The 287112-nt window shown below is 49.3% G+C and overlaps 1 protein-coding gene, 7 long non-coding RNA genes and 1 other non-coding gene across 12 annotated transcripts; 2 read left to right on the top strand and 7 right to left on the bottom strand.

Moving 5' to 3' along the window:
• Nucleotides 1-41816: 41816 nt before the first annotated feature.
• Nucleotides 41817-46131, bottom strand: LOC137480715 (uncharacterized). Its single transcript, XR_011003051.1, has 3 exons — nt 43600-46131; nt 42383-42888; nt 41817-42284 (listed from the first exon to the last, which is right to left on the bottom strand). It is a non-coding gene; the product is annotated as an uncharacterized lncRNA (long non-coding RNA).
• Nucleotides 46132-59076: 12945 nt separating this feature from the next.
• On the top strand, nt 59077-63844 carry LOC137480714 (uncharacterized). Its single transcript, XR_011003050.1, has 3 exons — nt 59077-59894; nt 60190-60642; nt 63079-63844. It is a non-coding gene; the product is annotated as an uncharacterized lncRNA (long non-coding RNA).
• Nucleotides 63845-68702: 4858 nt separating this feature from the next.
• Nucleotides 68703-71464, bottom strand: LOC137480713 (uncharacterized). Its single transcript, XR_011003049.1, has 3 exons — nt 71274-71464; nt 70968-71120; nt 68703-69216 (listed from the first exon to the last, which is right to left on the bottom strand). It is a non-coding gene; the product is annotated as an uncharacterized lncRNA (long non-coding RNA).
• Nucleotides 71465-86750: 15286 nt separating this feature from the next.
• TRNAL-UAA (transfer RNA leucine (anticodon UAA)) lies at nt 86751-86833 on the bottom strand. Its single transcript has one exon. It is a non-coding gene; the product is annotated as a tRNA-Leu (tRNA).
• Nucleotides 86834-96670: 9837 nt separating this feature from the next.
• On the bottom strand, nt 96671-117611 carry LOC137480712 (uncharacterized). Its single transcript, XR_011003048.1, has 3 exons — nt 117387-117611; nt 113052-113165; nt 96671-96973 (listed from the first exon to the last, which is right to left on the bottom strand). It is a non-coding gene; the product is annotated as an uncharacterized lncRNA (long non-coding RNA).
• Nucleotides 110417-112875, bottom strand: LOC137480709 (uncharacterized). Its single transcript, XR_011003046.1, has 2 exons — nt 111500-112875; nt 110417-111161 (listed from the first exon to the last, which is right to left on the bottom strand). It is a non-coding gene; the product is annotated as an uncharacterized lncRNA (long non-coding RNA).
• Nucleotides 117612-117688: 77 nt separating the features above from the next.
• LOC137480710 (uncharacterized) lies at nt 117689-130066 on the bottom strand. Its single transcript, XR_011003047.1, has 3 exons — nt 129932-130066; nt 126545-126644; nt 117689-118091 (listed from the first exon to the last, which is right to left on the bottom strand). It is a non-coding gene; the product is annotated as an uncharacterized lncRNA (long non-coding RNA).
• On the top strand, nt 130015-137305 carry LOC137480708 (uncharacterized). Of its 3 annotated transcripts, none has more exons than XR_011003043.1 (2): nt 130015-130147; nt 130802-137305. It is a non-coding gene; the product is annotated as an uncharacterized lncRNA (long non-coding RNA). The 3 variants fall into 3 exon arrangements; XR_011003045.1 differs by lacking the exon at nt 130015-130147 and adding an exon at nt 130300-130337 and having other exon boundaries at nt 130807-137305; XR_011003044.1 differs by lacking the exon at nt 130015-130147 and adding an exon at nt 130300-130337.
• A 14888-nt stretch (nt 137306-152193) lies between these two features.
• On the bottom strand, nt 152194-266152 carry PLXNA1 (plexin A1). 2 transcript variants are annotated; one of them, XM_068201954.1, is made up of 32 exons: nt 265920-266133; nt 250811-252157; nt 244530-244712; nt 216305-216445; nt 214141-214241; nt 213564-213687; nt 211321-211474; nt 210534-210633; nt 201578-201692; nt 196759-196959; nt 188511-188607; nt 188025-188215; nt 184280-184431; nt 183855-183975; nt 183373-183509; nt 182660-182827; nt 181691-181784; nt 181085-181324; nt 180785-180928; nt 179847-180081; nt 178343-178485; nt 175582-175838; nt 171674-171740; nt 166968-167114; nt 165998-166157; nt 165344-165447; nt 164814-164910; nt 163958-164148; nt 163114-163283; nt 161266-161478; nt 158202-158352; nt 152194-154785 (listed from the first exon to the last, which is right to left on the bottom strand). In XM_068201954.1, the coding sequence occupies exons 2-32, from the start codon at nt 252011-252013 to the stop codon at nt 154690-154692; spliced, it is 5697 nt and encodes a 1898-aa protein (XP_068058055.1). In that variant the 5' UTR covers nt 252014-252157; nt 265920-266133; the 3' UTR covers nt 152194-154689. The 2 variants fall into 2 exon arrangements, 1 of the variants encoding a protein (XP_068058055.1); XR_011003042.1 differs by lacking the exons at nt 152194-154785; nt 158202-158352; nt 161266-161478; ... (22 more) ...; nt 211321-211474; nt 213564-213687 and adding an exon at nt 229537-229570 and having other exon boundaries at nt 265920-266152.
• Nucleotides 266153-287112: the final 20960 nt, after the last annotated feature.

The raw sequence follows: 287112 nt of genomic DNA, 5'->3' as shown, positions 1-287112 counted from the left end.
ACACAGAGATGGTGTTCTCTGCAGTTAGGTGCAATATCAAAGGTTACCTCCAACGTTCAGCAGAATCTGTGTCTCTCTGCACAGATCAGTTATCCTGGTTTTATCCACCGAAGAGCCTTTGATAAGGCAGTGGAAAAAAAAACTTAGTGTGTGAGAGCTCATCTGTCCAGCCCAAAATGTGCAGTTTGATGGAAGTAAATACCAAGTAATTTATTTAAATTATTTAAATATCAAGTAATTTATTTATTTAAGTAATTTATTCATGTCTCAGTTTTTCCTGTCTCAAAAATTGTCTTTCTCCTGCTTTTGTTTTGCAAATGCTATTCCTTACCCTGGGGCTTTGGGAACTTCAGGTGATACTAGCAATTCTGGCAGCCCCCTTCAGCCACAGGCAGGTGACAGGTCAGTTGTGTTTGAGCTCAGGGCTCCAGCAGCAGGACCATTCAGTTGTTTCCACATGAGTGGCTTCCATGTATGGAACGACTCCATGGGACTCCTGACCTGTGCATGGAGGAGACTGCATGGTGCAGACCTGCTTATTTGCACCTGCACAGCACAGAGAACAAAGTGCACCAGATCCAATTCACCCAGGACTCATCCTTCAATCCCCAGGAGATTCCCCCAGGTGAAGCAGCAATTCTCCCACCCATGTGGTCTGTAGCTTGGATCTTTCTCCTCCTTCGCAAGTTAACAAATTGGCCATTCCCTGAGAGCAGATAATTTCTTCTTAATGGTGGCCATCTCTCAGCAGTACTTTGGCTGCCAGCTTTCGAAGGTAATTGCATTGTTATTTAGGAAAGTCAAAGGTGCATTCTTCCAGAGTGGCTCTGGCTGCAAGCAGGCATGGGGAGGGCTGACCAGAGATGGCTTTGCTTGCTCCCGTTGGAGCCAGGTGTCACTGCAGGCAGCCAGGAGACAGGGATGGATGTATATCCCCCACCCCACTCCCCACTCTTTCCCTCCCCACAGACAATCTGTAAGAAGTCATTTGCTGTAAAATAAAGATGGACTGAAAATACAAAACACAAAATGTTCCTTTTTCTGATAAGAAAGTGATGTCACAAATGACCTTATTAAAAAAAGGTAAAATGCTTGTTTACCTAAAGCACTTGTTCAAAGAGAGCAAGTGAAAATGTAGCTTTTGGATATTTTTCTCTCTCCTTTCTCTTTCCTCCTAAATGAGATTGAAATACAGTTTCACATTTGCAAGGCCCAGTGCCCTTTCTGCCAAGAAATCCATTGACAGTCCAATCAACAGACATGTTCTGGTTACAGGAATCAGGCATCAGTCAAACGCTTGAAAGCCGGATCCAGCAAATGCAGCAGATAATAGTATTGAAAACAGCCAGTGGGGGAGATGGGAAAGTAATTGGAGTGCAGGTAAGAGCTGGTGTAAGCAGGATGGATCGGCATACTGCTGACACGTGGAAGGGGGGAGGGAGAGGGGGAGAGCTAATGAGAGGGGTAATTCTAATGATAGAAGTAGTTCAATCTGTCAGGCTTTTGTTTTTTGAAGGCTGAGAGAAAGATTTATTTGTGCAGAGGCAACTCAGTCCGTGGGATTTATAGACCACTTCCAACACAAGTCCTCGCCAGCTTCTAGAGCTGGCTCAGCCCTGGGATTTTGCAGATAGATCCACAGGAAAAAGCTATGTGGCATCAGTGGGGAGCACTGTGGGGTTGGACTGGCCCTGGAAGTGCTGGAGCAGATGTCGTGAGGGTTTGCAGGGGGATCAAGGCAAAGGCCTTTGTGGCAGCCCAGGGCAGCTACGAGCACCCTCGGGGGCTCATTACCATGAGCACAGCAACACTGGTCTCTGCATGAGCAGGGTCTGCATCACTAAACACAGTCATTTCAATCTCCACAAGCCCTAAAATCTGCTGATTTCATCCCAAATGTAAAAATCTAAAGAAGACAGGAGTGAAAATGAACAGAATAGAATTTGATTGTATGGACTATATATCCTAATTTATTCCTGAGCCCTTGCTAGTAAAATACTCAGGCTCTGATTAGAGTGGTGAGCGAAGAGAATTACTCACTTCCTATGGGTAACATGACGAGCAAATTACCTGAATTTCTTGTAAATCTATGATCCACTTTTGGGACACAGCACTATGGAAATGGCAGAGAGGGGCTGTTGATCTCATACACTGTGGTATGTACTCCCTCATACTGAGGCTCACCCTTGCCCTGTCTGGGTTATTTCTGCATCGTTTTAGATTCACTTTGTCTGTCCCACTGCCCCAAGCACTTGGCTCTGTTTCATTTCCTGGCCCAGGAAGGGCTGCTTTCAGGACCTGCTCCATTGTGTGCTGTGCTGTGTTGGAGGTAGTCTGGAGAAAGGGGCAATGGGGTTGGCAGGAGAAGAATTGAACACTCTGTAGAGACAGCAGAAAATATTCCAAAGTAATTCGGATTCGACTTGAGCAAGTGATAAATGAGAGCAGCATGGCAGTGACAGGTCAATCAAATATTTATAGAACTTCATCCATTAGCATTGCAGCAGCAGAAAGGAAGCAATGAAGTCTGGGTGCTCCAGGATCTGCTCAGGGTACACATGCTGATTGGCTTCCCCAAAATCTTGAGGTGTGTGTGGATCTTGTGACTTGTCCTGGAGGGGCCAGGATAGTTGAGGTGGTAGTTGAGCTAAAAAGATGTTGGGATTATGCAGCACTGTGTATTAGATTAAATTTCTGTGATGTCCTTGGGTGGATTAATGTATGTACATACTGGTGAGGAGATTCCTGTGCCAAAGTGATGGGAAAGCTGAGTGGTGTGTGAGGATGTACATTGGTGTGTACACACTGGGAAAGGGCACGAGATTCTGCAATACTCTGGAAAAGCAGTTGCTACAATCAGTGAAATGCCAGAAAAGGTTAAACCACAACAGACAAGAAACCTTAAGGAGAGAACAGAGTGGAATTGGAAAGCCTATTTTTAGGATCACATGACATGATTTGATTAATATTTTAGGAGGCAGTTATCATATGCTAAGAAACAGAAGGATTATTACTAGCATCCCAACGTGCCTGCTTTCAGGGTTTTTACAAGGGAATCCTATATAAATTTCTCCCTCCTCACCTATGACCAATTCCATAAGTCAGGGACGTGGAGGAGTGACACATGGATGCACTGGAAGGTGCAAAGGACTCTGGAGAAGCTATTAATTTGATTTCAGCACTTAACTGAAAATGCCACAGTGCAGCCCGTGCTGAGGCAGGAGCACCCTGCAGACACATGCAGACAGAGAAGTGTTTAGCTGGGACCATCTCCACAGTGCTCCCAGACACTCCAAAGCAATCCAAGAGCAGGCTGAGGAGGAGAAGGACTAGCCTGGTCTCCCAAAGGTTTAAATAAATGTTTGACTTCCAGCACAGGAAGGATTGCACTGAAGTCCCCCTTTGACCTCCTGATGAGATCTGTGTGACCAGGAACTATGCCATCCTGGCCACATAAATGTGCATCCTGCACCCCTTCTCAGGGCCATTCTCATTTCTCTTGTCAGTTTGGGCTTCACTACATGTGGTCTCCACCTAAGTGCTTCACCAGGTGCTGGGTCTGGGACTTCTGTGATCGCTCACCTGATGCTTTTCACCAAAAGCTGAATTCCTGTGAATATAGGAGGAATGTGAGAAGGGAAACAAAGTCTTTCTTCTTCATTCACTGTTCTCCTGACAAAGTTTCATTCATCTGGCCTGGGAGCAGTAGGGACACCATGTGTCGGAAGCAACCAGTCAGCCAAGGGGGATGAGGCAGGGCCTGGCACTTGCCAACAGCCCATTTGCTGAAAATTGATGATCCAAAGTTGCATGGGGAATTTGTATGAATGGAAGAAAAGACAGCCAGTAATTGGGATCGGTGGGTGAAGTGTCAGCAAACAGAAGAAAGGGATACTTTGGTGACAGTGATAAATGCTAGCAGCTTTGGGTCTCATCTGGAGGAGAGAATTGGAGCGGAGACTTTGTAAGAGAAGGGAGGAATAAAAAGACAGTGGTCTGATGGATGCTACCGAGGAAAAGGGCTCAGAAAACAAAAATTCAGCAGTGTGTTTTTAGGGGGATGGTCAGAGGCAAGTCACAAGGGTTATTACCCAAGGTTGAGGGGGTCATAATTTTTTACACTCCCAGGAATAAGCCAGCATTGGGCTTGGTGGTACATGGAGTCACCAGGCACCTGTCCCTGGAGAATGGGGCACCCATGTGCTGGGCACCATGCAGGGAGCTGCAAAGCCCTTGGGAGCAGCCATGGGGTTCTCCTGGGTGAGCAGCACAGATGTGAAGGGTCTGTGCCTCTGGGGGGGTGTAGAAGCCCTGAAGTCACCTCTGGGCATCAGGAGTGCCATGGCAGTCCTGCAAGCAAGGACTCTCAGCAGGCAGTGGCACACTCGGAGCTGCTTTATTTCCCAGCCAGTCCAGCAGGTTTGTCGCAGGGAGGAGTTTGCCTACGAACCAAGGATGTGCAATATCAAGTGGCCATTTCCAGAGTAATTTCTCTGACCCTCACCAGCATTTCAAGACACATCTCAAATGCAATTGGCACCTCTACACTGCCAATTTTAGAAATATTTTGCTTTGGAGGAAGGACTGGAGCACAGAGGTGATTATCCCTACCCTCCTGGCAGCTTCAGGAGTCATGCAACTTGCAGGGAATGTCAGAGATGTACAGCATGTAAAAGATCTCCAGCAAACACTCTTTCTCAGAGCACTGGAACATACCTTGTCCTCCTTTAGACTGGGGAGGATCTTTGCTTCTTACAAGAGAAAAGATCCTGGCTGAGGTAGCTCAGACATCCATCTAACATGCCCTGAGACAGTAACACCAGCCACAGAGAGAGGGACAGATTCTGCTGTCAGCAGTGTGGGCGGGGAGCCGGTGGAGTCAATGGGAGTCGATGTTTACTTCTGTTGTGCTGCCTCGCATGGACACTGATAAATGTTATGAATTTTAAAAATTGAGATTCACATTAGTTTCCTTTAACTCATTTTAGATTTTCTGCTGAGCTTTATTAAGTGGCTTTTAAAAGCAGTTTAGCCTCTACAGCTCTTACTGCAACAGCTCTTACCTCAAAAGCCCTGCCTCCCAGCCTGGCTCAAACCAGGAATAAAATGAATCTGTGGAGGCTCAAAAAAGAGCAGGAGGGCACTAGGGATGAAGCAGACAGTGCATTGTGTGGGAGAGCCTTGGCAGAGCAGGGAGATGAAGGATAATGGTGCAAGGAGGTGTCAGCTGTGCCTCAAGGCCAGTTTGGACAAAGGTGGCAGATCCTTCAGAGGATTGTGTCCTGAGTCATCATGCAAAGCTGAAGATCCAGAGGTATTTCTGGTCCCTTGAAATCCAGGTAGAGGAATATTAATGCAAGGGTTGAGTTTTCTCTGTCCTGCAGAGCCATACAGATAGGTAGGTCTAGGCATTTTTAGGCAACAGATCTGAGCTGATCTCCTGCATATTAGTGCAAATCAGGATTAGCTCCAGTGTGTTGAACTCGGCATCCTCCTGATTTTTAAGGCGTGATACAGCTTTCCCTTAAGTCAGTGAGAAGATGCCAGCTAACTGTTCTTGGATCAGTCTCTAAATGCCTTGTTTTAATATCCACAGCCGGCAGTAAAACAATCCACATCTCCCCTGTTCCATCCTAAACTCTGCTTGCTACCTGCCATTTATTTTTTCATGGCATTATTATAATTTTTAATAATGCCACTGCATTTTCTTGGCCAAAGAGCCTCTGGAGACCCTGTGAAATGAAAGCTTCCCCATCTCCTCTTCTCCATGCCTTCAGATGCATCTGTATCATAGCAAGCCTTTCCTAAGCATCTCTTCTAAGCCATTCACAGCTTTGTCTTCTCTAATTTTAGATGCATATTTGACATCACTAAATATGTAGTTACACAGTAAACTGGTGGTGAGAGATATACAAGTGGCAAATGTCTGCTCTGGTGTCTAAAACTAAGAAACCCTGCCTCAGCTCTCACTGATTGACTGGAAACTGAAGCAGGGGGAAGGCAGGCCCAGTATGGACAGAAGAGTAATACTGATTTATGGGAGGCAAACCTCTGAGACAGTCATTTACTCCCTTGGGATTTTTTTCGGAGGGATGACACCACACATCTGCAGGACCAAAACCAGGAGAGATAAAAGTCTGAGTTACTATAAGCAACCAAAGGGGACCAAGTGCTCTGGAGTGGGATGTGCCTCCAGGGACATAACTCTCCTCCCCTATCAGCAATTCACTTTTTTACTATCGATTATAACAGGAAGGGAGAGATGGAAAACTCATGTAATTCCCTGTCCTTGGGGTTGTGGCCTGGGGGAAGTTGATGCTGTCTAATCTAATAAGGATGTGATACAGCCTGGATCATCTGGGCTCTCCTCTCATCCTCTGGGAGTTGTGTGTAAATGAACACTACAGAAAAGAATTAAAAGTCCCTTAAAAAAAAAATAAAACAAACAAAAAACCAGCTGATATTTCTACTTTCTTTTTAATCATGACTGACTTTCCATCAGTGCTCTTGTGCCACTTTGGAGGGAGATTGCCCAGCAGAAATGTGAGAGGATTAAGCTGCTGCCTTTCCATCAGGGGAAAGGGATGCTGCCTTTCTCTGGGGAAGGGGTACAGCAGGGAAGGGTGACAGCCGTGGGGATGAGCAGGGCAGGCTGAGAGCAGGTTTGCAGCAGGTTTGCAGCAGGTTTGCAGCAGGCAGTTGCCTCTCCGTGCTGGAGCCATGCGATGGCCAGCACAGCACATTAAAACAACAAAACCACCTTCCCAACCCATTGTGTGCACGTGCTGCTCCTGGTGCAATGTCACACAGAAACGAGACAGTGCTGTGACATTCACTTGCTTCCAGCTAAACCAGGCCTGACATACACTTTTCACTAATTCAGCAAGGAGCAAAACTAGCCAGAGCTGAAGGGTGTCCCAGGAGCTGGGCTGGGTGCAGCTGTGCCCAGCCCTCACCCTGCTTTCCACCTTGCACTGCACAGCATGTTTCCTCAGAGCCCTTGTCTCTCAGGACAGGACAAGTGTGTTGACTGCAAGTGTGGGCTGACATGGCAGGCAGCAGTGGCAGGTAGGAAATGGATATATTGCATCCCAAGATGATGCATCTTCCCATTCGAATCAGCTCATCAGCACTGATAGCCTTATGTCTGCAGAGAACACTGTTTAGATGGCAGATTTTATTCAGATGGTATCTGAAAGTTATTTTTTATTGAATTTAATTTTAATTAATCACGTTGCCAAGGGTGGGCTGAAGTGGCCTCTGTTTTTAATTTTTTCTCCCCAGTGTGGATGTCCTTAAACTCCTTCCATAATGATATGGTTGGAGCTAGCAAAAAGGCAGTCTGTATTTATTATTCTGCCTCTTGCCTTGTTCCTTCTGATCCTAGAGAGAACATTGCAATGACTGTTGGTTAGAAAATTAGTTAAGTGAACTGTATACAGTATTCTCTTTCTGTAGCACTTCTTATTAGGGAAAAAAGACAATATAGTTCTCTCTCTCCCCTCCACTCACCCTGCATTCCATCCAGAGCTCATGTAAGGAGCATTGCAATGGACTGCTGCAGCCTGCTTGCAAAAGGACTCATCCCATTTAAAAGCCCTCAGGATAACTCTCAATTTCTGGTGCAAAGTGCAGCAACTAGTATCATATGTGTGGCTGAGGAAGGTGCTGAGATACCAATGCACAGGTGCTGAAGAAAGAAGCCTGTCGGGGTCGCCTCTGCACTGCACAAGCAGCAGGCTGTCACCTGCCTCACGTTTGAGCTCTGCCTCTGCAGCACTCAGGATTTCAGACATTTGAAACACAGCACTGCCCTTTCCCTCTGGGTCCAAATGATCAAACTTCTCCAGCTCCACGTGCTCCATTTGGTGGGTCCCAAAGCAGAGTGGTGCTGCAGCAATGAGCTCATCCCTATAGATAGCTCACATAGAAAAAAATAAAAAAATTATACTTTCCACCAGCTGCAGCCTGGTAACAGGAGGCTGCCCACTCCAGGTGGTCTGTGCATGGTATTTGGAGATCAGAAACATGGGAGGATTGTAAATGGGGGCACGTACAAGGTAGCTGACCTCTTTAGCAAAGTATGAACAAGACATCCTGCAGCATGGTTAAAAATATTGTCAAAATTAAACTGAATTTGTAGCAGGTAAAAAGGCAGGAATATCCTTGTAAAACTTTATTGCTATACAGTTGATAGTGGATTTTGCTTGTTCATACGGACTAGCTAAAAGGAAGAATTTCCCCAAATTTAGTCATTTTATTGCACAGGGGCCATTAAAAAAAATATCTGACAAAGGAATAGATGAGCCTGTTATGACAATAAACTCCCAGACAACTGAAAGGACAGCCCCAAGGAAGGCCAACCTGATGAGAATGGAGAGCTATTAAATGAAGCTACTCTTTGTACTCCAAATCCAAACATATCTCATGCAAGAGCAGAGCTTTCTAAAACAAATCCCTATGATAGATGAAGGATTTAGGCACAGCCAGGTTGTCTGTTTAATGAATTCCCTGCATTTACCCCACCGAGGGAGGAAAACCCAAACATTGCTGTTCAGAACCTTTTTCAAGTGGATTAGAGCAGCCACAAATGACAGAAGACTAATTTTGCGTTGTTTCCCTCCTTCACAGCTCATCTGTCCTACTTTTTACTTTTAAAGGAATAAGTAATTAAAAAAAACCCCTCCAATATTTATGGATGCTCTGGTTCTTTTACACTCACTGACTGTATGTGAGCCAAGAGCCTAATTACATATTTTAGGTGAATATGTAATTCTTTGAATGTGTCAGGAAAGCCTTGACTTGGAGGGAAGAAAGATGGCTCAAAATGAAGTTATATGCCCTTTCCTGTACTGGGCCATGTCCCATTCTGCAGGGACATTTTTGTCAGGAGTTCTACCCCTTTTCTGGTTGACTCCTGCATTAAGCCTGGCCTGTTGACAGGAGTTTTAGGAACTGCTGGGAAAAGAAGGCTCAGTGGATTATCTGATACACCACAGAAAAGAAGAAAGGTAGAGATCATCCAGGAGGATGCCTTTTGGATTACATGGGGTGTCAGCCACCTTTCAGAGGGTAATAAGCTGAAATCCCAATTTTCAGTCATTCTTTCTTTGATTTTATTTTGAAAGTGGATATTGAAGCTCTGCACATGGAGAATTTCACAGCTGACCTCTGCTCACAAGAAATACCCAGCCTGAAGGCTAACCCCAAGCGGTTTGTAAGGAACAAGAGTCATAGGCAATTTTTTGGGTTTTATTTAATGAACTGATCCACGTGGCAGTTGAAAGAGAAGCCCTTTCATCTTAAAGTGAAATTGAAGCCCTCTGTGGCTGTGTCTCTAGAAGCAGCCACAAGATGATGCTGGGTGCCTCTACCCAGCCCTGCTCCCTGAGCTGCCTGTCTGGCCAGGCTGTGACACTCCAAAGAGAGTGATGTGGCCTGAGAACTCCAGCAAATGCTGAAGAATTCCCAAATGGAAAAGTGTCCATGAGTGGGCAGTATTGTGCAGCCCAGATTTCCGCAGCATTTCCTGTTACCAAGAAATGCCCTCCAGCTCATCACCCTGCAGCTGTGGGAGGCAGGACAGACATCCCACCAAGACATCCCATCCCATCCCATCCCATCCCATCCCATCCCAAGAGCTCCAGGAAGAAATGATGGCCCTGCTGCTTGCTGACTATCAAATTCCTGCCCTCCAGGGACCACACTTCATGCAGTGACCTCTTGGAAAGAGGTAAACTCTCCAGAAAGGTAAGGTTTCCCTGGATCCCTCTGAAAGATCTCTTTGTCTTAACTGGCTTTAAATGCCTACTTTTGGCATCTGAGTCTCACCCCAGGAATCAACCATGAAAAAAAATGAATAAAGGAATCTCCCCTTAGGATTCACAGAGGCAAAATGCACTGGGGAAGCTACTGGGCTAAGTCCAAATCCTGCTCAGATTTGCCTTAGGAGTAAATCTAAGCTGTCTGTCTTCATCCTTGACCTTGTTACCTTTCCCTTGGCACTTAAAAACCCTTTTTCCCAGACTAAATAGCACAAGAGGTGCTGGGAATAGGTGTTAGCAACCATCCAAGTGAAGAGTTACTTTAAATCCAGGCTGAGTTTTTGACTTCTCCTTCTGTTCTCCTGAGCCACCAGCTATGGAGGTTTTTCATCTCTGATAAAGCAGATTAGCTGCTGGAAATGTCAGAGAGAGGCTACAGCTGGCTGCACAGTGGGGAAATATTTCCCTGCTACCCCTGGAAGCCACTGAACACTGGACCCCAGGAGAGATGCTCCACAGCCTGTTGCAAAAAGTGACTTGGCCTGTGATGCTGTCAGTGCACAAACACCCCAATGTGCTCTGCTTGCCAACAGCAGCGAGTCAAACCTACAGACAGCTCAGAGGAGGGGAGGTGGGGCAGGATTTTTCCTTTTCCTACTTTCATTTCTTCTTTCTTTAATTTTGGTAATGGATCAGAGTCAAATGAACAGCATCTGGCAATTAGCACATCCCTTGCCTGGCTCCGATCTGCCACCAAGTTCTGAGTGTTTGCCTTTATTTTTAAATCGGTGGCTGTCAGAGAGAATTAAATGGTGCCTAAAGAAGCACGCAGACGTTATAATTAAAGGCACGCCAACCTTGACAGGTAGCTGTGAGTGGAAATTTCAACTTTTCATGGGAAAAGGGGCTGTTGGCATGCGCATGTGCTCTTAAACTCCATGTGTTTCCCCTAGCTGATCTATCCCCAGGTGCTTTTTATACACCCATACTTGCAATTAATTGTCTCTTTGTCTGCTCCATTTCAACAGCCATCCAGCCCAATATTGCAAGAAGAAACGTTTTTTAAATCCAGGAGTAAAACTGGAATCCATTAGCTGTGATTGCATGTGCTGCTGTGGGACTTTGCTGTTAACAAGGATAGAAATGATATAATGGAAAACAGAACAGGGAGCATAAACCTGCTGCTGCGCAGAGCATCCTGAAACCATGTAATCCACATGCTTTCTAGCTAGGAATGAATGCCTGGTGCCCTGGGCACTTTCCTGCCAGGCCATGTTATTATAATCATGGTCTTCCCTCAGCTCGTTCTGCTCCTTCTAATTAAAACAGGGTCAAATCTTCCTCCTTACAGTATTGACCCACCTGAATCACAAGGCCAACTGACTTTTCTAGGGAATAATGTGAGTGTGGAAACTGGGTTCATCTGCTGACTGCTCAGCTTTGACCCCAATGCTGCATGGAGGACGAACATCATGTTAATAGGATCTAGCCTGGCCTTACACCCTTCTTCCAAGGATTTCAGGCTTCTGAGGCTGCCAGTCCAGCATCTTTCCTGCCATTGATTTAAGGCTGTAATTGAAGGTCACACGTGGTATCAGGTTGTGATCCACTCTCGGTCTTAGGGCTGGTGCTGGTCCTGCAGAGGTGGGCAGAGCTGTATTGCTGATGGGAAGGGTTGACCTGACATGGGGTCTCTGTGCTATCACACAACTGCAAGTTTGGATATAACACCAGGCAGCCCAGGTTGGAGAATGCATGCAGCCTCCCCACATCTTGCCTTTTAAATCTGCATCTGCCACAACTTTTGGTCCCTTGGTGATTTTACCTGCTGTCTGCAGGTTTAAGTTGGACAGCATTAATAACAGACACCAGATTTAACAGCCACACCATCCTATCTGGGGTAGTTTCAATAAGGTGATGCCAACAATCTGGTTCTTAAGTTAGTTTTCAAGCAAAATTTTAAACAAACTCCCTCAAATGATCCTTGCACTGCCTTCATAGGACTTGCTTGGCTTGCTCCATTCCCTATAACCTTGTTAAACACCGATCCCATAGTGTTTAACAACTACATTGTGAATGTGCTTCCAGCTGCCCATCCAGCCAGGGCTTTCTGTCCACCCTGGAAAACCAAGGTGAATTTTGTGCAACTTCAGTTAAAGTCCAAGGGAAGGAAGCCGAGAGAAGGATTTAGGAGAGAATGGAGGAGCAATAAAGGCATGGTAAAGCCAGGCTAATCAGTGGGACTGTGTTATGGAATAAACTCTCTTCCCTTCTTGCTCCAAAACTGCTGTAGTTGGAAAATGACTGAAGGAAATTAAATTCAAGGTGAGAAACACCAGAGGGATGTAACTTCTCTCTCTCTGTCCTGCACCTTGTAGCTTATTCCTATCCTATTCCCTGCATCTCTCACTCAACTTACAATATCCATCTCCTTCTTTTCACCCCTCCTTCCCCTGCTCTCATCCCCAGTCCCTCTCCCTGCCTCTGATGGATGGAACCATTAGTGGAATCACTGTAAATAATGTGTAAAGTTGGAAGTTACAACAAGGTATCTCATTAAAGCCGCTTCACTCATCTTACTTCCCAATTAATGTTTAAGGCTTCGCTGGAATGCGGTGACAATATGTCACAGCATATCATTGTGGCAGGCGACAGGAAGTTAATAACCCACTGGCCCTTAAAGAAGCCTTTAATGTCAGCTGCAGAGGAGTAAATAACATTGGTTTCTTCCTCCCCCCCCCCCCCCCCAAGATATCCCCCCTTCTTTTTCCTCTTTTAATTTGCTGCAGGAATGAAAGAGTTTGTGCTGAAATAACATCATTATCTCATAAAGCCGTCTTCCCGCAGAGGCAGAGCACAAAAGGTGTTGCCCAAGGGACTCTGGGATTTTCAGCAGCTTGACAAAGTTGCTCCAGCTTCCCACCCTGAAAATTCAGAAACTCATGGAGTGTTTGCCTTCACCATCCTTTCTGCCTCCATCTGGGGCCTCTTTCCTTCTTTAATAATAGAAATTCCCTCACCCACCTTTTCTCAGTCTTAATTTCTATCCCCTTCCCACACCTCGAGCCCCTAAACACAACTTCACAGCATCAGTGTAGTCAAAAGTTTCTTTTCATGTGTAACAGCTTTATCTAATGTTATTGAAACTTCCTTTGACGTCGCTGCTTTCTGGGGGACGAGTCATCTTTGCCTTTGATTCCTCTAAGTGTCTGTTCACTTTGAGTGCAATCGCTGCTCTTTACCCTCCTGTTGCTGCGTGATGGGACTTCAGCCCTCCTGGACATCAACCATCACAGGCTCCAGACCAGGACTGGTCCCAAGAGACCCCACTGGAGTCAAGGAAACTGCTGTAGTTCATCCCACAGCTGCCAAAACTGGAACTGATCTTCTGACTCCAGAAGAGGTGCTGTGGCAGCAGTGTCGCTGCTTCCCTCTGGGGATGTAAAGATCCATTAATCACAATGTGATATAACATAAATGATCCATTATTGGAAACCCATTTTGTAGATATATTTTTCCCAGGAGAAAAAAAGAACAAAACCCATATACATGTAGGATTTATTTTTTTTAAATTACAGAAAAAGTGTCTAGGGTTCATGGAATAAATCCCACAAACTCACTGCTCAGCTCAGCCACAGACCCAATATATCACAGTACACAAATCATCATGGATTTCTCATGGCCTCTATTTCCTCCAGTACAGTGTGTCTAAAAATGTTTGCTCTCCACATCTGGGTTATTGCCTTAGTGTTTGGAAAGGCTTTCAAATTTCAGGCTAAACAGTCAAGTGTTGTGACTATATAAATACTTATTTTACTTATTGTACCAGGGATATTTAAATATGGCCCTAGACTTCTGTTTCAATAATAGGAAAATGCAGGATGAATATCAAGAGCAGACTCTTAGCAATGAGATTAACTGTTACTGCAAAAAGGTCCCAAATGAAAAGTGTATGTTGGTTCTTCCAGAGCATTTAAAACTTCACTAATTCCAAACTTTTGGAAGGCGTTGTTCTTTTCCAAGAGATCAGGGATGGCCAGCCAAGCTGTGTTGCATCTTCATGTCAGCCTGAAGGAGCTATAGAACATGCTGTGCAGCTCAGATGATGGAGAGAGCTCTGGAGATTGTCACCAGTAAAAGAGGACCATGAACCCCAAGGAAGTGCAGGCAGTAGCAGAGTAATTGTGGAGCTGAGTCTTCAAGAATCCGAAGTTTGGTCTTTGCAGTCCTGGAGACAGACTTCAGCACTTTTGGGAAACCACAAACTGGAAGCAGATGGAATTCAGCATCCCAATGGGAGACCCCAGTAAGGTGAACTGAGGTCCCTATCTGGTGGGAGGGGCAGGGAAGTCTGCCCCAACCCGAGGGTCTAGCATGGCATCTCAAGCCCTGCCCACACCTAGACCTTTGTTCCTCCACCTCATGTGTGACTCCTTCAACCACCTGGTTCTGCACCTGGTTCTGATGGAAGTTTAACAAGCTGAAAGTTCCCACAGTGCTTTGAGATCCTCAGCAAAAGGCACTGCAGAAATGCAAATGTGCTCAGTTCCTAGCTCAAATACATTATTGATTTGCTCATTTGCCAGGGGCCACTTGTCAAAAGTATAACAGCATTAGTAGCACTTGACGTAATAGGGGAATGGAGAGGTCTGTGATTAAGTTTAGACAGTCTTGTTTGACTTAGTTAATTGGTTAAATATATTCAGTTACATGTGATGCTGCAGAATTTCAACTCAATAAAGTATTATATTAATTTTAATTAAAGCTCAACAGAGTTGGCCAAATATTTCTATTTTCTGAATATTTTTCTTAATCATATAATTCATATTCTGATAAAACAGGGATTCTGGTAGCAACTAAGGCCTGGAGCACTTTGTCTGACCACGAGAACTTGAAAGAAGAATAGATAGACTAACACTGAGGAGAAATGAATTTATTAAAATCTTTCTAACCTGAAAACAAAAAAATGATGTGGAAAAAGGAAAATTTGCCCTCTGCCTCAAGACAGGATTAACTGATGTCTATTCTGACAGATGTATTTCTGCTATTTCTTAAAAATTACTGTCATGAAAACCATAACTGCAAGAAGTTGCACCTCCTCCTAAGTTTGCCCAGAAGCCTTCATATTGGCAATCCCTGATCACCATTTGCTGTTCCCTTGCTTAAGACCTCCATCCATCACAACAAAAAGGGCAAATAGGATCTCATGGGTTGCCTCAGCTAAGAGTCCCAAAAAGTGAAGACTCTCGGCAGTGAGACCGGCCCTTTTTCTGTCTGAGTGATTCCAGAGACAGAATTCCTTTTGTTTCCTGATTAGGGACACTCCTGTAGGACTCCTCCTTTATTTCAGTGTTTTTCTGAGGAAGGAACATTCATGCCAGGGATGTGTTCACACCAAAGGCAGATTTGCAAAGAGATGCTCCACTTGGGCCCAGAAACTTTCCTTAGCTCTTGCCTGGAGAGGTTCAGTCTGGCTTGCTGAACTGCTGCCATCCTTGGGCCATAAAGAACTCCATCCAAAGCACATCTGTAGTTAGGTGAGGCATGTGCAAGCCCCAGTCACGCTGGCAGACTGGCATAACTGGAACAGTCTCACCTGACCGCCACAGCACAGCAAGACATCCAGCAGGTGTTGGAAAGGAGGCGTTGGCTGACTCCAGTGAACCCCACTGACGTAGTAATTACCAGAGTGGGTATTGCCTTCTTAATGACAGCAATTGAAAGTGCAAATACAGCCGCAGCACATTAAAAATAGTCCACTGCTCTCATGAAGCAGCAGCTGCATCTGAGGACTTTTCCCAATGCAGAGCTCTCAGGACCGCCCCACCAGCTTTCCCGCCAGCTCCCCACCTCTCTGCTTTGCATTTCAATTATTCTTCCTTCTCTCTCCTTAAATGCAAACTCAAAGATTTGAAAGAAGAAAGATAGAAGACAATTTCTGCACTGCCTACTGACCATAGTCTTGTTTTCTTTATATTACCTACACAGGCAGTCATTTAAAAAAATGGGATATTTTTCTTTTGTAGTGTTGGAATCCAACTCTGCAAGCCTTTAATTATCTATCAGTGGAGCCAGCACTGGTAGAGGGTGGAAAGAGCATCTATTCTTTCAGCTGATCTGTCCCTGAGAGCATTTAGCTCAGGTGTTTTGAGCCTAGTGATAAAAAATAACCCCCTTTTGCATTTTTTTTCTAGTGCTCTCTGCTGCAAGGTCATTAAGGCTCTGGTCTCCTGAATTCCACAGGGTCTAAATGGCCAGGCACATCTATAAGGACTTCATTGGTCAAGGGCCCCAGCTTGGCCCAATGGTCACACCTTACATGAAAGATGAATCCATAAATCTTCTTCAGAGCATCTGTATGTGGTAAATTATGTTCTTGACAGAGCTGATAAACCTCAGCACCAACTTCTGCTGGTTCAACTCTGTGTTCAATGACACACCCCACTCACCCTTTTTATCACCTGTTGTTTGTACACCTCCCCTTAGAACCAGCACAGCAGGGAGTGCCTGGAGCAGAAGGTGGAGCGCCCTGCTTCTTTACAGAGCTCCGGCAGGAATGCTCCAACTCTAAATAAAATGGGTTATTAGCAGCTTTGGGGTGAGTTGCTCTCCTTGCTCACATCTTCCTCTAACCCATATCAGACACCAAAAAGGTGGATGAAGGGGCAGCCTCCAACACCAAAAGGAACACAAGAACGAAATCCTGTGCATTGTGTTAGGGATTCACAGCACTGATGCCTGGGCAGTGTGAGGGTTTGCTGAATCGTGCTGTCAGCAGTGTTTAACAAATATGGCAGTGGGACAACGCTGGTGGTTAACAAGTGCAGCAGTGGCATAATGCATAAAAGGCCACAAGCAGGTTGGGACCCAGTGTGCAGCAGCCTAACAGAAGAAGCCTGATATCTCACTCCTGTGTTAGAGAAACCAGAGTTGTGTTCTCAGGGGAGCCAGTCATGGGGCTGGGACGGACTGAGATATAATTATGGAATAATGCATGTTCTTTTCCCACCACTCCCCCCTTTCTAAATTAGCTGTCATGTCACTAAAAACGTTTCTGTGTTCCACAATCAGTCCACTTAACTGTAACAAAGCAGCACAGATCTATCAAACTCACAATGAGCTCCGCTAATGACCGCTGAAATTACCAAATCAGTCCTGCTTCCCACCACCCTGCCCTTCCCTCCGTGTCCCTCGTCAATCAGTGCTCTGCTTGTGGCCCTGCTCAAGGGGAAACGATGGTGTTAGGCTCCACATCCATGTCTTTGCCATGCAAAGGTGGTGTTCTGAATGCAGAGTGTTGAGGCTGTTGGGATTGTGCCGTTTTTCACTGTGAGGGGGCAGCTGGATGCCAGGGGTGGCTCTAGGCAGGCACTGGAGGCACTGGAGAGAGAGCAGCAGAGGTACTGCCAGCAGTAAAATACCAGCAGAGTGCATTGTTCCTGGTCCCTGATTATGCATTTAACTGCATTGCTAAGCACTAAGCACATCCTTTTTTTTTTTCTTTTTCTTTTTCTTTTTTTTTTTTTTTGGTAACCGCTCCTCGGAAGTGCAATCTCGCTACTATTCAGATACAATGTGGCTTCTATTCTCTCTCCCAGTTTTAATTATGTGTCCGCCACTGCTCCTTCTCCAAGCTGGCGGTCTCTGAGATTCATAATTTCAGCCTGACACCATAGTAACCACTTAGTTTGATTCAAGACTCTAATGTCATCACTGGCTGGTCTTGAATAGAGCAGGGAGAGAGGGTGTAATTTGAAGGCAGCATCACATAGAAACTGCAATTATTTCTCCCTTTCTGAGGGAAATGTAAACAAAAGGTCATCACTGGTCAGTGCTCTCCATTTCCATCCTCACACACTGACAAGCTGACTTTTTTGTATATTATTTATTTCCTCACCCACTTACATGCCTCCACACTGACACCAGGAGCAGCAGCCAGTGCTAGTTATCACTCCTGTGTAGGGACATGACTACTCCATTGGGAGGACTCCTCTGGTGCTTGAAAATGGCCACAGATAGCTGTGGAAACCAGTCTGGTTCCCATGAGGTGACTGGAAGGGACTGTCCCTGATGGGGCACACAGCTGCTACAGCCCTCCTGCCACAGCCAGAGGCTCCAACAGGCAGCACACACCAGTGACAGACATCCCTGTCTTCTGCTGTCCTCGTGTGGAAAGGACTTGATTGAGATTCTCTTATTCTTCCTGCCTTCTCCCATTTAGTTACCACATAGAATTTCTTACACTGTTCCTCTTAAATTAAATATGTGAGTCTCTCCTCTGGGGAGCAGACTCCATGAGTCCAGGAATGACCTGAGAGCCCCTGAGATTCCTCCTGAACCCTGCCAGGCTAGGGGGATGGTCACACAGGCTCATACTGAAAGAGCTACTGGGCAGTAGTGTCACAAGAGACTTGCCCAAGGTCCATGGTTTGCCCCTTCTCTGGACACAGCCTTTCTCTGATCCTACTTGGAATGGCAGAGACACATAAGATGAATATCAGAAAGAGAGATGAATGTGTACACACAGAAAAATGCAATTCACTCGGCAGCATTCGCTGCAAATCCTGCTGCACTAAATGAAGCTTTCCTGCCTTCCCCCAATGGCTCGGTGATAGAAAGGAGTTAAGTGGAAATAAATGCTCATATCAAATCACAGGTATTGATTTTCTGAGCTAGTAAATGAAGGCACTTTATCTCCGATGGGAGATTGAATGTCTGTGTGCCATGCTTTGCTCCATTTTCATAAAAAGGAAGGCATGGTGGAATTATTTTGCCTGTCTTCTCATGAAGTGTAGAGGGAGCAGATTCTCATGCCCATGACATGGGGTATCAATCAGGAGCAACATCATCCCAGTGATGGAGCCACTGAGGATTGACAATGGAGTAGCAAGACTGGGAGGCTGGTCCTAGGCATTGGCTCATCCTTCAGCAGATGTGACAGTGTCTTTCATGGGTCCCTGTAGTCCCCTTCCCTCTTCAGGTGATGGGGATGGGACAGGTCTCTGCAGTTTTTGCTTTGGTTTGCTAGAAGGCAATCTTACATCTAAATAATTTAATTCCACTGGCTGGTTTAAGATGAGAACAAGAGTTTCACTGCTGCTTATGTCCTTTTTGAGCTCTAATGAGCTCTGAGCAGGATGTGATATTAAAATTATAGGTAAATTACATTTAATAATCTGCAGAAAGCCTTAAAGGGAACTGTCCATGGCCTTGAGGAGCCGTTTAGAAGATCAAAGCTGACTGTAGCAAAGTAATTCATGTAGACAGGGGAAGTCACACTCACAAGGGTCCTTGGAAACACAACCTTTTTTTTACAAGGTTCACCTACACAGGCATGACTAAAAGTAAAAGAGCTAAATTTCTGCATCTGAGATCTGCAGATCTGTGTTCAAACCTTCTGTCTTATCTGGCAGTTACCCACTTTATCAGGCAGATCTCTGGCACCAGCAATCCATCTCTGCAGCCCTCCACCCCTTTCACTATGCAGCCAGCCCTGATGTATTTTGCTGCTGATATTTTTCAAAGTGAAAGAGATCAAATATATAAAAATAGATACAAAGAAATAAGCCATTAAAAAGCAGACCCCATGCTTTTTGCAGAACATGGATTCTTCTGGTATAAAACTGTGCTGCTAAAAAAACCCCTGCATTTTCACTCCCTGCCTTCTATGACCCTGCACACCAAGACAAATCAGAGAGGGTCCACTTTAATCCATTGACAGGGAGAAATGAAATGGCAGGTGGATTTCAGCCAGGAGTGACTTTTGGATGGGTGAGGGATGATTAGGAGAGACACTCATGTTCTTCACTTGGACCCTGGCTGCTTTTCATGTCCCCTTAGTATTCAATGGAGAGCCAACCTGGAATCACTGCCTCCAGGGACAAAAGCACTGACCTTAAACTCTGAGGACTCTCAGTGTCTCAGCTTGAAGAGACCTGGGAATTCAGAGTTTAAGTTTAGTATTCAGAGTTTAAGAGAGGGTTGGCATGACCCGAGACTATTGCTCTGTCCAAACCTGGCCTTACAACTTCTGCCAAAGTCTGAGGGAACAGGACCAAAGTCAAGTCCCTGACTTTGGTGGGGGAAAGCTCATTTTCCCCATTGTGGATTCCCACAGGACAACAGGAGAGAAAATTGTCTCTTGATAGTCAATGGTTGAATCTGAAAGGTGAGAAGTGGCAATATGTGTCTAAAGAAGCAACAATTTTCACTTAGCTTGGAAGGAAATCTACAGTATAAGGGAAGCTGATCAGACACTGTCCCTGTCAGGCCGTCTTCTGCCAGCCATTGAACATGGCCCTGTAGGGCAATGCTGTCCTGATGTCAGGCTCCCACGGTGGTGTTTGCTGAGCAGTTGCAAAGCAGCACTGTAAAAATAAAATAAATAGTTTTGTGACAGTGTCCTTTGAAATTTACTTTATTATTTCAGTGTTATTGTACCTCCTCAAGGTGGTATATTAAATATTCCAGGAGCTCAGATCTGCTCCCACAGGGAGGTGGGCAGAACTCTTATAGATCTCAACTGAAGCACTCGAGTCACTTTTGTCAGTCACAGGGCAAATAGGTGAGAATTCCTTTTTATTCCCAGTGGGAGGGTTGAACACAAAGCTTTATCATTCTGTTTTGGTAGGACTTAGATTTTCATTATGACAATCATTTTACAGCACCAATATTTTTTAGCCTCTCTTTGTTTGGGTTTTTTGAAGGGGTGAGGGGTGATTGTTGGGGGGAGGGGTTGTTGTGGATTTTTTTTTTTTTTAGTGGAAGAAGAGGACATGCTACTTTTATTAATATTCCTCCCATCCACTTGTCTGAGGCATCTTTTTCAATAGTCTTCTTACTGCAGCAAGCAGAAGCACCACCCTATACAACCTTTCCACAGAGTGCAAACATCAATCCTCTCTTATTAAGCTGAAGCTAAAATGCTCATAGACAATCTGTTAACAAGAAGAAAGCATCCACACTGTGGTAGAAAAGGTAGAATGCAGTAATTGTCCAAACCTTCAAGAAAGAATGTCTCTGTAGGGAGGGGAGGATGTTTTTCCTTCCTGTGGCAAATGGCCAGAAGATTCCAGTAAACCTCACTTCACCAATATATATTTATTTTTTATATTTAGGCACAAAATCACCCTTCTTTCCCTTGATTCCTGTGAATTTGTTCCAAGAACAGACAAGAGAAGCTAATACCTTTCCCTGCCCAGTTTCATGCACACGCTAGCCCTATCTCACATTGCTGCTCTTTTTAGAATGCTTTCTGAATCTGATTTATTTGTGCCTCACAAAGAAAAAGAAAAGGCCCCTCCTTTCATGTCTACACAGCAACAAGAGGGAGAACTGGAGCATGTGTAGACATATAGGGTGAATTAATCTGATTAAATTCAGGCTTCTAAGTTTAAGCTAGTCACCCAAAGCTCCTTTCATACAGACATCTCATCAATATACAGTCAATGGAGCCAGAGGTGTAATTCATCTCATTCCAAAGTAGATGCCTAAAGTAGGTCACATGAATCACACTCTTGAGAGTTTTTCTTCTCCCCATTGACTGTAGAAGAATCTCACCATGACTAAATCACTTGTAGATACTGAAACCAGCTTTGACTGAGTGGCTTCTCTCCATTGCACAGTGCCACTCCATGCATTCACGTACTTGTATGAGCCACTCTTCTCCCCTGTCATCTCTGATGCTGAGGTTTTGCTGTTGTCCATACTTACTCCCAGAAAGTAAGGCAGGTCCAGCAATGAAGATACAGGGATAAAGGCCCAGGTCTCACTGAGAGACCCTGAGGTGGCCTAGAAGAGCACTGAGAACAGGGTAGAGCAATATGGAAAAGATGGTGCTGTAATGACATTGTTATCCTGATCTTGGATACATCAGAGAGCCCTGTGCAGGGCAGCACAGCTTTATGAAGCATTCCTGTGAAGGCATCTTTTGGCAATCAGAGGTGACCTATGGAAGTCCTCACTTATCATCATTATCATCATCATAATCATACCTGGAGTAACCAAGAGAGAAAGCAGACAACAACACAATTGAAGCACCAGAATATAGGAGCTCATTCCTTTTTCTCTGCTATGGAATGCAATTCACTGCCTCTGTGACTCCATTTCCCTCCTGTGGCACTAAAATAAATGTCTCTTCTTTTCCCCTCCTTGGATTTATCTCTTGGATTTTGAATTTTTTATCATCTTACCAGGTGATAGAAGATGAAGTGTAAACCCATGAAGGTGTAAAACCAGTGAGGTGTTGATCTCTGGACTTGATACACAACTTCAGTCCAATTAGCAATAGCATTAGTATTGGAAGATGGAGGAAGAAACCGAGAGCTTAGTTGGGAATGTGAAATAGATTCACTTGGTCATTTTGTTGGAGAAAAGGCGTTTTTCCTTTCTCTGTCAGGAGATTCTTTAACTGACCTTTAGATTTAAAAAAAACCTCAGACAAGCAAACAAACAAAATCCCAGACAGAGAAAAAAAGAGAAAAGAGAAAAGAAAAAAAAGAAAAGAAAAAAAAGAAAAGAAAAGAAAAGAAAAGAAAAGAAAAGAAAAGAAAAGAAAAGAAAAGAAAAGAAAAGAAAAGAAAAGAAAAGAAAGAAAAGAAAAGAAAAGAAAAGAAGCTTAAGCTAGACAGCATGAAAACAGAGCTGTGAAATGCACACCAGTCTGCTCAAGTCTAACTAGAAGCCCTCCGAAGCAGAATCCAAAAGTTATTCGTGAGATATTGATGCCTAGTGAAGAGAACTTTTTAAAGAAAAGGAAAGAAACCTGTTGCAGGCTGAACAAGTCAGTGCTTCACACAGCTGTTTTCATGAATCCAGAACGACAGTCCATACATTATTTAAACCATCCAATTTATTGAACAGTCTCTACACCAGTCAGAGCTGACAAGGGCTCACAGAAAACTTTGTGAAACGTTCTGCTTTCAGCTAGTTCTGCTCCAGCCATGGCAAGTTTTGCTCCCTTGCCTGGATCATTTGCATGTATAAAGGCCTTGCTCCTGTCACCTCTTTCCTGCCTCAGAGCAGAACCTCTGGTGTTAGCAAGAGTCACCTGTGCTTCTTCAGAGAGAGGTGTTGTAGAGCTTCATGGCCCCAGGCCAGCACCTTCACATGCAGTGATGACTCTACTGGCAACATCACAGCACAGATATAACAGAGAGCACAGGAAAAGATGAGCCTTTAATAACACCTGCTCTGAGATCTGTTGGATCTGGAATAGCAGATATTAGCTGCAAGGTAAATGCTCCCATCCATGGGTTTCAAGAGAAAATTTTGTTTAAAATCCTTTCCAGCACACACAGTGAACTGACCACCCTTGGGTATCAAAAAGATGCATAAGCCATAAAAGAAGTTAAAAGTCCACGTTTCCAGATAAAACCCACACAGGTAGGTCACTTACAAGCTGTGGAACTGGGAAGAAAACCAAACTTTTTCACCCTTCAAATAATCTCTGTTTTTCAGCCTGTGCTTGAATGAAAATTTACATCTTCAGTTGAGGTATCCTAACAAGCTTTTTCTTTTCCTTCATAACAATCCTTTGCCTCTCCAAGATTTTCTCACATGTGAGTCACAAAGTTTTGTGTTTATGTTGGAAATGTGTGTGAGCAGATCTTCCCTAACTAGTAGGGCATTGGCAAGGAGCAGCTGAACAAGAACATGCTCATACATGCACAGACACACTCAATGGACCCAGCACAGCTAGTTATAAATCTAATAAACTGGCAAGCACTGCGAGCCTTATGCTGCCCATAAATAATTCACTGCCAGGATGCTTGTAGGAACAGCAACTTCTGCATAGTCCACAGGAAATTCTAACAGGTACCAAGCCCTGCTGACTCCAGTTGTTAATCCTGTTTATTGCTGAAGTGCCAATGGGCCAACACAGAATGAGCTGCCTTTGGGCTAAGCACTGTATAAACATAGACTCTTAAGTCTAAAAGGACTTTGAGAGGAGAAATCTCTGGTATAACTACATTAGCTCAGCCCCAGGACTGTCAAGACACAAAATTTCTTTCCTCTCCAAGAAATAGCAATAGCTTTTAGGCAAAATCCTCTGGTTTGTGTTAGAAATAGACCCAGCCTGCTGAGTCTGGAGTCTGATAAGGGTGTGAATGTCTCAAGCTCTAAAAAATTTGTATGAGTTTGACTTACTAGACTGGTCTCTGCAGCATGTTTCACCCCACTGGGAGGAAGTGGCTGAGCAGAGAGGAAGAATATGCCCCTCAGGGTTGAGGGGTGATTAAGGTTTTGGGAGGGATCCTGAGTGGACCAGCACTGAGGCAATGTGCAGAGTGAGGAAGAGGCTGTGGTTGTAAGACAGTGTTCTCTATCATGGTTCATGACCAAAGTGAGCTAAAAATGAAGGAGAGGGGAATCTTCATTGCTGAGAGCTTCCACATCCAGAAAAGGTAAACTCAGCCTAAGAAATTTCCTTTTCTTTGTCCCCTTTTTCTGCATGAAGTCTTCTGGTTGGCAGGAAGAAGAGCTGTGCTGGCAAAAAAATGATGACTTCTGTTAGGATTGAGTGAATCTGACTCAGTGTCAGCGAGGGGCAGAGACCAGGCTCTGCAGTGTGGTGAAAGGGATGTCTCGGGGTATCTGAACACGGGGCTGTGGGACACACCAGAAAGCACCAGGGATGTCCCAAAGGGACATCAGGGGCACAGGGCTGAGCCAGCCTCATGCCACAGGGACCCTCTGTCCCTTCCTTCTGGGCAGTGAGCCACTGGGTTCCACTGCCAGGGGCAGGGTCCATTGTCAGCAGTCCCTGGGATCTGTTGCCAGGGGCAGGTGGCACATTACAGGGGGGACCTTCATGACTGACACTGCAGCACGTGTGGCCAGTGCAGTGGTGGCCCCTAGCCCACAGTGTCCACCAGGACAAGACAGGAGAGCAGGGCCGGTGAAAGCCCCAGTGATAGCCAACTCCACATCTTGCCCCACAGCAATGAGGCATTTGTGGATGCTTTCCCAGCCCCCATCCATAGGATGGCAGAGAGACTCCCCAGCTGCTCCAGGGTGGTCCTGGAGGAGGATGGGGCTCCCCAGGAGAACAGCTCTCCAGTGGAGCCCCATGATGTGACAACACAGCAGCCACTTCAGCCTGGTGTGTGAGGAGCTCTGCTGGGCTGGGTAGGGCTGGGCTAGGGACCTAGAGCAATGCCAGGATCCCATTTCCCAGGCACACTGGGAACAGGGGACCCACAGGAATGCCAGGATCCTGTTTTCCCAGCACACTGGGGACAGGGGACTCAGAGCAATGCTAGGATCCCATTTCCCAGGCACACTGGGAACAGGGGACTCAGAGAGGCTCTCTCCAGCTGCATCAGGGAAGGGGGCACAGGGATGAGCAGAGGGCAGATGTCTTTCCTCTGCTCTCTCCTGTCCAGACCCTCTGCAGCCCTCCCACAGAGCTCTGTGCCCAGGACTGGCCGTGCAGCACCTGTGGGACCGGAGCACGGAGACACTGGATCAGATCCAGAGCAGGGAGTGGGGAGAATGGGCTGGGAGGATGCAGGAAGGCTCTCTGCAGACCCAGGGGTTCATCTCTCCTCTTTGTTTCGGTCACAGCCTTTCAGGCCTTGGGGACAGACCCTGAGCCCTCCATCCGGTCCCTGGTGGTTCAGAGCATCCTGAGTGTTCTCAGTCTGCAATGAAGACCCAGATGGACCCTGCAAGCCACTGAGCCAGGCACATGGGTCACCTTCCTCGAGGACATGGGGAATTTAATTTAATTAGATTTCTGATTAATTTAATAAAATCAATGTAAATCTATTATTTAATATGGCCAGGTCTGGCAGTGCCCTGGGTATGATGAGCAGTCCAGGTCCTTCTCAGCCTTCCCCCTCCATTCCCCCAGTCCCTGGTTGCTGGGACACTGACTCCTCACTGAGCTCCTCATGAGTTAGAGATCTGGGTAGGATCAGGTTTAGAGTGCAGGGTGCTGCTGTTTCATGGGCTGCTTAGGAGAGATTTCTAACCTGGAATATGTCTGCACCACCTTCAGTAAGGGCCTGCTTCCCTCTGGACCACAATAGGATCACCTGCTGGCTGGTGCTCAGGTTTGTGGAATCTGTCCATTCACACAAAATGAAACCAGGCTTGGTTTGGGGCAACAAGGTTCCTGCAGGACCGAGGGAGCATTGGAGGGAAACATGATTCCTCTCCCTGTGCTCAGTCACCCATCCCTGGGGCTCACCAGGTTTGTGCTCTCTTCTCTCCAGTCACAAACACAAAAAGCCTTTGGGATGCTGCCAGAACAAGTCCCTGGGAACCCTGCCTTAGCCTGCTCCTGTTACTTAGAGACGTTTTTGCTTCAGAATTACCTTCCCAAAACCTTCCCAAATTTCCCTTCCAGACATTCACCTGAGATGATCTCTACCCAGGGCAAAGCGAGAAGCTCAGACTGGAAAGCAGCAGGTACAATAGAGGATGCAGGATCAATGACTTCAAGAGAAAAACTATAGTCACACCCCATGCTGCCACAAAAAAACAAGCCATATCCCAGCTAACAGATGAGAGAATCACGCTTTTTTCCCACCAGCCAATGACTTAAATTGATCTAATGTAGGAAGTCATCCTGACTAATCCTAATTTTATGGAGTCTAATGGCCATCACTTAGCTGTGATCACACTTTACCCAGTGTGAGAAAGGGACAATGGTCGAGTTAGGGTTGGATGGGAAGGCAAGTGAGATATTATTTGCTCTACAGCTGTTGAAAATGAGGCAGGAAAGGAGGGTGGAGAGGAGTAAACCCACCCTGATTGAGCAAGGCAGTTCCTTAGCACTGCATGAATGGATCCTGAGCAATTGCAGAGATCTCCACCCTGTATTGGTTTTTAAAGATTTCTTTCCCTGTAATCTGCCTTTTAGGATCTAAATGGGCCATGACAAAAGACCTCTGATTAAGCACTTCTTTTGCTTTGTTGCACTTCTGGGTGAAATTGGTGTTCCTGAAAATAAAATAACTGAGTAAAAATGAAAAGATAGAGGACTGATTGCTTGCTCTCAGTGCTGAAGGCTCTTCACTGTCTGGTCCAAAGTTGTTGCAATTTTAGCCATAACTCATTCTGGGTCAAATGCAACATTTTACTCAATCAGAAATAAATAATTTAATTTTAGGTTTTGGGATATTATTGTAGCTCTAAGAAACATTCATATAAAAAAATACTTAGGTTACTTTTTTCTACTTTGAGGAAAACTTTTAAAGTATTTTAAAACAGTTTTGGTTCACCAAAACAGACAAAGCTGCAAAATTATTTGGCTAACCCAATGTCTGCAATTCAATAAAATGATTATGAGCTAGCCCATCCAGCTTTACTATCAAAGGAAAGTAAGCTTCTCATTTAAGTTTCTTTTTCCAGTGGGATTTTACAGAGCTTAGAAAAGACATTTTTTCTAATTTTGTTTAAAAATTATCCAAGAATTATCTTTATAAGGACCATGGTGGCTGCAGGGGGAACAAGCAAATTAAACCAACTAAAACCAAAACCAACAAACACAGCAACGTTTCCCCAATGCTTTCCCTGTGCTTGGGGAAAGGAAAGATAAAATTGAGCACCACAGTGCACAGGAAGCCCATCTCCTGTCCCTTCAGCAATCCAAGTGCTCCCTGTTCAGCAGTGAGGACATGCTTCAGTCATCACAGCCTGTACCAGTCCACAGCCATTTAGCAATCCAGGGCACACACACACAAAATCACCTCAAAGCTCTGATTTTTTGCTTTCCCTTAGGACAAGTGAAATGCTGAATTACACAAATGTGGTACAAGCAAGTGGCATCTCTGCTGAACAGTGTTGATGATGCTTGCAGGACACATGCATGGCTGGAAGGTTAAGTCCTGAAGTGGTGAAGTGACAGAGTGAGGAAGGATGGGGAGAGGAGCTTCTCTTTCCTCTGTGATGGCCATTGTGCTCTGGGAGGGAGGAGAGGCATATTTTTACTCATGGAATCTAAACTGCATACAAAATAGGGTGCTAAAGGGTGGAAGATAGCACATCTGAACATCTCTCAGAATTCTGCTCTTAGGAAGGATTGTTGGCATGTTGGCAGTGGAGGGGAAGCAGCAGAGGGAGTTCAGTCCCAGAAACTATGTCTGCAGTGCCAGGCACAAACACCTGAGCTAGTAAGGGGGTAAATGTCCCCATGCCTTGCCAAGATAAAATCCCCAGCTTGGTAAGCAAGGCAATGGCCTGTCACTTACAGCAGAATGAATTTGTCTTTCTAACTCCTTCCCTCTGAAAAAGTGATTCCATAACTCCCAGGTCACCGAGCAGAGGGAACTTGGATTGCAGAGCATTGCTAGTACAATTGAGGTAAATCCTCTTGAGAGGTCTTTCACTGCCTGGGAGGATTGGTTCTCCTTCATCTCAAGGGAATTTTTCACAAACCTTGGATCCCTTAGCAGTCCAAACACACATCTAGTTTTTATGGGCCCACCCAGTTCCCATCCAGGAAACTGAACAAAAATTTTGGTTAATGAAGAGTTCAAAGTGTAGATTAGCTATTAGTTCCAGCTGCTTCCTGAATTAAGCAGCCAGACTGGGAAGTCAGAAGCATTTTTGAGCAACTGGCCAAGCCCCTGGACCTGTAAATCTGATGGGCTGAATTCTGCTCTTCTTTGCCCTCCAGCACACACACCTGAAAAGGTCAGGGCAGTCACTTCATCCTGACAACTCTGGAGTAGGAGGCAAAAGCAGAAGAATATCTGAAAGACCCCTGTGTTTTTCAAGTTTATACACTGCTGTTCCAAGGGAGAAAAGAAGTGAATTTCCTCTCAGCCCCAGAGACCTGAAGATTCAACAATGTCCATACAGATGTCAGAACAGCTCTCTCCTTCATCTCTCCTTGAGATCTCAAACACCTGCTTCAACATTCCTTTAAGCAAAAGGGCAGTTGGTGTTCCAGATGTTTTACTTTGCAACTGAATGATTTTTTTTGTCCCTTCAGCATCCATCCCCATGCTTCTTTTTGCAATTCTATTGCCTAATTTGCAAGAGCAAATTGCACAAGAGGACAATCTTTTGCCTTTCACCTCTGCCCCATTACTCATTAGGTGTACAATTTTCAAAGTAAATGTTCCAGGGACAGAAGTAGGAGGTAGCCGAAGATTTTGTTTTTGGGGGCAGGCTCTGCAGATAATTATTGAATGGGGGAGATTAATAAAGCAGTAGGAAACCTGAAGATTTAGTGATTCAGCTCTTTTCCTATAAACCCTTGAAAAAACAGTGAAAGAGAGCCATGATTTGCCCAGAGAGAAGGTAATTAGATAAAGCAAGATGCATGTGTGTTTGATAAACTCTTTCCTCAAACCCTCAGTGGCTGTTTCAAAATGTGCGCAGAAGCTTGGTGTTCCCACCAAAAAGAAGCATTTCCAAGGCTCCCCATTGGAACAGGGGAGATGGAAGGTGGATGGAAGGTGGGAGGCAAGAACAAGGAATTGAGTTGTCCAAATTGAGACTGCAGAGCCACATGTCATGTGCTGCCCCCTCCAAGGTGTCCAAGTCCTGCTTGCCCTGGGATGCTGTACCATGAGCCCTCGGATGTGGCTGTCACCAGAGCCCTGAGCTGCAGCATCACAGCCCCTTGGTCCCAGCTCCACTGCTGTAAACGTTTGGCAAGGGCTGACTCCTCACTCCTCCAATGCTCAAATATCCTCAACCACACCTCTGGGGAGAGAAGAAATTGTCAGCCAAGCAAATTGCTTTTTGGATTGCTTTTTGTCCCCTTGTGAGAGCTTAACTTTAGGAGCTATCAGGGGAAGTGGTGACATGATCAGGTGAAAACCCCACATCCCATAGGTTGCTGCAGGGGCACAATATATATTAATAAATTAATTCCTTGCAGCTGAGGCAGAAGCACAGAGCAGCTGCTGCTTCTTCAGAAGACTATAGATTTTTGATGAAGCAGTGTGGAGAAAAAGACCTATTTTATACCTAAATAATAAAAATAATAAAGGGAGACAAATAAATAAATAAGTAAATTCTGCTTGATAAATGCATTATTAGCTGTAGTAGGAGCAATTACAAGAAGAATGGGAAGTGACAGCTGCAGGTCCCTGATAGCCAAAGCACAAAAGGGGAATTTTAGACAAATGTCCTTCAGATAATGGATTTGTTTCTCATCTAGTTTGGGGAGGGAGGTGGGAGGTATGGGAAGCATTAACAGGCTGTGCCTCACATAGGGAACAGAGATGCTGCAGGAATAATTTAGCTTTTTTTTTTTTTTTTTCTTCCCTGGTGCACCTGACTTCATATTTGTGTAAAGCAATGTGGGTTTCTCTGTCCTCACCCTCCTCACCCAGAGCTATTCCCAATAAAGAGAAAGAAAAGAGGGTCCTGGGATGCTATTCTCTATAAGCATGTCTGTTTCAGGACTGGGAGCTCAGATTAATAAGAGAGTGAGGTGACCTCTGGGAATGGGATCACCAGCTCTGGGAGTGTCTATGCTGGGGGGGCAATGGAAACTTGATGGCAGCAGCCCAACAGAAACATTCCAGAGACTGCTCTTAGGAGGCCACTTCCTCCAGATACCTCAGAGACTTGCAGAAGTAAGGTCTGCCATGGGTTTCTCATTCACCAGGCTCTTTGCTTTGCCTGATCAGCCTCTCCAGCACATGAAATCCACTCTCCCCTTAGCACAGCCCAAGTCCATTGGCCAGAGCAATGCATTTCAACACAGCAGCCCTACCGCCCTGGTGGGCCAAAACAGCATCTCTTCCACTGTGACACCTTCTATATTTGTGAGCCCTGGGTTGCCCAACCTCAAGTCTGTGTATCCCCTCTTGCTGACTGATGCTTGGCTGGGACATGGAGGAGAAGCAGCTTGATGGAACCACAATGTATCATTCTGCTCCAGACTCTGTGCCAAATATCCAAGGTAAAGTTGCTGGGATCTTGCTATAAAATCTTGCCTCAGTACTTTTCCCAATAAGGATGAACAGTGAAAAGAAGTGAAGAAAATTCCTCCATTTTTTTCTACTGACTGGTTCTGCCCATGCCCCTAAGACTGGTATTTGGAGCCACACCTGTTGCCCTTTTCACGAGGACCACACACCTTTTATTGTTTTAACCCACAGCACTTTTTGAGCCACACAGTAATGAAATATTCCAGCCTTTTCAGGAGCATGGCAAGGCATAGGTGATGGAAGGTGGAGGGAGAATGGCTCCCCTGGATATCAGTGCTTTCCATAATAACAGTGTGAGAACCAGTTGCAATTTTCTGGGGATGATGGCACTGAGGTCAGACAAGCTGTATTGTAATTTACATCCAGGAAAATGTAACCAGACATGACCAGACAATGAAGGATTACTCTTTCAGTTATTATGAACAAAGAACATGCAGCAGGAAATCATAGAGGCCTCTTTACAAGACCTCTTTGCCTTCAGCTTAGCTCCATCCCAGAATAATTGCACTCCCAGGTTTGCATTAGTGTTTTCTCCTGCCTCTCCCATGTCCTCTTCTCCCTGTGTGTCATTCAGAGCCATTAGCAAAGATTGCACAACCCTACTAGGGATCCCCTGAAGGCATATATAAACTTTCCTCACAAAATATGATCAGTCCAGCCTGAGGCTACACCCAGGAGGGAAGATTTCAACCTGAGTAGTTACAATTTGGGAAAGGTGCAACAGAAAGTGGCATATAATAATAGGAAATGTGAGGCAGCCCTAATAGAAAGCACATTATAGGCTTGTGCTCTGCATATAATGTCTCGTCTCCAAGTTAATTGCTCATCAGCTCAGTACACAAACAAAGACTGATGCTGTGACTGTGCAAGTGGCAGGTCTCATTCTACCATGAGCTTCTTGCTGCTAAAAAAAGGCTTTCCCTGTGTGCTGTCCCCTGCCTGCCCAGGATAAAAAAGTGTCTGGGAGAACAGCTGCCCACAAAACCAAGTGGCCCTCCTGGACCTAAGGAGCTGAGGGTCTATCACCCTCAAGTAAGGCTCAAAAGGGAAGGGGAGAGAAGGGGAAGCAATATTATTGTTTTGAGAGATGGATAGTGGCTCTGTGGTCCTTCACATCCAGGAGAGGTCAGTCCAGACCACCAAGTTGAAGAATCCCTTCTTAAACATCCCTTACTCTCTCAGGAGTGGTTGTTCCTATGGTGGCAGCTGAAACTCTTGCTTGGTTGTGACACAGATGGAAACGAGATCACTTCTCTCCCAGAGAGTGCAAAATTTAGCCTATTTCCACTCCTGTGCACAAAAAATGGGTGAGAGCAACTCAGTCCCAGGCCTCAGTGTACACTTGCAGGGATAGGGGTGTGAAGGAGGGAGTGTTGCAGAGAGATGCCCAGTGACCAGAATTAATCCCTACACCACCCACAAAGTTTTCAGTCTCTGGATCTGGTTCCAGAGATCCAAACCATCATATACATGATCCATGGGTACCCTTGGGTACCGTGGTCTCTCACAAGGGACTATTTCAAGAGTTATTTTCTCCTTTACCCACAAAGACGTATTTTTCCCGTGCTGAGTGTAAAGACAACAACCTGGGAGCCCAGAAAGGCTGTCTCCATCACATGGAAGATTGCACAGCCATCCTAGGCAGAACAAACATCCCTTCTGCAACAGTTTCTACTTTGTCCCTGAGGCTGCTCAGAATATCTCTGCTGGTTAGAAGGGTGTACACACACATCTTAAATATGTGTGCATGGACTGAGGTGGGCATGAGCCGGAACTCCATGTTCAGTACTCAGTAAGGTCAGCATCTCGCAACTAATCTGATGGGTCTTTAAGTCTGCACCAAGCCTGTGGCCACCACATGGCACTGAAGACTGAATCTGCATGACTTGCTAAGAACTGCATCAGCATCCCTGTCTGTCCCTTCTGGAACAGAGCTCCTTGGCACTTGACTTGGCAAGACTTTCTAAGTAGACTTAAGGGCTATCTATGAGAACAGCCAAAAATCTGGTATTCCTGATTGCACGAACAACTGGACTCACCTGGAATAATACAGCAGGAGGTGTAATGAAGTGTTGGTGTTTGGCAGCAAATAGGTCTGTTTCTAAACAGAGAGATTACCAGGCTGTTTCTAAATGGCAGAGAATGAATGGCCAGAGGTGAAAATTGTTTCTTCTTGGGAGTGTGCTGTTTGCAATAGTCTCGCTGCCCAGGAGGATAATGTAAGTTATCCCATGGCAAAAGATATTCTAATTTGTCTTCAGCTCAGCCTACAAGTCTGTAATCAGTGCTGCTAATCTTTAATAAAAGGGGTTCATAGGAGCCTTTGTTTTTAATGACATGGTGGGTGATAGCTCTTTCTTGTTATAATCCCCTCTCAGAAAGCATCTGATGGGGAAAATGTCTCCCTTGACAGTTTGCTTAAATTTTCATTTGCCAAAACACTGAATAAACTTCTTGTTTGTCTAATGGAACTAGAAGGAATTGTGACACTTTTATTGTTTGTTTACTTCCTCACTGGGGCAGCAGCTAAATTGAAGATGTCATCACACAGCAATGAGAATCAAGCTTCTTAATTTAACTGACTGGTTTGCAAACAAGGGTCTCCAAAGGGTCTGTGCTGAACCACACAGACTTTACAGTGACCACGGACTGAAACACATCAGTGAACTACAAACAGGAGAAGCAATGCAATGGGGATGTAATCCCAGAAAAGCTGCTTCTTTTACAGGGTATCTCACAGAGGCACTGGTCAGATGGTATCTGTAAAACCAGCAACAGGAAGACAAAGAGAGCAAATTTTCCTACAAATCCTACATAATTAGCAGCTGCTGCTGGATTAATACTAGCTCTAATTCTGAATGGGTAGAGGGGGGTCTGCCTTTCTTGCCTGAATTCCCTCTATTATTCACTCTTTTTATGCCCTTAAAACCAGGAGTAGAATGACTCCCATTCTACACCGCACTAAGCAAGGAGAGAAGGCAGCAGTCGAGATGCAGACAGAGGAGCAGTCCCCCACGGATCGGTGAGATTTTCAGACAGATCAAATGTTGAGCTTCAGGTAATTGGCAGAGATCCTTTAATGTCTGAGTTTAACACTCACCTACTAGAAGAGAACGCAATTAGGCAATGAGATTTGGAAGAGTCTGAAGTGCCAGGTATAATAATTCAGCTGTAGTGAGCTGTTCAGAGGAAAGCTGAAGGCTGAGAGCTGTCAATTACACCAGAGGTGAATTAATACAACCAAATTCATGCACTGAAGCATCTTATTATTGCTGTGATCACACTTTATTATGAAGCAGTTTGGGTGAGGTTATTTTTTTTAATTTATTTATCTATGTTAATTTTGTACAGAGGCAAATAAGTTATGAGCTGGGAATTGTATTAATTTCACTGCTTGGAAATATTTTAATAGCCGATTAGGTTGTTTGTTAGTTGATGCTTTTTTCCTCTCTTCTTTCTGCTCATTAGAAAATTAGCCTTTTTTACAAGAAACACCACAGGCTAGCAAACCATAACTCCTCCTTGTTTTCACCCCCCACAAAATTTACTGCTCACCACCCCCTAAACTCAGCTTCCTTATAATACATTTCCTTGCCTTCCCTGTGTTCATTTTGAGGGCTTACCTCTCCAGTGCAAACAGAAGCTGATTTTACTGTCTGGAGGGAAGTCTCCCCATCCTCCCCAAGGCAGAATACTGCATTTCACTCATGCAGCAAGCACAAAGGGGCTCAACAATCAGAATCCACAATCAAGGAAAATCATCTAGAATCACAGAATGGTTAGAGTTGGAAGGGATTTTAAACATTATTTAGTTCCAACTCCCCCTCCAGAATCAGGATCACCTTCCACTAGACCAAGTGGCTCGGCTCCACCAGCCCGGCCTTGAACACTTCCAGGGATGGAGAATCATAATTCAGCCACATCTTGCAAATAATGTCACATTTTGAGGGCAAGATTGCACTGCACCCTTCCAGCCTGCCATCAGCAGCACTACTCTTTGCAGAGCAGGCAGGCTGGAGGGGAATCACACAGTTCAGGGAAGATGCTGAAGTGCCTTCTGGTTCTAGGTCACGATATATCACCCAGGCAAAAGTCACTGGTGCGTGGTGCACATTTGGGATTGGTAAGAAGCTGTTTTTTCACAGGCCATGGCACAAAGGACACCAGTGAAGCCAAGGACCATGTACACAGGTTGGAGACAGCACAGGAGACTGCAGGCAGGAGGCTGATGCTGCATTCTTGCTGAGAACAATGCTCCTGGCGTCTCCAGCCAGCACCCTCTAACTGCACAGAACCAATCTTCTGAGAAGAAGAAAGGGAAAAGCAGAGTTGGGGGAAGAATAAATAAATTCTGCAATCTCTCATTTCCTTACAAAACTATGTGAGATAGAAATAATGTTTGAAAGTCCTGAGATGATGCTGGGAGTTTTGCCGATCCCATTCAAAGAAAAAAAAAAGTGATCTCTGAATATTTGCCACTTTTACATTCTAGACATTTCAAGCAGTTTAGAGAAGTTAATTAGTTTTTCACCTGGATAGGACAGTGCTCCAGGATTTTTTTCCTCCACACATGTAGCACAGGTGATGTGAAGTTTGTGGTTTGCTAGGCAGGAGTGTCTGCAGATACCAACCACAGCCCCTGCCTCTGGCAGGTCACTCAGTCCCTGGGCTGTCTCTGCCTTTCCATGACCTGCTCTGAATGGGAAGAGCTTTTAAGTGAGGGAAAAGTCCACTTCATTGCCCTGGCTGCAGATACATCAGCGCAGCCTCAACAACTCTAGCTGCTGGAAGCTCAGAAAGTTAGAGGAATGCTACAGTAACATTTTTCTTTGCCTTAATTACTGAAATAGACAAATGGGAAATTGGCCCATCATGAAGATAAATAGCAATAAAAAAATGCAGTTGAGAAAAGTGTTACTGCTAAATTATAATTAACCACCCACCAGCAGGTACCTGACAGAGGTGAGAGGGGAGGCTGCGAGCAGCCCCTCTCATTGGCCATCAGCACTCCTGCAATGCTCCTTGTTACTGCACCTCTGGGGCACTTAATGCACCATTTTGCTTTCAGTGCAATTATAAAAGGCCACTTACATTTGCCACCCCCCCTCTTTGTCTCTCCACCCCAAGATCTCTAATAGTCTAAATTATCAGCAAATTGCCTATTTGATAAGGGCAAGCCATTTTGCATTGAGAGCTGAACTATTTCCCACTTCTGGGGGATAATATTAGGCAAATAACAAGCATCATTCTTTTGACATGTACAATTATTTGGCAAGTGTATGTTTGAATAGCCTGCTCCTTTGTGTGACAGGGTCCGTTCCCCATTAGCATACTTGACAGATGAATATGCTTGGTCCTTGTGGAAAAACCTGGCAGTAACCATGGTGATTGGGAGACAATGTTTTGAGTGAGGGATGTATTATCAATTTCAACTGGAAGTGGAAAAAAAAAATAAGTGCACCACTAACGAGCTGATCTGCAACACAGGAGATATACATTGTTCCCAGGTAATTAAACCAATCTTGGTACTACTTTTAAACTCACATAAATTAGAGTCAGAGGTGTCTACCTGTTTTGCTGGTTCCCAATGGAGGTCTTTCTCCTTGAGTTTTAATTAACTTTCCATTTGAAGAAACTGAAATATGGCTTTCTACATCCTCCAAAGTTTTGGGGACACCAGGGCAAAGGGGATCATGAGGACACACCTGGGTGTGTTAGGGAGGAGGTGAGCACCCAGCCTTAGAAGTCCCCACCACCTTCTGGGTTGCTCTGGCTGTATTTGGAGCTGACCCTTTTGAGATGAGGAAGGAGATGTGGAGGGAGATGTTGACTGCATGTCACCCATCAGAGCAAGTAGCTCAGCAGGGCCTGTAGAGATCTTTCCTGACCTTGCTGAACCAAAGCCAAAATGCAGAGACTAGTTCCCACCTCGTGGATCTGATTTCATGTCAGGGCAGCTGTGATATTTGTGCTGGGTCCCAGCTCCTCCTGTGCACACAGATTTCCAAGTGGAAGTTCTAGGGATGGAGGCAGGCACTTGGTGCATCAGAAGAAACAGCTCTGGATACAGCACCAGACCCTCACAGGGAGGAGAGGTATCCTTATGCCTATGTTTGATCAGAGTGGCTGTTCTTGTGCCTCACCCCCTTGGGAAAGAGACCAAATAATGCATGAGAAGCAATGCTTTGCACTGAATCTTGTCCATTTAAATCTTTACAGAACAGATAAAAAGCATCTCCATTTTGTCCTGGTAATTACTTTACATCAGCTCTGCTGGGAACAGAGTGACAGGCAAGGAGGATCGGGACCAGCTTTTCCTCCATGTTATGTTAGCAATAAAACCAGCAAACTGAAAGCATTGCCTAGTTCCTCTCCAAAGTCCCTCAATCTCTGTCACACATAACCCCACTTAAAAGAAAAAAAAAGGCAGATTATAGGAAAAAGGTTATTATTAGCAGTTTGATTAGAAACATATTGTCTACAGTCCTTCATTAGAAAGAATGTCCCTGACTTTTTAGACATGAATTTGCCACCATTTCCCACACCTGGTGCTCTCTCCCTTTTATTACTGTAAAATATCGACTTGGAAAATGCTGAGTCAGGTGCCTGAGGTCACAGAAGGCAATTTTTACTGGAGCAATGAAGCCCTCTGCCTTTTAGGAATTTTTTTTTCTTTGTTACTGAGTCTATTTTAGGCAAATGTTTGATTTTTATTTTCTCCCCCCACCCCCAGCTTCTGTCCCCGTTCCTCTCCCTGTTTTGGACTTTGGCATGTCGAGAGCTGCAATTAGAGCCAGCGTTTCTGGTGTCGGCCGTATGGCCGGCAATGCAAATCACCAGCTGCATGGGGATCTGGGGACGAGCCCTCCCCAAGGTCACCGAGCGTGGCAGGGCGCTTGCCCGCCCAGGGGGGACCGTCCCCGGGGATGTGACCGCGCCGGTGCCTCGCCATGCCTCTGCTGCAAAGCCCTGAGCCGCCGAGCCCTGCGGTGTCGCGGAGGGGAACGCTGTGACAGCACCGGAGCCCGGAACGGCGGAGCCTTCTGGTCCCTGCCGGGGGGCCCAGCTGCAAACTCCTGCAAGACTGCAGCACCGCAGAGCTGCTTCTTTCACTGCAGCACCTGTGCGGCTCCCAAAGCTTCCAGCCAACCCTGGTGAGCGTGGCTCCTGGGAGTTGCATGTGCTCCTGGGTTTTGGTTTGTTTTTTTTTTTTTCATGGGAAAGAAGGGAAAAGAAGTTAGGAGACAAACTGAATACTCCTTATTCGGGAGCATATAGTGCCTTAAATGCAAGGTCTAGGCTAGCAAGGGGACTGAGGTTTTTCCCTTTTGTCACAGGGTCTTTTGGAGGGGGTTAGGCTCCCTGGAGGACCAGAGAGCCTGACTACCACTGGTGGAGAGCCACACGAACAGGGGCTCTCAGTGCACAAAGCACCTCACTCTCCTGAATCAGGCAGACCTCTGCTCTTTTCGTTGCAGCAGTGACCCTCTCCTTCTCACCCCAGAGATAACTGACAAAGTGATGAGAACTGTGGTTTTTTTTGCTTGATCCATAGTCTCAGCTGTGCCAGTGGCAAAAACATGGCAAAAAAAAATCCATTCCTGCAATCATGAATGCATTACACCCATGTCTAAAGAGCAGAGCTTTGTCCCAGATGGTACAGATTATTCTTTTTAGTGGAGAAGGCTGTTTAAGTCACTTATTTTCTGTTGAAATAGTCCTGTAAAAATGCAGCCTGAGCATCTTTTGCACCCAGCTGCTTTTCAGGAAACCTAGCACCAAGCTGACCAAGCTGGGATTTCCTGGGTCTCTCGTGACATTAGCAGATATGCTTTTAAAGATGTCACATTCATAAAAGAGCAAGGATGTGACCTGACTGAGGCAGGCATTTCCCAGGCTGTTTCTCACCCTCCAGTGAATGAATGAGAGCATTTGATGCTCACAGACTCTAACTAGACCAGAAGGGCACTCCCTGGGACTGCGCCAGCTGCCCTGCTCTTCTCAGACACCATAAAACTACATGTCCCAGGGACTAACACACAGGCCACTGAGCAGCTCTTCATCCTGAAGGAAGCTGGGGAGCTTTACATATCCCATGGTGTGGCCTGCCTCTGAAATGTCCACTGCTGCATTTCCAGCGTGCTGCTGTTTAACAGAATGTGGCAACACCATGCAGCAATTCACACAGGGTGGGAGGAAGGCTGCCACAAATACCTCAAACTGCCTGAAGGAATTAGCCCACCACAAACCTTTTCACAGGATACAGCCTCCCAGCCCTCACCAGTCTGAATGTCATGGCTGATTTAGGACCTAAGGCTCTAATACTCACCTAAAAACCAGCAAGCAAGATCTTGTCTGCCTGTGTTAAAGATTGCCATCCTGCCCCAAACTAAATCTATATGAGAAGGGATGGGAGAGGTTTCCCAGCGAAGCCCTTAATTCCCAGTGCTGTTACCTACAGTAACATGTTCAGTCCTCATAAGGTGCCCACAAAAAGTAATAGAAAGGGAAAGAAGATGGAACATATAAAATTTCTCAGAACATGTAAAAAGTTTTATGAATAGGTGTTTAGATTTCTAAAAGAGAAGAGCCTGAAACTAGAATAGTTTAAGTATGTAATAGAAGTGTTAGGTGAGAGAATAAGAATGAAAATAACTTAACTTCCATTACCTTGTGACAGCCCAAAGCCCAGTCACACAAAACAGGATGGCAGCGAAAGGGCAAGGCACCCGAGGTGATGGGGCAGAAGTTTTTTCTGCGATCAGACCTTGTTCCCTCTCATACAGATAGAATGCTGAAAGCATGGACATCTTCCTGTGAGTCTTTCACACTGCCTAATTTAGGTTTTACACAATGCATTGCTATGATGGGGCTGCAGAGAGCAATTGAAAACATCTTAATGAGGTGCTTGGGCTCCTTACATAGTCCATGAAGAGAGTTGGTGACTGACAAACAGCTGAGGAAGCCTGGGAGCGATCAGAGCTGCTCTGCTCTGTAGAAAACACAAAGCACAGCACGGTATGAACTTTCTCCCTTCAGGCAGGAAATAATTGCCTGCCTTCCCAAACCAGGGTGCTTCTGTGCCTACATGTCACTGGATAAAGTTTTCAGCTGAGTAAGGCACAAAATAGGAATTAGCCACCTTCAGGGTTTATCATTGTGGGATGGAGGGCTTCTGGGTTGCAATTTGGGATGCAAATACAAATATCCCCTTGCACTTTGCTGAACCAGCTTCAACACACGAGGCTGTGAGGAACTGCTTTTGGAGAGAAAATCTAAATCTGGTGGTAAACTCAAGTTTTGGCAGCCAGAGCTAGTTGGGACCTTACTGTTGTCTGCAAACGTGTGCTCCGAGGTGGACAAACTGGATGGTAAGGGTAAGAAATGAACAACCTAATCTCCTTCTGTGAGACCCACAGCTGGCTGATGTGACCTGGACTGTCTCCAGAAGTGGAGACACATTTTGGGATTCCTGAAGTTCCCCACCATGAGGCAGGGGCCAACGGTGTGGTGCCCAGCTAGAGTCATACCCTACTTGCAGGCTTTTCTGGGCTGCAACAGCCTGCTAATTCCAGGGAGATCCAGAATGAGCATTACTGTTAGACATAGGCCTAAAGACACATTAAAACATAATGAAGTGTCTTAATCACCCTTTACAAGCTAAATTTATCACAGGGAACCCTGTAAAATGAAAGTGAAAGAGTAATTCCACAATGACGCTTACCCAAGACGGATTGAGAGCTATTATTTGTTGTTAATGAAAGGCAAATTCATTGCTGTCTCATCTGCAGGAATGAAATCTGTGGGCACGTGGAGCAGGGGCCCTGGGCTGCTTTGAGAACATTCTGTAATCAGCTCACAGCACCTGTTAAAATTGCCTGGGAGCTTGGTTACACTGATGCTCTAAGGCCCAGGCACGGGCATGTCTGCCTCAAAATCCTCTGCTAACCTGGGGCTCAACAGCTCTGTGGCCCCTCCAGATTCAATTGACTCCATCAGCAGGATTTTCCTTCACAGAGCCCAGGGGGAGAGCACAATGATTTCTGCAACTTCTTTAATGAAGCAAAGACATCTCTGCCTAAGTGGTATGTGTCCCTGCATAATTAAATATTTGGCAGTGGATAAATATTCCAGTCAAATACCCCAGGTTCCCAGTGTCTGCTGGGCACCTGCAAAGCTGCTGTCCCTATGCACGTGCATCCCCACCAGACGATGCAAAGCACAGGGAACTTCTGGTCTTTCCTTTCCCTGTCTTCCTGTGGCCCTCTCAGAGCTCCCAGTCCGCCAAACGTGCACAGTTCACTGCAGCCAAAGGGCAGTGCAGGCAGACATCCCTCAGGATCTCTCTCTCCCACAGGCTGCCACTTGGGAAAAGCCCCAGCCAGCCTTCAGTGCTGCCCTGGAGAGCAAGAGTTTGATGAACATGCTGAGAGGCCAGATGGACCACATCCCACTGGGCTTCATTACAGACCTTTGCTCTATTCAGCTTAAGTGGTCAACAATCTCTGTCCTCTAGATGTGCCCTGATGTGCTGTTTTCCTGTAGCCTTAATGACAGCCACGCTGTGTGTTGTGAATGCAGAAAAACACACAGACATGCCAGAAAGGCTCTTTGCTCATGTCTGCTTGAAGCCTCCAAGGACCCTGGGGCTAGGAGAGCACCCAGCTGCCCCTCCAGCTGAGCAGAAGCCATTGCCTCTGACTGTCACCAAGGGCATATCCATTGGGCAAGCCAAGGCAAACTCCTCTAAGCACTGCAGGAGTGAATTGGAATAATTTCCATCACACGTCCACCAGACATCTCATGCTCCCCTGTGCCCATTTCATGAGTGCCCTTTCTGTGTGTCTTTTCTACCTTTTCAACCATGAGTTTACATCTATGTACTTTAGGACATCAGAACTCTGCTGTTTTCCTGCTCTAGCCCAGGCCACTGAAAAGCTGAATTTTTCTTCACAGGGCTAATTTCTGCACAAAGCAGCAGGGGCAAGATGCAGTCTCGAAGGATAAATGCTTTAGGACTGTTCCAATGGACATTATAGGAAGCCTCAAAGCACAGCTGGAGAGGTCCAGCTCACTGCTTTACCACCAATTCACTGCATGAATGTGGATAAATAAATCATTTCACCTCTTTCTGCCCCCATATAAAAAGAAATGATGGTGCCTTTCCTTTGTCAAGCACTGAGAAATCTTGGGATAAAACACACTCAGAGTTTTATTAATTCTTCTTTTGGGCTCTTGTTATTAAAGTGATCTGTGTGGTCATGCACCTTTGAAGTAAATATCAGCAGGAAATAGAAAAAGAGAGCTCCCCAGCATCCAGGGATCAGACAGTCCCATCGATTGCAAACACACAGCCTCATTTAAACGAGTGGGTGCCATGCACTCACAGCAGCCGGGACTGTCTGCTCCCAGCCAGTTCCAGCTAGATGTCCTGAGCAACCTCCTGGACACACATCCAATCAAACTGATGGTGCAGGGAAAAAAAATCCTTCTTTATACATTTGCAGTTCTGCCATCATCAGAAGCCAGTGGCATCGCATGACCTTCCTGCCAGCAGACGATGGCTGAGCTGTGTATTTTCCTTGAGGGTCTCATATATCGTCCTCCTGAAACGTGGCTGAGGCAGGTAACTGTTTGTTAGGCTGTGTGCTGGAGGACTGTACAAATACAGCTTCTTCTTGTCCTTGAAGAGACTATAAATAAATGGGCTCTTACCTTGACTGCAGGCTGCAGCATTAGTCAACACTCAAGCAGTTCATTTGGAAATTTGTACACAATAGAATCCAAGACACTTGAAAAAGCAGCAGAATGTACCTTTTTTTGTGTGGAACTGGATTTAGCACTTGAGCAAACTGCTGGACTAATAGGCAGAGAGACCAAAGGTTTGTATCTGTCCACAGCAACGTGGCTCAGACAGCCATAGTGCTTATGCTCCCTCCTTTGCCACCCCAGCAATGGCTCCAGAGCCTTCCAGGGGGAATGAAGAATCCCAACCAAGCCTCTGCCTTCGAAGGTGGTTATATTGCATAGTGACTATCTGTCCCTGGGTCATGGTTTTTTATGTGGCATTGCAACCTGAGAAATAACAGGACCAATTCTCCTCCCACCAGCTATTCCCTTGCTACTTGCCTAATATGAGTTTAAAAATAATTACTGTCTGTGTTGTCCAGGTCTGGATACGCAGCATACCTAAAAAGCAGATCCAAAGCAGTGCACAGGAGCTGGATGTCAAAACACAATATTTCTCTTCTGCTCATTTTTTAAAATACGTAATGGTTATAGTAATTTTTTTCTAGCTCTCATTAGCTTTATAGTTAGATGATTTAAATTATTACTCGTTACCACACTACCACTTCCATAATTTATATTGTTTATGGTCTTGCCACTTTAATTATTTAATTTTGCAAAGTATTTTGGAGACTTTTTTGTCCAGTACAACATACTGTGTCAGCCTGACTCATCTTGTACTGCTGTGATTTCTGACAGTCCCACTGCACAGGAAAGCAAAGGGCAAAACAGAAAAAGTCCTCAGCCTTGTCACCTGCATGAAACGAGCCCAGACTGATGGGTCTTGTTCCATGAGTTATCATCTCTCACCTCAGTTCCATTGGTGGGATCCTGTGCTATTATTGAGGACCAAGAGCAGGCTCTACACAAATGCCTCTGAAGGAGGAATTAAAAACCATCACACGCTTAGTGAGGCTAAATGAGTATTCAAATTGGCTGATAAAAAAGTAATGAGGAATGCCTGCAGCCCTGAGCCACCTAAAGAAAATCAACAAATGCCAGCTACAATGTAAACACTTTCCATGGTCGGAAGTGGGGATTTCAAAACAAGGCACAGAGGGCTTATGGGGATGACAGGGGAGAACAACACAGGGATTGCATCTGCTGGAAGATGTGCAATGGAAAATCATAGGAGAATTTCTCACTGAAGGCAAAGACAGAGCCAATCCACAGAGCTCCCACCTGAAACAGGGCACATAGGCAGACTCCTGCTCCATCCTCCCAAGGAGGAAAACCTCCCCTGTGTATTATGGTCTCCTTTAGAGCGGAGCAGTGGACTGACAAGCTTCTTTCTTCAGCTTTGAAGCTCAAGGAGTATCTCTCAAGGACATCTTCAGGTTTGGGTTCAGGTTCTTCCCAGCCATTCCCAGGTTGCTGGAGGGATGTTCTGCCACCACACATGGTTTCATAAAGCATGAGGTCATGCTCCCATTGCATTATAGTGCTTCCATAGCATGGTCCAGCTTGGGATGTTTAGCCCTGGGCTCACCCCCTATAAACACATGGGAATTTAGCCCACTTGAGGCTCTCCACCTTCAGATTACTATAATTGACCTCTGGTGCTTTCTACCTCCTTCCATCAACGGTGGGATCTTAAATTCCATGCCTTAAGCTGGGGTAGATAAAGTTGGTGAGATGAGTCCTGTTCCAGGGTAAACACCACAGTGCACAGAACTGGAATGGGCTACCAACCACCACGTCCCTCAGTCATCCCAGGGGGGATGAAGGAGAGGAGGAGGTGATGGTGGAGATGTGTCTCTGAGAAACATGTGAAGAGAACTATATTAAAGATTGTGAAACTCTCAGGTACCCTGGAGACCATATAAGTGTCTATGACAAGACAGTGAGAATAATTAGCTCAACAGCTGTGGGTACTGATCAGGAGCATTTTTAACAATATCCTGTCATGTTTGGGTCTATTACTACAGCCCAGTGAGGTGTGATGCCATTTTTCCTGGTGATGGCTTTCTTTCCAGGAAGCATTGAGATGAGCTTACATTTCAGTAGGTATCTTGAGGATCCTTGGCATATTTTGTCCCTCATTTAAAACTCAAAGCACCTTTTAAAAATGACAAGCCAGAGAACTTGAGTCTAACAGACCTGTGGGAATAAAGGCTGGGTCTGCAGGTCCACGGTGTTAGAGTGTAAATGAGCTCAGAAGCAGGCCAAGGAAGATTTAGAATGCATACTTAAATGGGTAACAGGATTTCCTGGCCTTCCAGGCTCAAAATATTTCCCTCAGCAGGACGGTTGTTATATCTCTTGTGTTATATATCTCTTCTGCTCAAGAATAGTGGCTTAGCAGAGCAGCCAAACTTCAAAATGTGAATGAACAAGGATGGAGAATTTGCACTAAGTGTCATCCTCAGAGTACACCGAGTCCAAGCTGGGGTGACAGCCTGTGGTGTCTTCACAAGGGGCATCTCTCACACCCTCCAGAATGACACCTTCACGTGAAGAAGGCCAGCAGAGGAGGGACAAGGAACACTGACTTCATACCACAGCTAGAAATGACAGGAGTGTGAAATAAGAAAATCCTGGAAGAGAGCCAGGGAATGTGTTTTCCAGAAGCATATAATCTGCAATTGGGCTAATTCTGATGTATTTGTGTCTCCAATTCTTTGTTTCCCTGTTGCTTGTATAACTCTTGATTGGAACATTTGACGTCGCTTTTGTGAGTTCCTAAATCCAATCCTCTCTGATGTTGTACATGAATGTGCATCTGATGGATGTTTTCCAGCACCTTTTTGTTGCCTCAATTAAGGGATAATGAACAAGAATTGTTCCTATTTGTAAAACATCTCCTGCTATTTCCTGTTTCCCAATTGGTTGGACAATATGTCTTAATTAAACACAAAGCCTTGCCACTTTCAGGGGAGAGGGACCGGAACTGGGAAGAGAGGAAGAAAAGGAGGAGAAAGGGAGAGGTAGGAGCCATTTGTACTTCCAGTGACTTGCTTGCAGAGGCCTTTTTGATTTGTTGCACTAATGCTCACACCTTGCAGTTTTCTCTGAGTCTGCTACTGAGGGAATGGGTAAGGACATCAGAGCAATCTCCGCTCAAATCCATAACTTTATAGAATACCAAAATCAATGCCTCAGGGAATAAGAAATGAGATGTAGACACTTTCATTTTTAGTTTTCAGACAGAATCTAGTTCATCTCCCAAGGTGCAAAGAGAAATAGCCATCACCTGCTAGGTCCTATGTAACATAAGCTTATAGATTAAAATAAAATAAAATAAAATAAAATAAAATAAAATAAAATAAAATAAAGCCAGAAGACATTCCACTGTATCTGCATCAACAGAGATCACAGGAAAGATGAGGTCATTAATTTTTAGCAAGCTCGTCAGTGTGGGTTGATATCTACCAGGGTGGAGGGTGAAGGTCCCTTTGCACTGCCTCTGCTGCTGTGTGAATGGAGAGCAGGCATGTCCTGCCATCTTTCACCAACACACCGTACATTTGATTATATGATTCTAAATCACATCCCTCCAGATGTGAGCACAAGCATGTAAAGTGCAATTTCATGTTGCAGTCCAATTAAAGGTATTACAGAGTGTCATCTATTCTGCCCATGAAAAAGCAGCTTTAGCCTGATCTTTGGCCTGTAAGATCTCTGACTCCTGATTAAACGTCTGTTTTGCCGTCTTTGGATAAAGCCCAGAATGGGTGATGGTGTCAGCCCTAGGTCTGTTAGATCAGCTGCTCCTCTGCCTCTACTTCCCTTTCCAGCGAGCGAAGGGTGCGACATTTGTGGGGAGGATCGGATTATGCGCTCCGATGCTGTCGCTGACTAATCGAATTCCATCCGCCCTTCCTACGCCGTCTCTGCCAAACGTCCCCATCCGCAGAGGACGAGGGGCAACCGCAGCAAACGCTCGCCCCACGCAGGGAGCTTGGCCCCTGGTTTAAGTGGAGCCATATGTTTAATGCATAACACACAACACTGGCAAAGGAGGGAGGCGATAGAAGTCTTTGGAGCCTGTGTTGCACATGCAAATATCGGCTGTGAAAGGCAAGTCTGTCTCCTTTGACACTGCTTGTAATCCTGATGTCATCCTCTTCACTCCCTCTCGCGCACACAGTGTTTATTTTGTCACGGTGCATCTGAACGCAAGACTAAAACCCTGTGGGGCAGCAGAATTTTGCACATTTTCTGAAGCCAAGTTTTCATCCCCACAGAATACGTACATTTAAATATAGAAAAGAAGAGGCATGATAGAGGGATGAGGGAATTGCATCGGGTGTTTGTCATTGTAATGTAACTCTGTAGTGGCATCTGTGAGCCTAGAGTAGCTCCAGCTGAAATAACTGGACAACCCTTTCTCTCTGCTGGGATATCCCAAGCAAACCCATACCCTGAACTCTGCTTTTTCTTTATATTTGCTCCAAGAAATCTGGAAGCAAATATTGGATCTGTGCAGCAAAACCACTTCATTTGCTCTAGAGTATCTAACCCATCTGTAACTGAAAATGAGGAGATATTGATAGATGTTACACTCCATGACTTTGTGTGGACAAAAGAAGGGGCTTTAACCTATTTGAATCCTGGCATCATCTCCTGGTTCACAAAATCAAGAGCAGCAGCATAAGTATCTCCCATTGCTCTGCCTCAAAGTCCCAATCTGAAAGCACCTTGCCAGATAAGCAAGAAGAGCTGAATCTCCACGGTCCCCTCAAACCCGAGCTTCTCTGAAGCTGGCAGTGAAAGGACAAGCTACTTTGTTCTCTGTGTTGATACCATGTAAAATGTGCTTAGGTGCTCTAGAGATGGAGGCTCCTGTAACAAAGAGATAAGCTGGAGGTGGTGGCGGCTCTGGTGATAGGGACAGGGATGTTGGAGTGCTGGACACAATGCTGAGGCCTTCAGGAAGACATCAAATGGGCTGATAAGAATACTCCCCATCCAGGCAGAGCAGAGACCCAGTGGCCAGACCTTTATCTTTCCCCCCACATGGGCTCCTTCCTCTCCTTTGTGATAAAAAGCCTTATGCTTAGACCAAGGGAAATGAAAAGCACCAAATATCCCTGGGGCTCTTCTTCCTCAGGAGGGAACTGTGCCAGCTTGGCACTCTTTTCTCTTATTCCTTCCTTTCCTTCTCAACCTTTCATCTTTTCCTGACTCTTACAGTCCCATTCCTGTCCCTCCTGCCTGTGCCTTGCCCCAAGAGCTGGCAAAGCCGTGGACATCCCAGTGGGAGAATTGCTGCTCTGTGCAGAGGAGATACCATAAGGTTTATTCTTTTTTCCACTACAACTTAAAAAAAAAAAAATTCTGCAAGCCACTCAATAATTAATGCTTATGAGCACTGATTCAGCATGTCAGGAAGAGAATTTTGCACTCTTATTGTAGACTTTTGTAATTGAATCTTATGCTGTTATATTAGTGTGGCCCCAGGTGAGTATGCAATAGCTGAGGGGGAAAAAAGGTAAGATAAAGGAATTACAATAGAGCCAAGCTAATGTGAGAACAAGGCAATGTCTTCTGTGCCTCAAGGTGTTAAGTTAATCTCTGATAAGTTATTAACTTATTAATGGGCTGAGAAAGGATGAACTACTTTTCATCCCAAGTCCCAAGTGCTCCTTGTTTCCTTTCACATGCTTCTCCTTGTCAACTAATTCTCCTTTGGCACTGCTCCCCCATTGCACTGCCTCCCTCCCTCCACGTATCCTGTTTCAGCCTAAATGAAATCCGCCCAGAGAGCTGCTCTGTGCAGTGATCACATCGTGCTCAACACCGGGGATGTGGGGACTTCAGGAGAGATTCAGGGACAGAAATCCGAAAGAATGAAAGTTAAAGAAGTCATTACAGAAGTTTCTAATTAATCTCTCCTCATGTTGTTGACTAATCACTCATGTGGAAAAACAAAGAGGGGAAAGGGGTCTTCAGATAAAAAAAACAGACTTGGAGTTATGCACCTCCATCCCAGTTCTCAGTCCAGCAATGGTTTCACAAGTGAGTCTTTCTCCACTCATGACCCAGTGTTTGATGCATCACCTGAAGCCATGGTCTTTGATTCCAGTTCCTCCAAATCCAGATCAGAAATTTCAAACTGATGAAATGGGTTGAAATTCTGAAAAGCTTTTGTTGAGGGAAGAGGGACAGGTCCAGTCTCATTCTTGTGGGATGTGATTTCTCCTCATAGCTGGATTCCCTTTGCCACTGAACTGTCTCAGTAATCCTTCCTTTTGAAGCCACTGCTGTGCTTAAGGGAGGCTTTTCCCTCACTTTTCCCACTGCAAGTCTCAGAGCACAGATTGGAAACCACAGCTTACACCCTCCTCCAGGTCTCTCCTGCCAAGGAGGGGCATCTCCCAATGGTGCAATGAGGATGTATTAAGCTGGTGATCACAAAGCTCTCCTTTAAGTGTGGTTCAACAAGGGATGGGTGCAGAGTTTCTGCCCAGAGCTGCTCCTTTCATCTGGCCAAAAATGAAAAGGGAAATGGCTTAAGCATGCTGGATTGAGTTGCTATTCCCTTGGCCCAGAGAAGCAGAGTTAGAGAGGGTCAGCACATCAACACAACAGATTTCTGACTTCTGCACTAGACCAGAGACCTCCCTGCCACACCCCACCAATGCATGACACTGTTTCTCCAGTGTTAAAAACAAACTGTGCTTTCAAGCTTCCCTTCCAAGCTCAGACACCAGTGCTGAGATTGCAGGAAGCAGAAAAAGGATACTGTTCATTATAATCTGCAGAAGATGATGAACCTGATAATTCTTCCACATGAAAAATCAATGACCTTTTAGCTGGAGAAAGGCACAGGCCATCACATGCCTTAGCACAAAGCAGGGAGGGAATAAAAACTAGCCAGCAGCCAACTTTGGAAAAGCACACAAGGGGTCTTCTTCAAATTAGCCGAGGCTTCAGCCCAAGTCTTTCTGTTTGCTCAGAGACAGGTTGGCATCTCTGTCTCTGCTGCTGCTGCTGCTCCTGCACGGGGTAGAGAGCTCATCAGAGCATGAAAGAGATCGTGATAAAGATACACTGACTGCCAGCCTCCTTCCATTGGAAGCAGGCTCAACTTCATACTCGAGTGACATCTCAAACACCAGCACCAGAGAGGGGGAGGGAGGGAGCTGCGCTTTCTTTGCCCTTTCTGGTTTTGATATTATGATTATTATTTGCAATTATTCATTGCTAGGGCAGCTTCTCAGGTATATAAACAGAGGCAAAAGAAGTCCCCTTTCCCCTCCCTGCTTCAGTGCATGCTGCTCTTTCATGCTGCACCCAAGCTGATTGAATTGTTTGATAGATAAAAGCCTTAGTTGAAGATTCCCCTGCATCCCCACTTTGTGAGCTATTCCCATGCCAGTTCTGCTTTCCAGCAATATCAGCTGTGCATATAAATTTTCAGACTCATCTGGATGAATTCTCTTCTGCCAGCCAGCTGTTTGAAAGCATTCCCTGACACCACATGCCATTTGCTCTGTGGAGGTTGGCTGGCACTGGGATGTTGCTGTTCTGCCAGGATGTGATGCACTTCTCACCATGACGGGGAAGGGGAAAAAACTCCTTCCATCTCCAGGGCTTGCCCACGGTGAGTGGGTTAGTCCATATGAAGGCTTTTCTAAGCTTTGGCAGCTGAGAGCAGCTTCAAAATGGTTTTCTGTCAGCTGAAGTTCATAATTCATGCCAGGTCCATGGCAGGATACCACAGGAACCATCACCAAAACACTTTCTTGTGTCATAGAACCAGTTATACTCAGGAAAGTAAGATGCCTTGCAAACATCCAGCCAGCAAAACACAATGACCTACAGGTAACCAGGTTAAATCTACACTGTCCCAAGTGCCTCATGAAATCATTGGTGTGTTGTTCTCCCTCTGTAAATAGGGGGAAATAATAGCATTGTACCTCACAAAGGCACTGTCAGGATGAATACCCCAGTGACTAAGATTCTCACATCCTCCAGCATCAAAGGCCACCAAACACTTAAGAGAAACAGCTTTGCTTCAACAAAGCAGTATAAACATAGCCAGGGATGGAAAAAAGGATCTTCATATCCCAAAGAGTAACTTTGGGGAAGGACAAAGGAGGCATTGCACATCCTTACCAACCCAACTAATCCAAATTGTAGTTCCCATTCATGTTTATGAAGTGTCAAGATCTGTAAGTATTTTCACTAAGACCTAACACTTGGTCAAATATTGAAGAATCAAAAAGAATTTGTGAAAAACCTTGTGTTTATGACCATAGCATAAATACAAGGAAGCAATCCCAGACCACAGCCAATACCTCATTGTCAGGAGATAATCATCCAAGCAGATTCCCAAGTGGTGAATTCGAGTGACAAATGGGGAGCAGACCTCCTCACAGACATGGGAATGCAGGCATTCTGTGTGTTTTTCTGCATGAAACCATAAATCATCCACAGCATTAAAATGGCTGGAGAACAGATAAAGGGTCTCTGTGTAACTGAGCAGGAATCGGAGGCCTCCTTTGAATGCAGGAGTTGGCATCAAGCAGTTCACACTCAGTTGGGGCACATGATCACACTGACTCCTTGTGTGAAGAGTTATTGTTTGAAGAATACCAACCACAGCACTGGTTTACCATCTTCCTCAGCCCTGAGGGTGTTCACAGTCCCCCAGCCAAAGAAAGCAATGGGACCCAAAGGACACCAGCAATGAATCCAGCACAAGCTTACGTGCTGATCACACAGCACAAACTTACAAGCAAACCTGATCACACAGCTTTCAGCTGGAAGCTTGATCATGTCTGGCTGGTTCCTCTGAGCAGATCAGCTCCCAAAGGTTCTAAGCTGGTATGATGAATGGAGCCCAGCACATGGGAACAGTTCAAATACAGGTTTGATTTTCCCTTGGTTATCAATAGCTGTTGCTAGGCAGGAGAAATATCACTCTTCTTCCTCCATGCCCTACCTGCCTTTAGTCTAGCACAAAACAGAGAGGATGACTAATATGTAACTCCCCCAAGGGAGAAGTGAAGGTCACTGCACTTGCACTGTTTTCCATGTCCCTTAACCTGCACTTACAACACCTTTTGTGTCCCCAAAATTATTGCCCTCTGATGCAGCATTATCCCATGTTGACTTGTTGTCATATTCATGGCAGCATTACATTCCCTGGGGAAAAAGGGCTCCTGGCAGTCCCGCTTTGAGAGACCCTTTATTATATTGATGCCAACAGAGATTGCCTCTTTGATAAATGAGCATGTACCTATGAATAAATACAGGAGTACATTTTATATGTATTGTATATCTGCAGTGACAAGGGTAGAGGTTTGTGCAGGCGTGTGCTTTAAATATGTATGGAGGACACAAGGCAGCAGGAACTGGCAACTGTGGGCTGCTGCCTGTATATTCCAATGCCAAACAGAGATCATCCCTGACTGTCATCGAGACAAGATGTTTCCATTGCATCCTTCACTTGAGGCAATTGGAAGATACTCACTCTGCACGCTGAGTGGGTAGAATACTCTCTGGATGCAACAGGACCTCTCTGTGAACTGGAAAACTCAGCAATGCTGGCCTGTCTTTGGTCTCTCCTGAAGCAAGGAAGTGAAGGAAGCTGGAGCTACACATGTATTCCCAGACTGACACAACAAAGCAATCGCACGTGAAAATTATTGTACTCCTGGGAGGCCTTCCTGGAGGTGCTGAGTGGGTGTGGGATTGTACTGCAATGCTTTGGTGCACAGTAACAACTGGGAGGAAACTGATCCAAAATGGTTCAAGGCGCAGTGCCAAGCTTCAGAGGCCATTTTGGTTTTCCAAGCTTCCCAAAGAATGGTACCACTTCTCCCACAGCGCCCACCCCAGGCAGAAGTGTGCTGCCCTGGGTGCAGAGCAGTGTGGGGAGTGACCACCATGCAGAAATGATCCCCAGCAAGAAGCCACTGCAGGGGTAGAGAACATCATTTCACTCAAAGGGTAAAGCTTCCCCCAGAGTGCTCAACTGAGAGGTGCCAGGGAGCTGACCCAAACCAGATTTCATCCTCCCAGCCAGGTCTGTAAGAGGGGAATTGAGAGGGAAGACAGAAAACACCTTAGCCGTTCTCATCCCTCCCCAAAACCAGCCCACAGTCCCTGGAGGAGGGAATAGCAGCCTGCCCCTTACCAGTCACCTCCCTGCCTGACACCTTGCCTCTTTCCAGGGAGCGAAGGAAACGCATTTCCCAGTTCCTGCTGACCCTGCCTGAACAGCTCCTTGTTATATTCTCTGGAAAGTTAAGAAGTTGCCTTTGAATACCACAACGTCAAGGTGATGGTTACCAAGGGAACTGAAAGGAACTGGCCATGAGAAGGTCAGACTTTTCTGGGTATTTTTTTGTGCTTTATCTTGGCTGAATGCTTTTCCAGACAAATCAGATGGGTGTCTTTCTATCCTGGAGAAATAAAGCCATTATATACTTGAAAAAGGACTGATAAAAGCCAAAAGGGGTGGCTAAGATTTCCCACAACTGCACACCATGTTCTGGGGGAGTTACCCTCAAAATCACCTATGGTGGGAAAACCCTGTAGCACCACAAGCAATTGTGATTTCAATCAAGGGACGTAACTAGGAGAGCCCTGCGGTGAGGAGTTTAAAACCAGATTTGCTTGGAGGCCACAGTAGAGATACAGAGTAAAAATATCTCCAGAGCATAAAATAGAAAACTGAACCAGCAACTTGCCTGAAGTAAATCAATACAGCCCTTGGAGCATTTGCATTTCCATGGAGCTATGGCATTTTCACCAAGAGGAAATTCAGCTCTCCAGGAAAAGACAGTGAAGCTGAGGTCTAAACATAAGATCCCACACACCAGATCATCATCCAACCACACAGTGACAGAGATGTGGAATGATTTCTGCTATAATAAGAATCTCCAGCTGTGAAATTAAAATTAGTTAGCTAAACAAAAACAGAGCCTGATGCTGGCCTTCATAAGCCAGTTGCTCAGCATGGCTCCTCTGGCTACAGAGGACTGGGCTTCTGCTCTTTTAGAAGGTTGGTTATCCAATGAGCAGGTTCATTTTTCATGCTGCACATGGCAACTATTGTGCTACAGCTGACAGTCACACCTTTGATTTGCGGTGCTGCTGGTACCCCCAAGAGCTGCCTGAATTAAATGAGATACAGGAACCAAGGAATGGCCATTTTAAGCTCTTGGTGTGTGTTGAATACCAGCTGCTGCCAGTTTTTCTCCTCTAAGAGCCCTGCCAAGCATCCTTACCTTCTGCTCTTCAGTTTGGATCTCTACCAAAGTCCTTCACTAAGAAAAACACTCTTGCTAATGAAAACCTATAACTTTGCTGGCCCCAGTTGTGAGTACTGCTAATGACAGGGGGGTCTCAGGAGACCCCATTTTTGTACAGCACAGCCACTTGACATTAGTCAATATTAGTTGCCCTTCCAATCCCTGATAGGGTCAGACAAACAAGCTTTCTCTACTGTAAACAAAGAGCTGGCTCTACTAAACAACTAAATGTCAAGGCAGGTCAGCCAAGGTGTAATCAGCTCTCATGGCATGGCTGTGAGCTGCAAGGCTTTGTACAGGTGGCCAAGCAGACTACTGCTGGGAAAGAAACTCTTCCCCAGCTCAAAAAGGAAATCAAAACTCTTACCTCCAGCTTGGCCTTCACAACAGAAAGCCCAGCAAATCAGGCTGATCAGTCAATGATACATGGTTTTGAAAGGCTTTGATTTTGCAGACAAATATGTGTTCCCAGCACCAAGGTGCTTGTGGTTTGTGCTGAAACAGGTGTTTTAGTGCTGAATTTCCTGGACTGAGGGCTTTTCTCTACTCTTTCTCAAAGAAAATATCAGTGCAAGTAGCCTTCACGATCTGTTCATGTGCAGCCTTCATGTTTTGTGTGTGTGGCAGGGGAATTGAGCAGTGGGAGTTGCCAGTGCAAGTGGCCCTGAGCACAGCCCTCACCAGCACACATTCATCAGGCCTGGGATGGGCACACTTCCAGATGATTTATTGATATTTACTAATTAAATGCCAGTGGATCATTTAGTCCTGGTGAGTAGATGTTCAATAACAGCAGAGAGGAGCCCTCTCCTGCCAGCCCATCCTGGCTCCTCCATCATTTAATACTAAACATGGAGCCGTCTCCCCAACACCTGGGCTTGCTGTGGGAGCTGTTTCACACACAGCTCAGCTCCCCCAGTCCTTGCTGCCCTTCCCACCCATCCACCATGCCTTGCTGATGTCAGAGGCCTCTTGGGATTCACAGCATCAGGACCCAGCAAAAAGATTCATTCAAGGTATCTCCTAAATGGAACACACAAAGCTCTGTTCCCCTCCCATCACCCTGTGGAGATAACAACGTCTGCACTGCTGGTGTCCATGTCTGTTCTTTCGATGTCAGCTTTTGCACAGCTCTTTAGCCTTGTCCATCTGACTTAAAACTGCCCTTTCTTAGCAAGCAAGGACCCTGCCCAGCATATAACAAAGTGCATCGGTGACCTTGAAATAATAATTTGCTGTCCTGACACAGGCAGCTGGATCACAGAGGACCTTGTCCACTTAAAAACCACCACCGTGCTTCTGGGACTCTGCGTCCAGCAGAACCTGAGATGACTGAAACAGGAAGAGTTTTTGAAAACCAATTTGCTCTCCACTCTACCTCTTTGTTTGCATTTTCCATTTCTCTCAGCGTGGGGGATAAGGCTCAGTACTAGGCTCATGTTTATCAGTGCTTGGCTCTTAGATTGTCACTTTACAGCCCTGTCTGCAGGCCCTGCAGGTGGCACTTGCTTTCCCCTAAAGAAATAGCACCCCCACAATTTTTCTTCCAACTTCTGTCCAAAAAATAAGTAATACAAGGATGTTTCTGATGGTGTCAGGATTTATAATAGTTCATTCATTTCAACCCTAAATTTGGGACTGAATTTGAGCTGGCAGTAGCTCTTTAATATACAGGACCTGTCTTATTACATCTCCGTCTAATGCATATTTGGGAGCTTTCCCTGAAAGCTCTTGTATAAAGGGGTATTATGACATCAGGAAGTCTAAAAGTACCTGAACTGCAGATGTGATAAATTCAGCAGGATGATACGTGCCTGGAATTAGTAGTTACCTTTTTCCATTGGCAAATGGCCGCTCCATCCCCTGGGATAGCTGTAGAGAACAGCCAGTTTGATGAGCCTAACCAGCCATTGGATGTCACTTTGGCTCCACACTAATTCAAGGGAAACAGCATTTATCTGGCAGCCAGGCAGCCAGCTCTTCGGCAGCTGAGAGTTTAATTATCAAAGGTTCAGGCGAATCTTGCTCTTGCTATCTCCAACCAGCTGCTGCAGAAAAAGAGACCTTCTGGCCCCATCCAGAAGTTTGTGAATCTCTTGCAAGTTCCCTTTTGCTGCTAAAATGAGTCCCAGCCCATTTGCCCTTTCCTGTGAAAGCTCTGGGCTTGATGCCACTAGAAAAAGGAGAGAGTGAAAATAATACAGTGGGGAAGGGCTCTGGGTGGATGGGGCTGAGCAAGCAGCAGTCAGGAACAGGAGCACTGGGCAGGCTCCAGCTGGTGCTTTGATCCAGCCGTGGAGGCTTGCACTGATAGATGGATGTGGGCACAGCTTCCTCAAACTGCAGGATGTTGTTCTTTCACAGCTTCACTCTGCAGGGGCGGAGCAGAGCCACTGTCTGGCCCCGTTCAGGCCAGGCAAGCTGGTGTTCCTCCTTCCTTTGTGTTCCTGCTGGTGGACCTCAGACTGAGCGGTCTCAAAGCAAAACACAAGAGCTACATCTGCCCCCTGCCCCATCCTACTCTTCAGCAATCCAGTGGGAAGGGTGGAGATTGGAGGGAGCAAAGCAAGCTGAAGGCAAAACAAGAAGAGAACAGCCTCTGCAAAGGCAGGTACTCTTTACTCAGTGTTTCTGCAGGAGTAGACCAGAAAATGCAGCAGGAAAATTAGTGGGGGGAAAGGTGACACCTAATGAAGCCACTTTTCACTCCAAGAAAACAAGAGGCCTGTGAGTGAGGAATGTGGAGGAGGTGGTGGGTGCACAGGAGCTGTCCTGCTCCACTCTTCACTCACTCTGCCCCAGTACCTCAGACACTTGACTTGATTCCCCCACATCTGCATCCAGGGATCCCTGTATTTCTTTCTCAGCCTTGCTATCAATCACAGCCAGTCCAAAACCAAAGATTGTTGGTGCTCTCCCAGGTTCTGCTCAATATCCAGCTCTAAGTGGGACACTCAAAACCTGAATAAGGTGCCATTTCCTATAGATCCTTTGCACTTTTGTGTCAGGGATGTCCCTGCCCTTCCAGCCCTGCAGTGGCTGGTTATTAATGTGGCCACTTAAATGCTTATCAGGGAAGTTGGTAACTAATCTGCAAGTGATGCACCTGCTTTTCGTTATTCTCAGGCTCTCTGCAGACACAATCAGACACAATTGGCCATTCTCAAGGCACATTTATCTTTTCAATATGAAGGTAAGAGACTCAATTATCTTGTTCAAAAGCTAAGATTCTGGCGAGCAAATTAGTTATCCTCCCCATTCTTCTTCAAAATGCCATCAGGAGCCATCATAAGCAAATACTATCAATCACTATCTGTTTTGCCCAGTCTGCCTGAGCTATCAGTAGGGATCCACATAGGGAAATACACTGTCTCCACTCCTCTTTTAAGAAAAGTCTCTCCAAAGCTTGGGCATGACTTTTGTAGTTGTGACTCCAATAGAATAGCTAGACATAATAGAACAAGAGAGCTCAGGGCATGTGTGAACCTGAAGGAGATGGAAGGAGCCGAAACCCACAAATACCTATTTTACTCTTTGGAAACATGGTGCTCTCCCTGCCTCTTTCCTACCAACTCAAATAAACTTGGAAGCCACCCAGCCAGCTGCTTCAGATGAAAGAGAAACATGCCCTGGTAGCAAGTTCCTGCTAGAAATTTAATCTTGGGCTCCTCCTTGTAGTCCAGGAGCACTGTCATTAAGGGCAGGTTGTCTTGGGTGTCTCATTTTTCCATCCTGTATGAAAAAAATAAGTGTTTATTTAACACAACTTCTCCAGGGTTTCCTCAGCTTCCTGGTCTCCAGACCTGTCAGTTTACTTACAGCACTGATAACTACAAACTGATTAGTCCAGTCCCCCTACCCTTCTCCCCCATGGTTATCACTTTTATTAACAGCAAGGGAGTGATAATGGGGAAAGATGATCAAAGCTGCTGGTATTAATGCAGAGGATTAGCAGTATTTATATTCCTGATCAGTGCAGTCTCAGTGTGAACAGGGAGCTGCCACAAATCAGCCTTTTCTGACTAAGAGTTGCTGCAGTGCCACTGTCTAAATAGCTGCTGGCTAATGAGTCCTTTGCAGCTGGCTGGGGGAAGAGCTCTCTCACTTGGCTACTGCCCCTGTAATATATAATGTGCCCAGGCTGGCACCCACGCTGGGGTGAGGGTCCCAGTCCTCAGGTTTCAAAATGTTCCTGAGGTCTTGGGGAAAAGGTCCCCAAGTGTTGGGATCAATCCAAGTAAAGCTGAGCTAACAACTGAACTGGTGTGGCCACTTCATGGTGGGATTGCATCATTATCACAGCAAGGGAAAACACAACTTCCAGGCCAGTCTGGGAGTTGTGGGAAGTTCAGTGAGCACCATGCTGGGGGAGGGAGGGGAGCCAAAAAACTCTGTGCCAGGTTTTACAGAGAGGGAAGAGACTGAAATCCTCTGCAACCATCCAAGCATAAGAGATGTGTATATAGATTCCAGTGAGATTCCTGCAGCCACTCAGGTGCAGGCAGGGATGTAGGGACAGGCAGGGTACCAGCCACCACCAGCAAACCAAGGTGGAGAGGCTTCACCTGGCAAGGGCTGGAGACCAATGTGATGAGCAAAGAGCAAAGAGAGGATGCTGACATCAGGGACACAGGAGATGCAGAATTTCACTTCACATAGAAGAATGAGGACCCAAGGAAATTTTCCACTTCTCTTCTGCATCCCCTGAGGACACTTTCAGGGGCTCCATGACCCTCATCCTCAGAATGCCCACAGAAAGGCCCCATAGCAGCACCCCCTTCCAACCACAGAACAATATATAATTGTTCAAAGATAAACTGAGGAACAAAGACATCTCCTTTCCAAACCACTCAGTCTGTGTAAGGTGATCAATATCTTCAAAACTTCAATATGGAGCCAAAGACACTCATCCAAAGCCAGGGCATTCTTATAAATAAATCTTCACAAAAGGCAGGAGAACAGATGTCTTGTCCACCAGTTTCAGGCAGATTTTGCTGTTAGCCCATCAAGAAAAGAGAAACCTGGGTTTGATGTCCAAGTTTGAACGCTGCAATTTGGGCCATAAGGTGCTTCCTCAGGAGAATTAGCTGGAGATGGAATGGGAGCTCTTAATTATTGCTAGTAAGAAACAAGGATCTTGAAAATACCATTTGTTTGCATATCATTTAGGCTCATTAGTACCTTCATGGCCAGCTAGAGTTATCTTTGACTATCTACACAACTATTTCTTGTCCCCCAGCCTCATCCTGTTGTTCACCACTTTCCATCTCTCCTCCATGCAGTGCAATAATATCGAAGAGGATTTATTTATATAATCATAATTGGTTGCTGTGGAGACAATCATTATGTCACAAGTGTAGGCCAGGGAGCTCTGGCTGCAGGATGAATTGCAAAGGGGCCATGGAGGTGAGCCTTGTGGTTTTAGTGCACACTCCCATCCTCCCACTCACACCATGGACCATCTGCATCCATACACAAGCCCTGCTCCACTTGCAGATGTTGGTCCCACATGTGGCCATGTGCAAACACAAGCTGACTCGTTCTGGCAAAATCTCAAAGCAGTTTTTACCCACGTAACAGGCAGTGACAGCTAAGGGGACGGGAGACACAGTGGTGAACTATAGGAGAAGGGTGGAGTAAGGGCAAGACAGAGGCCAACAGTGATGCTCCTAAGCCTCTTCCACTCCCACCCCACCCGTTCTTGAGCCACTCTCCCCACACATGCCCGGTAAAAATGACTCTGAAGGTGTTGCAAAGCCAAGTGTGACCCATGGGGACTAATGAACATTTTACACAAGCCCATTACTGTTCCTCACTCGTCAAAGCTGTTGTGGATTACCCCACTGTCTCAGCCTCACAGCATAGTTCAACCAAGATAGAATTTTCTGGAGAAAACCTTTTTTCCCCACAGGCTGCTTCCAAGATCATGACACCTAGTCCAGTGTAACAGCAGAGTGTCATATAGGATGATGTGGACTTCTCATATTCTCTGTCTTCAGGATGTGTTTGTCAGCAGGTCATGCTCTGCTTGGGTCGTGTGTATAATCAGAAGCAAGAGATGGAGGCAAGTGTTTTCTCCATGTGCTGCATCCATCCAAGATCAGCAAAACCACTCACAGATTGCCCTCCTTGTCAGATCCAATTGAAAGTGAATGTAGAAAAGCTGATTGGCAGTATTGGGCTCTGAATAAATGGAGCTGTTCACCTTGGGATCGTGAGTTCAGAGGAAGGTCAGTTCACTGTTGACCACCATTCATTAGCCTCTGGCAGCAACTCCGCCTCAGTGAAATAAGGAACCATCCTTGGCTTGGGTCCCAGTGGAAAGAAAGTCTGTGTCACTGCAGTTGCTGTGCTCGCTGGACTCTTGGCTGGCCCCACAGGGAAATTACAAAGCAGTTCAGGGAGCCCATCCTCATGGCTGAGCACCTACCTGGGGGATCAGCCTGATAACACAACAGAGTTTCTGTGTTGTCTCAGTGTTCGTCGGTGCAGACACCACTGCTGAGCTCCAGCTCTGGTTCATAGCTGAAGACCAGGTGCTGCCACCAAAGAATTACAGCAAGGAAAAGCTCAGACTCACGTGGGGGAGGTAGGAGAAAGGTTGAAATTTCCTGTGGAAGAAGTCAAGAGAAAGACAAATAAAATGACTGCAGAGCAGCTCATGTGAGGACAGGAGGCAGAAGGTGAGGTTAGAGCCTCACCCTGCTCTCACTCATCACTGTTGCACAGCTTTGGTGTCGGGGAGGAAGGAGAAAAGCCTTTCCCCAACCTCCTATCCCCCTTTGCCCTATGCCCAAAGCAGATGTGGGTTCCACAGCCCTACAGCCCACTCCTGTGGGCTTCTCCATTGCAGGGCCACAGGAGACCCTGGACAGGAGGTGGGAGGGAGGGAAACACCGGCCAAATGAACCATCCAGGTGGCCTGCAGGCCTTAAATTGAGCATTGTGGTACATACTAAAATAAATGCAATAAACCAGGTCAGTATCATTTGCGTGAAATTCACTTATTGTTTTAAATCATCATTATCACCATCATAATTAAAATCAAGCAACAGCTTAAAGAAACTAATGAATATTTTTATACGTGAACTTATCACAGGAAGGGGAGAAAAAAACATAAAGTGAAAATGTGCCTGTATTGCTAATAAATATTATTGGAGGGACTCCCAGCTTTTCACATTACCACAGTGTGATATGACAGCCTATAATGGATTACTCAACTGCCCGAAGCCATTGTAGGAATAAATCCCTTTTAATATTCATGTGCGGTCTTTGAGAAAATAGATGTAAGCAGTTAATACTTTTCTATAGACAAAACAATGCAGTTTATCAAAACAAAATGTGTGCTTGAAAACAAAAATCACAAAGCTTCTGGACTCATTCTATTGTTGTTTTTTTTTTTTTTTTTTTGCCAACCAGAAAAAATAGGAACCAAAGAAAAAGACAATTTGGGGAGCAACTGAGAATAGAAAGCAAGATGGGGAGAGAGGATATTAGCAGATGGGGAGGGACAGGGTCAGCTGAAAGGAGGAAAAGGCGTAAGAAAACTGAGTATTTTGTGAATCTGTGGTTATAAAGAGAGCACCAAAGGAGCTGTGTGAGGAAGGTGTTATTTGGCTGTGGGGCTGGTAGTTGCCCTATAAAGCTCTCAGTGGGATAGGAGGTAGTTTATGGGTAGCAAAGGAAGATCTGGTGCTTCCCAGGAAGGAGGCACAGGGCTCTGTGAGGTGTAAGGATGCTGCTAGGTGATGCTAGGGCTTAGCCATGTTTTTAGGCCAGTAAAGGATGTAGCAAAAGAGGTGAACAGCAAAGCCTATGTAGTGCCAGCTGAGTGCTGCTCACTCCCAGTCCCTCTGCTCTATCTTTCTGCCTTTCCTTTTGTAGCTGATCTATAAACCTTACCTGGTTTTTAATCTCTGGTTTGTTTGGGTTGGGTTTTTTTCTCCCTTTACACTGCAGATCAAGAGCAGCAGCAGCAGCAGCATAGAGGAGGATTTGTAACTTTTTGTGTGGTCAGGAGTGAGGGAACTGGAGGTTAACCCTTCCTGCCCCAGCTGTTTGTGGGTAGTCGATGGCTGGAGGGAAAACCAGAGAGAAAAACTGCCTCAGGGACTGGAGGGAATGGCTGCAGCCTCTCAGAGGTGAGGGGGCAAAAATGACAGCTTCGATCTTACAGCACTGGATGCTGCTGAGATGGGAACCCAAGCTTTATTTGGCTGGTATGGTCTGTGGCTAAAAATGGCTGTAGATGTGTCTGAAACTGTGAGGGAGAGAAGGGCAGAAGCTCTTCAGTTCCTCTTCTGCTGTGAGAGCTAGGCTTCAAAGACAAGCTTAAACTGAAGCATCAGGAATAAATAAGGCTCCCCTGGGACTCATGTGGCTTTGATATCTGAGGCTGCCTGATGGGTGGAAGAATTGAGTCACAGATTCTTTCTGCTTGCCCAAGTTCTGAGACGGCCTCTGATAACACCCTTTGTCCCTGGCACAACCACAGCAAAGGCAGGTCAGGGTCTGCCTTGGGTTGGGGTAGGTGCCATTCCAGGCTGAAGCAGACACCATGTCCTTGAACCAAATTCAGCTCAAAATGTAGTCCAACAGACTGACAGTGCTCTGAATGCTGCAGGCCTTGGTGAAAGTTGTGATTCTGTAAAGACCCACACAGTGCTTAACTGGACTTTCTGCCAAGTGCCACTGGCTCCCAGGGACCTGCTTGAAGGAATTCAGGATAACACATGCTGAGCTAACTGCAGCACCCTGAGATCCTCCCATGCTTCAAAATGCTTGGGGGAAGGACACTAACCTTTAAGATATCCATTTTTATAATAGTAATTCTGACCATTGGGACAGGAAAAAAATCCATTAATTACTTTATTATGTGTCAGACCAATCCACTCAACTTTCTCAGATTTTATTCACATGTAATTTCCATGTAACAGTGCAATTCCCTGTCTGAACAAAGCTTCAGCTGTGTAACCATTTATGTAGCCAGCAGTGTTGGAAGGAGTCTATAATTAGAAATATTCCAGGAATGCTTGTAGAGGCAACATTTTTCCTACATATATTTATTAATATATTGTAACAGTAATCTCGTCACTGTAAACACCACAAGAGTCCCTTTAAATGCCAGATAGTTTTATGGACTGTATTGAGTGATATGAAAATGGGCCAGTTTTATAGGTCATATATTTCTTTGAAATGGAATAGGTCCAGGAGACAATTGGGAACCAGAATGGGGAGAATTCCTCCCACCCACCTCCTTCGAGCAGAGCAGAGGTGTTTCTTGTCACGAAAGGGAAAGAAAAAGTTTCACCTTCTAATTGTTGTATTGAGTAGCTCATTGACTGCACTTTCTGTTCAATACCTTTTTTACCACTCAGATTGTCTAATCAAAGGCTTTTTCCTTCCTTGGTTTAGCTTTGCAGCCTCTAGCATTGATCCAAAATCAGAAACGAAAGAGAGAAACAGGCTCTGGGAAAAGAGAACACAATTAACACCCAAGCAGCTTCATTTTTTTGGGGTGCCTTTAAACATCTTGCACTTCTCAGTCTATTCTCCCATTCTTTTATTTTCCCTTTTGTGTTCCGGAGGTTTCTTTAAGGAAAGCCTTTATCAGCTGCTCAGGGAGAAGATTAAAGCACCAGTCACCGAGAAACAGGTTACTTTTTGTGTCCAAGTTCTTAATTCACTTTATTAAAATGTTCCAAATCTTCCTTCAAGGGGAGAGATCAGAAGGACATTTCCCTGTCACCCTGGCATGCCTTCCTTCCGGATACTTGTGCTTCATTAGAGGCTAAAATAAAAGTCGAGGCAAGGAAAAGAAGAGAGAACAAGACTGCAGTGACTGGTTAATATGGGATGTGGAGCCTTCTACTTCATGGTCACTGGCACTGCTCTGGCCCCGGGCTGGAAGCAATTGAAAGCTTTTCCCATCTCAAAGACACTTGTGTGAACCGAGTCAGAGATCTCTGGCTATTTTTACCTTTCAGGTTCAAAGAAGAGAGCTTTGCATTGAACAAAGCCAAGCATCCATCCAGCCTGCTGCCCTGCTGCTGAAAGCAGCAAGGAAAGGGCACAGAAAGGGTGAGGATATTGAGTCTGCTTTTCTGGGTATGCTACCTGCTCCCCCAGACCTCAGGTCAGGTGTTGCCCACCTGAAATAACGGCTCTCGGTGGTTAATAAACTTTGATGGATTTTCTTCCATGGCATCATCTGATCTTTTTTTCTGCATATCCATAATCTTTAGCTGCACTATCACAGCCCTTCCAGAGCAAGGCTGAAGGACACCAACACAAGCTACTGCCTGGGCACTTCTGATCTCGAGGAGTGCCTAAAAAGCCACTTTTTGTGATATTTAGTTTGAAGACTTCCATATTAAGACCCTTGGAAACAGAAACAAAGTATGTGATTCTTCTGGGAAGCACTGGGAGATGTCTTGGGGGAAAAAAGACTAGATCAGGCCTGAATCCCACTTTGGATTTGGCACCAATTCCACACACAAAGATGCTTCACCTTAGCTCCCCTTTCCCTTCCCTTCCCCTCAGGATTCTCACGTTGGATTTTCACAATCTGTCTGCCCTGACCCAGGTTTTTGGCCACAACACAGTGCAGGCGAGCAGTGAGACACACCACCTCCCATAGTGTAAAACTAAAATAAGGATAAGACAGAAACTGCTCCAAGTAGCCATGATAGAGATCTAATGAGACATCTGCCATGACAGCTTTTCTATGTACCCTGTCTTGGTTTTAAAAGGCCACTTCCTTTGCATAAGTAGCTGCTGTTTTGTAAAGCAAGTGTATATGATGCAGACACTCCTCGTGCTTCCTCAGGGTACAATTACTTTCTTATCTGTCTTGTACTGCTGTTTCTCTGCAGCTGAAGTAAGTTCTCCAGTGTGAGACTGTAGGGTTAATCTTATGAGTAGGGAAAGTTAAAAGGGCTGGAGAAAAGCATGGCAGCCTAAGAGAGCAAAGAACAAGGAGGTGACAACTTGGCAAGCAGAGACGAGGAGTAAGATGTTCCTGAAAGACAACCTTCAAATTTCCCATCAGTTCTGACTCACAAAATGTCAGGTTCATTAAAGGTGAAATACACACAAACTAGAACTTGAGCAGTTTTATACCCAGCAAAGCATTTATGCAATTGGCTTTTCCCCTGCATCTTGACACTTCCAAGACTTCTGAGTCAAGAGTATCAAAGTAATTTGATATTATAATGTGTCATCCAGTTAATAAAAGCGTAGTTGAAGGCTACGTTTTATTTATTATTCAAATTAGTCAGTAGCAGTTTGAGGCCTTGGCTGCAACACAGCCCTGCTTAGAACTCAAGAGGCAAGTGTCTTCTGCTCCTACCCCAGTGAGTGCCACATCACAGGGGGGTTTCAGAGGGCACAGAGTTCTAGGTGTGGGATCCTGTTGATTCCCCTGCCTTCCTGACTGCCTTTGACATGCCTTTGCAGAGCCTCCTCTCACAAGACCACTGCGAACACTGCAGGAGAGGGAGCCCAGAGCTCAGATCGCCTGCGACAGTCTCCAGCCACTCAGTGTCACTGCTGTTCCTTGATCACAAATCATCCCTTTTCTGCTTTTATAGCAGGCACACTGCCATGTTCCCTGCCCACCAACACTCCCGTTCCAGGTGTGGCACAGTAAAGCACTCTGCCTGAGGCTATTCTGGTGTCTCCTGATGGCTTCCACAACATATTTGCTCTATTTTCAAAGCCCTTTTTTAAGCCACTTTGAATTCCCTTTGTGTTTAAAGATCTACTTTGCTCTTCGAGCTCCGTGCACCCTCACCAGCCAGGTTTTAAAAGCAAGGCCGTCGCTGGAAGTTGTCATTGATACGTGATGCAGAACAAAATCCAGCTCGCTCGAATGCAGCTAGATTGGCTCAGCAGGGCTGACAATGGATGAACTGGGTCTTATCAGCGGCGGGAGCAGATAGAACACGGGAGCAGCGTGCAGGGAGCAGATAGCAGCTCTGCGAGAGCAGACAGACAGGCTGCTGATAGTGCAGGGCGGGGGCAAGGTATCACTCTTATTCCCTGGCTGGTTTTGAGGCCGTTGTTTCAAAGCTGGCACCTTTCTGACCACAGCCACTGCATTAGTGGGGAAAAGAAGCACAAGTGACGGACAACCCAATGGAGCAGTGCTGTGATGAAAGGTCTCAGCGGGGCGCGTTTGTCCAAATGAGCCACTGCCTCCCTGCACGATTTATGCCTGGCTCCAAATGCATTTGTTGGATTTAACGACAAGTTGGTGGCATTTCTGCAATTAATCCTATCAAAGGGAGGTAATTTTACACAGGGCTGGTCCCATATTTCCTAGGCTGGGTTTTTGTTTATGAGGAGAGGGGCTGCCAGCTGTCTCCCAAGTCTGGGCACTAGAGTTCATGGAAAGGAACTGTGGGTTATTAACCAAGTGTCTTCTACTGACATCTGAAAGCCACACAGCTAAAAAATACAACCTCAGATAGTCCTAACAAGCAATCTCCAAACTGTAAATATGCAACAGTGAGAGAAAGTATTTCTTTACCAGTGAAACACTTTAATGAGTGGATGGCTCAGCAAATATTTTATGCAGCTGCTTTCCCTGCTGCAGATACTGAGATTTATGGTAGGAAGGCAGGGGAGTTAACAACCAACCAGGGAACTGCAGATCCTGTATACTGAGGTTCACCTCATGTTCCAATTTGACTGGTCTGATCCTTCTGCAACTCTCCTTGGATAAACCATTAATGGTCCCATTTGCTGGGGTCTTTGGGACAGGAATGGAAACAGCTCCCAGTGCCATGAATCATGACTTGGCTAAGCAAAAAGGAACAATCCATCCTTCTGGTAAGGGTACTGATGTCACATACCCAAAGCCTTCAGATATGGAGTGCTCTTTGAATAGTGATGAGTTCATTTGGAGAAAGAGAGAATCAATGGAGATTATGTATTTTTGCAATTCTGAGCTTTCCCATATTCTTCTCCAACGGAGAGGCTCCTAAGCTCTTTAGCCTTCTGTCCAGTTAATGACATTTCTAATGAATACTTAGAACCAAAACCAAAATCACAATAGCTGGTGGAATGGGATCCAAAAGAAACAATCTTCTTTCATGACAGTGGTGAACTAAGAGGCAAAAGAATAAGCATTTTCAGAGGGTCCTTCCTAAAGATCAAAACCTCCAACAACAAAGCCTGTTTGCAGAACAGGATCCTCAGACATGCAATTAAACAGCAATAAAAACAAACAAACTACCAAAAAACCCAACAAAAATCAACTTTACAAACCAGCACATTCTCAAGTGATTCACAAACCCTCTGAGCTGGCCCTTGAGCCACTCTTGCTGTCATGATGAAATTTTCACTTCCCTTGGACCTGAGTTCCCAGCTGAAGGAAAAAGCTCCCACCCTGACTTGGCCTTTGGCAGCAATGCATTCATCTGGAAAATCTGCTGTATCAGAGACAGTGTAGAGCAATTTTTGTTATGACACCACATCTTATTTTGAGCAATATAATAATCATAAACCAAGCAACAGTTATTATCTGATTTGAAAATAAAATGTCTCTAGAAACTGTTGCTGTTACCACACTTTGGTGTTGCAGACTGAGCCATTCAGTCTGTTAGTTGCTGGGAAAAGACTTACCTAAGATCATCTCCAAAAGCATTTTCTGATTGATACTTGTTTGCAAAGGCTCTGAAGACAGACCAGCCAGACACAGAGACTTGATGAAAGTTCCCAAAGGAATGTGAAGGTCTTGCTGCCGAGGACACACAGATGAACACATCAACAGAATACATAAGATGCTTTGCACTTTTCTTATTTATCCAAAAAGCTATTTTTGTTTATTAAAACCTAGTTACTAGCTGCATCTTGCCAATAACCTGGAGTGCTTGCTTGGTTAATTTAAGCAAGCAGAGCTTTGACAAAGTAATTTTACCATCCTCGGGGATCTGCCAGCTTATGCCGGTCTTCACTATTTCAGATGAAATTGAGTTAATTTTCACTGAAATTGCTTCTTAGCATACAAACACATTCCCCATCATTGCGAGCTTATGCCTCTGCAGCTCTATTATTCTTTAATTTACACAACCCAGCAGCGAGGGATTAATGCCTGAGACATACAAAAGGCTACAGTGTAGAGAGGAGAAGGCAAGGAGAGAGAGGGAGAGAGTGGAGCTCTGCAGGGAATAGGTAATGGTGTGTCAGTTTTATAGTCAAAACATTTAAAGTCCGGCATTAATACGGAGTCAGCTCCTGTTGTCCTTTCGCTCTGGAAACACATCGTCCAACGTCTCAAGGCAGAAAACCTCTCAGATGCTCAGTCAAGCCAGAGGTGATGGCAGGTCCCTGCAGGATTGCCAGGCTGAGAGGGCACTCACTGGGATATTGCAAACGGCTCCACATCAGCAACTGACTGCAGGCAGTCGAGGCGATGTGGAGCAGAACTGCAGGGGAAGGCCAGGCTTTGCCTTTGCATCTTCCACAACACTCTTCCCTCAAAGAGGAGTTCCCCCCTTCCACACTCCCCACGCCCTGCCATGAAAATGCTGCTGCCAAGGCTCTGGGGATGCCTTCAAATACTGAGAAATTAAAATCACGGATTCTCATAAGCATCCAGACAAAAAATATAACTAGTGCCAAAGCACCTGCAAATGGGTGGAAAAGGGGGATTCCGCTATCTGTCTTTTCCAGAGAGAACTGGCAGAAGTGCCAAGTTCAGCAGTCCTTGTAAAGTCTCTGGTGAGATTTTAAAGCAGCTGCATTTTAAGCTAGCCCCAGCTGATGATTGATCAGAATAGCAATTATGCTCCTTTTTTATGTTATCACTTCAATTTTGCTTCTTTAATTAAATAGCTAACCATTTCCTCTTTTAATACATACACCTCTGAGGTATATGCAGGTTATTGGATAAAATATGGCAGTCCTGTATCATATATTGGTATGCACTTGGCTACGTCATAATAGGATGTTTAAATTCCTTATCTTCCTTTGAAGGGCTGCCTTTCTTTTCCCTTCCCTGACCACTACCAGTGCCACACCAGCACCCAGTGCATACCAGGAACCCCCTCCACTGCCCCCACGTCGTACATCCATGACACACCAGTTTGCCTTTCAGCGCTCCTCAGGGAGCATTTTACCCTTCTGTCAATGTCACAGATGTTCGGCTCTGAGTTCATTGTGAGATATATTGCTCTTTTTCCCCATTTTGTAGCCAGCACTGCACAGCACTGGCCAACACTTCCTACCACCAGCATGATGACACTTGACTCTGCCTAACACTAACACCTTAAGCTTCCTTTATCTGATAACATTCCCTCCTGAAAACTGTTGTGCTTAACTGTGGATAGGCTAGCAGTGGGGAAGGAAGTTTTCAATGTAACTCGTATTAAAGAAAATAAAAGGAAGTCTGGTTCCCTCCAGAAACAACCTCAACATATTGTAGTGTTAGCACCAGCTCTGCTGCACTGCTGGGGAATCCCAGCCTCTGGAGCAAGTCCTGGTTGAATCCAGGTGTAGGTCATGGTAAGAAAGGCTTTTCACTAAAGACAGACTCATGAGAAACTCCTGTGCAATTAGAGCAAGATCAAATTTGAGAACAAGATAAGTACCCTTCCCATTTGCAGAAAAGGGAAGAAAGGAAAGAGCAGGAAAACATTCATGGACAAACAGTTCCATTGAGGTGAGTAGTGAATACTGAAAACTGGCACATTCAGCCACATGCAGTTGGGGTGCAGCAATTATCAGCTGGTGGAAATTCCCTCTGTTGGATCTGCATTACTTTTTCTTGAAAAACAGCCCAAAAGGTTTTATTGCACCAGTGGTCTAAGGCAGGGTAGCACCAGCAACACACCAACAGTAAGGATGACTGGGACCAGTGCCTCAGGCAGTGTACTTTTTCCTCCCTCTGCCATCCAAGAGCAACAACTGCCATTTTCCCAGCAAAGTTATTTCAGAAATCAACTCCTTTCAGCTCAGCTGAGTTTTAGCTTCATGCATTTTTATAAACTCTCTGCAAGAATGAGAAGGATATTTACATTTTTTAATAAGCCTGACAGTTTGAAAGTAATTGGGGATTTATAATGGGTTTGTTTAGGTCTTTTTTCCACTTGAATTCCAACTGCTAGTCTTGGGCCTAACAAGCAGTATTATCTCTATGGTGATGAGGGAACCTCAACAGGAGGCCCTGAAGCCAAAGAGGAAAGCACTGGTGTGTTTTGTTTTGTCATGGTTTTTTTTGTCTTTTTGGTTTTTTTTTTCCCTTTGAACCTGCATTTTAAAGCAAAAACAGCATAACAAAATTCGAAGCAAGATCAAAATTCCTCCAGCCATCCAGAGCTCATAACTCTGGCTTCTTCCACTGGTTCTCCAAGAGGCACACAAGCCAGTGTCTGATCTCCATTATGGTGGTTTTTTTGGTTTTGTTTTTTTGTTTGTTTGGTTTTTTTGTTTGTCTGTTTGTTTGTTTTTTCTTGGCAAAGACTTGTGGGTTTTTTTGCTCTATTGTGGCTCTAAAATTATCTCAATCTGATTTTTCTTTCGGGGGAGTCAGGTGTCTGGTGGTAACCATGGAATTAGCTTTCAAAGCTCAAGGTCTGGAATCAGATTCCTGCAGGTAAATCTCAAGGACTCAGTCCTGCATATTCCTAAAATGAAAAGACAGCTGTACCCGATGGAAGAGATAAAGGAGTGGAAGCCAAGACGGGTTCTGATCCAGTTGTGATAATGGGGTTTGCTGTGGGGACTGCTATCAAAACCTCGGACTCCTGTGGGTCTCTCTGCCTTCCTTGACATGGCTGAGCCTGCAGTGCTGATGTGTCCAAGACCCCTCTAGGCAAGGGCTGCTGACATGTCACAGGTGATAAGCTCTGAGACTAAATTTTAAATCGGGTCCTTGCTTCTTTGTGCCTCAGTTCCACACTTGCTTAAAAGAAGAAAGGACAGTCCCTGTCTTCTGCAAAAGTAAGGATATAAACGCAACAGAGAACCGCAGGGCTTAGTTTAAGTAAGAATTACTTAGTTTAAGTAAGAATTGCCCAACAAAACCCACAAGAAACAGTCATAATGAGGAAAAAACCCAAGCAGGAGCAGCACTGTCACCCTGCTCAGCAGACATCAGTACATGCCTTCATTTCAGTGAAAGTGAGCCCCAGGCAATGGTGCCATGGGACATTCCTGATTTTGTTAAGGACAGATCCTCTCAGTTCAACTCTCTGTGCCTCAGACCTCCAGGCCATGCAGGCACACCAGATAATCCGTTCCTGCACCCCACTGTGCTGTTCTCCCCTCAGAGCAGCTAAAACTCTGCAAAGAATTACCTTCATGAGCAAATCAGAGACGAGATGTTGCCACTGCTCTTGCTTGCTCCTCAGTGAGTGCTTTGGGTTGACACCCAGGCAAGGCATAGAGCCAAGGGGCAGCTTTCCCCAGTGGGTCTCTGGCATGGGACTGTGCATTCTTATTTCCTTCCCCTGTGGAGCAAGGAGAGACAAAAAGGACAATGCCTATTCCTAGTGTTTCCTTACTCCCACCACCCCAGGAGGGGCTTCTCCAGCAGCAGAGTGAGCTGTTGTGCCTTTCCTTGCCCTGGCATCTGTGGCAATGCTGCCCACTCCCCGCTGTACCTTCCCAGCACTTACATCCTGCATCTGCAATGATGCTCAGGTCTTGTCTCCATCTGGGAGGGCAGCAGGCAGCAAGGGGGCTGCAGGCAGGCTGGTGGGACACATGGAGGGAGGAGTGGGAGAAGAGTCAAAGTCAGGGAGAAGAGACAAAGAGAGGTGGGATGGGAATGGGAGAAAGGCAGCAGGCAGCAAGGGGGCTGCAGGCAGGCTGGTGGGACACATGGAGGGAGGAGTGGGAGAAGAGTCAAAGTCAGGGAGAGGAGATAAAGAGAGGTGGGATGGGAATGGGAGAAAGGCAGCAGGGATGAGAGGGGAAAGTGGGAAATGAATTGACATGAGTTAGAAAATTCCAGGCAGATGAGCTCTCATTCAGCAGCTGAGATGTGGGGCCTCATTAGTACAGACCGATTGAAGATAGAGACATTAAGGAAGGAAATGTGTGACTCACGGGGGAAAATGGGAAAAACAGCACACACCATAGCAGCTGCTCCGTTTACTTCAATTAAAGAACAGCTCAAAGGGTATGTTAAGGGGAAAGGAGGGGGAAGTAAACAAAGGCACAAACAGCAGAAAAAAAAAAAAAGCCAGCCAGATGAAGTAACTGTTACCCCCAAGCATCTAAATGAACTGAGTCAGGTATTTGCACAAGGAGCCAGCATTCCCCACCCTGTCCCTCCAAATTGGTCAAGCTGCCCAGGGAACCTGGAGCCAGGTACAAGGCAGTGAGCACTCACAAAAATACTGTCCCAGCTGTCAGGTAGGGAAGGGGAAGGCAATTTGCCTTAGCATGGCTTCTTGACTCCTGGGAATGGGCAGGCAGGACCCTGGCTGCACCTGACCCGCCAGCCACAGCACCTGAGCGAGGGAGGGAGGACAGCAGCAGTGGATGTTTTAATCACAGCTACAGCTCACAGCAAAGCTGTGGTGCCTAAAGGAAGCAAATTGCACTTGGCTCCAGAGTAGTGGGGAGCACTGTGGCAGCCTTGCCTTCATCTAGTGCTACCCCACAACCATCCCAGCTCACCTGTCCCAGGCTTACTGGCAGCATCAGCCAGAACCAGGCAGTCTCTCACAGTTACCTCACGAGTCACCATACCTGGATGGGATGAAAACACTTCTCTTACCTCCTTCTGTGGTATATGGGGGTGCAAAGAGCTCACTGAGATTGGTTGTGCTGCTTTTTCAGGGAAAAAAAAAAAAAAAAGATTGACATTAATTCCAGCTGGAGACTTCAGTAATTCCAGCTGGACACTTCAGTTATTCCAGCCACACAGGTGTGAACATCCTGAGAAAAGAGAAGAATAAGAACACTGGGAAAAGAGAAGAATAACCAAGGTGATACCCATCTCTTCCTTCCTCCAATAAATGTCAACCCTAATTTCTCAGACGCTGTGAGCACTGAGGAATGTTATACTAAAAAGGTCCTGGACTACAGTGAGTCCTGTTTTCAGCTTCCAGGTGATAAATACTGAAATTGAAGGAAAAAATGGACCCAGGAGAAAAAGCAAGACACAGGAGAAGGAAGGGACAGAAGAAACTTTCATGCCTCTAGGTGCTTTCTCCTTGCACTTACCACCAGGACAAAATGTGTTAAGGATTTCTAGGGGAAGAAAGTTTTCTGTTTGGAGCCCACTGACTGCCATAGATCTCTGCTTTCTTTACCAGTGCCCTCACGTAGGAGGTTTATCACTCTGCTCCAGCTGTGACACCAGCCTGCAAGGGTTAGTTGCTTTGCTTGGTTGACTGAAGCCTCAAATCTGGAGACTACTGGGTCAATCCTAACTTATGGCCTTCCCAGATGATCAAGACAGACAACTCCACAATGTCAGAAAACATCTGCTTTCATCTTTGGTTGGGGAAAATCTTTGCCCAGATTCTATCCTTCTCTCCTTATCTTTGTGGATGCTTCCCAATTCCCAGATACACCAAATCCATGACCCTTGGCTGACTCATTCCCTATATGAGCATGGTAGTGGATTTCATGACAAAGTCCCATGGTCTCAGGATAATTACCTGCCCAAAGTCTCAGATGGAGAGCCTAGATACAAGCAAACTCCCAAACTCCTGACATTTATCACTCTAAAAAGCAGCCAGTGGAAAAGCAGCCCCCATCAGATAAGAAATGTCAGTCAAGATTTCAATGTAGCTTGTAAAGGACACATCACAGCATATCTGCAGGACAAAGTGTGGTGAATGTTAAATCTCCGCAGTGTGGGAACCAGCACAATGGATCACATCTCCATACGTGATAATGGGAAACTCATCGTTCTCTCACACAAACTTTAATGCCAAAAAGTTGCCACAGAGAACCACGGAGGACACAAGGGCTTCTTCTTCAAAGCATCTGAGACTGGCAGCATTAAAGGCGTTTGCTTTGAGCTGGCTCTGTGTTAAGCTTCCTCTTTGTCCCTTCATCTCTCCCCAGTCAAGCTGTGCCTCAGTCAGCACCCAGTTGTTACATTCTGGATGGATTAAAGTGCCTGAGAAAGTGCTTTTTTAGGAAAGTGATGTTTATCCATCACTCATCTACGTGAGTGTTAAATTTCAGATCTTCAGCTCCTCTAATGATTGTTACATGGTGGTGCATTCAGAGCCTTTGCTTTTCACAGTAGTGGGGATGTTTGATCTAAGGGCTTCTCTTTGCCCAAGATTAAATCTGAATTTGAAACATCCTTTGGGGCCTAATTGCATAGGATTTTGGTGACAGTGCAGCAGGGCCACAGAGTGTATTGGCAGGAAGAAGAGGACAGGAATTCATCAAATGATGGAGCCCAGGAGATTTCAATAACATTTTGGGCGGAGAAGAAAATGAAATTCAAAGACAGAAAAAAACCAGATTTTCTTGTGCAGTGTTAAAAATGGAAAAAGGAGAAGGATAATCTCTCTAATTAAATTCCTAAAATTCCTGCAGGCTTCCAACTATTGCCAACTTAGAAGAAGTATTGACCATTTTCAGACCCTCTCTGATGGAACTGTGGGTGGACAGGGTTCAGACTGACAGTAAGTTCTTCAAAACTGCAAAGTTTTGACACTGCATTAGGCATAATTACACCTGTCAAAGATAACACACTCCTGGAGATTTTTCTGTTGCAGAGCTAATGGCAGAGGGACTCTTGCAAAACCCTCCACAATAATTTCTGGATGCCTCAGGCCTTCAGGAACTATCTTGACAGGATGATGACATCTTGCTGTGCAACTGGAGGCTCTGCTTCAACAGGTAGTGTGGGACCAAGCAATTTGAAACTTCTTTGCTTTTCTTCACCTGGAAAAGTCCATCCTTTGCACTTCAGCATTGCCACCACTTACAGAGGCACACGAAATATGAAGTCATAAAATGGGCACTTGCCAGTCAGTTCCTCTGGTCTGTCACCTCCACTAAAGGGTAATAAACACTTCAACACAGCAAGGAAACACATGATAATACTGAGCCTTGTGGTAAGACAAGTCCCTTCTTCTCCCCTTCTCAATCCTAAAAATGACTTTATAAAAATAAAAAGGAGATGTTCCCCCCCCACACCCCCAGAAACACCTATCACTTACAGGGCCAAGCACAGCACTGATGGTAGGCAAGAAATACATGCAGTAACTGCAATATCCCTCCCTTGCTCGATTTCTTGCAAAGCCAGCAGTGCAAGGATTGATGTGAAGAACAGCAGCTTTCCTCCCCACAAAGGAAAGCTCAACCAGACTGAGGCTAAGTAGGAGGGAAAGGTCTGTGTTAGAGCAGGACTTGCTACAGCTTTTCCTCCGCTCCTACCCTAGTCTGTCCCAGTGCCTGCCTTGCCCAGGTGGATCTGGAAAACTGCCTTAGAGATCCTAGACAAAGACAGCCTATGCCGTGTACACTGGGCATGAGCCAAGGAACGCACAAAGGTGTGTCAGCATTGCCTCAGAGCCTGCTAACCAAGCTCACATGAAGCTTTTTCTTCCTTCCCAGTGGTACTTCTTCCACTGCCACACCACCACACCCTTCCAAATTTGCATGCCCTGGGGAGCAGGAAAGTCAGCACTCAGTGCCAAAGGATGAAATGTTGAAATCCTCTTGCAGTTGAGATTAAATTAAGGGAGAAGGGATGGAGCATGCCAAAGGCAGTGAGGCTTAGATAAAAGCTCATTGTCTTCACCAGGAGCTGGGTTTGAATAAGGAGTTCAGGATTTGGCAGACTCTGTGCAAAGCATTGCAGAATAACTGCTATGTGCATGCAGCTAGTTTCATGCATAATATATATAGGAGCATACCATATGTTTAAAGCATCAGACAATCAGGCCAATCTCAGATGATATTATAAAGCTTTCCTTCAGTGTTGCATTTGTTTTAAACAGATGCATTTTTCTTTTTCTCCCTCCTCCCCCTAAGCTTCCTAGCCTGCCAACACTCATTTATAAGAAAACCAGGTGTCTGTCTTTAAAAAACAAAATAAATCAGTATACAAAGGAATCTGTCCAGGAAGAAAGCAAGTGCCCATCTCTTCTATTTTTGTTTCAAACAGGAAATATGTTGATAAACAAACTAACAAATGGACAAACAAGAATCAAAACAAGGAAAAGGAAGACATGAAAACTCACAGGAATTAGGTTCTGAATTCTACAAAGCCAAACGCTAATCATGCCAGTCCCCAAATGTACAGAACAGATGAATTCAAGAACAGAAAGTGCGCCAGTGATAGCAGATATGCTCTGGATGAAACATGTCCTGCATCAGTTATGAGAAGAGCTGGATGCTCTTGTCTTTAAAGTGTATGGTTTGATTTTATATTAATTTGTCATCAGCATCACCGGTCTCAGGGGCTCGTCTCTGCTCATTATAGGTGCTTTGCATACGTGGTTGGAAAAGAACCACCGTCTGATTTGCCTCGTTGCTGCTCTCTGCTGTTGCCGTGTTACCCTGTTAGGGAGCTGCTGGCAGCCCCCGCCTGGCATCAGGAGCTCTGCTGGGCCAGGCTCAGCCCCAGCAGCTGCCGGTGTCCCGGCAGCAGAGCAGCTCTGACCGCTGGGAGACAGCCCAGCATCTCCCAGCACGCTGGGTGCCGGCAGCACAGGGAAGGGATGTGAGAAAATCCAAGGCCAACCCACCTTGTGTGAATCATCAGTTCGAAGAGCAGCTCTGTCCTCCTGCAGTGCTTCAAGCAACGTTGCCTCCATCAGTCCTTGGCGGAGCAGCAAAACCACCTTGCAGGCAAAATCCACCAGGCTCAGCAGCAGAGCAGCTGGGAATCCCCTGCAGCTGGGAATCCCCTGGTTCCCTGTCCTTCACATGGAGTTCCCTCCACTCATCCAAGCTCTTAAGGCCATGTTTTATATCCTAATTAAACTGAAACAAAAGGAATTGGATAACAGTCTAAAAGATTTGCAAGCTACATCTATTTCACAAAATTACTCCTGTTCCCACTAGTGTAGCTCATCAGGTCCAGCACATGCTCTAATGTGTGGGACTAATAGATTTGTAACAGTGATAGCTAATATGAGTCTGTTCCGGTTACATACTTATCATGGGTCCTTGCAGGCTTTCCATCAAAGCTGCTGAATGAGAGCACTTTTTATTAAAGGAAGAAGGAAAAAAAAACCCTCTTTGCCCATAAATCTCTCAGCACATTAGGCCTCAAAACAATTCACTGAGGCAAGGTCGTATTTCCCTTGCATTAATTTAGATCCTTGGAAAGTTCAGTGAGATGAGAAGACAAGACAAAGCACAAAAGGCTGTGTCTTCAGCTGCCATGAATCAATGTGGCTTCCCATCTGCTGGGAATCCAGCCATACATCTAAAGAGAGCCATAGGAAATATGGAACTATTTCTTTAAAGTCTTGGGGTCTGGTAGTGATAATCCATATGTTGTATTATTATTTCAAAAGGAAGGTAGATACCAAAAGGACAGGTTATATTTGACAGGTGAGAGCAGCTTTAATAGCCCAATAGAGAAAGATTTTTCAATTTCAGCAGGATGGGGTTTGCCCTGTGATGTTGGGAGTCACCAGGTTTTAGAGGAGGGGAAAATATTCTGTTGCTTTGTTTTGTGTCCAGGCAGTATTTCTGTGGGACGAGCCCTGATGCCAGACACTGGGCTGGAGTAGAACATGACAAATCAAGTCACAGAGGGAGAGGTGGAAGTGAAGTATCTGATGATGCTCTGCCTCTCAGTTATGTTCCATCCACTGCTCTGAACAGCAAGGAAAGCTGCCAGCTCTGAGTCCTGTACTCGGCGCTGTCCCTTTGATACCACAGCTCTCTCAGTCATGTTTACACCCTTCAGATATATTTAGGCCTTTTTTTCCCACATGCAGAACTACACGTTGTCATCTCATGGCCTAGTTTAGTGGTTTGAGCCTTCCCACATAAATCATTTTTCCCAGACATCTGATCATTTAGTGATCAGAAGGCAGAAGGGTGGTCTGGTTGCTCTTCTTTTATCTTTCTCCCAGGTCCTGTCATCTGGTCACGTCATGATGGCCAGGACCAAGAATATGATTTGTTTCAAGGACAAATCAGAAACAAATAGGGAAGAACTGTTTCTTTCCCATGGCCCAACTTGCCTCTGTAGAAGCAGACTATTTTATTTGAAATAATATACTAGTTCAAAGTGATCTCCAGTTTGTCATCCACTGGCACTTCAAGGACTCCCAAGCCTTACCTGGAACTGGTGGACAATAACTTGTCAAAACTGTTAATTGCTGATATAGTTGGAGGAGAAAGGGGCCCCTTGAAAGCAGCTTACGGCTTAGGATGAATTATTTCTAGAAGAAGGAACTTGATTTTAAAAAATTATTTTAACAATAAATCCACTTTTCTCCTCAAGAGAATAAGATTTTAATCTTCTTCACTTTAAGACCTTCCAAATATCTTCTTTTTGTGAGTTGTTTCAACTCTTTTGGGTAGTGTTCTTGCACATACACATATTTGGCTGGTTTACCAGAAAGTAAATATCACATTACAGTAACGGATTTGTGGGCATAATCTGGTCCAACTAGACAGACAGCTAAGCACTGTAGACTTCTGTCAAGTAATTATTCTCATCATTCTCCATCATGGTTGCATTAATCAGATCAAATCCTTGGTTTTTCTGTAAAAATATCTTAGAATATCTCACACAAGCACCATTAAAACAAGCTATGCCAGAACATGAAATAGAAATGCATCCAACCCATTATTCTGTGAAGAAAAAGCTTTTACCGGCCAAATCCAATTACATGCCATGCTTGTAAATTCATTCCAGAAAATCTTTGTGGCCAAAAAGGTCCATGTTAGCATTATGGGGTGTTTCTTGGCAAAAAAAAATCTCCTATTGCTGCAACCACTCCTCCCCATCCCATCCTTGCAATGACCTCCAGCTAGTGCCAGATCCCAGCTGGTGTTGGCATGAAGCTGAGGAGTTGGGTGCTTGGGAGCAGCATGACAATTACCTGAGGCTGGACAAGGTGTCCTCCCTTTGCCCACCCCTGACTCTCAACCCCGGCACTTTCCAGCACAAGGAACGTCTCCCAGGGCAGCAGCCTCACAACCAGGACCTGGCTATGGGTTACCACTTTATCAGGTATTACACCCATCACTGTACATGACAGGTCTTGCTGCTGTGGAATGTAATCCTGCCTCTTTCTGGGCTCTGTGGGTTCTGGAGAATGGTGGGTGACCATAGAAACAACATTGTAAAACAGCACGGGAGGTGGCATGTAATAAAGTGCTACTGCCATGCAACACCTGGGCAGAGCACTCCAGGAGGAGCCCTTGTGGATGCACTGGCATGGGCTCCAGCAGGGATGTCCTGTGTGCAAAGCCAAGAGTGGCCCAGAGGACAGTTAGCATGGGAAGGGTGGCACCAACCACCAATGCAACTTAAATTCCTTAAATTAAAGCCCAGAAATTCATTATCCTTGCACACTTTTTCATTCTGTTTCTGAAGGCAGCAGGTCATGCTGAGCTCTGCTCTGTGTCCCCACACAGCTGTAATGCTGTGCTCACCAAAACCTCCAATGAGCACATGTAGGACACTGTAAGTCTTGTCAGATATTTCTGAAGGAAATTCAGTCTCTTCTTGGTTTGTTTCAAAGCTTGTTCATGTATGGAGAAGATCTTCTAATTATACAGAAGTACTTAAATATGAGATATCCTAGAAACAGCGATATTCAGTAACCTCCAGTAACCTGCAGGAGCAGGTTCCCAGATCACCATCATAAAAATATCAGCTTCTGTTCTGTCAAACAGGTTGAATGACTGTGGTGCTTAGATTTGCCATACCAAGGAGGTTTCCATTTTAACACTGAGCTTCCTGGCTTTCTCTCAAGACATTCCCATGAATCTCAGTATTCTGTGGAGACTGTGGAAGGTACAACTATAAAAGCCATGGTTTTAGGAGGAGAGAAAAAGCAGATGCTCTTCCTCCACCTTCATTATCTATCTGCACTGGGAACAGTCACCACTTGGACCTGAGATTTCAGCCCAGCATTAATGCTTCTCTTACCATATCTACACCTTCAGCTGTGGAAAACAGTGATGCAAGTGCAGCACAGCCTCAAACTGGCACTGGTTTCTGTCTGTGAATTCTCCAACACACAGGACATGATAATAAATCATACACAGAGCTTGCTGATCGATTCTGCCCGAGCAGTATGCTGGTCTCCAGGGCCAACAAACCAGCACTCAAATTAAGTTTCCTTGCTCAGTGTGCCATGCTGCAACAACAACAAAAAAGTTGTTGTGCATCCCAGGCAGGTCATTTAGCCTCTTGTGCAATGAGAATGGCAAAAAGATACACACGTAAGCTTTAGAAAATGCTCCCTCCTAATGTTCCTAAAGTGAGCTCTCCAACAGCTCAACATTTTCCCTGTAGTCTTCCTAACAATTAATGGAAAAATAGAGTCTTCTGGGAAAATTGTCACTGGGTAATTAATAAAAAATGAAAGCGAGAGAGCAAGAACCACAGAGAAGTTGCAGAAAGCCTGCAATTTGAAAGAGGTGGACTTGGAGTTGTGATGCCTTCCCAGTCTCAGAGGGAACTTAACACGTGCTCCCTGTTCCTCAGTGTCTCACTCTGGACTCTCCACCTCTTCCATTCCCACTTCTGAAACAAGAGACATTGTGATGGAAATGTTCACACCCTGCCACACTTCTCAATGGCCCAGCATGAACAGACCTGTTCAAACAGATGGGGAATGGCTGTCAAGGACAAATCTCTAGAGTCATTTGGTGATCTAGTACCAGGGGATCACTTGCAAATAAAGGTCACTGTTTGTTTTCTACCTGTGGTTTCAATCTGTTTATCATTTTGATGAGGAGGGTTCATTACAACCCAGGAAAGGGGTCCTTTCTCTATCAAAGCAGTGATGCAATGTCCTTTTGCTTTCGAATCTCTGAAATGGTTCCCCAAAGATCAAACACTCAAGCACATTTGTATCATAGTTCCCAAAGCAGACCAGAGTTTTAAAAAAGCCCTAGGCTTTCAAGGTCAAAATTGACGTTCTGTTGGGATATGGGGTTGAGAAAGCATTGCTGGAAATGCCCATCTCACAGTTCTGTCTCCACCTGCAGTTTGCCAACATGAGTGCCTAAGCTGTCACAGATGCTGGCGAATCCTGAGGGGAAAGAGGATGAAGATGGATGGTCTTATGATTAAGCCAGAGCACAGGGATTCAAGGGACCTGGCGTCACTTTATAGACCTCCTGTGCTGACTTTGGGCAAGTCAATTAACCTCTCTGTACTTCTGCTTGCCATCTGTAAAATGGAGATAAGAGACTTCCCTACAGCACAGGAGTGTTCGAAGGAGACTTTTGTGGTTGACAGATGCTCTCATCCGATGCCAACAGGAGTCATGAGGTTTCATTGACAGGACAGTGATGGAGTGGAGAAGACCCACTGCCATTTGGGGTTATATGGCTTTGTGAAAACTCAATAGGTATCTGTTCTGCTTCCCTTGCCACCTGCTTCACACCTGTCTGTCTTACAAGGCACAAACGCTCTCCTGACTGAGCACTGGCTCCAATACCAGCTGTGGGAACCCACGTGTCTCATAGGATGATCCCGTGAGAGAAAATGTACAAGGTAGGATTTTTGGCATTAAAAAAAGTCATGTGAGTCTCAGAAATAGCTATGGAGAGGCCAGCCCTGTCTTACCCCCATGAGTGTGGAAGTGCCTGAGGTGAAATGTTCAGCTTCCCTGGCCTGCTGCCCTTGTGTCCATGGGACACCCAGATAATTCCCAGTATGGGGAGGGGTGTCCTGCCCATCACAGCAATGCAAGAGCTGGCCCCACCTGTCCTTCTGTCCCACCAAGGTAGAGGAGCTCACTAATATCTCCAAGACTTTTACAGCTCTGTAAACATGGGAACATAATTTGTGATTATGCTTTTTGATTTCTGGTTGGTTTTTGTTTTTTTTTTTTTTTGTTTTTGTTTTTGTTTTTGTTTTTGTTTTTGTTTTTTTGTTGGGTGTCTTTTAAGACACCAGAAAAGAAAAGCATTCCTGTGCTTTCACAGGAAACACTCTATTTCCCCTTCCGATTTCACAAGACCAGTTAAAGCTTCTAATCTTGACCCTGGCAAAGCCTGCCTGACCCTTTCCTGCAAGGCTCAGGGGAAGGATTTCTTTGCCTCTCCTGGTGGGTTTGTGGGTGGTTTGATTTGGTTTTTTCCTTCTATTAAAAATCCATAGTATTATTAAAAGGAATTGTTCAATTCCTTTAATTGGCTCAGAAGAGAAATTCTTCCCTCAGCCCAGGGGGTCATGGCCATCAGCAGCTATTTATTAGCAGCATTGATTGAGAAGAACAGCCTTTAAATGGAAATAAATTCAATTCTATGGCAAAGAGTATTCCATACGGGCTATTAATATAAGACAAGGAGCTTAACAGTTTTATTTCATATTTATTTGTTCCCCTCCTCAGCTCATAGCTATCTTCACTACTCCCTGTTACTTCCCGTGTTTCCCACCAACCATCCCCTCCTCATCAGGGGAATTTCCTTACCTGCATGGGTGAGAGCAGGCACAAGAGTGATAATGATGATAGAGACTTGAATGAGCTCAGGGAGGCTCCAAATCAGGTCCCTGGGAACCACTGGAGGAAGGAGGGGTGATGGGGAGCAAGATGAAACTTCCACATGCATGTACAATAGAAATGAGAGGGGGAGAAGAGCTCTCCTATGCTCTCTGGGGAATTTTTTGTTTTATTTTTGCCTTCTCCACTGCTCAAAAACTGTCTTTGCCACCCTCTTGTCGACCCCAGAATACATTCATAGTGCACACCTTCATTGCAGTGTTTAATTGCTTGAGATTGTTACTTGTAAGGCTGATTTATTAAAACCAGATCTTTTGTGTTACTCTGGAGCCCACAAGAATCATTGCCTTCTATTAAAGGCAGTGGTGCATGCCTGCTTGTCTTTTTTCTCTGGCCACCTCTGTAATTGCAGCCCATTGCTAAGATGTGAAACTCTGCCCTACCAGCTCAGCATCCTCCACTGGGAGTGTTTGGAGGAGGAACAAATGCAGGAGACAAATTCATTTGGGATATAATCAGAAATAACTCTTCTGATGTTCACAGAGATTGCAATGGGGACACACAAAGCCTCTGAGCTGTTCAGGTCACACTTCACAGATGGGCCAAAAAGTGAAGCCAGAGACTCCTGACACAGATGGTCACTGGAAGCATCATGCAGACCTGACCTTGACAAAATATGATGATGGATCCCTACAGCATCCAGTGGAGCCAGCACTGTACTTGCCCAGCTAAGCACAGAAAGATCTTCCCTGGTCATATGGGCCATCTTTCAAGTCAAACACATCCCTCAAAGCAGACACGTGCTCCATATACTGGTGCCACAAGCACAGATGGGACTCCCATACCAGCAGAGAGAGAGAGAGCTACACATGGCACACATATGTCCATACACCAAGTGGCTGATACAGGCCAGAAGCTCCCTACTTCTTCTCAGACATCACCTCTCCAACAGGTCTGTCCATCTCCAAAAGGCTGCCCAGCTGCCTTCATCATCTCCTGACTCTGCTCTGCCTTCGAAGAGCTTCCTGGCAGCCCCATGCACACACCTGATCCTACAAAACTGCTCCGTAGCACCTAACACGGAGAAGTAGCATCCCTTAAAGCAGTGCCTGAGCCTGGTTTTCAAACTCCTAAAGAAAAGAAATCGACAGACAATTCGGTGATGGAAAATCACTCTGTACTTGAGATACTGCTGAGCAGCAGTGGGGAAGTTGTCCACCTCTCTCAGATTGCTTTCTGAGATCCTGTAATCTCAAGAGGCAGGTACCTCTCAATATATAAGGACAACACCACGGCCCTCTTGTGTCATGGCACAGCTCATGTTTTAGACACAGGGTGTTTCCCTCAAATTTGGGTTCCTATGATTCACATCCTTATCAGGATTTGGCACTTAGCTCCACTGATGTGCAGGTGCAAGCTCACACATAAGATTAAACCACCACCACCACATGTTGGGATGGGACACTGGATCCAGACCAGCTGGGAGATGCCTTGTGGAGTTTCCAGCCAGCTGCCAGAAGGACTCAGGAATCTAAATCCCCCTGTGGTCCAAAGGCCACCAATACTCCACAATGCACCCAGACAGCCCATGACACTTTTTGCAGTCAGTCTGGGACAGAGCTAACAGCACCTGCAGGCAGGTGCAGGCAGAGGAGGCAGAGGCACAGGAAGAGTCACAGGTACCAGCTCTCAATACTCAGCAGCCAGCAATTAGAACAGCAGAAATACAAGACTAAAACAATAACATTTTTTTTATCCCCCAAACAGTTAGCTCATTTTAGCACCTTGCCTCCAAGTGCTAGGTAACAACAGGATACAAGGCAAGTGGCAGCTTTCAGTATCCAAAACAGTGTGGGTGCATCTGTGCTTGTAAAGTGGAGGGTTGCTGCTCTGGACCCCCAGTCCCGGAAATGCTGTGGTTGCAGGTGGTGGTATGAGGTTAGACTGAATATGGGTATTTCTCAAGGGTATGGAATGGAGGCAAGCTAGACTAGCTGCTCTGGTGTCTGTGGCCTGGTTAGACCTACATCTTTTGAAGATCTGGCTCCCTGTTCCTGAAACAGCCTGCCTTATTCTAGGATTGTTCTGCTTTTACCTAAGTATTTTATTTATTTGATGTCCAAAGGTCCCAGGATCTATCTGAGACCTGCAAGCAGGACCACACAGCAAAAGACAGACTTACAAAGATACAAAAAAACCCATTTCATTTAGATTAAACAAGGCCATTATTGTGGTTTAATATAGGAATTTATTATTATAAGTATGCATATTGAGCTTAACAGCTTAGATTTGTATCTGTTTCATCACTGTTAATCTTTGATAAATATGTTTTTAATAATCTCTGGGTATTTATTGAACATAAAACTGTCATATGAAATTGAGAATAAGATTGCTAAAGATACTTATTATACACTACTTCAACACAAATTCATTATTAAAAACCTTTCACTGAGGCTTACTTTTAACCACAACATAAGTGATGCGGATACTGCATAGTTAATCTATAATAAATATATTTACAATAAACTATTGATATTTAACCTGCAGTAACTGTCTTAATAAATATGATACATGGAAATGGCTTTTGAACAAGCTGCCCTTTTTTTAGCTCTGTTAGACCCTTGGAGGATGTGGGGTGAGAAGGGGGAAAGCTATGGCCTCATATAAGGCAGTTCACTTATCAGTCCCCACAGCCCTCCCCTACCCTGGTCACTGGACTCATTGCTGTTTGAATCCCCACATCTCCAGCCCCAGACTCTTACAGGGATTTGTCATTTGCTCTCAGTCTTGACTCATATTAACGTCTGCCCCCAGCCATCCCTACAATTCTGGTGGGCTGTGCCATACAAAGGCTGTTAATTCAGCTCCTGGTGCCCCCAGATGATGCTCTGTCTGCCCAATAGTTTTGTAAAGTGGATAAACACCCTCGAGGGATCTGAAACACACAGAACCCATACCCTTGGGTAGTAAAAACACAAGCTTTGTGAGAATATGGATCAACAGAGACACTCAGATGAGGAGATTTCAGTTTTGAACTCAGCAGAGGCCACCAAATGCCTTTGACACATGAACTAGACAGGAATCTGACTCCTAGCTATCAGAGGCAAAGGACTTGACCCACAGTGCTGTTGAGACCCCCTGGGATATCTCAGAGATGTGTTTGTCATTCTTTACATCACTTAATGACTGAGGTTAGTTGCAACAAGTCAACTATAGCAGATATGCACAAAATTTCCCTCCCAGCACTAATCAAATGGGAGAGGAGCAGAGTAATTCCTCCCCTGTCCTCTCCTCTGAGTCTTGCCCCATTTGTTATATGGCCATTCATAAGGCCCTTTAAGACTTCCTGGAGACCACCATCGGATTCTCACGTATCAGAGAGAGCCAAAGATCTCAACGTGCAACTTTTAATTGAGCTGTATCATCTGCCACAAACATGAAATTAATGGTCCTACATCATAATCATAAATTCATACATAACCCCGTGCACCAGCAAATAACTCTTTGCAGTGATACTACAATGGTAAGCTGATTTGCAAGAAGTGCACGCTTCCCAGGAATCCTAATTAACCAAATTAACACCATCACTTCAAATCATGTCCCAGCAGTAGGACATTTCCGATTGGCCTCAGGCTGGAGCAAAGCAGCCAAATGAAAACCTGACAGCATCTCTGTGAGTCCAGCAGCCTAACCCTCTGCTGGGGGAAATATCTGCTGCCCATCCATGCACACAAGGAAGAGAGCAAAAGTCTCATGAGCATTTGGAGGCACTGACCAAAAACAGACCACAGCACAGTGACCCCATGCAACAGAGGAGCAGCTCTCAGCTCCTCATGCATTTCCTAAATCTAAGCAGCAGCATGAGGAATATCATCCTGCCATGCTGGCTTCTTCCAGGGGGTTGTGACACTGCCAAATCCCCTCAGAGAGTGCCAAATGTTGCTTTGGGTGAGTCTGCAATGGGTCTGGGGTCATGGGGCGAGGCTGATGAAAGGAATGAACTCCAGAAACCCCAAACCTGTTTCCCTGAACCCACTTGTTCACACTGGTTTCTCCCTGTGACTTGCCCAAAATATTTAGTGCTCAACACCTTTTTTTTTCCCCTTCTGGGTAGTCAGGTTTTTCTATTTCTGCCATGGGAAAAACAAGTCACTATTTTGGGAGCATGTGGGAGTCAAGCCTATGACTGTCTCCGCACTCCCTGCATGGAAGAGGAGATCCACAGCCTGTGTGCCAGAGGGACTGGCTTGTGCCTCTGTACATATTCAGCCTGGATGGCAGGGAGGCCCAGTCCCACCAGGGTCCTCACACTGGAGCATGGAATGGCCTCAGCTCCCCAGGCACAGGGCCAGAGATCCTGTCCCACCAGGGTCCTCACACTGGAGCATGGAATGGCCTCAGCTCCCCAGGCACAGGGCCAGAGATCCTATCCCTGTTCTGAAGTGCTGCTCCAAAAGCTGGGCTGGGAGCTTTGGAGCCAGAAGAAAAGAAGACTCCTACCAGAAGTGGGGTTCGAACCCACGCAGGCATGCACCCATTGGATCTTAAGTCCAACGCCTTCACCACTCGGCCATCCTGGTGGGCTCTGGCCTCTCCCCTGGCCCACCACCTCCTCCCTGAGAGCTCACACCTCACCAAGCCCTTGGGGTCCCAACCCAAGACACTTCCCAAGCCCAGTGACACCATTCCCTCCTCACTGCTTTCTTTAATGTCTCCAACAACTGATGGAACATCTCATTAGGAGCGAGCAGGTCTCATGGGCCATGAAGAACAGCACAGCCCCTGTGTGCCACCCTAGATCCTCATGCAAGAACCATAGTCACTGGTGGTGATGCCAACAGGGACCCTGGAGCAGGAGGGACATCTCTGGGAGATTCCTCCTGACCCCACTGGGTCCTCAGGGGAAGGGAGCAGCTCTGACAGCCTGGCAGTTCTCAGCCAGACACAGCACACAGTTAAAGCCTCGGCTCTGCACCCCAGGTGCCACTCCTTACCCCCTCCTGTCTGCATAAGGTACTCTGCTGGTGCATTTAGCTGGGACAGACAGTGCTACAGGAAGGTCTTTATTTTTCCTTTGGGATGAAGTACAGCTTTGTTTCTACCGTGAAGGGAGAACAAAAAAAAACCCAAACACCACTATTGAACCTCATGGGATTCAAACCCACAACCCTCAGGAGCCTACGTGCAGGAAGTCTTTAGCCCTTAAGCCACAGGAGCCCAGTAATTTCTGTTTCTGAATTCAGCCACCCTCAATCTTCTCAGGCCAGCACCTTTACACAGGGATGCTATCACAGAGAAACCCTGCCAGGCCCTTTCACCAGAGTATTCTATTGCTGGAGATACTCGCAGTCAGGCGGTCTTGGTCCTGTCCTGCTTCATAGTGAGAGCAATTTCCTCCTTTTTTCCACAGGGACCGCTCATTGCTGCACCCTGGGGTAGCTGAGCCACTTGGAGGGCTTCTGATTGGCAGTGAGAGGCACTGAAAAGGGATAGCTCCCGGCCTCAAAAGAGGGTGACACAGAGCTCCTCAGTCTGAGGGGGTCACCCTGGCCTCCAGAGATAATCCACAGGTACTAGGGAAAAGGCAGCAATATTCCAGACATCCCATGAGGGAAAGCTGCACGTCCTGGGCTCAGCAGAGGACTGGGTCAACCTATTCATATGCTGACAGCAGGAGAAAAACTCACAAGAGGGAACAGAAACTTTCCCTTTTTACCCTGTTCATTACAGCCACAGCAATCCACCGTGCTGGTCTGTGTGTGCAGAATCACAGCACAGCATCCCTGGATGCCTCCAGCTGCAGCACCCACATTAATATCAAATGAAGTCATGCTCACAAAGGGTGTTGTGCTCGCCAGCTCCCGAGGAATCTGCTCCTAATGAGCAACTTCAAAGCATTAATGAGCTTGCAAAGCTCTCCTCTTCGTTTACAGAGCTGGATCTCACACGCTTGGCATTAAGACAGGGGTCACCCGTCAGCAGAGGAGAATGCGTGTGCATGTCAGCGAATATAATATATTTGTCATCCTCTAAGAAGCAAAGATTAATCATGCCCTCCCAAAAAGGAAGTTTTTTACGCCACATCTGCTCTTCACAGCATGGAGAGAAGGGACCTGCCCGCAAGGATGTCCATAACCCACACTGCTCAGATCCCCAGAGAGCCCAGCTTTGAAGTTAGCAACGCACCTTAACCCCTTGGGTCCAGGCTGGGAAATGCTACTTGAATTGGCAGCCCGAGGGATGAATAAAGTGGTGGAATTCTGTTCCAGTGAAGGTTTAATGCATGCATGGAGGGAGGGAGGGAGAGAGAGGTATGGATGTGTGAGAGAGCAGGCTTGACTGATGCTTCCTGCTCCGTGGCATCCATCCAGCACAGGCAGGGAAGGGAGATGCTGGCCCAGAACAGCAGGGCTGAACAATGCATCTGCTGCTCTCTCCAGGGGCCACTCTCTCCCAGACACAACCCCCTCCAAGTCTCCCTGAGCTCACCATAAATCCTTGTGTCGAAACAGCCTCCAGTGTCTGGCCAAGAGCCCATTTGCACCCATTTGAGGAGCTGAGCCGATCCATTGTGCTGAACTGGGAGGCAGACACACGATCAAACTGGGAAGGGAGCAGCCTGAGCACAGACCTGCTGCTGGGCACTGATTGCCCTTCCTCCAAAGCCCCTTGAGCCTTTTCAGCCTTTGCAGAGCCCTCTTTTTGGCTGGTGTTTCTGCTGATGAAGGGAGGGTTGGACAAGGTACGGGACACTGAGATATGAGCCTGTTCTTGCACAACTGCTGCCCAAATTTCAGACAATCTCCACGTACAGCCTACAGAGGCACAGGAGTGGGGACAGCTCAGCTGCCCTGGCCTGGTACAAACTTACTATGACACATATCCAAGGGGGTCACAGGCACAACCTCTCTGTATTTAAAAATTCAGCTGCTTCCCAGGGTCTGCCCTGGCTGTGCATCATCCACAAGGTTGGTTGGCTTCACCTGCAAACCTGCACAGAGCCCTGGCTGTGTCCAGAGTCAGCCTTGCCTCTGGCAGGGTTGTAATATCAGCTGAATTTCATGTACTGTCTTGGATGTCTCCTGTGCAATCCCAAGCCAGGCTGGCTGTACCTTGCTTGCAGTATCCCCACGAAATGTCAGCTTGAAGATGACACAGTGGCTATAGGCTTTCAGAACACGTGTTCTGCCAGAGAAAGACAATAATGTCCTGAAGTCAGAAAGGTATCATCCTTTGGTTCAGAAACACATTGGCAATGTTAACTGGAAAGCTGTTTCTTCCCTCTTCTCCCTCCAAGGGATATCTTCTGGCACTTGGTGTCTATTCAGTAGGTCTGTGTTTAATTTAAATAGCCACTGGAGGCAATTCTGTCCCACATGCTAATACTGCAGCTAAAGAGTGGTTGATTGGTAATTAATAAAAAAATCCAAAGCCTTAAAGTTAAGAGCAAAGTAGAGTAAAAAATGACACTTTGAGGGATTTCAGGCCGAAAATGCTCCATTTTATTAATGTGGAGGCAAAAATATTCTCGATATCATTGCTTTAGAAACTAGTTGGAAAAGGGGAAAAGTGGGACAGGGTTCTCATCTGTGGTCCTCTTGTGCCCTTCCCCTGCTATGAAAGCAGCTCAGCACTGTGCTCCCTTTGAAGCTCTGTGACCTGAAGTTTTGGCAGCCCTACAAGGGTCATCTTAGGTTAAGCATGAGGTGACAGCTTGGCTCCACCTTGTGCCATAGGCTTGGGGGAAAACTTCGTGCTGCTTATAGCTGTGTTCGTGTAGAAATTAATGGGGAAGCTCTTAGGACTTTGTCAGATTTAAAATACACTACTGATGTCCCTCATGTCTGGAAAATACCACATTTTGAGAGTAGCTGGAGTTCATTGACAAAAAGAAAAGTTGAACAGCATTACTATTTAACTGGGCCTCAGTAGGTTTAAGAACAAACAGGCAAGCAAGCACAGAAGATCACTCTTGCTCCCTGTCTTTCCTCCCTCTTGAGAGGCAATTCAGGAAACCAAGCCAGCCTTACTTTGTATTCACAGGATTTTTATTATAGGATGGCTAGAAAATTCATGTTGTATTGCTATGGGTAAAGGCTTATACGCTGCAGAATTTGACATGATGCCCTGCTTCTTCTTGGCGCAAATCAGCCCCTCTGGAACTACAAACCTTATGGTGCTGTGTAGCTCCAGAGGAAAGGTTTTCCATGTGGCTTGCAAATACTGGTATTTGGCCAGAAAACCAAAGACCACTTACTGTGGGCACACAGACTTGATTAAAAACCAGTGGAGTTGTGCAATTACAGGAGGTTATTTATCCCAGAGGGAAAATATGTCTTCTTTCTTGAGTAAATTCTTTCAAAAAAAAACAATGAAACCCCCATCAAACCAAAAGCAATGAAGCTACCAGAGCTAAAGTAGTAAGTCACAGACAATAACAGATTTGCCTACTTTCTCCTTCTCAGGAATGGTGTCCCAGATGCTTATAATTTTCCACAAGGTATCACTAATCTAAATTATTCTCCCAGTTTTTTCCCACAAATATTTCTTGGACAACAGAGAGTTACTCAAAAAATTAATCTTGAGGGTTCAAAGCAGCCTGGCTTTGCATCATTGTTTCTGTTTTGATTCTGAGTGGACTCGTAAGTAGATGTCAGGAATGAATGGTGATGGTTCAGCATTTCAAAGTCATCAACCACCCATATTCAATTATTCCTAAAGATGTTCTGGACAGGATGCACAAGTGGTTCATCAAGACTTCACCTTTTTTCAGTCTGAATTAGATTTTGTGAAAGATAGCATCATGGGCACATCTCTTCCTGTTGATGTTCCGTGTGTCTTCCAAACAGAAAATGAGTCACAGCTTTGCAGAAGGGAAAGCTCAAGAACACATCAAGAATCACAGTGCTATGGTACTGATGCCTCAGATGCTGAGTGCCCAAACCATGAAGTCATAAAAGGACCTGATGTAAATAAGACATTTGCTGCATGTTCATCTGTTCTTGCCAATGCAGCCAGTCAGCTTTTCTACAGTCACTGCAGAGAGAGAAACTCGGCCAGTCCTGACTTGAAGCACATGATCCCTTCCAGCCCCACTCTCCATGCTTGCATTTCAGCATGTATTGAGCACCAGATGTGTGTAAACCAGGCTCTATAAGGGCATTCCAAAATTACACAATAAAAACTTATGTGTTACTTACTTTTGGCTGCCTTTTCACATGACAGAGGAGTCGGCTGTGGTAAACAGCAGCTCAGTGGAGAACTCCATCCCTTCTGGGACCATAACTTAGGAAATACTGCAGTAACTCTCCTCTGAATCCACCCAGAGGGGGAAATGAGGTGACTGAGTTACACGTGGACAAACACCAGTAGAAGAGGTTCATATTTGTCAAAAAAGTCTCCTGCAATTATTCACATACCTTGGACAAAAGTGCTGGAATGAATGGGAAAAACCTTTTGCTCTCCACCTGCAGCATCAGCAGTGCCCACTCCTGCTTGTTAGCTCAGCAGGGAAGCATGCAGGCGACAGATCACATCCCAGATGTCAAGGTGCATCTGCATGAATTCCTAAAATGACATGTGTTCTCTAGCCCAGAGCTTGGCTGCAGGCTAAGAGCTAAATTTGATGTTCTCTGCGGCTAAAACTTCTTCAAAAACCATTCTGGGTTAATTAGGGAAGGAAAATTTTGGCTGCAGTCTGTTCAAGAAGATTGACTTGGGAAATGGTATGAAAGTCATGGTTTTTGCAAGAGCAAAGAGAAACAACAGACTCATTTCTAAAAGCCCTGCACCTAAGAACTTCAGAAAAGTGCAGAACTTCACTGAAAGACAATAAAAGGGATTGCCTAAAAGCAGAACATCTCCTTTGGCTCCATGTACCATCTCCCAGAGGCACCACATCATTCCTGCTGCTCACAAAACAGCTTCTGCCTCCTTTTAATAGTTTTATTTTTAGGCTTCTCATATTTAATTCTCACTTTTTCTTTATGTAAGGTGCTTGGAAAGGCTGCAGTGTCAAACAATAATTACATCAGAGAAAATTTAGAATCCACAGTGTTAAAATGAGCCTGCTCTTGACATGTGAATGAATGTAGGAAGTGAGGGGATACCGTTTTGCCGAAGAGAGCACCCAGCTGGCAGTGTAACAGCATCTCTGGTGGGCTGGGGCACCCACCCTCAGGTGTGGGCAGGCTCAGCCTGGAGCACATCAGTTCATGCCTGCATTAGTGTGGGATGAGATGCAGGCACTTGTTCAGGCCGTGTTCTCAGTGCCTCTCCCCAGGAGCAGCCTTGAACTAGGTTTTAAACACAGTTTTGCCATCCACTTTCCACCCCTGCGTGGGCTAAAGTATATGTGCCTATCTACAGCTTTAGCTTCACCTCAGCTAAGGATCAGGCATTCCTGGGGCCAGGATTCACCCCCATGACCACCATTATTCTGCTTATATTAGAACTGAAAGAAGGAAAAGATCTGTCTGCTTCACCCAGTCTGTGTGTCTGAGGATATGGGTACCTACCTCAGGCAGCATTCCAATACCTTTGTAACTTATTCCTCACCATATGTGCTGAAGTAACTGGACATATATCTGCTGTGCTAAATTAAATTGTTTTAAAGTTAGAACTCAAACTGACACGACACTGAATCTTGGACTATGCCCAAGTATTGCCACTGCCAGGGTGTTAAAGGAGCTCACTGGTGATAATCTCCAAGCACATGCATTGTATTTTCCAGCGAATAATCAGATTAGAGAGAATTTGATCTTCCATCCATTAAAGCAATGTGGAAATCACTGATGACTGAGACTGCTGTGGATGATCAAAAACTTTTGGGAAAACCAGGAAAATATTTTCCTCTCTAAAAGAGAGCATCACCTGCCTTACAGTGGATTCCAAGTAGAAATATTAAAATGTTGACAGGTATCTGCTATCTGTCATGCAATGTCTAAAATCAGGTTGTGGAGAAGAGTAGGTGTATAGAGTGAGCTCACACATAGTATATACAAGAAGTTTTCTAGGGATAACAAGTTTATGGAATATATATATTTTTCTCCATATGGGTTCCCAGCTGGACTTCTTTGCCGTCTTGGAAGAGACCATCTTGCTAAAAACTTCAATAATGTCAAAAATCAGGATTGTCCTAATTAGATGTGACCTTTGAAGGGAACTGCTGAAGGCTGAGCACTCACCTGCTTCTGTGAGCTTACCCCTGCCTGCTAGGGGACACCATGGCCATGGCATTTCTGTTTCCATTTGTTGTCTTGTGACTCATGCTCATGCTACCAAGGTAAAGGGAAAAGAGGTTTATGAAAGAGAAGGATGGGGGTGAAGGAGGGCAGACCTGTGAAGTTCAACAGCTTCAGATCCAAGTCAGTCTTCTGTCCGGCATTTGACACCCTTAACTTTGCTTTTCCTGATCCATTTTATTCCCATCAGCTGGCTCCTGTCCTTCTCATCCTTTGCTTCTCCCATGGAACAGAGGCCTTTGAGGGGCAAAGCCATCTCCAAGAGGAACTGGCCACCAGGAGAGCATACAACACAAGCAAGCTGTCTCAAATCATGTGGCTGGTGGCTTCCTGGGAAACTGCAGAAAAAACTTCTGGAGTTAAAAAGATAGAAAAAAAAAGTAGTTCTTCAAATTTATGCTAATTTGCTGCAACTATGTTTTTTTTTTTACACTCAGTTTTTAGAAAAGCCACAGTGAAATGAATACTACAGCCCCTCTGAACATCAAGCACTTCTCTCCAATGGCTTCTTTCAGAACTTCTGATCATAAACAACAGTCAGACAAACTCTAACATATTTCATTCTTAATTTGCTTCCTTTTGGTTGGACTTTCTTCTGTGTTTGGTTTTTTCTAAAGTAAGATATATCCTTTCTTCTAGGATTTACAGCCTGAGTTTGTAACAATTAGGCAAAGTAAGCCATGTGAAGATTTTTTATAATCTGCTTTAAACATAAAGTTTTGGAAAGTAGACAATTAAATTATTATTATTTTGCTGAACAGCTGTGCTAAAGCACAGGGGAAAGACTGAAAAGACACTACTATTTGTTTATTTGGCTTTCAATAGCTATGACAAAGCAAATAACAGCTTTGGTTTTGGTCCACAATTGAGTTAATTGGTAACACCTCCAATTGTACATCCTTAAAACTCCTAATTAGCAGCTAAGCAGATGATAAACTAGGTAGTATGTGTTCATTTGTGTTCTTAGAGAACCGGCCAATACATAACAGACAGTTAACTGGAGATCCAAAGGCATCTGGTTTAAAGTGCACAGATGCAAGAAGGGATGTGCGTATGTGTGTGCAGTTCTGTCCTGTCCTGTGTCTGTACAGCACCCAGCACGAGGGGCTGGGCTCCCCAGTGCATCCTCTACTCAACTGGGACCCAGTCTGAAAACTACAGAGAGTCTTTTCTGGGGACTTTTGCTGCCTCCAGCAGTCTCTGGGTCAAGGCCTGCTGGGAAATGTTTGCCACTGCCTTCCCTGGTTAATTTCAGAGAGCTCCCAAGGAGATTCCGTCTCTTTCATTTACTGTTCAAGCCTCTCACACTGCAGGAAAGTACTCAGAGCACCAGGAGAAGAAATGGTCCAGATATGAGCAGTGAAGGCACGGGGAAAGTAAACACAGATGTGCAATACCTGCTCTGTAAAAAGAATCTTTCTGGGAACAGTGCTAGAAATCATACACCAAGGCCAGCAATTCAGACATCCAAGGAAATGTGGGCAGCAGAGGCATGGGGATGAGACAACAGCTTACATTGGAGTGAGCAAGCACAGTCAGAGTCCTTTAACATATGCCTGCAATACAGGCCCAGCATCAGGGCTCAATCTCTTGCCTGCCTGATGATCCCCTAAAATGAGTTCATACATCTCAGTGCATCTTTCATTTACTAAAAGCCTGCAGCACCAGTCCTTGGCAGGACAGCTGCTGATGCTGGGGAGCACCTCACCAACACCAAAGGGGAAGATTGGTAACTCAAGAAAGCAGCAGCTGTGCTTCTGTCCTTAGCAGCATCTGGGACACTTAAGGCTGATGGATAAAAGCAGGAGGCTGTAAGACTGGTGCTCAAAAACTCACAAAGGACTGCTGGGTGCAGAAACAGAGGACAAGATAGTGCAGAGCATTTTCCTGAAATACAACATTAGTCCTCCTGTGGAGATGGATGAGGGAGAAGTTTTGCAGCAGCTGTCAGTGCTTCTTTCTGCTTTCTTTCTCTGAAGCACTAACATGGACAGGAGGGTGTGGTCACCTCCTCCTGTCTGCCTCCTGAGGCAAAATTTTGGCAACTCCTGTACAACTACATCGAGCTGGATATGAGAAGCAGGGAGATGGTGACACACTGCCCAGTCTCTCACTAGTGACTAAGCCCAGCACAGGGATGGGAACACAGCAATCTTGTACCCAGACTGATGGAGAAAGAGAGGACATGCTCCCACAGGGGCTAAATCTCTGTTAGATGCGGGTATCTCCCTCCAGCTCTCTTGCCTGGCAGGTGAAACACAACTGGTGCCATAAGGCCAGCAAGTGTTGAACAAAAGCCCTTCTTTTGGTGCTCTCTGCTCTGCTGTTTGCACGGCTCCATGAGGCAGATTGCTATCTCTTATTAACTAAATAAACAAGCAGCAAAAGTTGAGCAAAACGGAAACACATACACAGCTTGTCTGCAAATAGAGACAAACGCCTCCATCGCATGGCTGCACCCAGCTGTCTGGCTGTTACCTGCTTAAACAGCTCTAATTTCCCATTAAGGTCAATGCAATCAGAGCCTCTCCTCCCAGCTGGAAAGCCCGGCTAATGAAACACTCAGGCTTGTGTTGAGTCCACTTCAGTGCATCAGCAGAGCTTTTTGAGGAGCTGAGGTGGGTGCCCTGACCTGTCTCCCACAAGGGTGAGTCCCCAGCCCAGACTGCAGGAGAAGGGCTGAGCAGGGGGTGCTCTGCAATCTCCTGCTGAAATGATGGGGCACTTCCAGCTTTCAACCAGAGCATTCTGCTGCCTGAATAATCCCACACTGGAGAGAGAGTGCAGAGAGCAGAGCCCTGCCCAGGTCTGTGCTCCTTTCTCCTGAGTACTCCAGCTGGCTCCACTTCTAGCAAATGGTACTTATCCAGCTTATGCATCCCTTCTCTCTGTCATTCACACAGTACCCTCAAAACATACATGGACTGATTAAACAGTCTTTATATCTAGTCTGAGGGGTTTGACTTTTGAGCCTCATTTTTTATTCTTCAGTTTCTTTTAGCGTCTCCTTTTCAAACACTGGACCTCCTGACCAAGTTTTGATGAAGTCCATGAGGGTGACAAACAGCTAGACTATGACCACTTGTATGTAGGAAGCTGTTTGACCTGATCTATGTTCTCCATATTGCTTAAGACAAAATTTAAAAAAAATAAAAAACCGAAACACCCGTAGTCTTTCATGCCTTCAAAGTAACTGTTCTGAGGATAATTTAAAATATTGAGACATTGATTCACTAAACACTGTTGGCCTGCTTACATGTGGGCAGGCAAAGTCACCCATTATTGGTGATTTATTAGCTGGAGCTGTCTCTTTGATCTTCTCCAACACTGTGCACTCAGTATCCTGCTCCCATGAGGCAGCAGGGACAGCAGCTCTTTCAAGACTTTCACAACATTGAGACTTATATTTCCTGTCCATGGAATCACCTCCTCTTAAGACACTGCTTTTTACTGGATTCAGGGGAATCTTCCAGAGCCCTACAATATATGCAAAACCAGAAGTTACTCTTGGATTGAGAAATTATTATACCAGCACCTCTAAATTGCTTTTAGCGGCTTTCTGTGCTGCCTCAGGCTCAGAAGTGCTTAGTTTGCTGACAAAAATCATAGACTCGTACACATTGGAGATGGAAAAGCCCTGCTAGCTTCAGCTAGTCCATTTCTCCTACCAAGGAGGGAATATTCCCAGCAATCTGCTTTCCCCGCTACTTTGTCTTGTCTATTTTTAAACATTCCATGTAGCAAAAATACATTTAGAATGTCAGGATTTCAGAGCCAAGTTAGCTGTGGAAGTACCAGCTGTAGCCTAACCTGCTTTGTCTAGTGGCAGCAGCTAAATTGCTCTCTGCTGCCTTTGAAGTCAATGGTAAAAGTCTTATTGGCTTCTGTGGGAGCATTCTCAGGCCTTTGGTACGGATGATTGGAGCAAATAGCTATGGAGCACTGATAAGCCATTCTTACACTATCGCTTTCCAGGCCATAACTGCATTTTAATAGGCAAGAAATTGTCTCAGCAGCAGTCAGGGTGCAATAACAGCAAAGCCATGTGGAGCACACAACACACTTGGTCTGCACTGAAGTGATTCCTGCCATGACCACATGAAGTCATATCCACAGGCCCAAACAGGTCTGGTGAATTGTGTGATCCAGGGGAAACAGCCAGAGGCAGCCCTTTCGTACCTCCTTGATTCTAAAATCTACCAGAGGTCAGTTCTGTTCCTAGACAGCTCCAATGTGTTTTCCTTTTTCCCTTTTGCTGTTTCATTTAACATCGTGAATGAAGGGGGCTGGTCACATTAGTGTTCCCCTTTACCCATCAATCATGCCTTGACTAGAATATAGCATAGGTATGGCACTGCCCTATTGTTTTAACCAAAGAATACAAAAAAAGACCAGATGTTGAATCATAGAACTTAAGATGTTGCCATATAAAACTTGATTCACCTTCTCTAGGATAAAACTGCCAACAGCTACCCCGTGAGATGGAGCACTCAGCAGTGGCAGTGACACAGCCCCGGTGCAGCTTAGTCCTTTTGCTTTCTCTTTTAATTTCAGTAACAATGGCAGGTAGTGAGAGCCAGGGTTGGATTTAATTTAACTGTTGTTGTGCTCTACCGGGACAACTTCCTCTGCCTCCACATTTCCTGTCTGGAAGTTCTCCCAAAAGGATGGATTAACCAATATATGACCTGTATGGGAAATGCACTTTATTGAAGCTATTTTTCTAGGGGGGAGCTGAACAGCTGTTTAACAGTACATAGCTGCACTGCATGAGAGAAGGTAAAAACACAAAATATAACTGTATTCAGGTATAACCAGGATGTAAGGAGGCAGAGATAATTATATTGTGCTGTAATTTTTGCCTGTATGCAGAGGATACTGTCCTTGTGTGACAAAGCATGGGGTACCACAGCATAACAGCACAGGGGAAGGGACTTTCTTGTGCCATAAATATGGACTGATTAATACCACCATGGCAGGCCCCAGCATCCTGGCAAGGACAATTCACATGCTAAAGCCCTGTGGACATCGACACCTATCCAAAAAATGCTTTTTTTTCACATGATAGAAGCAGCAAGTGACATGGCCTGTGGGGACAGCTGTGATGGAGACCAAGCACAGTTCAATCCTCTCATTTATATAAGGCTACAGCAATCAATAGGGGCTATAAGTGTCCCAGAAAGAGTCCCACACTAATTTCATGGCAGTCCCTATCTCTAGGCATCCCAGGTCAGACTCAGCTCTTTGCCTGTACACAGGGAGCTGTTGGCTGCTATGAGCTGCCACTACCATCCATGGAGCACAGTCCCACTGGTGATGGCTCCTGTACCAGGCCGTGGAGGACCATCTCTGGGTGGCAGCATGGGAGGTGGAAGCATCCAGAATCTCTTCCAGAAGCCTCAGTAAAATCCCTGCATCCCATTCACATCCCTTCTTCCCCATCATAGCAGGTTAGCAGTGCAATTCAGTTATTGCAAATTTACATCAGGGCTGGAGACAAGAGAAACTGAGCAGAGGCTTTAAAAGGCACTTTTTTTTTTTTAATTTTTATAAAGCCTGCCATAAACCAGCAGCCAGATTTACCATGACTTTCCTGTGTGTGCACATGAGTTATATGCACAGTAAGTGTCCCATCATCATGAATTCTGCCGATGTGCCTCTTTAACAGCCCTGATCATAGGGAATTCATTTGGTCTCCATATAGCTGTCACCTGTATTTCCAGAGTGATTTCATTCTAATTTAGCATTACTTAATGGTGAAGATAAAGTTAAGTGTTAGCCATGTGGGTCTTTTCTTGGCTTCTCTCTCTGACACAGTAAGAGTGTGACTGCAGGGTGTTTTATGACCAATAATTCAAAAGAGCAGGGAAAAGAAGGAGCAGCAAATATCAACTGCTTGTCAATCATCCACAGTCTTTCAGCTCAAATGGTTATACCTGGACCTCTAACCTTTTCTTCTGCCATCTCTGATCCCCATGTTTGTTTGGAGTTCTTTAGGTACTGCAACCACCAAAATCTATTTTTTAGAGGTTCAGGCTTAGGAAACCTGCAGTGGTTACCCACGGAGATAGGAAACTGTGGTATAGAAAGCCATACCTAATGGCTGCAGTATAGCAGCCAAATCACAACCAGCCCTACAAGCTGACTGAGCACATGAAAATGCTGTGGGGAAGTGGAGGGGGTTTATAACATCAGTTATACAGCAACAAGTGATTTGTCTCCCAAGCCCCTGTGCCCCCCCCTCTTTTCCTCTGGCTTGGAAAGGTAATCGTTCTGTATATATCACGAGCTTGTTTAAACTGGAGATGAAAAGCTACAAAAGTGCAACTTAATTGAACTCTGCATTGTGTTATTACAAATGCTGCCGACCTCACTTGCAGTCCATTATCAGAGGGTTCTGCCGAATGCTTTAATTAAAGACAATAAGGCTAATAAAAAGGCATCATTTTCTTGTCTTCAGCACTGCTGGAGAGTTGGGGCTGATGAGATTATTTCCTGTTAATGTTCTTCTGTTGTTGTTTTTAAATCTTTTTCTCCCCATGGTTTGCAAATACTGTCTGAGCCTGAGTTGTACTAGAATCATTAACAACAAGAAAAAAATCAGCTTTGCCTCTAAAATGCTCACTAGTATTTGACAAGCAGAGCTCCTCTTCCTGATGATTTCCAGTGCCTTACCCAAAGTATCAGTGCCTTTTGCTGTCAGATGCAGTCCCAGAGAAGGACAAAGCTTCCCCACGCAGGCACAGGGGCACATATGGGCCGGCGGAAGGATGCGCTCTGCCCGCGGCACCTGTTTGCAGGGAGGACAGAGTGATGACAGTGCCACTTGCCAGAGGGCAGGGTCTAGCCCACAGTGAGTAATGCAGCACCTCTCCATAATTAACATGCTTACTAACAGCCCATATGTGCCATCTCTACTTTCATACTGGTGATGGTATTAATGATACCATGCCAGCAGTGTTTCCAAAGCCAATTAAGGCAATCTGGCTGGGCTGCCTTGGCTCCAGCTTTGGACCAACAAAGCAGAAGAAAAGGAGGACAACACAGGAAGGCATCAGTGAGGATTATCACAAGGAAAGGGAAGTTTGTAGCCTCAGCGGGGGAAGCCAAAGTGCTGTGGGGAAGGGCTTTACACGAGGGAGATGGAAAGGTTTGTGGTACAACAGCTCTGCTCATCTGGCCACAGGGGAATGTGCTGAGGGATAAGTGAGGCAGGATGCTCTCTGCCTTTGGATTCATAGAGAGGACACTCCAGTCCCTGGCTGCATCCCTCAGACTTCAAGGACATCTGCAAGGGCTTGACCTTGTCCACCCCATGCATTCCTTGGTCTTTGGCAAATAGCACAAACTAAGAGTGGGAGGCACAAAAAGAGCAATGAGAAATGCCCTGGTGCTCCTTGCATGGATGTGTTTACTGAACAGGCACATCCACCCATCAGCACACAGCCTGAACCCAGCAACCCCTCATCACTGGCCACAAAACAGTTAAAACTTTGCTAGCAATCCAGGCCATATTTGAACAAGAGACCTAATGGCAATTGGCATTGTAGCCCTACTGTGAATAAGCCAAACCATCCAGTCCTACTGTGATTAAAAACTCCTTCTTGGATTAAGGAACAAGCAGCCAGATGCTAAGTAACTGAACTTTGCCCCTGCAAGGAAGAGAGCAAAGAACTAACCACTGAGCCAGCCCAGTTTGCCAAGACTTTTATAGGGAAGGAATTTTCACAATTAAATACAGCAAAAGGTTTCTTCCACTGCGAGCCTCTGAACACAGGTTGAAAGAAGCAAAGTCGAACGTGAAAGCCAAGTTAAGGAAGGAAAAAAAAAAAAAGAAAAAGTCTTGATCTGAAGGTTGGAGGCTCAAAGTAGCTGGAAACCCCATCAAGTGACTGAATGGGAACAGTGAGGGGCGGGCAAAGACCACAACTCCTTCCTGGGTAAAGGATGAAGCTGTAATGTGAAGCAGACTGACCTAGTTACATATTTCTTCTTTGCTCCCCATTTCTCTCACTACAGTTGCCAGGCTGGCATGCTGCAAAGCAAATTGTACATGAAGTTTCTACCATCTAAGCCAAGACTAGGAGAAAGCAGGAGCTCTGTAGATAGGAACATATTGAGCAGCAGCATCTCAGGTCTCCTTGGAGGAAAGGTGCTTGACTATGCCACATCACCCCATAGAAGGTGACTTTCTCCATCATGTCCTTCCAATCCATCTTTTCTTCATGTGTCAACAGCTGCCTGTCATTTTTGGCACAGTGGGGAAATGATCCACAACCTGGTGACATCTGCGGTTTCATCCTCCTGAGCAAATGAGACACATGCTCATTAAACAAACTCTCTCCATCCTTCTGGTCTGCAGTTCAAGTGAGGGAGTCTTCCTTTGGGCTAGGAAGGTCCTGCAGCCCCTGCTGCTGGACAGGTGCTGCACTAAACAGGTGCTGCCCTGGACTACTAGAAAGCCAGCAAGTATAGGGTTGACATAGTGCTGCCATGTACAAGTGCTGCTGATCCCCTTAATTTGGATAGAGTTGGGAATCAGGAGGAGAGAGTGTGGCGTCTTTCACTCACTGTGTCTTTTGACAGAGTCAAGAGCCCTCTGACAGCTTTAACTCATTCCCAGGTACACCCATGTGCTATTGGAGAGGGGCATCAAGCCCATGGTGAGGCCCTGTTCCGCTCTGCATTTTGCATCCTTGCAAAGCCAATCCCCAAATTGCACCTGGATTTTCCCAACATATGACAGAGCTGCTCTGGCTACGGCACACAGTGGCACGCAGGGCACACATCAGGCTGGACTGGCACAGCTCACACCATGCTCCTGCAGCAGGCACTGGAGATCAGCAGGCTGCCATGGATCCCAGGTGAGATCATGATGTTTGGCCCTTTTGTACCCAAGGATGGCCAAGGATACCTGAGCACACTGAACTAGGGAGTGTCTGGAGGTCATGAAGTCTGGAGCAGCACACAAGATCTGGATCCACTGACTGCAGATCTCCAAAGTATCCACTATTACTGCAGACTCACAAGCCTGACAATCTTAAACCATAACCCACCAGGATGAGATGGGGTGCAGGGAAAGCTCTGCTCTTGCTGAGCAATTAGATAAAGGAGCAGCTTCCAGGAGAGGCAAGAGAAACTACCAAGGGAAGCATTTCCAAAAGATGAACAAACCCTTTGGGGAAGAGAGTACTTTGGAAGAATCGATGCTAAATGTAGGAGCTTTAATGACTTGTGGGGAGTCTCCAGTCTGTAACTTCTAACTGGAAATGAGGGGAAAAGAAAACTGAAATCTTCTGAACTTTCCACCATTCAGCACTACCAATGGTGCTTTTTTGGCTCAGGACTATTTTAAATACAAGCATGTCTCATTTTCAATGAAAAAATGCCTTGACAGAGAGAACTGGAAGTGATATGAGGAGATTCATGCCCTCAGTCACAGCTACCCCCTCCAGCTGGAGCAAGGGCTCTCCAGAAAAGGAGTGGTGCAGATGCTGAAGCAGATGCTAAACAAGTATGAAGCCAGACAGTGCTCATATGGTAAACAGTTGCTGTGACCCCACTTTTCAGCATCACTCATTTACTTAAAGCCTTGCTCCTACCCCACCATCACTTTCAGAATAGAGTAAAATAATGGGTTTGCCTGTATGTGTGGGTTTGTCTATCCCAACTAGCTGAGGTGATCCAAGGTCCTGTGGACAACCAGGTGGAGCAATTTTTCCAGTACACCAAGTAAATATTGCTGTTGTGGAAGTATTTTTCTGTGCCTCAGCAGTTCTGAGGATTTGACACTACAAGAGGGTTTACCCAAAACAAAGCCACATCCCACTCCCTCTCCCTTCCCTTGCACATCTCAGATGTGTTTCAAAACCCAAAACATGTCACAGGTACAGTGTCATACCTAACCTACAGCAAGGCTTGTACTCAGTGTTTGTCAGCTGAGGCTGCTGGAACACATCAGGGGGGCAATGCCCTGAAGAAGGGAGATGGGGATGCCAGAGCCTGCATCCCACTGCCCAGTTCAGCTCCCAAGAGGTGATGGGACACCTGCAGCCATACAGCTGGGACTGGCACAGGGGGCTGTCACTCTCATCCATCAGGAGGGTAATTAGGGAACATTGCTCCAAACAGAGCTGCCTATGCTATGTGAAAGCTGCCCCATGCTTGTGCCCAACAGGCAGTCCCCAGCCATGTCCCAGCAGCACAGGAGCAAACCTACTCTCTTCCCTCACCACTGCCCCAAACAAAAGCTTTGGAGACAGCAATCATTGCAGACAGGTCAGTGATTGGTCACCATTTTCCAGCCTTCCCAATCCACAATTTGCTCTATGAGAATCCTGAAGAGAGAGAAAAGGGTAGGTCATTATAGATGTGTTCTCAGGAAGATATAAACCCATTCCATGTATTAGTAAGCTCCACAATCATCACTGCTGGAAGCTGAGTGTTTATGAGAACTGGCTCCTTTGTAAGAGCTGCACAAGCACAAGATGGGGTGAATACCAACTTCAATAGGGGAAACCAAAAGATTTGGACCAAAGAAAACACCATGATGCATAAACTGAGTATGATTTGCCTCAAATCTCAGCTCTGGGGGGAAGTAAAACAAAACAACATTCAATGTGGGACAACTACAAATGACTCATGCAATCCAGACAGGAATTTTGTTTGAACTGAGTTATTATTTGACCTATTTACTTTTCTAGAAAATAGGCCCACTCTCATTTTAAGTGAAAAAGACTATATCAAAATGTAAGTTTAACATGTAAAGATCTCGCCTCAGAAAGTTTCGCCTGGTAAAGAAAAGACGTGTCCTATTCTGAAACCAGCAAACCAACACTCCCAGCCTTTGTGATCCCCCTCGCTCCATCCCTCACCAGAGATATGTACTGACTCCAATTCATGAGCAGTTTCCATCCTCCTGGAATTTTTCACTAATTGGCAAATTTACTGTGCACTGCACATATTTTACCCAGGTTTGCGAGAATCAAATTTGCTGTTCTCCCCATTCCCTTCTCTCCCCCTTCTGCTCTCCAGTCCCCACCTCTGCCTTTCTGCTTAGAACTCACACACACACATAAATATAGCCTCTATTTCATCTGCAACATCTGTACAGCTTGACCAGTTTCCTCAGAATTTTTTAATACATACAAACTCAACAAATAATGCAAATGAGTCACCACTTAATTATTTCCTCAACTTGTCACACAAGGAGCAATTTGGAGTGAGGGCCGGAGGTGGTGAGAGAGGCAGCACTGCTGCTCTCCCTGGCCCCACCGACCCACCCTCCAGCTTTCCAGTAAAGACTCTCTTCACAAAATTTAATTACTCTGCTAACATGTCCCATATGCTGTGTGGCAGGCAGGGAAGGCTTTAATTACATCTGCTCTAGATGTGCTGGGTAGCCCTGGTACCCCATCTCCCAGGGACTCCACACACACCTGTGGGGTCGAAGGTGCTGCAGAACCAAAATGGAGGCTCAGTGTCAGGCCCTGGGTACCAAAACACCCTATTTTCCCTCCCTCTGCCCTTATGCACACACACACATGCACAGATTATGGTAGGGCTGCAGCAGGAGGGGGCTCTACTCTCTGGAGGAAAACAATTCGTCCCTCTTAAAAAGCGCCATCCATCACTGTTAATGAACTGATTTTCAATCACTAATTATTAGAAAGTCCTTCCACACCACTGCTCATTTGTGTGGCACTTGAGAGACATCATCTCTCATTTGGAAAGTGGAGGACAAAACCCATTCCCAGCTGGCCTTCCTCTTCCCTCCATTGTCCCAACACTTCAGCACACCATGGAGCTGGCTTTTCCCCTCCTTCCTCCACCCCATTTTACTTTTCATTTTCACAGCTGCCTCTGCAATTGCTACTTTCACAGCCAGCAGGTGCTGCTGAGGTGGCAGGTAGTCAAAACCATTTTGGGGCACAATACATCAGGTGGTAGACAAGGAGCAGGCAGGAATTTCTTTGACGTGACATTGTTATGCAAAGATGCTCACGGTTCCCAAGGCTCTTCATGCAACTGGATGGCATTTTCTGGAGACAGAAATCCTGCTTAAGGGGAAGAAGGGCTGGAGGCAGGGGAAATCCTTTCATTTAGGATCATGTTTAAGTGTGAGAGCAGAATATCTATTGTTGTCCCTACTCTTTTAATGTGGTTTGTGGCTTATATGATCCAGTCTGTAATCTGTTCCACATCTTATACTGCCTTGAATTTGATCGAGCCGCATCTGAATTATGATAGACTGCTCTGCTGACTGCCTTGTGGTGAGCCATCTCCCACCAGCTACAGCTAGTGTTTTGAACAAGGGCCAGTCATTATTGTTTGCAAACTCTTCAGGCAGAGGGGGAATATCCAAGAATATTGTGGGTAGGAGAAATTCCACAGAAGATGCCTTTGATCTGAACTTTCCAAGTGTGGGGTATGAGTGTACATGTCCACACAATTTCTTTAGTAAACTCCCTGTGCATCCTCCATCAAAGATGCAGCTTCAGGGTCATGATTTGAAGCAGGAACAGCACTGCTTTCCCAGGGATCAAGGATTGTGCCAGGGTCATTCATGGGCTGTGGATTTCCAAGCCCCACTGCAGCCATCTGCAGCATCCATCAGCTTTCCTGCTGCATCAGGGCATCCCTGACCCAGCCGTGCTCAAGTCACATTTGGCAGCCGCGGCGAGGTGCAGGCAGTGATGTGCTGAGCAGTGGGAGAAGAGCAGGGTAAGAGGCTTTTCCTGAGCTACATTCTTTGCCTTCTTGCATGATCTGCTCTCCTTGAAGAACAGTGCTTAGTCCACATTTTACAGTTGTTTTTGTTCCTATGGAGACATGGAATGGGAGCTTGCCTTTCCCCCTGCACTAAGTGGAGGCTTGTCCCATGAGCAAGCTCTGGAGTTATGAGAGCAAGGCTCATGGTTTGTGGCATCAACTTCCATCCTCCCTGTCCCTCTCCACTCTGGAGCTGCTACATGGAGCATGAAATGAGCACATCCTCAAGCTCCACATCACTGATTTCTCCTGTGAGAGGGAGATAATCCACAAAGCACTTGGTGGAAGGGTGGCACAATGCATTCTCTTTCAGGAGATATTCACCTCAATGACCTTCTTTCTTCACCCGAGGTCCCAGCGAGGTCTTATACATGGAATATTCCTTCAAGAGAACACTGGTATATTCCCTCCCTTTCCCAGGAGTACCTAAACTGTGTTAAGGTTATCCAGGTTTCATGCCAGGGAATGGACATGTGGCTGGTCCAGCTCCACTCTAAGGTTTGTATAGAAGCTAGTTCCTTTTTCAGGACCATCATTATTTCTTTTTAGCCTAGAGCCTAAAATGATCATTACTCAAGCTGAGGGAAGGTAAGAGGAGGGGAGGAAAAGAAAAGGGAGTAAAGGGAACAGACAGAGAGTGAAGCCAGCACTTGGGACATGGCAGCTAGAAAAGATCAGGCTGCACTTTTGAATGGCTCGTCCCCTTATTTTGGTTCATGGTAATGGGAGATCCTACTCTCTTCTGTTTTATACATTTCAGTAGCATCACTGTCCTTAGGGTGAATCAAATTGATTTAGTCCAGTCCCCCAGTTCAATTTCTAGGGCTGCTCAGCCAGGACTCCCTAATCTGTGAACAGGATTTCATTGTGGCTGGGTGCTCCTGATCCTTCAATTTACAGCTTGGCATTAAATTGGGTTCCAGTGATGCAGGGCCACTTAGATTATGAGTCTGAAAGATCAGGCAACTGTAGCTCAAGGAGTGGGAATATAGAGGAATGCTTGTCGAAGTGAGCTTCCCTCCCTGAGTAAAATAATCCTGTGACACCCTGTCTGTGTGATCCAAAGGGCTGTGGTTTTGAGGTCAGGATGAAGTCTCATTCAGGAAGAAAAATGAATAAATTATCATGGAAAGCTGGTTTGCAATTAAAAGAAGTATTTCTTTCTAAAGTGCCTGTTCCTCACTTGCAACAATTAAATGAGCTGAGCAGCTGGAGTTGTTTCAGCCTCCAAGTCTGTTTTTCCATTTTGGAGGGCAGGAACTTGTGCAAAAATATCTCACAGGTTTGGGTTTGTGGGGGGTTTTTTTGTGGGTTTTTTTCTGTTTGTTTTTTTGTGTTTTTTTTTTTTTTTTTGGTGTTTTTTTGGTTTTTTTTGTTTTTTTGGGTTTTTTTTTTTTTTGTTTTGTTTTGTTTTGTTGGGTTTTTTTTCCATTCCTGGGGGAGAGGCACACAATACAAAACCACCTAATTATAGAAGCAATGTTTGGAAATAGAACTTTCAAATCCACTACTGTGGTCTTAAACCAGAGCTTATCACTTCCAGGCATAAAGAGATGCTGCAGCCATTGCCTAGACATACTAAACTTACCCTGACTGGTGCTGGGACCTGGGTGGGCAGGTCTGAGCTATGACAAAGGAATTTGTCTCCTTCCTGTCTCAGAGCAGAACATGTCTCCCAAGCATATATTTTAAGAGCAACCAGGGCTGCACAAGCTCAGCTTTTGGCAGGAACCAACCTGCCTGTCCTTCAGTACTTCATTTTATCCATGACCTCAAAGCACTGAGCAAGACACTCCAAAGTTTACCACTGGTTAACTTTTCAATCCCTAAATATCTGAGATGACTGGGGGGCTGCCCAGCAGCTTGGCAGAGCAATATCATCTGCTGCTGTGAGATTTGTGCCCTGAGGTACAGCACGAAAGCACATGGAGCTGCTCAGGAGTGTAGAGCCAGCCAGGGCATTCTGCTTGGGAATGTGCAGTCTGATTCCTGCTGCCATTTAGGCATGGCTCCTAGGCTGAGCCGACTTCCAAAAGGTGCCGAGGGACACCCTGGAGAAAACCCAAGACAAAGCCCAGAAGTAACTCCACAAAGGATCCACCTGGACCATGGGGCCTCTTCCTAGGGCAGCCCAGCAGAGCTGCCCACCCACACCAGCCTCCCTCGCCCTGCAGCTGACCCAGAGCACAGCTGTGTCCAGGCAACATCCCCTCCTCGTGGGTAATTTCCTAGGCCCCGTATTGTTTCAGGAAGACACATACTTGGCAGCTCATGTTTTCCGAACCACCAGCCAGCAAGGGTGGAAATAGCATTTTTCCCAAAGAGTCTTTCTCCACTATGTCATGAGGTAAATATCCAGGGTGTGTTTCCTCATTCTTAATATGCACACAGAGAGGGTAGGAGGGTTTGGCAACAGACCTCAAGGATCCAGTACATTGGGATAGCAAAGACAAATCAGTCTCAGGGTCACTGCAAAGAGCACGGGGCTCCCGTGAGCACCCGGACAGCTCAGGCAGAGCCCCACAAACCCAAGCAAACACACATCTCCACCCCTTCACCTTGCTGCCCTGCCTATAAAATCAAGGGAGGGCTCCGGGAAGGAGGGCTCTGTGGAGCACAAAGTCCCCCACAGCCTGGAGATGAGCACCCCCAGGGCTCACCCCAGCCCCCTTGGCACTGGAGTGAGGGGCAGGTCGTGCCTCGTGCCCCCTTCTCGTGCCCTATCGACTGGACACCACTGCGCTGCCTTCTGGACACAATCAATAAGCAGAGACAGGCACTACTGTTAAATTATCCTACCAGCCTCCTGGTGATCTAATAGACTCTCCAGTAAGGTCTTATTAAATTCCAAGCCAAACTGCATCCAGTTACAGTAATTACTGAATATTTAAGAAACAGCAATTGGCTATTTAGAGCACACTAAAAAATATCTCATGGAAAATTTCATGCTCTTTAATTACTGTGCAACCTATCTTTTTGGTGACACCCTCCAACCTGGATTTATGTGTTAATTTGCATCTGCTCTTCTATGTTTCAGCATTTTTGAAAATAAAAGAAAATAAAAATTAAAATTAAAAAATAAAAATAAAAATTGAGAGCATTTCTCCTGTTGAGGGTTGGGACCTGCAGGTAGAGAAAAGCCTAATGAAAGCAGGTGTTGTGCCAGCTTTCCCTATCCCTATGTGGAAAGTCCAAATGCTCCAGTCCATCACTGCAGCTCTCCACAACATGCCAGCTCCAAACACAGCCCTGTCTCTCTGCATGCTCAGCCATGACTTCCACCACCCCCATCACTCCCACCCTAGGGCTCAAACACTAAAAAAAAAAGCTAAGTCAAGCAAATCATGCCTTTGCTGACCGATGTGCATCCTCAGGAAGTAGGGCAGCACCTGCCTGGAGCTCATTTCCCTGCACGCAGCAGAGCCGTGGCCAAATCCAAGTGCGGGTCCTCTGCGCTCTCCGAGAGCCGTAACCCCAGCTGTGCTCTCCAGCTCACTCCCTGCCTTATTAGCACTGAACAGCATCCTTATTTAACACACTTCAATTTAGAGTGGAATGGATATTTCTTACTTCAGAAAGTCTCACCTGCCTCTCAAATGGCTCTTGGCATGTTGCCTGCTCTCACTCGCGCTCTGCCTTTAACGAGGCAAGCCTCATTCCTCTCGAACGGAAAAGAGCTGGCAGGGCTTGATTGAAAGTTTGGATTCCTTCCCCCTCCCCATCCACTCAGATGCCACAAGAGCCCCCAAATCTGTATTGCCTTCTTATTGCCAGGAAAGCAAAGCTTTTGCCAAGACATCTCCCAGGTTCCTCATCACAGAAAGTGAAGTTAAAACATCTAATGGAGGCACCAACAAAGATTGGCACAAAAAAGAAAGAGGGGGAAGATGAGCACTGTTTGCAGAGCTTGCCTGGCCTCCTGCTACCCCTGCTCCCATCTTTTCTTTCTTCACTGTTGAATCCTCAGAACATCCAAGCCCAAGGTAGAAATATCTAACGAGTAATTTTTTTTCTTTCCCATCCCCAACCGCACTCATTCTGCAGGCAGTTTGAAATGCAGAGATCCAAGAGAAAGGAGCATACCTCACCGCTCCCACTTTCCTAACAAGACCTCATTATGGTGCAAGAAAAACTTGACCCCATCGGAAGTGTCAGGCAGAGGCACCGTGTTTATTTCTCACATATTCCCCTTCACCTGAAACTTGGCGGGTGCTGTGGGGAGGTTATTCTTTCTTCCTTTGATTGCCATGGGGAGTAAGCTTTTCTTTTTTAACAAAGCTATTTTAAAATAGATGTTTAACTCTGTGCTATTTTAAATGATGCATAGAAAAAAAACCCACAGCAGAGCTGCAGTTCAGCACAAAGACTGGACAAACAGAAGCCCATGTGCTCCTAACTGTGTACAGAGGTGAAAGGAATGCACAGATGACTGTCTTGAAGAAAATGCCTCTGTTTGGGCCAGATGATGGTCTTTCAGATAGGAACAGTCGCAAACCTGCTAGAGGCTTCCCCAGCCTGCTTTTGCAGGGTCAGTGAATACCCATGGTCATCTCCAATCACTGTGAACAACATCTCTGCAAAGTGAGGAGTGGGCTGGAAAAAGGCTCCAGGCTGCTGGTGCTGTGGACACCATATTTCTGGCCATCCTTTGTGCTGGTGGTTATGTTGTAAGTTGAGTGAAAGCCCATCCACAGCCACGGGAGAGAAGAATTAGAAAGACACAATGCATGTCATCCAGGAAACAGACTTCCATCTACATCCCCAGCGGAAGGTAGGTAGGAGCCTCTAAGTATCAACAGTTCCAGGGACCCAGCTTGGATTTGCACTGTGATACAGAGGCAAACGAGTTTACTCGATGGGCATTTATTATTTTGGTACACTGCAGATTATAACCCTCTGAAGTTACAAAACAATATAGTCAGTGTTTATCTCTGGTGTTCGATTATTACAAGTTGTTCATGCTCAGCAAATATGTTTTCTGATAATCAGCTCGCATTTACTTTATAGACATCTGTATTATTAAATACACAGAAAGAGGGGATTTAGAGATTGTGACAGCAAATGGTCCTTGTTCTGTCCATAAAGCATCACATGCATTTTCCTATCTGCTCCATCACAATATGTTACCGTGGGTCAAACCTTCATCCAGCCCAGAGAGCCCTGCATCTCTCAAAACTCCCTCCCTATAAGCAGGCAAGGCCATGTCTTCTGCATGGTAAAGGCATCCCATACCTCCAGTTGCATCGATGCTGCTGTCTGGCACTGAATTATTTAGTTTCCTCTCACTGTGAATGGAAATGATCTGCAGTTTAAATGGGATAAAGAGAAGTTTGAATCAAAGACACCTTAACTCAGTCAAACACACATTGGAGACTTCCTTGCCTGTGACTGTCAGGGGTAATAACCACAGCTCTGATCAAACAAAAGGCCCTTCAGACCCACTTAGTCCCTGGAATCGGCAGGTTCACATCTCCTCTTCCAGCTGTCGGGGAAGAAAGTATTTAAAGAAGTTGAGTCAGAGGGAAATGAGGATGTTGGGCTGTGGAACATGAACAACTTTCCCATAGATTGGAGGCTGAATTAATGCTGGGCTTTCTCAACACCCAAACACTTTGTCATGCAGGCTGGCAACACTCTCCATTTCCTCCTGACCTGGCAGGGAGGAGGGTCAGTGTTAGCAGCGCTCATGTTGGCTAATTCATACGGAAGTGCAGAGCTATTACAGCTGTCACTGCCACATCAGATGCCAGCTTTCTTATTTCCTAAATCTCTTCTGCTCAAAATCCACCATCTCTGACTACTCCTCCCCTACACACCTGAACCCAGAACCAACTCTGCACTCTACCCATAGCCAAGTCCTCCCACCCATCTCCCCATCCAGGACTTCTTTCCCCATCTCCTCTGTGTTGCCAACACCTGGACCTCTGCAGACATCAGAATTCCTCGGATGGCAGTGTCCCTCTCCAAATCACAGGGTGATGCAGAGCACTGATTAAATGTCCTCAGGGTATGACAAGAAGGATGGCACAGAGCTGGAGGCAAATCCTCACAGTCATTGGAGGGATCTCCTAATGGTCACTGCAGAGATCTGGTCAGTGGAGATCCTAAGGTTAAACTGGAATCTGTCAGCATTTGGAGAATCAGGGACTCTGCTGTCTGCCCTGCCCCTGTTTCGTTCCCCCCTAGCCCGGTTCTCCCCACAGGAAAGTTGTCCCCTCCTATGCTGCCCTGTGAGCTGCCCCCAGTTTGGGATGCTTCCCTCAGGGGATGCCATTGGAGGGAAGCAGAGGGATGTTCTGGCATCACAAAGCCAGGCTCTGACCAGCACCAGCACCACACCACAGCTCAGGCTTCCCCTGCTGCCCCTGCCACTCCCCACCCCCCATGTTACTAGCATTAAAAGGATTATGGAACAAAAAGATGAGAGGGAACGGATTACAGGGATTATCAGCCTTGATCCACTCCTAATTAATTATTGGTCAGACATATGAAAGGCTGGCTGCAGCATACCCCACAGCAGTGAAGAAGGAATGACCCATGCAAAGAGTTGGTAAATGCCAACTCTTATTTGCTGATGCAACTTTCTTCCCAGAAAAGGCTCATTTAGAGAGCAGACATGGCTGCTGCTGTCATCTGTATAGTTTGTGTTCCTCCTCATACTCACCTTTTTCTTCTTTCTCATGCTTACAATCTCTTGGGAGCCAAGCCTGCTCTGCCCCAAACCCTGACACTATCTCCACAGGGCATCCTTCTCCCTCAGCAGGCTGGGAAAGCTGATGCTTACCTGGCTGACTGGGGGTGCCTGGTTTTCTTGTGCGAGGCTGGGCTGACTAATCAAAAGGTATTTTTCTTAAAATTCTTATGGATTGAGGCAATCATCACAACAATCAGAGCAATCCTGCAATGGGGCAAAAGAGGAGGCATGTCATTTCAGCTCTGCTCTCTAGAGGAAGAGATAACAGAAGATCTATTTTTCTGTGTTTCCTGGTCTGAAAGGAAAGGCTGTTCTCATCCCTCCCAAACCACTGTTTATTGGGAAAGGGCCAACTTCTATGTTATTTTTTAATTCTCAGAGTTACACCCCAGTAAATAAGAACTAAACTAATGGCTAGCCTCTGCATATTGTGCTTTGCATGCATTCCAGGATCCAGCCCCTGCAGTGAGAAAAGAGACACCCTATAATGATAGATTGGTTTCACCAGTCACAGTCATTTTCCCTGAGAACAGCAGTCCATCTAGTCCTATGGGTTTGCTGGGCCTGTTCCCACCTCCTTCCCTGAGAGACCAGCACTTTGACAGTATCTTGGTGCCACCTGAGCAGAGTTAACTCAGATTGATTCATGATTCCTGACTAGGCTCACTTGCTTCCTCACTGAACTCCACACCTTGAAGGGTGCACATGATTTTGGGGTGCCCAACCTTCCTCAGACAACCTCCATGCTGCCAGCATCCTGGACTTGCTTCCTCACCCAGCTGAGCATTACCAGCCTGATGGGTGCTTTTCGTCTGGCTTGGGAAGTCCAAGATCTCTGTTTGCAAGCACCACACAGCTCAGCAGCCCTGGACTGGCCAGTGCTCTGCCTTTAGGCTCAAAGAGGGTGTGCAGTCACAGCAGGCTTCAAAGTGGAAGGTACTTGCAGGAATGTGGCTGAAGATCATTTCTTTTTGCATTACACCTTTCCCATGCACTTTTCCTAACTGCAGGATCATTCCCAAAAGAGTCACAGCCAGAACACTACATCAAGTTTCCATTCATGACCCACAAAGCCTTTCAGTGGAGAACTCACACGACTTTTGTGCCAGCTCCAAGATCCTGCAGGTCTGTCCCCATTGCCTGCTTTTTTCCCTCTCTCTTTTAACCTGAACAACTCTGCAGCAACCTCAAATCAATAAAACAAAGAAAGGCAAGGCAAGCTGCCACTAAACACCACCTGCTTTAAAAAGATCAGCTAGAATTATTTGCTGCTACACAACGAATTTCTGCCTGCTCAGTCCCCTGGTGGCTGCGCCGTAGATGCCCAAGACGGAGCAGGATACAGAGGTGGAGGGACCAGCCAGCATCCCCTTCCTCACTGCACAGAGCACTCGGCTCTGCTGCAGCTGCAATTTGCACCATATGTTCATGTAAGCAGTGAGGCAGGGATGGCCACAGCCCTTCCCTTGCTTCTGCAACTGAGAAACCCCAGTGGGGGAGCCCAGAGACCATCCTTCAGCACCCAGCTGAGAGCTTATCAACAGGCATTCCCCCATTTGTGGGACAGGCAGGCGGCTTCTGCACATGAGCTCTGCTTTTGCCCGGGAGACAGAGGCTCTTCTCTGTTCTGCACAGAAAAGGTTAAGGAAAAGCAAAATTTCTGAGAAATACCAGCATGCTGGTTTTGACAAATGCACAAATTGGAGTCGATCTGGAATGCAGATGTATGTAAACACTCATGAAATTATCCGATCCCTCCAGCATAATGCCGCCTCGCAGCCGCAGAGGCTCTGAGCACTCTGCGAGGCCGAGCCAGTTTAGATCCATGGAAATCAGGGAAAAGATGCTGCAAAGGTACCAGGCAAGAGTGGGAAAAGAATGAGGGAGGAAGACACCTCGTCATTAAATTAAAGATGATTCTGCTTGGCAGCAGGACACCCTGGCTTTGGGATTGGAGTCAGTGAGAGCTTCAAGAGCTGCTTCCCTGCCCTGCGTGCAAACACCTTTAACCCTCAATTTCTAACCACTTTACAGAGGCTGGCATGGTAAATGCCAGGTTACAGATATTGAACCAATTGTCCCAAGATCAAACCATGAACCCTGAAAACAGAAACCAGGTGTCCTGACTCCCACATCCTTGTCCTACCTACTTAATCTGTGCCCTCCATAGCTGTTGCCATGGAGATAACTTCAATGCCACTCATTCCTTACCAGGACATCACTGAAATGGTCCAGCAAAAGCAGTACATAAACCCTCAAGAGAAAACATCCTTCCATGTTCCTGCTTCCATGGTGAGCTGAAGCAGGGCTGGGGCAGAGGTGAACAGCTTTCAAGGCTTTCTCCACGTAAGAGCCCCTTTTTAATATCAAGCTCACATATTTTCTATTTACCTACTGCCAGCTGCACCTGCCCTGATCCCAGCCATAAGCCCCAGCAGAAGTTAATCTCCCCATCCCCACACAGCACCTGCAAAGCCTCAACTCCACTTTTCATAATGGTCTGTATGAACAGATCTCCTTCATTAATCCCCCACCTTGCCCTGGCCCCCGGAGAGCTTCTCAGCACCAGCCATCTCCCCTGTTCCAGCACTTCAAGCTGGATTTTGAGATGAGAGAAGCCTCTTGAGCACAAGATTTTCCGATTAAAAAAGAGAGGGTGAGGGACACATAAAAAAATGAACAGCAGAGCAGATATCCCATATTCTTCCAGGGAACTTTAAAAAATTCAGCTCTTGGAAATAAAGGAATAGAAGTGAAAGCAGTAAGTCCTGAACTGCCAAAGATATCTCACTCCCCTACCCCTCAGTGGGAGCATTGGGTCTCACCAACCATCCTACTGAGGATCCAAAAACCCTTTTCCAAGAACAACTAAATCTGTAGGCTTCAGGGAAAGGTAAACAAGCACCCACACACATAAATAAAGCATGGTAATAAATGTCTTAATAATTAGCAGTGATACCGATGCAGCTGAGCAAACATCCCTGGATCCAAAAAAACAAACAAGCCTTCTGCTTTCTGTCCTAGCTCCAGTGATAATTGTTTGCATGCCTTCATCACAGGGGATCCCAAAGCTCTTAGTAAATAGAGACAGGGATGTCTATGGAATGGAAGCTGGGAGAGGCAAAGGAATGGTGCAAACCTGCTTCACGGGCTCCCAAAGCCACCTTTGGGTCCAGCACAGTCACTGCCCACTGGTGCCATACTGGCCACACAGAGCATCTCCAGCAAATCCCTCTGCTCTCCAGGAACCCCTCTTCCAGATTGCTGAGGGGAAAAAAAAGGGACTGAGGAAAACTGGGCGTTTCCTTGCCTTGCAGAGCAGCCCCAGCCCCCAACATCTCTGTTCATAGGGTTGCTCTAAAGCTGCCTTTGGGCCCAGTGGGACAGCACAGAACAGCACTCGGCATCCGTGCTGGTCTGGGGCCATCTAGGACAAGACAAACACTCAGTCAGGAGCAAATCTACAAGACTTTACTCTCAGTTATTTTTCGCTCAATTATACCAGAGGGAAATCATATTACGAGAGGGATCAATAAGGAAAACAGAGCTGGAGGAAGGAAGAGAGCAGTACAGAAATACACACGCTCACACAAACCCCTCTCTTCTGAGCTCCAGCTGCAAAAAATCCCAGCCCTTTGAACTTTCCCTTTGAGTCCTGAGCTCTTCTAGCTTTTTTCCTTCTTTTTTTTTTTTTTTTTAATTTCCCCCTCCAGACTCAAGGATGTATTTCTAACCTCAGAAAGAAAATCCTCCTTCTGTAACAGTCATTAATTGGCTTTGGGGAATCTGGGCCACCAGATATGCCCCTAATCCTATACACACTTCCAGTCCCATGTTCAGAGTTGGGTTGGCTAGCACTTCTCTCTGCAAGAGACTTGTTAGGGGAATTAGCTGCTTTCTTCAGCCCCTGCAGCTGTCTGGATTGATGAATTTTTAAAATATGGGGGGGGGGGGGGAGGAAAAGACAGTCAGCAGATCATGTTGGGGAGACACTGATGCGAATTTTTCTCTTTCTAAATAACACATTTCTCCATTATCAAGACACACAAAGCATTGTCAATCACCTTGTCCTAATACAAAAGCAAAGAGCTTGCCAAAAGGTTGGCAGCAATCAGCACATCCTTGTGGGTGGTAGGGTGTTACGAGAGTGAGTGCCAGTTTGATAGGAGCTGTTTCGACTGGGAGGGTGTTTGTCATGATTTAAAATGTTAAACTGTGGAAGTGGTATATTAAGGCTGACACAAAAAATGTCTGAGGAACACATCCATGTGGCTTCTTCTCAAAGGTCCTAGGAGACAAGCCACAGCTCAGGGTCATGAATTCCCAGCTGGCCTTAGGAAAAACTTTATCTCAAACCTCTTCCAATGTGGGGGAATTACAAAGCAGTCACCAATTGCAATTCACCATTTCCCCAGGTGGTCCTACCTCCAGACACTGCTCACACATGCAGGGCATCTCCAGGCAGCAGGCGAGGGATCTTCCTCCACAACATGGGGAAGTGATTCCTGCAGAAGATAGTTCAGGCAGAGGTCAAACTTAGGTGCCCTAAGCCTCTTCCCAGAGATCCCATTCTCATATCCTTTCCAGTACATACCAATAGGAACCAAAATGAAATCAAAATTGAGTTGAATTACTGTCTTGAACAAAAATAAACCTATTCACCGATCCAAACATATTTGAGAATCCTCACTAGAAGGGAGAGAAAACAACATATATTGTTTATTAAATTATTCTTTTTCTTATTACTGTCTCTCCTGGTTCAGTCTGAGGCATTGAAAAGCTACGAGACACATTGATCTTGTGCCATTTCCCATTTAATACTGAAGCACTTGAAGCTCATCGGAAAGGTCATTCTGTTCACGTCTCTACCTGAGGAGATTTGGATTGCACAAACAAACACCCAGATGCTCAAGTCTCCCATCTATCACATGTGGCTATCCTTTTTGGGTCAAATCCTGCCAGGCTACTTTTAGCATCCTGTTGGTGCTTTTTGAAAGATGCAGAGTGTCCTTTAAAAGGAGAAAAGCCAGCACAAGATGGAGTCGAGAGGCTCTCCAGCTGGAATGTTATTCTGGAAACCGCCATAAACTGTAGAGGTGAACTCCAAATGAAAGATCACACAGCAGGGACCTGGAGGTAAGCAGATGGCTTTGAGAACTGGGAGTCTCACACCAGCTACAAGAAAGTAATTACCAGCAAGTCACAGCTGGGCTGGACGACATAAGCAGGTGAAAATGTGACTATGCTAGGGTGACATGCTAGTGTGATCACACTGTCAGCATCCTCTGACACTTCTCCTCTTCCCTTGCTGGCCCTAATGCTTCTGAATGTAGGTATTATTTCCTTTAGAGAAATCAGAGACATTTCACCTTAGGAGGCATCTAAAAACAGGGGTGGGAAGGAAGTTGCTCTGAAGTGGTGGATGAGTGTAGCTATCACTGCAAGAGGTAAGGAGCACATCCAGACGACTGCAGAGTTTGCCAAAGTGGCTTTTGAGACCTGGTGAAGCACAAGCTGAGGTTGGGAGGGAGATTTCTTCAGTCAGAGCTTGGGAGGGCAGCCTGAGGTCACAATATGGGAGTGACATTTCCACTAGGCTTGGCCATGAGGATAGGAAAACCTGGCTTCCTCACTGCCTGCTGTCCACGTGGGCCTGCTCTTGAACAAATACAGACAGGCTGTTCTGAAATCTTGCAATTTACCCCCCTACTGAGTTCCTGGCTGTAAGCCCCAGCTGGGAGGGAGCAGCTAACACAAAATTTCTGATCCAAAATTGTGGGCTGGGCTGTAAAAGCCAAACCAACTTCAGCAGCCAGTCTGCTCCCTGTGTCTGGTTTTTTTTTTTTTTTTTTTCTCCAGCTTCTTTGTCCAATATTTCTGGAGTGTAGATATATTAACAAAGTCTCAGGAAGGACCATGCATTTGTTTTTGTGCCTCTCTAGAAATGAGACCAAGGGGAGGGATGATGCCAAAATGTCTTCTCTAGTCCCTGCAAGTTACTGTCAAGTAAGTTTACAACTCTTCATATCCATCATTGTGAAACTCTTGGGGCAACAAGATGACTTCTGCCTTTTCTGAAACCTGGAAGTTCCTAGCCATTTCCTCATTGTTGGCCCTGGCAGCAGGAAGAGGTGCTGAGCCCCACAGTGCTGAGCCTCCCAGTGCTGAACCAGCTGCAAACTACCCAAAAGTTCTGGCCTGACCTGCTAGAAATTACTACAAACATCATTCAAACAAGATAAATCAGAGCCCACATCTCCCTCAAATACCCTCCCCTTCTGCACTAGCTTTCTGGCAGTGCTGTAGAGGTCTCCTGCTAAAGGACCACCTGATGCTTTCAGACAAAGGAGAGAAAAAGCATCTCATCAATGAAGGCAAGCATACTCTTCCTCCCTGCTGCCTCACCTCTTCCCCCTCTTGCACCCATCATGCTGTCTCTTTTTTCTTTTTCTGGCACACCAGCCAATCCTGACAGATTTGGGCAAAGGCAGGCAGCTCTATCGCAGCCAGTGTGCCGGGGATGTCAGTGTCAGATCCTCTGCCTTTCCCCTTTTTTCTCACGGGCGCTGGGAGCCAGCCTCTTGGATCGACTGGCAGATGACATGCCTGGCTGGGCTGAGGCACTCGGATCGACGTTTCCCCAGGGTGCTACTCCTGATGGAGTTTGCAGCAGGAGCTAAAAGCCGCATACAGATAACTTCCTTCCTCTTGCTTCCTCTCCTTCTTTCAGCAATTCAGAGAGAAGAGGGTGAAGAAAATAGCACTTGGATTGAATAAACTAACAGCCAGCATGCAGGGCTTTTAGATGTAAGTGAGCCAAGTGTCCTGTAACATTAAATAAATGCAAGATTAACCTTCAAGGCTTCCAAACTAAATTATTTATCTTGAGAGGCAAAGAGGCCGAGATTGAAACAAAGGGTAAATATTTGAGGAGCGCACTGCGTGTGCTGGCTCTGTGGCTGTTTGCCCACGGTGCCGGTGCTGCCAGCATTCCCTGCCGTGGGGACAGCCCTAGGCTGGCTCTGTCCCCAGCCTGCCCTGGAATTCAGCTGTGAGGGCAGCAGAGGGGACAGTCCTTGTGCCACCAGGCACAGCATCCTGCCTGGCAGAAGTTGTGAGGATGGGGGAGAGCCCAAGTGACCTGACAGAGGCTGATAAGTTGCTGTGATTTCACTGAGCATCCCAGGCTCCGCAATTAGCAGTTGCATCTGCCTTCTGTACTGGAGTATTATTAACTGCATGATTTACATCCAACCATTTCTGCAGCCACTGTAGGCAGGGAATTACCTGATAACAAAATATCCTGCTGTTCATGCTAAGTGACAGACTCAGAAATATTAGTCTGTTTAATCAAAGCACTAACAACACCAAACAGATGAAAATATTTTGCCATTCCCTAGCTGATCTCCCCTGTTAAGATCTTTAAGAATTATTCTGTCAAAGATATGCCAATTATTTTCCTTTCAGTAAAAAAAAATTTAAATGTATCCACTACTGGGAAAGCATACAGCATCTGTTTAACAGTGAATTGCAACTTTACAGTGTATTTTAAAGTGGGAAACACAAAAGGCAGCTATGGCCAGGACCAGTGTAATTAGTCAGCATGCACAACACCTTACATTACCTTCTCTGTACTTTCTAGAACTGCCAGGCTTCAGAAGGAGAAGCAGACAGGATCTCAATGTTAACTCATCTGAAAAAACCTCCCCTAACACATTTTTTCTCTAGAAAGAGCACCACCAAATCACTAATCAATGACTGCTTGCAGTGCCCATTTCCTCACCCACACCACCCACACTCCTGTCCCAGCCTGGTACAGAGGCAGAGCATTGCAGGTGCCACAGACCTCACAAGATCACAACTCACTGTGGCACTGCCCAGCACCTGCCACAAATTTAGTGTTAGACACAAAAAAAAAAAAAAATGGAGGGGGGATGGGGGGAAGAAATGATAATGCTGCAACCTATCAAATAAAACCATTTCAGCTACTTGTCAATACACCAAATTCACAACACCGTAGTAAAAGTGTGTGCAGGAGGGAGCAAGAGCAGGCTGCCCTCTGCCCCAGGCTGGTACTCAGCAGGATAGATGGAACTTCTCTGACAGCTTCTCAGTCTGTCCCATCCATGTACAATGCACTAAAACCCTTCAAAAGGTGTAAGGTCAGGGATGGATTTTCTCTGAGTGAAGGGAATCACTGGAGTAGGATTTTACCATCCTTCACAGCAGGGTGTGTGCTTTGGATTGCTGGATCATCTGCTTATGTCCATGTAGCAAAGCCCTGCTGTTTCAGAAATCAAAGGCACTGGCACTGCTCTTGATCCCTCAGTGTCTTTGAGGATTGCTTTAGATGGTGGGGTTCAGTCTCCAGCACAGGGTGTGGGTGTGCCACAAGCTTCCCCTAAAAAATGCTGCATGCCCTCCCTCCTGCTCCTCTGCCCCCTGCTCTCCCTCCTACTCCTCTCCCCCTTGCACCAAAGCCTCACCCACCACACACAGCCCTGAGAGCTGCTTGCCAAAATAACCCTTCACCCCCAGCACTCCTGTGAGATCCCAAGACACATCCAGGAGTGGTGTAGATCACAGAATTATAGACTAGATTGGGTTGGAAGAAGCCTTAAAGACCATCCAGCTCCAACCCCCCTGCCATGGGCAGAGACACCTTCCACTCAACCAGATTGTTCAAAGCATTGCTCAACCTGGCCTTGAACACTTTCAGGGATGGGACATCCATAGCCTGTCTGGGTAACTTGTGCCAGGGCCTCACCAACCTCAAAACCATGAATTTATTCCTAATATCGAATGTAAGTCTACCATCTTTCAGTCTGAAGCCATCACTCCTTGTCCTATCACTCCCAGGTGACAGCAGGAAGAAAGCTGGAGATGAGATGCACAAAGGGACAGGCCACCTGTCCCTCCTGTCATGGTGATGTGCAATGCCTTCACTCATCAGCAGATGAAGGCTTTCCCTCTGCTGCCAAAGGGCATAAGTTTTAGGGTAGGGTGAGGTAAGCAAGCTGTGAAACCCAAGTGGCACTGAGATTCATTGCTTTCTACCAATTATGAGCATGACAATAGGTAAAGAAGCCATAGCAACAGAAACTTGACCTGTTCCACTCCAGAGGTACAGCTGAAGCCTATTCTAGCTGTAATGTAGTCTCTTAACACCTACTGCTATTAATGGTTCCTGCATAATAAGGGGGATTACAGATCTATTACGGATCTGTCACCTCCTAAAGAATATGCCATTAATCATGATCATTTATTTGCAAATTGGTTTATAATTTTGCAAATCTTTTGCAAATTACTTTAAATAGCAGAGTGGGGGGCAAGGGACTTTCAAAAGAGACTTACATGCTATTTCCCTCCTTGGCTAATGACCCATTTTGAACCAAATCACTGTTTGTGCACGTCTGCATGTGTATATAGGTATTTATGTATGGGAGCAAACTGGATGAGCACAACCAAACACATGAATGACAGCAGTTGGCAGAGAACACATAGGACAGTGTGTCTGTTTCTGCACAGATACCTTTTTACAGGCTGATTTTCACCTGGGCAGCTTTTACTGATGATGAGCAGCTGAGAATTTGTGTGTGCCTGCCCACTGGTGACGGCACTGCCTGGGACAGAGTGAATATCCCTGTGTGCCTTTCCTTGGCCTTTCACCAAGCTGGTGTGCATGAGATTTGGAGGCTGGGCCCAAGAGTCACACCCTGCTTATCTCAGCTGTGCAAAACCTTGCTGTTACACCTCACTCCAGAGCCAGCAGCTGATTCACTCTGACCAACTAACAACCCCTCCAGCTGCTTGGAAAGTCCTGCAGGGCAGAGCACAGGGCAAGAACACACTGAATCCTTCCCACATCCCACAGTCCAGTCCAGGGTTGGGTGGGCACAGATTAACCCCTTACCCTCCCACCCTCACCCCCAGCTTCTGTGAGGCTCTGCCCTTCTTTCCAGTTTTCCTTTAAACTCATCCCAAAATCCCCTTCCCTACCAGAGCCTCCCCTCCACTCTCCTCATCTCCAGCCTTTTGCATCCACCCCTGCTTCCCACCCCTGCGGATTAAGTAGACTTTGCCTGGATTACAGCTGCCAATCAAGTTCAAGTGCATTTTTAATAGTTTAATTTGTGGCACAAGGTTTCAAATAAAATCATCAAGTGCAGTCGATTAAACTCATTAAGTCCTTACGGACTCGTCTGTGTACTGTGCTGTTATCAGATTCAGAGACATGAGAATTAATTAGGCTGCTGTTATCCTTTGTCTGGATTACTGTGCCAGGCCCAGCAGCTGGGTGTTTTCCTGTGAAAGCATGAGGTCCATAATCTCCTTACGAGCACAACCGGGGAGACAGTGGCCCAAGAGATTTCTTCAGCATTCCTCAAAGATCAAACAACACAAAACACACTGTTCTTTGATTTGTTTTTTCCCCTCCCCTAGTTTCCTTTCTCTTTTTTTCCCTCGCCTGTACAGCACAGCTCATGACTAAAGGCAGCTCAGTGGTAAAAGGGCAGGTGAGTAGCAATGGGCTGCTGGTAACAGGGCTCCACACACTAATCACCCCTTCCAGAGTACACCAGGGATGTCCTGCAAGGCTTTTTCTGCTTCAAAGGGATGCCCAACAGCCCTAACACTCACTTGCTGGGGCTATTTTTCCACCGACACGTCCACTGGCTCACTGTCCACATCTGGGGAGAGAGACTAAGGGTACCCAGAGGGGCTAAGGGCACCCACTGCCCCCCTACAGATCCAGAGTAATGTGAAATCACTGCTGATGCTCTGCACAACACACCAGGACACCCCAGATGCCATCGTTTCTGCAGTGAGTGTGACACCTCCAGCAGATGCTTTACTTGCTTCTGGGCACTGATGCAGATGGGGACCTGCTTGGAGAGGCAGATGTGCAGGTGGAAGGACAGTGCGAGCCGCTGGCTGCCAGGTCTGTACAGACCTAAAGGTGAGGATGTACTGGGATGAGCACCCATGTGGGTGCTGCAGTCTGTACTGTGGGGCACGGTGGGCAGATGGGCCAAGGTGAAGACAATCAGGATAAATGTCAACACCCTGCAGCTGACTGTACTTCCACTTGCAGCATTCTGCCCCTACCCACAGTGCAGGATCCCACTGCACAAACATCAACACTACACAAGCTATATATTCTCTATATAATTTGCCCTCTACTTTGCTCTATGGAGCAGAAATACATATTATGTACGTATCTCAACAGTTTTAACAAGGAAATTCCCTCATTTGTTACACCAACATAGGAAACCAGTGCCTGTACCATGCAAATGCCAATATAGGGAGCTGAACAACTGGACCTTTGCAGCACAGGGGAGGCTTATGGACTGCCTTCCCATCCCAACAGGATCCAGCCACAGGCCTGAGTAAGTGAAGATGATACCAGAGAAGAATAAAAGTACCAGAGGCAGATAAGCATCTCTGACTTTCTAATGCCATGAGCAACTTCACTGAGATCAGGGATCTGAAAATCTCTCCCCTCACAGTAAGGCTGCATCTCATTTATTGAAGTAGCTATCACAGAGGGAGGGCAGGAGGTGTGAGATCCACAGCAAGTGATGACAAGTGGGTGCCCATGTGTGACAGCCAAGGGTTGCAACAGTCAACCTTGTTGCTTCAGTCAGACCTTTGATCTGTGAAGTTAACGGTTCCTTGACAAAGCAGTTATTTCCTAGAGCAACCTGTGTGCAGGAGGGCCTTAAAAAGGTATATTGCCAAAGAGGGGTTTATCCAAAAGGCTTTTCTGGTGGACACAAATCCTTTCCAATGGGTCAGCTGCAGGCAAACATGCTGCAACAAATTTATGAGAACATAACCATGCTGTAAGGAGATGAACTTAAGGGACAAAGAAAAGTAATCCATATTTAGGCTGGCAAGGGTTTTGTGCTTGCTAACAGTCCTGCTGAATTGCATTTGAGTGGAGCTGAACTATAGCAATTTCTAAACTAAATCACTTGGGCCTGCCAGTACTTTAACCAGTTTATTACAGAAATTTACTCACAAGGGTCAGTGACCCCTCAGTCAGTGACTCCCGCAGGTGACTTCCTGAGCCACATTAAGCTGTGAGCATTTGCTCTTATTCCTTCTGATGTTCTCTTTCTCTGCTCCTCCTCTCCCACTTCCCATTTCATTCGCGCCCACTGAATCCCTTCTTTTTTCCTCTCTGTTGTCAAATCAAGGGAGAGGGTACAATGTGACAAGCCAGTGTCGGCGGAACAATAAGGGATGTAGACGTGAAGGAGCAACAGAGAGGCAAAAGGGCTGGGAAGGGATGCCAAGAAGCCTGAATGCAATGGAGGGGAAAGGGAGCTGTGAGGAGCTGCAGGAATGGCAGTAAGGCAGCTGCACTTTTGGGAAAGATGAGAATTTTCATACCTGCTTCTCTGTACAGATAATATGAAGACAAGGATGAAGAAGAGAGCAAAGGTGCAGCCTCCAAGATGCAAAAGGTCTCCAGAACCATTTTAGCTACTAAGGTGCACAGAAAACAATGGCAGCTGCAGGGCATAAGGGGATGAAGAGGCATTAGCATTTGGTACAGAGGAGGAGGACTAAAGGGCAGAGCAGTGAAATGGACAAGAGGGAAAAATTAGAAAGTGTGATGGCACTGAAGGAGATAAAAAAGAGGCCTGTCTTTTTAATGGAGAGGAGTGAGCTCCCTCCAATAGTGGGCAGCCAAGAGTGTCAGGTGAATTCTGCTCCCCTTTCCTAAAAGTGAGTGTAGACAATCATGCATTCTCTGAGCCCAGAACATCTGCACTTGGACAAGATGAATCCTGCTGAAACCTTGTGTCACCTTAACCAAACTTATGCAGGTTCAGAGCACTTTTGGGCAAGGTCGCCAGGCCTGGCATAAATATAACCCTCAGCATTTCCCCAGCAGAAATGTAAGCTAAAGAAGTTATTCAGGAAATACTTAATACACATCCCTGGAATAGAAATTGCTGAAAGTATAAAGGCAACCTGTCTGCAACAGGATTTCTGCCACTGTCCCAGCCCAGCCAACCTCCTCTTGCTTCTGCAGTTCTCCACAGGTTATTTATCATCAGTGAAAATATACAGAGCGAGCAGGCTCCCTTTTTCCTTCTCAAGTCCAAAAGAGTCTCCTTGCAGTGTCTCCTTCTCACTGGTTTGTTTTTTCTTTCCTCTCCCCTCAGCCATGCTTAAGAAATTGATAAATGTCTCTTTAAGGACGTGTCTGCCGCCTTGCCGTGCACCCTTATAAATCAGATAAATATCTTGAGGATCCTTATCCTGGGAAAATTGAGATAATTGCACTAAATTGAAGAGCCTCTTTTTTTTTTTTTTTTCTTTCCCCTCACCCCCTCCCATCCTTCTTCTCTTTTCAGCTGGAGTCTCTTGTAGTAACAGGTGTGCTGACTGCTAATTCCTGCACAGGAATTACCCCCTCCATCTGAAGGGATGGCCCTCAATAGCTCCAGGCTACCTCCTGATGTGAATTTTAACCAAGATACCACATCAGTCAGGAACATTTTCATAGCTCCATCTGGGTCTCTCCTGGAACAGTTTACCCTTGCTGGTGCACATCTGACATCTACCTGCTCAGGAAGCATCTCTGCAGTATGATTGGAGGGTTGTGTCTGTGAGGGGTAAAGTTCAGCTCCAACACTCCTCTTCTTCCAGGGACTGGTGCTGTAGCTGGAAAACAGGAAAACAGAAAAAAAAATAAAATGGAAGATTAATAGGAGATTAATAGGATTCGGATGAAAGAAGATGAGGCATTAAGAAACAGCAGAAAAACTAGCATGGTAGTCAAGTCAAATTAAGTCAAGTCAAATCAAGTCAAGAAGGCCCCCAGTGATCCTGTGCTCCAAGCAAGTCCTGAGATCTCTTTCAATTCATACCTCTTGGTCCCATGGCAGGACAGAGGAACACTATTGCTATGTGGGGGGAGGCAAAGACCCCAGAATCAGTCCCCATCTCTCATCATAATCACCATGTGCTTCTTCCCCACCTATAGAAATGAGAACACCTCCCATCAGCAGCACCAGTTACACTGAGGTCTTCTCCCTGCCCTCCACCAAGGAAGGTATTAAAGCCACCAGAAGAGCAGGGGACAGGGTAGCAGGTGAAGAGATCAAGAAACAAATTATTGCCCTGCTGGTTTTCTCCCAGGTGAAGAAAACTCTACAAACCAGAAGCCTACAGCTGTGTAAGACTTTTGGTGCTCTACAGTCAAGCACACAAGAAAATTTGAACTGTCAGAGGCACAGAAGGTGACTAATGCTGCAATCCAAATGGGATGATTACTTCTCCAAGAGATTTCCAAGGAGCACCTGGGGTCACCGGGGGCCCAGCAAAAAGGATTTTTAGGTGACTTTGCATAAGACAGGGAGATAAACTCAGAAGGCTCTCAGTGAGCAGAGATGACTCTACATGCAGAAAACTCAGGAGGGGGCAGGCAGCGGATGATGACATGATGGTGCTAAAGATGGCCCTCAAAACCACAGGCCTCCTCCAAGTACAAATTAGACCTTCCAGCCCAGCCAGCTCCTCTAAAGCCTGCATTGGCTGGGGGAAAGCAGAGCAGACTGGCTCTAAGCCCCAGGAGATAATTGCTGAGTTTGGGCAAGTGGCCTTGAGCCTGCAGGTGGGTTGAGAGAGAGGAGGACAACAGCTGTTTCTACTTCACCCAGGTTCTCTGTGCCAGGACAACCTTCCTTCATTCCCACCAAAGCACCACTCTCTGCAAATTCATCAAGGCCCATTCTATGGAAAATGCTCTCATGTACACCAAAAATAGCCCAAGAGCCTATGCAGGGCTGAAACAAGATGAGTGTGGTGGCAGAACAAAGTGTTCAGAGTTGTGAGTCCACCCAGAGCTCTGCCAGCACATCTCTTGAGGAAACAGTTCTAAACTGAAGGACAGTCCATTCTGATTTGATATAAAGATTGATTTTTGTACAATAAGGGTGGTAAAACACTGGCAAAAGCTGCCCAGAGAGGTGGTAGATGCCCCATCCCTGGAAACATTCGAGGTCAGATTGGACAGGGATCTGACTAATCTGATCTAGTTGAAGATATCCCTACTCACTGCAGGGGGTTGGACTAGATGGCCTTTAAAGGTCCTGTCCAGCCCAAACTATGATCTCATTCCAGGTTTGGGGTGGAAAGAAACAAATTTTGGGAAGGTGGGAAACAGCATCTCTGATGCCATCTGATGAAGAAGAGATGGAAGGAAGACTCATTAATCAACTCTTTTCAGTTTCTGCCCAAATTTTCTCACCTTTCCTTGCCAAAATACCAGAAACAGCCACCACAGGGTACCATGCTGGGTACCCAGAACACATGGAGTAGAAGGTGACTCCTCTGCTTGCTCCATGTCATCCACACAGACCCATGGTGAGTTTAAAAGTAGCATCACCAATCCAGAAAAGGGGGGTTGGCTCTCCATAGCTCCCCTCAACCCTTGCCCTGGCTCTGCAAAGAGACTGAGTGCAGCTTTCAGTGCCTGTGGGACAGGATGATTCCTACCCAGCCTTCAGAGTCTCTCCTGGCATCAGCAGCCTCCACACAACATCTCCATTCCTCTCAGGAAGAATAGGCTTGATGGTGTTTTGACTCCTTTCTCTGAGACTCCCACATGGCACTTTACAATACAACTTTGCTCTTAAATACACATCCTGGGCTGCATCCCAGAGATGTGTGTCAGGCACGAAGTGCTGTCAGTCAGCCCCAGTCACAACACATCAGGGCCTAGGAGAAGTCTGACTGATCGGGGTGAGGGGGGAAGGAGCACAGGAATGAGAAGAAAAGGCTGAGCAGCAAAAAAAATGAGCAGAGAAAGACAAATCAAGTGGGAAAATGGCAGGAACTCTTCCATACAGCAAAGGATGTTTTTCATCAGCAATACAACAGCAGTGTCAGGCACCGGAAAGGACAAAGTTGTTTAGATAAGTGTCACAGGGAGGAGGGTGGAAGAAGCTCCTTGGAGGGCTCCTGGGCTGAAGTCCGGTGTCTCTCATCCATGTGGCTTCAGGCAGCAGGAGCTGAAACACACTGCCACATCAGCAGCATGGCATTTAATGTGAAGTGGGCTGCAGGGACAAAGCTACCAGATAAAATGTGTGCTTGGCTAAATGCCACTCCAGAGCTGGCTCCTGATATCAGCACCCTCAGCCAAGAACGACCAAATGGCCAAGGCACTGCGGCTGCCTCTCCTGTGCCCTGGAGGAGTTCACAGAGCACAGGGAATGTTCACTGCAGGAATGACCATATTCATCACTGAGCCTCAGACCCCCTTGCATAAGCACTTCTGGCTTCATGGGCTGAGTTTAGCCAGCTCACATAGCACTGTGTTGGATTTTTCTTTCATGAAAAGAAAAAGAGAATGAAGTGGGTGGTGTACACTCTGACTTCATGAGGCATTTGCTAATCTCTGAGGAGGAATCTCATTAGAGAAATTGAAGAGGTCATTAGGGGTAGGGATGGGAAGCTCTAGAAATTACACATCACCTAGAAAAATGACCAGGAGAAATGGGAGTTTCTGTGCAGGCTGGCTCATGGGGAAAAGTGAGTCCATCACTCTTGCTTCCTTATATTCACCATATTCAAAATCACTGATGTGGTGAACTGACCCTGACTGGACATCAGGTGCCCACCAGAGCTGCTCTACCACTCCCCTTCTCAGCTGGAGAGAGGAGAGAAATATAATGAAGACTCAAAGGTCAAGATAAGGACAGGGAGAGATCACTCACAACTACCATCATGGGCAAAACAGACTCAGCTTGGGGAAATTAATTTAATTTAATAATTTAAACCTTGGGATCCTGTGCTCAATCACTTACTCTCACGTTGGAAGAGAGCTTGTGAGTCAGACCAGTAGGCCCTATAGCTGAGGTAAGGAGCCAGCACTCTTCTAAGTCACTTTTTTAATCCAACAAAGGAAGAAATGGCTATAGAACAGAGGATATGGAGAGCCTTGCCTTTCACTGGCTCATCTGAATCATAATTAGAAAGTGCTGCAAAGCATCTCTGCAAACCCCAGAGGAAACCAGCCTGCCCTCAACCTGTAGGGAGATCAGTCCAACAGCACGTGCTTGCAGGCCCCAGCCCGGCTGTGGCTGGGTTAATGTGACAATCCATTTCTGACAGCGTGTCAATACAAAGCAATTTAGGAGTGCATGACAAATCGACCCGAGGTAACAGGCAATTTCTGCGCTCTGCTGGTCAGACGGAAGCAGGGACCAACAAGGCCACAATCTCGGAGCGCGCTGAGCTCGGCCTGCCCGGCCTGCTGTGCTGGCATCTCAGCAGCCCTCACCAGAGAGAAGCGTGGAACAAGGCAGGAGCAGGACACTGTCCTGAGATGGCGACAAAGAAGAGCTGAGGGTAGCATCCCATAAAGATTTTGTTAATTGGGGAGTATTTGAATATGCAAAGTAACAAACTGGCTGAAACAGAGTAGACAGACTTAAACACACAGATGATCATAAGGCAGAACCTCAGCCTTAGTCCATGCCACCCTGTGGGCAGGGAACCACTGGCTGAACCTCGCCAAGCTGGAGAGGGGCAGCAGGTGGTGCAGACAACCCAAAAACCTGAGTCCAAAAAGTCATTTCTTCTTTTCAGCCAGACTCAGAGCATGCCTGGATGGGAACCCAAGCATTAACACCATGCTGCTGCCCTTCTACCAGGTACTCAAGGAGCACATTTCACCTGGTGCACCTCCCCAGGCAGGGACTAAGAGAGGCCATGGGAATGATCAGGGAGGTGCAGAGGATGCTGTGGGACAGGAATTTGAAGGCACTGGCATCACTAAAGGCTGACCTGCCCTTCTTCCCTCCCTGTCACAGCACAGATTGCAGGGAGGACACTCATTTGCCTCTCGCCCACATGGTAGCCACCAGCAGCCATCTCAGAGTGCTGCCTCCCTGCCGTGAAAGCACACTGGCACGGACACCGGGGCTGGCTTGGAAAAGCAGAGGGTGAGCCCAATCCAAGCAAATCTGTTTGCAAATGCAGAGTGCAGCAGCAACGTGCTGGCAGTGCTTATCCAGTATGATGGGCTGAGGGACACTCCCACCACACTAAAAACATCTCAGTCTGTCATTATTAAAGCAGAAAACACAACAGATGCAGCCTGTGCCTCCAAGTCCAAGATTTTGCTCCCTTGCAACTCAGGATGTTGCACCCTGAAGAGTTGATTCAGATCACTCACTCACCTAGAGAGGCCAGAAGTGCCACCTCCTCTGAAAGAGTCAGGAGAAATCACACTTGCTACCTATTTTTTGGATGGAATAACTTTAAACCAGGCTGAGCTTCCCACCCATGCCACACACAGAAACTCTGGAGGGTGCCAAGAATGGTAATGCAGAAGTCAAAAAAAGGAAGAATGGATAGAGAGAGGAAATATAACATTGTTGTAACTCTGCCAGAATAACATGCTGGTTTAAACCTATCCTTGGACGTATTTTTATCTGGGGCATCATGGGATTCAAGCAGGGAGGCAGAGTTTGAGGTTGGATCCTTTTTGTGTGGTTTCATTAAGACTCAGATTCCCACTTTATTCTGATTTAATAAGCTAGTTAAAGCATGTTAACAAAATTAAAAGCCATTATTAAAGGCAGATGTACTGGTGTACAAATAGCTAAGCATCAGCTTTGACTTTAGATGATCCACAGCTTCAGTGTATGCTTCTAATAACCAGCTGTCACTTACCAGAGATGTGGTAACTCCTATGAAATCCTAAATGGGCATATGGATGTTACGTTTAAAGTAGTATTTTCCCCTCCTCACTTCTATCTTTTCCCACAGGCAACTGAGCCAACTCACAAACTTCCTGCATCATTTTTTCCCTTCATTAATGGGATGCATGTTGAGATCAGAAGGACCAAGTGATGACCTGTCTTTTTGTTTTTTACATCCATTTGGAAAAATCCATATGAGACTGTGTGTGTCAAAAGAGTCATAACACATCCCAGATGGCTCAGCACTAATTGCACTTTTTCTGCTTGAAGCCACCAAGGTCCCCTGAGAAGCCATTCAACCACAAGCCCAGTTTGTCCAACGCTGCCATTTTCCTGAACAGCTTTGCAGAAACAGGCTGGTGTGCTCAGCTCTTGGAGCAGCCACCACCACCAGCCCAGCACAAGCACCTCCTTCAACACAAACTACATGTTCAGGGGATCTGGAAATTAAGGCACTGTTGGGCTTGTGAGAAGCAAATATGTTTCTAGGATGGGAGTAGGGGAGAAGGGTTAAGAGAGAAAATCAATCTCACTTGCAAGGTTCCAATAGGACTACAGTAGAAGTGCCAACAAATTGAAACTTGAAATCAGGGGCTTGAAATCAGGACAACACTTCTTCCATCCACTGTTTTTTACATCTTTTGCTTTTTAACTGAGGTAAATGCACTCAAGAGTGCAGGAGTCAGTACCTTCCAACGCTGTGGTCTCTACAGGATGCCATCCTCTGCCCAGGTGTCAGCCACATGCACCAGGCAGGAGGTGATGCCAGCAGGCCCCACCACACTGGAAAGCTTTGCCTTGATCCTTTTTCCATGAGAAGGAACTGGCACCCTCCTTTGACTCTGTTTTTCCTGACATCAGCAGAGGAAGACAAGGCTTTGGACACACCACAAAAGAACATCTATGAATATGTTGCTGTAAGAGAAACAGACTTTCCTTGCCCTCCACAGAGATGAAGAGCTGGACTGCCTGCCCCAGGCAATGGTCACTGCTGCCCTGGGAAGCAGAGGATAGCATCAGGGCAATTGCTCTCCTCTGGGTGCTGCTGTCAGCCATAAACACAGGATATTTGTGGTCTAAACCTTTCCATCCTTATATCTGAAGGTCCTGTACATTGTGCTATCAATCATTCAGAGAAATATTAAACTGCTGGAGAGCTGACGATATCATTTGCTCTGTTTATTCCCTTGAGGATCAAGTGTCTCAGCCAGAGCAGGAACAGAGTCCAAATGTGGAGCCTCCCCTATCGCTGATCTCATTACAGCCCTGCTTCTTCCACAAACCCCTTTTCCCTTCAGCTCTCTCTCCCCACAGCATTGACCACAGCTCATAAATTAATAAGTACATGCATTTTTTAAAATCAGATTTGTGGCGAGCAGATGTTGAAGATGAAGTGGAGGGGAGAAGGGGAAAGAAAACAAAAACCAACACATACAAACAATTCAAACACTGTGAAATGTTTAGCAACATGTAAGTCCTTCAAAGCCACAAACCCCTTGGTCCCTATTCCTGGCTGGATTCACTAGTAGTTTTGCTATAGTGCCTGTGTGGAAGGCAGGGGAGCACAAGGAACCAGAACCCTGTTTAGCCTCCAATTATGTGCCAAGCTAAAACTCAGGTAAAGAAATAAAACAACCATCCTAATCCACAGCCATTCTTTAATCCTGTGCAGTTTATTAAAAGCAAGAGGACAAGATAATCCACCCAGACTGGTAAATTGGAGGCTGCTCATTCCCTCTCCAGTAGAAATCAGCTCATGTTTTCTCCTGAGGATCCCAAGAGGCTCAAGTTCAGTAGACACTGACAATATGCTACAAAAAGGGGAAAAAAATTAAAAAGGGAGATTATTATGGAAAAGGTTCAGAGAAGAACATTTCTGTAGTGTTGCTGAGGCTGAGCAAGAGCTGTCCATGCAGCAGCAGCTCCTGGCTCCCCACTCCTGATCATCAGAGGATCCCACTGGAGAGGCAGAGCTGTGACCAGAGCTGTTCGAGGGATGGGCAGCCCCAGGGACTGGGCACCAACAGCCTGAGCTACAGGAAAGGCTGAAGGAGACAAAAGAGACTGTCTCTCCTGCTATGCAGCCAAAGAGGTCAAGGCTGGCCACATCACACAGATGGAAAGACTGAGGGGAGACCTTCATGTAGGGCACTCACTCAGCACTTACGTTCCTATCCCTCGCTCTGTCAGGTTACCTTGGGCAAAGGATGGAGACAGTTCAGAGGGACAAACACACTCAGTGGGACACAGCAACTCTGCATGGCATGACCCTGGGTGCTGGAGAGGTGGCAAAAGCCAGGAGGAGCAACAAACCTGGTGGAGCAAAAGTACCAATGTGGCTGTTTCCCTCAGGAAAGGTGGGAAAGAGGAGGTGTAAAGTCAAAAATACCCTCACAAATGTGATGGATGAAGACATATGATAGGATGGAAAAAGATCATTTTGGGCCACCACCATTTGGACAAAAAAATAGAAGTACCTCCATTAGGAGAGTGCTGAAAGTTTGAATGGACACTGAGATTTCTGTTAACATTATAAATAAAAAGAGAGAAACTATGAAAAACGCCCCTTCTAGGAGACTAACTACCAAAATAAACCTAAAAATGCAACAGTAAAAGCTCATACAGCCTAGCTGCAACAGTTTAAGACTTGAACGCCAACTGTAGATGCATCACCATGACATGATTGTGATTTAAACTCAATATTGGTGAATGATAAAAACAGAGTAGAAGAGATGGAACTGGAAAACAGCCTTGGACAGACTGATTTATTTAAAACTCATGTCTCATTTTGACTTCTTCTAAACAGAACAGACAGAAAACAGCAGAGTGCTGCCTAAAGGTTCCTGGTTTCAAAAGGGCAAACCTAGCCTTGCCTATAAAAGGTAGGCTCAAATGTCTTTGAAGCAAAGGCAAAATTCCCTGGAGACTTCACCCCAAACACAGAAAAATAGTGAAGGAATAAATCCTGGGTGGCTCCTAATTTGCTGGAATGGGTAGAGCAGTGCAGATAAAAGGAATGAGAGCAAAGAAAGGGAAATGATTAATCAGCAAAGAGTAAAATTTTAGGGGCTGAAAATAGAAGAGATGGAGTGGGAAATGCCAAATGTCAAAGGAGTTAGACCTGAGGAAGGATATTAAATAGTGAAAGTTCTCTGGTCATACAAACACAAAGGTAATAAAGACAGAACAAGCAGTGCTGTGATTCAGTCTGTGGGAAAAGAGTTCACAGGAAATCCAGGTGAGATCCCAAGACTAAGTGAATTCTTCTCAGCAGCTCTGGACAGTGACAATAATTACAAGCATATGAACTTAGCTGGGTGACTGATACAGAAAATGTACTTAGCACAGCTGAGAGAAGTGAATATCTAAGATCTTCCTGTGATCAAGCCACAAGGCCAGGTGTCTCACAACCCAAATTCCTGGAGGAACCATTCCATGAAACAGATAGATTGGGAGCAAGGGCTTCAATAAATTCACCAGTAAGGAGGTGAGGAACATAAAATGAAGTACCTGTGAATAAGAAGGATGAAAAAGCAATCTGAGCATTGTCACCCATGGTCATGTGCAAGGGAGGGAGCAAAAACTGGACAGGGCTAAAACGTGGGGGATGCCAGACTATCCCATTTGGGATTGGTTTTATTCTTATCTCACTTTTTTTTGTTACTAACTGACCTTCTAGATAAAGGAAAATACACATTTTAGAGAACCATTTAATGCAGGGCCATGATGGGAAGTGATTTGTTATGATAAAGAGGAAGAGGCTTATCCCAGGCACTGTAGAGGCAGAGTAGGATCTGATGGAGATGTAGCTGTGGACAAGGAGGGAAAGGTACAGCTTGCATGGAGTTTGACAGTGGAGTTCCCTGCCGAGGGCTCTCAGGACTTGCCCTGGTCAACAATTTCTCTAATGAGTCCTTCCTAATTAAACTAGCCTATGAAAAGCAGGAGAAACTAGGGAAGACAATATGGATATCACACTGGAAGCACAGCTTGAGCATGGCTCAGTCCCTGAAGCAAACCATGTAGTTTTCAGGAATTTCTGCTGCAAATGGGGAATTCATAAGTTGAAAATTACTGAAGAGGAAAAGTCTTTGATTGAAGGAGTCAGTTACAGGCTGATTAGTGAGATAAAGCCACCAAGCAGGTAAATTTGATCCTAACATTTATGCAGGGGAGGATTTCCAGCAGAGGAAGGCATCTCTCAGTTCACAAATTAAACTGGTCAGCCACATTCAAGAGCAGCTATAGTCTCAAAGAAAGTCTGTCAGGATAACCAGTGGATGGAAAACAGCCCAAGAAGACTGGGGACATGATTTTTTTTATTTATCAGGCTAAAGGAGATGTGATTTCTGTCTCCATTCCAACTGTAGTCAGTAAACATGGGAAAAAGCAATGGTGGTAGAAGGATGACATGAGTACTAAAAATATGTCAGCTAGAAACCTGTCTAAGCTCAAAATTATGCCTCACCAGAGTAGGGAGGCAGCTGGGGCAAACAATGAAAAAACAAGGAGGAAGTATTTTTAAGATGGCTCCTGCTAGGAGTATGAAAGGGATTTTATGAGGTGGTTCCCAGCTGGGAATTTAGCCAAGGTACTGGGGTTAACACACCCACTACTCTGAAAAGTACCGAGGGATTTTCAGCAACCCGAAATTGCCAAGACCTTGGTTTTAAATCTCCACTGCTGAAAAGCAACTATTTATTCAGTGCAGTTCCACTTGAGCAACTATGTGAAATGCTGCTCTAAGGCTCTCAAAAGTCTCCTAGGGAGCAGGCAAAATATATATATATTCTGTCTGGAGCTGATTCTGTTTCCACACTTCTGTCCCTCTCATCCTGTTTCACCACTAACAGGATTTGCATCAGAGCAGCCCAGCTCTCAGAGCCAGGCAGCTCCCAGCCTCTCTCCCCGAGCCTGTCACACTGTGGAGACATCACCTTTGGACATTTGAGCACGAGAAGCAGGGTCCAGGGCAGCCGGGGGTGACATTGACCACACAACAAACACCTCTGTGCCCCTCCTGGCAAGCAGAGAAGGAGTTCAGGCATCACAGTGTATTGTACAGTTTAGACATGTCCAAGCAATTCCTGCTAGGAGCAGATGCTTTCAGAGCCACTCAAGACTTTCTTAATAACACAGGCTTACCCGGGCTGAATGAAAACTGAGCCATCCCCATCCTAAGCCAAATGAGAAGATACCAGCAGCCTGCGTGGTTCCCAGGCAGCAAAGAGCTCATTTTAACAGGCACCATGTCTTCATGCACAAAGGAAGAGTCACTGTTTGGGACATCCAGGTGTTCCAATGCCTGCATAGAATTTTTTATTAGCTCAGTGCACTGTGTTTTATTGCAACAACCACCAGACTCTGCAAAAAAAGACTCTTCAGTCAAGGCTCCCAGTTTTGGGGAGAGTAATTTTGGGTTTTAAAACCTTGTCCCTTCTTTAACTCCCTATTATTTGTGTTGAATGATACAGGTGAAAGACTCCACAACAGAGCCTGGACATGAACCAGGGAGCACTACAAGTCCTGCCCTGCCAGCAGTGACCAGCATGCACAGCACAGTGTGGAAATGCCAAAGCACCACAAAAGAGCAAACCTGAGCAGACAAAATCCTCCTCCAGCTGCTTGTTGTTCATCCCTTGCTGCCCAGTTTGGCAGCAGGGCTGAGCCAAGAGGGAAGCTCAGATGCTGGGAATGGGGCAGCAGGCAGAAGGGTGCTCAGCAGTGCGCTCTTCTTCCCACAGGTGCCTCTGGGCAGAGAGGTGGATGGAAGCAGATGAGGTGGTTGACACACAGAGGTTTAGCAGTGAAATCTCCCACTCCTCTGAGCCTGTAGCTTGGCACAAGAGTGGCAGGTCAGTCCCCAGCACAGTGACTTCTAAGGTTGCCAGCAAGATGAGGTACAGTTGACACTTACCTGTCCTGCTCCTTGTCCCAAGGAAGGGATAGGTAAGTATCAACTTTCACCTTCCTCAGCTTCAGGAGGCTGTGCCTAAATCACAATAGAGAAGGACCAAGCAAATGACATGGGATGTCAGGAGAGACATGCCCAGTGCTGATCTGTCCCACCCCACAGCCAGCCCTGCCTTGGCACTTCACACCCACTGGTGAAACCGGGCTGCCACTGCCACACCACACACCCCACACACCCCACACACTGCCTGGCACCTGTCACCCCCTCGGAGAAGGGCCAGGAGGGGCCCAGGCTGCCCAGTCCCCAGTGGTCCCTGTCTCACCTGCCTTGCTACCCCCTGCACAGGCACACTCCCCTCCTCTCCCCTTCCCCTGCCCTTCCCTGCTTGTTGCACGAAGGGCTCGTTTGACCTCAATCTGTCTGCTCGGATTAGAGTCTGGAGCTGTTCCCCTCTGCTGAGCACACAGCCCCAGCAGGGCTGCGAGGCCACATCTGCCACGGCGGGTTATTCCAGAGGGGCTCAGCCAGGGCTGCCACCGTCACAGGGCATGGGACTCAGGGGTGAGAAGGGGCAGTGTTGGCTGCACCCCGCCACAGCCACCGCTCCCGGCTGCTCTGGGGGACAGGCACCGTCCCACCAAGCTCAGCTCGCCCTGAGAAGTGGAGGTGAAGCACAAAGGGTTAAGTGGTGAAGAAGTGGGGACTTATTATTATCATGGAGTGGAGATGGTTGCATAAGCTGAGCTCCAGCTGCAGGGATATGGATCCTTTGGGTTTGCAGCAGTGTTTCTTTGGAGTACTCCAGAGATGCTCACAAATAAAAGTAAATAAAGGTAAGTATAGAAAATGCAGCAGGGCACAGTCTTTGGCCCAAGGCAAGTGACTCAGCAGGGCTCAAAACAGCTGCACTCTACAACCTGTTCCCAAAAGCAGAGTGACCTCACTCAAACTGCTCTCTGGGAGGCATTGTTGCCCATGACATCCCAAAAAAGTGCCTGGTCAGGAGACAGGCTCCCACAGGAAGCCCCTTTAACTTCACTGCATCCTGTCCCATGCCACAAGCACCTTCTGCTCAGGATGAAATCCAGCACCACACCAAAAATGTATCCAAAGGAAGGACTGGAGAGAGGCAGCAAAGTGCAGGAAGGACCAGAGGGAGGAAGGAAGGTGCTGTCCACCACCAAATGGACAAAAAGGACAGAGACATTTGCACAAGAAGCTGACTGGTCAGTCTGGGAAGAAGCAGGAGGGTGACAGCTACTGTAACAGTCCTCATGTGCACACAGCCCAGTAAACTGGTCAGGAGGGAAGGGCAGCAAGCCCTGGAGGCTTCCACTGTGTTGGTTGAGGATGACAGGCCAAGTCTGACAGCTCTATGTGCTGTCACCACCTATTGTGTTGTGTTCCCTGAAGGACAGCAGGGCCAGCACAATGCCCAGAGCCCTAGCAAGGGCTCTACCAGACAAGAACTGTCCCCAGCTGCACATGCCTCTCCACATCAAGCCTTCCTCCTCTCTTTCTCTTAGGAACACCAAAAGAAGTATTTCCCCCTGTTCAGAGGACAGGTCTGCTGGCAGCACCCAACCCATCACAGCCATTTTTGACTGCATCAAAACCACTCCTTCAGGAGGGTGGCACTCCTCCAGTGCCAGGGTGGTCAATGCCCTGGGGACACGAAATTTCACAGCAGGCTGAAGGTTGCAGCCCATTGTACTGCACCAATGTCCTGCACCGCAGCAGCTGATTAACACAGCGCTGGGACTGGACAGCAGCCTCGGACCCCTGATCAAGCCCAGAAGTACTGGCAGTGGGCTTCATTCCACTTATTCTGCAGAGCAAGGTCAGCTGAGAAATGTAGATTTAGCTTGTGAAATGTCCCAAAACCTCAGGTACTCAAGTTATACACTTCCAGCTCCTTTCTCCCCAGAGAGCAGGAGAAGTATCGGTGCTGAAGGAGAAGCCCTGCTAAGTCTTAGTTGTTTTGTCCATGCCCAGAACTTCCAAAACTGTCCCATCCAGTGACAAGGACATATCACAAACACACGAGCTGCGGCAAAGATGCACATATCTCACAGAGGATGCCTTTCAGCATTCCTCCTTCATTTTATTTTGCTCTGTCATCGCCCAGTTTGGAGTCACTGCCCATCAGACAGGTTGGCGAGCAGTTGCTGATAGTCCCTAGGTGGAAATCCAAAGGAAACCCCAGCTGAAGAAATGATGGATCCAAAAGGACAATCCACACTCCACCCATTCTCTGCTCACCTCCAAAGGGAGAAGCCACCAAATGCTCTGGAGTTACAGCTCTGCAGGCAGAAAGTGCCACCCTGGGACTGCACAGCTCTGCTGCTGCCTGGCCTGTCTGCTCTGTCCCTGCAGCCACTGAAGCTCAGCCAGCAGCTGGGGTGCATGGTGACATGATGGTGACATGACAGAGGCCTGGCTGCAGCTTCGTGCTGGAGGCCAGCCTGGCTGCCCTGTCCTGGGGCATCAGCAGTGAGGAGACTGGCACGTCCCTGCAGCTGCACTGATGGCTGGCCTGGCTGTGCTTTCCTTCCTCTGCTCCCTTGACCCTGCCTAGCCCACAACCCACGACCCAAAAGGTTCCCCTTATTTCAGCCCACTGACACAGAAAAACAGCCGTCAGGATGGGGGGAAGGAGTCAGATGCCAGCGTGGAGAAAACCTCCAAGTCAGACACACAAACAAACCCAAATCACTGCTTCTCATGGATGTCACAATAAGTAGCACAAACTGTAGCTGCAGGAAAAAAATCCAATAGACACCAATTAAATGCATGACTTGACTGCCTCTGCCGTGGCAGCCAGTGGTGGCTTGCTGGTGGCAGCAAAGTATCACTGGTCACTGCTGACACTGCTGAGCTGCTGCCTCTCCCAGGGGATGCCAAGGACAGTCAGTCTCACCGGTGTGACACATCCCTGTGTACCAGCTGGCTTATTGCCAACTAAACCATAATGTCACTTATGTCCTGCCTTGAAAACAGGGGACTGTCACTCTGTCATGACCCCAGATGTCCCTGGAGTATTAGCAGTGGATGAACCTAATGGTAAAAAAAAAAAAAAAAAAAATCTCTTTTAGATTGTCCAAAATCTGGAGTAGCAGAGACGAGGGCCTATCTGCTGTTACTAAGCAGAATGCTACAGGCAGGGCCAGCCCAGCAAAGGTCCTGCCACACCCCCTGACTTGACAGAGAATGGGATCACCCCAAGACAAAGCTATCCAGAGCAGCTGTGGGGTAGCAATGTGGGACAGCCAAGAGAAAACCCACAGCCCATCCATGAGTCACAGCTTTTCCCTGCCTACCCACAGTGATGCTGCCATCTGCTTTAGACATCCCAAAGACAACTCTAGTGTGATAGCCACAACAGTACAATGCCGTGCCAGGCAGCCTGGCCACAGCATTCTCAGCCACAGGCACTTCCAAAAACCAGCCCTCCTGGTGCTGGCAATCAGGCATTGGGTATCACACTGCAGCTACCCCGGGCATCTGCATCACTCTGCAACTGGTGCTCTTCCTGGGGGGCTCTGGGCCCCAGTATTCCCCATGGCACTGGTGCCTACTCCCCTGCAACCTCTTCTTGCCCTTTACACTGCGCCCCTGGACAGGAGTGTTCAGTAAATCAGAGCCACGTCTGCAAGATTACACATGCCTCTTTTATTTAATCTGCAGCCACTAGAGGGTAATCCAGTCCTCCAAGTTAGATCAGCTCTTGCTTTGATACACTGGGCACCAGGTAAGTGCCCGAACTCCAGCAACTAATTACCAGGTGCCTTTCAACTGCTCCTGCCCCAATTAGCATCCGTGCCTCCATGGCTAGTCAGAGAGGCCTTCTGGCTACCCCTGAGCCCCACAGTCTGGAGAAGGCACCCTGAGCCAGTGCCACAGGCTCAGGTGCAGTTGAGACTGTTTCTTCCAGCTGACTGCTGCCCCTCCTCCAAGCTGATTAAGAAGAGTACAAGATAATAACACAAATAAAGAAATAACATTTTAAAAACCCACCATAACCCTGAAATCTTCATTAATTATGAATTTTGCATGGCAACTGTTACTAAGAGAGTCTCCTCTGAAACTGATGTTCAAAGAACTTCATATCAAATCTTCAAACAGTTGAGAAGGTTCAAGCTACAAAGTTGAAACATCTGTTGCTTTCCATGCATTTTTCAATGGGGAGATCAGAGAGGAGGAAAAAAGTGTACAAAATAATCCTGGTTCTGCTCTATTATTTAAATACAATGACGGTCTATGATATACACTCTGTGCAGAGAGAGAGAAATAAAAAATGAAGTCAGAGTGTTATACAGTTCTACCTACTGGAGCCAAAAATATAATATACTTCAATTTGCTTTAAATTTAGCCCTTCTGGGAAATGCTGTATTAACAGCCCTTGGAGATGAAGTCTAAAATAGGAAAAGAAGGGCAACTTCTCCAGCAGAAACTATGAACTGACAGTCCCATCCCTCCTCCCAGTGCCATGCAAAGCCTGGCCTTAATGAGAAAGTTTGGAGTCAAGACTATGGGAGGCACCTCCCAGTGATAAATATGCCACCTCCCTTCATCCCTGCAGCCAGCAGGGAACAAGCAGAAAGTAGTGTCCTCTCTGCCTGTGGGAAGCACCAAACAGGCAGGACCATCTACTGAATCAGCCTGCAAAACATACTCCCTGCACTCAGCTTTTTGCCCTAAGGGCAGGCAGAAATCAAGAAACTGCTGCCTCTTCACACCTGATCAGTTCCATCTAGTGAGGTCTTCACTAAACCCAGCTGTGGCATTTTTCAAACTTTTCAGTTGAGAAAAAATAGCATCATTTTAGCCCAAACCAAACCTTTCAAGCAATAAAAAAATAACCAAGTTTCCCAATTTTTTTCCAAGACTGCAAAATATTTGGTGTCACACAGGATCAATGTGGCTTTCAGTATAACTTTGATATTTTTTTTTTTGTTGAACAGTGAGAGGAAATTTCTAACAACATTTGGATTGAAGACCTCAATCCAACACTCAGCACAGCAACCTCTCACCACAGTACCCTCAGGAACATGACCCAGAGGTCCCTGCGCTTGTGGTGTTTCCACAGCTTTCCCTGGAGCCCTGAGAATTGCTGCATCATAGGACTGATCCCTGAGGAGAGAGCCTTTCTTTAAATGGGAAAACTGATGTCAGCTTTCAAACCTTGTGCTTTTTGGGAATGCTGCTCCTCTGAGAGTTAATGCTGGAAGAAACCAGGTCTGTCATAGTCATGTTCATCTAATGCCAGGAACCAAGACTAATTAACAAACTTCAAGTGAAGAGCTGGACATCAAGGACCTCTGTAACATGAGGCTGGGAACGGCTCCCTGGCTCTCTGCACCAGGTCCCTGTTGTCACAGACACCACAAATATAGTATCCTCTAATAAACATAAAGTTCAAAGCTCCGGTTCAAATCCCCCAAAAATGAAGGTGGAATGGGGCGTGAGAGAGAAACTGAGTGGCTCCCAGAAACCTTGTGAACCAGAAATTCATGTCCAAACCCTCCTCCTGCCTCAGACCCACCAAAACTTTCCTCAAGACACAGTCTTCTTCTACCGTGGCAAATGTGAGAGTTTCCCACACTGATCCCTTCCAGTAGAAAGGTGTCAAACCCCTTCAAAGAGGATTTTTCTGCCCCCAGAACCTTCTTTCAGCCTCTGATCATTTGGAGGCAGCTGAGAAATTTATCTGCTGCTGGCTCCATACGGGCAGGGATGAATTATCAAATACTGCTCCTGAAGGCATGTAAAACATCCTAGTGGCAGCCACACTGAGCTCCTGGCCATCCTTTTGCTTTCTGTGTAATTTGTCATTTCAATTTGGGCCCCAACAGTTCAACAGTCCTTGAGGCTTGGATGGGTCAGAAAGATCAGAACAAAAGGAGGAACATAGAATTAACATTTTCAGAGAGCTCTGTACCAGCAGCTTTCCCAACCCCCATCTCATCCAGACCCACCTGGGCCCCCAGGCAGCTCCTGCCCTGTGAATCCTGTCAGGTTTTGCTGGGTCCTGCCCATGCAGCCAGCCAGGAGCAGTCAGAAGTGAAGGCTGAAGCCAGTGCAGAAATTCCCTCCTCCCCAGGCAGTGCATTTCAATTACCACAGCACGGGCTTCCAAGTGGATTTATCAAACTGGGCCTATAAAGAAAATTGAATAATGTCATGCTTCAGACCTATAAAATTTAAGTATTATACTTGAAAGTACTTTGACAAAGTAATAAAGATGGAGAGTGAAGGGAAAGAGTGAGGAGATCAACCAGCTCCTTCTTCATGTGTTGTAACCAAACCCCTGGCTCTAAGGTGCCCCTCCATCATGGGAGGCCTCAGGGCACATCCAGCTGTGAGACTGCATGATCTGGATGGAAAGCTGATAAACTCTAAGGTATAAAGGTGCCTGATCACCTATTTTGTCCAAGGCTATTTCCCTCACTGCTGAAACTTCAGACATCTCCAGAAACTAAAGAGTGCAAGGGGAAGTTGGAGATAACTAAGACCTTGGAGTCAGATGTCCTTCCAAAAACAGCATCTGTGAGCAATCTGGTCTTCACCTCTCTGCTGAGCAGGACCAGTAGAAAGGGGATTGATTATATTGCAACAAGGAAGGAAAAACCTAGTGAGTGGAGAAAGTCCTGTTGTACATTGCCGTTGATGAGCGCAAACATACAGTTGTCCCTGAAAAAGGAGTTGGGGAATACCACACCACAGTTTAGGGTGTGGAGAACACTGATGCATTGGGCAGGTCCAACATAAGGTCTTTCGTGATACTAAATCACGTGAAAATTGGGATGCCAGGCAACATGAAACACAGCCACACCAACAGCTCTGGCTCTTTGGGAGTTCTTCTGCTCCACCCAGTTCTCCACACCAAAGACCCTTCTGTTTAACTTCATCCCTGACTGTAACACTAACTCCCAACCAGGGCTTTCTTCCCGTACATCCTGATATTAAAAATGAACCCAGGTTCCTCCCCACAATGGTGTCCTGTCCTCCTCCCTTTCATTCAAAGGGACCTCACAAATCTTGGCCATGTAACAACATAGTACTGGGATTGGCTGCAAACACCTCCTCCCTCTAGCAGAAAAAACATCCTTACCCTTACAGTACTATTTTCATTGTTTGGTAGGAACAATGGTAGGAACAGTGCTCCAAGTTTTGCTTTCCCACTTCAGTCCCTGCCCTTCATCAATCCCTTGCAAGGAAACTACACTACCTCTGGAAACAGACAATCTGCAGTGATCACCCAGACAGGATCTGTAACCCCAAATGAGTAGCAAACGACAGAATGGGCTGAATTTCTTGGCTCTGCCTCCATCCTACCTCTCCAACACTTACATGGTCCAAGAGCATTAATCCAAGACATGTATCCATAAATCTCTCTCTCTGTCTCCTCCCTAACACAAACACAAGGGAGCCCACCTCTCTACATCATGTATTTCTATCTGATAATTCTGGAGTAGCATGCTCAGATACCCAAATTGATAACACGTGTTGAGCCAGCCCATGGCACATGCAGTCTTTCCACACCAGCAAGCCCCATTTTGGCCTGAAGCCCCATCCCTTGACAGGACACCAGCTGAGGGCCACCTTTCCACCCAGGTGAGACACGTGCCCAACTTTCCACTTCACAGCTTGGGGTGTTTCCCCTGCTAAATCAGCACCCAGGTCTGGGAGATGGTGCAGGGTGGTAAAATCACACAACCAGCCCTTCAGAAAATTAAAAATAATTATCCAGCCTATTAATTTACCCCTGTGATCTCCCATCACAGTTAAACCCCTCTGGCCATCATCTGGAGCTCGAGAAGACATCAGACCCCACTTCCTTGCTTATTATTTACTCTCCACTCGCTGCTTTTTTTCTGCCCCAGTGACTCCACTGTTCACACATCCCTGCTCTGCCTTTAACCCCATTTTCATTTAGGGTCTGATTAACTCTTGATGCTGGAGGTTTTCACCATCAAAAGGCTTTGTTTCCATGGTAACTCCTGGGGGGATTATTCAAACCAGTGGGTCCATCCAGCTAGCACAGGGTCAGCAGGATGGAGGAACCCCCAGGGATGCTCAAGTCCTGCTCCACAGTGGTGACACTGCCGCTTCCCACCACCAATTACTGCAGATGAGAGCCGAAATCCCGCTGCCCTCTTTAACTCTCTCTGTGTTAGCACTGGCTCACGGACATTTTCTTCTTCTTTTCTTTTTTTTTTTTTTTCTTTTTTTTTTTTTTTTTTTTTTTGCACCATGTGTCACTAATTTTACTCATTTTCTGAGTTTGTCTAGAATAGTAAAAGATTTGATTAGAGTGTTCCCGGTTTTAATTGTAATTAGGACAGTCATTGTACGAGCTATAAAAGGAAATTGGGCTACTGCTGAGTGGAAGAGCCCCTGAGAGAATAGGAGCTGCAAAGGAAGAATTTCGTTCATAAAAAAGGGAAAAAAAACAGTTTGAGGAAGAAATAAAATTCCAGCTCAGGATAGTGTGACAGCCAAAGTGGCCCAGGCATCTGGGACCATAATCAAAGAATATGTCCTGGGGATTTCAGTGTTGATTGTGAGTAATTCCTTCCCCACTGCAACCTTCTGTATGACCTTGGGCCAAGCAGCTCTGCCCTCATGCCTCAGTTTCCCCACAGGGACTCATCTGAGTGCTCTGTGAGCTATTGGCTTATTTTACAGTGTGCATTGTGATCCCCTGTGAAATGGGAGAGGTGACCACTGAAATAACCCATCCAGTTCCCATCCCTTACCAGCAGACACCTTGCTAGAGGCACCACAGCTGCTGAGGGACAGCACCTGGAGCAAGGGGACAGGAGATGCCCCTGGCTGCCATCCAGGTCCCAAGGATGGACACTGGACATATCTGCTTTTTTCCAGCAGAGGGAGGGAAAGGCCCATTGAATCCCATTGCAATGGGCTTACTGCTGGGAAGAGCACCCAGAAATAGCACATGCAGTGTCACATCAGTCACCTGAAAATCACCCAGAGAAGTGCAACTCCCCCCACACATAGATAGCATCACCCCAGGGTGTGCCAGCCCAGGGTGACCTTGCAGGCCACCTGTGCCAGAAACAGGGTGGTGAACCACCAAACCATTGAGGAGCAGAGAAACAGGCAAGATGCCTGCAGCGACGTTTCTCAGCTGATTTCACTGCATGGAAAAATTGTTCCTGACAGTCATGGCCAAGATTCCCAGTGGTCATGGTCTCCAGACTGGTCACTGCACCCCACTGCCACCCCCTCTAAAGGGGGACCCTCTGGAAAGGGGCAGCTGGCAATGCCCAGAGCCATGTCACCTGTCCTCTGCCCCACGGCTCTGCAGGGGGGCAGATTGCTGAGCCTGAGCTGTCAATCTGGTGCAATAAAACTTGAGACAAATCAATTTTTCCCCCTCCCCCTGCTCTAATTCCACCAGGGGAGACAGTCTTTTTCCTGAAGCAATAATTTGCCTCAGTTAAAAAAAACCCACACAGTGGTGCTCTGCTCATGGCACATTAATGTGTATCAGCCATCGCCTGCCACCTCCTAATGATCCCACCTCCGATCCGTGCCCAAAACTGTGGGCTTTTTACCACCACATTTAAAGCAAAGAACAAACATAAACCAGTTGCCTCCCAGCATGGCTGTGATTTTCATTAGTCCAGGCAGAGAGAGAAAGGGGTTGCTGCTCTGCTCAGCCCTTACTGCCTTCAAAATTTATAGATTTTCTTTTTTTTTTTTCCTCCTCTTCCTAGCAGCTCAGAAGAAACTTAATCATCACCTCTGAGGGGGAAGAAACCCCCCGTCGTATCCTTCAATTTAGGGTCACATGATGCTGCTCTGGCCTTTCCTATGCAATGTCTGAAGACAGCACATGGCCTGGCACTTGCAGCCCATGTTAATGCTCTAGCTGGGTTTTAATTTATATTCTATTCTATTCTATTAATATACATAGTTATCAATTTTATATATACATTTAGATTATAGGCTATGGATTATATATATGTATACATATATCTCATGTGTGAGAAATAAAGCTTCTCCCCCATGGAAAGTGGCTGCTTGAGGACCTGCCCATATTCCCCTGAAGATGAGGCAGATCCCTTTCCTGCAGGATTACAGAGCTCAGGGGGGGCAATGAGGGACAGCCCAATTAGCCCAGCTAATTGCTCTCTTTCATTTGTGGGTCTCTGAGCCATGGGGCAGCAGCATAAGGACCAGGACTGCCTGGGGTGATGGTGCAGGAGAGGAAGGGAAGGTGCAGGTGGCCACTGCTGGAATTTGGGCACAGTGGGCAAGGGAGATGTTCCTGCTGATCTTTAGGCTAAACCTGAAGAGGATAAATCTATTGTCATTTCCAATGACTCTGGGTTTCCGAGCACACCAGTGGTGACACCAGAAGCAAATGCACACTGGGAGACATCAGTGGCAGGTCCAAGAGGTGTTGAACCCCCAAGCCAAGCACTCGTTTCTTTCTGGAGCAAAGCTCATGAAAGGCAGGAGGAGCTTTAGTGATGACTGACACTGGCACCACCAGCATGTGGCCGTCCATGACTGTGCCGAGGGAGCCGAGTGTGTCCCTGTGCTGCAGGTTGTGGATCCCCAAGTCCCACACCCACCACAGCCTGAGGTGACACGTGGCACTGAGCATGCAGTTCTGCAGGAGCAGAGCTACCATCTGCATGTCCTGGCCCTCACTGCATGTGTAAGACAAGCAAAGGATTATAGAGAGACCCAAAGGCAGGACAGCATCATCTCCCAGGGCAGGAGGACAAGGAGGTGCACAGGGAAAGTACAAAACCACGGTGCTGGTGAGGGGATAGAGGTTTTTGTACAAAGAGCCCAAGATGAGACCTTCAGACCCCACACAGGTGCCCTGGGATGTGCCACTCACCTGGAGCCCAAGTTTGGATGAGATGATGGCAAGGAGGTTTCCAAGAGCCCCAGGTCAGCCAGGGAGGCCACAGGGAGTGGATGCCTCCACCTCCAAACCCTGGCCTGTTCCAGGCACATGGAGGCTGCTGCAGATTTGCTGGATTAGCACTGTCCCAGGCGGCAGCGGTGTATGTTATTGCTGGAAGGTTCACATTTTATCATTTAATCAAATAAAGTGCATTTGTGGATTACACAATCATTTGCAGGCCTTGATAATCTTTTTCTGGTGAGCTCTGCACTAGGACTGAGGAGGCAAACAAAGACATTTGTAGCTGTTGTTGGAGGCCCTGGCTTCCTGCCAGAAGCTCTTACTCCTTGGGAAAACTGGTGCAATTTGTATTGAAGAACATCCTGGTGATGGTGAAATACTAGATATTTATTTACTTATTTATTTGGTCAACCAGGAGGTTTTAAAGATTTTGTCTCCTGGAAAAATAATAGAACAATTCTTAAAATAAAAATCCTGCTTGCAAAGGGCTCACAGTAAAGCACCAAGGTGCAGCAAGGTCTCTTGAGGAAGACACCCTCATCTCTATGCCTTGAAAAAAAGCAATGAAAGCCCCACTACATGTTGGACTGACAACTTTTTTAAATACAGTTTCTGTACTCACCACAGTGCTCACCTATTTAATGCTCAGCTGCCACCTGCTCCCACGTGGCCATGAGGATGGTGTTTGGTGCAGCACATAATTGGGGAAGATGAGGGTCATTTTCCCACTGCCCTCAATTAACTACTCCCAGAAACCTGATCAAAATTCAGTTAAAATGTGATTTTCTTAAGCATTTGAAAGGTTGGTAAAAGAAAACTTTATTTTTTTTTAAGATAGGAAAACAAGATCAAAACAATCTTTGTTTTATTGGCGCTACGGCAAAAATAGTGGATGCTTAATACCGGCTGATGATGTTCTTGCTGGAGAGTGGGAAAACTGCAAGAGAAAACATGAAAAACATCCAGTTTATACACACACTAAATGCAGAGAAAACATGTATTCAGCATCCACAGCACAATCAGCCCTGCCAGCCCAATCCCTCAGAAGACTGGCCCCAGGGCAGGAAGAGGCTAAGGAAACAATAAAAAACAAAAAAAGCAGCCTAATTTGTGTGACTTTGGTCTGTGTGCTGGGCTCCTGCAGACCCCACACCCCAGGGATTCACCCCCTCCTCTCTAGGAATGTGTCCCCACGCCTGCCACCCACCTCGCTGAGGAAGGTCCCCTGTGAGGAGGGTGATGAGGTAACTGGCTGCTGCCCTGGCCTTCCTCTCCTGGTGTTTCACTTTGGGACCCTGCAGAGACTACAGTGCAGTTTGGAGGTACTCAGAGTTACAGGATGACCCAGCTTTAAAGACAAGGATCAGGAGCTGGAAAAGATGCTCCTGCAGTGTGCAGAGCCTGCAGAGACATGACTGCAGCATCACTTCAGCACCGTGTACTTCCTCCCAGGCACTTGTGCTGTCACCCCGTTATGTCCCTTGGGAGGAAGGGCCAGGATGTCCGAGGGGTAGAAGTGAAGCTGCCCCAGCCCTGGTCGGTTCCTGTGGACCCCAGTGAGTGGCAGAACAGTCAGGCAGGTACCTCTCTGTGCTTGCAGCGTGGCAGGTTCAGCTCCTCTGCGTCTGATCAGCAGCTCTGAGCAGTTTGAAAGGTGATGAGTAAAATCAAATGACGTAAAGCAATTTAACATGAGCCATCCAGGAAAGGGGCTGATGGGGAAGCCACCTAAATGCCCCTGAGATCCTTTGGTGGGTGTTAATAACCACACCTCAGGACCTCCACACCCACACATGCACTGCACTGCTGGCACATCATGATGCTATTTTGCATCACATCCTCCTGGCACAGCCACAGATTTGCCTACTGCTCCCAAAGCTGCCTGCTCCATGCACCCATATCACCCCAAAAACACAGGCAAAACACCAGCTTTAGCAAAAATGTTTAATCTCTCCTTGATGCATGTGTTTATTTACAAGTACTAAATCTGAAGAACATTAAAATAGGAAATAGCAGGATATTTACACGATCAAAGGGTGCTTGACCAGCCATGCTGGCCTGTTGCTTCAAGTCTGAAACAATCACAGAAAGGGAATCAGGACTCCGGAGTGTGATTCTTTTTTTTCCCCATTTAATTTTCTAAAACCATTAGAATTCTCTGCCTCTCGCCGGGTCCACCTTAGGTTTCCCCCTGCCTTCTTAAAGGACAGCTTGTTGTGCGCTTTGGTCGGGAGCAGGTGAGCCTGCGGGGGTCCCCCCACCTATCCCCCTGCTCCCTGTCCCCAGGCTGGGGCCAGCTCTGGGCATGACATGGGGCTCCTGCTAAGGGGGACACTGCCAGCCTGGACTGCACATTTTTTAACCCCAAACTGAAGCTAAAGGCAACGAGAGCAGGGAGGGGACCCCCTAGCTTGCAGTGGTGAGGATCAACCTGCACGGTCCAGCTGCCTCTGGTGGGGGGCCAAAGCAGGAGTGCCCAGAAATGCAGGCTCACATCAAAGGATGCTTCTCCATCTCACCCCATTCTGGGGCATGGGCTACACCAGCAGTAAGAGGAGTCTTGTGGATGCTTCCCAGCTTCTCCACACCTTTCTCCCTTCTGAGGCAGGGTCTGACAGGGCCAGTTCTGACCCCACCAGGCCGGTCAGGGGAGGATGGGCAGCTGCCTGGCACAATTAAGGACGCTGGGCATCATGCGAAAGGCAAAGGTAGCACCAAGAAGTGCCAGAGGCTGCGGGCAGCACTGCAGTGCCCACCTCACTGACCAGCACCCTCCCTGTTAGGGGCAGCAAGGGGACCCTCGAGTGGTGTGGAGCTGCTGGGGCATCCTTCAGTGGAGCAAACCACAGACACCCCAAAGATCTCCAGGAGGAAGCCAACAGGAACTCATCCCAAGGATCACACTACGGGCAGTCAGCATCACCAGGGGGCTGGAAGAGCCAGGTCACAGCACAAGGGGAGCCCAGAAAGCAGAGCCACACCAGGGCACTGCCAGCCTGCCCAGCATGACCTCCCCAGGAGCCCCTCTGTTGCCAAAATCCATCTCAGACCCACCATGGCCAAAAAACTCGTCTGTCCCTCCAGGCTCGCTGAGGGAGCACCCACAGCATTGGTGCTGTGAAAGCAACAGGCTAATGGACCTCAGCAATTAACAGTGCTTCCAGCCCTCTGTGTCAAAAGGGAGGTGTTCTTAGAAACATCCCCTTAGAAACACCTCCATCCCCTCTCAACCACCACAAAACCCATGTGCTTGGCTGCCCCAACAGCAACCAAAGCTCCCCAAGACACTCTTACCACTGCAACAGGCAGAACCCACTCCAGTCCTGGACAGAGACCTCAAAGCCATCGCTCCCCTTCCATCACACCGCGGTGATCACCGATGCATTGCCGCCATCCTCCGGGCGATTTCCAAGACCTCCACCAGCACCACGCAGCCAGCAATGCCACAGGGAAGAAGTTTTGCACCAAAGGGAGCTGCAGGCACCCCTCCACCCCATCACAGCAGCAGTGAATCCTACAAAGGGACCCCCGGAGGGTTCTGTCCCACCAGAGCACCCAGAGAGATGCTGGCAGCCAGCAGTGGCCCCAGCACAGGGCACACAGCTGTCCTTTAAGGCTCTCCAAGTACCATATTTGAGATGTGAACCTCTAAAGTCTTTCTTTTTGCTGTTTCTTTTTTTTTTTCTTTTGGACGAGAAAGTGGCAAATTAATTTCAAATTAAAAAAAAAATAGGTAACAGGTCTAAACAAACCTCTAATATTCAATACTCGCAGTTTCTTTGTTTTATGGGTTTTTTTTCTTCTGTTTCTTAAAAAGATCAACTCAGACTAAAATCTAGCACAGTCATGCAACAGCCCACAGCTCTCAGAAATCCAGCGACAGCTCAGGGTTTATAGGTTTGGGAAACAATTAAAAATTCTTTTTCAAACAGTTTTGCTGTTGTGGTTGGATTCTTTTGTCGTCTTTTTTTTCTTTTCTTTAATCAGCATCTTCTCTCCTTTCCCTCCTTATTAAAACAAAACAAAACCAAACAAAATTACAAAATAATGAGAGATGTGCAGTCTTCAAACGGTTATTCTGCATGGTGAGAAAGGCTTGGAAGTTGCTTCCACACCATTTGGTATCCTTTTTAATTTTTTTTTTCCAGTGGTTGTTTGTTTTGTTTTAACTGGCTGTGTAAATTCATCTCATTTTTATATTGGTTCAATTCTCCTTCAGTTAACTATACAGCACCCCACTGGGGCACGAGAATTAGATTGTAACCACATATATATATATACACACTTTTATTATTTTTTTTAATTAAAAACTTCATTATTTCTCCCTCTCCCCCCCTTAACTTGTAATTTAAGGGAATGGACAGAAATCAGCTGGGCTTTTCTCCACTCGGATTTCGACAGCCATCCGCTCCTGGCAGAGTGTGGCCCCATGTGCTGTGGCCTGGGCAGTGACAGGAACTTTCAGTACAGAAAAGGAAAGGGTTTTGCTCTTTTTTTTTGGAAGTTTTTGGTCACCTGCTGCTATTCAGGGCAGCATTCAGCACCTTTTCATCTCTGGAAAGCACAAACCCACAAGGAACTAACATTTCCGAGGGGGAAACTGAGGGAGAGACCTCAGGTCTCCAGCGAGGCCCTGTCAGGGCAGAGGCAGCGGAGGGGAGACGGGTGACAGCAAGGAGAGGAAGGGGGAGAAAGAAGGAAAAGACAGAGAAAGAAAGGTCAGTCTTGGGTGGAAGGTCCTGCACATGTTTGGGCTCCCCAGGTGGAAGAGCAGGTGACGGCCCCATGGCAGCCAGAATGCCAGTCCCTGCATGGGCTGGGAACCCAGGGGGGTTTGCCAGGGGGATCCCAGTCAGGAGTGCAGAGGAGCTGCCTTCCCTTTCACTGGAGATCTGGTCTCTTCCCCTGCATCAGCACAAAAAGATGATGGGGAAAAACAAACGTAAAGGGGCTTTGTTCAGGTGGCTCCAGTGCCAAAGAATCTGACACAAAAAGCCAGGCTGGCTCTCCATCGACCCTCCTGACAGCCCCCAGGGTCCCACAGCCATCCTCCAGCCCGCATCATCCCAGGGCAGGCAGCACTGCCCAGACCACCCCACGGCCACCGAACTGGGAAAACAAGGATGAGCTCAACAAAACACCAACCATCCCTCAGCAATCACCCAGGAAAAGAAAAACCAGCCTTGGGATCTCCCTTCCTCTCTGATTTTGACCTCCAGAACCACTCAGCAGCATTAAAATAACAGCATCTATCCAGCTAACAAAACTCCCAACTTTTTTTTCTTCAATTTTTTTTTTCGCACTAAACAACATTCAAATAAAACATGGCACAGGACGTATTTTAGAAATATCAAAGCTCCCTTTCCTGCCCACCCCTAAAGCCCCAACCCCAAATCTCCCCAGCATCAGTCCTTTAGCTTATCTCTTAAAATCATTTTTGTTAGTTTGTTGCAAAAAATTCAGAATATTTTTCCCCTCCCATTTTTTGTTATAATTTTTTTTCCCTTTAAATTAAAAATTTTGTTTGTCTCGTGTAAATTGTGCAAATATAGCAGTTAACACTAGTGGCAGAAGGCCAGAGAGAGAGAGAGAAGGGGGCAGAGACAGAAAGAGAGAGGAGGAGGAGAGGGGGTGGACAGCTGGGGGGGAAGGAAGGGAGAGCAAGTCAAGTACAGTAAAAATAGGAGCCCACCCACCCTCCCTTCACCAAAGTAACAACAACATCCAAACGCCTTCCTAGAAAGCCCCGCGGTCCCGACCCTCCTTCCTTGTGGGCTCAGGGGCTCTGCCCAGGCAAGAGATGCCCAGCAGGTCCGTGGGGCAGGCGAGCCCCTTCTCCTCCGCCCGCATGGCCTCTCTGCAAGGTCCCTGCTGCATCCTGGTTGGACTGGGGGGTTTGTCTGTGGGTCAGGGAGTTCTGTCGACGCTGCTGCTGTCGTCGGGATTTGTGGTTTGTTCCGCTAAAGCGCGAGGTTTCTCTATGTGTCCGTGGGAAGCGTGCGGAGGCGCGTCGGCTCCCGCGGGCCCGGCCGGTCCCAGCCCCAAAGTCTTGTGCCCGCGGCTGCCACTGGCCGGTCCTTCCTCCCTCTGTCCGTCCATCCGTCCGTCTGTCCGTCCATCCGTCCTGCCGCCCCGCTGCCGGACGCTGGCGCCGCCGCTGCCTTCTCAGCTGCTTAAGGCCATTGTGTCGATCGCCTGCTCCAGCTTACTCCGCAGTCGCTGCCTCCGGGCCTGCTCATCCTTCTCCAACGCAGCTAAAATCTACAGAGAGGGGAGGAGAGAGGGTGAGGAGGTGCCCTCCTACCCAAAGTGGCTCCTTGTGGCCCGCTGGCTCTTTGATGGCATCAGGACATGGGGATGTGGCCCCATGGGAAGTATTCTTCTGCTCCAACAGGGCCAAAGGAAGTGCAAGGTGAAAGACACCACTGTGAGTGGTGCCATCCACAAATCGAGCCCACCGGGACACCCAAAGGGTCTGCAGTGACACCAGGGACCTGCCTGACACTAATGAGGAGTCAACTTGCACATGGGAAATGAAGAAAACACAGTCAAACAGAGGGTGAGCCTCAAACCTAAGTCAATGACACCTTCCCACCATGTCTGTGACTCCAACAATCCTGTAATGCCTTAGGGAAGCAGGGGTTGTGTTTCAGAGACCACAATCAAACCATGAATTAGTTCCACATGCACAAAAGCACCAAATCCACAAGGCTTCAGCTGCCACCAGTGTTAAAATCTGTCTCATATCATCCCAGCTGGGGGGCAGTGGGTGCTGGAAGGGGACATCAGCCAGATGCACCAGCAAAGGCTGGGAGCCCCCAGTCCTGTTCAAGGGGTGCTCCCACAGACATCTGAGAATGACTTTCCACCCTTGAAATCTTTTCTCTAAACAAGCTGCTGATAAGGATGACAGACTGCAGGCTGGAGGGACAGTCCCCTGCCCTGGGCTGGATGTGACCGTGCCCCCAGGGCTGGGGAAGGACTAGCAGCAGCAGCAACGTAGAGGATGAGACTCAGAAAAGGGAAAAGGGAGTAACAAAGTGTAAAACAAAGGGGCAATTGCCCTCCCAGCAGTCAGGAGTCTCGTCTCAGTAACATCATGCCAGCAGAGCAGAAAAGCTGATTTAAAAAAACAAACCTGACAGAAATCTCATCTCCTCGGGTGAGCTAGTTGAGAGAGCAAATTTTTTGCAATTATATATCAAGGCATCCGTCAAAGGGGACTTGATTAACCATTTCATTGGCTGCATAATTGGAAACCAACTGTTGTATAATTAATAGACTTACTAGGAGGCAGGCAAAGTCCATCAGGAGCCCTACAGGTAACTTCTTAATGGGGAATCAGCTCCCTTTGATTAAGAGCTGCTGCAGCGCTGGCGAGTTGTTGAGAGGCAGGCAGAGCATGCTGAGGAGCATCCACCACACTGCCCCAATCAGCCTCTGGCCACCAAGCGACTGGGTCTCCCCCAGGCTGTTTTGGGGCAGAACCAGGCTGGCCCCTGTCTCCTGGGGCAATAGGAGATGCCTGATGGGGAGTCTCCTCCCAAAAGAGAAGTGAAAGCTACATCTGGGCACTGGTGTCAGCTCCCGAGGAGGGGAAAATCACTAGCAAGAGCTGGACACATCTGATTTACCTCCCCTGGTAGCAACAACCCAGGGCAGCAGCTGGACTGGGAAGAACTCATAGATTCTGCCACAAACCTGCTACTGGGGACACTCCCCACAGATGCTCTCAGCCCTCAAGCTACACACAGAGTAAAATACCTGTAGTGACACACAGAAATCAGAACCCATGTGCCTGAAAGGTGCCTGAGCTGGAACCAAGTGAGATTGGACAGAGAAGTGAAGGAAAGCCTATTCCCCCTACCTGCCTCCTCTGCCTCTCCCAACCAGACAGTGGTATATCCTGGAATGCTGAGGTGCCAAATGATTCCCAAACTGCCCATGCATTTATTTACTCCTCTCTTATTTCAGCCTTATGGAAACAATGCAGTCAAAGGAAACCTGTGCTGAGTGTAGAGAGACCCAGGTTTGTCACCTGCTGTAAGGAGCCAGGACCACTGATTACCAAGATGCAAGTACCCAAATGAAAATTAATTATGATTTTCATTCACAGCCAATGACAGCATATTATTGCACTGAACAACAGGAAAAATTATTCTCTCCCATTTTGCATCAAAGAGGGTGCAATCGGGCTGCATATAATTGTGCTTAATGATGAAAACAAACAAAGGGAACAGCTGCGATTTATTAATCCCATTACAAATAATAAAAGAAGTTCCTGAGAGCTGTGAACACACTTGTGATGCTCAGAGATCAGGCATCAGCAAGACACTCAACAGATGTCAGGCTGCTGTTGGCAGGCAAGAAGAGGACCTGTGCTCCTAAAGAGCAGCTCATTAATGCCATGGGTTCATCTCACATGGTCCCCTCCATGCTCTTGCCCAGGGCTTGGAGGATTTATTTAAGGATTGTGGGACTTTTAGCCTGGAGGAAGCAAGTACTGGATGATGTCTCAGGGATGATAGCTGGACCACAGCAAACCTAGATCTTCCAGACTGCTCCACTTTCACTCTCATGGTAGCCACAGAACTGTGTACAAACTGTAAAACCCCAGAACCCCTGGGGTTGGTAATGGCCAAACCATTACCCAGAGCAACAGGAGCCTCTGGGATGTGCCATCCAAAATCACCTAAGGACTGGCATAGAGGTCCCACCAGCATGGTCATCAGTACATGGCCACCAGCTGCATGGTGACCACCAAACAGCATCTTCCCAAGAACCAGGAAAGCCGGGATCTCCTCTTCCCTCCTGTAAAGCACTGAGTTCCATAGGATATTGGCCACCACGATCCCAGTGCTGACCTTAAACCCATGAGCCAGGTCTGCTACAACATGCCCCTTAAATTCACACCTCAAAGAGGCACTGGGAGAAGCCTCTTTGGATCGCTGCATGGTACAACAGGCACCCCATTTCCTCTCCTGGCTCTGAGTGGGAAGATGTTCTGGCATTCTGTCACCTAAATTAGCCACCATTCAAATATAGTCATCAAACCCCTTTATTGGGACAATAAAACTTGTACTGTCATGCTATGTGTATAGACCTATATTTTACTGTAGTTACATATTTTATTGCTTTAATAAGATGTAGGCTGTGGATTTGAGCATGGTTTTGAGAAATTAATTTGTAAAAATTACAACAGAGGAGTTCTTAACCATCCTTACTGACATTCACAAAACAAGCACTGGAGAGGCCACCATATCCTCTAAGATCCCTGGGGAGAGGAGCCAAACACCACCTGTACAGTTCCACAGCATTGGTACCACCATGGTGCAGGACTGGTGGCAGTGGACAGGGGAAGCACACTGAGATAATGCTGGGAACTCTGCAGCCTCATGGAACTCATGTGTCAAATGTATAGAAAAAGAGGTGTTTCCCACATTACTCACTGCAGGAAATATGAGGAATGAGCACTGCCCACTCCAGCTCCTGGTTTCATGCCTCCCAAACCTTTCCTTCTCCACCAGCCCAAGCACAGACATGGAATATGATACTATTTCACATTTCATGGAGTTTGTTTTTTTTTTTTTCCATAGGAAAAAGCAGGGGACTACAGAAACAAGGACAAAAAGACCCAAGTGGCAGCTCAGGCCTGACTCTGCCTCACCACATCTTACCTCATCCTTGTACTTAGTGATGTAGGAGTAGATCTCGTGCAGGGCACTCATGCTGTTGAACTGGCTGAGGTGTAACCGTGACTGCTCCGCCAGGTACGCGCTCATGTCCTGGTCACTGATCGCCGGCATTTTAGCTATATCTGCATAATATCTGCCAGGGAGGAACAGAAGAGTGGGTCAGAAATAGGGACAGGCAGGAAGGGATGGCTCCCTGCCACAATGGTTACAGAGAACAGCCACTGGAAAAGCAAGTGAAGAGCATCTTTCCTCCAAGCAGTGACATAAAATCACCCATTTTAACACTGCTCACTAAGAGGTCTCTGAGCACTCCACAGAACAGTCAGCACTGTTAAGAATGTGGTCCTGATGGGGCAGCACCCAGCTCAGTCCAGTTCTGCTCACCATGCTGGGAAGCCAAGCAATCTTGCTCTAAGGAATTTTCCACCCTCTCCTAAACTACACATTTTTTTGTCCTTCCCATTCCATTGGCATGTTTTGCCATCAAATACATGCACCAGGACCCTCCACACCTGCAGTAACACACAAAGTTTTGCTACCACTCTCCTAAGATGAGAGCACATGTGTGAACACATGACAAGGTGACATCCTGCCCCTGCAGCAATACACATGCAATGGTAGTGGAAAATCAGAATATCCAATAGGATGTTGATCACAACCCTGAGATGACAAAGCTGCAGCATCCCATTACAGCAGGAGAGTTACTCCAAGCAGACACACTGGTGGACTGGCTGCTGAGGACTTTTTGGAAACCAGGGTTGTGTTCACAAGCCTGTTTTAAAAGAAAACCCACCCACAGCAAACAAGCTCTGGCTGCTCCCAGGGAGCAGCATTACCAGCATTTCCAGCTGGAAATACAGAGTGCCAGCCTCTCTCAGGTTTGCTCTGCTCCTCATGACTCCCCACTTGGTAAAGTTTCTGGTACAGTGATTAGCATCACTTAGCTGAACGCTGAGATGGAACACTGCTGAAGCACTTGGATAGGAGCAGATGGCAGAAAGACCACTTGAGAAGATGAATATGAGGATCCACTCCATCCCACTGCACTGAACTCAACTAGTGATAAACTACTTGGGCAGTTTTTAGAAAGAGGCTCATTCATACCCAGAAAATTATGCAAGAGAATTTCTGGATGCTACTAGGAGAGCAGTGGTCTGAGGTGAGGACCTCTGACTAAACCAGGCATCTCCTACACCCCTAGAGACATCACCCCAGAGTGACATCTCCTAAAGCAGCAGTTTCATGCTCCAGGTGTTATCATGACATATAGGATGGGAAGAAACAATCATTTTTCAATACAAGTGTGCATGGCTCACACGGACCAAGATTCTAGTCCATCCATTTCCAGAGGATACCTGTGACCCCAGCAGTAGTCCCCTTGGGTTTCTCCAGGTTTCCCTCTTCCTAAGCCTTTCCCTGTGCTATTCCTGCCTGAGATTGGCAGGATGCCCTTCTTTCAGCTGGTGCCTGAGCCACAGCAGCAGACAGACCTGCTGTTGGGACTGGCAGTCCCACTCAGCCAACCCTGCACCACTCCCATTCCTCCTCTGCAAAGCTTTGTGACTATAACTGTGCCAAAAGCCAGAAATGCAGATTATGCCATAAATCCCTGCAGTAGAGGAACAGTAGTAGACATAGTCAACCACTGCACAGGACATTTCTGCCCCATGCATATCTGCCTCTGGGACCATACTGGAAGTAAGCAATGGCAGGAACATCTGTCACCACTGAGATTTCCCACCTCCTCCCCAGGTACACAGAATGTCTAGACCAATGCTTAACTCTGAAATGATTTTATACCTTTTTTCTTCCAGACACATACACAGACCTGAACATTTTTGTCATAGAGATGGCAAGGTCAGAGAAATTCACCTTATGAAGCTGGTGATGCTCCTATGGGACCCCACACGAAAGCCCCATCCAGCCCCATGCAAAGAACTTCCTCCTATTACAATGCAGCTCATCTCTCCTCTCAGGCATCATAGTTCAGGGGCACCTTTCCTTCTGATCCAAGCCCTACCTTCCTGGAGGGAAGACGCTTGCCTTTGTACTTGCCTGCGGAACAGCAAGCATGCCAATGGTGCAACTAAAATATCTGTGTACAAGCAAGTACCCAAGGATGATTTAGGCTACAAAGTTCCACCCTTACAAACCAGAGAATATGACATTTACTGTTGTCTGGACATCCTTCATTTAGTTCATTCTGTATTTGGTCAAATGCTGAAAAAGGGCACTCAGTTAAGAAAAAAGATTAATCTTTAGACCAGCACATCATCACAAAGGAAAAGTTGCATAAGCAATCTGAAATCTGCCATTTTTTAAGTTTCATGAAATTCCACTTCACAAGATGGCAACATTTTAACCGTAGCTCTATTTGGAGGGCTTTGGAGGACATCTCCTAGGTTTCTCTCCCAAAAGGATAAAGCTAAACACAGCATTATGCCTGAGTGCATCAATTTGCAATCAGTCTCATTCAAACCCTGAACCTTTAACACTACATTAATTCAGCAGGACAGAGGGACAGCTCTCCTCAGCTAACAGGGAAGGCGGAGGGTGTTGGAAGGTGTCAGGGGACCTGCTCCTCAGCACAGAGACTGCAGCCTGAGCACTGGGAAATTATAATTTTCAAGCATTTCAGCAAAACCTGCATGTATTGTTGTGATACAAAAAAAGCACTTCTCTAGTCCAAGGTTGAGTTCTCACTGCCCTTCAAAAGCAGTCAAGCGAGGTGTTAGTAATTCCCTAGTACAGACCAAGTTTTTACAACAGAAAACATCAGACAACCTAATAGTGGACATTGCTTTTAGCACCCCTTAAGCAAGTCATAAACAGCTCTTTAAAACAGCCATTGCAAACTCATTCCAGGAGACAATCATGAGAAAGCATCATCCCCCAAACAAGAGGACCACCTTCTGCGAGCATTAGTACAGTCCTGCTTCAGTCAGCTACCAAGAGGAGGCCTCCCAAAAACCCACATCCCCCCATCCATGAGCATCCACTGCAAGTCCTCCAGGAGAAGCAAGGAGTTATTGCCAAGTCTACTCACCTTTCTACCCAGCTCTTGTAGTTGGGGATGTCCTTGGCGTACAGTAGTTTGTTGGAGGGAGAGTCCTTTCCTAGCTTGTGCTCAGAAGTTGAGCAGGAGTCCATGAATGTCTGAGCCACCACGGATAGGCAGGCATCAGTAATACTGTTCTTGTGAATGTCGAACACAAACTGGGGGTTCTTAATCACATTCACCCAAAAACGTAGAGGTAGACTGAGGGACGAAGGAAATAGGAGTCAGCACCTGAACCACACCCTGCAGGGCAGCTGGCAAATACATGCACCTCCAGTTGTGGAGAAGGAGCTTCCCATGACCCAGAATTGGGTAGGTTGCTTTTCCCAGCATTCCAGGGATTCAAACACCCTGGGTAAATGACCATTTTCCCCTGCCCACCCCAAAAAGGCTACAGTTCTCCATGAAGAAATTCCTCAGCACTGCCAACATCCCCAAAGGCAAGCCAGGGCAGTGCAGATCTGTGGTTTCTCCAAGGATCCACTCTCACTGAAGAGACCTTGCTGAGCCCGTGGGTCAAACCAGACAGTAATCCCTTCAAAGGCGCTGTGTGGCATTTCACACATCTCCCGTGTCAGAGGAGGGAGTTAGCTGAACTCCTCAAGGGACTCATTAGCGCATTTAACACCAGAGGAAAATTTAGGTGGCCTCAGATGCTGGAAATACAGCTCTCAGCTGTAGAGACAGCAGGTCTCCTGGTGAGCCATCACTGGGTGTTTGCAGCATTCTGACACACACGTGCCACCCTCCATGGCTCCACTGCCCAATCCTGCTGCCCCTCTGCTCTCCTCAGAGCTTCCTCACTCTGTCATCCTCCAGCACCTACTCTCAGTGAATGCTTTTATCTTAAACAAAACACACTTTGTTCCCTAGGACTTTCCTAATGAGGGTACTGGGTGCATGTACATATTTCATTTGTGAAGGGAATGGCCTAGAGAAATTAGCTCCACATGTCGAATTAGCGCCCAGAGATAAGCACAGGCATTAGTATGCAAGAGCCTGCATGCCCAGCCCCTGAAGAGTGGGACTTTTTTCCTTCCTTGTCTTTCACTCCTTCTTTTAATATAGGAAGCTGAGTTATAAATCAGTTCCAAGCACTTCCGTGCTCTCACATCTCCATTTAAAAATGTTTCTTTTCCTGCCCTGCTAATTGCAAACAGTTACTGAACTACACAAAAGCGATTTGGCTGCCATTTAACAAATGCCAGACACGGGGAACATACGTACCCATCTCCAGTCACAGTAAAACCAGAGAGATGAAATCAGTGAGGCAGCAGAAATGAAAAAATGCCAAAGGGGGCTAAGGAGCCAGCACCTGCCAGAGCCCCAGCGCGGCACCCAGGAGGTCTCCCAAGCTGCCCCGCCCCAGTGTTCAGCCAGCGATTAGCAGAGCAGGGGCTGGCTCTGCAGGCAAGGGCAGGGAGGATGCGCACACAGAGCTGTGCTGACTTTGGGCACGGCTGAGTGACAGCAAGAAGAGTGGAAACACCTTCAGGACAGCAGAGATGAGAATTGGGGCTGGCATCCCTGGAGGAGCCCGGAGGATGGAGAGGCCAAGGTGAGATGGGAGCGGAGCCGCTGTGGCCCTCAGTGACTGCAGCCATCAGGGGGAGTGTGGTGCTTGGGATCTGGGGAAGGGCTGAGGGAGCACTGCATTCCTGGGATTTTTTTCTTCGAAGGAAGGCATGCAAGGGATTTGCCCACACCCGAAATACAGAGATATGGGCCTCTCTTGTCCTGGATCATTTCCAGGTTTATATTTCTGCTCCCTGCAGGAGGGCTTGGAAGCTGTGATATTGTTAGCCCACCCCCCAGCCCACTGTCCTTCTCCATTACCAGTTACTCTTCCAGGTGTGCCTGACATCATAATCATTGATCTGATGCTTATCAGCTTGTTCATCCAGGAAATCAAACATGTATTTGATGGCGAGGGGCAGTGCACTCCCACGGTGAGCTGTGCTAAAGATGGTCTCAAACAGGTCATCCACAAATTTCTGCAGGGTGCCCTGGGGAGAAGAAAGAGAAAAGGGCTGCTCAGCAACACCCTGGGCCAGCAGAGAGGTGAGTCTTTAACTAACGGTCAGCCTCTAAACCAATTTCACTTCTATTCCTACACCTGAAAAAGCTGCACAGTACAGTCTGTGTAACCCTGCTGGTTCTCAGTGGTTTATACGGGGAAACGGACACTGCAGTGACAAGGTATCTTCCTTCACTGTGTGATCTGGCATGCTAAAGGTATACAAAGAAAAACTCCATACAAAACAAAAAAGTGTTGTATGTGCTGAGGGAAGTGGAACATGCTGCAGTGCCAAATGCCTGGGGTAATCACCCTTCCCACATCACCAGTTCTGCAGTTTTATCCCAAACACCAAAGAGGCACCTATCCCAGGGCATCTCTGCTTTGCAGACCAGCAGCTGCTCAAGGATACAGGGAATAGTAAAAACACCAACAGGTGCAAAGAGCAAACAGGAAAATCCACTCAGGGGATATTCACTGATGGTTTCAACATACAAACCCTTCACCTCCAGCTCAGAAGAGACCAAATGAGGACCTCTTCCTGTGCTAGAGCAGGACGCTAACAAAAGAGCAGTGCTTACCACTTTTGGACAACCCAAATCACTACCCTTCCCCGTTCAGATTTCCAAAGCCAGGCACCAGCTCTGGGTCTCTGGGCCATACCTTGGTGGCCAACAGACGGGTCAGGTAGATCTCGGAGACCATCTTGCTGCCCCGGTCGCCCTCCCGCTGGTCCATGTGGTCGTGGTTTTTCACCAGGTGCCAGAGCTTTGTGCCGCTCTCCAGGTCGGGGGTGATCATGGGGGTCCGTGAGCGCAGGCTGTCGGGGCTGCTGGCTGTCCTCAGCATGCTCTCTGCAAGCACAGGGGATGCTCCTACCGTGCCACCTCTGACTCACCACCAGCCCCATCATTCCCCTTCCCTCCATAGGAGCTCTGGGATTCAGCCTCTGCAGCCACCATGAACTGGGAGCTCTGCTGTGACCATCCTCACAGCCTGCTGGGCCACATGCAAGCCTGGCTGGTGTACAGGGGCCAGGACAACCATGGAAGGAATTCTGCAGAGCCTGTCCTGCTCCCAGCACACAAGTGCCAGGATCACAGATGCTTCCTGTGCCAGTTTGAGCTGATCACACTATTCCCTTCCAAACCAAGGCTGAAGTACACCTGTCAGTACATTCGTGGCAGACTTCAACTCTGCTCTTTTAAGTGCTAAGTGCCTCTGTGCTTATTTTAATTAGATTTCAGGGGAATAAAAGGGAAAGAATCCCTTAACAGCAGCCATCTAATATTTGCTTTTTTCCCCTGAGTCCAACACACTGCAAAGAAAGATGGCTCTGAGGGCACCTTCTCCCTCTCCAACACTAGAATAAGTAGCATTGTGCAGAAGAGCTGGGAGCTCGGAGGACTTTGTTCACATGAGTTACAGTTATAGTCACTTGCCCTGTGCCTTGGTCCACATGCTCAGCCCAGTGCCACCTCCCCAGCCAGCCCAGAGGAGGATGCCCATGTGCACTCACCATATCTGCTGAGGGACTTGGTGAAGGTGGAGGAGTTGGAGATGTTGTATGCTGAGTTCTGCTTGGGCACCAAGGCTACTGAGGAGCCGTCCGTCACCTGTGGGCAGAAATGGGCTGAGCAGCCTGCCACACCAGAGAGGCACAGGGGGAACAGCCCCAGCCTGGGGAGAAACCAGCCCCAGAGGGATGCAGTGGCACTGCCACCACCCCAGGGACATCATCTCCAGCAAAGGAGCCTGACATGGCTCTGTGACAGATGGGGGAAGGGGAAGAACAGGAGCACACCAGAAAGCACAGCATGAAAATGGCAGACTAAGGTCAGAGTGGGAAACAGCCTCTATGATCCCTGGAAATATCCCATTAAAAAGGACCACAAACATGAGCTGCAGGCAGGAAGGTGACTGCAGACCTCCTGGCCATGGCCCTGGAGAGCTGTGCCCAGGCCCTGACCAAGCTGAGGAGGGAGAAAAGTTGCTCAAGCTCAAAGCAGCTGGTGACTGCTCCATGTTATCCATCATGGACAGCCATACCTGGTAGTGGGCCAGGGTGTTCAGCCTCTTCCAGTCATTGTCAATCTTTGTGGTGACATCTTCATCCTGCAGTATGATGCGGGCCATCCTGCCCTGCCGCCACTCTGTCCCCATGAGGGAGAAGGGCTCGTGGTTAGTGGATAATAGGAGCACAAAGATAAGGCAAGGGTACGAGTACAGTCCCAAGGCATCAACTTAAGAAGCCTCCCACCCCTCTCTGAGCCCCAGGGCTGATGACTATCAATGTGTTGGACAAATCCAAGTACTCAGGGACAGACAGCATCAGTTTGACCCTGGTGACTGTTACCTTTGCTCCTCTCCATTCCCCTGTCCCCCCTTTAAGAACAGGACTATTAACACTGCTTTCAACTATTGCTGGCCTCCTTGGATCTCAAGATACTTCAAGCCTACAATTCAGACCCCAGAAGACCCAAGGGGGCTCTCCTCCCTACCCCCTCCACTGGCAGGATCCACACTCTCGTGTCAGGGCTCCCCACACAGTCAGTGCCACCAGCATGGCAAAAGTGGACTGAACAAGCACAAATGTGCTTCTGTAGGATCTGTTGATTTTCCTGCCCTGCACAGATCTATTGGCACTTCTGCTCTTGGCCACACCCCTGTTCCCCACAGGGAAGTGCTTGGCCTCCCTCTTACCCAGGTCCATGTCTCCAGCTTTGGGTCGCTGGGAATAGGGCACACCCTTGTAGACAGCATCCAGCAGCTTCTCCTTCACCTGCGTGATGGTGTCGCAGTTCAGCACCTTGACAGGGATCTCTGGGGCATTCTCATTCTCAGGGTTCACACAGTTGAGGGTCTGCACAGGGTCAGAAAGGGTTGAGTGAGAGGCTGTGACACACTGGATGCAAAGGCGGGTCCAAGGACACAGGGCTACAGCTGTCTACAGGCCATGTCTTCTCATCTCCTGAGCCACTGTGGAGTTTTAGTCACATGGCACATTCCTGCTCCCCTTTCCCCACCTCTCCCTGCCACTCTCAAACCTCCAATTCCCAAAAAGGAAGCACAGTGTCAGTGAAGGAATCCTGGGCCAGCAAACCATGCCCAGTGCAACAAAGCCTGCTGAGAACAAGCAATGCTCAGGCACACTCCACTCCCCTCCCAAACCATCCTTGTGGAGACCGAGCTGCAGGTGAAGAACCAGCTGCAGGCTTAGCCGGGGGAAGGGTCTGGCTTATCATTTATCTGGACAGAGGACATGGCTCAGAAGGAAGAGGCAGAAGTATCTCTCCATCTCCTGCAGTAACCTCAAAGCTCTAACTTTGATCCCCACCGAACATGAGCTATGGGCTGCTCCATATAGCACAAGCTCAACAGCATCTCCCACCCAAACCTGCCATTGCCAGGGGTTTGCTTGGAAAGATATGAAGCAGGATTCAGTTCATGTTTGGCTTCCTTGAGCCCATGGCAAGAGCAAACCTTGCCAAGAAAAGGCCCTGTTTCTGACCTTGTCTGAGATGAGCCCCACGCGGACAGGGTGAGAGGCACCCCAGGAATGCTGGAGAGAACAACATACAAAACTCTCTCTAAAGTATTTTGTGTGCCTCCAAGATCTTGTTAAATGGACCTGGCAGTCCTGGCAAGCACTGAGGCTTCTGCTTGCACTAACCAGCATTTTGTAGTCAATCTGCTGCCGGATGAGCTTGTCCTCACTGAGGGAGTAGCGAGCCTCTCCTGTGATGGCATCAATGGGTCCCTTCTCCATCTGTTGCTTGATGGCACAGTAGAGCATGAAGAGTGGCTCCCCGGCACATTCCTGTGGGACAGGGGGATGGAGGAGAGGAGAGAGAGGAGTTAGAAGGTGCCAGGCACCAGCTTTACCTTTCAAGAACCACCACCATGTCAGAAGTCTCCTGTGGCCCTGCAGCATCAATCCCCACACAAGGCACTATAAAAAGTCTTCATCACTTGCTCAAGATTGCAAGGAGGGGGGGTCCACGGTAATATTCATCCTGTGAAGGAACTCACTCTCTCCTTCCAAGCCCACTGGAAGTTGTTTGTCTATCAACCAGTAGGCTCAGATTTCCAGGGCTTCCAGATACTTCTAGGTGAATTCTGCTCATTTTGCAAGCCAAAGACAAGCTAAAAAGGATAAATTCAGGTCTACTGAAGAGCAGATTGAATCTGGGGACCTTGAGTATGGGATACAGCCTGTCCTTTGAGCTGCTCCAGACAAGAGAAGCACCTGAGGACTGGAAAGAGTAAATTGCAGTGGGACAGCCTGGGGGCTCTTTCCCAGATACCACAATGCAGTTCTGACATCTGCCAGGAGCCCAGTCTCACATGAGAGAACATCAAAGGAGGTTTCTCCAAATGACAGCTGGGCACAGCCAGCCAGACCCACTGGAAAGGAAAAGCAAGGGAGCAACCCTCAGACAACCCTAAGTCTCCAGGTGACGGAGGGGACCAGGCAATGAGGTTTCCTGCAGTTAAACCATTTGCCACCTACGCATCTCCATTGCCAAAGCCTTGCAGTCAGAGCCAGCTTTAGCTACCAGATAGAGCTACATCAGCATCTATCTCATACATGTGAGGAAGGGAAAGGGAAAGGGAAACTGGACCAGACACTTCCCCCTAAAACATGCTGGATGCTGGATTCGGAAACACTAAAGGACCTGCCAAGGTTGGAAGCACCAACCAGCCTGGAGCCAGGATTTGGCATAGCAGGACTGGGACTAGACACCCGTTCATAACCGAGGGCCCAAACATGTCCCTTGAGCTGCATCCCAATGAGCCCTTCCAGATACAGGCATAACCCCTAAGGGAGAAAAAAGAGTACAATGGGAACAGAGAGGATGGAGAGAAGTCCCAGCAGATTTTACCCCACTAACCCTCATCCCTCCCTCCCGGCCGCCTCACAAATAAATTGTACTTTGGTGCAAAGTGCGGCTGCTCTCCCTGTCACCATATGCTGTTAGCATCTCGTTAGCATCTGCGGTAATTAAAGAGACAGCTGCTAACGAGCAGGAACAGGCATACATCATCCCCAGACCTTCCGACAACATGCCTGTCTTTGAAATTATGTTTCATTTGCAAACTTGGCTTCATTAAGTCAGCTTGGAAAAGTGAGAGACCCAAGTGGGTGCTAGGCTGCACATCACCGGCTGCCTGCAAGGCGAGGTTGGCCGCAGAGTGGTGAGAGCCCAGGGTTCCAGGGCACCCCAAGCCTACCCCTCTGGTTCTGGTGGAAGGACTTAAATTCCTTTTTTTGGTTGTTTGCAAAAACTCCTTGTGAAAACTCCAAGTCTGTGGAAGTGGTATGGATGGAGGATGGCTTGGAGCAGGACTCTTGCTTCCATCTGCCATGGTTGCTACAGTCTCAGCCCACAGATTTCACCTCTCCAGTAAGGCATGGCTGCTGCCCCCACATCTGCAGCTCTGCACCCACCTCTAGGGATTCACACCAAGAGAGGTGGGCTCAGTCTTTCCTACACTGGCTCCTCTGTCTGTTCCTAGTGTGGATCCTACCCTTAAAATGCAACACCTCACTCCCAGCCTCACTGTCCCCACCAGCTCTTGAAGACCAGGGTCAAGGTGTTGCTGTGGGTCACAGCTCACTGAGACAATGCAGATGAGGATGGTTTAGGGATCATCTTTGACAAAGACCAACAAAATGAACAGGGACCAAAGAAACCAGTGCTGGGCAGTTCACCTGAGATGAACTCCATCAGATGAAATACAGAAGGAGACCACTGAGATGTGGCCAGGTGGTCCCTCAGGTTGATGAAGGGCAGCCTGTTCCCCAAATATGACTGTGCCCACCCTGCCAGCCCTTATGCAGTTTGCTAACTGCTGGGGACCTGACTGAGGGGAGCTCTGAGGGCTCTCCATGGGAGCCAAGCTGGAGGAGGGCAGCTGCAGACACCCTGTGCATGCCTGTGTTGATATGGTGGGAGCAGGCTGAGACAAGCCAGTTAATTCCCAAACTGTCTTACTGCCTAGATCTAGCTCATCAGGCACCTAATATTGTGCATTTTTCAGCACTTGTCTCTATTTATCCACCTCCCTTTCCCTGAGGTGTCTCATTAAGAGTCTGATAAATGCTACTACAGGGTCCTCCTGAAAGCGCCAGCCCTCGCTGGCTCCCCACGCTGCTGAACCTGGGCATGAGGGGCTGTCCTGTGCCTGTCCCCATCCCTCACCCCAGTGTATCTTGCTTGGCTCAGGGCAGGTTTGCTGAGAGCTGATCCAGTAGCTGGTCATGTGGCTGTCTGCCTCATTTACATGTACAATTACTGCAGTTTGGGGCACTTTCCCTGCTGGCAAGCTGTCTGTTGTGATACTCTCCATCTACTCCACGGCCTTCTCCTGCTGTTGCTGCCACCTGTGATCCTCACTGTCCAGAGAGAGGTGAGAACAGCCTCGTGGGTCTCGTCTGGTGGGACCAACCCAGAAGAGGGCATGAGCACATCCTCGAGTCTCTTCCAGTTTAACTCAAGTGACTCAAGAAGTGGAGTTTCAACCACTTGCCAAGGAGATGAATCCCAGTGTAACAAATTTCACAGCCAGCAAGTTCATCCAGGCCCTCTGTGTATGTTTTTCTTGTAATGGTGCACCGAGATCAGACCTTTCTCCTGCTGCTACTACCCAGAGACTGGAGGTGTTTTCCCACACCTAAGTCATGGTGTAGCCAAGGACTTTTCTATAAAGAGGCACTGCCCTGGTTCCACCATCCCCACACCTCTCACCTGCTACTCCTTATCCTCAGACCCACTCCACAACTGGTAATGTGCCCAGAAGCCTCTCTGAAGGGGGACAAGGACAGTAGCTTCTGAACATGGCCCAGTCCTGCTAGGGACAGGTCAAGGATGTCAGGTCACACACACAGATAATGTCCCCAAACACTGCTGTGGGTGTTCATAGGCTGTGCACTGCACTTTGCTCAGCCAAAGCATAACCCTGTTCACTTCAAGGAGCCTTGGAGGAGTTTATCCACAAGGGAGAGCTACTCCTGCCTGTCCCACCAAGTTCACAGAGCCCAAAGAGCTTTCTGCCAGTGCTCTACTTGATCCCACTGGCCACTGCTGATGCAAAAAGGCCCTGCTGGACAAAGCCCTGGCACAAAGGGGCAGTGGGAGGTTTGACATCTCCCTATGACCAGCACAGCTCTTCTCTTCTCCCACCCCTGGCAAGCACTCTCCAGCACGCTAGATAGTTTTTTATAGATACAGGCTATTCCTCGACAGAGGCAAAAAGCCAAGTGCATATAAGTGATATTATAAATCACCTCTCATTGACGATCACTTGAGTTCTGCTGAGACTCCTGCTCGCTCTCATCTCTTGGCTGGAAATAGTTCAAACCCTCTTTATCTTAATGAGGGATGAAATCCCACAAAAACAGCAGTGTGCCACCGATGCCAGGCAGGATCCCAAGAAACAGTCCTGCTGCCTTACAAATCAGCAGCAGGATCGCAGGCATCGTTGACCCATCAAAGTCATCCCAAAGTTGCAGCAGGACTGAGCCTGTGGTCCATGCACTGGAGCTGCTGCTGTGTAATCTGCATGGAAACTGGTGCAGCTGTAGCAGGTGGAAGCACTGGTGCTGATGGAATAGATGTTCTCAATATGGGTAAATGCACCAGTGGTAAAAACAGAGCTTACAACTGTGGCGTCCTCTTCTCCTACCCCAATGAAATTTGAAACAGGTGAATCCAAGCTAAAAGGCTCTGCAGCCTCATGCAGGTGCAGTGGAGAACTCTGTCCCTGGCTGTCAACAAGCCCCTCAAGGCATCCATCCCCACCAGGGCACCTTTGTCAGGGGGAGCAGCAGCAGAAGTGGAGATGCCTGCAGGAAACAATACCCCTACCCCAGAACCTCAATGTTGGAGAGATGAAGGCAAAGCAGCAGCATTACATGAAGAGCACAACTCATCAAACTACAACTCAGAGAGGCAGAAACAGCCCCTGATCACAGCCATGCCTACAGAAGGATCAGCTCTCAGGGCTTTTTCCTTCTCAGTTACACAAGCAAAGGCAAGAAGGGAGGAATGGGGACCACTCCAAGACTCAGCTGAGTTGCTTCAGATTTATCTTTCCTCGGGGCATCATTGTTAAAATCTCAAACCCACTATGCATTAAGCAATCCCGATCTGGACTTCATTTCCCAATCTCAGCTATTTCCCAAAAAGGAGACCAGAATTGCATCTCAGAAAACCAGGATGGAAACGGAGATCTGGGAAGCAATCCTCCCTCTGGGAGGGAGCAGCAATGCTCAGGAGCATGCCAGACTGGGCTTTGGGTAGCATGCTACCTGGCCCAGCGAAGCAGGAACCACTTTCCTGTCCACACAGGGTTGCCATCCCTTCCCAAACTCACCTTCAGAAACTTGTACAGCAGAAACGTGAACCAATTTGTCAGCATCTTCTCTGCCACTGACTCCGTTCTGTAGGGAAGGTAGAGAGCAAAGCCATCAGCAGAGAATATTAAAGGTCTCTGATCTCACCCATTGCCACCTCACCCTTAGACTATAGCTGAATTATTTTTGGCTTTAAAAGGCTTCTTCTGGAAAGGAGGCTCAAAGCAAGGTGCACAAGCAGGCAGCACAAGCTCTGCTGGAAAGCCTGCCCGTCAGCAGCCCCCCAGGACAGAAAAGCAAATTGGCCTCCAGTGTATATTTGGAGAACTGCAACAAGTCAAGCTCAACTTGTCCCACTGGGAGTCTCACTAGGGGATGAGAAGCTTTCTACTTTTCCCTGGTACCTTCTACTTCAATGAACTTTGTTTCTTCTATGATGTCCCGTTGGAACCAGGCAGCTCTCTCCACAGGAGGATTGTATGAGGCACCTAAGCCAAGTACAGTATCTCCAAATGTAGCTCAAGCTCCCCAGATAAAGTACAACCTGAAAGAAGGGCTGAGGTGGCAGGCAAAGACAGATCTAGCTGGAAGCCCCTTTTCCCACCTGGGAGCTGCTGTTGCCTTCTGGTCCTGCAGTGCCTCAGTACTGCCATTGCCCTGGTGCAGGCCACCAGTACTGGTGACATGGGACTTCCCTGCAACCCCTGAAGCAGCCCTTGCTCTCTAAAGCATCAATGTCCAGGGCCCATAGTAGTGCAAGAGGACATTGACCACCACCAGTCCACTGCTACATGGCCTTGGTTAAAGCCACAACCAGATCTAGGTCTGGAAACTTTGACCCAATTATGTTTTTGATCAAACTTATCCTCACTATTAATTCAGCTGAAAACAAGGGCATTAAAGAAGGAGGGAGTAAGAGCCGTGGTTGGAAACTTAACCTGTTTTCCATGTACTTTTTGGAACACAGACACTGTGCCAGACTTGGAATTTAACCCTTCCATGCCTGCATGGTGAAGTTTAGGGTTGCTGTGTGTCTCCTTGGAGTGGGGTGGTGATGCAGGAGTTTGCAAGTGTACACTGCTGCACCTGCTTGCTCCAAAAGAAATTTAAAAATGGAGCTGTGCCTTTCAGCTTTTGGATATGCAGTTAAAGGAAGCAGCCAAAGCTGCCTTGAGAAAACCTATGTATTACCCCTAGTTTCCTAAAGCACAGTTCAAATTCAGGTGCCAAAGCAGCATAGCAGGGAAGGTCCAGGGAGTTGCCTGTGTCTGCTGGGGACAATGCACAAAAGGGAGAGCAGGATCCCTCAGGATGGGTGTGAAACATGAATAGAATGAGGGTACTGCAGCCAGGATGTGCCACAGCAGCAGAGAGAGGGACATGGAGGCATGGAGGGAGCTGAGGGTGACACCAGACCCTGGTGAACCCTGCAGCCCTACAGGTGCAGCTGACATGCCTGTCTCTGCACCACACCTTATCTCTCTGCCATAAGATTAAAACTCCCCTTAACATGTCCATTATTTTTAATATGGCCTTCACTCCTAAAATCTTCAGCTAACCCACCCATTAATTATCAGATCAGCCACTTGCAAATGCAGATGGTCCTGAAAGCACAGGCAATACTAATAACTTCAGGGACATGGCTGCATTCCTCTTGCACCAGGGAAACAAATACAAATGGTTGACTCAAGAAACAAAATCCAGAAGGAACCAAAATGTTAGAGCCACCAGAAGGAGTCCCACTGCCCAATTCCATGCACTGCCCAACTGCAATGCCATGCTCAGCAGATGGGCCAGGAGCAGTTCCCAAAGACCAGATGGCTGGGGCAAGAAATCCATTTTCCCAGAATTTATTCAAGCTGACTCAGTGTCATATGGTCCCTTCCAAGGTTTTCTCTTGTGCTAATGGGGCTTAGCCCTTTTTGCCCTCCCTGGAATAGCACAACCCTCCTTAAACCATTTCAGGACAGCATTACCTGAGCCTTCAGGGAAGGGAAGGCTCCATGCCCCCACGAGGAAAGAATAATCCACCACAGGGAACAAAAAAAGGGAGAAGGAAAGGGACATGGAGAGAAAGCCAAGGGAGAAGTGGACTGCAGCTATTTAGCAGACATCCTCCTTGGCCCTAGAAATGACCTGACAAGCCCATAATGCTTATCTGAAGTGCCACCACTCAGGCTCTGGAGGATGTTTGTCTTTATCCATGATAGAGCCAGATGCCACAGCAATGGGGGGATTATCCAGCAACCAAATAAATAAATAAGTAGCAGCTCTCCCCAGTTAGATCAATGCTAATCCAGTTGCCCTGGGCAGTAAGCACACTCTCACACCCAACAGCAAGGCTAATCAAACAGATAAAGAAGCACAGCTCTCTGCACCATGGCTTCAAGAACAGTGTCTCTTTGTTAAATATCACTCAGGGAGGCAGCAGCAAGGTGCTGGCCAGGGGACTTATCCCTGTCCTAACTGCAATGGCCCTTAAGCACTGTGGCTGGGGGACTGGCAGTCTTTGGGCACTGGTGGAGGCTGGGCTCTGCCCCTGTGCCACTGCCACAGCTTAGTCACTGCTGCTGCCAGCCTCCTCATGATGCCTTTTATTTATATTTTATTGATTTACTTCAGGAGCTGGAAATGCATTCTAAATATTTCAGCGAACCCTGGTGTTGTGGAGGATTGGAAGAGAAGAGCCTAAGAATGCAGTCAGGGGACAGGGATGGGGAACAGCGGTTGGCACCTCCAAGACCCACCCCACTCCCAGACAGTCATCATCAGCACAACACACCCCCTCTGACACACTGCTAATGAGATGCTTTGAGACATTAAGGGCACCCTTGTAATGTGATAAATGAAGCAGAGAGAGTAAGAAAGCAACGTGCCTAATGAGACGGGCAGCACGAATCTAACTGGGACCAGCTCACATCTGGGTCTTCTCCAGGTGTTTCCCCAGGACCAAGCATACAAAACCTGGCAGGCTTTGTCCAGTCTGGCCATGCCATGAACATCAGTTTATCTTTGAAAGATGCCCTGGGTTTCTTGAGCCTTTCTGGTGACATGCCAGTCTGTGCCTCTCAGCCATCCTCGCATCTCTGCCAAAGGCTGGTGGCACCAGGCTGCTGGATGTTGGGATGGGGAGGCACCACATGGCGTGCAAAGGAAGAAGATGGCACGGAGGGCCTCGAGCTGAACCAGTGGAGCTTATTAATAGTTTTTGTTCAGGACTTGGTGTATCTTTCAATATTCATCAGCCCATGATGAAGGAGAGCTCAGAGCTATCGTTAAATATTGATGGAGCAGGCAGACTCACGGCAGGGCTTGGCAGGCTGCCTCCTGCTTGCACTTCCCCGGCCCCGGCGAGACTCCCAGCTTGCAGAGATCTGAGTGACTTTCCCAGGAAAACCCCCATGTGACTGGCAAGGCAGGTAAGCCCTGAGGAGACAGCAGGGAAGGGAGGACTCCTGGCTGCTGCCAGCCCACAGAGGCACCCACGGAGCCACCAGGCAAGGCAAGAGCTGCCCCACATGCCAAGTGATGTGGGGGACCACCTGGTCACCTTCCCTTCTCCAGGTGACCTACAGCAACACACCACAGTGCCTGGCACCAGCATGTACCCTACCTGCACCAGCCTGAACAGCTGGCGAGCACCTTGCTGTCTCCTGGCCAGGCAGCATGAGCCCACACAGGCCAAACTGGAGTGGGAACATCCCACGGGTGCTCCTGAGTTGGCTGGGACCAGGTAGTCCCACATCCCTCTCATACTTGCACACAGACAAGCAAGGAAATGCTTGACCACAGACTCAGTGCTCTCACTGCGTCAGCCAACACCAAAGCCATCACTGGTGGCATCCCCAAAGGACACCGGCTCATGTCACTGTGCTCAGAAGTGCCTGGGCACTGTCCCACAGCTCCAGCCTCTCAGGGGGACACTCACCTCCGTAAAAGCAGCTTGGGGTGGTTCTTGCTCTCCAAGTTCTTCTCAATAAGGTCGGACAGGAGCTGTTTCAGCACCCCTGTGGCATACTCCATCTCGCCCTGCAGCGCCGTCATGATGAGTGAGGCCACGTTGCCGCGGTCCCGCATGGAGAAGCTCCGCTGGGCCTCCAGAGTACGGATGAAGGTCAGCAAGAAGTGCTTCTTGTTCAGGAGCTGACCAAAGAGGGTCAAGGACTTCTCCACATTAGCCTGGACCTGCAAGGATAGAGCAAAGCTGAGAGACAGGAATGATGGGGAGGGTGATGAGAAGCTGGCTGGACTGAACCACACCCTGAATTCACTCTCAATCCCATTATAAGAAATTATGAAAAAGGGTCAAAAAGCAGCTGGACTAGGTCTCTCCCTACTACCAAGCTTCCCCTTTGGTGATCAGTCTCAGTTCTTCCAGAAGAGTTATCTAGTTTGTAAAATCCCAGCATCAGGTTAACACAGTCTCAGGGCATCAATGTATATGCATGTCTGTATAGACACACCCTTCCACACAAAGACTCTCTCCCACTTGTGTGCAGACACATAAACACACTTCCCTCCCATAAACAAACACTCCTTCTCTCCCAAGCACACACACAAATTATAATTTTCAATTTCAGCTAACAAGCAGCTCAATTCCCACCCAAGTCACTGCAACATGCGCTTTGGGTATTGCATAGAAAGCAAATAAAGCCACAACCCCGAGCTCCACCAGCAGCAAACCGGCCTGGTTTGGGGGGGATGGATTTCAGATAGGGAAATAATAGCAGAAATCTGTCTGTCCCACTGCAGATACACCCTAAAACAGTCCCTGTACTCATGAGACATTTGAAGTGGTATTTCTGGCCATATTTGGCCACATAGGACTCAGCAGGGATTGGCTCGGCTGCTCTCACACCTGCATTGCCATCAGCAGCCCAGCTCTGGCCAGTCCTGACCACATTTGTTATCAGAAATGAATATTTTTACAATACTCCATTTTCCCATTAGAAAATATGGTTTCCTCTGAATAAAAGCCTTCCTGTGATAAAACATCAGGTTTTTTTCTTTAATTCCCCCCCTTGTCTTCCTGATTGGGAGAATAAGCATTAAATTTCACTTCATGTCGGTATTTGGAGACAAAACAACACTTTTCATTTCAAAACACCAACTCAAAATGAAGAACAGAGTTTTGACACATCAAATCATTTCATTTCAATCAAAACTTTGGATTGGTGCTCTTCAGTTCAGTGAAATTCCTTGCAGTTGTAACTTCCCTCTCCAAAATACTGGAGAAGTTTTTTGGTTTTTATTTTTGTCCCACTGGAATAAAATCCTGTTTCCCACCATGTCCTTGTCAATTCAAAGCTTCCATGTTCAACTTGCTGATCATTAGCAGAAATAAATGAACAACACTGAGTTAAATATTTAATCAGGCTTAAATTCTCATGAAGCAGCCAGCCTCCCCCTAAACCCTGCAGAGGAAGGGAGCTGGTACCGGTGCTCACTGTGGATTAGCATGTGCATGAGCAAGCTTCCTTCCGTCACTTGCAATAGCTAATGTTACACTCTGAGTAAAGAGACAAATAAAAGCAAACCTGATTAAATTATATGAAGCTTACACAACTCTAGTTGCTTTATTTAATCTCTTTTGGGGATTTTTTTTCCCCCTTTGCAAATTTAACCCCTTGCTTCCCAGGCCAGGCTGAGCTGGTGTGCTCTCTCAGGCAGGATGTTTTGAGTTAGGAGCTGGAAATGGACAAAGTCCACTCAGTCTGCCACAGCAAATGCAAAATTCCTCCTCTGATACCCTTTTTGATACCCTTTCCACTTTCCCTCTTTAGGGAAAATCTTTAAGAGCAAGAGCGGAGGTGAGAGGAGAGCCAGGCATCTGCACAGACAGGAAGGGTTGTGCCCCAGGGAGACCTATATGCCTGCTTTGGCTCTGAGCATCCGGAAACCTGAGCTGCAAGGGGAAGTCCATGGAAACAGGGTCCCCACCACCCTCCAGAGCTGGGATTAGGGGCAGGGGAAACAGAGCAGGCAGAAGGCCAGGGCCCACGCCATAGCCATGCTGCCGTACAACACCAGCACGTGCACTTGCAGTTGGTAAGAGCTTGTTGTGTTGTAATTAGTGACCGTGCATCTTGCAGCAGGGCCAATTACTTCTCCTAAATACATTGTGAAGCCCACGTCGACATTAATTACTGTGCTGGGTCAGCAGTGAGGGGAAGCGAAGGTCACCCCCCTCCTTCCTCTTGTAATCAAGAGTGGCCTCAGCAGCCCAGCACACAGAAGCAATTGCTATGCAATTGCATGCACTAAATTATACAGAGGTGGGGAGGACAGGAGAAGAGAAGGAGCTGGTTTGGGGAGCAGAGGAAGGATGCCAAGGATGGGTTCTGCATGGGGAAATGGAGCCAAGCAAGCAGGCGATGTCAGACAACCCTACTAAAAACAAGCGACCAGTCAGGCATCAAACAAACCCAATTGAATAAAGCAAGTGCTGTAGAAAATGACAGCAGCAATGATATTAATATAAATATTGATATTAATGTCAGAGAACGCAGTAACCATTTGGCAGCCAGTCCACATCCGCGCCGGCTGCCACGTGGAGAGATGCACCACGCCGGGCCAGCATCCAACCAAAGCATCTCTCCAGCCTGGGGGCATAGGGACTCGTGTAGGGGACTGTGCAGGGGCACATCCCCAGTGTGAAACACTACAGAGACAGACAGACAGACCCACACCTCCATCTCTTTCAGCACAGGGTGGTCTTCTATCCCCGGGAAGAGAACCCGCATGGCGTAGGTGCGGTAATCCAGAAAGGGGATGCCAGCCCCATCCAGGTCGTTGGTCAGCTCGTTGATGTCTGTCTGCAGCTCAGCAAAGGCTAGGGTGGGAAAAGCAGAATTAAACAACACATCCTGGAGTCTCAGCACACAGCATTGGCACTCAGCCCCTCATCACACCCCCAGCACCCCACGGGAGGACCCTCCCCAAGGCATGAATATTCTCAGCATTTCTCTTCCTGGCAGGCTGTGATTGCTGTCCCCATCTCACAGATGGAGAAATTGAGCTGCAGAGTGTGGGGATGACATCCCCAGAATAAATGAAGTGGCAGATTTGGGAACAGAACTGCCAGGTCCCAGGGGGGTCAAATCCCCCCTGCCCAGCACTTGCAGCCTCCCAGGGATGCTGGGGGCAGGGAGGAACAGCAAGGTTTGAACAAAAACAGAGCTTCTTGAGGAAAATGTTAGCCTAAACCACAAGACTGGCCTCATTTCTTTTTGACCTAAATACTACTTGAGAGAAGAGCTTGAACACACCCACCCTGGAACCTCCCGATCCCAGCAGAGGCAGCTGTGACTCCCAGGGGAACATGATGCAGGGGGGTCCTGAACCTTTAATTGCACCTACAGGGAAAAGCTGATGGAGGAAGAGTCCTGGAAATGCACCAGGGAAGGGGGTTGGGGTGGGGGGAGAAAACCCTCAGAAAAATCAAATTAACAGCACTTTAAAGGGAGCTGAAAGCCAGGCAGAGGACTGCAGGCTCGTCAGCCTGATGAGAAAAAACAAACCGTCAGCTTGAAAGGCGTGCTATCTTATCTGTAACTAGTGGGACTAGAAAAGAGAAAAGGCAGGGAAGAGATTGTGCCTTTTAATTAAAAGCAGATCCTTTTATCTGCCAGCTGTGGAAGACAAGACACCATCCCCTCCACCAGCTCCCTCCCCTCTCCCTGTCACCAGTGCCATCCACAGGCATGTGGAGGGATGGGGACTTGGGGGAGCAAAGGTTTGTCTTTCTTTCCCCTTTTTATTATCTCGTTTTCAGTGCCTGCTTCATTCACAGTGTCCAGGCTGCTTGTGGCTGTGGCTGGCAGGGTCAGGGCCTCTGGAGCCAGCTCAGGGGGATAATGGGCAATTAGGTTTTATCAGCAGTATCATACAAGGAATTCTGTCCAATTTCACAGCTTCTGTCTGTCACATAATGAGAGATCCACTGCCCACTCACAGGAAGCCATCACTACCCTGCTTGCTCTTTCTCCCACTTGGAGAAATGGAGAAGAACTTCTAAACTGGAAAAATCCCCAAATCCCACCTAAAATGAGTTCATTTCCACTGACAAAGCAGCTCTGCCCATTCCCATTCCCTCTCTGAAAGGCAGTAAGGAAAGGGTAGGAGCACACTGAGCCTTGGAGCAGTAAGAAACACCCAAAGACCCCCAATGCTGATGGCAAAGGGATCCCTCACCCTCTTTGCACTCCAGGGCCACCCGGGATTCCAGGTTGTCCATCTGAAGCTGGAGACGTTTCAGGGTCCTGTCAGCATCACGGGACTTGCGCTTGTAGGCGATGAGGACGATGATGATGATGAGGAGGAGCAGGCCACCGCCGCCACCGATGCCGATGATGGCGGGCAGGGTGAGCAGGCTGTCTGAGTAGATCTGCAGCGTCCCCGGCGAGAACTCGAACCCTCCCGCCTTGATCTGCACCACAGCAGGGGAAGAATGGACCTGCTGTCAGGGGATATGTGCCACAGGTAGCCCTCCCTGCTGTGCCCACCGTGCTGGGAACCGGGATGTGACTCCCAGCCCATGGCATAAATGATGTGGACAAATGCAGGTATGGCAGGGGCTGGTCTGGAGCAGTGTGAGGCACTTTAATGGCATGCAGCACACATGCTGCCAGTGCACGTGGAGAAGGCAGAGAGTTTGATGTCTCTTTCAGACAACATTACAGTAACAGATGGGATGTAAAGCGAGTTTCCCCACGGATGGGGAGCCTGGGGAGGGCTGTGCCGGGTCCCTTTTAACATGGCAGAGTCCTGGAGCGTGAGCACTGCTGCACTACAACCCCACAAACAAAGGACCCTGCCTTGCAGCATGTGCCAGCACTGAGGGGGAGAGGTGGGAATCCCCCCTGCCTTCCATTCAGTGCCAGCCAGGGCACAGTAACACCAAGCTGAGTGTGGGGCAGGGTGACAAAGTATTTGGTCTTACCAAACATGTAATTAGGAAGAGAGATGCCTAGGGAGCAGGAAGATGACTCCTGAGGAACACTCCTGCTCGTACCCCTATTATCTGGTCCTCATTCAAGGACGAGCACACAGCAGGGCTGGTGCTGGGATAAAGACTGACATTCTGAGACACATGAGGCACAAGGAGCAAAGGCACCAGTGTCAGCACTTACTGTGACTTTGTGTTGGCCAGTAAGGTTGGGGGACTCGCAGAGGAGCTGTGTCTCAGACACCGTGAGGGTGCAGGGAGTGTCTCCGATCAGCACCGTGTAGTTGAGGCGGGAGTTACCAGCAGCTGGTGGGAGCAGGTTCCTGCCCTTTGAGGGAACAAGGAATGAGACTGTCAGTTTTGATGCAATGGGGAATGTTTAAAAAAACCAACACATGGCAAAATCTTTGCTCCAGGAGAGACAAAATGCCACCTCCACAGAGGGACATGTCCCTACCTCTGCCCCCAGGCACAGACTCTTTACCTTGAGGATGAGGGGAGAGCTGGGCTTCAGCTCCAGCATCCCTGTGGGGCTGAGTGGCTCAAAGACAGGGTCTGGGTAGTAGACGAAATTGGTGGTGTTGATGATCAGCAGGGCCTGGACATTATCCATGACAAAGCCGATCTCATCCGGGCGGTCGCCAAGCTCCGGGGGGCTCCGCACAGGGTTGTCAATGGAGGGAGCGTAGCACACCATGGTGGTGTCATTGTAGACAGTGCAGTTCTGCAGGAGGCACGGAACGAGGTCAGACCCACTCCCAACAAGGTGGGCAGGACCAGACCCCACAAGGACTCCTGAAAGCAGCGGCTCTGGACACAGGGGATGGGCTCTTTCTGTCAATATCCTATAGACATCCCACAAACCTCCCACCGGTTTTGAAAGCTGAGAGCTCAACCCTCTCCTGAAAGCACCTCGCTGGAGGATCTGCAGAGAGATTGGTGCCTCTCTTTGGGGCAACAGCCCCTGGACCTCAGCCTCTCCAGACCATCACACCTGAAGGGCAAAGGGCGCACTTTCTGCCCTGCATTGCACACAGACAGCATCCCTCCTCTTTGTGCTCTGCCCCCAGCCCCAGCCAGCACCACTTACATTCTCCCTTTCAGAGCTGGAGTACTTGGCGCGGATCCTGGGCTCTTTGATGGTGGCCAGGTTGGTGCCAGTCACAGTCAGCAATGTCCCACCACTAGAGACATGGAGACAGTGGATTAGGAAAGGCAGCTTGGCACTGGATCCCCAGTTTTAGGAAGGAAGCAGCCATCATCTCTAGGCAGATGCCCATCTGCCCCAGCCTGGGTGAGCAACCATGCCCCAAGTATCTCTTACCCCACACCCATGTTGCATGGCTGGCAGGACCTGACATGTACCAATGTCAAATCATTTCAGCCGACCCAAGGGCCAACTAGAGATATAAAACCTGGTAATTAACACTGACATCCCACCCTGTGTGCAGGTTTAGGGTCTGAAGGTGGCTTCCAAGCTAAAGTCAACTAAGCATTCACAACAGGAAAGCATCCCAAGAAGTACAAGCTCCTCTCTGCCACCCTTTCTCCACCACAGAGGCAGTGGGTGACAGAAGATGCTGAACTCTGCCAGGTTTTCTCCATGACTTGGTGTTAAAAGCCCCATGCTCCCAGAGACCTTGGCCATGCCTCTGGGGAGCTTGCTCCTCATCAACAGCCTGGGGAAGGTTTCCCTTGGCACTAGCTCTTAATGGATTCCTTAGCCTCCTCTCCAGCCAATTCAAGCCTTTTAGAAAAATATGTAAACATTTCAAAAAATCCCCCAATGGGAAATATTTTAATTTTATTTGCCGCCACCAAATGTCAAGCTGAAATTAAGCAGATCCAAAGCACTCTCTGCTCTTGCCCCCTGCCAGGCTGAGCGCTGTAGGCCAAGAGTTAGCAGGGCCCTGGTGCCAAGCCATTGCTCACACTCCTCTTGCCACATCTCTGGAGTGCAGCCTGGCAGTTATCACAGCACTGAGATGTGCCCATTAGGAGCGGGAAATCCCTATGGGAAACAGTGCCCCATGCATCCCACAAGCTCCTTGCAATTCACCTGTTGATGCTCCATTCAGGATCAATCTTCTGGATGGTGGGGTCCTCTGTGTAGTTGTACTTCACCTCCGGGTTGCTCAGCTCTGCCCGGTTGATGTTGATGAGGATGGGGGAGCCGCCAGGGGTGTGCCCTGGGGGGGTCCTGCACCGAATCTCACGGGCGCTTCTCCTGGGGCAGAAACACACAACCTGTCAGTGCCTGGGCAGGAGGGAGGCTAGGGCAGCCAGGGAGCCCCCTGCCCCAGCCCCTCTCCCCTTCTGAAACAGCTCGGGGGTGAAGAGAGAAAGGAGGAAAAAAAGAAAGAACAAAAATCCAAGAAATTAAACAAAAGGCAGCCAGGAAAGAGTGAGCAGCTCCTGAGCGTTCCCATCGTGCGGCGGCTGCAAACAGCAGCGATTAGGGCTGATAACCAGTAATTACCGCAGGAAAATATTTAAAGAGCCGCTCCATTATCATCCCTAATCTAAAAATTATCCACTTCATGCCTCAGGGCTTTGTGCTTTTAGAGAAAAATCTCTGTTCTTAGGGCTCTTCCTGCAGCCTCTGACACACAGAGGTTTCAAGAGGAGACACCTTTGGCCACCCAGGGGGTTTGGCTTCCATGTTTTTTCCTGGCTTCCTAGCCCAGGCCTCTGGCTGCTGCTCTGTCTGGGGTCCCCACTGCCTTTGAAGGTGCCTGTTGCCCACCCTCCACCACCCTTTGTGCTCCTCACCATGAAAAAGCACAGGGCCGTCCCCCGATGGTCACGGAGACGTTGCTGCCGGCATTGAGGTGGGTGCCTTCGATGGCAATCCAGGTGCCACCAGAGAGAGGACCCCGGGCTGGGACAACACGGGAGAAAGTGGGCATCTGTCAAAGGAAAAGGGCATCCCTGGAGTCAGACAGGCTGGGAACTGAAACCCACATCCCCAGGCAGCTCCAACCAGGTGACAGGGCCACAGAGGAGAGGGACCTGTGAGACAGCAGCTGGGCACAGTACTAAAGCCTGGCAGTGCCAGCAGGACAGTGGGGAGGCAGAGCAGTGGCAACCTTGGAGAAATTCAATCATCATGACTCAATGCCTGACCAGAGAACCCCTGCCTCCCCCTCAGGAAAATGATGGCAAATTTTCCAACTCAGCCAGAAAACCACCCAAAACCACCCAGCATCACCTCCCTTTCGAGGTGACAGACCTGTCCCCAGCACGGGGCTTACCACAAAGGTGAAGGTCTTGGGGGATATGGCCCGGTAGCTGGGCGTGCAGTCACGGATGCACACTTCTACCCGTGCCTCATGCACCTTGCTCAGGCTGGCATCTCCAATTTCACACACAATCCTAAGAGATGAGAGTAAGAAACTCTCAGTGTCCTGGCACCAAGACACTCCTGTGCAAAGCAAACGTCTCAGGTGTGAGCTGATCCATGAGAAGCCAAGGTGGTGGCAGTTGACACTGCCAGCCCCAAAGCCTTTGAGCCCTTCCCAGAGCAACCATAACCAACAGGTACTTCCCTCCCCAGCCCAGTTCAGCCCAGTCAGCTCTATGTCTTTTGCAGCCACGGGCAGCATTTGAACACCATCACTGCTGTCCCTAACCCTCCTGAGGTGATTTGGAGCACGCCCTCCCCTCGGCAGGCACTTACTGCTCGGCGCTGATGTACTCGCTCTCAATGGGGATGCACACCACTTTGCCCACTCGGACACCCCAGCGAACATCTTCAAACTTCAGGCCCAGGTTCTTGCCAGTGATGGTCAGACGGGTCCCTCCTTGTCTGGGGCCGGTCTCAGGGAAGAACTAGGAGAGAGCATGGTCTGTCACCAGGATGCAGAGCCACAGGGACACCTCACTTGGGCAGGCTGCAGCCCAGGCAGCTGCAGGATGTGTGTTACAAGCAGCAAGGAGCAGACAGGTGATGATAAATGCCAGCACATCTGTAAGCTGCCCACAGAGCAGGAAAGACCACCCCAGTGACAGCTGTATCCACTAAATCTCCCCAGGAACAAGCCAGGAGACATGAGATGTGTCCAAGCAGAGGGCTGGGATATGGACACCCTGCTGCAGGCACAGCCATCTCCTAGGTGACAAGGACACAAGAGTTGAAGGAGACAGGGCAGCTTCAGCCATGGCTCCAGCTACACTGGCAAGGAAGTCCCTGGATGTGCCTGGCTTTTGGCGAGGTCCCAGGTACCCAGGGATGAGATTCCTATGTCCAAGATGTCCTCAAAGGAGAAATCATCTCCAACAGGTCCCTGCAGAGGTGAAATGGCAGGCGGGGGGAAATTTCTCTTCACCAGCAAACCCTTTGCTGAGGCCAGTTGGGAAGGGAGGGGGCCTCAGCACAGCACCATGCCTCATTTACCAGGATGATGCCCAATAAAGCAGACAGGTGTGGCCTGACAGTGGCAGAATGAGCAATGAACAGAGGTGTGGGCCCTGTTCCAAGGTACGTGGGGATGCTGCCTCTAACCAGGCAATTACAGGCAGTTTTACATCGGTGATTGCTGGCCCCGAGGTCAAGCGCCCACCTGCAGCATTAACTGGGATGAATGGCATGCCCTGAGTGGGCCCGGGGACACAGCTGGGTCCCCAGTGACACGAAGACACAGCAGAGAAGGCAGTTGCAGGCAGCAGGAGAAGGAGAGGGGAATGTGGGCTGGGTCAGTCCAGGAAGAAATCACACCCTGACCCAGGGGAAGGGATGGTTCTGTTGCAGGTGATGGCCTCCTCTGCTCTCCTGGCTGACAGCAACCTCTTCTTCCCTCTAGCACTGGCAGGCACCTCTGCCTGCACTAAGCCCACCTCCTGGACAGGTTCAAGCCACGACCAAGCGCGTGTAAGCTCTTTCCATTCTTGGCAAATCTGGGCAGCTGTAGCCCTGGGGCCTGAGCCAGATGGATCCTCCTCCGCCTTGTGAAGGGCTCATTCCTGAACATCATCTCCACAGCAAGGAAAAGTGGATGAGCTGAGGGTGGGAAACATGCAGCAGTGGACACTGTCCACGTCATCAACCCTGATGGACGGCATGGAGCCAGGGGCTGTTTTGGCACAGTCCCACTAGAGCCATTGTCACTGGGATTAACTTCAGCCCTCTGGATTCACACTGGGCTAGTGACCTTCAGCACACATGAACTCAAACAGGAGCACCCAGTCTCCTTCCACACAGGCATCCTGCAGGACATGTCCCAGGCCAGCATCAGAGCTAGGACTGGTGCCTGAGCCCTGGGTCATGCCGAGGCATTCACAGCTCACTATTTACACAGAAACAAAACCCTCTGGGGCTGTGGGGAACCACTGTTTGCCTAAGCCTTGTTCAGCCCCTGCCTAAGTCTGGGATTGGAGCTCGTTCTAGCAGCTGCAGCCAGCAGCAGGTTGGGTCTTCCCCTTAAGAAAAGCTCTGGCAGGGCGGCTGGCAAAAAGCGGCTGTTTGTTTGGAGTTTCCAAATGAGTGTTAAAAGCTGCTCCGGCGTGTTCGAGTCCTCCTCCGCAGCAGCAAAGCTGACAAGGGCCACGTGTTCGGGGAGGAAGGAGCCCAGGAACGAAATGACATCGTTGGCCACCCAGCACAGGGAGGTCACAGCTAAACAAGGTGTGTGGGAGGGGGGAGCTGCCAAGGAGAGCAATAGCTGCTCAACCCTCCCTTTCCCCTCTCCACCTCCAGACCCCTGGCCCCAACAAACAATGCTGCTTTTCTCCTAATTGGTTTCATAGGGTCCTTTTACATCAACAAGCAAGCAGCTCCAGCGGGTACAAGCAGTTGGCTTGCTCTCAGCTCCGGTGGCCACAGCACAGCCAGGAGATGCAAAGGCCAAGGGGTACCCCCTTCCCAAGGGAAAGGATGTCACTCTGAGGGTCACAGTGAGCACTAGGCAAGACACCACAGAGGTTTGGAAGGGGCTTGTCCCCACCACTGAACAATGGGTAAATGATTCAAGGGTGAAGAATCATGGTCATCTCCCAGCCCAGCCCCACCACCCATGAAGACACCTGCACTCCGGTGAGCTGGCCAGGAAGGAAGCTCCACCTCCTCATGAAACCACTGTAGGAGACTCTTCTCCCCCACTGGCCTATGCTGCCCTCTCTGCACTAGGCTTTTCTCTGGACCATTTGCAGGCATGCCCACAGCCCAGATGTGGGACTGGGGTAGTGGGAGGCAGCAGGCAACAGGCAGGCTACAGAAGCAGCATCACACCAACAACTACTGCACATCCACACTGACGGCCACCTCCCAGGGCACTGACGCAGAGCAGTGCCAATGTCAAGCCCACCTGCTAACAGATCTGTTCCTGCTACACCTGCAATTACTGTAAAATCTCATAATGATTCAGGGTGGGAGAGCAGTTACCATCAGCTCTGGACCAACTGCTGTGACCAGTGCTGGGCACCATCAGCTGCTGGGAAGCTGCTGTGAGTGGTGTGTGTGTAAATGCCTGCAGCCCTGGTCTCCTGAACACAAGAGGACCAGGGCACAGCCTACAGCGAGGCCATCCTGGCCATGACCCGCCCCACAGCATTCTCCACTGCCATCATCCCTAGGGGTCCGGATTTGGGAAGGTCAGCCTGAGCACAGTGTGAAGCTGACAGGGAGCCCTGCAGCTCTGCACACAACAGCAAACTTCCACGTAGGTATGCAGGCTCTGAGGTTCAATCCCACTTTCTCAGGAAAGGATCCCTTCTCCTGCCAGCACTCCACCAGCTCCAGGCAACTCTGCAGGCAGGGCTCTTTGCAGGCAGGGATGTGCCTAGCAGGGCTGTTCCCCTCTCTCTCCACATGGCTGCCACCCAGCACACCGCAGGGCCCATCCATGTGAGAGGCAGGCAGCATGCACTGGGAAAAGCCAAGACTCTCATTTCCAGCCTCCATCAGATAAGGCACTGAAACCCAAACAAATCAGATCCTGTGCTAAGACTCCAGTAATTAACACCTTTGAGGCCCGGCCAGCCGTGGGTTAGCAGAAGGTATCCAGCTGAAATACCCACCAGTCCCTCCCTGTGAACCTGGATCCCAGCCCAACAGGCATGTGAATATTAATACACACAATCTTAAAAGCAAAGGTCATAAAAGCTGTCAGGGAAATGGGATGATGATGATGAACTACTGGTCCCAGTGCACATGGCAACACAAGAAGCAACGTAGAGCTTTCCTGGATCCCTCAGTCATGTGCAGGAGGGGTCGGAATTTTGGAAATGAGCCAAAAAGTCCAGTGCACAGGGGTGGTGGAGAGAGGATTTTAGGCTTGGAAATGAAACTGGTGGCAAAAACCACTCAATTATTAAACACTGAGTAGATCTGGCTGCCGCGAGCTGCCCCTGGCGAGCCCCATCCCCATCTCCATCCCCCATCACGGTCCCTCGGCACAGGGCATCACCAGCCACCCATCCCCACATACCTTGGTGATCTTGGGGTCGGTGCAGCGGCTGTTGCCGCTGCTGGCGTGCATCCAGCTGTTCTCGTAGGCCAGGCAGTGCTGGCGCAGGGAGCAGCGCCGCTCCGACACGCACCAGCCGCACTCGAAGCGCGGGTCGGCCTTGAGGCACAGCCCGCAGCTCTCTCGCAGCGCCGAGCACTTGTACAGGTGGGCTGCAACGGCAGGAGAAGGGAGGGGTCAGCACGGGCCCCCCAGCCCAATGGAAAAGGTTTTTGGGGAAAAAAGGCACCTGCTCTTGCCCCTTCTCACCAACTCCCAGTAGGACAAACCCTCACAGGCAGGAGCCAGCAGCATCCTGGACTCAACACCAAAGTAGAGTGCCTCCCAAAGCTTCTTGGAAAAAGCCTCTTATTTAGAAACCCACCAAAGCATGGTGCAAACTATGGTCAGAGCCAGAGCAGGCTGGAGGCTGAGGGGGCATTGGGCCAGGTCCCATTCTTCACTCACCCTGGATATTCTGGGGGTTGTCAATGACAAAGTTCCCATTCCAGACCACAGACAAGTTGACAGGCAGGTCACTGATGTCATTCCCTTCGTAGAAATACTGCAGGAGGAAACAGAAGGAGGCATAGTCTGTTAATTATTGAGACAAAATGTCCTGGTGGCGAGGGGCACAGAGAGACATACAATCCCATTATGTGGATGTCTCCCATCAGCCCAGAGAAGAGGGATGGGGTCCTGGCTGGGACTTGCTGGCTAGGGACAAACAGGTCTGACAGTCACTCGTCAAAGTATCAGTCACAGCACATGAAACCAGTGGGCTGGACTGACAAAAATAGATAAAGCAGCAGAACGGAGGGTTTGTAAACAGACCCAAAGCCCATCAACCCAAAGGTCTGAAGCTGCTGCTGCTGAAAGAGGAAGAAACAGATGGTGCCTCCACAGCACAGATGTTCTTCTCCCCACAAGGCTCCTGAGCCCTTTCCCATGTCCTCCCCACTCCAGGGATGTTCAGTTGGATATCTGGGATTATGATCATCACTAGTGAAGCTTGGGGAGGACAGGCTGGGCCCATCATAGGAGTGGATTCAGTAGAGTCACCCTCCACAGCTGGTGGGAGGATGTCCCTCAGAGTCCCCTCCAGCCTCATCACCCATAACAAAATGACAAAGCTGTGGCCACATGGCTGTGGGTGGGACAGAGCCAAGGACCACTCCAGTGCCACATCAGCCCTCAGAAAGATCTCAGGAGAGAACACTCCTCCTCTCTATGCCACACCCCCAGATGCTCCACTCCCAGCTCCACACTGTGCTTGGACATTGGCTGCTCTCCATTTCAGGACTGGAACTACCACCCTGAGTTTCCATGTAGGAAGGTGACACCAGGGAATCCTACCCCCCAGCTTTAGGGGACCCAAAACTCAGGCCCTTGGACCAGCTGCTGTCCAGACAAATCCACCTCCATTTCTCCTTCTGTCCTGGCCACCACCTTCTCCCCACCCAGACCCCTCTCCCCTGCCTCAGCATCTGAGTCCCAGCCCCAGCAGCACCATCAGTATTCCCTGCAAAGCCCCTGCATGCAGACAGAGAGGTTTAATCGATACGGAGGCAGGAAGGCATTTGGAACCATCCCTGACAGCTAATGACCTCCTTCGGCAAGAGATTCCCCGCTCCTCGCCTGAGAAAATGACAGGCGTGTCAGGAGAGATTAAATGAATGATTCATGGGTTGCTGGAGTTTGTTAGAGAGCGGTGGATGCACTGGCAGTGCTTCACCCGGCCATGGGCTGGCCACGGCCCTGCCACCGCCTCCAGCCAGTCCCAGCATCACCTTTCCAGCCCCAGGCCGTACCAAGAGGAGGTGGCCTCAGCATCTGCGCCAGCACTGCCTCAGCTGCTGCCCCACACAGCACCCTCTGCAGTGGGTCTCTTCGACCTGACCCCTCCACAAGGCCAGGTATGTGCCCATGAAGAAGGCCAGTGTGCCCTGGAAAACAACACTTCAGTCTTCTCACCTGGCCATCAAAGCTGGTCCCTTCTGTGCTGAGTCTCTCCCAGACAGGCAGCATCACCAGTCCAGCATCAGACATGGCACCAAAATGGGGCACATGCCCAGTGTGAGACCTGGCTATGGCAACACACCCCTCCCTCAGTGCTACAGGGTGCCAATGAGAGCCACACCTGGTCCTGCATTACAGCTTTTTCTTGGTGATGCCCTGTCCACGAGCCACCCCACCCAAACACATGGTGGAGGACCCCAAAACGCAGCCCTCCCCAGGGAGGATGGCTGCTGCTGGTCAGCTGCACGCAGCTGTTGTCATTCATAACACCTGCAGCTGCAAATCCAAGAGCTCCACCACCATCTCCTCTCTACAGGCAGAGCTCCATCACCCCCAACACAACCCCTTGGACATGGCGCCTCTCGTCGTGTTTGCTCAGACGACTTTCACCACATCTCCACCACGCACCATCCACCACCAGAGCCTCTCTGCAACATTCCTGTTACCAGGCCTGGGAAGATGAAGCTAGAACTCAGCTAGGAGTCCAGATCTGTTCACCTTGCCCTATCCTACTCCCAAGGATATCCTCAACAAAACCACAACAAGGAGCTGGCCAGACCCGTAGCAGTGAGCAGAGACCATTCCCTGGCAGCAGGAGGGAGCACATGCTGGGGAGGGTGGTGGCAGCACCGAAGCAGAATTTAGCTGTGACGAGCCACGTGGCAGCATAAGTGAAATTGGCATTTTCAATTTGTACTCTGACATGTCTCATTTGGGGCCCTGGCATCTCGGGAAGGCATCCAGCCTGCAGCTGTCCAAAACATTTATTTGCATCTCTCTGCCCCGGCTGCTTTTGGAAATTAGTTCTTCTGGGAGGTGGGTTGGAGGAAGAAGAATAGGGGGAGAGGGAGGGAGAACATTAACTCTTCATGCACTGGTCCTGAGACAGCAAGAGGCCAACAGCATGAGAGACTGTCTCCCTCTGGAAAAGGACACAGTACTGAAGATGCTGACTTTGCTGTGGCAGGGAGCTGGAGCAGATAGCAGGAAGCAGCGGGAGCACAGGACTGTGTGAAGGGAAGTGGCAGACCAGGAGTCATTGCCTCAGCTGGTGTTCAAAGTGTGGGATCACTAAGGGAACATGGATATCAATGAAAAATTTGCCCTCTGCATCTGCATGTCTGTCAGCAGCCTCTAACCTGCCCTGCAGAGACAGCAGTGGGTCTGTGGCTTGGATACTGTTCCTGGTCCCTGTGGAACACTGGAGCTGGAGTCAGGACTTGGCTATGCACAGGCAGGAGCTGCAGCTGTAGGGGCTCCAGGCTTGGCCTCCTGGGACTTGGAGATCCATCAGATCTAATTTCCAAAGCATCTAGTATTTTGAAAGGCGTTCCCAAAAGGCCTCCTCACAACAGCCTTTGCCATACTGTAAGCACAAAAGCGGCCTCTCCACCCACAGGCACAGCCACAGCCAGGGAGACAGCAGCATCCAGGTAAAGCAGCAGCCACCTTCCAGCCCTGAAGGCCCCACAACTGGTGAAGATCAGGCAGGGGGAGCTTACCAATCTGTCCATCCTATGGGAACCAAAAAAGAACACACAGACAGCCAACAGGTTCCATCACACTGGCTCCTCCCTGTTCAGAGCTAACGTGGTGTTAAACACCCATTAAACATTTAACTGTTATTAACCTCCCAGTTAATCAATCCCAGTGGCTGGCAGCAGACTGCGATGAGCAGCAGGAGAGTAGGCCAGGATGGGTGTGAGTGGGGGGATGCACCTACCTACCCAGGCAGTCCTGCTGTCAGACCACCTTTCACTCTACAGAGGTGCCCAGCTGTGCCAAAGGATGATTTGGCTTGGCAACTGCTGAGGACAAGCTATGGGAAAGGGATGTTTGCTCTGGGAGCAAAATACAACAGGCACAGCCTGAGAGCAAACCAACAGTGCCCAAAAGTGTTGTGTCCTGATGCAGCACAGCCCACAGAAGGTGATGGGAGAAAAGATGTCATCAAGTGAGTCAGCAATTGAGATGGGAACTGCCTGGCTCCTTACCTAACCCAGCCAGTCTCCCTGTCCCTTCCTGAAGAGCTTACAAGGCCAATATGGAAGAGAGGACAGAAGATGTTTCAGCCCCACCCACCTGGATACTGGTCTTCCCAGCAAGGTCTCCTTCTGCAGAGATGCAGTTCAGGCAAGAGAACTCCTCGCTAAGCCTTTCTCAGGCTCTTTACCCAAAACTTATCTCAGGCATCTTCCCAAGTAACAACCACCAACCTCACATTCTTTTCACATCTCTGATTCTCATATCCACCCTGCCTCCATGCAGGGAATGCCACCAGCCCTGCACCCAGCAAGGGCTGTGGCTGTCACCTGCCCTGAAAATCCCACTTCTGATTCTAGGAAGCCCACTGCTCACACACCCACCAGCTAGCAGCAACAGGCACTGAGAGCTACCCAGCTTCCCTTGGGATGAGAGATTCAGCACTCTGAGAAGGTGCCTCCAGGGAACCAAACAGGAGACACAGCTGCAGCTAGAAGGAAACACCCCAAATCTGTGGGCCGATTGCACTAAGATGCCCTTCAGGATGCTCCTGCAAATGCCTTGCCAACTGGATGAGGCACTAGCCCTTTCCATGCCAGAGGAGGCAGGGCAGCCCCACAGCCATCACACCCCTTTCCACAAGGCATCCATCCCACTTCAGCCACAACCTGCCCAACCCATCCCTGGGGAAGGCAGCAGAGGGGCTGCTCCTCTGCAAGCTAACCCACACATCCAAATTTCCTGTGCAGCCCCCCTCACTCCCACATGCACCATCCCCCTGGGCTGCATTTCTGGAGGAGCGCTTGGGCTGCAGCTGTGTCCTATTTTTCTGTAGTTGATGACCTCAACTCCTTCCCCACACTACAGGGACGGCAGTAATGTACATCGCGTCTCGCCAGGGCTCAACTGCAATTCATCATTATTTTATCTGCTGGAATTTAATTGGATCCTATCAAACTCTCCTGATACTCCCTTTTCACTTTAAACACTGCTGCAGGAAAGATAAATGTAGGCACCGCTAGGATGGAGAGTGCGGCTTTGTTGGTGAACGGAGCTGGGGTTGTGGGCTCCAATCCTGCTTCCCTCTCCATGGCTGGTTAATTAGAGATACATATACTGGAGGTGTGCAGTGCTCAGAACAGGGCATGTGTGTATGATTTATGTTCCTCTATAAATATACCCTGGGCCGAGTAAAATACCGTCATCCGCACAACAGCACAACTTGACAGTAGCGCTCAGCCTCTGATTCTGCATCTCCTTTTTCTCTTTTCACATGGATCTCCTCCTTTCCTCCCCAATCACACACAAGCTTCTTCACCTGGATTCTTCTTGCCTCAAATCCAGCGTGATATGACAACCTGAGACCCTGGGATTATGTCAGAGCAACACCCAGGTTCTACAGCAACAAAAAAATATCCAGAAAACATAAATCTGAGAGGCCTTACTTCACTCCCCAGCATCCACACTTGGGGCTGGGCTTCAGCATCCACACTGGGGTACCACACATGTGCCCACCCTGCCAGCCCAGCTTGCTCTACACCCACATCCCTTTGTCCCAGCAATAATGCTAACTCCAGGTGAACATCCCAACCCAAGTCAAGCCAGAGGGCAGGAACCTCCACAGTCACAGCAGAAACAGTGGGCAAGGTGGGCTCTCCATGCCAGAGGCACTGGTGAGAAAGGAACCAAAAGGGAGCCAGGGAGGTGGCACAGCTGCTCCTTACCACGTGGGGCTTTGGTTAAAAAGAAAGGGAAATAACTGAGGCATGATGCTTAATTTAAAGTGCTGAGACAACAAGCTCATGAAAAGGAGATCAGGGGTTCTTCCTATTTATACATTTAAAGGGAAACAGCAGCTCTGGGGCTATTTCAGCCTTAAGAGGAACATTTTAGAGAGAAAAATCTAGAGCTTCGACAGTGAGAAACACCTGTAGCCATTTTGCAAAGGCCAATACTAAATCAGATCAAGTCCAATGATACAGGCATTAGTGCAGATTCGGGACTGTGGCACTTTTCAACTGCTAAACTGTTTCATTTTTGCAGCAATCAGGAGGATGTACTCGGTTGCGTGATATCAGATGGGAAAGAATAGGCAAAGGCAAGGATATTTGGAAAATTAATCTCAGTAACATCAACCTTATGCATTAAAACAGGTGACCATTTCTCCATTCTCTGCTGCAAAAAGCAAGCCTGGAAAAGTCTGCCTCCAGAAGATTAAAAGCAATCAATTCGCAAAAATTCGTTTATTGGCAAAGATCATCATTTGCTTAGTTAGGCTTGTCTTCTCTTTTTGCATCTTTACAATACATGTGAAAAACCATTAAGGTTGATTTCCTCTTGAAGAGCAGAAAGAGACCAAAGTGAGGAGGCAGAAAATGTTCCTTCAGCTTGGTTTATGGCCTGGGATGCTGGGGAATACCAGAGCTGGTCTTCCTTGAGTTTGCCAAAGATCTATTGGGTGTTTCAAACGATGTTTATAGTCAACACTCAGACCTTAATGAATGGACTGCTGAATATTTAACCAAGATGTCCTTTCTTCAAAGTGCTAACAAGTCATTGGAGTTTGACAAGCACTAAAACAAAAGACAAAGAGTTTTAGGGGGCCAGACTTATTATGCCTCTCATTCACCAGTGATTGAGGAGAGCATCCCCTATTCCACAGAGTATTTAACCTCTTGTTTAGATCCCACTGAACTCCTGGAAACACTGTGTGCTTAAATGCCTTTTGGCATCCATCCTTCACTTGGTGGGAAGATGTCATCCTTTTCCTATTTCTCCACTTGCCAGTGTTCTCCACACCAAAATCCTAACCCAAAGGATGAAGTGCAATGGAAGAAGCCGTTGGGCCATGGCTGGGAGAGCCTGAAGCACTATCAAGCAACCAGATGGACTGCAAAAAGGCACAAAGGAGACAAACACCACACAAGTGTGAATCTGAATCCCCCACACCATAATGCAGCCTGGCTCAATGCCCTCAAACATTAAAGCAGGCAAGCAGACCCTGAAAGCAAAGCAGCTTCGTTCAAGTCAAAACTCTGTTTTTCTCTTTGTGAAGCCACCCTGCACCCAAAAGCTACATTTCCTGCCCCAGACTGCAGCCTCATGGAGCTGCAGCTACCTGTTCCCCATGGACCTCACAACACCACACACATGCCCTTCTGACAATTTGTGCTGTTTTCACAGGATCCCTGACAATTTCCAGGTCAAACATCCACCACTGTCAGCCCATGAAAAGGCACTGGTTACAGCTGTCCTATCCCTCTGGAGAAGAGCTGCAGAGGCCATGCAACCCTGGCAGCCATGGCATCCCTTGGGAAACAGGGAATGCATTGTGCTTCAGACTCTTCCCCCTGCTTGAAATGTACTGGGGAGAAATGAGTCCACATCGTTCAGAGCCTCTCTGCAAGCTCCACCTCCATCAAGGCACAGGCACCTCTCCCCAGCACCCCACAGGAGCCATCAGGCTGCTGCTGTCAGCACTGTGCAGCCACAGCACTTCCCTACAGGAGCATCCTGCAGCACACGTGCCCCAGACTGCTTTGGAATAAACTCAGCCACACCTCACACTACAGAACTGGGCAGGAGACAGCTGCCAGCTCCAGGCAGAGGAGACCTGGCAGGAGGCTGGACTGGCTGCACAGCATCCCCCCAGGACTGCTGCCCAGGACAGGAGGCAATGGTTCAGGATGTTCCTCCTGTCCAAAGGCTCTGTAGCCTTGGGATCACTGGAGGAGAGAGGGAGCCAGTGCTCATCTTCAGTGGCTTCTAAATGTCACTTGTGCCACCAAAGAGAGCAGGGATCAGCACTGGTGTTAGGCTGCAAATGAGCTTTCACAGTATGAGAGATGAAAAACAAATTTTAAAAGGATTAAACGGGAGAGCAAAGGGAGAGGCTGGCTGCATTCGGATGAGGGCAGGTCGGTGTAGAGCACAGCAGGCAGCTGAGGAGCTCAGCAATGGCAGCTCCCAGTGGGGCTATTAGCACCCAGAGTGGCTTTGTTCATGGGCATAGTGCTCAGCGAGAGGCACACACACAGCTCATCCAGGGCTGCTAAACCCCCCACCCCCACCACTTAGGGGATAAGGTGCCTGGAGAGGGCAGAGAAGGCGGAGATGCCTGCAGGAGAGAGCTGAAGTGACAGGGCTGCAGGGGACAAGGACACAGAGGCAGGGAGCGATGCAGGGAGCATGGGATGGAGGACAGGCAGGCAGGGAAAGGAGGCAGCTGCTGGTCAGATCAGGGATAGAGTCAGGGATGGACAGAGGCTGCAGGGGAGGAGGGGAAGCGCTTGCAGGGCTGGCAGGCACAGCTGCATGTGGAGGGCTCCACGTGTGCAATGGGACACAGAGGTGTTACCTCCTTCCCGCCTGTAAAATGGGACAGCTTGGTGTCGAGGGGCTCCAGCACATCTGGGCCCTGCTGGCTCCAGTCCAGGCAACTTCCTTCAGCTTTGCAAACCCAATTTCCTTGGAAGTGCTCCCTAAAGCCTGGTGGCTTCAGCATTGATCCTATCTGGAACAACCCCAAGCAGCATCCCAGTGCAGCAGGGTGTAGTGGCAGGGAGCACACCTCACACCCCAAAAGCAACAGAAACCCTGTTACCTGCCACGAGAGAGCAAAACTGCCCGTGCAACGAGCTGGGATCCTGGGGCAGGCAGGAAGGAGCAGCCCACAGACAGGGCCCACGGCAAGGAGAGCTCGTGTCACACTCACCGAGGTGTTCTGGCACTGGATGCTGGTGCTGTTGAAGCGCAGGGCGGTGACGCGGGTGGTGCTGCCGGGGATGTGGAAGATGCACTCGTAGTTGCGCTGCCCTGACTGCGGCTGGGGCAGGTTCTTGGCCGTCAGGGTGATGGGTTTCACCACACCCACGGGGATGTAGATCTGGGTGGAAGGCAGGATCTGAGGGCAGTCCTGCAAGGGGAACAAGAAGCAGATGATGAGATGGGAATACTGTACAGCCTCCCCCAGCACCCCTGTGGCCCTCTCCTGGCTGGCAGGCTTGGCAATGCACTGCAAAAACACCACTCTGAGTACATGCTTGAGAAAATCCTCATGTGCAGCAACCCCAAACCAGCATCCTATGTCTGCTCTGCCCAAAGCCCTGAAGACAGGAAAGAAGAACACAGGAAAGGAATCTGGTGGCAGAGCAGTAGAGTGTTTTCTACAGCTCAGGTTGATTTAGGTGGGAGGTGGGGAGAGGATCCATCTCTGGAATCTGTAACCTGCCACTGCAACAGCAACACGTGTTTGGGCCGACTGGTAACAATATGGACTTCAATGCCATCATTGCAGCCAGTAGGTTTCAGAGTCAATGTCCACTGGACTGTGCATTGTCAAGCTACCTGCTCAGTCCTCCTGTTTCCCTTACAGCCTTCATCCCCTTTCCTTCATAAGCAGACAGAAAAACCTTTTCCCTCTTTGATACAGCAATGTGCTCCTGGAGTGTGGCAGAGAACCTGCTCTGCAGCAAATTTTGCTGCTGCTGCTCCTATTTGCACCAACTCAAAGCAGTGTCACCCCACCCAGCCCGGCTGCAGGCTGCCCAGCAGACAGTGATTCCAGCCAGGGGATGGTGCTGAGTCTGAGCTGGAGGGGAAAGCACCTCCCTGCCAGCCCCTGGGGAAGGAGACACTGGGAGGGCAAAGCACTCCACTTTTAATAGCCACGGGCTCCCAGCTGCTCCAGGGGAGCTGGTGACTCTTGTGTGCAAAGCACAGGGGAGCAGGAGGGAGCAAAAATAAATGAGTTCAGGCAGCAAAACAGCTCTGCAGCCCTGGCGGGTAACACTTCTGCAACAACAGCCTGATGCAATCCCACACCAACTTTGCTGAGCCGGGCAGAGGTCTCACACCTACGGCAGCTACTCCTGGGAGTGTTGGCTTGAAATTACATCAAGAGGAAATGACATGTGAGCTGCTTTAGAAAAAGAAATGCAGTGGATGCAGCCGCTCCACTGCTCCCACAAAGCTTCCAATGGCCACAGTGCGGCTGCAGGGGCAGCTCTGGCCCCAAGGCCACCAGCAGCCATGTGTGACCAAGGCTGCCCAGCTGCCTCCTGCCCTCCTGCAGTAAGCCAGGCTGAGCCTTGCAAAGTGTCAGGCTTTATCTCAGCCGGTATGATTCATTAACTTTCAAACAATGCAGAGAAAAGAAAAAGAAATTGTTTCATTTAGTGAATCTTGACAGAAAAACCCAACCACTTTTACTCTTTGGGTTTTCTGCTCTTCACAAGTCTGTATTCCCAAAAAGCACAATTTTCAAGGGGAGAAACTATTTATCTCCAAAACACACTAAACAAAATAAAAGCCAAGAGGAACAGTAGTGTTAGCCGCAGACTAGAGATGGCAACAGGGCTGGGGCAGTCTGGGGATGCTGGACACTGCTCTGCCACCTCCCTGTTCTGTATCACAGCTGCCACTCTGCAGAGTGGGGCTTCAGTTTCCCCCCACTTCCAGAATCAGCTCAACTCTCAGTGGGGAGGCACCTCATGCCCATTGCCATTTCCATGGAGTGTCCTCATGACTGCATGGTGGTTTTGACCCACCAGTTCCCAGCTTGAAAGTGCTATCAGAGGAAGCAGCCCCTGCCTGCTTGACTCCTCCACATTGCAGAGGGACCCCATGGATGGCACAAGCCTTCCTCAGGGGCACACTCACACTTGGCAGGTATTAACTCCTGGCTCACTCTCCAACACTTCCATCTCCTCTTTTTTCGCTAATTATTGCTGCAGCCCAGCTGGGGTGGTGGGTAAGCCCACGCCCCTCAGGCTGGGCTCACCATGGCTGTTTGCAGGCATGCCCAGGGAGCACAGCAGGCACGGGTGTCCCTCTCCCCACACAGGCAGGGGGCTCATTCTGCTCATTCGCAGTTTGAGCCGAATCCCCCCATGATGTCACACGCTCCACATCTGCCAGCAGAAGTGTCTCATCCAGCAAAAATGTCAGCCTGTGCCCAAACAGGAAGCACCTGGTGCTGGTGGGCGCCCAGGGTGCCCGGAGGGGTGGGGGTACAAGGACAACTCATTTCCCCTATGAGCAAATCCAACTGCTGACACAACTTGGTCTGGCATCGCCCAGCGCTTCCATCCCTTGGGAACACTCTGCACAGCCCACAGTGCTCTGTGTCCTGCCAGAAATAGCCCCTCCCAGCAGAGCCCCAGGCCCCAGGAGGAGGCAGCTATGAAGGCATGAGATAAGCAGAAAGCAAGGCCCCAGCTCACACAAATTCCCAAACATCACACAACTCAGATTTTGTCCATTAAAACCATTTTTCTAGCTGGATGAGAACATGACATGGATGTCCAGGTTTGGAGAGGTAAGAGCTTTAGAAACACACTGCAAATGCTGCCATTTGGGTTTCTCTGGCAGCTCCCAGCTCCAGCTGAAAGGCTGTGCATCAGCAGAGATAGGATGAAGGCAGTCTGGGACTGGGCCTGACCTCAGCTTTGAGGTTCCTTCACAAAGTCCTCAGCCACTCCCACTGATGGGGAATGAAGAATAAATGCAAGCTGAACCTACCTAATCTGAGCCAACACACTTGTTCCCCACAGTCCAGGAGCTTTTCACCCTCCACAGCAGCTCTGCATCAGCAAGGGCTGTCTCAGAAGAGCAGCCTTGTGGGATGGGATGCTCCAAAGTCCATCACTGACCACCCTTTGGCCACCACTGTACACCACGAATGGAAAAAAATGAACAGCAGCCTGTGCTGCTTCATCACCTTTTCCCCAGCCCTGCACCCCCACAGCAAAGCCACAGAGGAGAGCAATCTCCAGAGCCCAGGCTTTAAAGCTACCACAGCCAGAGGACAGGGACATCCTGACTGCTGTCAGCATTTCCAGGCACATTTATGTGAGTGGTGGCTCCTACCCATGCCCATTCCAGCCCTGCCACCCCCAGAAATACAGACAAGCATTCCTGGCATTCCCAGGACACAGTGCCATGGATCACTCTGTTTTCCTGCAAAACAACCACTCTCTCACTCAGGAAATTGTGGTGAACTACCCATGGGAAGGAGCAGAGACAGTTACCCTCTGTCCCTGCATTTCCTGACCAGTGCCCACCCCACTCCAGCCAACACAGACAGACCAAATCCTGCTTAAAATAACCTTCCTGCAGAGAGGATGGGGCTGGATGTCTACCATTAACTTGTCTGGTGGTGCCATGGGACTGGCACCGAGCCCCCCCACCCACCACACCACCCTGCTGGGGACCAGGATGGCCAGGGATGGGGACAGGATGTCTCATCCCAGCCTGGGTCACAGAGCCCACAGCTGCAGCTGGTCTGAGGGTGCCTCACCATCCCTGCTGGGAACTGCTGAGGTCACACCAATGTGCAAACAGGCTGAGCCAGGCGATCCAAACCTCAAGCCAGGCACTGGTCCATTTCCCAGTGTGGCCAAAAGGTCTGCTGGGGGACACCCTGTTCACACTGGGGAGTGACACAAGTTCCCGAGCAGCCAGTCCATGGGAGAGCTGCACACGTCCCAAGGGCACCACCACTGTGGGGAACAGCCAGATGCTTTGGGGTTCACCTGGCAGGGAGGGGGGCAGATCCATGACCTCAGTGAGGGGAATGGGCAGAAGAGAACTGCTGTGTTCCAGAGGTCTGGACACCACGTGTTGCATTTGCAGAAGCAATGCCAGGGCTGGCTGGAAGTGTGACCTCAGGAGCAGGCTTCTGGGATGCCTGAGATAGGCAGATTGCTCACTGGATTTCTTCACAGCACAAGCTAGCAGAAAACTACTTTTTCCAACTTTCTCAGGTTAGTAAATTCCCCTGGAGGCAGCAGGACGGACCCTTCCCCAGGGCCATGTAGAGTCAGTGGGAAACCCAGGTAAGTTAACAGGAGCCCCCTTCCAGAATAGGGACAGAGTTTCCTTCCCATAACTCTCCCTTCAGGATCCAAATCAGCATTTACTGTAGAGCCAGCAGTGGCTTGCCAGACCTCCATACCCAAGCCAAGCAGCCAGTGATGCCACCACAGGCTGGGGACAGCAGGACGTCCTGCAAACACCCTGCCAATGGCAGCTTTCCCCAGTGGGTGGCACGGATGCTGCACAGGATGAACCCCCACAAAAGAACATGTTCCTTAGCAAAGCAGTTGAGATGAAGAAGGCGTGAGGTGCAGCAAAACAGTTTGTTTTACAGATTTCAACCTTCCCCTCTCCAAAAACAAGTTGTTCTGCAATGACAGTTCGAGCTTGCTTGCTCCCTTCACAAACATCAAATGAAAATGCTTTAGCGTTTCTGCCTTTGTTTTTCCTTTCATTCAGCCTAAAGTGCTCCGGGCTTCAGCCGACTTCCCAAGCTGCCTCTCCTCAGCCACACAGCCTCTCCCCACCAGCAAGCACATAGTTCCATCAACATTTCCCTTTCCTTCCTCACTGCTCCTCAGGTAGTCCCAGCACCCCAGGAGAGGCAGTGCGAATGGTTTCTGAAGGAGTTTGCCTTCTTCTAACCCCTTCCCCAGAGGGCAGGGGACCCTGACAGGACCAGAACAGGCAAAGGGAGCAGTTCCACACTGTCTTACCTCAGAGAGCTTGACACGTCCCTCCAGGAAAGAGCAGTCAGCAGCGTTGTGGGTGCAAATGTGGCGGTACTTGCACCAGTGGCAGGGGAAGGAGCCATTCACACAGGACAGGCAGCTGCAGAGGGAGAGAAGTGGGCAGTGTTAGGGCAGCATCAAGGCAGAGTCCACGGGGACATTTCTTGGGATGCTTCAGCAGGACAGCATCCCTAGGTGATCCTGTACCTCGGGGTGGAAAGGATCCTTTATCCATGGGGCACAGACCACGCACTGGGAGGGAGATGCCTGCACAGCCTGAACCCTCAGGCTTTGCCCATGACAGGGTGGGGGCATATGGTCTTTCAGGCACTGCAGGATTTGTGTCCCAGCTGGAGAGGCCACGTTCCCTCTTCCTCTTGGCAGGCTGACCCTGACTGCCCCACTCCAGCAGGGGCTGAGCTCTAGACTTTGGGAGATTTATTTGGGTTCACTGAAAGGCGATTTTAGCAAGAGGCAGCAGAACAAGGGCTCTGCACCACAGGGGAACAGGGGAGAAAGGGCCAGATCAATGCATGCTCATTGAGAGGAAAATTATAACTGGCGAAAGGTTGGGTCAGATTAACATTTCGGGACTGTAGGGCCTTTCAGGCACTCACAATAGGTTGTGTGTGACCCCCTCCCTCACCCCCCCAGCCCCAGCCCAGCTCAGCCGCGCGTGCGTTGTGGCTGTGGCTTCCACCCCTCCTCAGCCCCAGACGCTTCCGTCTCCCCCCCAGCCTCCTCTCAGGGCTCTTTGTGCACAGGGATCACTCCTGCTCCCCTCTCCCCATCTTTTCTGAGATTGTGTTCAGGACCCAAAGAGGCCAGGAGCCCCATGCTCTGCTTTCCTATCCTCTTAGCAATGAAACCAGCCCCAGAGACCTGATGGCTCTCCCCAGAGCAGGAGGGGACACACAGAGTCCCACAGCCATTCACAGGAGTGTAACCTCGACAACCTGGTTAGCTTCCTTCGCTAACCCCCTCCCAGGCACCCCTGTTTGCATCCCACAGCTGGAGGGAGGCTTTTGGGGGTTTCACCCCTGTGAGGAGGGAAGGGGCTGAGCCCTCCCTGCCATGCTGTCTGGGGGGGCATAGCAGACAGGTCCCACATTTAGTACACGAGCCTTCACAGGGCGGGTCTGCACCAGGCATGTCTGTGCAGCCCAAGCTGTTCTCCCGAGGAGGAGATGGGAGAGCTGCTGAAACATAGGCTAAAAGGCAGCAAAAATAATCAGCCTGGCTTAAAAAAAAAAAAAAAAAAGAAAAAGAAAAAAAGAAGAAAAGAAAAAAGCAGCAGCACTGGTTTTTACCCTAGAAGACTCATACCTGCTCCTCACCGATCTGAGCATCAAAAGGATTAGGCCCAAAGCAATTATATTTAAACAAAGACAGGCTCTTTCCCTGAACACAGCTCTGGCAGGAGGCAGGCAGCCCTGCCCAGCCCAATCCTCCTCCTAATCACAGCTACCTCTCTGCCTCTACCCCTGGGAAACGACAGGAAAACACAGCATCACCCTGTGAGGCGGCAGAAAGACAATCTTCCTGGAGAAGATGTCCTTGGTGGCAGAGCCTGGCATGCCAAATCCCTTGCCCTCCAGCAGAATTGTCACTTTGGAGGTGTGGGGACCTGAGGGGGCCACAGGGTGCAAAGACACACCCAAGGCTTTGGAGGACCGGGTCTCCCAGCCTGCCCTGGGGTTTCACACACCATTACATGTACAGCAAGAGCTTCCCAAATCCATGCACACACATTAAGGAAATATTTAATTAAGCTGCTTGCAAAGGGGGCTGGAAGTCATTTCCATGTTTCGCTCACATTTTCACTTCCAAATGAACAGCCCTTTTAGCTTTACCCACAAATATGCTAATTGAGATGCTCCTTATGCAAATATATGCAATTTTATTTCAGCTGCAGAGATTCAACTTAAAAGCAGAGCCCCAGCCTCCTATCTCTGGTTGCTTTGATAGAGGGAGGTGCAGAGGGTGGGGGAAATAGGGAACGCAAACAAAGGCGAAGGACAATCCTGCCCTCCTGCTAAGGGCTCAGGCAGAACCAATGGACAGATAAATCCAGGATATGGAGGGGCAGGACAGGGAACATACAGATTAATCCTCATGGGAGTAGTTTAGCCCCAGAGAGGTCACGTAAGAGAGAAGCACAAGCAGCCACAAAGCCACATGCTGGGGCACAACCTCCCATGAATTGCCCCCACCGTCCTCCAAAGAAGAGATTTTCCAGTCACCAGGGCCTTCTGGATCTGCAGAGACTCCCCAGTCCTTTTCACCACTACACAAGGTATCTCCCAGCAGCTGGGTGAAGTTCCTAATGCAGCCCTGCCCCAGGCACCCCAGCCCCAACAGCTGCAGCTCCACTTGCAGTTCTTCAGGGTCAAAGATCCTCACCTGAGGACCTCCTTTGCCATTTAATTATTGCAGGTCCCGGCTGGTCTCCTGGTCTCCCCGTGTCAAAGGATCTCAGGTTATCCTCCAAGTACACACTGAGGTGCACGGTTCCCCTTTCCTACGCTGGCCCTCCCAGTTGCTTCTAACTTAACTGAGCCATTCCTAAAGCCCCATCCTCAGCGATGGTTTCCATACTCTCCCTTCTGCCAAGGTTCTCCTTCTGCCTCCTTCTGCCATAAGGACATCAAATGCCACTGTGAGAGCACTCACCACGCACACCTTGCTCTGCAGCATTTCTGCTGCATTTAGAGCCAGTCCAGGTCAAAGTGGTGAGTAAGTCAGCACTTGGGTGCCAGTAACATGGTGAAACACTGTTCACAGCCTGCCTCGGACCTGCTGGCCTCAGCACGGCTGTTTGACCACCACAGCACCCTGCAAGGCTGCCCAAAGGCCAGGACAGGGGCTGAGGCGGGGATCCCTGGCTGCTGGTCAGGCTGGGCAGCACGGCTGGGGCTGTGTCCCAGGGTGTCCGTGTGCCACTGCTGTCTGTTCCTGGCACGGGAGCAGGTTGCTCGGCAGCATGATGCCATCTGTGCCGTCTCTCTCCTTCCCACGGTCAGGCACTCTTCCCTCATCACTTCTTGCCTAAGAGGCTTTCATCACTCCTGGTAATTAGAGGGAGGCTCTCCTTCATGTGTTGAAGTGTTCCGCCTCCCCAGAGCGTGCCAGGAGAGCAAGAAGCCCAGTGAGGCAGGAAACTGATGGTGGGGGTGCAGCACTGATATGGACCCACAGCTTGTTCCCCATCTGCCTCCTCCCCAGCCCTGCCAGGGGCCGGTGGAGATGAAGCCCAGGCAAGGCAGGGAAACGGAGCCAGACCCACTGGCAGTGCCCTCCTTGCCTCCTGATGACCTCGTGAGAGAGGCGTTGCACCAGCCTTAGAGCAGCACTTCAGGGTCACTCTGTGCCAAGTGCCCCATCCCAAAACAAGTCCAGGCTCACTGCTGGCCTGAAACCTCCCCCAGCCAGGGCAGGCATCCTTGCAGGCAACAAAGCAGCTCTGATCAACTTTGAGTGCCCCAGGGTCAAAGCCAGAGCCTCCTCACTGCCCCAACACTTGCCTCATCAAGTGTGAGGAGTCAGAGCCTCCTCACAGCCCCAGCATCTCACCCCACAGCTGGGCACTTCATAAATGATCCCAAACTTGGTAATGCCATGCTAGGGAAAGGGCTGCAGAGAAGCAGAGGTACAGACAGGGCAGAAGGACAGCGAAGACCAGGGTGGATACAGAGCCAAAAGCATCACTGCAGGATGGGCCCAGACCCAGGGGTAGCTGACTCCTCCCTGAGTGTGCAGGCACCTTCAGTGACCATGGAGAGGTTCCAGCTGTCTCCACACATGACCCAAAGCAAAGCTGTAGCTGATGGGAAGTGTGGAGAGCCAGCAGTGCTGGATCCAGACTCCTCACTCACTCTCCTTCCTGCATTGCCAGCCCCAGGCATGCCACGATGCCACATGCCCAAAGGAGCCCAAAGCTCTTCATCACACTGAACAGCGGGGGCAGAAAACAAAACCAGCATCCACAGGAGTGAGATAAGCCTGAGCAGCAAACGCGAGCGGGACAGGAGGTGTGAGCGCTGCGGGCGCACACACACAGACACCACGGCTATTTCTATGGCACAGCACGTCCCTGAAGGAAGGAAGGACATGGAGTGAAGGGCAGGGAAGAGGAACAGGGGGAAGTTGAATGGCACCAAGAGCAGAGCAGGGGAGGTCCATTAAGAAGGGAAATTATAAACACAGTGTTGATGAAAACAGCATCTGCACAGGCACAGCACAGCCGCCTGCGAGCCCCCTGACTGTTCCTCAGATCTCCTCTTGGCAGGAAGATGCATCCTTAGTGAATACTCAGCTCCAGCACAGCCTGCATCTGGAGCAGCAGCTGTCAGGGCTGTGGGGCTGAACTGCAGTGCTTTGGGCTTTATATCCATCTCTCTACCCTAGGGAGAAGGGGAAATCCTGAAGAGCAGTGGAACCAGACACTCAGTGTCCCCCAGCCCCACACAGACCCACAGGCAGCTTCCTCACTGGTGCCCAGGAAAGGCGTGGGGTGGGAGCCAGCTCTCGCCTCCCTCCATCCCTGCCCATCTCAATCCATTTCTGCCTTTCTTTTCACACCAACCCAATTCTTTTCCACCCCTGCCAGCTTTTGCCAAGGTCCTTATTCACAGGGTGGTCCAGAGCATCCACGATCACACTGGAGGATGCAGAATCATGCCCTGGGTTTTAAGATAATTATCTTGAAAGACACTCAGCTGCCTCCCCTTACTGAAGCATAAGACCAGGCTGTACCAGCCCTCCCCATTCACAACATACATGATGTAAACCAGGTTATCCTGAGCTGTCTCTGGGGTCAGCCTACAGGATTTTCCACCTGCCCCAGCTCAGGAACACACAGGGATCTGTTACCACCACGCCACTCAGCCACAAAAACTCAGATACACTCACTCAACTGCTTGCAGCCATCTGTCCATGCCTTTGAAAAGAAAGAATCTGTAAGCATCTGGAAATGAGCAGCAGTGGGCCCACAGACTAGCAGCCACGCCATGTGTGGGCAGAAAGAAAGGCTGCAGAGAGGAGCCCAGTGGCACAAGGGTGCCAACGGGTGACTCGGCCACCAGAACAGCCCTGCCCTGCCTTACCAGCACAACCCTGCTGCTCCCAGCCCTTGGGACATGCATTAAAAACCCATTTACTTAATGGAGGCTTACAGGGAAAGCCTGACCTGTGGGATTGAGACACAGCAGAGTCACATCTCTCCAGCCTGGAGGAGTTAGAGCCATTTGGCATGTCTGCCCTTGCCCTAGTGTCAGAGAAATTCAGCACCCTGCAGCTGATGGGACATGGGTGTCACAGCTGTCACTACATTGAGGTACAACCACAAGGCTGGTAGCATCATGACCACCTCCTGGACTGGAGACAGGTTTCCAGGATGCTTGGATTCCCTCTTGGAATCAGACTTGCTGATATGATTTTCCCCCTTTCCCTGTGCCACACCTGGATTTTTGCTTCCACATTGCAGTGGCAGGACATGCTGGTGATGAGCTGAGCACGTTGGTGCTTGAAAAACCAGCAGCACTGCAAAACCTGCCCAGAGAATTGAAGGAAGCACCAAAGGCTCTCATCTTCTTCCCCATCCCATTCCACTTGCCAGCTCCCTTCCCACAGCCACACACTCCAAAAAGCCAAACCACAACAGGATTTATGAAACAGAGTTTCCAGAGGAGAAATCCAGCAAGGAAACATGGAAACAGCGGGAAGAAATAAATACATCTTACTATTCCCTGGAATTACTCACCAGCTTTCTGTGAGGATTCCCCACTCCCCCACCTTGCCGGCAAGCTCTGCCAGAGGCAGGCAGGCAGCCTGTTGTTACATCTTTATCTTAAAAGGGGACTCATTTCCCCACAAATGCTTTGAAGAAGGCGTTTAACTCTGACAAAGACGACCTCAACATCTGCCTGTGCACGCGCTGGACTCGGGCTGATTCATTACACGATCAAAGGTGCCGAGCGGCCTTTAAATGCCTGCACTTGATCGGTGTCCCACCAGAAACCCCCACGGGAATCCACCCAGTCCCTGCCACGGGGGTTTTCATCTCATTCTCCACTGCAGGAACCAGAGCCTGTCCCCAGGAGCTGCAGACCAGCCTGTGGGCAGCCCTGCTCCTCTGCTCCCTCAGCCACCCACATCCCCCTTTGCAAGGGCCCCATTTCCCTGCATCAAACCCTTGGTCTCCACTCTCCTGTTAAATCCATATCCCACAGCTCAGCCAGAAGGATACCCTGCCCAATGCCCAAGGCTTTAGGAGCAGGATGCCCAAAAGACACCACTGCCTGAAAACACATGCCAGGGCCCCTCAGGAGCCCTGAGTACATAAAGCTGGGACCTCCACAAGCTTCCCAGGTAACTCCTGGAAAGGAATGAAGCCCCAGAGAGGATGCAAATTCCAGACCAGGGCTCCCAGGGACCCTCCACAAAGTATCCCAGGAGCCACTGATGCTGGTCTGTGATGAGAACAGCTCCATCACACAGGCATAAAGCCCTGCATTAACAGATGGGACAGCTTTGGAGCTCTACCTGGAAGGCACCCCCTCTGCTCAGAACATCACAGCCAAATATACAGTCAGCACAACTCCCTCTGTACCCTCCTCTCCTGTAGAAGTGATCAGATACATCTTCCCTTCTGCAACCCCTCCCCTGGCCAGCAAGGCTCCAGCAGCCCTTGAAAATGCATGGGAAGAAGACCTGCCAAGGTGGTGGGAAATAAGAGAGCCAGGATGCTCACGCAGCAGCAGGACCAGCCCCACAGCCCGCATTTTGCTGATGCCTTTCCAGATGTCTGCTGAAAATAAGAAGGGTCAGACTCTCCCCCGTGCACATGGTGGAGCTGCACTGGTTTCTTTGGAGCTACCCCAGCTGACATCAGCAAAGAGCTGCCTTGCTAGCCTCCCATCTCTCCACAAGCATCTGAAAAATCTCACTCAAACACTTTGTCCTCAGCTGAGAAATGATTCGACATGCAGAACTCTGCCTTCCAACCTAAGCAAAGCCGTCCAAACATAAAAAGAAAATATAACACACAGTGATCAGAGATCTCCACAGGAAAAACATTAGCCTCGTGGAAAAGCATATTGTTCCTAATACAGAATTTATCAGGCTGACGTATAGATTTTCCTCCACAAAATATGAAACCTGGATCTGAAAGGCTATTAACTCCAGAGAGATCCATTAAAGACGCCTGTCTGCAAATGGTATTTAAAAGTATTGCATCATCCCAGGAGGAATTGTCATGCTCTTTGGCTACGATTCGACTGCAGGTCACATAGTTAAAACTACCTCCAAATCCTAAAACTCTTGATGTCAAAAAAATAATAATGTTCACCAGCTTAGAACATGGACTTTTCTATCAGCTTCAGCTGGGGCCATAAATATTAATGCATCCATAATTAGCCTTTTTAAATAATGCATCCAAAATTAAACATCAACGCAGTAATAAATCAGTCAGGCTCTTTGTTGTAGGTTTGTTTCAGGGGGGGTAGGGCTTTTTTCCCCTCCTGTGTCAGGCACATAAAATAAAATGCCAATTCCCTCATCACCTCTTCCCACCGGACCACTGATTGGACCAAATCTGATGCCATTTGTACTTAAAAGTCATCTTTCTTTCATTTACAAAAATAAAAGTCATATCTGCTTTTTGATTTGCAAAATACTGACATGCAGCCAGCCCGAGCCAAAGCTGAGCTAATGTTATTGAAACCACAGGACGTGAAGGGAGACAAAGCTCATCTCAGAGTCAAGGTGAGGGAGAAAGTCAAGTTTGCAAAGTCTCTCCTCCCTCACTGGCACAGCGCTCCCAGGAGGAACCCTGTTCCCTGTGCAAAGAGCAGGAGGGAAGGAATCCCTGTGATCCAGAAACTTTGCAGGGGCTCTCTTCTGACACATCCCTCCTGGAGCTCACTGCGGGTGGCTTCCCAGCCAGGGCACCTGCATCTCACCTGCTCTTCCCTGATCAAAGTGGAAATTCTGAACAGGCTTTGGAGGAGTGAACTTCCCCAAAGCCAGGCTCAACACTTTGCAAAAACACATCCAAAAGAGATCACTTGGCATTTGCTTGTCTGTAATTACTGATCAGCCAGAGCACCACCATCCATGGGAGGTTTCTGGCACAGAAATGAAATCTCTTGCATTTTTGAGCTCCAAATTCTTTGCCCAAACACACCCCAGCATCAGCTCTGATGGTCCTACAGCACAGTCATCCCCCACTGCTCAAGAACACTGTCTGCAGCTCCTCAGCAGGAGCTGTGGTTTGAGACTTTAGACACCTTGCTTAGACAGCACATCAATAATCCACACCTCCTCTATTTTATCAAACGCATATCTCAAGCTGTCTAAAAACACTTACAGGAGTAGATTTCACAGCAGCCTGACAAGAAAGCAAATTCACAATTACTTCCAGTTAGGAAATTCTTGGGTAAACACCCCAGGACATGTGGCATGTTCCATCCCATGTTGCTGTAACTTTCCAGCTCCCTCTCCAGCAAGCCTGGGAAGCAGGTACCATGGCAGGAAAGTACAGGCTTCTCCTTTTGCATTGCCAAGTCACTCCTATTAACTGTTTCCAGGAATAACAAGGCACTTGGCGTTTTTGGTCACATGGATTGATTTCTACAGTCTGCAGTGCAGTAAACCCACTTTTTCTTCCAAAGTTTTGCCAAAACCAAAGCCCTGTTTTTATGTGAGGTTCTGTTCTGACGCTACATGTTCCCACACACCCAAACCAACTGTGGGTGCTCTGGTCACTGTCCCAGTTTACATGGGCAAAAGGAGGAGGTTTCTCACTGTAAACACCACTGTACTCAACTGCCCTTTCTTCTTGCAACATCAGCACCCACAAAGCTGAGAACTCTCTCTCCCAGTCTCACACCATCCCACCAATCTGTTCCTGGATGCCTCCCACAAAGTCCAGGCCACTTACGACTGATGGACGCTGCAGTTGTAGAAAACAAAATCCACAGAGGCAAATTTCTTCCCCGTCTCCTTGGATTTCAGGTAGAGCTTCACCACTCGCTTGTCCCCTGCAAGAGACCCAAGCAAAAAAAGACATCAGAAAGGACACAGTGCATGGCCCAGCATTCAGTGCAAGGCTTGTGATGGGCTGGAGGGAGCTGGGCATCACCACTCAGTCCAGTTAATTAAGAAAATCCTCCAAGCATGGCAATAAAAAGAGAGTGTTCATCCACCCCTGTTCAGACACCTAAGAGGCCAGCAGAGCCCAAGTATAGCTCTGAGCCCCTACAGCTAAACACACCCTGCTGGCATGGAGACTGGGGCCCTAGGTTATACTGGGTGTACTGAAGGAGTGTTTAATAGTTTTGGGGTCAGAAGAATGTCCTAGATTCCATGGCCACATCTGCCCAGGAATGGTTCACAGATAGAAATAGGGCCAGGGTACCCAGGAGTGGTCAGCAAATAAAATCACAAAATGGATTGGGTTGAAAGGGACCTTAAGGATTATGTAGTCCCAAGCCCACTGCCACAGGCTGCATCCAAGCAGCTGTGCCCATGGCTTGAAGGAGACTAAAGAACCAGCCTCCCATGAGCAGCAATTCCTTCCCCTCCTATATCCCGAGAACCCAAGTGGGGTTCTGATCCCGAGACTGGGATCACTGTCACGGGAGGACTGTCCTCCTCCACCTCTGCCTGTGAGGTAATACATGGGACATTTGTCTCAGGCTTTCTTCCAGTCTGGGACACAAGCTCACCGCGGCCCCTGGTGATGGGGATGACATCCTTGGCAGAAGGAGAGCTGCAGTAGATCTTCCCATCCTCAATGCGGCTCTCTGACTCGGTGAAGTCTTCAAAGGAGCAGTTGACTCCTGCCGAGAGGTCTGGGACGTTCCAGGCCTGCAGGACCAGCTAGGGAGGAGAGGCAAGAGCATCAACACAGAGAAGTAGGAAAATAGGCTCCTCTGTGTCTGCTATGTGTAAGTCTAGCCAACAGAAAAGACCAGGGGGTGCAATCCTTCCTCTGCCACCCACACATGGCGAGGAGACCTGCTCTGGGCTTTTGCAAGGGACCCCCATCCATGCACATCCCTGCTCAAGCAAGGAGCACAGGTTTAAATGGGTTAAGAGCTGGATTGACTCACAGCCTCTGTCCTCTGCCCTTGACACACCACAAGCCATTATGCCTCAGCTTTCTACAGAGACCAAGAACACCATTGAGACTGAAGTATGTTGCACAGAAAGGCAGAAAGGCACCCACTCCAGCAGAGGCGAGGAGGGGAAGAATCCACCTCTTCCTTCACAAAGTCATCCCCAGGGTCAGCAGTTCTCACTTTACAAAACGCTTGCCTTATTTCTAATTTGAATTTTTCACAGCTTCCAGCCATTAGTTCTTGTTATGCTTTTCCTTGATAGATTAAAAAGCCCTTTAGTCCCTGATATTTGCTCCTTGTAAAGGCACTTATACTCTGTAATCAAGTCACCTCTTAATCTTCTTTTTGATAAGCTAAGCAGATTGAGCTCTGGAAGTCTCTCACTGCAAGGCATTTTTCTCCAGCCTTCGACTCATTTACATGATGTTTACGGGAGGTTTTCAGTCCCCCCCTTTGAAAGCTGCACTCCAGCCCAAGCAGAGCATCCTTGTGTCATCCACCCCAGACCTCCGTGCAGCATCCTGCCATCAGTGTGGAGATAATTACCCCAGGAGTGAAAACACTGCCCAGCTCCTGGCCTCATCCCAAGAGCATCAAGAGTCTGCAGCGAGGGCTCAGCCCCAGCACCACTTTCCAGGACACCAGGTGAATCTCCATCCATGGTTAACTTTAGACTGGGCAATACAAAACCCCAATTTCTCTGCTAAACAGCCCCACTCAAACCCAGCTGCTCTGAAGGAACTTCACCTGTACCACCCTCCAGTCCCAGCATCCCAGCAGGTCCCATCTGCAGCCATACCACATTTATCTCCACATTACCATAGAACATCTACTCCTGCTGAAGTGCTTTCCAAACTGTTTCCATCCAGTGACAATTCCCCTCTGATGAGAACTTTTTGAGATCTGTCACGGAGCCAGTCCTTAATCCACTTAACATGTGCTTTATCAATATTGTATAATGTTAATTTTTGTGTTGTACCAAGTGAAAAGCCTTGTAGGAGCCTAAAGACATCACATCCCCACAGTCTCTCTTCTAATTCAAGTCATAAATCCACCAAAGAGCAAAATGGGGTTTGTCAGACACAAACCCACATTGACTGGCATAAATTATATTCCCATCCTTAAATCAATATCAGGTGTATTCTGCATCTGTTCTTTTTCTTCTTCTAATTCTGAAGCAAAACTAAGCAGTCTCTGGATATTTGGTCCTTTATGCATCTGAGAAAAAAAAAATGAGCACCTTTTCTGTTTCTGGGGCTTTTCTCAACATTCAGTTATTTATTACAAAGTCATATTATTACATACATCCCCAGGCACAGAACTCCTTGGCCAACTTCTTTAGGATTCCTGAGTGCCAGATATCTAGGCCTGGCAGTTTATTACTAGTATATGCTGTTTCTTATTCTCTTCATGGTGCTAATGGCCTGAAAAATACTTCAGGGAAGTGCCTCATCCTTTCTGCTTGCACAGAGAGAGAGCAGCAAGTTAAGCATCAAAGTCTCATCCCAAAATATCTACTGCAGGCTGGAGTCAGAGACAGGCTATTGAACTGGAGCTAGATCGCTGGCCTATGAACGGCATTTCTGATGGTCGTGCTGTCATTATGGAGAAATATTTATTGCTCAGTTATGTCATTTCTGAATAATCATCAACTGGTTTACTATCTCCGTCAAGATGGAGCCAATGGCCTGCCCTCATCAATGCCTTGCACTTTGCTCTGCTTCGTCTCAGATCTCTCTTCCCCTCTTTCCCTATTCATCGTACAGTCATCAGTTATTTTTAATTGCCTCCTCCGCAGCCTTTGCCTCCAGAGGGTCAGGAGGTCTGAGGGAGCAGAGGTGTCTTACCGGGACCTCGGACATGGTGACCGAGATGTTCTTGGGCTGCACGGTGAGCTGGACACACTGCTGCAGGTCCGAGGCGAAGTGCTGAGGCTCGTCCGCTCGCTCGCACAGGTCCTTGCGGGAGCAGCTGCAGGGGGAGGAAAGCACCATGGTGAGGAGAATCCCCGGGGGTCCTGCAGGGCTTTGGGCTGGCACCGTGGCAAACAGACCCTCTGGCACGGAAATGATGCCCAGGTAGGGACCTCGGATGACTGAGGCCAGTACCGGAGCTCTGCTGTCCCCTGAGACTTCAGGAGTAGTTTTTATTCAGTTTTTCTTATTTACACAAGAATGCTAAACCCAGGAGCCTACGGGCAGGATGAGCAGGCCCTGGCAGCAGCTTCACTATGCATGGAGGCTCCTAAGCACAGCCTGGGCACCACAGGAGGGGATGACTGACCCCTTGGACCATTCCATCTCTCAGCATTTTGGGGCCAAAGTCCAGGAGGGATGCCCCCAAGGAGACCAGCGGTGGGGATGGACACATTTTGCCAGCTGTAGGTCACTGGCACAGCTGCAGGGACAATCCTGCTGTACTCACATGTTGTGGAGGACACACCAGCCGCAGTGGGGGTCCCGGGAGCCCAGGCACAGCTCACAGCTCTCGTACTGCTCACAGCTCTCCACCGGCACACGCATCACCTGTGGGGAGCAGGCACGAGTGAAGGGGTCAGGCTGCTGTGCCCACACCTTGACATGGCAGAGACAGACCCAGCACAGGCTCACCCTGGCCTGTTAGTGGGAAGGCAGGAGAGGAAGCAGGCTGAGCCCCTCACCATCGCCCACTCCTCTCCCAGGCCCAGGCAGCACATTTGCACGCAACGCTGCCACCCCAGAGAGACTTTTACTCCAAACAAGTTCCTTTCATTGTTGCACCTTTGCAGTATTTGAGAGTGGGCTGCGCCAACTCAGCTCCACATCAGCTCCCAGTGCCAGCCAGGCACCCCATGGCTGCTGCAGCCCTGCTCTGAAAGAGTTACCAGTCCTTTATTAATTGCTCCTCCAGATTTGATTAAAATCCCCTCATTCTCCAAGCCCTTCGAGCTCTGTTACAACTGTTCATTTAATTACTTTCCACCAGCACTCTGATAACACCCAGCGTACTAGGGAAGAGAGTGGGCTTTATTAAGGAGAGGGGAGGAGAAGAGGGAGGACAGGGAGGGGGTGCAGGGAGAAGGTTCCTGCTTGCCTGCCACAAGGAATCTGCAGCACCAAGCAGCTGCCCATGCCTGCCATGCTTGTGCCTCAGTTTCCCCACTGCTCCCATGGGGCAGCATTCACTCATTAATTAAAATTTGCAAACTTCTCTACTGAAGGCTAAACCTGGGGTGTTCTCCCTCCAAACAGCACAGAGGAGCACAGGCTCAGCATGTCTACAGGGCTGGGATACACTGGCCAACCAGTCCCCGCAGGGTGGTGAGGACATCTGTAATGTTCCCATTTGTTTGTCCCTGACATTGCTTTAGGCAGGTGGTGGCAGAGGGTACCCCCGCGGCAGACCCTGCACAGGCAAGTGTCAGGTCCCAGCAACTCTGGTGGTCCCTGGAGAAGATCCCCCAGTCCAGGACAATGCAACTGCCCCCTTGGCATCCACTTCTCCAACATCTGCCCCACAGAGGGGAAGCTCAGCTGAGCAAGCTCTGGGACAGAAACAACCAGGGATGGAAACACAGCCCAGGACAGCTGCATGGAGGAGCCCAAATGCAGGTTCTGCCCCACCTGGAAAACTGCATGTTTCCTGCAGCAGAGCAGAAACCAGAAACAGCTACTGGGAGGAGGGGGGAAAGAACTCTGCTGTCCCCTCAGGACTGTCTAGACAAACCTACATTCCTGCTCCCTCCTCCTTTCCCCTCCCAAGCCCTCGGGCTGGTGGCCAGGAGACTGTGAGGCTCCCAGCTCTGCTTGCAGTCCCACTCACACGCACACACCCCTGGCTGGGCAGAGGAGCAGAGGTGCTGGGAGACACAGGGACAGCAACACCAGCACGGCCACCCTGTGTCACCTACCAGGCACAGTGTGCTGACACCAGATCCAGAGTGTCACCACCATGACAGGAACCCACTTCACTCACTCCAATTCAGCCTATGGATGGATGAACTCACACCAGCAGCACTCCCACAGGTCATGGGGACACTAAGACAACCAAAACTTCCTATCATGTGCCCAGACCATGCTGCCAGGATGACAGCACCAGACCCAGACTGGGTCTGTACCTCCAGTTAGCTCAGCACAAGCAGAGGCAGGGACCAAGGAATGCACACCAGCAGTCGTGGGATGCACCAGCCCTATGCTCCCCCTGCCCTGTCATGCAAAAGCAACTGCTCCGGAGGACAAAAAGTTGTTTAGAGCAAGGAGCTGCCGCTGACCTGCAAAACCCTTGCTCAGGAGGGGACGGCCAAAACAGGGAGGAGGTTTATGGCCAGCCACTCACAGCAAGGAAGGGTCAGGAAGCCCTTGGTCCCCAGGGACCATGGGAATTTCAAGCAGCTGCTGCTAACAATTAAAGCCTCAGGACAGTGTTTCTGCAAGGAGAAGCAGGGAGGAGCTGCCCCAGGGTCCCTAGGCAGCTCCAATCCCAGGGAGCAAAGGGCAGCCCCCCCCAGAGAGCTGCCCAAAAGGCTTCCCAGCACACAGGACTGTAAACTAGGGCTGCAGTGTGGGCTGCCAAGTCAGGAGAGCAGAGGACTGCTGATGCCTCCCCTTACCTGTTTCTCAGTCATGGCATAGATGTGCTGACGGTCAGGGCTCAGCACCAGGTCTCGCAGGATGGAGCTGCCTTCATGGACCACAACATTCTCGTACTGCAGAGCTTGGTGCTTCCTCTCAGCTGGCAAGTCCACGAGGATCTGTGGGGAGAGCAAGGGGGGATGAGCATGATCCCTCACACACCTCAGCCCCCTCACAGGATGTGGGATACAGAATGTGCCCCATTAGGGACACCACCCCTCCATCCCACACCAATGTGGTGACTCCACAGCCTCTGCAGCACAGAAAAGCATCGGCTGCTCTGCAAGCATCCCAACCCTTTGCAGAAGACCAAACTGCAATGCCTCCCTCACTTTACTACATTTGTGTGGTGCATTTGCACCACATTCATGCTGATGGCATTCATCTCTCTCCAGGGAGGGAGAACACATCCCTGGTTCTCACATTGCATGCCACTATGTGCTGCTGCTCAGCCCCAAAACCCCTCCAAGTTGGAGCAAATGAGTCCCCATCTTGCAGCAAAGCATCAAACCCCATCTTGCCCCAGCGGTGCCAGGAGCAGCTTGCACACCACAGGGCTCCGAGCCCTGCCAGGCAGGACGCTGCAGCGCACGCAGGCTCGGCTCCCATCCACCCATCCATCAGAGGAAACACTCGGACTCGTGACCGGGCAAGTCAAGAGGGTCTCAAGGAAGTTGGAGGTCAACAGAGGTTCAGAGAGCGCCTTTGTTCCCTGAGCAGGAACATGGCAAAGGCTTTAATCTCCTTATGGCTCACAATTACGTTAAAGCTCTTCCTAAGCACACCGGTTCCTGGCTGTCCCGGTGATCAGCACATCAGGAGGCACCACGAGGCTGCAGGCACACACCACACAGGGCTAAACTCAGCTCTGCCACTTGGCATACCCTGATTGGCACCTCCACGAGCCAGAAGTACTTTGTGTTCATGCTATTACCTGTGAAAATCCCCAGATTCGGGCATGGGACAGCCTCAAGGGGGACAGTGCCAGAGAAATGCTCAGAGGATGGGATGGGATGGGATGGGATGGGATGGGATGGGATGGGATGGGATGGGATGGGATGGGAGCCACACCAGGCATACATTCTGCAAAAATCCCAGCAGTAGACAGTGAAGCATCATGCTCAGCAAGATGGAGCTAACTCTACCTGCGATTATCTCCACGCTGCTGCTGGCACACACTGAGACCTGGTCCAGCATCCCCATCTGCAGGACTCAGGATCCCCCCACAGAAGAGGGGCAAATTGGCTGCTTGGAAGCACCCCCCCACAAAATGCACCCCACAACCCTGCCCTGATTATCACACCCAATCCCACAGCCCAGCACATCCATGATCACCCCTTGTGCCCCCACAGCAGCCACCTCAGCATCCTGACCACCTCACCCGCTCCTGCAGTAAATTGCTGCCAGCATTTGCACAGTTCCCAATCAGGAGAATAGGGGCTGGGAAAGCAGGATCCCGGTGTGCAGCTGATTAGCATGGAAATGTATGCGGCTCACAAACAAACCGGGGCCCGTTTAATTAGAGCGGCGCCTTTGATTCACTGCCAGCCTCCTGCATGCACCAGCCCCGGATTATTTTTAGGCAGTTTTACAAAACAAATGTATTTAATTAAGAAAGAGACCCCTGAGCAACCAGAGAGAGACGAGTCCTGCATAGCAGTGAGCAAAGGGGCTGCCCTCTCCCCAGGGATGTGACAACTGGGCTTGCAGGGCCAGGCTAACTCTTGGGAGCTCATGACAGAGCCAAAAACCCCCTGTACCTCCTTCCACAGGACTCAAGAGCCTTCACCATAACCTAAAAAATTGTCCTGGCATTCCACCCCTCCTTCTCAGCATCCTTTGCTAGTTCCCTGCACAGACTGCTCCCCATCAGCCTTGCCCTTGGTACCACTGTATGCTGGGGAACCCAGGGGTGCTAAAGCCTCTGTCTGCCTTTCTGGCAGGGGTATCTTTCTGCCCAGGTCTAGGACTATGTTTGTTCCTGCTCCAAACAGATCAGAGGAGGTCAAGACCCAGACACCTGTAGTACAGGGCCATGTGGCAGCCCTGCCCAGCAGTGTCCCTTGCTCAGTGGTACCCAGCATCAGCCCCAGAGCACAACCCTGCCTCCCCACATCTCCTCATAAGTTGCTCCCCTCCCAGCTCTCAGTTTCTCCCCTACAAAGTCCTTCCCAAGCCAGCTCTCTGGAGGAGAGTAACAGGGAGCACCCCTTCCACTGCCCAGCAAGGCACCATCTCCCCACCTCACTATGGCAAAGTGACAAACGCACCTTTCCAATCCTTTTATGGGCCGCAGTTGCGGCACAGAATAATCGATACAGTTTTACCCTGGTTCTAAAATAGATCTATGGCTGCATGTCGCACTGGCAGTAATTTTTAACTAGCGGGGTAATTTCCCCATTACATTATTGCACTGTGCAGTGCTGGGAAAGAGAAAGAGATGTATTAAAAAAACAACAGACATGAAGCACTTCCAGTTAATTTGAGGCTCCAGGAAGAACCTAAAAATACTTTCAGTAGTCAAACGGGGCTGGAACCCAGCCTGACACACGTCAGGATATTCTGGTGGGCCATGCACACACAAGAACCCTTCTCTCTAGCATCTCTCCCCCTGTTAAGGATAAGCTGTAGGTGTGTTTAGGAATCAGGAAAATGAAATTTGGAAGACTTGGTAATCAAGATGTTTCCTGGTTGGCCAAAGTGCAGGGCACAGAGGGAGACTGTGAGTTAGCTCGCGGCAGGAAAATGCATCCTAACACTCCTCTCCAGCATAAGGAGATCATAGAATCACAGAAAGGTTTGGGTGGAAGGAAGCTTATAGTTCATCTAGTTCTAACACCTCGTTCCAACTCCCTGGTTCCATTATACCATGTTGTTCAAAGCCCCATCCAACCTGGCTTGAACACTCCTGGGGGTGAGGCATCCACAACCTCCATGAGCAACCTGTGTGAGCAGATAGACCCCAGACTCCCCCATGCCAAGCAGGACCCAACTGCCCAGAGTACCCACTGCTGTGCAGACAGAGGTGGAAATCCAGCATCAGGTTCTTTCCAGCAGGATTAGCCCAACATGAACCGACCCATCCTGGACAGCAGGGTAAGGATGGGCTGTTTGGACTATAGCACGGTGGAGCAGCACAAGGAATGCATCAGGAATGCACAAGGAGCCTCCCATCTCTTACAGACACTGGAAAAGGCTGCTTTCCTCCCACTCCCTGCACCCGGGGTAGCTGGGAGCAGGAAAAGGGGGAGAGGATGCAGTTTAATCAGAGCAGACCCCTTCAGAAACACTCTACTTCCTGCCCACCCTGGCTGCCTTCCCACCCAGGGGAAAAGACATTTACCATAAATAAATAAATAAATAAATAAACATATTAACCTTTCTCCTCATCCTGACGCTGATATAATTACCCAATACTAATAATTACTCACACTAATTTCTTGCTCAGGATTCCTGCCCTCACTTCTGCCTGCCTTGGGCTGGCTTCAGGCAGCAACTCGGTGGTGGTGCCTCCTCCCAGGAGCTGCAGGAGCCCCAAGGGGCAGCCAGCTCCTGGGACTGTAGTGAGGCACAGGAGCAGGAGTGAGGGTCAGCTTGAAGGGCTGCTGCCTTGTTAAGTACATGGGGAGGGCCAGAGGCATGAAATTATAGACTCCCTGCTTGGGTGAATCATCTCAAAGCCAGCCCAGGGGCTGCTCTGCCAGAAACCCATGTGCACACCCTCCCCACTCAAACAATGAGCCCACCCCCATGAGGCTAGCACCCAGCATAGCTTCACTCTAAGACGGGTTTAGGAGCTGCACCCCCGGAAGCTGAGAACCCTGTCAAAGGAAGGATGAGGGAAAGGATGGGGGGCAATGCCCCAACCCCTGGCGACCCAAATGCAATGAGTGACTGCACACTGCACAACCCAGCTGGACGAATGCAAAGTCCTCTCCCAGGCGACCCAGAGATGGTTCCTGGGGATGGCTTTGTCTTGGCTGGAGAAAAAAGCTGCCATCCCATACAAGGCTTTGGGGGAGGCAAGCACGTCGCCTTGCTAAGAAACAGCTCTTTCCATGGCAGCACACTTCTCCCCCAGGCAAGGTGCCCTTCAGGCTGGTCCGGGTAAGGAGGCACTTCCCCACTGCCATAACCACTGCTGATCAGCCAACTGCCAGGAGAAACATCTCCCAACATCCTTACAGCACCAGCGATGGGCACGAGGCAGAGAGGAAAATCTCCCCAGAGCTGACTTTTGGAAAGACAGGCAATGAGAGGAACGCGGGGCAGCAGCCATGACCTGGCACCCACCCAGCGCTGGCAGCAGGTCCAGAGGAGGACAGGGCTTTACAGCTCAGTCTGGGCCAGGGACACCAGGTGGAGAGGGAGGAAGCACAGCTGGAGAGGGAAGGCAGCTGCAGACATGCCAAGGCTGCTTTTGGATTTAACACATGCCAGCAGAGGTCTGTGGGGTCTGGGAGGTGTCTGGGTGGGCCACTGGCTCCTCACAGGACCAAACCCACATTTTTGGGGACCCACGGAGAAGGCCCCCAAGAGACCCGATCTCACAGGGGACACCCCTAAGCCCAGCACCAGGAAGAGGGGGCTCTGCACTGCCCCACAGCCAGTCTTCCCACAGGCACTCCCACCCCAGCCTTACATCTCCCCACCTCCAGGCTCTCCAGCCTCCATCCTGGGTCCCCAGCGGTTCCCCGCAGACCCCTCCTCCGGGCAAGAGAAGTGCTCAGTCAGGCTTTGTACTCTTATCTGTGCAGGGCTGTGATTAATTCGCAGCGGCTGGCAGCAGCTACAAGAGGAGGGCGCTTTTGCCCGCCTGCCACACTTCAAAGGCAGGGACTTATCTGCCTGAAACACACTCGGCAGCCTTTTCACGGGGACCCTTTCCAGTTCCACGGGGCTCGCACGGTACTGACAGGCAACGCGAAAGAAAGGCTTATTTATGGGAGTGCATTTCAAAGCCTTCCCTCTTCCCTCTCAACACACGCTGAGGGAAGCACAGAGTTCCCCAGCCCCAATGATCTCCATTGGGGACAGAGATTAAACAGGCAGGGACAAGACATGGCTGTCCCTGGAGGAGGAGAGGATGCTGGAAAGAGGACCCTGCCCTACCTGTGCCCATGTCCTGGCCCCCTCCTGCCCTGTCATCTTACCAGTGAGCAGCTCTGTAGCACATCGCTGAGTTGGGAGGAGGAAGATGCTTTGTCATGGGTGGAGGGCAGAGTGCAGCCCCAGGAGCGAAACCTTCCCCTCCCAAGGCCATTGGTGCTCGAAGCTCAGGCACCATGGAAGCCCCAGGCTCCTACACCCAAATCAGCAGGTGCAACTGTCCCCTCCCTGAGAGTAGGGCTGTGTGAACACCCCCAGCATTCTGCTTTGATTTTGGCACCATCCACCCAAAAGGCATAGGATAGGCCAAATATAACCAGAAGAGGAGTGGGTCTCGGCAGAGCTGCCCCTGCAAGCCATGGGGCCACCTCACAGAGGCAACAGAGGGCCTATGCAGCCTGGCCACACCAGGGCAGAGGTGACAGCTGCTGCATAGTGTCACACAACACCACGCTGACAAGCCTACAGCAGGAAAAGGCACATCCCATGTCCAGCCAGGGAGGCTCATGGGGAAAGAGATGGCCTTGGAGGGGTCATCCTGCATAGCCCCTCTTAGCAGATGGCCTGGGTTCACCCCAAGGCAGTAAGAATGTGGGGACAGGGACACCAGCTGCCCCTCCACATGTCTTTCCCCAGGACAAGCAGCTGCCATGAGCACGCCCCTCTCCAGTTTCCAAAGGAAGGGAAAGGGTTTAAATTAAATTTCTGGATCAGCTGCTCCAAGGAGACACACTCTCTTCTTCCCTTCACCCAGAAAGGTGCAGCAAAAGGCAGTGACAGGAGCAGCTGCAGGGCCATGGCATCATCTATGCCACGGACACAGCCTTGGGAGCCTTGGGTGCTGGAGAAGGGGACACTGGCATGCTGGGGGTCAAGAGCAGGGAGGTCAAGGCAGTGGCTCCTGCTCCCTCCCACTGTATTTCAGGTTACCAAACTTTGGTGTCCAGGGTGGTGGGGATTTGCCTCTGGCTTTGCTCAGACAACCAGGAAATTGCCATTAGGAGTAAATGCTCCTACGCTTTACCAGGGCTAACCCTACGGGTGCTCCGTGCCATAGGGCAGGAGCCAGACACCAGTGGAAGGGTAGGGACAGCCAGAAGCAGGGCCACGGGCAGGGCTGTGGGGATGCATCTTGCAGGGGCTTGTCCCAGGGCTGATGACAGGATGGGCCCCACAGAAACATCCCAGCTATGCGGGGCAGGCTGGCAGCCGACACCCCGGCTCCCAGCACTCCCCCTGCTCCCCCAGCCGGCTGCCAGCCCCTTCCCTGCCATCCCAGCAGCTGCCTGCACAGGAATGCACCAGGAGCAGACACATGCCTCCCGCCAGACGGGAAGGCAGCTGCGGGCTGCTCGGATCTGGCAGAGCTGGGCTCTGTCCTCTCGACCTCCCCTGCAAGAGAAGGCTTCACTGATTGCTCACACAGGGCTGGGATGCTCCTGCCTCATCACTAACCTGCCGAGGAGCAAGGTAAGCTGCCCGATTCCATTCAGTGAAACCCATTCACTTGATAAAGATGAGTACAAGCCAGGCTTTTGTCCTGGGCCCAACATCACCCTGAGATGGAGAATATTAGGACTTTAATCATATTGGTACAATAAAGCAAAAAACAAGGAGATACTTAATCTAAATCCATGCTCAAATGCTCAGCAACAAATCCAGCACCTCAGCAACACTGGCAGATGTGGCACAGGTTCACCCAGCTGGTTTCGAAGCTCATGTTACTGCCAATGTGCCATCCTTAGGCAGGATCCTGAGTTCAGCCAGATGGGCTGGGGACAGACACACTCACTGCACCTCTCTGGGAGGTGGGGTGGGAACTGAGTGAAACACTGGGGTTTGCCATAGGAAAGAGAAGAGAGAAGGAGGCAGGGCAGCAACCCTGCTGAGCAGGCCCCCAAAACACAGCAACACCTTCCCCAGAACTTCTTAACCGCCTTTTCCTTTCATTTAAACTCATTTCCATCTTTTCCTCCTGTTCAGCCACCCACACAAGTGGTGCTCCACCATGCTAAGTGGGCTCAGCAGAGCCAGTTACACCAGCACCAGCCCACGCGGCACAGCACAGGACTGACCAGCTCCATGCTCACCATCTGCAAACCTTCCCAAAATCTCTCCTGACAAGCTCTGCCAGCATTTCTCCATCAGCAGGATGGGAAGTACAGCCCAACACACTGTTCCAGCAATATTGACCGAATTAAGACAATGTCATAAAAATCCTTCCCATCTCTCTGCACCAAAACTGAACTGCTGGAAAGAGGGAGCAAGTGCCAGGATAATGCACAGGGGAAGCACCTTTGGCAGAGTCAAACCCAGATGGGGGAGGGACTGATGGATGGTGAAGTCACAATGAAGTGGCAGGAGGAATTACAGGCTCCCACTGGGAGCCACACAATGTGTGATGGGTTAAGGCAGCTGGCCCACTTTCATCCCAAATAAAGCCCTAGGTCCCATCCCCATCCCTGCCAGCCCCCAGGCCCACAGCAGCTCCTGCAGTCTTGAGCCATTGATTTCTCAGCTTTGCCCTTCAAAACCCTCTTGGCTCAGAGCCCAGTTCATATTGTCTAGTCACTCAGGAGCAAAATATCTCTATTATTATTGCAATTATTTCCCAATCAGCATAGCTCAGGGCTGAGGCAGTCAGAGGGGGCCCCAACAAGCAAATCAATGGGCAGGCACTGCCCTGGGGCTGCCAGAGACCAGGCAGGAGGCATTGGCAGCTGTTGAGTGGCACAAGGGAAGGGGGATGGGGAACCCCAGGGACCCCTCCATGTGATCCTATGACCTGGCAAGGTGGCAGTCTTTGCTGACCCTCGGCCAAGCAACAGTGATGCAACTTAACCTCTGCACAGAGCATCCCACCAGCCCTGCCCGATCTGGACACCACGCAAGGGCTCTGCCCCTGAGGCTAAAGGGAACTGACAGGAATTCCGGGGTGTCCCTGGGGGCAGCATGGCAGCTGCCAGAGCATCAGTTCCCTGGGGAGGGAGCGACAGAGCTATGCCTCCAGCAACACAGTGCCTGTGCCCATTCCAGCACAAATACCCTGTGAAACCCCAGCACCACATCCCACCCAAGAAATCTCCCTTGCAAGGGAGAGGAGAACAGGCAGGTAAGACAATCCTGCTTTTTCTCAAGCCTTGGGAAGAAAGGAGGGAGGTCTGGAGGTAGGAAAGCCCAGTAACAGATGGAGAAGGAATTTTAGCTTTGCAAAATGGAAGGTAAGGGCAGGAAGAGCACAAAGCAAAATGCAACAGGGATCTCCTCTCTGCATCCCACTGTTCTTCTCCATGTAAAAATAAAGCCCTGGGTGACAGCAGTGAAGGACAGAGCACATCACAGAAATACTGGATTATTTTTTCTCCTGTTCATTAATTACTGTAGGCATCCCAAGAGTCCCAGCAGGCCCCAGGCATGAAAGGCATGAATGAAGCCATGGCAATGTGTCACCCTCCCAGCTCCCACAGGACTCAGACTGCATGTGACCAGCCTGGGGTGAGTTAATACCTAAACCTACCAGAGAAGGCCCTGGGGAGAAAACTCTCACCTGAAAGACTCAATACTGAGTTTTCAAGACAAAAGCCATCTCTTCCACTGCCAAGGCACTGGCTCCTCCAGAGATCACATGGCGACCAGCCCAAACCCTTGGCTACTGGTCCCCCTTGACACACAGCCCATCAACAGCAAGCAGAGTAGACCCAGAGCCACCAGCCCAGCCTCACCATAGCTTAGAATTTGCTATTTATTCTGCAGATCCAAATTATTTAGCTCTTAATGATGCTGCTCAGCTCAACAGGGCAGCATAAACCTTCTTTCCTGAGCTTCCCTCAGCTTCTGCCCAGATATGCAACCAGACTAAGATAACTCCAACACGAATGCCAAAGGCTTGTCCCACCATCCTCACCGTCCTGCCCACTTGGGACATGGAGCAATGACCAGGCAAAGTCTTTGCCCGTGGCCAGGGCTTAAAGCCTTGCTCCCTGATAACAGGAATGGGGACCGCCCCATTTCCAGGGAAAAAAGGCAGGGAGGGGGTAACAGACCTTCACCAGGGACGTGTCAGGGAGGAAGTATCAGCTCCCAGGGCTGCAGCACAGCTGGAGATCAGATGGATCCCTCCTCCAGCTCCAGGAAAATAGCCATTTCCTTCCTGGTCCCTAAACAACACAGCAGTGAGAGAGGAGCTGCCTGAGGACTAGGCAGGGGCTTTGGCCTCGCAAACAGAGGAGCCAGTGGCAGAAAAAGCCCACAGAGTGGGGGCTGTAGAGGGGCATACCCCAAGGGGGGATCTGTTTCAGGTTACTCCCCCTGGTCAGCTCCCCTCCCACCCCAGCAGCCCCACACACAGATTCAGCACCAGTCAACCCCTGTTTCAGTGGGGCTGCCTGAGCAGGCACAATGGCTCATGTCTGGATTCACCCATCCATCAGACTCCAATACCTTCTGCACCCCCATCTCAGCCCCCCACTCATTCAGCTCCAACCACAGAAGTGCACCAGCCACTATTTCCATGGCATGAGAGCCAAAAGCCATTTCCTGCAGCAAGGGGACTATAATAGGAACAAAATCCACTGCACATTCACCTCCACACAGGGAGAAGGACAACACTGATGGCACAGCAGGTTCAGCTTCACCCATTTAACATCAGCTTTGATCCCTTCCTACCCATCAGTCCTCTTTTTACTGCACCTCTGGGCTGTCCTGGTGTTTTATCTCCATGGACAAATCACACCAGACTGTCCGAGAGAAGCTGATAAGCAATAAACAATCAGGGTCTAAATATCACAGGGCACAGTGACATTAAATATTAAGAGCCAGCACAGGCAGCATGACTGGGCATGCAGAGTCTCTTACAGACTCATTGACAAAATCATACATTACCTGATGGACTCCATGAGAATGAAACCCATGTCACCAGGAGAAGACAGAAAGTCACAGCCACACTTTTTCTTGAACTTTTCTGATCAACAGCTTCACTATCAACATGCCACGATCAAAACTCCAGGTCCTGCCTTTCGTCATAAAACAGTCCCTGCTCCAAACACAAACACTTTCAAGATTAGAGAAGAAATCCTCCAACATTCCATGGCCAGTGATCCTGGTGATAACAGCCAGCTAAGCCTGGCTTCACACTGAGCACACCAGAGTGCCTGCAAATATTTTGCTTGAAATAGACTTAGACCCTCTCACTCACTCCAGCTTGAGCTCTTGATGCTAAATTCCCTGATCTTCCTTTCTGTTCACATTTTAAAATTTCATTCCCATACTCTAAACTTCTGGCCCTCCTACACTATTTCCAATGCAGAGAGCCACATCCCTGGCTACACTAGACCCTTCTATACATTTTCAAAAAGCCAAGGGAAAGCTATGGGGCCGTGGCTCCTCACCATGCAGAACTCAGAGCAAAGAAAACTCCTTGTCTGCAGTGGCCTCCCTGTTCAAAACCAGGATGGAAATTAGACCCTTCAGTCTGCATCAGAGCAATTTCAAAGAAGAGATTGAGAAGATTTAAATATAGAGATTTCTTTCCCTAAGGATGCTGCTCAAGATATTTAAGAGCTCAGGTTTTACACAGCGTGGATTTCCTTTGGAACTGATGCAGAACTCCCTGCCCTGCTTCTGCAGGCAGCAATCCCTTCTGCAGGCTCTCGGGGAGCACAGGGTCCTGTTGGCCAACACAGAGCCCATCACTGACCACAGGGTGATGTGGCCACATTTTACCCAGGGGGGTAAAATGGGGTGCAGAGAGGCTGGAGCCCACCCTGAGCTTTCCAGGTGTGATAGCACTCAGCCGCAAATCATTGTGACCTCAGCTCTAGCAGGTCCATGCAATGGGAAATTAAAAGCCTGGCTGTCTCCTTAACAAGTTCCTCCTGGGAAGGCAGGGCTGCTCTCTGAAAGCTCAGCTTTTGCTAAGACCAGACCCAACCACATGCCACATTCAAAACTAAGTTCTCAGAAGATCTTCAAGGAACACCTACCACCCTCTCCACCATTCCCAGTGCTTACAGGGGACATCGAGTGGAACTGCTACCCACCAGGACTTGCCAGCACCTTGGCCATGGAGCATTCCCATGCAGGAATGCAGCTGACACTTGGCAGCCTGAAGAGAGCTGGGCCGGGGACAAGAATAGCTGGACCTTAGCAGCCTGCTGCTGGAGGGAACAGAGATGGGACAGGCAGAAGCATAAACAGCTTTATCCCGAGATGCAACCCTAGCAGACACCCATCACATGCCTGAATATCTGTAAAGGGAGGCCAAGGGGTGGGAAATGATGTTAATTAAAGTTTTAATTACTGTAACCAAACGAGTAGTATAATTACTTTATTCTCACAGAGACTTCAAACTGATTAAGGACCACGTGCACAATCTTCGGGTTGATGCGGTTTTTAATTAAACGTGCCATCGAAGATGGTGAGGGGTGGGCAGGACGATGGCTCAGCCCTTCCTGGACCTCCAGGGACCTCATGTGAGGAGGGAGCTCAGGCTGGCAGAGACATGTGGGTCAGCAGCAGCCAGTGCCAAAGGCAGCTGCAGTGGGAAGACTGAAGCTGCGGGGTGCATACTGGTGTCTTGCAGGAATAGCTCCTCTCCTATACATCAGCCCTCAGCTTCACATTCCCCCAAAACATCTACCTTTACAAACATTTCCAAAACAGCCCCACATGGGCACTGAAAATATTAATAAACTGGTGCTGCCAACTGGAGGGAATGATTAAAAAACAATTTTGCAAAGGTATCCTTTTCAAATAATAATAATACTAAAAGACAAAGCAGTAGAAATTAAATTCCCAGTCCCCTACCTCAAATAAATAGTATCAGAATTTGAAATGAGACATAATTACCCCGGCAAGGTTAAAGCCGCTAATGCACACGGAATACAGAATCACCATCCATCATAATCATATCTCATATCGCAGCCATTATTTATAATTAGGAGGCACAGTTTAAAAAACACATAAAGACGCCCATGCAATGCAGTAATTCTTCTGTTATTGCTCCTGGAGGGACAATCCTGCTCCGATTTGTGGAGTCCAGGATCAAGCAAAAGTAATTCCCTAAAAGTCATTTCCAAAATTCTCCTCTCATGGAAGGGGAACCCACCTCAGCCCTTCCTCAAGGCATGCTGGCAGCAGTAGGGCACATCCAGGCTGCACTGGGTTCCTCCCAGCCATTTCAAACACAAGTGAGCTCACAAAGCATCCAGACATGAATTTACAATTTTTCCCCAGATGTCAGTGCAGGAAGAGTGGAGCTGAGCACACAGCAGAGCCACAGCCTGGCTCAGCAAGGCAGGGACAGGCATGCCTGGTGGGTTTTGCCTGGGCTTTCTCCTCAGCTGGGTGGTTGGGTTTTTTTTACCTGTTTTTAAAACCACAGAACGAGTTATAGCAAGAGCTGGGAAAACCAAAAGCTAACCCCAGAGCTGCTGAAAGCTGCCCTCCTTTGAAGCGTGGGCTTTGCAGTCTGCCCCCGTGCCCCGGTGAAATATTAACAAGCTTCCGGTGAAGCAGGAGGAAATTACGCTTAATATATTCTGGGGAAGTCCGCAGACAGCAGTGCCTAAGCAGCAGAGCCTGGCTCTAGAGGGACCTGCCTCCAAATCCCCTCTCCTGCCAGCAAGGAGGAGCAGCCAGTCTGCAGCCCTGCAGGGACGTGCAGCAGCTCCGCCGCACACACAGGCACTGAGCAAAGCCTTACACAGAAAAGCACAAAGCCCTTGCTCAGAAAAGCAAAAACCCATGGCCGTGGTGGGGTACGCAGCTGGTTCTGAGCCCCAGGAGTCTGGGAGAAGTGGATTTACACCCTTTGATGACAAAACAGAAAGCAACAGTGCTTGGAGATCATGTCCTGGGGACATAGAGCCGTGATGGCAGAGGTGACAGCAAAAGCCCAGGTATAAGGCCACAGGAATGAAAGATGCATGAACATATGTGTGTAAATCTAAGGAACAGTGTGTTTGTGGATGGAAAAGCAAGCTGGGATAAGGACAGGGAAGAGCTGAGGCACAAGTCTCAGGCTCAAGCAGCCCCAAGAAGGAGTTCAACCCTCAGCAAGCCAAAGCCAGCTCACCCCACCAGTCTCATGACTCTTACTCACAGCAGAGCTGCACTTTCTCAGAAGTTTCATTAAGCTGTAAAATAAGAAAAAAATAAAAAGGAAGGGGGAAAAAAAGCCAGCTTGCAGATGCACATACAAACACACGTGCCCCCAGAACCCAGGAAACACTTTTCAAATTAAAGTTGCCATAGAGAGAGCAAAACCTCAGCAAAGTTTTCAGCCCAGGTCCCATTACTGGGGGTGCTGTGCTCCTGCAGCACAAGAGCATAACAGGCAGTAGTTGGAAGGAGGGCACTGCCAGAAAGAGGGGCTCTGTGCAGAGCAGCAGTGCCCTACTGCCACCATGAAATGGGGGAAATAAGCCTTTTTGGGGTTCAGACACTGTGCCCACCTGGCCATTAGCTCTCTGGGGCAGGTTGTCTTCTTGCATGGTGAGTACCAGCCTATGCACCTCATTGTGAGTGAGGATTGACCTCCAGGGCTGCACACAGGGGGATGTAGGGCACCTCTTGGGCCTGCCCTGATCATTTTCCAGTTCCTCCTCTATTTCAGACAGTCAGTGTACCACCCAGCATGCCAAGGACCTGCAGGCTTGCAGGAATCAGTAACTTTGGGGAAGACTACTTTGGGAACGCCAGAGAGGGGATACTCCCCACAAGACTATGGAGGAGGAATACTGCAAAGTCAAAGGGGAGTGGGTCATCCCTCTGCAGCCAGTACTTCCTCAAGCCGTGAAATGGTCACCAGCAGATCATCAGGCTCTGTCTGACATCCTTCAGCCATTTCAGCCCCGACAGCACACACCAGAAGGACTTTTAACACCAGTGAAGGCTGAGTTTACCACAAGCAAAAGAAGCAGAGAGGAGGAGGTGCTTTGCAGGTTTGGGCAGAGGATCACTATTTGCCCATCCAAGTGGTGAAAACTAATCCCCCTTTCCCCCTTTTTATCCTATTGAAAACTTGACAGAACCTCCTAGCGCTTTGCAGTTGAAATTGGCAGGTCTTAAATTAATTGACTGCAATTTTACACAACAACATGTTTAGCTGTGAGCTGGCCCGCAGCCCGCTTGGCTCGCCACCGCTCCCCAGACACTTTTCAAGCAACCTCCAAAACTTCTTAACACATCGAAGGCAAAGCAAGCAGGCTGCCAACATGACCCTCTCCCTGCCAAAAGCCAACCCTGCCTCCCCTCGTCCCCACCCCGACCCTGCTCCAGCTCCTCCACTGTTTTCCCCCACTCTCGTTAATGGCTCATTAAATTATTCTTGTCATCTCCGAGGATTTTTGCTCCTCCAAATGCTGAGGAGCACGGGGTGGGCTGGGTTACAGGCCCGCTGCTTTACCATGGAAACGGCAGCCATGGGACCAATGCACGCAACAGGAGTGAGAAAAGTCAGGGTGTTTTTTTTATTTCAATCCACCCTGACGCATTCCTGTTCTCCTTCTGCTTAATACCCCGAAGGACAAAACCCAGAGCAAGAGATGATGATGCAGTGGCAGGTTTGTGATGTCCCCATCCAGGACTGAGTACCTGGGGTAATGCAAAAATACACAACCCCAGCACTCAGGAACAAGAAGACGCCTGCAACCCACCTCCCACCCACCCAAAAAACCACCGTGCTCCTCTTAGGAGAGGGTCTGGGGGGAACCATGCCTCACGTGCAGCCTGCCTGCAACCAAGGCCCCAGAATTCAGGGCTGGTCCCAGCTCGAGGTCTCCAAGCCTTTCTGCTGGCTCTTGTGAGATGCTGCTGCTGCTGCCTCGGCCAAGCACCCCAGTGATGAGTCAGCCCCAGCTCCCAGCCCCGATGTAATCCCGTCCCCAGCGCCGGGCGGCTTTCCAGGGCATGTCCACAACATGAAAGGCGCGCTCTGGCCGCACTGCGGGGTCGAGAGCTGGAGGAGGAGAGGGGAGGATTGCTCCGGCTCTGCCGAGGACTTGGGTCGAGCAGCTGATGCTCTGCAAAAGCCAAACTGGGGGTGGGTTGTTTGTGTGATTTCATTGCTTGAACAAACAGAAACATCCTGTATGTGATTAAGAGCCTTTATGAAAAACACACCAGCACTGAACCCCACAGCTGGGACCAAAGGTATGGCTGTGGCTGGAAGGCAGCACGCAGCAGGGTTCGGCTTCTCCGGGGCAAGCAGAGCTCCCTGGCAGGTTCACACAGCCACAGCACCCCAGGGATGTTTCAGAGCACGCACAGAAACAGACACCCCCACCAGGAAATCACCTCCCCCATAAAATGTCAGTTTTGCCATGCCAACTCCCCAGGCTCTAGGGAGCAAGAGGCACAGCAGGGTTACTGACAGCCCACAAGCCGCAGGCAATGGCTGCTCCGGGAGAGGCAGCCAAGGCTCTAACATCACTCTGAAGCTTTCATTCTTTCCTTTATCACCTTCTGCCCCAGGATATCAAAGTACTCCACAAGTCTCAGGATTGCTCCTCCTTTTGGCTGCAGGCATCACCACCCACGGCTGGCACAAAGAAGAACTGGGAAACGTAGACAGGAGAAGGGAACTGACCACAATCCACCACCACCTCCCTTTCCCCCACCCCAAAAAAGGGAGAACTCCAGCTCCTGCCAAAAACCAGGACTTGCCTGGACTTGTGCAGCCATCACCTCCACAGCCCCTGCCCTCCCCTCCAACAGAGCTGCCTCGAGGGAGCCACGCCAGGAAAACACATGCTTTTGTTTAAGGAGCACAGGCTGAGCAGGAAAAAAAGCACTTAAACGTTACACACTCACACATCAGGAAAAAAAAAAAAAAAAATGAAAATTGAAGTTTTGTAGTTGTTTCTCTTTGGCAAGGTTCAAAATCGGGTAAGGCTTTTGTTTTGCTGGGAGGCTTTAAAAAAAGTGTATTTTATCCAAACCATTCTTGAAACATTCTTGACATTTATTACCAGAAACTTTTCCTCCAATTAATTGCCTCTATACAACTATCATTTTCCTGATGAAAAACAACACCAGAAACTCGCAAGCTATTTAAAAAATGTTCACTCTCTCTCTGTTTCTCCCTAGTCTTGAGCATTAACAGAATTTGGGAGGTTAGAGGGGTCAAAAACAACAATTTTGACTCAACAACCTTAACCAGTGTGAGCTGCCACCCATGGAAGGGATACTGAGGGCAAGACTTGGAGCTTAGTAGATACTGCAAAAATACCTCTGGTCTTCAGGTATGAGGTGTCACCTCTGGCTCAACTCAGAAATGCACAGTGGGCCAAGTCTCAGCCGAAAAATCCTGTACTTGGAGATTTGGGCTGGGTTTCTAGCCAAGGCTTTCACAGCACAGTGGTGAGGATGCTCACAAGTGTGACAGCATATGAAAGGGGAAACCAAAGCCAAGCAGAGGTGAGTGGGATTCTTCCATCCCAGGAGGGAGGCATCAACAGCCACCTGGGCAGATAAGGTCTTGGGGAGTACCAGAGCTGTTTGGATGTTCTTTATCACCTTCATTTCCAAAACAAAGCCCAGTCTCCTTTCAGTATCCCAGGTAAGCAGGCAATGGGGAAGGACAATCTCAACTGCATGAGGTCTGGAAGGATGAGGCTGCAGAAGGGAAGGCAAGTCATGATGCTGGACTCCATGAAGGGTGGGACACAGATGGGCTCCATCTCTGGGATAAGTGGCTAAAGAGCAGGGGGACAGAGGGATGTGCTCAAGGCATGCCAAGCAGCACATCCAGCAGGGACCACAGGTGGTGAGTGCCAACCCAGGCTGTGCCAGCCCTGCCACAGCCTCCAGCCAGAAATGCTAATGTTGCCATACAACCGAGTTACCACAATTTGAGGAGCACACCTGCAGATGGGCAGCAGCATCACATCACCACATGGCATGCCCGTAGCTACAAGGTGAACCACTCTTTGAAACTCAGGCAAGCACATTTACCCCTCCCCATTCCCTGCTCCTCCATCTCCATGCCAAAGGCAGCAATTTTTTGCCCTCTTTTAAAATGAGAAGCCACTGGAGGAAGAAGCCAAAGCTCACACATCCTGCATCAAAGCTGACTCATCCCCCTGGGAGAGCCCAGGAATCTCATTCCCAGGTTATGTGCTCCAGCCACAGGCTCACACTTTCCCACCGTCAGAGTTGAGGAGGGAAGGAGAGGCAAGAAGGAAACCCCCAGCTGAGACAGGGAGTGTTTATCTCACCTACTGGAAACACATCTTTAATTTTGAGCATTGAGCATAAAAACAAGATCCCTTGAGGCTCATAAACATACCAGAAAGAGAAGGAGAGCAACACAGAGTAATCCTGGAGAAATAAAGGGAGGATTGAGTTTGGGAAGTTCCCATCCCTCACACAGGGTGGGGATCAGCTGGCAGGAGCCATGTATGCAAGGTGCAGTTTTCAGGGATTTGGGTCTTTTTAAAAGACTTTGCTTAGTTCTCACATAAACCATCACAAGCATCACCCTCCCCCAGGAAACCAGGGCTGGTGGCAGTAAGCCCAACATGACCCAATGTTTCCATCCAGGGGGGCAGAGGCTGCTCCTCTCCCTCTGCCAAGGAAGCTGCCAGTACTAGATGCCTCCAAGGTCCCACATCCCAACATCCTCACCAGGGATGCTGAGCGGTGAAATCTGTGTGGCTGTCACCAAGACACCCACTTTCCTTAACTAATTACAGATGCAGTCACCCTGGCCAAGACACAAACCTATTTCTGGAAACTTTCAAAGAAAAATAAATACATATGTAGAAAGAGAGAGACACACATGCGTGCACACATCAAACTGCATCATATTTTCCTCCATTAATTTTTTCAGTTGCATTCTGCTCAACAACTACCAATTAATTTTTGACTATTGTTAACAGAAAGCAAAAAGTCAGGGGAACCAGAGAACAGTCAGGTGCTGACCCAGCCTCCAAGATCAGCAGGACTGCAAACTGCCCTACAGACCTCAAGCTTGACCACAAGCACCTCTGCTGAGCCTAAAATCCATGTTCAGAAGGATTTGGCTGTCTTTCAGTAAAAATTTAGTTTTAAGTCCCACTTGGGAGGAGCATCAGCAGTGACATGAGTTTGGTGGAGCTCAGGTTTCTATTAGGGTTGCTGCTGGGAGGGCTGGGAGGATGCAAGAGGTACAGGGAGAAGAGCAGGTGGGAAAAGCCCTGCTGGATACATATGGATACTGTGTCCTTCAAGGTGGGAAACATGAAATGGGGCTCTCCAAGGAAGCAACATCGGTGTGTCTCCAACTCCCTCCTCCCTGAGCTCCACTGAAGAACACCACACCAAAATCTCATGTACATTTAACAACTTCACCTGTCACTAGTCCAGCTCCCACTCCCGCAGCTCCACAGGTCCATCATATCCAGCAAGGACTACAAGTCATCCCTAGAAAGGCAAGGAAACCCCTTACCTTGGGAACTGCCTGCCCATGGAGCAGCATTGCCAGCATTAAGCCTCCAGCTATAGCAGCACCAGGTTTGCTCTGTGGATGCCGGCACATAATTAAGATCTACAGGGCTCTGTCAATCAAGGGGAGGAAGAAACAGCAGGGAACCCTCTCCTGGGACACAGCAGAAGCCCACATGTTGCTGGTGCCAGGATGCCCAAGGGATGCTGGTGGGATGGCACATATCCAATCCATCCCTGGAGCAAGCAGCCAGTCTCTCCACCCTCCAAACTGCCTCTTCTCACCTGCTTTTATGAATTGTAAGCCCCCTAAAGCCAAGCCTGTGCTCTTCCAGTGCAGCTTAATTCCTAATTCTTGCTCCAAAGGGAACTGCCTCTTAGCATGCATGGGATACTGCAACCCAGGATGGCCCTGGAGGGAAGAGCCAGCACTGCATGTATGGGAGATGGGGTGCTACAGGGTTTGAGGCTTCGATCCAGATCCATCCCACTAAGGGTGGGGGGATGGGCAAAAAACCTTTCCCGGGCTCCAGACATAGGGAGGAAAAGTCCAAGGAAAGCAGAGGCTGCAGAGGACAAGTCCTCTCCTGCTCCAAAACATTCTCATCAACCCTTCCCTTCAGGCCAAACCCCAGAGCTTGGACCCACCGGCTCCCAGCCCACACTGCAGCAGCATCAGGGAGCAGCATGGGAAAGCTGCACCACATGAGCACACACAGCCTGGAGAGCAGCAGGACAACCCCCCTCTTTTACCCTGGAGCACCAACCTTTCCCAGCCTAATCCCAAAGAAGGAGTGCCCAGCAGGGTGGAGCAGCATCCTCACTACTCCAGAGCCACGCACAGCCACGCTAGCACACAAATTGCTTCATTAAATGTCATCGCATTAAGCCAGTTTCATGAATTTAACATTGTCCCCGGACTATTGTTTGCCTGAAAATTAAATTATGGCAACATTTGTTGTTTCAACGAGTCTGTCTGTCAGGGAGAGGGCTGAAGGAGGAGATGCAGGCACAGGCAGGGGATTCAACTTCAGCAGTCAAGCTCTTGTGGACATGTGGCTTCAGTGAAGATGGACAACACATCCACAGCTTCCTTCATGGGGGTGGGAGAAGGGAAGAATCAAGCCCACATGTTGTTTCAATAAAAGCCAACCATGCCAGATGTGGAGACATGAGCCAAGCTGCCTGGAAAGGGAAACTATCTCTGTTTTGGTGCAAATAAAGGCTCTGATCAGCCCCGGCAGCCACTGGCCAGCACAGAAAAGCACTACCCCATATCTCTCAAGGCACCATGGACCCTGGCTACCTCCACACAAGGAGCTCAGGTTGGCAGTCCAGGGCTTTTTGATCTTTCCAGATTACAAAGCTTTGCCGCATACAGGAACACTTTGAGAAATTTTTCATTTATTCTTCCTTTTCCCTAGAGCAGCTCCTCTCTGCAGTATCAGAAACAAAGGTGACAACCTTTCGCTTTGTAAAGAAAACTACCAAATGAAGCGGACTATAAATAGCGCCCAAAACTGACCTGCATCCCCAGCCAAGGGGAATGAAATGAAGACAAGTGAACGAACAGCTTCAAGGTCAGAGAGACTTTATTTCCCCTTCATTCAAGGACTGGTAATTTTTATCCATGCAGGAGAGCAGTCCAAAATACATCATTAGGGTTGTAGCTAATAAAAACCACACCGGCTTATTTCAGCCCAGTGCCATTTCCTTTGCCCATACAGGGATTATGGTGGGAGGGAGCTGCTTTCCCCAGCACCTGCTCTACCAGCAGTACCCCTCCTTGCATCCCAGGGTTGAGCACCCCAGTCATGCCAGATCTGTCCCAGCACAAAGCTACCAAACGATGCTGCCCTCAAGAGCACAAAGCGTGGACAAATTAAAGCACTATCACATTATCCTGCCTTTCTCTGCCAGACTGTAGGGATGCTCCCCACTACTTCAGCCCATTCTCCGTCTGCAGAGAGCCGGCTTGTCACACAGCACTGCCTCTCTTCCTTCTCTCCAGCTGCTAAATGGCATTAAAAGAACTAAGCATCCATTAAATAAAACTTTCCCACTTGCTTCCCATGTAGACAATTGCTCTCACTGCCACGGGGAGGTTTCGTGCTGACAGCTGGTCCATGGGTACACAAAGAGCAGGGAGGTGCCAGGATCAGCTCTGGCAGCACAGGTCATCCAGGGAAAGAACCAGAGAGAAACAGGGAAGTTGTCCCAGGGGCCTGCACCCTCTCCACTATGCAGTACCCACACCAGCTCCTCTATTCCTATTTCACCCCACAATGCCAACCCCATGGGGCACCTTTCTGCTGCCTTCCCCATCAGCACCAGCCTGCCATTATCATCCTGTCTCCTGTCCCACTTCAGGAAAGCCTGTAATTAATTAACCAGGGCAGGGGATAAGAGACCAAACAGCAGCTCTTCCAAGCAGCCTGGAACTGACACCATCCCCACCTGGACTTGGAGACAAATGACCACCCATGTATCAAAGTCTCAGAGATGGATTACAGGATCCAGCAGCCACTATGGGGCAGCTGGAGTCCACATCCTGCATCCCCAAGTGCCATACCACACCTCCACCTTGCTCTTGATCTGTGATGTATTTTCCTCCCAGCCCAGAAGGGAAAAGCAGGGAGGTCAGCTCATGGGGATGTCTGACCTTCCCCACGGTCATGTCTCTACCTGAGGCAGGGCTGGAACATGCAGGGACCCAGACAATACTGGAGCTGCCCGAGTTCCTGCTAAGCACACATCCTCTCTTCTCCAGCAGGACAGGGGCTGAGGGCAAATTCCTCAGGCACCATTAAATCTGGGTTAATGGGCCTGCACAAAGGCGAAGCAGGACACCAGCACTGCCCCTTCACACTAGGCACACTGACAGTCCCTGCCTCCCAAACTGCTGCCTTCCTGATGAGGCGAGCTCCCTTGCTGCCTTTCCTGGGAAGTAGGGGCCATTCTCCCACCTGAAAAGCCAAAATTAGTCAGTGTTTGTGAAAGTTAGCCAGTGAATAGGCACAATGGCTCCAGCAGGAGGGATCCAACAGAGCTGGGCCCTCCCAGCTCATTTCCATTTTAATGGGGTGGCTTTTCCCCCAGCCCTGTCCCTTTGAGGCCACCACAGAGGTCCCCAGTAGGAGGCACAATCCAAAGCAAGAGTCGTGCTCCCGCTCTTCCCAGCAGAATAGAGGGCACAGACAGGGGCCACAGCCCTGCGTTCAGCACCAGAGAGGCGCAGAAGAAAATGCTCAGCAGCTTCACGCTTCAGCAACCAAACCAACCAGCTAGGAGGGAAAACCCACTGCTCATTCTGGCATTGCATGCTCCCAACACACCCCTTTTCCTAATAACAGCCCCCAATGAATGTGACCCAAACATTTATGGGGACTCAGTATCCCCATCAACGACCCCAAAGATCGTTCATGTGCCTTGTTCTCCCAGCACTGCAAAGCCACGGCCACCAATGCCTTACACAGCCCTGCAACAACAGGGGCAGGAGCAGCGAGGCACACAGTCACAAACCCCCTCAGGCTCTTGCTTTTTCCTTTCCCAGCCTTATTTCCACAATACTTCCAGGGTGGCAGTCCCTGCCAGGGCACAGGATGGTCTGCAGGGACCAGCTGTGAAGGTGATGCTGCCGGGTTTGGCTGGCACCTGCCAGCTCCTGAGCATACCCTGCAGGGCAGCACAGAGGGGCTGCCAAGCGGCATTTTGCCCCCAAACCCCTTTGCAGAGCGATTACAGAAGCCCTTTGGAAGGCACAGGGTCTATGGGATCCACCTCCATCCCCGAGCCTCCTCCGGCTTTCACAAAGCTCTGCTGCCCGAAAGTCACCTTGCCTGACACGGGTAAAGTCCAGCAGCCACGCTGCGTTCGGCGGTGGCTCCGGAGCAGCCGGAGCGGGCTGATGGATGGGGGTGAGGCACACGGCTGCCTGCGGGCACCCGGCGCCACGGAAGGCGAGACGTGCACCGTCAGCGCTTTCGGCAGCGAAGGTTGGAGTAGGGCTGGCTGCTGCTGCTGCCACCCGGCTGGCCAGGCGCCAGGCTCCCAGGCCCCCCTCACCTGCCGGCTTTGCACTGAGAGCCGAGCAGATGGGGGGAAAGAAGAGAGAGTTGTGGCTTGTGAGTCAAAAAGCCTGGGGGCACGGAGGGTGGGGGGAGCAGACTTCGAGGGCAGTGAGTCCCCTGACACCTCCTCTCCTTTCCCAAGGCTGTATGAGGATGCTGGAGCATCCCTTGGAGTGCCAGGAGCCTGGAAATGTTCATCCCCATCCATCCTGCACGAGGCAGGAGCAGGAACCCCAGTGGCATTCCCCTCCAGGAGTCACCCCAGGACGAAGCTGGCAGCTGCCTGGAGCCACGGCCTCGCCGCCCCGGCAGATCCCAGAGGCCAGCGGTTCACGATGAATTTCTAATTGTTTCCTCCAACAATGAGACATCCTGTTCAGAGCCGGGCGGCACAACAAAGCCCAACGCCAGCGAGCGGGCCCCTTCCTGCTGAGCAGCAATGGGGCGATGCCGAGCGCTCCCTGCCACGAGCAAGGGGACAGGAAGGCTCCGCCGCCCCCTGCCCACCACCCCATCCACTTAACACGCTCGCTTTCCAGCCTCCACCTTGATTAAAACAGCTTAACGACTCCAGCGAGAGCTCTCGAGGGGGCGGGGAGCCGCCAAGAGGTATTTGATGGATTCACTTTGGCAACCGTCGGCTACCTTGTCATGCCAATAAAATTATTGCCATTGATTGGGGAGAGGCGTGGGCGCATGCTCTGAGGAGAGCATCTCCCTCACGGGCTGAGCACCGGCACCCACGGGGGCTGTAAGCGTGTGGGGAGGGGGCTATGGGTGTCCAGAGGATAGGATGGGGACGGAGCAGGAGAGGGCACAGGGAAGAGGCAGGAGGAACAAAAGGCCCTTGTGCCGGGCAGCCAGCTGGGAAGAGGCAGCAGCACAGGCAGGAGGGCATTTCCAGGGGCTGCGCAGGGGTCAGTGCCTGGGGAGTCCTCAAGGGTCACCTGCTGACACTGCCAGGGCCAGGGCAGGGTTCATGCCCCAAATCTGTCCTGAGTCCCCCCACACACACCCCAAAAGAAAAGCCAGCCAAGGCACCGGCAGTAAGTAGGGTAGGCAGCAGCAGGGTCACGAGGCGGGCCAAGCCTTCCCGCGCACTCCGTGAGCCGGATTTCACGCGCGAGACACAAAGGGCCCCTTTTCAGCAGAGCTGCTTACCCTGAGCACCAAGCAGAGGGTGATGTGAAAGGATCTGTGGGGACAGGGACCGGCAGGGTGGGAGGGGAGCCTGACAGCTTCTTCTCTCAGCTCACGTGGACCATGATCAGGTCATGCATCATACCCAGGAGGCCAACACACGGGGGCTTTTGTGATAGAAGGGAGCCAGCAGGCAACAGGGAAATCCCAAAAAGGCCCTGGTCAGCAACTCCCTCTCCCCACAGCACCTATTTTCTGTCCAGACACACCAAGGGTTTTGAACACACTGAGCCATCCTTATTCCAAAGCTTTTAGAGAACTCAAGGGGGCTGCCTCCATAGGCTGCCAAATCTGCTCCCCCAAACACCATCATCTCCCTGCCCACAGGACAGGGAGCTGCAGGGGAGCCCCTCAAGCCTCTGCAGGCCAGGAGAGGAGCACCATGTCCTGCTATTAGGGATGGAGATAACCCACTTAGTGTGAAGAGTTTCTTATTAGTAGTATTAGTTGTATTATTATTATCAAAGCAGTGAAATCAAAGCAGCCAGACACAGGCCCAGTTCAGCTGTGCTTTCTGTGGGAGAGAATAAATAAGCCATGGCAAGCACAAGCCCCGGGGGGGAGCAGATTCCCAACGGAGACATGATGCGTTCATGCCCAAGGCCAGCCAGTTCCAGGACAGAACAGGGAGCTACAGGGACTGTAGTGGTGACAAGGGAGACAGATAATCTTCAAAAAATGAGAGCTCAGCTGGCTGCGAGGGATGTGTAGTCCAATGCTATCCTGGCTGGGATGCACTGGCTGCACTGTCCTGTAACCACACCTGCCTTAGGGAACTCCAGTGCCTGGATCCCTACTGGTGCTGGGTATCTCCTGTAGGGCTGTGGCAGGGAGGGACAGCTCACAGCCTCCCTGTTCCGCAGCAGCCGGGGACAGCTGTGGGCAGGGAGCCACCGCTGCTTTGAGAGAGGAACTCAGCTCATCTCCCCAAAAATAACCAGACAGCACCCAAAACTGGGTCAATCCACGAGGGCTACACTGAGCTCAGCAGATCCCCAAGGCAGTGCTGTGTTTGCATAACGAGGAGCAGATGGCAGTGAAGGAGGGCAGCCGGGTCTGTACTGCACCTCCCAGAATGTCCCACTGCTCCAGCTTCTAGCCGCCAGCCCAGCACGGTGCAGTTACTGGGAGGGGGTTGCACCATCTTCAGCACACCCTATTCAGTATCACCCTTCTTCCCTCTCTCCATACAACACTGAATTCAAGCACACCCAAAATCAAGTATTTGGCATACACAGCTCAAGAGCTGACATGGGTGCAGTGTCAAATGTGCCTTTCCAGCACATGACTGAGCCCCTCCCATTGCAATCATACACACAGCTTCCTACCCACCCAAAAAAGAGAAACCTGGGAAAATTATAACTGCCCAATAAAAACATTGCCAATTGAGGATAGGTGGTTTCCAGGAAAAACCCAAGCACTGGGACACAAGCTTCATTTCCCTTTCAAAAACATCCTCTGACATTCCTGCTGCAGCATGCTCAGAGCTCACGTCCCCATGTCACTTCCCCATCCACAGCACTCTCAGACTATAGGATGCAAGGCCAGGTCCCTGCCATGCCAGCTCAGGAGCACAGAGGAAATGGTTCAGTGCCAGCTCCAGCAGTGCTGGAACCCATCCCTGTATTGTTCACCTGGGCATGTCTGGAATTCCCCGAGTGCCCCAGTCCCATGACTGCTGGCACGGAGAACAGCGAGCACGTGGGGCCGAGGGCTTTCCAAGCCTGGCCTCTCCACATAACTTGGGATCAGCCAAAGATAACCGCCTGCCTGGTAGTGCTGCAGGACAAGCTGAGACTGGGCTGGCAGGGGTTCTGCTGCTGCAATCTGCTCAGCATCCCAGGGGTTGTGATCTCCATCCCCCGGTGCCTCCACATCCCAGCCCACAGCCCCTGTCCCACAGACAGTTTTGCAAATCTGACATTGCCTGCAAGATCCTTCCACCCCCTCAAAGTCAGGGTCTCCCTGCAGCTGTGGTGGCAGCAGGTGCTGCCCAGCACCCTGCCCTCCCGACAGCAACTGTTGGTGGCAGGGCTGGGGAGAGGCTGCAGGGCAGCCACAGGCTCGCGTGGCTTTTTGGAGGGGACAAAGGGAGGCTCTGTCTGCACGCAACAGTCTGGACAAATGCTGGGCATGGGAGCTGCCATCCAAGGAAAAGCCAGACGCGGCAGTGACTCTGGCCTGACCTTACCCCGGCCCAGATGGCGAGATCGGTGCCCCTCAGCAGAGCAGCATCCATTACAGGGCTCCTGGGGGTGGGGAGGGAGGCACCCAGCTGTCAGTGCAGCCCTTCCTCTCCCAGAGGAGATGCCAGGGCTTCTGGAAAGGGTTGGGGGGACGGCCAGCTGCACCAAGCCTAGAGTGGGTGTTTGTCAAGGGGACGGTGGGAAACACCAACAGTTTAAAAAGCAGAGGGATTGCAACCACTGCTGAAGGTTGCACCCTCCCACACACATCCTCTCTGCCTGGAGGAGCCACCTTGGCTACACTCTGCTGAACCCCTGCCAGGTATTGCATCCGCTGGCCGGGGACACATTGGTTCCACTCAAAGACAGGTCAGCAGCCCCTCCTCGCCCTCCCCTGCCTCCGGCCCTGGCAGCCAGGCAGCAGGATCAGGTAGCTGCTGAGGCAGCGCTTTGCCAGGCAGCCAGGCAGCCCCTGCCGCAGGAGGGCTGGGCTGCCCACCTCAAGGTCACTGCGGGGACAAGGAGAGGACCTCGTGGTGCAGGACTTGGAGCCTGCAAAGTGCTCCCGTTAGAGAGCTCTGCAACACCAGGGGATCTGGGGGTTCCAGGCAGGATAAGCCTATAAAACCTACATAGCATCCCAGCACTGAGACAGGACTGAGACCCATCTCTTGAGTCTCATCAGCTCCATGTCCTCATGCGCTGCAGGGCCAGAGAGCCCCACCAGCTCTTTGGAGCACCAAGTTCAGAACTAGGAAAAAACAAAGCTTGAGAAAGCCCTGCAGGGAGGGAGGATGCTCAAACCACACTTGGGCATCGAGTTCTGGCTGCATTCATGGCTGCAGCATGCAGCACCACACACCAACCAGGCACCCACACTAGTTGACCCTTTCCAAATTGCTCTGAAGGTGCAAAGACCAGGGAAAAACTGAAAAAAGTTAGAAGAAAAATCCAATTTGCCATCTAAAAACAACCACCAGCCCCTCTAGGTAACTGAGGAACTAGAGGTGTAACACTGTCACTGTGGCTTTTTGAACCCTCCTCCTACATGCTCCTCCCTTCCCATCACCATCTAAAAGCTCCCATCTGGAGCCCAGCGGCAGGAGAAGCCGGCTGCAATATGACACCAGTCCCTCTCGATCCCTATTGATCGGGAAGGGAGAACGAGCTGCCTCCCCCCCGACAGCCCAGCTGCCGCTGTGCTCCCTCCAAGGACTGCAGAAAGACAAGTAGAAGGTGTGGGGCTAAAGAGGACCCCTCCATCATGCCCCCCACCCCAACGTGTGTTGCCCCCCACCCCAACGTGTGACCCCTCCATCATGCCCCAGAAACGCTGCTAATAGTCAGGGGCACAGGCGGATCTGTCAGGGGTCGTGGGGGAACAGGGGCAGAGCAAGTAGGACTTATGGGGACTACACAATGGCATCCCGCTCCAGATTCCTGTCAGGGAAACCACCCTGCCTCCTGCAGGGCACCCTGGCCTGCACAGATCAGGAGATGTAGCAGAAATGCAGAATGCTGTACCCAAAACAGAGTGCTGAAGCACCTTATAAGTCACAGAGAGATGGGCCAAACCCCCCAGCCAAGCTCTGGTCCATAGCAGGGACCCTACCAGGCCCTTCACATGGCCACTCCCTGGCTGAGGACGTGTTAATGGAAGCCATGTTTATACAGGGCATGTACAGCTGTAATTATAGGCATGATGTTATGATAACAGGAAATCCGTGCCCTGTGGAGATGCAGGCAGAGAAAGGCACGCATGGAGCTATTTGCTAATTGCCACCGACAAGCAGCCTTTTGTGCGGAGGCAGGGTACAGGAAGTGAAGGCTCCCCCTCACCGGTCTGGAGCCATCAGCACCCACCCTGCCCAGGTCAAAGACAAGGCCAGATGGACAGAGGATCCAGATGGACAGAGCCTGCCTCGTGGCAGCTCCAGGGCAAGCCCACCTACCCCTGAGACATGACGGGATGGGTTCTGAACAACCATCAGTGAGGACTCACCTTCCTAATGTAATAACCCTTCCAAAAGGGCAGAGGTTTTGTAAATTCAGTTGGCAGAGAGAAGAAAGAGGAAATTTCCCCTCATGGGCTCTTTGCACATTGCCCTAAATATATCAAGTCACTCTGTTATGGAGGCCCAGCCCAGCCCTGCAAAGGGCCAGTGAGGCAAGGGGTCATCCCTCCCCATCAGCATCACTGAGGGCGTTCCTACCTTTTTGATCTTCCCGCTCCGTGTGCCTGCAAAGACGACAGTTTGTCCTCTGTAGTCATAGGCAGCCACCGAGGTCATTCCGTCCTCCTTGTCCACAAAGAGTGGGGTCCCCTCGATGGTGACAGTCCCACCCAGTGGCTGGTTAAAATCCTGGCCACAGAAATTGTCGTCGATCTGCAGCGGCTGTTGGAAGAAAGCAGAGGAGAGATGAGCTTTTTGCCAATGCCTCAACACGTTGGACCTCAGAGATGGCAGCCAGCCATCTCCTACCTTCACCCCACAGCTACAGCACCTTTGGCAGCCTCCTACTGCAGCCATCCCACCTCACCAGCCAAGGCAAGGCATGAGTTGTCATTTCCCTAACATTCCTTACACACTGATGTAAGGCACTTGGGACAGTTGCACTGCATGCAGGCCCTCTCTACATTTGAACAGGCTTTGCAGACCAAGACTCTCTGTCCTCTGCATCCTAAAGAGCAGCATTTACAAACACAGCAGAAGCCAGTGGAGCATCCCTGCTCCCCGCTCCATCCCTGCCAATGCCATCTCAGACACGTGGGATGCCAGCACAAGCTCTCCAGCACACACACATTCCTCTCCTCCTCATCCCAGCACTAGCTTAACAAAAAACCAGCTTGGCAGCGAGGCAGGAGGGGCTGAATCCTGCACCCCAGCCTTCCCCCAAAGACAAAACACTTCCCAGACAAGGCCATGCCAAGGCAAACAAGTCAGGGCTCCTGGAAGAGCCTCACTTCACATAGCAAAGCCTCCAGCAAACACACTACCCACCTGCCAGCCCTGTTCCTCCTCCCGCAGGAACGTCTTCGGGAAATCCCCACATTTTTTCCATGCTGCCTTACCCCAGACAAGGCGCCTGGCTCAGCCAGCTGCCTCCTCAGTTCAGCTCGAGCCCACAGATCTGGGAGAAGCTTTTGCAAACTTTCCCTCTGCCTGGGAAAAGGCAGAAATAGGGCTGCACTGGCCTCTGTCCACTCTCACGGCCATGACAGCAGGGACCTCCGTCAAGGACAGTGCGATGATGGGCAAGGCAAAGGCAAACAGATGCCCTCGGTGAAAGCTGAGATGCAGGCAGGGGAGTGGGACCAGGACCAGATCCACAACATTCACCCCTACCTTGAGCATCCTCACCCTGACCTGCTGAGCAGAACAACAGACCCTGGCCACAGCTGTCTGGCCGGGGGGGCACATGGGCCTCCCAGTGTTCCCACACGAGGCAACAGCTTCACGTGGTCAGACAGCACCAGCAAAATCCCCATTCTGTCCCAGGCAGTGAAGGGCTTTGCCAAATCCCCAAGGGTGGCAGCGAGCCTGGATGCAGGAGGGTAAAGTGGCAAGGCAGGAATGGCTGACAGGGAGACAGCCTGCTCCGGTCACGGGATTCTTCCGCTTCACAAGGTTCCTTATATAATTTTGAATTTAAAGGGGAGAGAGGTTTTTTGGCAAGCAGCAGGCTCCAAATGCATGCCAGTCCCCAAGGGGTTTTAAATCCATACCGCATGTGTACAGAGCATATGGGAAAATGCTGAGCTCCCAAGCTCCACGTACGCAAGGGCAGTACAGAGCTCTGCAATTCCCACTCATCGCTGCCTGGGAAGAGAGGATCAGCCCTGACTGGCTCCCACCAACAGTCACCCATGTGGAGGGGAGAAAACACAGCACTTTTCCGTGCCCCAGCACAATACACTTGCAGCCACAATGGCATCAGCCTCCTACAGCCATGGCAAGGCTGCTAACCCTCTTCACCATGCCACCATTCCAGCTCCAGAGCTAGTGGTCCCAATCCCTGCTGCAGCAGGAACTCAGTGCTGTGCCAACCTCCCAAAAGGGAAGGAGCAGTCACACTGAGCCCATCAGGCACTCTGGGGACGCTGGGCTGCCCCTTCAGTTACTCTAACTTCTGGTTTTGGGTGTTGAGTTAATATACAAAGATCAACTCCCTTCCACGCCTGACTGTTGCTCATCCTTCCCTGAACTAGGGGAATTTTTACAGCCAGTCATGACAGACACGGGGATCCCCAAAACAGGAACATGGGGCACTGTACATCTCTGCAACCACAAGAAAAAGGGAAGGGAATCACAACCTCTCCACTCATCCTCTGAATGCCAGCCTTGCCCTCTTCTATCCATTGGCCAACACACATACTAAGCATCCTCCTCTGCATTATGAGACTAGGAATTTTAAAACAGCAGATCCTAGAAAATTATCTTCCTAATCACAGAGTGAGATGCAAGCAATGCTCCAGCTGATATACAGCCCCCATCCAAATACCTGGGATTTCTCAGGTGCTTTGCTAGGGAAAAGATTCTGTCCCCCAAAGCCCAAATAAACCCCCAGCACCTTCCACCCAGCTATCTGCAGTAGCAGAAGGGTTCAGGGCAATACCACAAAGGTATTCAAGCCCTGGCACCCCTGAGTGCAGGTTCTGCTCTCTCTGAGCTCAATCTGCAGCTTCCCCAACCCCACGGCTGCTGAATATGCAAGAGGAGAGATGTTTATGGTGTTTACTGCTCTCTGCTTTGTCTCAACATACTCTCTGGGAAATGACAAATACAGCTGCGCTCTGGGACCGAGGAACTCCCGCCGCCGCCATGCCGACACCACCTCGATAAATAATTACGCCGACAATTAGCTCATTAACAGCAAACTGCCTCGTTAGGGAAGCGCAGGCGGCAGAGGTCGGGCCAAGGGCGGCAGTGCCGGGGTTATGGAACCCACCGACATCCCTGGCAGATGCGGGCTGCGGGGAGAGGCAAGGCAGAGGAACGGAGGGAAGGACGGACAGAGGGGGACAGCTGTCCCCCAGCCGGTGCTGGCAGGGACCGACACGCACCACGGCGCGTGAGGACCAGTGACCTTGCAGCGTTTGAGCCTGCGGATGCTGGGATCTGCAAGAGACACTGGGATCTGCCCACTCTCACATTTGCGTGGGTTTTTGCAGGGACCACAGCCTTCAGCCTATTGCAAGGGGGGGAGGGTGCGGTGTTTCTTTTGGGTTTTTTTTTATTATTATTTTTATCCTTTGTTTCTATTTCCATGCTTTTCTTTGGCACCCCTCTCAGTTGCCCCTGTCTCAGACACCCCAGGGAAGCTATCTGCACAGCACAGCAGTCTTCTCTCTCCCAGCATTATTTTTTCCTCCCCAAAACAGGGTCAGGAAATCCAGATTTCCTGGGGAAAGGAACCTGAAGGAGGGGGAAAGCAGGCCCACAGCACCAAGTGAGCAGGAGCGGGTGTCTCCTGATATGCCTTGTCTCATTGCCTCTCTTCAAGCCCACTTACGAAAGCAATGAGGGAGCAGACAGCACGACAAGGCTTGCATCACTCAGCATTATTAATTAGCCAGTAATTCGCCAGTTTAACACCATTATAGGCTCACCCCATTCCCCCTGTGCACCTCCAGGGGCTCTGATGGAGGATGTGGAGGGATGCAAAGAGCCAGGGAGGAGGTTTCAGGAGGCTGGTACTAGGTGCCAGGCTGGGATGCCAGGCTTTTTGTGCATTAATCACTCAGGAATCATCTGAGTGTGGTACAGTTTGTTACCACCTGCATTTCTCTGGCTGCCCCGGAAAGGATTTGGCTTATTCTGGCCCACTTTCAGCCGGTTTGTCACCAGCCACTGTCCTGTGCCAGCAAGCTGGGCAGCAAGCCTTACTGAGGAGTCAAAACTCATTTTCTCCCTGGGGTAGCCCAGGGAAAGCTGATGCCACATCCTGCTGGCTCCAGGCACTGGCTCTGCCCACACTGCCAGCCCAGGAGTCAAGGGCTCCAGGAACTCTAAATAACTCCCTGCTGCAACATCTGCACTCTAGCTCCAGCCCACTGGCCTTTCCCAACCGTGCTACACCAGTCCTTGTTCCCCCCAGTTTGCAGACAGGAGCACTGGACAGATGTGCTGAGCACATCTGGCCCCAGGCACAAAAACCTCCCAGCCCTGTGCTGCACAGGGGAAGAAAAGAGCCTGGCTACACAACACCAAATCCCTCTCATTGAAACACTGGGAGCAGTAAAGCCTCTGGAGAGGGTCAGGGGCAATTTAGGCAGAGGGGATGGCACAGGGAAATGGCCTGGGTGCTTCCACAAGGTGCCTCTGCTGTGTTTGGAAGTCCATGCTCAGGTCTGATTGCACCAGTGGAGTCTCCCTACAGAGCCAGCTCCCTTCCCCTTCCCACTTCCAGATCACTGGATCCCAGGAGAGAGAGAGAAATGGGAAGCAGGAATTCACTCACCAGCACTGGAGAGGAATCACTAACACCTCCTGAGCTACCTGCCAAGCCTGGGAGCCTCTCCTCCCAGCTCCAGCACCAGCTCTGGAGAATCAGAGCTCCTCTGCAGCTCTGGGGATGAGTACCCATTGGCCCTGCACTGCTTGAGGTCTGGGAGTGTAGTGCTGACAAAACCTCCTCCAGCATGGGCCTGCCTCAGCCCCTTACTGCCATGAAGGAGCAGAGCAAGAGATCTCCTTGCACATTTCCATATGGATAGGGGACACCTAGGCAAAATGTAATTGCTCAAGTCAGTAGTTGCCTGGGATTTTGCCTCGTTATAAATTAAAAAAACAATATGTCTTTATTTTCTGGCCAGTCACCACCAAGAGATGGTGACCCACCATGACTGCCATGACCCACCCCAGAGGTGGCTTTATTTTATTAGGGGCACAGAAATTCCCACCAGAAGGAGGGAACCAGTGGCATGGTTTGGCCTGTGCTCAACACAGCAAGGAGCTGAGAGCTTGATTTATGATCCAGTCATGTCCTGCCCCACTCTGCCTGGCAGCTGGAGAAGGACTGAAACAGAAAACACCACCTGGTTCCTCTGCGGGAGGGAGTCACTCCCCAGCCCAACCCATACAAAAGCAGGCACACATCCTTCCACCCCACAAGAGCCATATCTGCAGGATCCAGAGAGTACCTTGAGATCCACTTACTCCCAGGGGCTGGTCACCAGGTAGCAACCCTAGGACCATCAGAGTTTAAAACCATCCCTGGAGTGCAGGGGGCAGAGCAGCCTCCTCAACCCCAGGGGACGTGGTGCTGGTGGGGCACTGGGAGAGGCGAGCCGGGAGTGCGGGAGGCAGCAGTGAGCAGCTCCACCGCCGGAGCCAGCAGCTGCGCGGCCCAACAGGCAGCCGTGTAACGATTTCATCATTTTCCAGCAAAATTGAATTAGTTCAAAGCCAAAATCTGATTTGCGAGCCCAGCGCTCTTGACAGCAAACCCTTTACTTTGTCAGGCAGCTGTTAGCTGTCTCCTTCAGAGCGGCAGCGAGGACGGTGGGAGAGAGGGCAGGGCTGCTCCACAGGGGACCCCCCGCCTACCTGCCTGCACCCAAAGCCCTGCTTGAGCAGGGCTGGGAACTTGCTGATGGGTGCTGAACACCAACAAGCTGGACCTGGGGGAGGTGGGTGATAGCAGGTGGGTCAGGACCTCCACCAGACCCTCCCAAACACACACACCAGCAGCCCAAGCCTGCCCCAGCCCCATACCTGACCCTAATTGGGGACTACCCAGCCTATGACCTCCCCATCACCTGGAGTTGTAGCCTCCAGCAACTACTAGTGGTTTGTAACATTGCCCAGAGAGAATGCAGTAACAGTATCAGTTCAATGAGAAAACATACCCCAAGAGTCAAGCTGGGAGGCCCCCTGCCCACCAGGACTCAGAGGTTCCACACTGAGCAGCTGAGACACCAGCAGGGAGCAGACGCACCCAGGTGAGAACCAGGCAGGAAAACACTTCTCAGGGGACAGAGGGAGAGCTCCCTCAGTTGGGAATCACTGTTCCAGGAGGGGAGCACCCACTTCCTGCACCTCTGGATGACAGTTTGCACTGGTCACTCCCAAAAGGCACCTCACTGACAGCGCCTTGTGCCTTCCTAGCACCCCATGGAGAGGATGTGGTCCTTCCATGCTGAACATCTGACCAACTTCTGCTGGGACCACCAACATCCCCACCTCCCTCCATCAGGTCTGTGCTCCCTGTCTTGCACATCCTGCTGTTTCCAGCACCTTCTGCTTGGCCACTGTGAAGTCCCATGTGACACAACACCCACAAACCCACACGTGCCATCTGCAAGGGACTCCACAGCAGAGCTGCAGCAGATGCCCTGAGGCCTGAGCATACCACCCTCCCAGCCCCAGCTCACTGCTCATATCCACAGGGAAAACACAGCTCAGGTCAAATCACTGGGAAAGGTCCAGCTAGAGACCGCCACCAGAAACCAGAAACAGTCTGGCTTGAGTATAGACAGGTGGGAACTTACCGAGTTGATGCAGCCCAGCTCCTTATTCAGGAGCCAGGGCAGTGAGAGTTTCCCTTCCCCTCTGTAGCATGACTGGATACGCTCCTTGATCTTATCCTTGATCTTCTTCAACGTGAAGAGGCAGAGCACAGACTCCTTGGGAGGCTTAACCCTATTTTTCTGGCCCTGGGAGAAGATGGTGAAGAGGATATCCTCCTGCTCTGAGATGCCCAGGTACTTGGCCAAAGTCTTGCCAGGCTTGGTCAGGTAGGCGTCCTGGATCAGCCGGTACTCAATGCCATCCTGCACGCAGCCAATGGGGAATTCCACATAGGAGTAGAACTTGGGGTCATCCACACAGAGGCGGACGATCTTGGAGGTGAAAAACTGCTCCCCAGTGGAGTCGGGAGAGGTCAGCTGGATGTCCAGCTGCAGGGTCACGTAGTAAACAAACTGCTCACTGGTGAAGCTGTAGATGTAGTAGATGTCAAAGGTGGGGAACTTGGAGAGTGTATCCGAGGGGATTTTGAGCTGCGAGGAGACAAACTCATCCTGGTAGACAAAGCCAAACATCTCTGCATTCTCCTCGTTGGCCATCAGCTTGCGGCTGGAGAGAGTGGGGAAGTACTCTGACTTCCCATCAATGGGCGTCCCAATGAAGAGCTTGTTCTGCCCATTCAGCACCTCGATGATGACACCGGACATGGTGCCCGACTCGTTGACACTGGAGAGGTAGTGCTCCTTGCGGTGGTGCGGCTCACCCAACTTGAAGAGGTCGTCCAGCCGCAGGAACTGGCAAATCCCCTGGGAGGCACTGCCGCAGGCAATCAGCCGATTCCCCGAGTAGTCCACCAGCAGCAGTTTGTTCACGTTGTTGGTCGTAACCAGCCCGTGTGGGCAGGATTGGACACTGGGCGGAGGGTAACACTTCTCATTGTCCTCCACGGGCCCCGTCACGTGGGTCCGCAGGAGTGTGAGGTTATTGGAGAGCTTGTAGATCCGATTGACAGCCCCCACGTAGACCTCCCCAGTTTTGTTATGGACCACCAAGTGTGTCAAGCTCCAGTCTGTAACCGGGAAAGTCCTAAAGGGGGATTTGGGGCTGCCTTCCGCCAGCGGTAGCCAGGTGCTCCCCAAGAGCAGCAAGGTCCAAATGTGGATGGACAAGTGGTGCTTGAGCCAAAGGAGCCACATTGCAGCAGCCTCACATCCAGCCAAGGCCATGCCCAATCCCAGCCACAAAATAAATAGAAACAAACCCAAACTAAAGGGATGGGGGAGGGAGGAGGAGCTAATGGGAAACACTCTCCTCTGCTTCCTCTGCGCTCAGCATTCAGGGCATTGTGGGTGTGGCCAGTCCAGTCAGCCCTAGAGGGAGAAAGACAAGAAAAGTGGGGTTAGGAGGCTTTCCTGCAGTCTCAAGCATGTTCCACCCCACCCAGAAGACTCCGCTGCTTCACATTTTTCTAGCAGGCAGAAGAGACCCTGACCTGCTGCCCCAATCCCACTCCACGGCGGTGCTGGGAATGGATGCAAAATCCCAGTTAGCAGCAAGCACAGCCCAAGCCCCTACACAGAGGAGGATCTCAAAAGCACCTTTTAAAGGAGCTGAGAGAGCCAAGAGGCCTGGCATGTTGTCCACTTTTCTGCCACCTGCCTGCCAGGAGGGTCATGGGCAGGAGGGGTTGGAGGGAGCACACAGGCATGGCAAGGACAAGCCTGTCCTTCTGGCATTTCTAGGCATTAGAAAACACAGGTGCAGACATGAGACAGTTAGTTTGAGAGGCTCCAGAGAGACAAGGGGGCACAGGCAGGGGGGATGGAATGCTCTGCCTGCTGCTGTGCCACAGCTGGGGCTCACCAACAGGGAGCAGCAAAGCAGTGGGGAGCCAGCCAAACACCCCACACCAGGATGACCCGGCAGCAGGGAGGACACAGCCACAGGAAACCCAAGCACAGCTCTGCTCTCTGCAGAGTTCAGCAGCCCCTCCATTATACCCCATCCCTGTGTCTTCTCCATCCACCCTCCCCACACAGGGGACAAGCATCCCTAGACTAACCTGGGGTTGTGTAAACTACCCTGCCAGCACATCCAGCCCATCCTACAATCACAATCCATCCACCCCAGGTGGGAACAAGGTCCATGGCTGGGGCACCAGCTCAGTTTCCCAGCCAATGCAGATAAGCCACTCCAGAAGGGAGTGGAGGAGGAGGAGAGCGTCTCTCTCTCCCTCCTCCCTCTCCTTATCATCCATCTCTGACTCAGCCCAGGATAACCTCCAAGAGGATCCCCAGCAGGGAGTGGCACAGGTAGGAAATATGGCCCTCGGTGACTGGCACCTCTGCCAGATGCCAGCCCTGGTGAGGCAGGGTGTCAGAGGACAGCCAGTTGTCGTATCAGCAGGGCTGAGTGCTGCCCCAGCCTCAGCACCCTGCCCTTGGCAGGGCTGTGGGACCCACCAGCTAGGCCCCCATGCCTGGGGGGCTGCATCATCACTGAGCCAGCACTGAGCCATACAGCTAACCCAACATTCCATACAGCATCCTTCACTTCTGCCGCTCCTCTCCCAAGCTACGGAGCCAGACTGGGAGAGATCTAAAGAGAAGGAGAAACTTTTTTTCCCCTTCTCCAACTCACAACATACACAAGACTCCCCTCTCCTTTTTCAGGGCAAGCCCAGCCATGGCCACCCCTTCAGCCCTGCCAGCTCCCGAGCCCCAGATACATTGGGCAAAGCTTCTGCGCCACTTCCAAACCCTCTCTGCAGATCTGCCTCTGCCCACAATGCTCCTCACCCTGCTGTCTTCGACTTCCCAACACATCCACCTCCAAGGCAACAGTCTCAAGGGACATTTGGACAACGGCACATGAGCAGCACTGAGACCAAATCCAGACACCACAAAGCTCCATGGGTGTGGAGACAATCAAAGCACCACCCTGGAAATCATCCCCATGGTCCTAATCACCCATTCCTACCACCTTTTACAACAGTGGGAGCCTCCCAGTGAAAAATAGGTAGTGACAACACTATCAGAGCAAGGGCACTCCCAGAAGACACTCACACTGCTCAGAATCTTCATTTTTCTAAGCTTGTTGGTAAGAGAATAACAGCAAGCACCCCAGATCAGAGCTTATTAGCCCCAAACCACATTGACATGGGACCAAGTAGCACTGTCAGTACAAACCCACTGGTTAGCCCAGAAAGCCACAGCCCAGCAGCTGCAGGCATTGGGGTTTCCTGAAGGAAACCAGAGAGTGGTTTCCCACCCCAAGAAACTGGCACAGCTGTCACCAAGACACTGCTCCCATGAGGCTGAGCCCCTCAGGAACAGCACAGTGGCTGCCTGGCAAGGAGACCAGCACCAACACCAAATTCATGTGTCAGTGACGTGCCAATGAGAGAAGGAATGGGGAAGATGGGGAAGGTGACAGTGGGAGATTGGTGCAGTGTGGGGATGCCAACCAGAGCATCTACTGCCAGGATGAGAGAGCATGACAGGGAACTTGCTTTCTTGGTGCATTTCTATGATTCATTGCTTCTATTTCAGGAAGTGGGTGAGAGAACTAGAGGTCGAGCTGCTGCCACAAACCAGGGCTAGAAAGCCCAAAAGGAGATTCCCAAATTAACGTAGGGAGCTGCAAATCAGAAGTTGGAATGAGAGCAAAGTGAGGCAGAGCTGGGGCAAGCTGAGAGATGACACTCTGCAGAGCTCCTCAGAGATTTCTGCTCCTAAATATACCACAGCAGCAACATCTCGTCCTAGTGACCTGACACCAGTGGTGGTTTTGTCCAGTCCTGCTTGAAACCATTAGCAACAATTAATAAAAATAAAACAGCACAAATGGTTAGTTTCTCTGCTTTCTTTGGGATTCAGTGATATGGGTTTCTGAACTTTGAACTAAAGCAGGGCTCAAGCCCACCACAGTGCAGGCAGTCCTGCACTGGAGCATGGGTGCCAGCACAGCCCCTGCTCGCTGCCTGTGGGAGCAGCAGCCAAAGGGCATTTCCCTGCTGTCACAAAGCCTCCAAGTGCCATGGAGAGGTCACAGTGCAGCTAAGGCAGGGCAGCTCCTCCAGTGGCACACTCTTTAAACCACAGGGCACCCAAACCCCCTGGGGCTGCATTCAAGTAGCACCTCACCCTGGGCTCACCCAGTCCAGGGCCACCATACAACTGCCACCACCAGGAAGCAAGACCTGCACCACAAACACACCCAGTGCAGTCCAAAGGCATGGAAAACCCTGGGCAGATACCCTGGAGCCGAGCCCTGCCCTGAAACAGGCAGCAAAAAAATAATTCACCCCAGCCCAGTCGCATGCATGCCAGCTGGGAGAGTAGGACCACAAATGCAGCCAGCTGTGCTGCTGGGCAGCAAGTGATGCAGCACAGAGCATCTGCAGCACTGAGCATCCTCAGGGCTCACTCCACAGAGGGACCACACTCCTGGCCAGACAGCACCCCAGGCTTGTGTTTTGATTTCCATGTGCACACACACACACACACACACATATATATATATACACACACACACATATATTTATAGAAGGAAAGCAGCCATCAGAAACAAAGCCAGCACAAGAGCCAAATCTGCCCCAGTCCCCTTCATCCCCCATTGGAAAGGACATTTGCTCACAGTTTCACCTCAAAGTGGCCACACTGAGATGGTTGCAGCCACTGCAAAACTTGGATGGGCGTTACCCACCCCAGCATGGCCAACACTCCCACACCCCAGCTTCTTCCAATGAGCCCTTCAGCAACAAGCAATGGACATGCCCCAGAGATGCCAGTGTCCCCCTTCCTGGCTGCTGGAGAGGTGGCATGGGGCAGCAGCACTCATCCCTCGAGGGTGAGAGCTCCCTGGTCCTGCAATATGCCCAAAAACCTGTGTTTGGGATGGGAGGAGATCACACTTTGGGAAAACAATAATCACTTTTGATAGCACAAAGCAAGAGTACTGGGCTGGAAAAACTAACCTTAAAAGGCAAAGACTGGACAGAGAGTTAAGGACCACCTCTCCACTCAGCCAGGCAGCAAGTCCAAGAGTCAGCACTAGCCTACAAAGCAGCAGCGCTCATGGGAGCACCCACAGACAGGGTTTAAACATGCAGACAAGAACAGAGGTGCATATCTGGCACTCACAGCCCCACCTGCCATCCCTGCTTTTCCATCAACATGACCCCAGCAGGTTCACTCTCAGCAAAACACCCCAAGAGCTTTATAGCCTTGCACTTTAGCAAGGGAGGTTGGAGGAGAGAATGTGTGGGATTAAAAACCCCCAAATAACCGACCCACAAAAGGGGAAAATGGCATCTAAAGGGCCTTTGCCTGTAATCCCTCCAAGTCATTTGCTGCTCTCGGCAATAAGAAACAGTCAAGAAGGGACCAGCTACAAGCTGCCAGTAATTAGCAAAGGGGAGAGAGGGGAGATTATCCAGGGGAGAAAAAAAACCTTTGGGCCACAGGAGAGGCAGCCTCACCCTAGAGCTGGTGTATTTTTAGATTCATCTGCCTAGGAAAAGCCTTGCAATGAGGAAAAGCCTGGTGGTGGTACAAATCTGAGCTGCACTACATATGCAATTGCTGCAACAGGGCTAAACTTTAACTCCTTCTTTAACTACATACAGTCATTGAAAACTATTCGGCTGGGGTCTCTCCCTAGCCAGTGAGTTAAATCATTAAAAACCTTATCCCTGGCTCAAACCACACCCTGATGAAATCAATGGCAGGCTCTGAAGCTGCCCCAGTGCCCCAATCTCCATTACTATCACCCAATCAAGAATATCTTCAGCACCTTCAGTTTCTTCCCAGGCTCCTGCCATCCCTCCCAGGCAGGGGCTGAGGACTCCATCCTGCAATCCACCCCTGCTTCCACTCCTCCCTGCAAGGATCTTCTGGGCAAAGAATTCAGCCTCTTTTGTTCTGAGAAACATGACAAGGAGAAGCAGCCACCTACTGCCCAAGGGCTCATGAAGCTTGACCCTCAGCAAAAAGAAGCATAAAAGAAGAAGCAGCGAGGAAATTAAATAGCATTTCTCAAGTGCGCAATTCCCCTTCCCTGGTCCTCTGCAAGAAGTCATGTCATGCCAAGAACAGCTTGAACTCCAGAACAGCTCTGGAGCCACTACGTGCACTCACCACCAAGAGACTGCAGGCTGCTCTGCAGAGAGCCCTTCCAAAAAGGGCTCACAAGCATTTCCGATATGGAAACCCAGGCTCCCCGCAACCACAGCGTCCCAAGGCAAGGAGGCACATGAGGACAGCCTCAGCAGATCCTTCCAGGAAACCAGGCATGGACCGAGACCTTACACGTTTCCCAACTCCATCCAGCTACACCAGAAGTGAGAGTCGGTGGTTGTCCTTTGCCTTATTCCCACAACTCAGCTGAGTATCACAGTCCATACAGGGACCCTGCAAGCGCAGCTGAGGGGCCTTCTCTTTGCAGCCCACATGCTGGATTTGGGCTTCCCAGGGGGAAAGTGCATCCCACTCTCCCTTGTGCTCCCTGCAGCTGAGAGAGGACTACACAGACCTGGATTGACTCATGACTGGAATGGAGACCAATGCACAGCCCCTGGGTAATCACCCACACAGGACACAGCCTGCTGCTTCCCATCCTACTTCAGGAAGTTTGTTCATCAGCATACACAGAGCACAACACCTCCAACCCCTCTGTGCCTCTCATCATCCACAGACCCAAACCCAAGGCACCAGGACATCAGCCATAGGACTGTGGCTTCCTACTATCAACACCCAGGTCAACTCAAGGCTTCAAACACCAGATTGATGTGAAATTTGTCACCTCAATCAGGACCAATTAATAACATCTTGCCCCCATCTTAAAAGCAAAGAAGTACAGACCAAATTCCCTGAAGGCCACTTCCCCCTTTGGCTTTGGCCCACACACTCCCAGACTGATTCTCACAACTCATCAGTCCACTGCACCACATAAATGTCCCAAAAACCAGCCCTGCTGGCAGAGGTCACCTTGGTCCAGCTGGACCTGCAGAGACCCAGAAGGTCACCCACAAGCAAGGTCTCTCAACAGCAGAGAAGTCCAACGAGAGATCCTCTGGCCATCAGCATCCTTCCCTTGTCTGATCTCATTCCCTGGGGAATAATGCATCACTCCTCACTCCCCAGTCTGCTGCTCCACATCCCTCACTGGGCCAGGGTAGCCACAAACAAAAGCCATGATCCTACCCTCCCAAATCAATGCCCTTCTTCCAGCCCAGCTCTCCAAGCTGCATTTTCACCTCTCTGTCATAAGCGCTTCCCCCAAATCCCAGAGGGAATTTGGAGAGCTTCCTCTTTTAATGGAGTGCTGCCACAGGAGGATTCCTAGTTGCTGGATCCCCTCAACTCCAGCAAAGGGAGGTCATTCTGGGGTTGGTATAATCCCAGCTAAGCTGAAATTCCCGTGTTTCTGCCTGGCCCCTTGCTGACACCAGCACTTGTGCTGCCCTGTGGCAAGCCAAGCACAACTGCCATCACATTAGTTCTGATTAAAACAACCACAAAACTTCTTCAAATGAGCTTTTCCAAGCCATGTTGCTTCTCCTTCCCCTATCAACCTCCCATCCTTCCCCCTCTGCTGTTTCAGTTATGCTGCCCCAAGAACCACAGCTGGAAATGGCTCAGGTCCTGGCTCTGCTTCTCCTGTGGAGTTTGCAGTTCAGCATAACCCCATGTTTTATTTTCCCAAGGTGAAGCTGACCCAGGAGAAGGGAGACATCCAGACAGAGAGCAGAGCCTGACCTGGCAATGGTACAGGCAGAGACAGGAAGAGGAAAAGCCCAAATGTCCCCCCACAGCAACACCACCACAGGGAAAACTGTTCTGAGTCCAAAATAAGCTTCATTCACAGCACCATGGGCAAAGAGCATCTGATATTAACAAGGAGGTGTCACAGCAGTGGTTGTGCCCATACTCTGCTTTCCTATGGGCAGTGCCAACACAGCACACCCCACCCCAGTTTCCCACAGCAAGGGGGTCTCACCCAACCGACCCAGGCAGAGCACACTTCAAAGTGTGGGTGCAGCCATGAGCTGCTGGCTGGGAGGGAGAGCAGAGCAAGGCTTCTCCTCTTCCTGCAGATCCCAGCTGCAGCCCCAAGCCATGTTAGACACAGGCATCACCTTGCTACTGTGGCCTGACGCCATGCATGAGGAGCTGAGATTCCAACAGGAATCAGCATCATGGACCAGCTCCTTCAGTGCAAAACCGAGAGGAGGCGGCTGCTCGCCTGTGCTGGGAGAGCTGTCCAAGCACCTCTGCCAAAAACCCACTTTCTGCTAATGAAGGCAGCTGGATGGCAGCTCCAGCAAGTGCCACCACCCCCACAGAAAGCCAGGGAGCCATAGTGGGCCAAGAGATCCTGCTGTGTTGGGAGATGACACGCTCCTCCAGCACCGTCGCATCCCTCCCTCCCAGCTCTCTCCCATGCAGGCATGAGGCCGTGCAGAGCAGGACCTCTCCCGTGCAGAGCAGGACCTCTCCCGTGCAGAGCAGGACCTCTCCCACATGTGCCAGCAGCCCCCCGGGCACCTCGGCCATGCTGATAAGGAGGAACAGTGGGAGCCGAGGCTGCTCTCAGAGTCATGGGGCTCGGCAGCGGCTCTCCTTTGGAAAGGGCGCTGCTTTCCTGCCTTCCTCCTCCCCCATTTCTTCCCGATGACATCAGCCTGAAAAACAGGTTCTTGACTTCAGCAGGGCTCATCGGGCTGATTCTGGTCCCGCCAGAGAGGGGAGAGCCCCCCCTTGACTCCAGAAAGGAAGCAGCCATCCAGGAGCCGGACATGGAGATAAGCAGCACTGGGCAGGCAGGGACCCTGCCAGCATGCCAACACTTGTAGGAATAAAAACCATGGAGAAGCAGATGGGGGTGGAGGGAATGTGACGCTGGGGAACAAATATAAATGTTTTACAGAGGCCGTGGCAGCTGGAAGCTGGGGCTCACGCCCCAGCTCCGACACTGCTCTGCCACAGGGCAGCCAGATCTACCCAGTGCAAAAGTCAAATCCCAGGGCAGATTCCCATCGCACTCCAGCTCCCAGAGCCCAACAGCAAGCCCTCAGGCTGGCCAAAATGACAATACAGAACTTAACACTATCCAGCAAAGCCTTCCGAGGGCCACAAAGCTGGACACGGACCAGCAGGGAACACGATCCTGCGAAACATCCTGCCCACCAGCCAAGCTCCAAGATTATTTTTAAACTCCTCCTAAAATATTTTTGGGTTTTCCTCTTCCCCTGTTGAAACTAACAGTCTGCACAGGAAGAGCGAAGCAACGCCCGTACACAAAGCCCGGCCGCATGCACTAAGCAAACAACTTATTGCCATTATAATTACCTGCGATGTTATCGGCACCTCCGACGGGGTCGGCATTCGCAGAAGGAAATGTGGTTTCACATTGTGCCACTCGAAACGAGTGTGACCATCCTTCCTCCCCCCTGCCCCCCAGCAGCACCCGCTCATGCCAACACCCTGGTAAAGTGGAGGAACAGCCCGTGGATGTGGGGCTACATACACAGGAAATTTCTCCCCCTAATACAGGAATTTGCGTCTTCTCTTGCCAGGAATTTACTTCTGTGAGAGAGCCTGAATATTTTTGACACACAAACAGTTGTTTAACTAATCACATAAAGCAAAGGAACTCATAGGGCTCCTACAATGACACCAAGACTTGCCTGGATGGGGAGGTGGATATGCAAAGGATCGGGTCCCTGACACTGACACTACCCAAGAGATGCTCATATCATCCAAGCTTCCCAATAATTTTGGGAAACTATCCCCACTCCCAACCCCTCACATGCCAGACTGCATCTCTGCTCCTCCAAACTCCCAAGAAAACATGAAGAGTCACTCAACATTTATCAGTTCAAAACACATGTGCAATTAGCAGGATTTTTTTTTCCTCCCTCCAGTATAATTATACATGTTTTAATGCAATTACCACCCCTGTATTTTGTACATTAAACAGTAGGCAACCCAAGGAAGAGAGATGCTTTTATTTTTCTTGGCTTTGCCTTCCTGAAAATAATACTATGTTGCAAAATAACTCCGGAAGAAGCGCTTATCTTTACCAGAAAAAGAGGGAGAGAAGAAAAAAAATGGGAAGAGGGAAGGAGAAATCTCACAAAGAGAAAGCAAGGATTGCAGTGTCCCTCCACGCTGCCCTCATCCTTCAGTCCCTATACATACCTATAGCTGGAAACTGTCCCTGATACCACGGACAGGACTCGGAAGCAGCCTCAGCCCTTCGCCATCGCCGACAGAAAGGAAAACTGAATCAAGAGAATGGTCCTGGTTGCTCAAGCTGGGGTCATTAGCCGGATTAAAGCTCCCGGGCTCCGGCCAGCAGCACGGAGAGCAAAGTGCAGCTAAACTGCCCAAATTGGATTACCAGCGCTCCCGGGTCTCCGTGCCAATTTGGCTGGCAGATTGCGGGATGCTCAGGATGAGGAGGTGGGCAGCGAGCCCCAGGCTCATTTGCAGGCTGCCAGTGGGGAGGAGGAGAGATGAGGAAGAGATGGTCCCTGCACAGCATGTCCCCCAGAGCCATGCAGCCTGTCTCTGGCACCCCTGGCATGTTCTCACCTTGGGCACTTTCTCTAGCAAAATCCCTCACAATCTCAGCTCAAGGAGCAAAGAGGATATCACACCCTGGCTCACACCAGGCCCTGAGTTGACCCCAGCAATAACAAATCTCCTCTGTGCTTCAGGCAACTCACGAGGGTCTCTGGCCCCAGGCACAGACCAGCACAGCTGGGCACAGGGCAGGGGTGGATTTGACTCTCATTACACCAAGACACCATGGGGACAGAGGAAACACCCAAAATAGTCCATCTTGCACCATGCAAGGCAACTTCAGAAAAGAAAGGAGCAAAAGCATTTGTGGAGTCTGAGCCTGATGATCTGGATGCGGAGTTTTTTTCCAGACTCAAAAATCTCGGCACACCAGCAACAAAGACAAGGCGTGCCAAGCCTTGGCTAAAGGGAAAATAAACTTTGAAATGTTTTTCATTCAGGTTTTTAAATGGTGGCTTCCACCTGGAACAAGGGCTGGAGGCGGCCGCAGGGTGCTCAGGGAAGCAAGGCAAACAAGGACACTTTTCTGTGTCTGGCCACGCTCTGACAAACCCATGGGAAGGTGTGGGCTTGGCTACACCACATGCCGAGTGCAGGGCAGAGGAGCCAGGATGGCCCATGCCTGGCACTGAAACCATCAAAACTTATTTATTGTCTGCACCTTTTCTCCTCCACAAGATATTCACTCAAATGTGACTTCCAAACGTAGCAGGCAGACCATGTTGGGGTATCTACGCAGCTTCCATGCTGCACCCTGGGGAAGACTAAGAGGGGCATGGATGAGGATGTGGGTCAGGGACAGTGTCAGAGCACACATGTTCTCACCAAGCACCACATATTGTAGTGGGATGTTCCCCAGTGCATTGCATGGAACACTTCCCAGGTACAGCCAGAGAAGAAGCTGGTTGTCTCCAGTTTAAGGCCAAACCAGCCACCTCACCAGTGGATGGTGGCAAACACTTGCTCCTCCTCATTTTGCACGAAGCCATGGCACTCAGCACCTTGCTGGGAAAAGGGGGCCCAATCCAAACTCAGGAAAGTTAAGGAGTCATGGAACATGCTGAACCAAGCTCCAGATCACTCATAATTCCCAGCCTTTGGGCCTTCCTCTACACACATGGTACATCAGCAAGCCATTCACTGGTCAAACCCTGGCCAGGAACCCTCTAATCACTATTTTTTTCCACATAGCACACGAACTTGAAGGAGACATTCATGGATCAGAGAAAACAACAATCTAAGTTCTCAATACATGCATTCCACCAGTTCAGATCAATGAAAAACTCCAGCTTGCAGGCAGTGAGGATGGCATTATGGGCATTGGGGTCACCCATGCCCACCCCTCTGTTGCTGCACAGAGACATGGCAGCACCTCTGCTGTCCTGGCTCTTTCAAGGCTCCCCTTCCACTGAGCCAGAGGTGCCAAAAACCATGACTGACTCCTTATTGAAGACACAAATGACCAAGGCACCAGAACACCCTAAACAGAAAGGCAATTACAACAAAGCCCAGCGGGACTCCGCAGAAGCCCGGCACGGGTAATGCTCCCCCGGTTTGCAGGAGCCAGCAGGGCAGCACCGGTCTCTGCTGCTCGGAAATTGCCAGCTCAGGGCTGGGTCCGGCTCTCGCGGCAGTGAGTGCTGCAGCCAGCAGCAAGGCAGGCAGCAACAAAGGCCCTGACCCACACTCAGCCTAGAGAATAAACACATCCGAGCTTCCTTCATTAAGTCCCATCCCAGGGCCAGATCCTTCGCTTTGTTCAGCAGAAGTCAAAGGCAGCGAACCCACGGAAATAGGCGGCCCGGCGTGACACTCGCACGCAGGGAGCAGGGCAGGGGCCAGCCCCGGCTGCCGCCGCCATGGAGGAGGGGAGGCAGCCCTGCCAGCACGCAGCAGCGCCGCTTTATTACCCTTTCCATCTCGGCTGCGCAAAGCCCCGGTGAAACACACTCCCGAGAGCCGCCGACACGGCCCTCGGCCCCGTCTCCAGCGGAGTTCAGAGGAGTTTGTTTGTCTCTCGCAGGGCACTGCCTCGCTCGGGGAAAGGGCTTTGTGTGACGGAGCACAAGGGCTCTGCTCCGCAGCTCCGTGCACAGCCCGAGCGGGCACGAAGGCAGATGCCTGCGCTCTGCTCCAAATCTGATGCTTCTATTAAAAAAAAAAATAAGCCAAGAGGGGAAAACTCTCCCCGACGCCGCTATCACCACGCTAACAAAAGCAACGTCGCCAAAACTTTAATCTTCAGGGTAGCAGCTGCAGAAAGCCCAGGCACCCAACGGAGCAGGAGCCAGCCAGCCCCCGGCGCTGCCTCCCCGCAGCCCCTCGAGAGCAGCGAGCGCATCCAGGCTTGTCTCTCTCGGAGGAGCGGCACCGGCAGCCAAAGCCACAGGCGGATGGGGAGCACCAGATCACACGCATGATCGGGTATTTTGAATCCAAACTTCCTTACCAGCCTTCCTTACAGCCCCGTGTCGCCACACCGCTGCCGGCACCGGCATCCACTGGCACCAGCAGATCACTCGGCGGCGAGCGGGAAGAAGAAAAAAACCTTCCCTCCTTGCAGCCACTTAAGAAATTATCCATGCATCCTCCCAGGGGCATCTGCCCCACTGCTTTTCCTTGGCTTCTCCACCTTTCCGCCCCGATCGGTCACCAGTGTCTTAAGAGAGAGACATCGAGTTACTCATTTTGCCCACTGAGTATATACAAAAGACCCTGGGATTGTTCAGGAAGCAATTAGCCGCTGTTCAGAGGAAAATGGTGTTTTCAAATGGATAACCTTTGATGTAGTCAACAGCCTCAGCTCCTTTTTTTTTCCTTTTTTTGTAATTCTTGCAGCCGCACACGAAAGAAAATAAAAAATAAAAAATTTTAAAAAGAAATCCAGCAGAAGGCTGATAATTTCCCCCCGACACAGCTCCCGCTCAGCAGAAAAGGATTTTCTCACAAGCTGGAGGAAAAGCAGCTTCGGGAGGCGGCTCATCTGCCCAACTTTTCTCCCCTCCGTGTCCCGGAGCATACGAGAAGAATCATGAATATTCATCCCCCCCGTTAGCAGGTTCTGCTTTTGTTTTGTCCTCCCCAAGCAGAAGCCAGGGGGGAGCTAACAAGTGAGGTTAATGCCTGTCTTTTCTCTCCCATCCGTCTCCTCTTTAACCAGTGACCTTCATGTTAAGCCCTGTTTACACACCAGCCCCCCTCCCCTGGCTCCCCCTACCCCGGCGCTCGGCCAGAGGCAGAAGGAAGAATTTTCCCCCAAGGAAGACAAGGGAGGAGAAGGCGATTGCGGGATTCCGGGATTTATTTCAGCATGCCACAGAGATTTTGCAAATCCCTCCCCGATCGCACGCCGGAGCTGCCGTGTTCGCTGGGCAGGAATGGAAAGGGGCTAAGGGACACCGAGCGCGCAGCCGGCTTTCTTCGCCACCTTCCACGTTCATACCGGCGGCGGGAGGCGCGCACCGGCGCAGCCCCGCGCACAGGTACCGCAGCCACCCACGCCTCGCTCGGAGGTGCCCAGCGCTGCGCTGCCAAACTACAGCGCGATCACAATAGTAACGATCACAACGAGGGCGACGACAGCCATCTCACCCCATCCCATCCCGCAGGGCGCCCGCGGCACCTCCCTGCCGGCGGCTGGGGAACGGGGAGCGCGGAGGGAACGGCGGCGCTGTGGGCTTCAGGACGAGCCCAGCCCGGATGGCGCTCACCGCGCCCCGGCGGGATGCGGGGATGTAAAGCAGCGAGAATACGTGAATGGATATGGGATAGCACAATGCGGGGATGGCAGCGGGGATACGGGGCCGTGCGGACACAGCGATGACAGCGAAGATGTGGGGCAGCACGGTGCGGGGATGGCAGCGGGGAGGCAGGGCAGATGCGCGATCCAAGGCGGCGAGCACGGGAAGGGCTGAGCCCGGTTCACGTCCCCAGCAGTGCCGGACCCGGGTGGGCAGCGCGGCCGCGGGGCTGGGGCAGGGAACGCCGCCGAGAGCCAGAGCGGGAGGGTGCAGCGGGGAGGGAGGGGAGGAGGGAGGCGGCCAAGCCCCGCCGCTACACCGGGTAGGGAGGCACCGCTGGCACCGGCTCCCCGCGGGAGCGCCCCGGCCCGAGCAGCTCCGAGATGGGAGGCGGCCCTCAGCCCGTCCAGCCCGTACCTGCCCGGTCCCCGGCACACGCCGCTACGAGACCCACTCGGGGCGTGCGGCGGATAAAGAAAGAGGCTCGGTCCCGGCGCGGTTTCGTGCCCCCGCGGGAGGCGGCTCCCGGAGCCGCGGGGCGCAATGCGGGCTGGTCCCGGCGGCAGCAGCGCGGCGCCGGCCCTGCCCGGCCCAGCCCTGTCCGGCCCGGCCGCCGCGGCCCCTCCGCGCCCCCCGACGGGGCCGCCGTGCCCTGCCCGGGCCAGCCCCGCGCCGACTCCGCGGTGGCAATAAAGCCAATTTTTTTAGGGGAGCAATAAAGCCAAATCCGCATTATTTTTAACGAACCGACCGATCGGGCTCATCGCGCCGCGCCCGAAAGTTGCAGCCGGGTTACTCACAGCTCCGGTCCCCGCTCGCCTCCGCCGTGCCAGCCATAATTGCATTCCACACCAAGCCGCCCGCCGGGCCGCCGCCGCCTTCTCCGCCGCCACTGCCTCCTTCTCCTCCGTCCCCTCCTCCTCCGCGCCCGCCTTCCCCCGCCGCCGCCGCCCGGGGCTCCGCGCCCGCCTCGCTCTCGCCGCCGCCGCTGCCCCGCATGAATGGGACGGGGCGCGGGGCCCCGACGGAACGCCGCCCGCCGCGCGCGCCCCCGCCGCGCGCACGCGCGCCCGCCCCGCACCGGCGGCGCGAGCGAAGAGCCCGGGCAGGCGGGGGCGCGCCCGCGTGTCCGCCTCCAGGGGGCGCCCAAGGCGGGAAAGGGGGCGGGAGAAGGGGGCGGGAGAAGGGGCGGGGCCGCCCCGCCAGGCCCCGCCCCCGGCCGCCCTTAAAGGGGCGATGCCGCGAGGGGCGGGCCCCGCTGAAAGCGAGCGGAGGCGAGCGCGGGGGCCTGCGGGGCGAGGAGCGGTCCGCACCCACCCGAGCGGCCTCGCCCGCCGCTCTCCTGCACCCCACGGCAGGACTTCCTTCCCCAGGGCTGTCCATTCAGCATCTGCCCACTGGCATCGCATCCACTCCGCCTAAAATTAAAATTACAAAAGAGAAGAAAAATAATTAAAAACCATTAAAATATATTAATTGCGGGTCTGAGTGGTTGTTTGTCTTTTTAAAGCACGCTCAATATTATCCACTCTTGTAACTTTTCCCTCTCGCCATGCCAGCCACAGAGTCCCTTCCCAGACACAGCAGTGCCACAGTGGCACCCTGCCTCTGCCCTGCCCTCTGTTTGGTTAGGCCCTAATGGAATGCTCCATCGTCTCTCCGAAGAAGGGACCTTTGTAAAAATCAGCAGGAGTAAATAGAGTGTTTGTCATCGGGACCTCCACAGATTTCAGAAGAGACCTTTGAGATGGAAATGACAGGAGTGGATCTTTCCAGGCCTCCCCATTAGGAGATGGAGCTGTAAATGGTTCTGGTTCACTGGGACCCCACCATTTGCTGCAGGACAGGGGCAATCGGCGCTAGGTGGCTTGTTCAGGGTTTTCCTGGCTGCAAGCAGCCGGACTTTTAGCCCCACCAGCTCTCAGCACAGGGACACTTTGTCCTTGAGACACTTTGTCCTTTACACACCGTGGCAGTCTGGGAGCTGCCCCATCTGTAAAGGAAGGTGTGTGCTCACCTTGTGCAGGCACACATGTAGATATCCTCTGCAAGATCCCAGGGGGGGTGTGTGTGTCTACAAACCCATAGGTGCTCCTTGCCCTCTCTGACAGGAGGAACTCAATGTTCCTGTCTGGAAGGAAGGAACTCCTCCTGCAGGAGGAGCAGCACAGGGCACTTTGGGAGAGGACATGAAAGGAGAGCACAGGGCACAGGTGAGTCTCAAGTACCAGAACAGAGAAGAAAATGGACCTTCAGAAGCTCCTGTGAGAGTAGGGAGGAAAATGGAGGAGAAAAAGGGTGACTTGGTTGAGTCCAACAGCAGAGCTGCACTCCTCTCAGCACCCTCAGCATCTCAGTGTTCACACCTCACTCAGAGCCCACCTGAGAGCAGAGATGATGTCCCTGCAAGTTGGACAACAAGGTTTTCTTCTCATTTATACCCCCATCCAGCCCTCAGCAGCATCCATTTCCAGGAGGCCAGAGGAGCTGAGAACAGCCCCGTTTCCCCAGGGCACAGCATCAGTGGCTGCATCCTCCCACCTCTTGTTTGTGCAGGGACACGCATGGGGCCCAGATTTAAAAGCTTTCCAGACAGAGAAGCCATCATCAAGCTCCACCGGCAGGGAAGTGGCTGGGATTTGGATCGCTTCCCCCAGACTGAAAGAAACACTTCTCCTTTTTTTTTTTTTTTTTTTTTTTTCCCCTTCCTCCAAGAGACTAAATTTAGTGAATACCTTTCACATTAAAAACTTGTCAGGTATTCACATCCAAAGAGGCTGCTGCTCCTGTCTCTCAGGGGAGTTACTGAGACAGCAAAACCTCTTAAACGAATAAAAAAGAAGGGAGAGGTATTCAGGCAATCTCCCACTACTGCTTTTAAATCCACTCTCTCCCAGGGCTGGTGCCAGGGCACCTGGGTCCCATGGCTGCCATCTCCTGCCACAGAGGAGGAAAGAGAGGGATGAATTGTCCCTCCCCAGAGCGGGACTGAGCGACGCAGCAGCACTGACCCCCGGGCCGGGGGCTGCCATTCCGTGTGCCCCTGGGACAGGAGACTGGAGCGATTTCTTTTTGCTGGAAGATGTATTTGTCCACATACACCAGTGACAAGGGGAACCAAGGTGGTGGAGCTGAGAAAAGAACGGGCACCCGGCTGCGAGTGCTCCACCAGCCCCTCCTGATGCACCAAGGAGGGCCCAGCCCTGAGAGAAGGGAAGAAAAGAAAACAGAAAGAAAATCCAAGAACCACTCATGCCCGTGCCCAGCAAGGGTCAGGAGGGAGCTGGCAGGGGAATCCCGGGTTTGTGTTGGGTGGGAAACAGCCTCAGGCTCACAGCGACCCGCAGAGCTGCCAGGCAGCTCCCATGGCTCAGCGGCCACCATGCCCGGCGGGCACTGGGACACGCTTGTCACTCACAAGGCTTCCCCCACGTCTGGGCACCTCACCCCCGCAGAGAGACTCTCGTTATCTCGGGAAGCTTGGCCTTTTATCCTGCCTCCCAGGGGCTGCTGTGTTCATCCACAGCCTCGCTGCTCATCCTCACCCCCCTCCCGCCAGACCCCGCGGGCTGACAGCCCGGCTGTGCCCCAGGAACCGGCTTGGGCTCCAAAGCACTCCCGGCTCCGCGCGGTGCTGGAAGCGACGGCTGGAGGCTGAGGATGGCTCCGCGGGCAGCTGGACTCAGAGCCCAGCAGTGAGGGGTGAGGGGTGAGGGGCTCACCCGGCTCTGCCCATGGCACTAAACGCTGACTCGGCGCTTCTTACCCAGCTTCGACCAAAATTACATTGAGACACAAACTCTTCTTGGGGTGTCTGGGGCGCTTTGCCTACGTTACCAGAGAGACTGAGGGGCATCTTGTTCTCTAAAAGCAGCCCGACAGCTGCTTTGTCAAAACCAGAAACTCACTGGGAGAGGATTAAGTCACTGGACAGAGCCCAAAGAGAAGGGGAGGCTCTTCTACTCTGCTCTCCCAGTCCGAGTGGTGAGGGACCAAAAATAATCAGAAAAATTCACAACTTTTCTTCTGTTTGCAGTTTTTGATTGCTAAAAAATTCTGCTAAAAGGCAGAGTTCTTCACAGTGCAGGAGTCAAGACCATGTCATTCCCTTGGTTATCACCCACAGGTGAAACATTTCCAGAAGATTAAACCCCAAGAACCTGCAACCCCAGTTTAAACGCCCTGCACTGAACACACAGGGATGAGAGAAACCCAGTGGCCTCAGCCCAAAGGTTTTTAGGCTGTGAAATCTGATTGGCCCAGAGAACAGTCTGGAATCCAAATGTGGGCTTTGGGGACCTTCACAGCCAGACTGCAGCTCTGCCCAAGTAATCCCAGGCTATCCCCCTGGTGGGCATGGGCATGGGCACCAGGAGGGATCCACTCTGCCCAGATGGCAGCAATGGGTTTTTTTCCCTCCTCCCACCCTCACAGACATCTTTGCTAATCCAGCCTCAGGAGCAGAAAGGCTGAGCAGCCAGGCTGGGGAGCAGCACCGGCTCTGACCAGAGGGTTTGTCAAAGTTTTCCAGGAGGCATCAGCAGCTCTTTAAGCTCCTTGACAGCCAGGATAACAAACTGTGTCTGTGGACCTCTGGGGATCCAGGGTGGAATTAAGATGAGTAATGAATAGAGCCATTTTTCAGGGGATCACAGCTGCAGAGGCATGAAGGGCAGAGGGCAAAAGGTGCTGGAGAGGCACACGGGGCAGGGACACAGGGCGGCACAGGGGCTGTCACCAGCGTGGCAGCATTCTTTCACTCCTGGTTCTGCCCAGAAAGGAAGGCACTTTGCTGTCTGCCAGAACAGCTTTCATCCTCTGCCTGCTGCTACAGGCCCCTCCAGATCACGGGTGTCCACAAAGAGGTAAGCAGCCCCTTCATCCAGCCCACCATGCTCACGTTCCTGGGAATTTGCTGGCAGGGGCCTCGCTGGGCTGGCAGCACCACTGCTCATTTCAGTAAGAAGAGGATCTTCTTGAAGGGGATCAGGAGAGAGGTGAGTCTGGGAATATCCTCATTTTCTCAGCCTGTCACACTGGCAGTGATGCACGCCCTGATTTGGGAAGAGGTTTGTTGGGATGGGTGCTGGGAACTGTGGGTGTGGGAGAGGCTCTGGGGGCCCCTGCCAGGTCTGTGACAGGAGATTGATCTGGACATCAGTGCCAGCTCACGGGAGCCAGGGAAGGACACACAGCCGCAATGGAGGAAGACAGGCACCCAGTGGGATGGCTCGCTCTGCTCTTCTCAAGGCTGATCCCCCAGCTCCCAAAAGACCCGCCCGTCCCGATGACTGCCTATCCACCAGCCACAAATCATGCATGCACCAGCCCATCCCCGGTGGCCAGGGAGGTCCTGCAGAGATGCCCTCTGGCCATACCTGCTCCGGCTGAGCTCCTCCCCAGATCCTTCATCCCTCAGCCCTGTGACTCATGACGGTGCTTAATTAGCAGGATGCCTGATGCAGACACCTGTCAACTCCTCCGAGACAACCAGCATTTCACGTTAGCTGCCCCGGGGCTGTTCGGCAGGAACAGCTCACTCTCCTATTGATATTCCTTCATCTCAGCCTATTTTCCAAGCTGTCAAGCTGCCATCTCAACCCTCCCAGGCCTGGCAGTGCTGGGGAAAGCAGCCTCATGTCCATCAGCTCCTAGACTTTGATCCCACCTCAGCAGCCACTCAGGAGTGCTGGAACCACTTTGTGCTTCCCCTGGCAGCCCGACATCCCTGCACAAGGTGCACCAAGCACGGACTTTGAGTCAGGGCAAGGTTGAAAATAGGGAGAAAGTCACTGCCCCATTCCCCATGTCCACAAAGTCTCCAAGATGCACTACCATGGATGTGGCATCCCTGCCACATGGTGCAGGGACACCCATGCCACCAGGAGCCATGGCAACAGCCAGTAGAAGAGGCACTGGGAAACTTTGTGTCCTTTGGAACACTCCTGCCCCCTGTTCTGCCACAGCCCGCTGTGCTGCTCTTTATTCCCACCTGCTCCATACCCTCCCCTGCCAGGGCCAGCTGAGGACCATTTCCATGGATCAGATTCACCTCCTCCCTCACTCTTAGGATCATGTGTCACTGTCCACTTCCCAAAGGCTTTCTGGTCCTCCACCAGTGCAGGGAGCAGAGATTCTGAGCTGAGCACGTGTGGACACAAGGGAAGGCTGTGGCAGCCTTAGAACATCCCTCTGCATTTCATCCATGGGGAGAAGGCAGAAAATGGCACTATCAAGACTGGATGATGCACCAGTCAGACAAAACTTAAGGCTGTGGCTCTCTCCACTCCTAGGTACCAGGCTCCACTTCTAGGATGGCTGTTTCTCCCATGACTCAAGTCATGGAAAGATCAACACCAAATTCTCTACTGGCTCAAAAATTCACCTCTATCACATGGAACAAGTGGGTGGCCATGAGACATCAAGGAGTTCCTTCCCTTTCTCGAGTACCCATGTAAAATTAAAATGGACAAGGAAGAAGCTGCTGTAAATAATGCATTCATGGTACACTACACAGCTTCGGGAGCACATATTCATTGTCTAGTCTTATTTAAAGAAACCCAGCCCTTCCTGAGTCATTAAAAATGTATCCCGGTTTCAGCTTCATCCCACATATACTCACCACTGTGAAGCAGGTGGTTCAGTGGCTATTTTCATGCCTTCCCTCTCTCAGCTGGGCCTGGGCAGCCCCATGCTGTTACAAGTGAGGCCTCTGGGTCACATGAAAAATTCACGCACTTGGCATCAGGCGTTTTCCATCCCCGTGCTCCTGCTCCTCCCTTGCACCTGGGCCCGCAGACCCACTGTGTGCTGCTGCCTCCCAGACCCCAGCAGCACCCTCCAAGCTGATAAAGGATGTTATGAGAACTGCTAAGCCCTGGTCTGGCCACTGCATCCATCCCACCACTTTTCCATCCCACTGCCTTCTCCCCACCTCCCTCTTGCCAGTCTCAGCTCTCCATCACATATTCCCCTTGCTCATACCCTGCATCTCCTCCTCACAAGTCCGTGCCCCTACCCCTGACAGGACAGATGGGTGCCCTGGGGTGCTCTCACCGGACCAAAGGCAGAGCCACCAAACCACACTCAGCCCATCTCCCTGTGGGCGACCACAACTGTGTGCATGACCACAGCAAAGCCTGGGGCAGAGGCATTATTCACAGCTTGTAGCATCCTCCTTGTCTGGGAAGTGCTGAGAGCAATCCCCAGGGTGGCATAAGCTGGCAGCAGGGCTCGGGCACACGGGCACACACCCATGTGCACACAGCCCAGGCACACGCCTGGATCCTCTGCATCTCTCCCGCCATGGAAGAGCTCCTCCAGAGACTCTGCAGGAAAACCTGGGAGATAACATGTGCCTGCGACATCAGCAATTAAGGAACATTAATTATAATAATAATAATTATCACAAAATAGCATTTTTATGGCACAATATTATGCTGAAAGATTTACAACATACCGAATCATGAAATTCGTAATTAAAGTTATTTTAGTTTCTAATTTTGCTTTAATTCTATTCCAATAAAAGATAGGATAAATATACCTTAAAAAAATCTGCAGAAACCATTACTTAAGATAATTTCTCTATACAGGGATATTATATTGCAGCACAGAGATCCCTTGAGGAGCATCACGAACCTTGGTGAGGAAGAAATGTTCAGGCCTGTGAAATACCAATTGCCACGAGCCTCGCCCCAGGGCAGCAGGACACTGCGGCCTGAGGGTACCTGTGGTCTCTTGGCTTGAGCCTCCTGGCTTTCCCCTCCTGAGGTGGGTCTGTATTCATTGTGTTTCTTCTGTTTGGGGTGGGAGGAACTGGAGAGCCTGGTACGCCCTCGGCAGCCAGAGGAAGAGCTGAGATGGGTTTGTTCCTCACATCACTGCCAGAGGAGTCCTGGCATCATCACTATGAGCATAATGGCACTGGGATGGAGCAGGGATGGTTCACTCTGGCTCTGTGCACTGTTTCACTTCAGTCTGTGCACCTGTAAATTGGTAGGAGAGAGGGCACAAAGACTGGACCCAAATCCCAGAATTCCATGGGAAAATTATTATTGACTAAAGTGGTTTTTACTGAATTGAAACCCAACCTGCAATTGTTCTGATGAAAGTTCATCACCACAGTAAGAAAAGGGACAGGGGAGGGAAGAAAAAAAGGGACATTCTTTTAGACATGGTCAAAGGTCTACGTCTTGGAAGAAAGATTACCAGTGTAAAAGGATTTTTCAGTTCCCATTTGTGAACAAACCCCATAACATTAACCAAGTCAAAATCAGAATATAAAACCTGCTTACCACAGCAGCCCACTCCAACTGCCCCCTGTCCTGCAGCACAAGAATCCTGAGTAACAATTGTATTATCCCACTCCAAGATGCATTTTAGAATCTCAGGTTCTCCACCCAAACAAACAAATCCAGACTCTGCTTTGCTGAACCCACACTGTTGTAAGCCTCCTGGACCTGCACAACCAGCTGGACTCATGTGGGTCCAGGCATCCCCACCTTGTGCCTTTCTGCATCAGGAGACCTGGGGTCACCATCAGCTGGTCCCAGACCCACTCGCCTGGGAGCTGCGCTCCACTTTCCCTGCCAACACCAAATGGCACAATAGGAGGGGAGGGAAATGGATGAGCTGATGGGCTTGGGAGACCATTCACCTCCAACACCATCCCCATGTACCAGGCAGCCCTGGCTGTGCCCCAGAAAAAGCCATCATGGGGTACCAGGCATCACACCCAGCTCTCAAGAGCCAGCACAGGCCAGCTGGCACGTCACTGTCCCACAGTGGTTATACTCATTTGCCTGAAAGCCAGAGGATGTGCCACATCCCCTTGCCCACAATGCTGCCTTTAAGCAGCCCCCTCCTCCCGACCCCAGCTGTGGTCTAAGGCTGCGGCAGCTCCTCACGGTGCTGGAGCAGCCACAGGGCAGGCGAGGGACCTTCCAGCCCCTGCCCAAAGCAGTCAGCACGGCCGACTGCCTCCGAGCCCAGCCTGAGCCCCGCTCCCCCAGGAGCCCCTCTGGGACTTAACTCCTCCATAATTAATTTGAGTGCCTCTGTGCTGCCCACTGGGCCTCCCGAGCACCGATTACTCACCTCGCTGCGAACGCGGGGAACATTAAGAATGTGTCCGGAAGATGAGAGGTCTTGGCTCCCTGACAGCCCCTAACTGATGGCTGGTTTGGGAGGCAGCTGAGGAAGAGCTCTCAGAAGAGCAGCAGGTCTGCCAGAGGGTGATCCCAGCACCCACATTTCCAACTGGCTGGGAGGGAGACAAGGACTCCCCAAAAGCTGAGCAGGAATGGTGGGGTGTGCATTTGAGGGAAGGGTGAAGGCTTTAACTAGAAGAGATGCCTATGTTGCCAGTAAGGTCTTTAATTGATTCAGGGAGAGTGATTTCTAAATTACATCCTGACGTGTACACTGCAATCGATAAATGCATTAAGGAAGGAGCCTGCACGCCCTGGCTTGTGCTGCTCCACGCCATTCCCACAGCCCAGACCCTGCTCCCTGCCCCTCTGGCCTGTGAATCCCTGTGAGCAGCAGGGCCGGGTGCTGCAGCACCTGGGGATGTGCCCCACAGAGCATCCCCCAAGCAGGTTGCCCCACACCTGGGAAGGATGCAGGCATCCCAAAACACTGCCTTTCCAAGGATCAGTGCCACGGTTTGGCAGCAGAGACAGAATGCTGTGTGAGGCTGGGGCTTCCACTGCAGCCTTGAGCTTCTGTTCTTACCCTGCTCTCCACTTCCTAGGTATTTCTCACAAAGTAATTTTATCTGGAAAACCAAAAGTGAGGAAGAGTGGTCCTTTCCATAAGGATGTGTCAAAAATCCTGACGAGTTTGGCTGCCTGCCCATTTTAAGATGACAGGTTTAGGAAGGGGTTTACCGTATTTAGGAAGGGTTTAGTGATTTGAAGAAGCTGCCTGGAAGTTCCTGGTCCGCCTGCACAAACCCCTGGCACATCCCTGCTGCTGGAAGAGAGAGATGGAAGCTAGGAAAACAAAAGCAAATACAAACACTTCAGCCTATTTATTAAAAAAGTTTACAAAATGATGAGTGAAAGACAGCTAATGATGCATCATATAGTTAGTGCCAGGGAAAACATTCTAAATTAAAGTCCTCAAATATGAAAAGAATCAACATTTAATAAGACAGTTAATGTATGTTATTTAAATGTCACTTCATTATTAAAAGTGTATATTTTTTAGGTTTAATAACCATGTAATTGAGGCATCTTTTCTATAGTTAAGCCTTGGCAAATATGTTTTTCATAATTAGCCAGTATTTATTTAACATGCAATAACCATCCCATTAAATTTAATGACTTCAATTAATAGGTACAAAGGGACTTTTTTTAATGTCAATATGTATTCCTAAAGCCACTTCCCGATGTGGTGCCATGAGGAAGCTCAGCCACCTGGGGGTGACCAGGGAGGGCAGGCCCCTGAGCCAAGCCACAGGGTTCTGCTGGTGCCTCATTGCAGCAATGGGCAATGCAGGTTGTGGGGGTGCTGCATGTCCCAGCCAGGGCTTGGGGGTCACAAAGAAGGGGATGCCAGCAGAAACCCTGTGGGTACCCAGCCCATCCTTGCTGGCACTCCTCACCCCACAAGTCCTACTGCTGGGAGTGAGGCTGAAGGGCTCACTCTTGGGGCAGTGAGGCAGCAGAGGCTCAGCCTGACATGGCCACAGCTGAACCTTGTAGCCCACATTAGAGAACAGCCCAGGGTAAATTAACTCCTTTAACGAACCATCCAGTACAGAGTTATTAACTGGCTCGTAATAAACCCCAGCACAACACTGCCTGCTGCAATCCCACTGGGCTCCAGGCTGTAGAACCCCACCCCATTAGAAAGGAAAGCCCCATCCTGCAGACATGAACACCTCCAGAGCCCACGCACCTCCCTGGCCCTTGGCAGGGGCTTTGCTGCCACTTCCCAAGATCCCTGCATCCCCGTGAGCTCTCTCGCCTCCCTCAACCCTGGCAGGACCCCCAGATGCCTCTTCCCCATCCTTTTGACCCCTGCTCTCCCTATGAACCTCAGCCCACGTGCCAGGGACTTGGATTTGTCTGAGGGCAGAAGCACCTGAGGAATAGAGCAGGGGAAGCAAACTCAGGAACACAGAGGCAACCCCTTGGAAAGCAAAATCACTGCTTGTGGGAAGCAGCACACCAGAAACACATCACCTCTGCGCTCTGTCAAAGGTGCTGGAGTACAGAGCCACGGCAGCCAGCAAGTGAGGTGCTCCCCCAGGGACCCCAAAATGCCAATGGCCATGGCCAGCAGCTAGCATGGTCCCCTGGCTTGTCCTGGGTGCAGCTGGGGAACCCTTGTGCTCCCCTGCACCCCGGTGGCCACGTCACCTGGGGAAGTGATGCTAGCTGCAGGCACCAGGTCAGGTCACATCCTCCTGCCTTGCAAACCAGTGAGATGATGTTGGAAGTGCTCACAGCAGCCAGGGGACTCTGAGGAGGTGGTTGCAAGCTCCACTTTTCTTTTTCCAGTTATTTTGGGCCAGGACAAGTTTTAAGAGATGCTAAATTCTTGAAGGTAAAAGATTGTAGATTGGGCTTTACCTCCAGCTGGGCTGGCCTAGGTTCAGGGTGATTTGGGTCACCCTAGGACAGAGATCCAGCTCTAGAAGAACCAATGTCTCCAAAAATACCCAGCACATGGTTCTGGGGCTTTTCTTGTCCCCCTCTTCCAGCCTTTTCCATCAGGATATGACAGAGGCTGTGGGGCAGCCACCATCTCACTGCCTCAGTGTCCCTGGCACCTCCTTCCCCAGCTAAAACCCTCTGAGGCCATTTGCAAGGAATGGTCAAAACACAGAAAGGCTCGAGCAGATTGGGGAAGCATATGTCTCCACACGTATCCCAGGGCATGGAGAGAGATGCCAGCAGCACTTCCAGCCTCCGCTGGGCAACGCACCGGCTGCCGGCGCTCGCCTGCCCCATGTGCAGCGAGGCAGCAAGATTCAGCAGTGATCAGTGAATCCCAATTAATTGTGGTATCGGTATTTAAGGGACCCCATTGTGACAAGGCTGCCATGAGCTAGCTGCAGCCATCTGCTCCCCTGGCCTGGGGACCCTGATGCCTGTGGGGATGGACCAGTGATTTCTGACTGCCACCCTCTCCTCCCTGCAGCTTGGCTGGGTAGCCTGGTCAGGATGGTTTGCAGAGCCGATGGGGTAATTTAGAGCCTCAAACCAGGCACAGGCTCCCATCGGCGCTGCTGCCAACCTGCGAACAGCTGCCTGCACCGATGTGGCCATAAATTACCCGCGGAGCCATTGGGGACCCGCACCGGAGGGCAGGCGGCAGCGGCTGCAGCCCCGCTCAGGAGCCCGGAACAGGCAATGAATCCTCGTTAGCAGCTTGACGGGGAGATGGGCTCGTTGGGCGTGCGGCACGGGGTGGCTGCTCCTGCAGCGGGGCTCTCTCCCCTCTTTATACCCCTCCTTCCCCAGTGTCCTCCTCTCTGCGCAACTCCTCCTTCGCCTGTCCCACCTCCTCCCCTCTTCCAGTACAAGTTATCCTTGTTTCCTCCTGCCCCTCTCCACCCTTTCGTTCCACCTGCCCTGCCAGCACTGCGCTCCGAAGTTGCTCCGTGGCACCGCTCCCATCCCCAAAGCCAGGGCGAGGCTGGTCCCCGCCTGCCACGCTCGGCTCCCAGCAGATGCCCAGGAGCCCGTGCGATGGCCACTGGGACTTGTGCATCCTGTGCCACAGTCTCAGGGACCAACCTTTTCTGGCTTGCCAGGGAGTGAGATAAAGCCGTGACAAACCACGGCTGGGCCCCGCACTGCTGCAGCCCAGCCCTCGGGGACACGAGGCTCGCTGGGCATGGGCAGGGTGCAGCCCAGGCAGGACAGCCCAGCAATGCTGAGAAGGGACGTGTCATCCCCAGAGTGACATCCCTGAAGCAAGCAAATGCCGCTTCTCACACAGCAGATGGCAAATCCTACAGCAGGGAGGGGAAGAGGGGTGCCCATTAGCACCCCCAGCTATCGCCTTAACTCTGCATCTCCCTTCTCAGGGCTGGGAGCCAGCACCAGGCTCCCAGGCTCTCCCCTCCACCACTCTCTTCCTGCCAGCTCCAGACATCCCCAAGGACACCCCACACAACCAGGGACCAAATTCTGACTCGTGTCCCCAGCCCTCTGCACCCAGGTCCATCAGTCATTGCTCCAAGAGAAACCACTAAACTGCAGCAAAAAAGGATCCCGATTTTAAAGAAAATAACAATTCTAGAATAAATAAATAAATAACAAGCCCAAGCACAAGTCTGCTTTTAAATTCAAATGTGCAATATGGCCCAGAGCCTCAGAGCCAGAAGGAAACTACAGATTTGGGCAAGGAAACAGAGAATATTTCACTTCAGCTCAGTCCAAGCCGTCATGATTTACCCAGCAGTGAGAGAGGTGGGGAGAATGCTGCTCCCTGAGGGCTCTGCAGCTTCAGCATTCACCCCCGTGCTCTTGACCCCCGGGCTGCTGCCCCTGGACTTAGAAGGTTTCTCCAGACTCTCACATCCCATCTTGGCTCCCCATCATGTCCCATCTATTCCACTTCAGGGTCACAGCTGTGCAAGGATGGGGAGTTCTCCCTGGGGCTCCTGTTGGAACTTCCAGGTCCATGGACATCATGGTCCTGCCCTGCTGGGACCCAGGACGCTCCAGTCCCAGCATGACACCAAACAGAACCCAACACTCAGCCCTGTGCAGGGTTCTCTGGAGTCACACACACGCCAGTGGCCACGGTGGTGGCTGTCCAGCTCAGGCTGGGCACCTCTGGGGCAGCAACGCCAGGACCTTTTCTGTCTCTACATCTACCTGAAAGGAGGTTGTAGCCAGATGGGGATCAGTCTCCTCTCCCAGGTAACAGGTGACACAACAGGGGGAAACAGCCTCAAGTACAACCAGGGGAGGTTTAGATTGGATATGAGGGAAATTTTTTTCACTGAAAGGGCTGTCAAGCAGTGGAATAGGCTGCCCAGGGAGTCTCTCTCTAGGGCAAGGAAACGGAATATTTCACTTCAGCTCAGTCCGAGCGGTCATGGGCATCACTCAGACAATGTCGGGAGCCCTTTCCATCCCCTCGGAACACTCGGGGGGCCGCTGCTGGTCCCGCACCAGGCAGTCAGCGCCCGGCTCGGCCGGGACCCTCACGCAGATGCGCTTCGGGCAGCGCAGCCCCGCGCCCAGGGCAGCCGGGGACCCGCCCGGGCTCGGCCCCAGCCCCAGCCCCGCCGGGGGCCCCGGCCTGATGGAGCGGCGGCGGCGGCAGCGCGGGCCGACAGTGCCACCTGCTGCTGCTGCCGGCAGCGAGGGACGGAGCGAGGGACGGAGCGAGGGACGGAGCGAGGGACGGAGCGAGGGACGCTCGGACCCCGGGCCGCGCGGCGGGACCGGCCCCGCGGGCGGGCAGAGCGGGGTGCTGGGGACCCCGCGGGGTGCCCCGCGCGGGGGAGGCGACAGGAGGTGACAGCGAGCCCGAAGCAGGGGAAAAGATCACCTTAAATCCCCAGACGTGTTTTCCCAACGCCAGCAGATGCCCGAAGCTCAGCGCCATGAACCCCGCACTAGGTGCGAGGACAAGGTGGGGAAGGACACAAGGGGCACGGTTGTGCCCAGGACCACGCCCGGGACGGAGGAGCTGCAGGACACCGAGTCCAAAGCCCCGACATCCCCGTGTGGATGAGACATCCCGGCGTGGATGCGTTACCCAGGCCAGCGCATTCCTACAGCCACAGCCCGAGAATGACCCTCCGTGCTCCGCACAGGGCGGCTGAGAGCAGCTGCTCCTACTCCTGCTGGCAGCCAGGATATTCCCGGAGCTGGGAACAGGAGCTCTCCCGAAAACACCACAGCTTCCCCCAAAACCATGGGGACAATCCGACAGGGCATCACCCCTGAGCAAAAAAAGCAAAGTGGGGGTGCAGGGTCGGCTCCTGAGGGGTGTGAAGGCGCATGGGAGGTGTCAGACACAGCATGTCACCGTGCCACCCATCCCCACACGCGGCTGCCAGGGCATTATGGCCCTGACGCAGTAACCCAGGGATGTAAAGGCTGCAAAATGCTGTGACATCCCCACGCCCCTATGGCACAGGCACATCACCCACAGCAAACACGGGGAGAAAGGTGGGGACCAACCGCGGGGTGTGAGGAAATCTGCTTCACAAATTACCGCTAGTACCAAATGTCCCTTCTTATCAAGACTGGACGGGTATTCAATTTTCTCTTCAAACGCCTGCCTTCTGAAATGGTAATAGAATTTCAAATCTAGGGGAAAAGGGAGGAGAAAAACTGAATATGCAAGGATTAACAATGAGAGAGACAAAGAAAGAAATAATACCAAAAAAAATATAGTCAGAGCCTTTGCAGGAATTAATTAAATACAAATATAAAGAGAAAATTAAGTCTCATGCTTAGGAGGGGGGAGAAAAGGGATATTTTCCGAGTTTAATTAACCTTTTTTTGCCAAGAACAATGAAGAGGAAGGGGGAAGGGAGGGAGAGGAGAGCAGAAACTCCTAATTGTTTTGCCTTGCAGGAGATAATTACAGGAGCCAGTCAGGTCAGGGTCTGCCCACACGGGTTTGGGGCGCTGGGTCTGGCTCGTGCACGTCCTGGGATTGTGTGCACATAATAGTTCATTTGTTGGCTCTGACCGGAACATCAGCTGGGAGGAGCAAAGGCAGAACTGGGGAGAGCTGTGGTCCCCCAGATAGCAGGAGGCTCAGGGAGGGGATGTCTCCTCCCAGCAGGGCCACGGGGAAGGGGAGAGGGTTTAGCATCAGTGGAAGGTAGTTTGTGGCCATGATGGCTGCCAGGGCTGTGAGACAACCTCCATCCCCACACTCCTAAATATTTTGTTTTCAGGTTTGATATCTGTGGTGCTCAGAGGCATCAGTCACAGGGTGACAGCTTGGGGGTCTGATGGGGTTTAGAAGCAGTTGTTGCAAAATTAATGGTCTTTGTCACCACTGGCCCCTCCTGGGGAATGTGGAGGATCCAGACAGTGGTAGCAGGATGAAAAGTGACAGGACAAGGAAAGGAAAAGTGATGCTGATGTTTGCATGAGCACCTGCCTTTAGGTCCCTGCTCCAGTGCCTCTCTTCTCTACTGCTGGCCATGTGGGAGCTGTTTGGCCACAGCCTGGACTCCGAAAGATGGGAAGTGACAGATTTGGAGAGCAGGACCTCTGGAAACATTACCAGCAGGTCAACACCGTGCCCAGCTGTAAGGAGCAGCATTGCCTCTGGGCACTGCCAGACACGCAGGCTTACACCTGCCAGCAGCACAACGACACTCATGGCCACTCACATAACCCCAGGGACCAGGAGCAATGGAAATGGGCCACAGGCCTCTCCAACAAGGGGTGATGAACAGCACCATCCTCCTCCTCTGGGTCCCCGTGCTGGGGCTGCTTGCCAGGAGCTGCTCCTGGAGGAAAGCACAGAGCTTTGGGGCCAAGGTGCTTCCTGCATGATGCCTGGGGCGCTGTTGCAAACAGGTTGCACGATGCTTTTCACTACTTCCTTTTGATGCCTTGGTGCCACAGGGTCTGGAGTAGGACCTGTCTCACTCTAACCCCAGCTGGGTGAGGCAGAAACTTCCCAAGGATTGTCACATATAACATCTTTGTGCCACTGCCCATGGAGGTGTCCTCTACGCCTGCACCACAAGTCCTCAGATCAGTGCAAAGCCCCCTCCTCACCTCCAGCCCCACCTCACCATGGTCACACCACCACCATCATGTATGTGCTTGGGTGGGCGATGGAGAAGCCGGGGTTCTGCACTCCTGGAGGAGGCTGCAGGCAGCACAACTGATTCTCCAGCAAGGACCAGCTGCATTGAAGTTTCAGATGGATGACAGGGAAAAATTCGTCATTCCCAGGCAAGCAGCTCCTGAAATGCAGAACCTGAAGACATGGACCTCGGCAGAGGTCTGGCCTTGCCAGCAGAGCATCACCCAGGACAGGCTTACAGATTATCTGGGAAGCAAGACAGGGTGATTAGTAAGTTAAAATCAACACTAGCAAGTGTTTATTTAGCAAACACAACTCCTCATCTGTCCAGGAATAGATTGCAAAATTATTCAAGAGTCTTCAGTGTAAATTATTCTCAGTATAAAGATTGTTTAAATTGCAAGCTGGGAATATTACTGTGAAGTGTACAAGGTATGTGGTAAATTATGTAACCTATTTATGTAATTTATAAATTGAGTTACATAAATTAGCTACACCAGGTACAGCATGAATGTCAAATTGTATTGTGACTCAATTGTCACAATAATGGCTCAGCATCAGATTATCTTGAGGATTAATCCAGACAGCACAAAGTCTGGATGTTACAAATAAATAAATATAAATATCAAACTGTACACTAACAGCTCAAACTAGAAAGTCATTAGCATTAATAAAGTGCAACCACTCAATTACTTGTCAGAGGAAGTAAAATGAGGCAGAGTCAGCAGGATCAGTTTGCTTTTCAGTTTGCACAGCTGTGCCCAGTCAGTGCCCTGCAAAGTGCTTTAGAAAAGGCAGAAAGTACCTAAGGCTTCTCCAAGTCCCTGTCTCACTCCTGGGGTAGGGAGTATCTCTGTTAAGAGTAAGGGTCTACAAAATCACCGATGACTTTGCATTAAGAAGTTTGGACTAAGGGCACTGTTACACTACTCGACATACTGTGCACAGGTCCATTAATTTATTGTACAGCTTTGAGACTCACCTGCCCATACTCACTCGCCCAGATTTTCAGGGCTTGGAGAATCCTTAGAAAACCTGAACCAAGGACATTAGTTAAGTTCCCATTTTAAGAGTCAGAGGTACATTTTCAACCACTCGTTTCCCTGAGCACTTCCTCTTCACTCCCATAAACTACTCAATCCCCAGGGCTCAACACAGGAGAGAAAACCCTGGGCCATGCACAGCCTCTTTGGACATACAGACACCACAAAAGGGAAGGGGCTTCTTCTGCAGTCAGCAGGTAGAGATTTGACATAACTTCAAAAACCTGGAAAGGACTTTTGGGAGACTATGTAGGGATATACAGCAACAAGAAGAAATATTGCAGACTGGTTTATAAATTACTTAACCTTAAATTCTAAGGCTGGATGGAAGGGATCTAATTTTTTGTGGACCAGATGGAGCAAGGAGAGCAGGGAGAGCCAGGAGCTCTCCCCAGGGAGCCTTGTTCACAGGGTAGCCCTGTGGGCAGGAGCAGGGCTGAAAGCATCTTTCATGCTTTTTACTCCATGGTCCACATTCTCAAAGGATGGTGAAAGGTTTCCAAGCTTCAGAAGTTTTCACCTTGTACTCCTCATTAAAATCCAATTTTCCTTCAAGTTGAGAATGGCAGAATTCTGCCCTCCTGAGAGCAGCTGTGACTATGTTGTCACATGCTCAGGAGTGCTGCCAGGTCTGTAGCAGTGTTAGAGCTCCCAGCCTCAGGGGTGACTGCAAAGAGATCTGGAGAACAATTCTCTTGAGTACAATAACTAAAACTTCCCTGTAATGGGTGTGCTTGGTTTTTCCAGAGAGCTGAGTTTGGACCTCCAATCCCACGAGGTAAGCACTGGTTGGCAGTGACCAAGTTCACAGTCAGAAGAATGATACAGATCACCTTAAATTTAATGGTGTGCACGTGGGTCTCATTTTTCTGTGCAATTCCTTGCAGTGTTGAATGAAGTTTTTTTTACCCAGCAGAAGAGCCACACTTTGAAACATCAGCCCATCAGTCACAAAGAAGCAAATGTATCTCTTTCTTCTGCTGCTACACTTGGATACTGTCACCTCAACATTGGATTCCTATAGCCTGGAGATATCTAATCACCTTCATTGCCTCAAAGTAGCCTCAAATAAAACTCCTTGAGCTTTGGACCAGCAGTGAGCAATACAGGACCACCTGCAGCCTCAGAAGAGGACATCTGCTTTGTTTTCTGAGAAGCTGAGGAGCCGGACCCTGCTGGCTGAGGGTACTTTCACAAAGATAATCAGCTTAGACTCAGAAGCATGAATCCTCTTTATCTGTTTGGCTGCAGACTAAATGGCAACCCTTTCCTTCAGACAGCAAAGTTCCTTTCTCCTGGCACAGGCGAATGTGGCCAACGAGTGGCTGGGTGGAACCAACAGCTGGCACTGAGGTTTCACAGCTGGATATTAAATACATTACTGTGGATATTCTGTTTTGTAAACCACCCTCCAGTTTGGGAATGTAAACTTCAGGACACCAGAAGGCACTATATAAAAATAACTAGAATGGAGTCTTCAAACAAATGGATGAGTATTTTCTCTTTTTGTAACTTCTTTAACTTAAAGACCCCCCAGCACTGCACAAGCACTTGATTTAAGCCTGGAAGAAGCCCAGCACACAAGTAATTCTACTGCTTTCAGCTTACACTCTGTTTGGACACCCCTGTGTGCTTCCTAACTGTACACTTGCCACTGAGATGCAGTGACAGAACTGTACTTGGGAGCAGGCACCCAGTCTATGTGGCCACCACAGATCCACAGTGTGATCTATTTAATCCAGTAAATTCCAGTCCAAGGAAGTTGCCAATAGTTGGCAAGAGCACTCTGGAAGATAAAGAGTAGAGGGGCAGAAGTCCCAATACAAAACTTACTTATTTTCCTTTGCAAAAGAAAAATAAGTAAGGATTAAAGGGACTACAAAGGCTGTTTCAGTGAGACAGTCCACAAAGAACAATTTCCCTACCTTTTGCAATCTTTTATTTTGGCTGGTATGATTTAAGCTAAGTCCTGAACTGCCTTTTCCCCTCTGTCTCATTAAGAGCTACAAAGCTCCACTGCAGTCACTGACCAGGCTTCTTCAGCAGTTGAAAGGCTACTACAGGAAAAGTAAAGATTTAATTTTTAAAAAGCCATGTTCACACATGGCTTTATCAAATGGCAAGAGTTCAAATCTCTCCCTTGGTTCAGACACTTGGAGGAGGACTGCAGGCAGCACTGGCAGAGTTCCTGTTTACTTGTTTTATGATGGTTGTAATGAGGAAGCCATTAAATTAATAGCCGTGCTTTATTTTTAATGTTATGTTTAGCTAATCCTGACTTACAGTGGCACTCCCCACTCACAGAAAATAAAAATCAAACTCACTATGATGGTGGACTCTGTCACCAAGAAAATGGGTACAGTGGGATGTTCAAGAGGTCACAGAAGGGAAAAAATAACATCCTTTTCATTCCTCCTGAGGGAGTGTCACTCATGTCCTCCACTGGTGGCCATTAGGGAGATTAACTCAGACTGTTCAAGAACTAAATAACACAAAAGCTCTGCCCCACTGGCAAGGAGGAGATGCCCACCCAGAGACTCCAGCAGAGCTGCTCACGTATAGATGCACATGCAGAAGGCACAGCTGGAGTGTCTGGGTGACTCCAAATTGTTTTCTGGTCCTAAACACTGAAGGTAGCTTGTTTTTTTAATTCTGTAAATCAGGCAGTTAGGAAGTGTATAGGACTGAACTGCATGCACCAGTTTGCCAAAAATGTTACCACTAGATGGGAATGAAGACAATTTACCCTGCAGCTGTCACCCCAATATCAACTCAGTATTCAAAAAGGATTTTGAAACAAGGCTTTCAGGGATCCATAAGGAGGTGAATAGATTCTAACTCCTCAAAAAGATCCAAGTGAGCCCAAGGGCTTTGTTTCAATTCATGTAAATTAGCAAACCTGCTCCAAAGATACCAGAAATTATTTTTAAACACGCTTTCTGAAAACAAAGGAAGATGCAAAGTAGGAATCCAAATGAGATTCCAGGTCCCTGCTGCCTCTTCTCCTACACTCCCTGGGACAGCAGGCCTGCCATGCAATAGCTCCCATACAGAACAATACAGGGCAGCAGGAACCAGACAAGTGCTATCAACATCTCGTAGCAAATGGCACAAATGAAATGGCTGGATAAAGCATAAGCCATTCCAATGAGGGCAACCAGGGAGAGCATCTAATTTAGGCCATTCACAAGGGGAAATCAGCTACAGGAGCAGTTTGTTACATAGCCCTGAGGGAACAATTGATTTCAACTTGGAAAGAAAAGTTTGTGTGCTGCTCTCCCTAGGAAGATGACAGAGGAAAGTTTCCTGCCACGCTCTGACCTCTATAAAAAGTCTGAAAGAGCACACGTGTCATTAAATCCAAGACACACTTTTGACTGGGAGCTCTCCTGAGACCAGAGGCTGCTCCATTTGCTTCCTCTGGCTTTGCCCCAGGCTGCAAAACTACCACTCTGCCAGCACAATTACACACCAGAACAGGAGATGGAGGGGCAGCATTACCAGCCTGAACAGCCTCAGCTCAAAGGTGATACAGCCCAATCACTTCAGTCCACATCAGCCTTCACTCCCCCAAGGAATCAAGAACAAGGAAAGTGAGGAGAAGCCAACACACAACAAGAGCAGAGTGATAGGGCTGACAAGGCAGGTGAGTCAGTTCAGGAATATCACATCCAGCTCTGGACAAGGATAAAACCCACATGAATGGGAGCAGGTGTGGGGTTACATGTCACAGGACACTGAAAAGCCCTTCAGGCTCCCATGGGTTCCAAAAAAGGGCTGATAACACTTCAGTGCTGGATGCAACAGCCCACTGTGGGGGCACAAGAGAAGAGAAGAAAAAGGTGGTCTGGAGACATATACAAGACTGGCAGTGAAGCACCTGAGGGAGTCAGACACAAACAATTTATCAACAAGTTACAGACAAACACTTTTAACCAGTTTGGAAATAAAAAATAACAAGAACTTGAAAGACAAATTGAAAAATTCTGCTTGGAAAAGGAGCACACAGCATGAGATCACAGGACTCAGCAGACTATAAAATAGGAAATGAGACTTACTCTTCTCCCCCTACAGCTACACAAAACCCTCCTACATAGATTACAGACATACTTGGCAATTGCCTTCCTCCTCCCGCCTCTCCTGTTATGGACAAGGCAGAGAAGGTAGCTGCCTAAATGCAGAGAGGATATTA

This window comes from Anomalospiza imberbis, chromosome 11 (genome assembly GCF_031753505.1).
Source record: "Anomalospiza imberbis isolate Cuckoo-Finch-1a 21T00152 chromosome 11, ASM3175350v1, whole genome shotgun sequence".
NCBI lineage: Eukaryota > Metazoa > Chordata > Aves > Passeriformes > Viduidae > Anomalospiza > Anomalospiza imberbis.
This window is presented reverse-complemented; position numbering and strand designations above follow the sequence as displayed.

Coding starts and splice junctions, on each gene's coding strand:
- PLXNA1 (XM_068201954.1), bottom strand. CDS start 252,013: ATGGCCTTGGCTGGATGTGAGGCTGCTGCAATGTGGCTCCTTTGGCTC. Junction 216,446..244,529: donor GGAGCGGGAAGATCAAAAAG/GTAGGAACGCCC, acceptor CTCTCCCCACAG/ATCCTCGTGGACTTGCCAGC. Junction 164,911..165,343: donor ACACCCTGGCCCACTACCAG/GTATGGCTGTCC, acceptor TTCTGCCCACAG/GTGACGGACGGCTCCTCAGT.